A 283,090-nucleotide genomic window follows, 5' to 3' on the forward strand; every position below is an offset into this window, starting at 1 on the left:
GTAAACATTTGTCCTTTTTTTCCCAGACTCATTTATGAATGGCTTGACACATCTGCATCTGGTAAAACAAACACATAAACAAACAAAAACAACAACAACAACAACAAACCAAACGCGGGTGTCTTGGGATGAAAACATCATTATCGGTCCTGTTATACTTAAACCAATGACAAAACCTTCGCACGTAGCCCAAACACGACTTCGAGCCACCTCGGCTGAGTCAAGCAGAGTGACAATGGTGCAAAGTTGCTGTGAGACTTTTTGTTGAAAACGCGACGACTGTTGGTTGTTTGCACTCATTTGGATCTCTTAACTCATTCAGTACTTGCCAAATCTAGACCAAGTCTGAAAAGACGCTTAAAAACGTCTTTGGGAGTGAATGAGTTCATCGTCAATGTCTGTTGAACACTCATGCATGACGCCAGTTGCATAGTTTTCTTTCCAGGTACTCTGCATTCCATCCACATTCCAGAAACATTCTAGGAGAATGCACCACCCTAAATTAGCCAGGGGTTTGAATGATTATTTGTCTATTTGCTCCCTGTAATTGAATGGCGACCAGTCCTTGCTTGTAGAAAGCGGACCGGCTAGTGGACGGATAGTGTGACCTATTCCATCACTTTACTGCTTCAAACTAAAATACCGTCGTTTAAAAAGAAGTCAACGTAATGTATTACGTCACTTTGGCGTCAGGTATGTGCAAGTCAGAGAGATGCAAACTGATTAGGAGATATGATCATCAATCATGATGTAAGCATCACACTGACAGGTTGATGACACACTTGATTAGTTAGTGTGCATTCGTATGAGTGGAAAACAGAAAATGAAGAAAAATCCCCAGCAAATGCGCATGTTCGAGATCAGGTATAACTGCCCATGTTGTGTAAGAAAAAAAAAAAGTTTGGTTCTCATGAGAACATGTTGCTACATCATCTAAAAGCAACCCTGGCATATTTTATTCACTCTTTGAGACCTGAACCCGCGACCTTGACACTGTTACTCAAAAGATCAGTCAGATGGCAGTTTTCGAGTTTTAAAATAGCAAACATCAAATTTGTTCCACAGCCAGTGGGTCTGTAGCGATGGTTGTAAATTCAAGTAAAAAAAAAAATGGTTGGGTAAGAATGAGGAAAAACGGGCCTCTCCTGGTTTGCTGTTTTCCAATGAATGTTGCATTTGAGATGTTTGGTCATTTTTGCAAGGCAACTGTCAGATATTTCCAAGTGTCCATTCAGTGTGAAAAAGAAAAGAGCAGAATGAGCTTTCAATCAAAGCAACAAGGCAAAGCACACCATGTGCTCATCAACAGACGAGCCTGCGATGCTGTTATTCATCGACTCATCAAGTAGGAATGCGTCAACGTGTCCTACTCGCTTCATCCGTAGGAGAATACAGCCGGCAGCCATCCTCCCGCACTTGTATTCACATGAAAGTAAGAATTTGTTTTCACATGCCGGCATTGAGTGACTCAGGCGTAGAGAAACGTACTCTCTGACCCGCCTCAGCACTCCGACGTCGGGTCCCACGCGGCCGCGGCCTTCCCTGGCACCTCCATGTCCGACGTGTCTGGGCAAGGATGACGCCAGGAGGTCGGTGAGATGCAGGTGTCGGGAGGATTGCCACATGCGTGAAGGTTTGGAAAAACAACAATGCGATCCCGTTTCACTCCGGGGAGAATTCCCACACGGTTCGTTCCATGACGTCTTGCCCAGAACATACGACAGAAGCTCCGATGTGACGACGCGGGAAAGCAAAGGTCACGTGCGCATGTTGGGAATTTCCAGTTCGGCACCACTCACTTGTTTATTGTTAATATTTCTCTGTATTTCTAGATTATGTATGAAGTGCACGTATCGTATTTAGTACATTTTTTGTCTGACTTCTATCAGAATCAGAATCAGAATCAGAATCAGAATCATCTTTATTGGCCAAGTATGTAGAACACACAAGGAATTTGTCTCCGGTATAACACGCTGCATTAGTATCATCGTAAACAACAAATCATTGAACCATTTTAGAGTAACCAGTAGCAGTATTTGTAGTACAAGAAGAGTGACTACGTCAGTGACTGTTTAAGGAGTTAATGGCTAGAGGGAAGAAGCTGTTTAAGTGTCTACTGGATTTGGTGCGCAGGGATCTGTAGCGTCTGCCTGAGGGGAGTAGCTGGAAAAGGTGGTGGGCAGGGTGCGGGGGATCCAGGAGGATTTTCCGTGCCCTTGTCTTGATTCTTGCAGTGTGCAAGTCCTCAAGAGTGGGTAGGGCAGTGCCAACGATTTTTTCCGCCGTCCTAACTGTCCGTTGAAGTCGGATTTTGTCCTTTTTTGTGGCGGCCCCAAACCAAACCGTGATGGAAGAACACAGGATTGATTCGATGACTGCCGTGTAGAACTGTCGTAGCACCTCCTGTGGCAGGCCATGCTTCCTCAGCAGCCTCAGGAAGTACATCCTCTGCCGGGCCCTTTTCAGGATGGAGATGGTGTTGACTTCCCACTTCATGTCCTGGGAGACTGTGATTCCCAGGAACTTGAAGGTCTCGACGGTTGACACGGGGCAGTTGGATAGTGTGAGGGGCAACTGTGGAGAAGAATGTTTCCTGAAGTCCACGATCATCTCTACAGTCTTGAGCGTGTTCAGCCCGAGGTTGTGTCGGCTGCACCAGAGCTCCAGCTGCTCCACTTGTTGGCGGTACGCAGACTCGTCGCCGTCTTTGATGAGACCGATGACCGTGGTGTCGTCTGCGAACTTTATGAGTTTGACAGCTGGATCTGTTGAGGTGCAATCGTTTGTGTAGAGAGAGAAGAGCAGTGGAGAGTAAGTGTGAGAGTGGGATTTAAAATAGACAAACCATTAGAGTTTTAGGGGCCCGCAAAAAGAAAAGAAATGCAACCTTACGATGGAAACATTCAAGAGGAAAGTCAACAACAATTTATGAAAATTAAGTTGAGAATGTTTTTTGTAGGGCGGCCCGGGTGTCGACTGGTTAGCGCATCGACCTCACAGTGCAGAGGTTCGATTCCAGGTCCGCCCTTCCTGTGTGGAGTTTGCATGTTCTCCCCGGCCTGCGTGGGTTTTCTCCGGGTTTCCTCCCACATTTCAAAAACATGCATGGAAGGCTAAAAGAACACTCCAAATTGTCCCAAGATGTGAGTGTGGATGGTTGTTCGTCTCAGTGTGTGCTGCGATTGGCTGGCAACCGGTTCAGGGTGTCACCCGCCTACTGGCCGAAGACGGCTGGGATATCCTCCAGCACCCCCACACCCCTATTGAGGATAAAGCGGATCAGAAAATGGATGGATGGTTTTTTTTGTATCTTTTTTTTATGACTATTTTTTTCCCCCAAGAAAATGTTGACTTGTTTCACTCTATCTACTTTTCCATCATTATTCTTGTCAAATTACATTTACTTTTTTTTTTTTTACTTGTCACCTGTTGTTTATGTAGGAAATAGACCGGACTTACATGATGAAGGCAGTGGGCACCTTAAAGGTCGAAGACAATTTGCTCCGGCAAGCTTGCCGTCATGTAATTCCAGATATAGAATGTCGTTTCATTCATTCATTCCAGAATCAACATTTGTCCAATACTATTAAAGTACAAAGGGTGACAAGAGTCACTCCTGCTAGTAGTAAATCATAATACAATAATAATAATAATAATAATAATAATAATAATGCATTTTATTTAAAAGCGTCTTTCATGCCACCCAAGGACACTGTACAGACAATAAGAAAATACAATGTAAAAATTGGGAAGCGAGATATTATATAAAAACAGGACATAAAATCATAAAAACATAGGAAATGGAAGAGCTATGTGTTGTAGGCAATCCTGAACAGGTGTTTTTTTTTAGACGGGACTTGAAAGTGGAGAGAGGTGTGCAGTTTTGGAGGAATAAACAATAAAATGTGTAAGAGGCCTAAACATCCCAATTGCCTCGGAAGTTGAATCAGTCTTCACAAAAAGGCCACTTTGATGCCAACGTCGATGGCATGATAACTTCCATTTAGATGATATTATCATCATCATCCTCCTCCTCCTACTCCTCCTGGGCAATCGGCCTCCATCAGGGACTTGCCCCCCCTCCCGGGTCCCACACCCGGTACGACTCTCGCTGGTGCCTCGCGAGGATCACACCCAGCGCGGGCCCCGGAAGGGCCCTCGCCTGATTATTGTTTAAGGAGGGTTGTGGGGCGGCTACTCCCACTCGCCTCCGTTCCGGCGGGGTGAGCACTGAGCGCCTCACCTTCCGGTGAGACCTCACCTCCTTCCCCGCTGGCTGGTGGGCATTTAGCCGCGTCTGGGGCCCAAGAGCCCCGGCGTTCCCCCCTCGCGCCACTCGGAGGCATCCCACCATGCAACGTATCATCATCATCATCATCACATTTTTTTTTTTCGCCATCACTGGTGCCTGTCTCTTTGGCTGTGGCTCGCAATACCCTCTTGGTGGTTTTTGAGCGTGGGTTGAATTCTGAAATTGTAGAAATAATGAATCAGTTCATGAAGTGCCTTTCAATAGATTTAAGAACACTTGAATGACCTCCATTATTTGTGCTATCCTTTATTTTGAAATGGGGGTGGGGGGAATATATTGCTTTTAGACATAATGACTTGTATAAAGTAAAGGAAAATTGACAGTGTCGATTCACTGTTATATTGCCGACTTTTTTTTTTTTTTTGGGCTGCAAAGTTCCACATTACTAGGCCATTTATTCAAGAAACACTTTGGGATAGACTGCCTCTCATTCAGATCCTGCTGACCTTTTCAGGGTCACCACATTAATGTCCACGAGAGAAAAGCAAGGTGAAGCCGGAGTAAAAATGAGGACTTCTTCAGGTTGAACTTTTATTTTTTTGGCCTTTGGTTAAGCATTAGTGGCGAGCAACTTTTCCCAGGCCTGGCAGGCTTCTGTGGGAGTCCAGGAAGTGAGTGCAGTAGCTCAGTGTGTCTCCGTGTTTGTCTCTAGGATGCCTGGTGGGTTTCCAAGGTAGTGGGGAGTGCGTTGTCTGAGCCAGGGGTGACCCTGACTCTCTCTTTGGTCAGTTCCCTGAGCAGCTGATAGGCTGCGGGATGGGGAGGCAGCACTCTGCTAAAAGTGAAAGGTTATGGGAATGGGAGCTTGAAGAAGCCATGTTGAATAGATCAGGACATCATCGTGAAAGAAAAGGTTCCCTTTGGCATTCATGATGGGATGCCTTCGTTACTCCGTCTGCGCTGCCACATATGCTAACAATACTGTAAAAAGATATAAATGATGAAAAGCAAGACAAAAATATATGAGGACAATGCTAAATACCCCCAGCAAATGTTTTACCTATTATGCGGACATCAGTTTGAGAGTCGCTTAAACTGAGAAGATCACCGGTCAAATTCACACTCAAGGGACCTAAATGAGAGTCAGCATACACCCGCAGAGAGCCTATAATTTACCCCAGAATAAATTTCAGCTGTTCCATTTGATTTTTCCGATATTTTACTTTCTAACTGAACCCTGTCAGTTTTGTACGATCAGTGACCGCGATTTCAAATCGTTCCTCATTTCATTCCACCTTGTCTAAGGCCCCACTTCCAGCGAAAGAAAAACAGCACAAAAGCACGATGCTGCCACCACACCGTGCTTCACTGTTGGTGTTTTGTTCTTTTGGTGATGAGCAGAGTTGCATCAATTACATGTGGGAAAAGATGGTCTCCAATGAATGCTGCTGTTTGGCTCATAAATATTGTCTCTCTCCATGTTAGAACACAGAATGAAACGAAAGGGGGAGAAAAGCATAATTTTTCTCATCTTATGCCATTAAAAAATAAAATAAAAATCAAATCAGCTTGATGGAATGAGTCCGATGCCTTTGTAACACAGTCATGCCTGACAGTTGCTCAACAAGCAGTACCAGATGTCCTTAGTTGACTTGTTTGGAAATTGTCCAAAGATGAAAAGCCAACTGGTATTGGCTCTATATTTGTATCACCATTATTGAATTGAATTGTATGGAAATAATTTGAAGGTAAAATATTTGGTTGGCTAACGACTGCGAGAGGAGGTTACTTTTGCGACGACTAAAAATGGTAAATGTGAAATGACTCAGGCAAGAGTTTTTCTCTTCACCCCAAAAAAATTTAAAAATAAAAGAAGACCATTGTCTTGAAAACACACACACACACACACACACTTAAAACCTGAATGGAAATTGACACATTTTGAGCCAATTTTTTTATTCTTTATTTTGCTGGTGGAAATAATAAAAGCCATTGAATTTGATTTTCAGGCCTCTGGTTATTTTTAATTAAAATATTTCATAGGTTGTTTTTTTTCCCATTGTCTTGTGTTGTGCTGTTTTAAAGATACCGATTCAATTCATCAAAACAAACTCAAAATGATTGTTGCTATCGGTGATGTTCAATATGAACTCTTTGTCCAAGCATGGATGACTTAATGAGACAAACCAAATGTTTTCGCCGACATGTTTCACAGTTTCCATTGATGTTTGGGATCAGCCCTTCCGGCGTGCTTTGTGTTGAATAGAGAAGAACAAGCTAGACGAGCAGGCTTCCAACCAGGTCAACCAGGTTGACCTGTTTCAGGTTACTCGTCCACATGGAAGAATCTGGGTGGGACTATTGAGTTTCACTTCAAATATTTATGCAATAGGTCACTGAGCCCACAACCACATGATACAAGAAATACCCTTCCATGGCTCAAAGTGGAGAACAAACAGTGTTATTTGCTGGGAGGGGGGGGGGGGGGGGGGGGGTTGTCCCCATACCCCCCCCCCCCACACACACACAAACAACAGCCAATATGTAGCAATGACAAAAATAAATATGGCGTCATCATCTAGTGGCAATTAAAGACAGAACTACAGATAATAAAAGTGGTGAGAACTCATGCAGGCCTTCAAGGAGATGCCCGGGGAGCACCACATTCCAGTTGGCTGACTCAAAAGCGCCTGACACATGGTTCTGGCGGCCGTCATGTCCTTTCAGGGAAAAGGTTAGCGTCCCCACCCACACTGTGAGGTTGAAGACTCCAACTTGCAGTTATGGTGAGGGAAGGGTGAACGTCTTTGTTGTGTTATGAAGAACACACACATGCACACGGCCGTGGTGCACACTCGGATAGCAATAAATGTGTGTGTGCGTGTGTCGTTGAACTGTGAGTTATGTATTTGCTGTGCTGTATAATTACGCTTTCCATGAAACCAAAAACATTTTTACCGAGAAATATGCATGCATTTGGGAAAGCAGTTGGCAGACGGTGCTGTTTTTTTTTTTTTTATACCCATCTACCAATTTTCTGTACTGATAGTGGATTGCACACTGGAGCCTATCCCAGATCATTGCCGCAATGGTTGCCAGCCAAATTGCAGGGTTTACACATTCCCTCTTATGGACAATTTGGATTAATCAATGAACCAACCATTCGTGTTAAAGCAAGGCCGGAGACGAGAAAAAAGTTCATCATCGTGTCCTTTTTTTTTTATCAGTTGTGTATTTTGAAGGAAATACACGAGAGAGCTTTTTCTAGACGACAGTGTGCCGTGTCAAATTGTAGGGGGAGCACAAGATGTCTCCTTTTAACAATCCTCGTTGAGGCTGCTCAGACAAGGACGCATGACTGGCATACTGTAATTTTTTTCAAACTGGTGAATGGGGCGGTTATATTTGCGCCATACGAACTCTGCACAAAGGTGACTTGTCCGATAGTTTATTTTTTCTATTACATGTAGATTTTAGATGGCTGCAAGTGTTATTTGGTGCATTGGCAATTGGCATTGCACACAAGTTGAAAGAACGTTTCCTACTTGGAATTTTATTTTCACATGAAATAGAACACTTTGTATCACTTTCCCCAGGAACGAGAATGCCCTTGTTGAATAACCACCCAGTGTGACGAACAAGATGCCGCTATGACATTTCCTTCTTTTGCAATAACCACAAACCTTCGCCCCGAAGCACGCGCGCATTGAATGTGTGATTGCTTATGATGAATACGATTACTACCTCTGCACTTTGCCTCTTTTTCTAATCCCCTCTTCCTGTTTGCGTTCGCAAATATTTGTCATACCCTCGCCACCCACGCGCTTTCCCATTAAGCCCCTCCCCCACGGCCCCTCCTCCCTTCCTCCACACACGCACGCGCACACACACACACACATACACATGCGCGTGCTGGCTTCCCGTAAAGATGCAGCCTCAAACACTTCCCCATTCCTGAAAGACCAATAAAGAACGATGATGTGGTAACACTTCAGCTTCTGCTTGCCTGAGCTGACACAGTGCGTGTGCGTGTGTGTGTGTGTGTGTGTGTGTGTGTGTGCGTGAGCGAGTGTGTGTGTGCGTGAGCGAGTGTGTTGTTTGGGCGTTGGACAGTGGGGACATTATGTGTGTGTTTGGAAATACAATCCTGGGTAGCAATGTTGATAAATCTGAAAAGGTGCATTGCGCCACCATTGTCACTATCGGAAGTGATGAAGGAGGTGACTTTGGTTGAACCTTGCTGTTATGTCCAAGTGACCTCTTTTTTTTAAGTTAAAAAAAACCCACCATCAGAATCAGAATCAGAATCGCCTTTATTGTCATTGTATAGCATACAACGAAATTTGGGTGCCACTCCTTAGTGCATTTCGAAAAAAAAATAGAATCAAATCAAATAAATACAAAACTCAACAACACACAACAGCAGCAGCAGTAGTGGTAGTGTGGACTGAGGCTTATATTGCACACAGGACACATATTGCACATGAAATGAAATGGCTCAGATATTGCTCATTATTGCACAAGTGAGGTAGTGAGTTTAGGTTTAAAATGCAGTAGCTTTGATTATTTTCAGTGGTTATTTATTGCAGTAATGGCCATCCATCCATCCATTTTCTAATCCGCTGATCCTCACGAGGGTCGCGGGCGTGCTGGATCTTATCTCAGCCGTCTACGGGCAAAAGGTGGGTACACCCTGAACTGGTTGCCAACCAATTGCAGGGAACACACCCAAAACCATCAGCGCTCACAGTCAGTTAGCTCGCTGGTTCCATTTTGCGTTCTTAATTGTAGTATTAGACAACTTTTCCTGAGCCAAGGCAAGGAGGCGACATACAGCATTACTTTATCCACTGAAATAATGATAATCTGATATCAATTCACTCACAGATTAGTTTACTCGTTGTGAAATCGGAGCCTCTTTAGTTAAACACGAAGCTATTACAGTGGACCCCCGCTATTCCCATTTAATTGAAGCCCATTCAAATGCTTGGTAATTTCTTTGTGTATGTTTAAAAAAAATGCTAATTAACTTTCAAATTGCGTGTTTTACGAACGGGGTTTCCCACCCCTAAATAAACCCCCCAAAAAAGGTACATCTCTGGCTTCTAGTTGAAGAGCACTAATTGCTCTACATGTCACAATTTGTTGCTGACACATGAAATTTTTTTTTTCGCGTGAATATGTACAAATTTTAGGTTTGCTCATTTTCGTCAGTCACTGATGGTGTAGTGGTACACTCGTCTGACTTGTGAGCGGGCAGCATGGGATTAGTTCCCACGCAGTGATGGTGTGGATGTGGGTGTGAATGGTTGTTGGTCTCTGTATGTGCCTTGCGACTGACTGGCGACATGTTCTCGGTGTAGTCCGCCTTTCGCCCGAAGTCACTTGGGATAGGCTCCATCACTCCCCTCTGCCCTGTTGAGGATAAGCAGTGCTGAAAATGGATGGATGGATGATTTTACTCCGTTTTTTTTAATTAGTCCAGTTTGTTTGACAGTCAGTTACCTAAATAGCAGATTTAACAGTTATTTTGATGAATTATCGTTCGGGCTTTATCGTGTTGATATTGAGATATGAACATTCAAGGTATTATCGAAATGAGGACGATGTCAGTCACGTCCCCTTGCCACGCTAAATATCAGTTCAACCGACCACATCCCTCCTTCCAAGTCCGGTGATGATCGACAGTCCAAGCCGGCAGATAACCATCATCTTGCGGAGCGCGAGGGGGAGGAGGGACATATGCATGCTGCTTTGCTAGCAAAGACACGCAAGAAATCTACTTTTGTGTTCGAACAATAGTATTTTAGAAAGTTGCGTGACCATATTTATAATTTCAAAATGACCAGCGGATGAAAAAGCAGACCTTGTTGTAAAAATGTACGAGCAACCCATTCCTCGCCAGTCCATTCAATTGAAACTCGTCGTGCTTAGTTGTCACCGCATCCATCGTACAATCGTTATCGAGCTATGTGGCAAAAGTATCAAGATATGACATTTTATACCATGTCACACAGCCCTAGTTATTGCGAGTTTTCAGTCAATTTGTTTGTTAACTCATTTACTACCAGCCAATTCTGGACCAAGTCTGAAAAGACGTATAAAAACGTTTTTGGGAGTGAATGAGTTAATAAGTAGACCAGGGAGAACGTGAGTCAGTCAGACAACATGTCATAAGGAAGCAGTGACAGGTCCGATAAAGGCTCAAATGACAGCCAAAACCTTGGTCAGGGTTTTAAGAGTCTCTTCACTTAAAAAAAAAAGACCATTGTCTGGGGAAAAAAGAAACCTTAAACCAATGAATGAGTTCCATTTCGGAACAATAAACTGCTGCACAGGCAATAAACCAGGTGTCTGAAGCGTTATAAAACCTCATGTAAAATTTTAACAATCGAGTCGAAGCAACAAGGATTCATTTTGTTGAGATAATCACATTTGCCTGGCCGCTTGTTACTTGGCAGGGCTCGTGGGGCGGAACCATAATTGCCCCAAAGTGATACGTGTCATATAACGGTCACAAGTGACAAACTCGGGGTTGATAGGTAAGCTGACAGGTAAAGAGACAGAAGAGGAAATTGATCACATAGTAGCTCTCTTTGGGAATTAGATATATTTAGATATAGTTTTTGTGTGTATTGGTTTGTTGGTCATATTGGAGCTCACGCCCATCAGCCAGACTTGGCGATGATGGAAAAAAAAAATCCCAATTATTTTGATGCCGATAGAAATCATGTTTATGAAACACGATTATTCACTATTGATTGATTTTGTGTGAAATTCTCTTTGTTGTGACATTTGTAGGTGATCACTGATTAAGTCAGGTAGAAATAGTCTAACCGAGCCTTTAGTACACAGGTGTCAAACTCAAGGCCCAGGGGCCAGATCTGGCCCACCACGTCGTTTTATGTGATTTATGCAAATCAAGCATGTCAACTCTCTTATTTATCTCTACCAAAATTTTAAATTTTCATACATCATAAATAAGAGACATATTGGAAGATTTTCTTGTTACTTAAATGATTGAAAATTGAATAAACCCTTATTTTTGACTTTTTAAATTTGGTTTCAGTCATAACTGCCCTCCAAGGGAAACGGTAACTAAAATGTAGTCCACGACAAAAATTTGTTTGACACCCCTGCTTTAGTAGGACATGAAGTCAAGCCATGAAATTCCATTTCGACTCTATGAGAGAGATCAGGCTTCTCCGGCTGTGAGCAAGCTGGTGGTAACTAATGAGTAAGTGAGGGTGTGTGTGTCAGCAGTTTGTGACCTTGGATGGCTGCTCTCCCTGATTTTTCCATCCGGCTGTTTGGTAAGAGGTCATTCATAGCGGCGGAATGTCACTGTCTGCAGTTTATAGTAGCAATGAACTCCAAAGGTTCAAAAACAGGATCTGATCTTTACTCTTCCCTCTGTGCACGATGTCGTCGGAATGCACAACCGTTAGTCACAGAAGTCCCAGCATGCTGAAATGACCTGTTACTACGATGGGAGTTGTAATTCTGCTGACATTAGTGCCTTTTAAATCAACAATAACTGTTACATAATGTCATAATTTGCAGGGTCATGCCGTACAAAAACGAAACCCAGCTGGCAGAGCTCTGATTAAAATATCTAAAAAAAAAAATAAAAAAAAAATAAACCTCAGCTATCAGAACGATCCTGTGCAAGACGATATCATGCTATCTGGTCATGTGACCTTGTGAGGCACAATAATTACATTTGGAAGTGAGACACTGTTCAAGATCTTATCTTCAGGAACCTGTGACCAAGGGACTGGTTTGCCTTCATTTACATGTGATAACCTAAGAAATGTTGGTGTGTATCACGATAGCGCCATCCTCTTGGCAAATGTTTAGTGATTTAGGTGAATTAGGAAGAAAATAGGAGCAGGATAAGAATAGATTGGGTTTGCTTCATTGAATGCGGGTTGCCAGGTCTACCTTGCTTAAACATATTCTGGTACCTAAAAAAATATATTAGGGCTGCAAACAGTGATGCATGTTTTCCCCGGGTCCTATTTTTCATTTAAATGATCATCAAACTTTGAGTGACGCTCGGCTTTGCCACATTTAACGGTACACAGATTATACATACATCACCAATCCATGTATTTTGGTGGCATAATTCTGGTGAGTAGCACACTTCTCATTTTCTTTAAAATCAATGAACCAGTGGCGCATCGTCTTTGACACTGCGAAAACAGAAATAAACGCAGCGGAGTCCATGCAGAAAGTCAAATCACACCAAGTTTGTTCATAGGGAACTGCAAGCAGACCTCCAGAGGTGGACGGTGCAAAGTTAGCCACGGCAATGACAAATCATCACTGTGAAATTGCCATTTGCATTGATTTCGATAATGATTCAGAAAGTCTGATGAATGAAATACAACAACATCCACCGCACATATATGATGATCTCAGAATCTGTCTGGCTGCACCTCTATCGAATTTACCAAACTCATCTTACAGCACTTGTGCCACAACGTAGACCTGCTTTCACCTGGTCTAAAGTTGACTCTACTTTCAGACACCAAATTGTCAGGTGTGCAGGAGCCGAGGAAATGAAAATGCCCTGAGTCCGCCAGAACACCCAGTATGGAGCATTGCTGTTTGCCGAATTTTCCAAACACACCAAAAGATGCTTGCACCGACACATTAATCAATATGTGGCAATCTTTATGGGCAAGCGCAGATATGCTGTCTAAATAGAGTCCTCTTTAATTAAAAAAGTAAAAATTGTCTGGGGCGGCACCACGGGTGACTGGTTAGCACGTCGGCCTCACAAGGCAGAGGTGCAGGGTTCCAGGATTCCAGCTCCGGCCTTCCTGTGTGGAGTTTGCATGTTCTCCCCGTGCCTGCGTGGGTTTTCTCCGGGTACGCCGGTTTCCTCCCACATTCCAAAAACATGCATGGCAGGTTCATGGAACACACTAAACTGTCCTTAGATGTGAATGTGAGCGCGGATGGTTATTCGTCTGTGTGTGCCTTGCGATTGGCCGGCAACCAGCTCAGGGTGTCCCCCACCTACGGCCCGCAGACAGCTGGGATAGGCTCCAGCACGCCAGCGACCCTCGTGAGGATAAGGCGATTTCGAAAATGGTCTCATTAAAACAAACTGGAGCAAACGTGGCTATTTTCGTTAACACGATGGAGGAGTGTCCCGCAAAAGCATCTGCCACTCCAACCCAACACACACTCATCCACACACACTGAGGCGCTTAAAACTTGCTGATATCTCTGCTTCCTACCTGAGGAAGGACTCAAGAAAGAGAGCAGGGTGACTCTGACCCACTTCTATCTTTTCACAGCTCACATCCTGCCTCTCTACCACTGTGTCTCTGTGACATACACAAGCAGATGCACGGACACACACACACACACACACACACACACATTTGACTCACGCTGAAAGGAGAGAGGTCACTGGCTAACTGGGCCATAGCGCTTGTGTAACCACCTTATTACAGCACAATTGTTGAATATGAGGCAGTCTTGGAGCTGTGGATTGGGAATTAAACTGAGATCAAAACATAACAGGGAGATGGTAACTGCACCACTAACCCGCCAATAGCCACTTGTGACATTCCTGCACCCCTGTCCTTGTTTTCCTCGTGTACCGTCATCCTTTTGCAGGCAGTTAAAAAGGACATGAGATTTAGGCCGGGAGCTTCAAATTAACCCCAGCGGTTGTGCTTTCCAACGGCCATGTGACAAACTAGTGGATCCAATTCAGGATGCTGGTTGACTTCCAAGTTGTTCTAAATTCAACATTCATTTTTTTTCTGGAAATTCTCTGCATCATTAAACCTTTACTAACCCAACCAAAGCGACGTGAGTCATATTTTGCTTTTCCAACTACAAGTATGAGGAGTGAATGTACAGTATATTGTACAAATAAACTGTAAAACTACTCACACTTGAAAGAAGCCTGTTGCCCGCCGATAGAAGCGCAGCAGCAAGGTTTTCGCAGTGCAATACTGTCACTCGGTGGCGTTTTATTTTTAAAGCGGAAAGTCTTGTCTACAGGTATGCTCAGTACAGTGTGTCAGTCAGAAGGCAGCATAAGAACACATGTTGAGCTTTGTTGGCATGTGATCACGAAAAAATTTGTTGGTCGATTGATATCGTCATGAAATTCGAAAACAGAAAAAGAAAACACTTTCAGACCTTCAGTGAAAACTCACATTGAACGTGTTCATTTTTTGGGCCCCTATCAGGCATGAGCGTCAGAATAGTTATCATTTTTCTCCCTATTCCAGAACCACACCTCCCTACTGCTTGATAAAATGTATTTGTGTACAAACAGTAATTTTTCTTAAATGATGAAAATGCTAATTTTGAATTTTTAGGCTGGTTGATCTCCAAAAAGTTCAGTGTGTAAGAAAAAGGAGTGAGACTAATGTGATCCATATCCCATTGACAACAGCTTCAGGCGAGGAAATCACAAATGTTTTTTTTTTTTGATGTTCTCTTTCTTTTGGTGCTATCCCAGCAAAAACAAAAGGGTGGCAGTTAGCCCGCGTTTCCTGCGAGACATGATCTGGTGCTGACAGACCTCACCGGCAATGACCTTTGTTTCTGTTCGATGACCCCATTACCTCCACTGAGGAATGTGTCACACCCGCAAGTCAACACTATTAAGGATAAAAACAACAGGAAGACTCCTGGAGGGACAGAGGTTTTCCGGTAAGGAAACAGCCATAGTTGGGATGAGCAAAATTGTGTAATAATTGTGTTGATGTGAGCGCTTTCTTAACTGGGGGATTACAAGCTTTCATGTACAGTTCTAGGGCCCTATTTTCCTTCCCTGCGACAGTCTAGTGCAAAGTGCAGTCTAACTGTGCGCCATTGGAGGACATCCATCCATCCATCCATCCATTTTCCGAACCGCTTGATCCTCACTAGGGTCGCGGGGGGTGCTGGAGCCTATCCCAGCTGTCTTCGGGCAGTAGGCGGGGGACACCCTGAATCGGTTGCCAGCCAATCGCAGGGCACACAGAGACGAACAACCATCCGCGCTCACATTCACACCTAGGGACAATTTAGAGCGTTCAATCAGCCTGCCATGCATGTTTTTGGAATGTGGGGGGAAACCGGAGTACCCGGAGAAAACCCACGCAGGCCCGGGGAGAACATGCAAACTCCACACAGGGAGGCCGGAGCTGGAATTGAACCCGGTACCTCTGCACTGTGAAGTCGACGTGCTAACCACTGGACTACCGGGCCGACCCATTGGAGGACAGAACACATGAAATCGTAGCTGCTTCCCTCATTTGCATTAAAGTCAGGGTGGTTGGATTTCACACCGACTTGAGATTGCCAAAGCAGAAATAGGCTCGCTGGGGTGGGGTCCGTGCATGACATCGGCAGGTAAACTGCAAGATCTGTCTTTGCGGATGCTGTCAATTGGAAACTGCCTTAGGCCAACGACAGTGCGTCCATGTGTGACCCATCTTCAGCTACTAGTCATGCCGCAAGGCCTATTGAGGTGATAATGATCAGAATTTGCTCAGTGAATTGATTTCTCCAATGATTCAGAGGGATTGTCCCATGTTGTCGTCAGATTTATGAAGGAAATAGATTTTTAGGTACTCAAAAATGTTGTCTTGTTTTTGTCACCAAATTGCGAGATGCGCCAGGGAGTGCGGCAGCCGTGTCACCCAGAACGCCCGCCGAGGCATAGCGCATCTGCCAATTTCACAGCGCCTTGTGATGCCCCTGGAAAATGGCTGGAGGGAGGGAAGTCTGGCCTGCCTACCTTGCTTAGGCTGCTGCCTTCGCCACCCAAACCGCAGATAAACAACAGCTGTACAGATTAGTTTAGTCATGGTAACTAAGCACCTGGGCCACACACTTGAGGTTCTGGGTTCAATTCTCAGTTGTGCCCCGAGAGTGGCTGGTGAGGATTCCAGGATGCACCATACCTCTTGCCCAAAGTCAGCCACGATCGGCTCCAGCCCAACCACCAGCCAAATGTGGATACATGCTATGGAAAATATGGTAACCCACAGCTGTCCCTCATACGTTAAATGCGTTGGTAATAAAGTGACAATAAATAAATACATACAGAAAAAGTTTATTTGTCAATTTACAAGACCAAAAAGTAGCTGTGTTTGTTGAGCTCATGGACATGGAAAGAAAAATAGCTTTGCTTTTACTGCCATCGAGTGAACTATTTGCAAAACTACAAGCTACAAGGTTTCACCTCAAAGTCCTCAAGTTTACGTCCATCGATTCAAAACATGTTTCACCAATCAACTACCGTCCCAGCATAAAATTTAAAAACTAAGACCAAGTAAATAAAGGTTTAGAGGTCATTTTACAAGTCTTGGGAACAGGGTTATCAGTATGATACATCTTGGCTTGAAAATATGTACTCTACACCACAAAATCCTTCAAACTTGCCAGAAAGTAAGGGTAAAACCTGGAGACAACACTCCTCGAGGAACTCTCCAGAATATAATTGGATTCAGGTCTGAGCTCCTGCGATTGGCTGGCAACCAATTCAGGGTGTTCCCCGCCGACTGCCCGAAGACAGCTGGGATAGGCTCCAGCACCCCCACGCGACCTTAGTGAGGATAAAGCGGTTCGGAAGATGAATGAAAAAGGTCTGAGCTTTGGCATGCCAAAATGTCATTATTTATTCCAGGCATGTCGAGCTGAGGGCCTGGAGTTCCACTGTCCTGCCTGTTTTCCAGCTCTCTCCCGACTGCAACACCTGATCAAGATGATCAGGTCATCAGCCCGCTCTGAAGCAGCATGAGAATGATCCTGATGACTTGAATCAGGTGTGGTGCTCCGAGGAGAGCTGGAAAACAGGCAGGACAGTGTGGACCTTGAGGACTGAGTTTGGACACCCCTGATTTATTCAGTTGTTTAGGTATTTCTCTTCTCCATTAAAAGTCCTGAAATAATTAAGACACACCTTTTACATGAAGTCACATCAATTTGTGTGTGTGTGTATTTGATAATAACAAGAGGGCATATTATTAACAACAGACAATGTCTGTAACGGTCCTAAAATTGACATCAAAGAGGGAAAATACAAAGAAGAGAATAGTTGCAGCAGAAGATGTCAAAGAATCTAGGCTATCATTTGGCTTGTCTGGCAAATATGTTGCATTCCGTGCATGCTGGGAGAGGGTTGGATGGGCTGCACGGAATGCGTTGGCAGAGCACTGTCAGAAGATGGCTCAAACACATTTCTTCGGGTGCCTCAAGCTGCCATGAACAGGTGATGGTGAGTAGAGAGGTGGGACAACTTTTTTGAGGCAAATGTGACAGGAAAAACTCCAAGCAAAGATTGCACCAGTTGTCCGGTTGAGGTTCGAGCTGTGTCGTCAACACCAAAGGTCCACCAGGGATGAAAGGTGAGTGCAGGATGTGAAATTGGACGAACTCATGGTGGTTGCCGAACAGGAGCAAGTGGATCAGAGTTAACCATCCAGGGCGTGATGGAGAGGAAACAGGCTTCCCTACTTATAGGAAAGCCTCCTCATCAAGAATGCTGGCAGACCTTAAAGGGGAAGTCAAGTCAAAAATGTCCTGAACAATAATATGTTCTATACGCCCCCAGTAGTCTAAATATGGCACTCCTATTAATATTGCACTTGTGGAATATGAATTAAGCAGAAAAATCCAAATGTCCATCTCAGGAGGCGGCCATTTTGCCTTGCACTGACACTTGCTGTCGACTGAAAATGACATCACAGAGCCGAAGGGCTCAGGTAAAAATTGTCACAGCTCATTTGTTTTGTGGATTTGGTTATGTGATGTTCACAAGCTGTGAAGTGAACTTCATTGCCAAGAAAAAGTGCAGTGACCTTCAAAGTCCAGATGAGTGCTTCAAGATTGGGAAGAGTTTTGGGACAGAACATTAAACGCTAAAGCCTTGATAATGAGTCAAAAGACCGGGGAACTGGTTTGGAGCCAGGTGATGAAATGCTCAGTAATCCACGGTCAGAGGGGATTCAAGAGAGAATATCGAGGCACGGTGGTCAAGGGTCGGCAACAGAAGATCAATCCATTGAAAGCTGCTGGACCATCTTGCATCAGCGCGTGTGGAACAATCTGGCAATGAGAGAGTCATAGGCAGTCTTAATTAAGTGGGTGTGGCTAATTGGCAGAGCATAGAAACATTGGGAGGGTGCAACATTGAGTAATGGCGGGGAATTTTGTCAAACCCAGGTACATGTGCACCTTCTCAGAAGAGGAGCGGGTTGTCCCAGACTGCAGTTCCTGAAGTGACACTACCCTCCGAGGTTTCTGAACTTTTCGTCCTCATAAGATAGCCCACACAATCATTCATCAGCATGTCTTTACCCTGCCTGGACAAAAATGGTAAGATTCAAAACATTTAACAATCAACAGTGACTGCTTACCTGACATAGGCTCCGAAGAAGCCCAGTTCACTGAGGCAAGAACTTATTTTGAGGGGCTTGCCTCTTCTGAGCAGGCAGTTGCGTGTAGGCACGGGCTGGATCTTATCCATCAATATGTAGGCCATTCGCTCCGCACTGTTCTTCACTTTGCCAAGGACTTCACAGATCTCTTGTCCGTAAATGTTGTTTCCTTGAAGTAAAGAAGTGTGGTTATGGTTTTTTTTTTTTTTAGCAAGTTCAATTTTAGCGATCCATACAAAAATATCAGTACTAGCCCGAACTCATGACATTTTGCCCTGGTAAAGGCACAGGTTGAGCAGGATAGAAAATGGACAGATGTTGTGCTCCATGATGAAAGGAATTATTTTATTTCTTGGACTGTACCTCCTCCCTCTCGCTGAGGCTTCAGAACAAACCGATCCGGTGTCGCCAAAGCCATCGCTACTGTTTCATCACCTTCTGCTCCCTTTAATTCAATAGAACAAAACAAAACAAAAAAAAAAACAACCATTCCAACATTCACATGAAAGCCCTGTAAAAAAACTGCCTCCAAACCATGTGTTTGCATTGCCCATACAAGTGACGTTCAAACAAGACGCGTGCTCAAAGACAAGCAAAAATAATTGTTAAAAAATGGTTGGCTGTCAAAATGGTTGTTAAAAATAATTGTATGCCCCTCAAGTGCAGTTATCGGTATGTAGTCAGAAAACAAGTTTTTTGGCTCGTCTCCTATGGAGGATGTTCCAAAATGCACTATAATTACGTCTCTCCTGTTGTCATATGCGCATAATAATAGCTGCAACACACCAAACCGGTGGTCGACATAAATCAGTACACGAGACAAGAAACAGAAGTGACAAAAGCAAACATCCAAAGGAGGCACACAAATAAGGTTTTGCTCATTGCGCACTTTCGGCATTTCATCACACGCATATCAATGACATGGCCAACTGGATGAAAGGAAATGATCACCAAAATATCTCCAAAAACATCAAAAAGCATTTTCTCAGTTTTTCTTGGCTATTAGTGAATGTTGTGTTTGTCTGCTGCGTTTGCTCACATGCTGTATTTTCTAGAGGCTAGTCTCGCCTTTTCATAAAGCGTAGTGATGCCCCGACTCTGAGGGATGACCGCCAGTGTTGAGAAGCAAGCTAAAGTGGGCAGTATTACTTTGTATAGTGCAGGGGTGCCCAAACTTTTTGGACCGAAGATCGACTTTTCGATCAACCAACCTCCCGCGATCGACCCGTTACCGTGGACGCGCACGCACAGACACACGCACGCCATGATTGAAACAGCCTGACACGGAGACATGCGACATACTTTTGCAGCCTGTTAACTACCGTGGCTCACGCGTACCATTTTAAATCGTTTCCCTCGGCCTTCTAGATTCCTATTCTTTGCCTGTGCCTTCAGTGAATTGTACACGAAACAAACCTCTGAATGAGAATAATCATAACGATAAAAGATGTAGCGCAACAGCTCTGATCACAAGCTGCAATTGCAGACTGCTGAGCGCTAACAACTTCCGGTGACGCAGGTCACGCGCCACCGTAGGGTAGGTTCAAGATTTACCTGCAGTGTACATTAACACAAAAAAAAATATTACTAACATGCACAAAGACACACAAATGGTTGTTTGTTTTTTTTCTCCTCGACACCCCTCACGATCGACTTGGGACCAGTCCGCGATCTACCGGTCGACGTAATGGGCACCCCTGGTATAGTACCCACGATTAACTTTAGTGTCAAGTAATACTACCTTGTTAATAATCTTAATATCTTATGTTGTATATCTGATCTTTTAATCTATGGTGTGATGTGGTGTCAATAAACATTGGTACAAGATACTTGAGTCTTCATCTAATCACACCAAGAGTTTTTTTTTTAAAATAATCATCCTGCAGCTCATTTTTCGACCAGGATGCACGTACCAATGCGCATATGTGGAACACGTGACGACGTAAACCCCAAAATGTAGTCTGAATGGAAATGCATTCGGATCTGCTGTCTGTGTGCAAGTCCAAAGCAGTCTTTCAAGAGTGACTTTCATGTTAAAGGGAGCATTAAAACAGATGCACTCACACAAAAGTGACCAGATGAGATTCTTACTCGCATCCATTGGAAAAAAAAAAAAAAGTCGCATATGCAACTGTTTTGGTCACAGTCTTGAGCCTTGAAATGAATTTTTGAGTGAATGTACAGAATTCACTGTGCCGCTAAGACAGTCTTGTCAAAACATGCCTTATTGTGAAACTGGTCCGTAGCGAAAAACAGATTAGAGATCACTGCCAGAGAGAACTGTGCTAAATTAGCTCATCGCAAGACGCGGTCTTCATTCATTTCATTTCATTTGAGCAACTGAAAAACGGCAAGCAGCAAACGACAAGACTTTAAGTCTCTCCAGTGTGGTCAGTGGGTCAGGAATAAAAATGAGCAGCAATGAACAGCATCTGGTGCTCCTTTGAGAACAAGGCCAAAATAGTTTTGAGCGCTCCTCACTATGCTCATGTATTCCTCGTTTGACATTTGAGGCTTTTCTGTGATTAAGGGCGATATAAATCAATTTGACTTGACAATGCACTGTCTTTGCCATGTTGAACATACACTAAATAAGATCAAGATGATCCCTGTCTTCATGGCACAGTGTGAGATTAATTTGAATGTTTAAACTTGGGCAAATTGAATGCAAAAAGTCATGTTGATGATTTCTTTGAGATGTGCAGTCGTCATTAGATCACGTTTTTCTGTATTACATTCCAACAGGGTTGAGCGAGGAAAAGAGCTTTCGTGGAAGACAACTGCATTAGGTTGTACAGCCCCATACTGTTGCTCACCATGTCGAGAGTGTAGAGGCCAGCAAAGGTGGCCCTCACTTGCTTCACTACTTGCGGCTGATCCGAGAAGAAATGCTCCAGAACACCGGGCTGAGCAAGCACCTGCTGGATCTTCTTTGTTCCAGCCAGGTGGGTGCTGATATCCGGACACACAGCCAAAGAGCACTCCATCATCAGGCGGGCATCCCAGGCCTCGAAACAAAGAAATGCAGCTGGTAAAAGTGAAACCTGTGTGGTTTATCTTTATGATCATGATGAGAAAATTATTTCAGGTTTACTTTACTTTGGGAAGCAAACTCCACACAGGGAGACCAGAGCTGGAATCCAACCCTGCACCTCTGCACTGTGAGGCCGACGTGCTAACCAGTCGACCGCCGTGCCGCCTAACTGCACCTTTAGATTAGTTGAACTGCATATTGGCCTATTTGACTGCCTCTTCCTCTGTTTGTCCTTCCCGCTCCTCCCTGATGTTAAAGAAAATGCCCCTCGGTCCGACAGAACGCCCAGCGAGGTGCAGCGCGGTCTGACGAATTCTCAAACATGATAACGACAATTTTTACGCCGAGCACATGGGTGTGCACTCACTGTGCCCTGCCTGATAAGTCACTGCTGCAGACGTACCGACAGCGCCTGCTTCGTTCATACAGTACATAAGCACATGCCTGCTCTTGAAAGGCAAGAGTGAAAATGACAAAAAGTGTCTTTCACAGTTATTTCAACTCATTTGCAAATGGCCAACTGAACTTATTATCATCAAAATGATGATTATTCATTTCATAAATGACCCGAGTTTCAAAAAATGGTGCATCTCGGGTAAAGATTTTTATTTTTTTCGAAGGCTGATGGATTATGATTTGCGCCCTCCTGTGGCCTGAGGATGCTCTAAATTTGTTTGCAGAATAGGCACACATTCGAGTATAAGATAAGAAAACCTTTATTAGCCTCGCAATGGAGAAATTCCCAATTCACAGCAGCAAAGTTATGAAAGGAAGAAGTAGAACAACAAAATATAGGAGCTGCTGGAAAGGCAGCCACTCTCGCGGCGCCATTTTGAAGTCAAAATAACAAAAATAACACAACACAACACATCGGACACAAACAGTCGTGCAATCTTCACATGAAGATATCGATGACTCACACACACACACACACACACACACACACACACACACACATTCAAATTAGTGCATGTGCACTTTTAGTGAATGAGGCTCATTGTGAGTGGATTTTGGAGGCTTCCAGAAACATGTCCTTTCTAGTGTTAAACCTTCTGTCATGTTCTATCTTGATTGTGCTCCGGCACCAGCTGGAGTGAAGGGCGTTTCCCTCCAGCAGGTGCACCTGTGCCTCGTTACTCTATCAAGCTTGGTTGTCCATTTAAGGACACCATCATACTTCAAGTATTATTTTCTAGACCTCTTGATATAATTCATAGGCAGTTTCATTTGTTCATAGATTTTTGTTTGGACGTTTTTGTTTAATGTTATTTTACGATTGCTCTTGATTCTTTTTCAGTGTTTTTGTATTTTGGATATTTTATTTTGTGGATACTGCTTTTGGTTCCATGCATTGTTTATTCCTGGCTCCTTATGACCTGCGATTTTAGTTCATACTTTGTCCATACGATTTTTCTTGAATAAATATTTTTGTAATCCCACCTTGTCTGAACCTGCATATTTGGAATCGGAAAACATCTTCCGGTTCAGTGTGAAGCTAACAAGCTTGCGTCTGATTAAAAATTATTGTGGTTTACCTTCAAGTAATTACCTTTTCAGACTTGTAGTTCTGAGGCATATACCCGTTCCTGAAGTACACGACTGCAACTTCTTGACAATCACTGAATTTGTGGTCGGACAGAAATGTATCAAAACAAGCCAAAACACAGTCGACGCAGGTCCTCATGTTGGCTATGAATGGATGGAAGAAACTTACACAAACAGTCTCTTATCCTTGTCAAGGTTTCCAGATGCAGAGACATCCTCAAAACGCTTTCGTATGGTGACAATATTCCTGGAAGACATTGACCACTGTGAAATTATCATGAAATGAAAAATGGTCGGTGAGCCAAGAATGCATTTTGCAGAAACGCTGCAAGGGTTTCATTCATTTCATCAAGGTTACTCAAGATATTGTGAACGTCTTAAGTAATCACACTTTACCTTTCCCACAGCTCATTCTCAACTACTCGTTGATCCATGATATTGATCTCGTTCTCCGCCACCAGGAACATGACAACCGCTCTTTAATGACAAGAGGGCTCCTGTTAAACACTATGCCACTACATAAATACATTCTACATGAGGAATGTGGTTCATAATTGTAAAAAATAGCTACCTTTGGAAAGCCCAATAGATATGATGTGAAATTTAGTGTTCTTTATAAACCTTTTATGATGCAATGAAGTGTTGTTTAAGAAGATTTTCAGTGGACTTACCGCCTTGATCCATAGAGCTCCCAGGCCTTGGCCAAAGCCTTGGCCAGACCTGCCGCAGGGTTGTTATCAATGATGCGTTGGCTCTCTTCCAGCTGTCCAGTGACCTTAAGAATGTGTCTGTTTTAGCAACACAAACAAAATTTTTGTCAAGATTAATAGAAATTTAAAAAGGTAGATCAATGTTAGAAACAGAGTGCAAATTCTGAGGTCAAACACAATTTGGAATTTGAAATTAATTTTGAGAGTAAATTAAAAAAAAAAACAGGGTCAAACTGTCACCATCTTCAAATAATCATAATAAGCGCAAGCCATTTTCAAAGCAGCTTTTTAACACGAAAAAAGCACTGCACTGAAGAAAATGAAAATAAACACTTGTATTGGTGTTTATGTACTCTTTCTTCATCCAATGCGCTTGCTTTGTTTCACAACGGGGTGAGGAATGGGCCATCCCGCCCGGTGCTTGGTTTGAGTTTTTTAGTTCAGTTTGGCTCTGGGGCGACTCGCTGAGTTCGGAAACCAAAATATAAGCACGTTGAGCGGCCACTTCGGCCGAGGCGCGCGACTTCAGCCTTGCGCCGGCATTCGGGTGGGTGGTTTCCGGATTGCCGCTGGGCCACCCGCTGTTGCCCGCCAGGACTGCTGCCTGCCCTGCATGCGTTTTGCGTGCATGCAACGGCTCATAATATAAACTTCCAAACCTTCAAGCCTTTGTGTTATCACAAGGATTCACCATTGGACTTCTCCCCATCTGACATCATGATAGTTGGAACAAGCAATCCTGGCACTTAATAGGGATCTGTAATATTAACCTTTGCAGCATGCCCATGTATCACATTTTGTCGCTTTCATCCAAGTAAGATGTGGATTCACATGCGCGGAATGTTGAGTTACAATCACTAAACTTATCGCTGCTCTCCATAGTGTATCCTACGCCTGCTTGTGCGACTATCCTGCCAGCATTGCTGCGCAAACAAATGGAGACAATAGAAAGGTAATAAAATGCTGAATTTAGGATCGAAAGATTCAATTTGGTTAAGGTGGCAAGTGCCACTCCTTGCCACCCTGGAAAACCGCCTATGGGCGACATCAGAGGCCCATTTTTCTATGGTGATATTTGCTCAGATTCTCAAAGGCTTTTGGATATTTTAATCCAAAAGCCTTACTTGCACATATTTCAATATTTTGAGGTTACATTTTGTCAAGTACTTTGTACGTTACCGGTGTACATCAGGCATGCGTGCGGCGGCGCCTCCAGCACCAGCAGAAAAGGTGTTGATTTCAATCTGTTTCAGAGAAGTGTGTCCATCCTTCTGGTCCCACATGTAGTCTGATCGATTTAAACCCAACACAACTGACTGGAAGTACAGCAAGGATACAAAATGAGAGATGGATACTTTAGACTGAAGACATTGACGTCATTGTGACCTCTACAATGAAGCTTGTTTTTCCTATTTCATATACAGTGGTACCTCTACTTACGAACATCTCTTCAAACTAAATTTTCAAGTTACGAAACGCCTCAACAGGAAAATATTGCCTCTTGTTACAAAAGACATTTCAAGATATGAAAGGGAAAAATACAGTATAGGCTGCTCGTCGCAGGTCTCAGTTTCATGAACGCAACATACTCATAGCTGCTCTGCCATTGGCTATTACCGAGCATCTTCCTGGCATCCCATTGGCTAAAAGGGACGTCTTCCGAATGCGTCTATGCATGTAGATAGATAAATAGAGATGTGATTGTGCAGCGTCCTTGTCATTCGCCTCGGGCCATGAGGCGTTTCGATAGTTTACGTAAATGTGAATCACCCACAAAAAGTGTTCACCAGTCGGGCGATCGCTCACTGCCAAATTTGAAGGGTTAAAAAGAAATCACCAAGTATGTAAAATGAGTGTGTTTCTTGAGGTTTATTCTGCAGGCTTGGAGTCCACGGGAGTTTGACATATTAAGTGAAACATGCCGACTGCATTGATCGGGCACCTTCCATTCAAGGCATAGGAATGATGAATCCTTTGTATCGGGAGTGCTCTGAGTCTATCATTGAGGCATTTTGTTTTTATTATTACACTCCCGGCCTTGGATGACCTTAGTTTTTACTATTATGGACAATTAAGTGAAAGCTGTGAAATAATGAGTTTGGGGGGGGGGGGGGGTTCTGCTCTTCTATATGACTAAGCCATAGAGCACATGTTCCCTGTAGGCATACTTAGCTCGCCAAGAAACTGTTTATACAGGTGGGATTACATACTGTACCTGAGACCTTCCCTCTTTGAGGACATGTTGGTGTATCTTGAACAACTTTGCAGTGAAATCATCCACAGTAATGGTGCTAGAATGCAAAAATAAAAGGCGTTTCATTTTGTGACGAAGCTGTCAAAATAATGTCTATTTTAGAGAAGGTTAAATCATAGTGTCAAACACAAGGCCCGTGGCCAGATCTGGCCCACCACACACACATGTCGAATTTTATAATGCTTACTAAAATTTGGACAAAAATTTCAAATTCTCGTATCATTACAGTGACCTAAACTCTAGATCAGTGGTTCTTAATCTTTTTAGAGGTACCGAACTCAACACATTCACCGAACCCCGCTTTAGTGAAAAAAATTATATATATATATATATATATATACCTGTATTTATGTACAGTATATATTACAAATTAAAGATATTAAAAATGCATTTATTAAAAACAGAAAAAAGTTTTTAAAAAATTCATGAGGTAAGTATACTGTTTTTTTGCGACAGTCACACGTTGACTTCTAAGCGAACTAAATTTCCCGCAGCACTGATTGGACAAGACATGTCATGTGATCATCTACAGCCAGTGATGGCCAAGTGGGCGTGTCATAACTAATTGACATGTTGAGTCACGTGTGTCTTTCTCTCCTTGGCAGAATCTCTGTCGAACCCCTGAGACCGATTCACCGAACCCCTAGGGTTCGATTGAACACAGGTTAACTTTTATTTTGGCAAAATAAAAGTTTGAACACAGGTTAAGAACTACTGCTCTAGATGAATAAACCACTATTCTTGCCGTCTTTCTATGGTTTTGCAACCATAACGGCCCTCCAAGGGAAATGGTAACTTTAAAGTCGCCCACGACAAAAATTAGCTCGACACCCATGGTCTAAATCAGGGGTGTCAAACTCAGGTCCTGGAGGGCCGCTATCCTGCATGTTTTCCAAGTCTCCCTGTTGCAACACACCTGATTCAAATGAACAGGTTCAATGTCAGACTTCCACAGAACTTGCTGATGATCTGATCATTTGAATCAGGTGTGTTGCAACAGGGAGACTTGGAAAACATGCAGGACAGCGGCCCTTCGGGACCTGAGTTTGACACCCCTGGTCTAAATCAACATATTTTCTGCCCCCTGCAAAAAAATCATTTACTTCATGACGACTCTCTTCAGCTATGATGTGTGATCAGACCCCAATATGAAGTCGGCATCGCACCTGGCAAGAGCCTCTTGCAGGAAATCAGGATCCTGGCTGATCTTATCCACCAACGTGTTGAAGTGAATTTGCACTTCCATGGCTTGGAGGAAAAGAGCTTTTGGCATTGGCGTGGGGAAGAGTGTGATGGGAGCATACGTCACCTCCTGAAATACAAAGAACAGGAGTGATTTACTGTGAATTGTTTGGATTGAAATGTGAATCCACAACTTGCTCTGCTAGCCCGCCCTCCTTCCAAAAATTTGGAACCATACAAACTATTTTCCAAAAGACGAGAAACTCTCACCTCTGACGAGTTGGGGGATTCTTTTAGTCTTATAAGGAAACCCTGCATAAGTGCTGAATCTTTTGCCACTTCTGCCAGCTCATTTATTAGGGTGGTGTTCATCAGTAAATCATTTCGTCTTCCCTCAGCCATTCTGATTGGATTGACATTTAAGATATGTGAAACAGTCAAAGTGAATGGCAATATACAATAAAATAAAAACACTTTGAACATCCAGTTGTTCTTCCAAGTGTGATCTCGTCCTGTCATTCATCAATCAGAACATTAAATTGTCCACCTTGATTTTGAGATCCATTTTATTATTCACTTAACTCTGTTTTTTAAATAGCTCCATAAAACACACATTACTCGATACAATACGGACAAAAATGGTATATGCGATACAGTACATCTGTATTCATGTTGCGCTTTCACAACAATGATCTATGCATGCAACGCGGTGAAAATACTGCAGACACTTTTTTTCATGCTATCTGGGAATGCAGACCGGTGCAATAATCACAATCAAGAAAACCATTTTGTTAATCACTCATTCATTCTAATCAAAGGTTACATTCGTTCTGAAAAAAAATATTGAGAAAATGAAATAATCAACTGCATCATTGGGTTGAAAGCTGCTTACCTTTGAACAGTTTGCTGGACTTAGATCTTTGATTCCTTTTTGCCTGTGGAAAATGCCACTGTCAGGTTTATAATATGAATTGACAAATATGCACTAACAAAAAGGAAGAGTGGAGACGTCTCTTTGCTGTTTTTGTTTGCGAGGAGCATAGGAAGAAGGCTGCGCACATTTCTCTCAGCTGTCCTGAAGCAACCCCTCCCTAAGCCCTCTTGTTTTATCTGCTCTTGAGGTTCCTAGGTTACATGAAGGTGAGGCCACTCAGGGGAAGTTTGGGGTCTCAACAAACTGGCCACACCCTAGCTTTCACTCCAAAGTACATGATATTGAAATTAACATCCTCAGCAAGTGTATAAGCCTTATAGACACTTTTAATACGCCGAAGCACTTTTGATACGTCAATTCAGCATATCTTGAGAAATGCAGAAGGGTCGCCTGGGTTGGTTTCCTCTTATCTGATCGTCAACTGTCAACTGTACGCTCCTTGGAGCCATGGTGAGTTGAACACGTTTCGCACCTCCCATGTCCGATCAGGTACCTCCCAGGCTCAGGGTATCAGGTCAGGGTGGATGGGAAGATCTTGAGGGGGGTTGGGTGGTGGTGGAGCACGGCTGAGGTCATGCCACTTGATGTGCACAACATTCACAGTAAAGATTTTTCTGGGGCAGCAGTGCTTGGTAGCCCCCCCCCCCCCTCCACCCACCCTCAACCTGATGGAGGAATTTTAGGAAAGGATGATTTATTATTTATTTGATTCTGTTTTTCATTGGTGTGGTTTTATTTACAAAATATTAATAGAAATGAAATGTTTGCAAGTGTTGATGTGTGTTAAGGGTTATGAAACAAGAGAACCGAAACGTGCTCAACTCTACATGGGCCCAAGAGATGACCAGATAAGAGGAAATCAACGGGAGTCAACCCTTCTGCATTTCTCAAGATATGCTGAATTGGCGTATTAAAAGTGCTTTGAGGTGTGATGAAAATTTCAATATCATGTACTTTGGAGTGAAAGTCAGGGTGGGGCCAGTTTGCTGTGACCCCAAACTTACCCTTAGTGGCCTCACCTTCATAAAACTCAGGGACCTCAAAAAGCAGATTAAAAATAGAGGGCATAGGGTGGGGCCTGTTTTAGGACAGCTGAGAGAATTGTGAGCAGCCTCCTTTCTATTTCCTCACAACCAAAAACAAAGAGACGTCTCCTCTCTTACTTTCTGGAAGTGTATATTTGTCAAATCATATTATAAACCTGCCACAACCCCATCCTCACAAGGCTTTCCAGATTTTAATGCCCAACATTGCACAGGGTGAGATGAACCACGCGTATGTCCAACTGCAAGATCTTTCCTTGCGGATGGCGTCATCACCCGTGCATGTCAGTTGGGCAATTGGAGACCGCCTCAGGCCAACGACAGTGCGTCCACGTGTGACCCATCTCCAACCAAGAGTTGTGCCGCACAATCAAGATGGTGCGAGGAAGGTGAAAATGATCAGAATTCGCTCAGTGAATTGATTTCTACAATGATTCAGAGGGATTGTCCCACGTTGTTGTCATATTTATGAATGAAATAGATTTTAGGTACTCTAAAATGTGTGTGGCAGCCATGTCACCCGGAACGCCCGGCGAGGCATCGTGCATCCAGCAATTTCACAACACCGTGTGATGCCCTTGGAAAATGGCTGGATGGAAGGAAATCTGGCCTACCTTGCTTAGGCTGCTGCCTTCGCCACCCGGACCTCGGATAAACAGCAGCTGTACAGATTTGTTTAGTCATGGTAACTAAGCACCTGAGCCACACACTTGAGGTTCTGGGTTCAATTGTCAATTGTGCCCTGAGAGTGGCTGGTGAGGATTCCAGGATGCACCATACCTCTTGCCCAAAGTCCGCCAGGATCGGTTCCAGCCCAACCACCAGCCAAATGTGGAAACGTGCTATGGAAAACATGTTATCCCACAGCTGTCCCTCATACGTTAAATGCGTTGGTAATAAAGTGACAGTAAATAAATACATAAATAGTCCATCTATCGATCCATTTTCCGAACCGCTTGATCCTCACTAGGGTCGCGGGGGGTGCTAGAGCCTATCCCAGCCGTCTTCGGGCAGTAGGTGGGGGACACCCTGAATCAGTTGCCAGCCAATCGCAGCGCACACAGAGACGAACAACCATTCACGTCCACACTCACGCCAAGGGACAATTTAGAGCATCTTATCAGCCTGCCATGCATGTTTTTGTAATGTGGGAGGAAACCGGAGCACCCGGAGAAAACCCACGCAGACCCGGGGAGAACATGCAAACTCCACACAAGGAGGCCGGAGCTGGAATTGAACCCGGTACCTCTGCACTGTGAAGCCGACGTGCTACCCACTGGACTACCGGGCCGCCCACATAAATAGTTTATTTGTTCATTTACAAGACCAAAAAGTAGCTGTGATTTGTTGAACTCATGGACATGGAAAGAAAAATAGCTTTGCTTTTACTGCCACCTAGTGAACTATTTGCAAAACTACAAGCTACAAAGTTTCACCGTAAAGTCCTCAAGTCTACGTCATCGATTCAAAACATGTTTCACCAATGAACTTCCGTCCCTGCATATTTTTTAAAAAACCATGAAGTGAAGAAAAGTTTAGAGTTTCCAAGTCTTCGGAAGGAGTTTATCAATATCGCACATCTAGACTTGGAATTATGTACTCTTGAACTACAAAGTCCTTCAAACCTGTCAGAAAGTAAGGGCATCACTTGGAGACAACACTCCTCGAGGAACGCTCCAGATTTTAATTGGATTCAGGTCTGAGTTCTGGCATGCCAACGTGTCATTATTTGGTCAGCTATTTCTCTTCTCCAAATCCTGAAATAATTAAGACACATCTGTTGCATTTAGTCACATGAATGTGTGTGTGTGTGTGTGTGTGTGTGTGTGTGTGTGCAAAGAAGTGAATAGTTGCAGCAGAAGTAGAAGAAGAATCTCGGATGTCATTTGGCTTGTCTGGCAAATATGTTGCATTCCGCGCATGCTGGAAGATGGTTGGAAGAGCTTCACACAATGCATTGTGTGGAGAGGTGTGACAACTTTTTTGAAGCAAATGTGACAGGAAAAACTCCAAGCGAAGATCGCACCAGTTGTCCGGTTGCGGTTCAAGCTGTGTCGTCAACACCAAAGGTCCACCAGGGATGCAGGATGTGAAATTGGACAAACTCATGGTGGTTGCCGAAAAGGAGCAAGTGGATCAGAGATGACCATCCAGGGCGTTATGGGGAGGAAACAGGCTTCCCTACAAAGAGGAAAGCCCCCTCTTCAAGAATGCTGGCAGACCTGTTCCCAGACTACAGCCTTAAAGGGGAAGTCAAGTCAAATATTTCCTTGACAATAATGTGTTCAATATTATATATATGGCAATATGCCCCCAGTCGTCAAAACATGGTATTCCTATTAATATTGCATTTGTGGAATATGAATTGAGCAGAAAAATCCAAACTTTTTTTATATCCATCTCAGATAATGAGTCCAAAGACCGGAGAGGTGGTTTGGAGTCAGGTGATGAAATGCTCAGTAATCCACGGTCAGCAGGATGGTGAAACTCACACTTGGTTGTCATAGCAAAACAGCAAACCGCCACGGGAACAGGCAAATAAGCTAAGGCAGAACTTATAGTCTGCTCCGGCAGAAGTCAGAGGGGATTCAAGAGAGAATATCGAGGCACGGAGGTCAAGGGTCGGCAACAGAAGATCAATCCATTGAAAGCTGCTGGAGCATCTTGCCACAACGTGTGTTAAACAATCTGGCAATGAGAGAGTCAGAAGCAGAGCCTTCAATTAAGTGGGCGTGGTTAATTGGCAGAGCAGAGAGGATGCAACATTGACTAATGGCGGGGGATTGTGTCAAACACAAGGTACATGTGCACCTTTTCAAAAGAGGAGCGGGTTGTCCAAGACTGCATATCCTGAAGCTACACCCCCATCCAAGTATTCTGAACTTTTCGTCCTCATAAGATAGCCCACACAATCGTTCATCAGCATGTCTTTACCCTGCCTGCACAAAAATGGCATGTGAGGATTCCATGGTAAACCTTTTGTTGTCTTTCTTTTCATCTCCTCGCCCAATGCGAAACAAGCATTCTAATATTCAAAAAATCCAATCCTACGCAGAAGCAACAGTGACTGCTTACCTGACATAGGCTCCGAAGAAGCCCAGTTCACTGAGGCAAGAACTTATTTTGAGGGGCTTGCCTCTTCTGAGCAGGCAGTTGCGTGTAGGCACGGGCTGGATCTTATCCATCAATATGTAGGCCGTTCGCTCCACACTGCCCTTCACTTTGCCAAGGACTTCACAGATCTCTTGTCCGTAAATGTTGTTTCCTTGAAGTAAAGAAGTGTGGTTATGTTTTTGTTTTTTTAGCAAGTTCAATTTAGGCGATCCATACAAAAATATCAGTACGAGCCCGAACTCATGACATTTTGCCCTGCTAAAGGGCAGGTTGAGCAGGGTAGAAAATAGACAGATGTTGTGCTCCATGATGAAAGGAATTATTTTATTTCTTGGACTGTACCTCCTCCCTCTCGCTGAGGCTTCAGAACAAACCAATCCGGTGTCGCCAAAGCCATCGCTACCGTTTCATCACCTTTTGCTCCCTTTAGTAAAAAAAAAAGAAGAGCTTTGCAACATTCACATGAATGCCCTGTAAAAAAAAACTGCTTCCAAAAACGTGTTTGCATTGCACATACAGATGACGTCTAAACATTGTTAAAAAATGGTAGGCTGTCAAAATGGTTGTTAAAAATAATTGTATAAATGGCCCCTGAGGTGCACTATCAGTATGTAGGCAGAAAACATCCTCCTATGGAGGATGTTTCAAAATGCACTATAATTACATCTCTCCTCTTATCACATGCACATAAAAGCTGCAACACACCAAAGCGGTGCCTCCAAAAATGTGTTTGCATTGCAGATACAGATGACGTCCAAATAGATTTGAGCACTCCTTTCTATGGCCATGCATTTCGAGTTTGGCATTTGAGGCGTTCCTGTGATTTTGGACGATATAAATAAATTTGACTTGACAATGCACTGTCTTTACCATGTTGCAAAAACACTAAATAAAATGTTTAAAAAAATGTTGCTCACCATGTCAAGAGTGTAGAGGCCAGCAAAGGTGGCCCTCACTTGCTCCACTACTTGCGGCTGATCCGGGAAGAAATGCTCCAGAACACCGGGCTGAGCAAGCACCTGTTGGATCTTTTTTGTTCCAGCCAGGTGGGTGCTGATATCCGGACACTTCACAGCCAAAGAGCACTCCATCATCAGGCGGGCATCCCAGGCCTCGAAACAAAGAAATGCAGCTGGTAAAAGTGAAACCTGTGTGGTTTATCTTTATGATCATGATGAGAAAATGACTTCAGGTTTACTTCACTTTGGGATGCAAACTCCACACAGGGAGGCCAGAGCTGGAATCCAAACCTGCATCTCTGCACTGTGAGGCCGACGTGCTAACCAGTCGACCGGAGTGCTGACTATCTGTACCTTTATCCAGATCAAAATAGGTTTTTTTCCCTTTACCTATGCGGCGCACCACCCCAGTCCAAGAGTTTCAGATCGGTTTGTATTATCCTGATAATTATGTCCTTTTGACAAAACGACTGCTGTGAAAAGGGGTAAACAAATTTCAAGGTGATTCCACAATATTCATCAGTTTGGCTTTCATGGTGTCAGGTTGAAAGTGATCTGCTCAAATCATCCACACTAGTCAGGTGTACCTGGATGTCATTTGGTATTCTTACAGAGAGTGATAATCCTGCCACGTTAAAACTATGTCAAAAAAGTGATTAAATGCATGCTGCTGTCATATTTACAAAATAAATGAAAGACAATGACATCCACCACACATAACAGAAGAGCGCAGAATCTGCGTGCACCTTGATCAAATTCACCAAAATCTCATTACGCGACATGCACCACAACTTAGACCGTTTCATCAGGAATTCTGCTAAATGCATGCCTGCTAAATCATTTGAGACAAGAGTCAACTCATTGGCAAATGGCCGACTTAACCTATTATCATCAAAATAATGATAAATTTTATAAATGACCCTAGTTTCGAAAAATGTTGCACCTCGGGTCAAGATTATTTTTTCAAAGGCTGATGGATTATGACTTGCGCGCTTCCTTGGCCTGAGGATGTTCTAAATGTGTTTGCAGAATAGGCATACATTGAAGAATGAAGATATTGATGAATCACCAGCACACACAAACAAGTGCACGTGCACTTTTAGTGAATGAGGCTCATTGCGAGTGGAGGCTTCCGGAAACATTTCCTTTCTTGTGTTAAAAGTTCATCATGATACCCACGTCTGATTAAAAGCTGTTGCGGTCTCCCTTCAAGTAATTACCTTTTCAGACTTGTAGTGCCGAGGCATATACCCATTCCTGAAGTACACGACTGCAACTTCTTGACAATCACTGAATTTGTGGTAGAACAGAAATGTATCAAAACAAGCCAAAACACAGTCCACACAGGTCTTCATGTTGGCTATGAATGGACGGAAGACACTTACACAAACAGTCTCTTGTCCTTGTCAAGGTTTCCAGATGCAGAGACATCCTCAAAACGCTTTCGCATGGTGGCAATATTCCTGGAACACATTGAAAACTGTGAGATTATCATGAAATTAAAAATGAACAGTGAGCCAAGGATGCATTTTGCAGCAAAGTTTTCAAGGTTTCATTCATTTCATTTCACCAAGGTTACGCAAGATACTGTGAATGTCTTAAGTAATCACACTTTACCCTTTCCATAGCTCATTCTCGACTATCCGTTGATCAAAGATATTGATCTGAAAGGGTGTCCCGCGCCGACTGTACGAAGACGGCTGGGATCGGCTCCAGCACGCCCCGCGACCCTTGTCAGGATAAAGCGGATCAGAAAATGGATAGATGGATGTTGACAACTACTTTGTACGTTACCGATGTACATCAGGCATACGTGCGGCGACACCTCCAACAGCAGCAGCAAAGGTGTTGATTTCGATCTGTTTCAGAGAGGTGTGCCCATCCTTCTGTTCCCACATGTAGTCTGATCGATTTAAACCCAACACAATTGACTGGAAAGAGGGCAAAGAATACCACTTGAGAAACGGATACTTTAATGAAGACATTGTCGTCATTGTGACCTCTAAAATGAAGCTTGTTTGTCCTGTTATATAAAAAAAAAAATCCTCGTCTCACTCCTCGGGTGGTGTCCGTCCCTCATTCAGCTCGGGTCCTCTACCAGAGGCCAGGAAGCTTGAGGGTTCTGTGCAGTATCCTTGCTATTCCCAGCACTGCGCTTTTCTGGACTGAGATGTCCGATGTTGTTCCCGGGATCTGTTGCAACCACTCATCTAGTTTGGGGGTCACTGCCCCGAGTGCTCCAATCACCACAGGCACGACTGTCACCTTTACCTTCCAGGCTCTCTCCAGCTCCTCTCTGAGCCCTTGGTATTTCTCGAGTTTCTCATGTTCCTTTTTTCTGATGTTTTATATACCGTGTGTGTATATATATATATATATACACACACACACACACACACTCATTTACACTAGGGTTGTCAAACTCATTTTTGTCGTGGGCCGCATTTTTGTTACCGTTTCCCTTGGAGGGCCGTTATGACTGAAACCATATAAAAATTCAATAATTGGTAACAAGAAAATGTTTACAATATGGCTGTTATTTATTACATATGAGAATTTAAAATTTTGGGAGATATTTTAGCAAGCATCATGGAAGTTGACTTGTTTGATTTGCTTTCCCGGGCCACATTAAATGATGTGGGGGGCCAGATCTGGCCCCCGGGCCTTGAGTTTGATACCTGTGATACACACACACACACACACTGACATTCCTTAGTCTTAATGACAATGGACTATAGAGTGAATGTTGTGATTTGATGAGTTTGTGGCTTTTTTTTCTGTTGTTCTCTATGACTAAGCCACAGAGCACAATGTTCCCTGAATGCATGCTTAGCTCATCAAGTTTGACAAGCAGGTTTGACCAGGTTGGAATTACCTACCTGTAGCCTTCCCTCTTTGAGGACATGTTGGTGTATCTTGAACAACTTTGCAGTGAAATCATCCACAGTAATGGTGCTAGAACACAAAAATGTGTCAAAATAAAAGGTGTTATATTTTATGACAAAGATGCCAAAATAATGTCATCATAATGTTTTAGAGAAAGTTTGTCTAAATCAAGAACATAATTTCTGCTGAAAAAAAAAACTCCTTTGCTTCATGATGACTCTGTTCAGCTATGATGTGTAATTAGACCCCAATATGAGGTCAAAGTCGCACCTGGCAAGAGCCTCTTGCAGGAAATCAGGATCCTGGCTGATCTTATCCACCAGCATGTTAAAGTGAATTTGCACTTCCATGGCTTGGAGGAAAATGGCTTTTGGCATTGGCGTGGGGAAGAGCGTGATGGGAGCATGCGTCACCTCCTAAAATGCAAACAACACAAGTGATCAGCTGGCCCATCCTCCTTCCCTCCACCAAATTTTGTCACCATAAAAACTATTTTCAAAAAGACGGGAAACTCTCACGTCTGACGAGTTGGGGGATTCTTTAAGCCTCACAAGGAAACCCTGCAAAAGTGCTGAATCTTTTGCCACTTGAGCAAGTTCATTTATTAAGGTGGTGTTCATCAGTAAATCATTTTGTCTCCCCTCAGCCATTCTGATTGGATTGAGTTTTAAGACACGTGAAACACAGTCAAAGTGGATGGAAATCTGCAATAAAAACATCCAGTTGTTCTTACACGGGTTATCTCATCCTGTCATTAATCAATCAGAACATTAACCCTTTCATGCACCCTGTAACCTTATCATATGGTAAACTGTCCACTGTAGTAACCGCTGTCCCTAAAAGGGTTATTATAAACTTTGATTTTGAGATCGCGTTGATGATTTGCTTAGCTTTGATTTTAAAAACACTCCATCAAACACACATTACTCAATACAATATGGACAAAAATGGTACATGCAATACATCTTGCGTTGCATGCACAAATATCTGCGCATGCAAGGCAGTGAAAATACTGCAGATATCTTATTTCATGGGAATGCAGACCGGTTCAAAGCTTTCAGACTTTTGTTAGGCAGAAATGCTCCGTACTTGAGCTGCAGGATTCCATCCCCTCCAAGATCATGTATACTCTGGGATTTAAAAATTACCAACCTCCCAAATCAATCATCTCAATCAATATTTGTTATACTTTGGTTTTCACAATTCAAACCATGTTGTTAATCACTCGATAATGCCCATCAAATGTCAGTCAGGAAAAAAATATCAACAAAATGAAATAATCAACGATATAATTAGATTGAAAGCTGCTTACCTTTGAACGGTCTGCTGGACTTAGATCGTTGATTCCTTTTTGCCTGTGGAGAATGCCACCTGGGTCTTTCCTCCTCCCATACGTTGTGGGTGGAGCGGATGCCTGGCCTAACCTCCCTCTGCATCCAGTTGGCGGATCTGCTCATCGGTGCTGGGGCTTTCTGTCGTTCCTTGAGCACTGGGCCACAGTTGAGTTCTGTCACAGGGGTGCATGGGGGGTCCCAACTGGCCTTGGGGTCTGCTGCGTCCACTAGCACCTCCTGGGCTGGGTGCATTGATGCCTCCTTTTGAAATGAATTGTCTGCTGTCCTCACCCATCTCTCCTCTCTCTCACCAAATATAATTATACTGGGGGATTTCAGGATACACATGGACAATACTGCCTTTCCTCTTTCCATGGAGCTCGCTTCTTCACTTACCCCATCCAACTGTCCTGCTGATGAACTTCCTATCACAGACCACTTCCTCATTTCATTTTACGATATCCTCTCGCTCTCTCTCTTCAAATCACCCCGTATCATCACTTACCGTAATATTAAAGACATTCACATTGACTCTCTCGCTTCATGCATCGCCGCCCTGACTCCGGACTCAGATTCCTCTCCTGATGAATTGGTTTCCTGATACAAACTCGGGTCTCACCGACATTCTCAACATGCTCACTCCTGGTAAGTCACGCTCAGTCTTTTTTACTCGGTCTGCCCCCTGGTTTACCCCTTATCTCCGTTGCACAATATCCAAGACTCGGCAGCTTGAAAGATTCTACAAGAAAACTGGTCTCACTGTTCACAAGTACATCTACACAGCTCAACTATCCCTTTACAAGGACTCTATCTCTCAAGATAATTCACAATACTACTCTGGACTCATCTGCTCTCATATTGGAAATACAAAGACTCTCTTTTCACGCTGTAACAATATTATTTAACCCCTTGTCTGCCCCCCCCCCTGATTTATATTCCTCTGACACCTGCAACGCTCAGCTCCTATTTTTCAGTGAAAAAGTCAATAAAATCCATGAGCACCTGGGCTCCTCTGTACCTTTCCCCTCCTCAAACCTCCACACCCCTTGTCAACTATTATCCTCTTTTGAAATCCCTCATCCCTCAATAATCTCAGACTTCATTATCAAATCCAAGACTTCTTGCTGTCAGATAGACACCCTCCCCGCTGTCCTGGTCAAATCCCGCTTACCCTCTCTGCTTCCCTTCAGCTCAGTCATTATTAATTCTTCATTGTCCACTGGAATTGTTCCTGTCCCCTTCAAAACTGCAGCTGTCAGTCCAATCCTGAAAAAAACTGGTTCAGATCCCAATGATTTCAATAACCTACGCCCCATTTCTCACCTTCTTTTCATCCCCAAAATTCTTGAAAAGATTGTTGCCTCTCAATTTACTCCCACCTCACTTAAAACAGTTTCTAACCAACAATTCCAGTCTGGTTTCCATCCCCGTCACAGTACAGAAACAGCCCACATAAAAATCACTAATGACCTTCTCACGGCAGCAGACTGGTTTAATCTCCATCCTCATCCTCCTCGACCCGAGTGCAGGTTTTGACGCCATTTCTCACCCCATCCTCCTTAATCGACTCTCCACCATAGGCATAACCCACACACCCCTACGCTGGTTTCACTCTTATATCACTGGCCCCTCTCAGTTCATCCAACTCAATTCCTTCACTTCACGTCCTCCCCTGTCTCTTCTGGTGTGCCCCAGGGTTCTGTCCTGTGACCCCTCCTCTTCATTATCTACCATCTCCCCCTTGGCAATATTTCCGTGAAACAATTTCACTGCTTCGCGGATAACACCCAGCTCTACCTCTCCAGCAAACTTGATGCCTCTCTCCCACCCTCCTCCCTCTCAGAAATCAAATCTTTGTTTACCCATAACTTCCTCAAACTTAACAGCGATAAAACAGAACTCCTTCTCGTCGGTAGCAAATCGAACCTACACAAAGCCGACAGTTTCTCCCTCACAATTGATAGCTCCACTGTGTCCCCTTCCCTTCAGGTTAAGAGCCTGGGTGTCATCCTCAATAGCTCACAATCTTTCCACTCCCACATCAATAACATGACCCGATCCGCTTATTTCCACCTCCATAATATCAATCGTCTCCGTTCCTCTCTCACCCCTCACACCACTGCCATCCTTGTCCACAGTCTCGTCATCTCCCATATTGATTATTGCAATTCACTTCTTTTCGGTGCCCATCACAAATTCCTCCATAAACTTTAACTTGTCATGTAGCGAGGTGGTGGTGGACCCCAAAAAGCAGGCAGGAGGGAGGAGCAGGGTGTATTTGACGAATCATATTTAATAAAACAGAGAAAACTGAATGCAAAACAAACAAAGTGCTAACAACCAAAACTAATCCAAAGTAGCAAAACAAAACCATGACTGTGGCAAAAAACTAACAGGAACAGAACCATGACAGTTGCAAGCAAACAGCAACACACATGACAGTAGCAAGAAGCAAACAATGACCCGACACAGAGTGTTCGGGCAGGAGTGCTTTTATACAACTAATTACCAAATGACCAACAGGTGTGCAGCTGCTGGGGGAGCCCTACAGTGCCACCTGTTGGTCCCTAAACCGAATCATGACAGTTCCCCTCCCTCAAGGGACGGATCCCAGACGTCCCAAAGTTGTCCAAAAGCTTGCCTCGCCGGGGAACAGGAACTAAAAGCGACGGCAATCCTTGCCTCGCCGCAAAACAGGAACAAACGCGACGGCGACCTTCGCCTCGCCGAAATACAGGAACGATAAGCGACGGTGACCTTCACCTCGCCAGGGAACAGGAACAAAAGCGACGGCAATCCTTTTGGCTGGGCGTGGCCTGACGTGGACGGAGCTCGACGTAACGGGGGACAAGGAACAGCCGGACGTGAACAGGGGCTCGGCCTGACGTGGGCGTGGACGTGGCACGGCTCGTCGTCGACATGAATGTGACTCAACTCCAACAGACACGTGACGAGCCTCGGCTCAACGTAGACGCGGACGGGGCTCGGCCCACCGTAGATGCGGCTTGACAAGACAAAACAGGACAGCCGCATCACCAGCGCTGCCTGAAAGGGGAAAGGGGTGTCGGCCGCAGACGCGCTCCGCCAGGCACATGGTGGAACAGGGACCAATCCGTAGTACCTGCGGGGTCCAGGTGGTCGGGTCATTCTGTCATGTAGCGAGGTGGTGGTGGACCCCAAAAAGCAGGCAGGAGGGAGGGAGGAGCAGGGTGTATTTGACGAATTATATTTAATAAAACAGAGAAAACTGAATCCAAAACAAACAAAGTGCTAACAACCAAAACTAATCCAAAGTAGCAAAACAAAACCATGACAAAAAACTAACAGGAACAGAACCATGACAGTTGCAAGCAAACAGCAACACACATGACAGTAGCAAGAAGCAAACAATGACCCGACACCGAGTGTTCGGGCAGGAGTCCTTTTATACAACTAATTACAAATGACCAACAGGTGTGCAGCTGCCGGGGGAGCCCTACAGTGCCACCTGTTGGTCCCTAAACCGAATCATGACATAACTGGTCCAGAATTCTTCAGCCCGGATCATCACTAGAACCCCTTTCTTTCATCACATAACCCCCATCCTCCGATAGCTCCACTGGCTCCCTGTCAAACTTAAAATCAACTTCAAAATCCTTCTCTATACTTTTAACGCCATCCATAACCTTGCCCCCCCCCATCTGTCTGATCTTCTTCAAATTTACATTCCCCCAGGTCCTCATCCTCCCTCCATCTCTGTGTACCCTCACTTCCTGTGCCGATGTAAGAGGAGGGTTAAATGGAAGCGCCACCCACGTTCACTGCCACCTGAAACAGAACTTTATGACCCCTCAACTGAGACCCGCTGTTAAGCCGACAGAAAAGGACTCCGCCCAGGACAAAAACCAGAAAAGGCCAGAGGCTACCTTGCAGCCAACTCAACCGAATTAAGTTGGGCTAACCCGAAGCAGTCCCGTAACAAAACCCTCCAAAAAGAACCAATCTAACAAATACTAATCAAGATGACAAGACTGCAATTGACAAATGCCACTGTTCAAGTAATGTAATGTAATGTAAAATAAGCACAAAACAAACACTTTTTTTAATCATTTTTATTTCCATTGGATGAAACACACAGACCCTGCACAATCTTCACTCGGTCTAAAACATGAAACAGATAAAAAGGTCCAACATAAAGTGTCTGAAAAGGCACGGCCTTTCTTTAGGCCTCGAAAATAACTGTGCATGGAGTCATCCTCATAGAACCAACCTTGATTATCAGGTTTTGCGGGTTACACATGTACTGATTTTTTTTTTATCTAGTTTTTGTCGTGAACGATTTCTAAAAGGTGAGAGATCCCACAGATGACGAAGAATCAAAATGAAATGTGTGTGCTTACTCCTGGCCTGTGTGGAGTTCTCGAGATTAACAACACGGCACACCACACATACTGCATGCATAACGTCTGTCATTGTACCAAGACTCACTGACTATTAGAGCTTCTTAGGAGGACAAAAAATAATAATAATAATAAAGTCACGCAACACAGCCCGGGATAATCTCTCAGGATAGTCTTAGAGAGATCTGAGAGTGGAGCCTTTGCTGTGTATGACCGCAAGAGAGGGGAAATACTCAAATGTGTCCTGATTGTCGGTATGTGTGTAGCCCGCTTAAAAAAAGTTTGTAGTGTTCATAAACAGTGCAGTAACACAACAGCCCCACTAGATGGACATACAGTACAGTACTTGTCAATGTTTGACACGCTGATCACACTCAAAAAGAAGCCAGTTGTACCCTGAGCCAGTAAAGACAATGATTGATTTCGTAAACACTAAAAATGCTTTTCGTTGTTTGAGTATGTCCTAGAGTAAAAAAAAAAAAAAAGTGCACATTTGCTATCGTTTCACAAATATAAGACAACAGTCCTGTCAGTTGAAGACTGGCAAAGAGAGACTTAAAAGAGTGTTGAATGGTCCAACTTTCAAAAACACGTTTGGATGAGGTAAGAAGACAACTGTCCAATTCAGTGTCATGTGGTCTTATGAAATTAGGGTTTGTTTTACCAAAGTGGATGGATACAGTAAGTTAACAATTCTTTTATACTTTTAGGTGGTATGGTGGACACCCACATACTCACGGATCAGCACCTGCAGATTCATGTACTTGACGAGTTGTTGTTTTTTTTTTTACTCAATGTATATATTTTTTATTTTTCATGGAAAACATACAGCAGTTTTTTGGGGGGTTTTTTTACACCAATGCATTTCAATGGCTGTCAATTATACGCTGATTAGCCGACTGGTCCCGAGCCCTCAAGAATAGTGGGATCCACCACATGTTCCCTTACAACACATCTATGCTAATATAAACAACCCAAAGCGAGAAGTACCATTGTGGGTATTTTTGGGCCTGTTTAGGAAGCTTGGTGGTACTTGACCGAGTTAGTGACGATGAGACCGATGGTCGAAAACCCGCTTCTGGCCGTGTTAAGTCCATCATTTTTTGGTGGTTTACTGTCTTTCGTGAGCAAGACCGTAGATTATACTAGGATCCTATAATAATAATAATATTTTCAGATTTACATTAGCAGGGATGTGAATAACATTTTAAAAATAATTTCATCAAGCGTCAACAACTTTTCCCAGCCTTTGGCTGCTTACTTGTTATTTGAAGACACCAAAAAACATACCAAATTAACAAAACAAAAAACCCCCAAAATAAATCACGTCACATTTTTACCTTAAAAGAATCCCAAACTGAAATCATAAGTGGTTGTCATTCACCACTTCTTGAATTTCTGCAATCACGAATGTTGATTAACTTTTTAAATTATCAACGTAGATGATTGCTACAACTGCCATTTGACTTTTCCTTTCTCAACATGGACTTGCATGAGGTAGCAGTGGGTATTCCTCTGAAATACATAAAAAGATGGTGCATTTGAGTACCTTCCGTTGTCATCCAAATACCAGTCCACGTTCTCAGAAGAGGAGCGGGTTATCCAAAACTGCCACTCCTGCTGCGACCCCACCATCCAACTGTTCTGAACTTTTGGTCCTCAGAAGATGGCCCACACAGTCGTTCATCACCATGTCTTTACCATGCCTGCAAAGGGATGACGTGAGGAATAAGAAAGACATTTGTGTTCCTGATCGGAGCAATTCCTAGCTGAAACAAGTATCCGACGGTGTCATGTTTTGGTTTGTGACCAACAGGTGTGCAGCTGCAGGGAAAAGACCCACAGTGCCACCTGTTAGTCGTTAGGTAATTAGTGGCTTTCAAAGGACTCCCAACCCGAGCACTCATTGTCGGGTCATTGTTGCTGTTGGCTACTGTCATGTTTGTTTGTTGCTCCTTGCTGCTGTCATGTGTTTGTTCCTGTTAGTTTTTTGCCACAGCCATGGTTTTGGTGTGTTACTTTGGAATCCTTTTGTTTTCATGACTCTGTTTGTTCTGGATTTATTTTCTGTGTTTTAATCCAACTTGTCAAGTTCACCCTGCTCCTCCCTCTTGCCTGCTTTTTGGGGTCCACCACCACCACCACCTCGCTACGTGACAGACAGTGGCTGAAATGAAATTATCCCCACAGGGCTCAACGCTGCGCCCAATATGCTCACAAATGCCATCATGACAGTGCGTGCTGGTAAAACTTTTCATTCGGCTGCCCTAGCGCGAGTGCATGTTTTAATGTTCCGACCAGTACTTGGCTGAAAAAAATTGGGTGGAGGCACTCCAACTCTTTCGGTCTGTCAGAGTGCATGCACCAGGCAGAATTAAAAATATATATTTTTTAAAAACGAATATCCAAGATTGGATGTGTATTTTGCCGCGTTAACGGACACAATCAAAAATCAATGTTGACTGATTACCTGACATAGGTTCCAAAGAAGCCCAGCTCACTGAGACAATTACTAATTTGGAGGGGCGTGCCTCTTCTCAGCAAGTAGTTCTGTGTGGGCACGGGCTGGATCTTATCCATCAGAATAAAAGCCGTCCTCTCAGCACTGTCCTTCACTTTGCCAAGAACCTCGCAGATCTCTTGCCCATAAATGTTGTTTCCTTGAAGTAAAGAGTAGATTTTATTTATTCATTCCATCTATCTATCTTAATTGTTCTGGATCCTGCAATGCTTGGGAGGGGGAAAAAAGCAGAGTAACTCCAACCCGGGGCATCACAATTCTTGAATACTCAAAGAGATATTTGTACCCTTTTACCTACAGGAGAAAAAAAAAGTGGGAGACACAAAACCATTTTGACATCTAAAATGAAGATTGATCACTTTTTCCTTTGTGACAATATATAACCATTAATAAATAACCATATCACAAAATCTCCAAATCTCAAATCTAATGGTTCGGTTTTAATCCAATGAGTTCTTGGTTTGAGTGTGAAACCGTTGACCTTAACATTTATAATTAAAAAAATAATAATCATAAACTAAACATGAACATGATTCACTCAATTTATTTTCGTAAGCCACTGGCAGCCACAACAGAGGGATGAACCTTCCCAAACCCATAAAATGTCACCCTGGAATTCTAAACAGCATAGGAAACGGATGGGATAGCGGTTTTGCATGACATTTCGTTTTTTGTCAACGTACCTCCTCCTTCTCGCTGAGGCTTCAGGACAAACCGATTTGGCGTCGCCAAAGCCATTGCAACTGTTTTGTCGCCTTCTGCTCCCTTGAGTACAAAGAAGTGAAACCATGGCAAGGATTGTCATCATTATGTAACAATGACATTGCATACTGGCTGAAAGGTAACTTCCTCAAAAGACAGGATCTATATCTATACACACACACACACACACACACCATCCAGATCATTTTAGTTACCAATTGAACAGGCATGCTGGTCAAAGTATTAAAACCATTTACATAAGAGGGTTTTTTTTTTTGTTAAAGGACAGTGATGTATAAAAGGATCCCTCAGTTTGCATGGACAGGAATAAAAGTGTTGTTTTTTTGCCTCCATTCTTATATGCCACGTGAGGAATGCTGACAATGGCTGTTTGTATGTCTCTGAAGGTTCTTCCGACCTCAACATGGTCATAAAAAGCATCATCAATAATTGCAAGATGACTGTTGAGATACATCGTGGACCTCTATGACAATGCACTTCTAATTTGGCATACTACCCATGAGAAATGATCAGTTCACAGTTATGACTGCCTTTTGTTGGATCACGAGTGTTTTTTCACCGTTTCCGCTGAGCAGATCTTTGACTATAGTGTAGCCTGTTGCTTTGGCATATGCTTGACATCTTGTGAGCCACCAGCATCATCTGTGGATGGGGATTTGGGATGCACCGTCTTTGCAATGTTGCACATACATTTGCAGTGTCACAGCATGGAGTGGCAAAAGAGCTGGCGTGGAACGGTACAAATGAAACAGTTGCTTACCACGTCCAGAGTGTAGAGGCCAGCAAATGTGGCCCTGACCTGCGCCACTATCTGTGGCTGGTCAGGGAAAAAGTGTTCCAGAACACCAGGCTGAGCAAGCACCTGCTGCACCTTCTTCGTTCCAGCCAGGTGGGTGCTGATATCCGGACACTTTACAGCCAAAGAGCACTCCATCATCAGGCGAGCCTCCCAAGCCTATAAATCAGAACAGTGATTCTTGTGTGGTGCCAGTTCTACTCCAGTGAGAAGTCAGAATCGTTGAATTAGAACATCCAAACCGTGCAACTTATATTTAATGTTATTCGGCTCAAGCTTGACCCCGCACTGCAGTACATTTGTCGACTAGTTAAATTTTATCGAACACTAAAGTACAATTCAAGCGCTAGGTTTTAAGGGGGTATGATAGCTGGATACTGATGTGCAAGAGGCTTCCACACTATGATGGATGAACATAACATCTTGGAGGTCTTCCAGTCAGGTTTCAAGACGATGCATAGCACGGAGTCAGCCCTGTTACGCGTTTCTAATGACATCCTCCTGGCAAATGACTCTGGAGACCACGTGTGTCTAGTTTTATTGGACTTAACTGCAGCATTTGATACAGTGGATCACAGTATTCTGCTGACTCGTTTGCAGCACTTGGTGGGCATTGGTGGCAGTGCTCTTGAGTGGTTTAGGTCCTATTTAGCTGACAGAACCTTCTGTGTCAGCCTTGGCTGCTCTGAGTCACGCACTGCTCCCCTGTCATGTGGTGTTCCACAGGGCTCAATTCTGGGGCCTCTGCTGTTCTCGCTGTATCTGCTCCCATTGGGTTCCATCTTAAGGAAACATGGTATTCCCTTCCACTGCTATGCAGATGACTGCCAGATCTATGTCCCACTGAGCAAGAAAGACGCCTTCTCATTAAGGCCACTCCTATCCTGTCTGGAAGAAATCAAAACCTGGATGGCACAAAATTTCTTGAGATTCAATGAAAAGAAGACAGAGGTGATATTGTTTGGTCCCAGTGGCCCTTGTACATTCCATCCTGTAGACTTGGGCCCCCTGTCTCCTTATCTTAAGTCAACAGTCTCAAACTTGGGCCTTAAACTGGACAGTGATTTCAAACTCGATCGGCAAATTGGTGCCGTTGTTAAATCCAGCTTCTTTCACCTTAGACAGCTGGCCAAAATAAAACCTCTCCTCTCACATGAACACTTTGAGACAGTAATTCATGCCTTTGTCACATCCCGGCTCGATTACTGCAATGCCCTTTACTTTGGAGTCAGCCAGTCCTCCATTAAGCGCCTTCAGCTGGTCCAGAATGCCGCTGCTCGCCTCTTGACTGGTACTCGTAAGAGGGAGCACATAACTCCTACTCTGGCATCCCTTCACTGGCTCCCCATTCATTTTAGAGTTATTTTCAAGATCCTCTTATTTGTTTTCAAATCTCTGAATAATCTCGCGCCACCTTACCTCTCTGAGCTCATCCGCCCCTACACACCTGCCCGGCGCCTCAGGTCTGTGGACCAGACCTTATTAGAAGTACCAAGAACTAAACTGAGGCTCAGAGGGGATCGAGCCTTTTCTGTTGCTGGTCCCTCTCTCTGGAATGACCTCCCACTGAACATTCGGCAAGCCTCCTCGCTGCCCATCTTCAAAACCCTCCTCAAAACTCACTTGTATTCTTTGGCAATCGACTCAACATGACTTAGATTTGTTCTTGGTTTTACTGTTTGGTGCTTTCTACCGCCTTTATTACCGATTTGTCTTACTGTTTATTGTGCATGTTAAATTGCTCCATGTACAGCACTTTGTATGCACCGATGGCTGTTTGAAAGTGCTCTATAAATACTGTTGACTTGACTTGACTTGACACTAGTGAGGGAGACAGTCTTCACAACACCATCGGCAGTACAGTTGAGCCGTTGGTCAGAGACAATGACCAGTGCCATTTGATATCAGAGTCTCCCTGGCGCTAAATAAACTTAGCGGGCCACCAGGCTTTTCTGCCACTACATATATTGTGTGTATGTGTATATATATATATATAGATATAGATATATATACTTTTTTTTTAATAAAAGCGTTTTTTTAATATCTTGAATGTGTAAAAAAATTATATATATTTATTTTTCACTTATGAAGGGTTTGGTGAATGTGCATGTTAACTGGTTGGGTTCGGTACCTCTAAAAAGGTTAAGAACCACTGCCTAATATAATCACTTGTATTTTTTTTTAATAAATAAAACAATAAATAAAACTAACAAGCGATACTATTATTTATCGCGATATTTTCTGGGTCAATATATTGTCGTGAAAAAATTTGTTATCGTGACAGGCTGACCAATAAATAATGTAAATACATTACACTGACTAACGTGAAATATCTATTCCGAGGCTGGTTGAGCTCAGCTGCAAGTTTTCTAGGGAAAACTATGAGAATTGGAACAGAAAGTTGCTCGTCCTCCTTCTAGGCATAATTAAACATTTTTATTTGCCTTTGCGTGTTTGGCTAACCACACCTTGCACATGAACATGTTTGAATGACAGTACTATCTATCTAATATAGATTTGTCAACTTCAACTTGACAGTCTCAAAACTTCATTAAGCAGAACGATCGACTGATTGAGGACGAGATGCAGTTTTCTCATTTCTGAAGTGCACATAAACAGATTTTTAAAAAGTGTTTCAAGTGTGCATTTGCTCTCTATCCTTGACAAAACAGAGATCCTATTGGGCAGCAGAGCATAAACAAGTTAGTTTGAATTTGACACAGGGACAGGAAGCATGTGAGTACGAGCTGACAACACGAAAAGAAGAATTCCATCCCAGTCACATTGTCAGTGGATTTTGGAGGCTCCCCAGAAACAGCGCGGTCGAGAGTCAGCACATTTTCTGATTGATCCAAGAATGGAAAATGTTTCATATACGTGTCTTTTCTTGAGTTAAATGTTGATCGTGTAATTTAATGAAAATTTTGAACTGTACATACTACAACACATACGCGAAATGAATGCTTGTTTAAAAAATGAGTGTGCTTCACCGCAACCTTGAAGAAATAAGTCAGCGTATACATATTTCTGGTATACCTGTTCAGAGTCGTAGTTCTGAGGCATGTAGCCATTCCTGAAGTAGACCACTGCAACTTCCTGACAATCACTGAATAAGTGACAGGATGGAGTTGGATGAAAAAAAGCAAAAAAATAGATTGTAGTTGTATATTGATGGACACTTACACAAACAGTCTCTTGTCCTGATCAAGGTTTCCCGATTCAGCGACATCCTCAAAACGCTTTCGTATGGTGGCAATATTCCTGAAAACAAAGGTGTTCAGTTGAAGCATCAAGTTTACTCAAGATACTGCCAAGGTCTTCAGTAATCACACTTTACCTTTTCCACAGCTCATTCTCAATAAATCGTTGATCCAGGGCGTTCCTCTGGTTCTCCTCCACCAAAAACATGACGACCGCTCTTTAATGAGAACATGAGTTCCGTGAAACACTCTGCCACCACACACTGGAGATGCATTTTGCATCCGAAATACGGTGCGTAATTGTATCAAATGGTCATCTTGGGACAGCCCAATGGATAAAATGTGAAATTAAGTCCCAATATTCTTGAGACTGAAAAGGGCTTTTAGACAATGAAGTGTTGTTTATTTAGGTTTTGAGTGGACTTACTGCTTTGTTCCATAGAGCTCCCAGGCCTTGGCCACGGCCTTGGCCAGACCAACTGCAGGATTGTTGTCAATGATGGACTGGCTCTCTTCCAGCCGGCCAGCGACCCTAAGAATGTGTCTGTTGTAATAAGGCAGAGAACATTTTTGTCAATATTAAACAGAAAATATGAAGGGAATACATTCTTTGCAACCCCTGAGGTTGAACCTCATTTGGATTCACGTCCATTTTTACATGGAGATTTTCCTCAGATTCCTAATTGAACAACCTCAGGATCTTTCTGGTATATTAATCCCAAACCACTATCGGTGGATGTCAAATGATTTTTGATTTACACGGTGATGGATACTTTACCGGTGTACATCAGGCATTCGTGATGAGAGGCCTCCAAAGCTAGCGGCAAAAGTGTTGATCTCGATCTGTTTTAGAGATGTGTGTCCATCTTCCTTCTGGTCCAGCATGTAATCGGATCGATTCAGACCCAACACAATTGACTGGAAAGACGGCAAGAATACCGTATGACTGACTGACACTGATCAAGACATTGTGACCATTATGTACAATATGCAAGCACACACACACATATACATATAAATATGCGTGTGTGTGTGTGTATCTCTCTCTCTCTCCCCTCCCCCCCTCGTGTTCTCCCTGTGCCTGCGTGGGTTTTCTCCGAGTCCTCGGGTTCCCTCCCACATTCCAAAAACATGCATGGCAGATGAATGGAATGTTCTAAATTGTCCCGAGATCTGACTGCGAGCGCCAATGGTTGTTCATCTATGTGTGCCCCGCGATTGGCTGGCAACTACTTGAGGGTGTACCCCACCTACCGCCTGAAGACAGCTGAGATAGGCTCCCGCGACCCGGATCACAAAATGTATATATAAAGAGAGAGAGAGAGAGAGAGAGAGAGAGACAGACAGACAGACAGACAGACAGACAGACGGAGAGAGAGAGAGTGAATCTCTATAGATAGATAGATAGATATCTATATACACTGTGTATGTTCACACACACACACACACACACACACAAAGGTAATAGCAATTGAATATAAACATGCAGTAAATAGGTTGTGGAAACCCATCTTAGTGATGTTTTTATGAGGGCTTGGACAACATTGCTTAGTTCAGCACAGACGTAATTCTTCTCTTAACTGAACTTATATCATGAGTTTGAACATTTTCAGACTTCTTTTAGTTTTTAAGGTCTCTGAATGCATTCCTGGCTAAAAAAAAAAAGTTTGTTTTTTTTTAATTAATGGCTACGTTTGGAAAAGCACGTTGTAGAGGTGGGCTTTCATACCTGCAACCTTCCTTCTTTAAGGACCTGCTGGTGGATCTTGAACAATCTTGCAGTGAAATCATCCACAGCAATGGTGCTACAGTAAAATATATAAAAATGTGTCAAAATAAGGCAATTGTTGTCCTTCATAATATGTTTTAATGTTTATCGATCAGCTTCACAAAGATTGTGAAAAGAACTGGCTATTTTAGAGGTTTGTCCGACCAACATTTTCTGCTTCAAATTTGAAGCATCTTTCTTATTTTACGAGACATCTCGCAATCTATTCAGTTTGATGTATATTTTACACCCCAGTATGAAGGTGGCATTCTACCTGGCAAGAGCCGCTTGCAGGAAGTCAGGATCTTGGCTGATCTTATCAACCAGTGTGTTGTAATGAGTTTGCACAGCCATGGCTTGGAGGAAAGGAGCTTTCGGCACAGGTGTGGGGAAGAGCGTGAAGGGGGCATATGTCACCACCTAAAAACAAAAGTGCAATCGTGATATACAAGTGATTGCTGGGAATGAAATGGGGATCCGCACCTGGATCTACACTTCCTTGGTCCACAGTCCACCCTTCTACATAGGCTCTTGGAAATCATTTTGAGTAGTTTTGTCCATAAACAAATAATCGGAATGTAGTAAGACATACACTGGTGTCAATGCTGATCCGCTATGTCTGCACTTCCACGAAAAAAAAACGCGCGAATACTACGACACCAATATCTCTTTACCAGCCAGGCAGATGGCGGCGATGTCATTGAAGTGTTGATATAGTACTTTAAAGTAAACACGGATGACAATGCTTTGTTAGATGATTGAAAATTATGGCCTGCTTGGGCCTCATGTCATGAGCCTGTTCAGCAAGCACCAAGTGCCTGAGCCAGCTGCACTTCCGTCACAATGCCACTGCAGCATGACGCATTGGGTAAAGGGAAGTCAGCGATGATGTTGAAATTACTGTATAATTATCATTGTTTTTCACTACCAATGCTTTAAAATGAGCAAATTAAAAGCAATGAAAAAATAGGTGTTTAGAAACATCAACACCACTCAACCCCCTAACCCCGCCCCACCCCTTGGCGGCGAATGGTTGCCGGTCCAGGAAAAGTCAAGTTACATTAACTTTAATATGATGGTACTTAGAACACATGACTAAATACTTTAACAGGTAACTCATAACTGTATCTGAATACAATTTTAAAAGTAACCCCCCCACCCTGCTCCTACGACCGCTGCCAAAAAGATGGAAAATTCTCACCTCTGAGGAGTTGGGGGATTCTTTAACCCTCATAAGGACACCTTGTAAAAGTGCAGCATCTTTTGCCACAACCGCTAAATCATTTATGAGGGTTGCATTCATCAGAAGATCACTTGGTATCCCTTGGGCCATTCTGAAAGACATTTAAGACATAAAACACACACAAATACAACACAGAGCAAATAGAAATTTGTTAAATAGTAGCGCAGGTGTAGTTATGCAATTATCAATACAAGGAACATTCAGATGTTAGTACTTGTGAACTAGTTTGGTGTCATTCATCGAACGAAACTGCAAAACTTAATATTGAGCTACAAGAAATATTTTGCACATGCATTTTAATTGTGAGTGGGCAGCGTGGGATCGGTTCCCACTCAGTGACGGTGTGAATAGTTGTTTGTCTTCAATATATGCCCTGCGTCTGACATAGTCCAAAACTACAATAAACGTCCCTTTTAGGTGTATTTCGTCTTGTGTAGTATAAGCATTCTTGGAGTTAAATTGAACGAATGTCAAAAGATACCTGTGTTAGTTGTCCTGATTACGTCTGGAGCAATCGCTGTACGAGGAAACGATGAATCCCGCCGCAGACACAAATAGCTTTCCTTGTACTACTCAGACTCGGAAGTGCAAACGTGTCCAACCACGTCGTCTTTCTGTGCTTCCTTCGCTATTGGCTACACGTAGACACGTGATTAAAGTACCCAATCTCCGAGTTGAACAATAAAATCCAGGAAGTTGCTGAGCACAGCGTTGATGGAAAGTGAGGCTGTACTAACCTCTCTTCTTTTGCAATTTGCAATTTCACACTTTGTACCAAGAATGCGTTTTCCAACGTAACTAGCCATTTTCTGTTTGGCGCAATTGTTATTTCCAGTGTCTGGGTTTGAAACGCCGTCTGAAAACCGTCACATCATTATAAATTGTTGTGTGGTGTCTGTTAAATTGAATCTCACTTTACATGTTTCTAAATATATCGTTGTTCAATGTTTGTACAGATACAGATATGTGTGATGTCATACATGCTGTGATCATGACATCTCCCTTCAATCTCGCCAGTTGTTTAAAAAAACGCAAAATGATTTGGATTGGCAAATTCAATGTTTTGCTATGCATGATCGGGTAATCCTACTAATTCGTTTATTTGTTAGTCCAATTTTTCAAAGGCTACACTGTTTTCAAGATTACCAAATCCGGATTACCACTGCTCTAAATGAGACAATATATCGCAATGTAAAGAACCAGAAAGAACAACAAGTAGAAGTGTCAACATCGGGTCACTTTAAAGTATTTTTTTACGTCCACTTCTATTCATGATTTATTTTACGAACACTCATGTGAGCCACAAGTAATATATATCAAGAAATACATTTTAAATATTCAACCAGCAAAGCATATGTGGGAATGGAGAAAAATATTTTGTCCTCTGTAGTACTGTATTGCTAGTGCTTCATTACAGCAGCTGTTGTGAAAGTGGTATAATATAACAAATGTTGAATTAGAATGTATATGTGTGATTTGTAAAAATGTTTTGTTTTCACTGTTTACTTATCATAGAATCACAATATGTACTTGTTTGATTTCTAATTGATATTGTTCCAAAAATGGTTCAACTTTTGGGTCACTTGACTTTGGAGTTGTTACTCCAGCAAAAATATACCGTTATCTTTTCTTTTTTTTTTTTAATATTATGTCTTAGAAAGAGTGTTTTGCACGTCGGGCTCAGGCACTCCATCTTGAAAAAAAAACATGCACGTTTGGTTCACTTGAGATTAATTTTTTCATCCAAAATCAGATTGAAAAACTCTATCTGAACCACAACTTTAGTGAAGACAAGAAAAATGATGAACTGGTAAATCGGTTTTCGCAACATTTACTAAGCCAAGGCACATATTTTACATTAAAAGCAAATCTCCCCGTACACCACCAAACTAAAATGTGAAATTTGATCAATTCCCATAACAACACCTGAAAGATGTGGAACCCTTCAGTACCACCAGAGGGTGCTAAAGCATTCTGCATATACCCAGCCTTTCCCGCGTGTTTCCAGGATTGACACATTCACGCAACTTCGTTTCCGCAGGTCTTGGTAAAAGCTTGAATATGAAGGATGGGGAGCAATAAGAGAACTTGAATGATGTCTTGCTTTCGTTGCACAGCAGAAGGGCAACGTTCAAGGATATGAGAATGCTCTGAGCTGTGACAAGTGGGTCATGTATCACAGTGCATTGTTTGTTTCTGTACTCGTAGATGGCAAATGGACAGCTGTCAAGGGCCGAAGCGTTGGGCATCTCAGGCTACAGACACGCATGTCATGTGATGCTCTACTCTGACACGAAAAGTCTGCTTTTTGGTAGAACTCCCATCAAATATATCATACTGGTGAGGGGGGGAAAAAACAGGCATAAACGCAAACATTTTAAATGCCTTAGAAGAATCCTATGCATTTAAATTTGAGCTAAATTCTCACTAGTTCATGTCGGAAATGTGTTAACATGTTTGGAAGCATCGATGTGTGAGTTTATAACAGCCTTTGTCCTGTCACATCCCACAGATGCAGATGCGCTTTGACGGTCTGCTGGGTTTCCCTGGCGGGTGAGTCTCTCCTACTGCTTTTATTTTATTCCTTCACATTCATTTACCAATTCTGTGTATGATCTCGAAATGCATTTCAAAGATCCAATCATTTTTTGTTCAGTTTCTTCCATCTTTTTACGCGACTATTTGACTGATTATATTCCATCAGGGTGGAATTCAACTTCAGAAGGGTGAATCCATCTACCTAATTGCATCAATGGAAAAGTTGACTATTAGTTGAGCAATTCGGGAATTATTTGACATGTATACGGTTCCAAACTTGCACAAAAATTATGAACCCAGAGGCATCTCATCGTGCGAGACCTGAATGTATCATCAGACTTCGGTTCAGGGGAAATGTCAAGAATGCTTCTTTCGTGCCTGGTTTCATTCGGCTCACAGGTGAGCTGGAGCCGATCTCTGATGCCTTCTGGGCAGGATGTGGCGTACTTCCAGCACTAGTCACAAGTAAATCACAAGCCCATATTAAGTTGAACTGTTCAAATGTATCACATTTTGTCATGTCTTTGTAATTTTGTTCCAAAACCGACACGGAAGAGGACCAATGAATGATGGCCGATAGAACTTCAGAAGAAACATACAGTATGGCAAAATGAAAACACACAAGCCACTTTCAAGGCTGCTCAGTACCATACAGCAAAACGGTAAAGCTTTCATTCTCAAGTAAAACTCTGAACTCACCTGCCTCCAACTTACCTGGGGGCGTGTGAGTTGAAAACTTCATCCGGATGGCCTTTTGTTATCAATCCGCTCTCCATATTGATTCAACCCACATGTTCAACCACAACCCACATTCAACCCACATTGCTCCAAAGTGAGGTCACTTTGGAGCAATTTCCCCCAAATTGTTGATATGCATTTCTATTTTATTTCCTCCAGGTTTGTTGATCAATCACAAGAGAGTCTGGAGGCGGGGCTTTATAGGGAATTACAGGAGGAGCTAGGTGTGGCTCTTTCGATATCCGAAGACGATCATGTGGATGCTCGCCATGCCCCTGGAACCGCTCCCTGCTCCCCCCGTCTCATCACTCACTTCTATGTGAAGAAGCTAACGGAGGAGCAGATTAAGGAGGTAGAGCAAGCGTCTGCATCCACAGCAAGAGATCACGGCCAGGAGGTAGTGTTGCCTCGAGAATGCCAGATTGCAGCCATTTTTCCCAATCCCATGCTCTGTTCCCCACTGCCTCTATCTCGCTTATGGCAAGGTCCTTGGGATGGTCCGAGTCCCTCTCTACACTACAAAAAATGGAGGAGGCCTCTCCTCGTTCCTGTCGCATGCGTTCATCGGGAATGCTCGCACCCAGCTGCTCGACTCTCTACTCCGCCTCCACCTGCTTGCCCCAGAGGACCTGCACAAAGCCCTCAAGCACTCAATGAAGATACATGCACACAGTGCAGGGGACCTGCAAGCAGCACTTGCGTTGACGGCAGCCAAGAGGGATCAGTCTTGAATCCCGGTCACTTAAGCACACACAGATGTACAGTCACGATATAAATAAATAGTATTATAAATTCACCCACATTCAACTTTTGTGTTGCTATTCTAAAAAGAAAAGAAAATTGTGCCACTTACTCGTGAGCTTTATCCAATGTCTTTCTTGTTGCCATTCTTTTGAATCTCACTTGCATTGGTATACATTTGCAAATTACATTATTAAAAATCTATCTATCCATCCATCCATGCATCCGTCTCCTCAATATTAATATACATTTAATCTTAGCCACTACTCCCGGCTGACGCACAGGACTTCCCGTTTAGCTGTGTGTCACACCATTTTACATTCATTTTCTATGGCTTTCTATGACGTTATTACACGCAGTTTGTTGCGGATGACAAATGACACAATAGTAGAAAAGTGACACCGGAGAATCTTTCCAATCGTCTTCACCATATAAAATAATATATATTAAAAAAATAATTATTATTTAAATATATATATATATATATATATATATACACACACGTATCGCGCAGTTGTACTTTGAACGGTTAGTTAATGCCTATCTGTGTTTTCACTGCAGCTCTGCTTACCTTTTCACCCAGTTTTGCAGTCACAGCCAGACAAAGTAGAGTGAGGCATCATTTTGTAAAGTAGAGCATTCTGAATGGTCCTCTCAGAGACACTTTTTTGGAAATAAGCAGCTAACTCCAGAGAAACAACTCTGTATATAACAGTGCCCCCCCACCCATAAAATAACATGGTGCTTTCAAACAATAAAAGCAGCATATGACAATAAAAAAGACAAACGGGCCATAAAGAGTCTGCACTAATATGGCCATATTCAAAGTAAAATAGCCAATTCGTCAGAGTACCCGCCCTTTCCTGGATTTGAACATCATAGATTTGTTTTTTTCAGTGTTGCTTATGGAGTTAGAGCATGTTGCCGGGCAATCCGCGGATTAATTACGTGCGTGACATGCTATATAGCCTGCGGCGGAAGATTTGATTCTGTTTAAATGTACCCTCGGTGCACATGAGGCGGCTGCGCCAGATGTTGATAACCTCCTTCCCACACAATGTTGCTGTCATAATGTGGACAATGCTCACGGTCCAAGTTCGGGCGTTCTACCCGCCTGCACGTAAAATGCAGCATTTCTCGAATCAAGTTTATCACACCCACGACATTCAGTGAGGGGAACACCCTGGAATCATAAATCCATCACACGAGGTGATGAATGATTCCATTATGGTGTAAAAGCCATCACTCACGATGACCTCTAGTTTTCGCAGCATTAAGAATCCAAACGAAGAATGCATTTGTCCACCGAACTGTGTTTACGATCTTGTAATGAGTGTAAGCCGCTTGTGACGCTCTGCATCCGGGATCACAGACAGCAAACATGTCTGTCTTGTCTCTCGATGTCTGTGTATGTTGGCGGCTTATCGCATCCATCACCCTGCGCGTGTGTTTGTATGCGTATGTGCAAGTCATACGACAAGGTCATAAGAATAACATTTGCGAGAGGGAGAGAGATGTCGGGTGGGGGGTGTTTGTGGTGCAAGCGGTGGGATGGATGGATGGATGCATGCGGGGAGGGAGGTAGAGCAAGAACAAGGGATGCTGAGGGAAAAAGATGGTATATTCATAGCAGCAGCTGTATTTATAGCCGCCCGGAGGAGAGGAGAGTGTGGGGGCGTGGCTTAGTTGGCTTCGTGAGGTGGAGAGGGAGGGAATGGGAGGAATCAAGCATCTTTGGTGTGAGAGGGAGGCTATTTAGCGTATTTGGCAGGAGAGGGGAAGAAAGAGTAGGGAGGGAGGGCTGTTTTTGAGTCTGAGATGCAAGGGGGGGGGAGAGAGAGATGGGGGAGTGTAGGAGAGTACTGAGCTGAGAGGAATCTGTCAGATTCAAACACACACGACTCTCGCTGTCTGTGCGATGAAGAGAACGAGGGATGGGAGGAGAGATCTGAGGAAAAGATAGAAAGAGACAGCAGAGGAGCACAAAGTGAGGTATGCGGCGCTGACAGTCGGTGTGTGTGCGTGTACGTTTAATGTGTTTACACTCCACGCGTGTGAGTGGCGCGCGATTGTGTCCATGTAGAGTGAATGACTTTGTGTTTTTTTTTTTTGTCGTTTTTAGTTTGGGGCTTTAAAAAGCGTTTTGGAGATGACACATGTTGACTCTATTATGTAACGCGTGCATTATGTTCAGTGCGTGCGTGCGGGTGGTTGCTCGTGTAATTACGCTGAGGTGTTTATGTGGCTATTGTGTGGAGCCGTGCCACAGTGTCTCATTGGTCGCAGGAGGTGATTTATGGCAATTGTAAATAGAAGTCGACACACCACAGCTCATTCTTAAATGGAATGCCCTTGTCAAGCGTATCTGCTGTTTTCCATCTATTAAAATCAACAGATGTCACATGAGTGGTATTTATTTTGGCTTAGCAAAAACACTAATATTGATCCATAAAATAAAAACTGCATCTATTGCTGATCGGTGAATCTACTGTATATACTTGCAAAAGAAATGATAAGGAAATAAACTGCTAAATAAATAAATGAAGCGCTCATGATTGACCTCTGCCACCAATAGTTTGGTGTTGGGGGGGGGGGGGGGGGGGGGCAAGGGGGTTTCGACAATGCCCGGGAAGTGCAACCCCAACGATTGCCAATTTCCATTTGTTTGTGCACTGTGGGTCTCCAACCCATTAGCATCCAGTCCAAAGCCAAGTTCTGACAAAATGAACCATTGCCACCCATATTCATGGGGAAGCAGATGTGTCGCACTTGGGTGCCCAAAGGGCACCTTGACTGTGTTTGGGAAGTACACTGTTCCCAACAGTAGGGCAAGAAATGTTCATTGATATTGAAATCACGATTAATAAAAAAAATTATTCATTGATTTTGAAACTTGGTATTTATTCAACTACGAGAGCTCAACAACTCAAAACCGAGACGATACTCTCATGCATGTTCACCCTGTTCAGCATGTCGAAGACTTTATCCTTTAAACACTCTTTCAAAATAATCTCGTAAATATCATGTCCAAGTCAAGCCTCTTGCATTTTCATTCTACTGCAACCACGCCTTAACATCCTTGCCCAGTTTCAAATCGTATTTATTTGATCATATCGCATTGTTCTGTTTTATTTTGTGACGGTTATGCATGGAGTACACACACTGTGATAAGAAGAGTGGAAAAAGAAAGTTGTGCTTTCAGCTCTTTTGTTATTATTTATTTTTCAACAGATTGGGAACAATTTGTATTGTTAATTATGTATGTTTCTCCTTCTGCGTGTATGTTTCTCCAGCGTTTGTGTGTGAATATTCGTTATTCAAGGGAATATCACTGCCGGAAATAAATGCAAATTTCCTTTTAGCATATCAATGGGATTTCACATTGTTTCTAGCAATACTAGCGGTGATGTTGCTAAAATGAAGCAGAAGAAAGACATACATTTTTTTCCTGTCATACTGTTTACTCGGTCAATGGGTCCCAGCACGCCGGCGATCCTAATGGGGATAAGCGATTCAGAAAATCCAAAAAATGTTTGCCAACATTTATTGAGCCAGGGTGTCCATTTTACATGAGAAAAAAATCTCATGGCACACAAATGAAAATGTCCCAAATGAATATCAAACTAAATTTATGATGAACTTGTCTCAAATGACTGTTTACTCAAAAATAAAGTTGATATACTCGCAGGAAACCATGACTTATTCTCTTGTATGAAAGGCAAAACAAGTGGTTGTAAAATTTTATTGTACCTTCTGCCATTGAAAGGACGTGAATTACATTGATCTGCCTGTCGCTGTACATTGCTGATATACGTAGATGGCTAAAAATATATTTTTAACTACTGGTACAAGATTTTGGGGCAAATTAAGTGAAGTTGCAAAATTTTCCACAGCAACCATTTTGCACTCTCACGGCACACTGGGTGCCACGGAACCCTGATTGGAATTCAATGTACGTTAAATCCTGAGATAAACTGACCTGGACTGTACCATTTGGTGAAAAAGATAAGTTTTGCATTGATTCGACACGCCTCTTCCAACAAACCTGATTATAACCTGAGCCCTCGTGGACCAGAGTTGGTAACTCCTGCAGGAGGTAATGCATTGTCCTAAAGCTGGAAAGAGTTCTTTAGTAACTGCCATGTCAAAATTGCAACACCTGTAAGAGAAGCAATTTGAGCCATATTTGTAATAATGTGTTCACTGTCTAAATCATTCTTTGGAAATGGTCCTGTAATTATTGTGGGTATGTCCTTTCAGCAGAGACATACCTGTAAGCCTCTCTACCCTGTACACAGCCAAACTGTTTGTTTTTAATTGTGCCTCGACCAGAGCCTTTAGCTGTGCCTTCCGCAAACAAAACCCGTAAATGATCCTCCACATAAACTCAACCACAGCGGGAAGCTGAGAAATGTTGATAGCTGCGCATCAAAAAAAAGGCTTAGATTTTTGTTATCTTCAGTTGCATTTAGTTGCTTTTCAAAATGCTAAAAGGCAGCTTGTAAGCAAAAATCTATTGATACCCAGTGCTGTTGATCGCTACCATTGGATTAAAAACGGTCAACCCGCTGCTTTCTGCAAGCCGTCCTTTGTTTACTGCTGGATGTTTCGTTCTGCGCTGCAACCCTAAAAGAGTCGTCCCCACCGTGTGTTTTTATGTGTCTGCTTGTTATTTTGTATTTATTTATTTATTTCACTGGGATCGTGCGCATTAATCAACACAAGAATAAACAGTGTACATAAATGCACCTGACTTAGCATAAAGTTTTCAACCAGAGTCCCAAAACGGGTTTCTAAAATAGCACAGTGAGACACATGAAACGTTAAGATCACAATGACAGAAATAAGAACTAAATAAGAAGAATGAATGTGGCTGGAAACCTTTTGAAGGAGCAGACTCTGAATAAATAATATTTGAGTGTGCGGGCTCAGTTTGACCACAACTCATTTTGTCAGTGATATATTGAATTTGGTTGAAGCTTCTGCGCATAACATATTTTTCAGAGGCCCGATTACTCTACAACAAAGGCCAGTATGAGGCTGCTCTACCTACTTGTAGCAGCTCTTTTGGGGTTTTCTGTAATTAGCAGTAAATCAACTTGATATGTAGAAGTTTGAAATCTAAAGTTAATGGGGAGTAATTGAAATAATCCAGGGTCGGGCGTTTTAAATCAACAGGCAATCTTTGAAGTAACATTGAAACATTTGTAGCTGTCAAACAAAAGAAACTAACCACTGGTAAATATAATACAACATATCTTTAGAACGAGAGAATGGCCAATCTAAAAAACAATTTAAATGAAAAGAAGAGTAAAGGATTAAGGTGGTTAGCACAGTAGATGTTCCCCACACAGCTAATGTCTTAATGGTATCACTTTGAAGTTAATCGTTATGAAATATAACAAACACAAAAACACCCCAACTTCTCTCAAGGCGGTACTTAAAAAAAAAGATAATATCACCTATAATAAATATCTAATAAGGTCAAAAAATAACTAATGATTGGGATGTAAAACTTTGTCTTATTTGATCAAAATCAGCCTACTCACATACTCATGGAACCCTTGCAGATTTCTGGCTAAAAGGTAGTGTCAATGAATGCATGCTAGCCTTTAGAAGATATTCCCAGCGGTGCTTTAAAGACTTCCTAGAAAGCAGGTGATAGAAGTTTATTGCTATGAACCATTTCTCCCCTGAGAATCTCCTCCCAGTGAGCCAAAAGGATTTGGGGGTCACACATCAGTGAATGTACAACGGCATGCAACTTGGTCAAGTTTGTGCCTGCCTGGAAAAAAAACAAACAACAAAATCAACTTAATGAAATAATAAAAGGACTTGCCAAATGAGTCACTGATGGTGAAATGGTAAACTCGCCTCATTCTCATACGAGAAGCGTGGGTTCGATTACGATTTGACGATTGACTGGTCCAGGTCTAGAGTTTAGTCCAGCTTTGATCTGCGGAGATGAGGCTCCTGTTCCTCACGAGCCCAAACCGGAACAATAGTATCGATAATGGACGGATGGCTGATTTATTTATGACTTATTTTCAACTTGTGGGAGCTTGCAGCTGTTCGAGGCAACGCAGCTGTAGGAAAGATTCGAAGTCAAGTGACTTGTTACGTACTGAATTTAGTACTACATTACAGTACATTCAAATTGGAAGACGAGCACGTCCAAACATCTGCAGTGACACCACTAATATGCCGAGTATGCTTTTTGGGGGTTTTTTCAAGGGAAAGTAAGATCACCAGCTAAAATCAAGACAGCTTGGTAATATTGTAGTGATATTTTTTTCAGCGTGCGCGCTTTGATTTGGACTTTTTAAAAATATATATATTTTCTTGCTTTGGTTTGTCAGCAAAATTTTGAGATACGCAAGCTAGATGGTGGCAGCAAACTCAACTCACTTCAAAAGTCTTAAAAAACAACAACAACAACAATACAATACAATACAATACAATACATGCAGATTTATATAGCGCTTTCACAACAGCGACAGCTGTAACAAAGCGCTTCACAAAACAGTTAACATAAAGTAAAATAATAAACAACACATAACATAAAACACGGACAGTCGTGCAGTCCTAACCACTTTTCCGTCACACGCTTTGTTGTTTGAAGCAGTTTCAGATGAAAGAGGAGAGAATCAAAGTGTCCTTTAACCAGTGGATCAGAGACGTCATGCTCAAAATGTGCACACGTCGGCTACAAGCTAAGTTTCAAAGTCAACAAGAAGCTGTAGCATCCATTGACGAAAAAAGAGATTGGTTCACTTCTCCTGTCCCATGGAAATCCATTTCAATTCCAAGCGGCGACTCACGGTTCCAAATACGCATCCTCTCTCCTCATCCTCAACTTCAGCAGCCATCCATCCAGCCGCACCAACGCCGACTGTCCAACAGCGCCGACATAGCCACTGAACAAAACGGGGTTGTGAAAAATGCTGCCCATTACAGGCGCAAAAAACACAAGCACCCCAGGTCTGTCCAGCACCGACAGTCAATGGCGGCGACATTCCTCCAAATCAACATCTGTGCTGGTACAGGCGTGCTGCCGAGAAGGCGCAACCACCAAGCACAGATACTTCTCCTTTGACGTATGCCGTGGCCAAAAAGCGCTGAAAACAGTCCATATCAGGTCCACACGATGAAACAACAAACAACATGTGACAAAACAAAAGACAAAAATACCAAAAAAGAACAAAAAAGCAAGGCTCTTGAAGAGCACTTGCTGAAGGCTGCCTACTCGGGCGCCATCTTGGAAAAAAACAACAACAACAACAACAACTTCAAGCTATTTATTGCCACAACCAGTTGGGGTTTACGTTGCGTACTGAATACATCCAAGAAACCTTTCCTTAGCAATTTCAGATAGGTCAATGTTAACACATAATGCAAAACGCCATCGACAGTCTAATGAATAGCATCAATAGTTGCAGTGTTGTAACCCTTTAAGCAGTGGCTGCTTGAACACAAATGACAAAGCAACACTTGTAGACAGACGACATAATGTTTATCACAAGCATACATGACATCATCCTCTAACCGAAAACAACTTATGCACCGAAAAAGAGCACAAAGTGGGGCTGAAACAAAATAATGGGCACCTCTATCCATTTCAATGGAGTGGGGTGTGATTTACGATACGAGTGTTTTGAGTTACAAGAATGAATTACACATTACGCACCGCTGTATTTTGCTACAATTTCAAAGAGGTTGTGTTTTTGGCATATATTGTAACATAGAACTCATACCAGTTAAATGTGAAAAATGTTGGCACTGTTGGGTGAATTCCAGTTTGTATTGCATTTAATAGTTTTCTTTAATGATACATCTCTGTTCCAGTGTTCCTTTGAGCTTCTACTTGCCATCAAAATGGCAAAATAACAGACTACCATCTCACATAGCCCAAGTTTAATGTGGTTTCACATTTCGGTGTATGTCTGTCTGTCTCTCAGGAAATGCGCACTCACAATCTGCCATACTATCAAACAAAATGTCCCCCTTGCTCATTTCATTTTACAACATATCCTGTTTTATATCTGATGAAGCATCACTTTTTTTCCCCTTCGCAGTCATAGCTGGAAATCCCTTTTGTATTAGTATGAGACACATTTGCTTCCTTTTTTTTGTCTTTAATCTGCTGTAAAGTCACTTTGGGGATCATCTTGACTCTTACGATGTCAAAAAAAAAGGACATGTGATGATAACCTTGGTATGAACTTTTTAAACTCCCATTCAATTAGACCAGTTTCATAGATGATAGCCTGATCAATCCATAAAATACGATTCTGTCTATTTTTAATAACAATTCACATATCAATGTTGTACCACAGATTTGCATTAACATCTGCCCAAAATCCTACAAATATTTTCAACAGTCATTTTCTTGTTTCGTGACCTTTTGTGTTTCACCTCAGGATTGTTACACCCCTCCCAGGCGGATCTTGAACATGCGCTTTGTTCCGTGCCGATTAAGGTCGCACACTGATGAAGGCCAGTGAGCCTCCTCCAAGGTCTCCATGTCCTCACAATTCCCAGCCGTGGGAAATCACTCCATTTGTTCACTGTAATTCTCCATTAACTTTCAATTTCTTTCTGTAGCCCTTTGGCTGGGAGACAGAAATTGAGCTTTTTAATCATAATGCTATTGCTACCGCTTTGCGAGGTGTCAACGTTTTACTCAAGACACGGTGTTTGCATGCGGCAAGCACAGTGTAGCTGTGCTAGTTCAATCATTGATGTTCCCCAGCTGATGAGAAACAATCAAACTTGTCGTCAAACTGGCAGACTTTGCCACTCATTGCAGTGTGCTGAAACCTGTCAAGACAGGATGTGATGAGTCGTTGCTTTTGGGGAGGAGGGGTGGTTGTCTGTCCTCGCCTCTTGTGAAAAACCTTGAGTGCCAAAACACTCAAACAAGCACATTCCGGTGAAAGTGTGTGTGAGCACTGTACTTTGCAGGGCAGTTACCACTTGTGAGCCCTTCTTTTGTTTTCACAGCTCATTGACTGCATTGCTAGGCGATGTGTGCTTTAACTTCCCATGGTTACGAGTCACTTCACAAGTGTCAACAAGGACGGCAAAAACATCTACAAGACTTAAAAAAGTGAAATTGTGTCTGTTTGTCCATCTGCTTGTAACAAGGCCACTTGCTTCATCACAGAAGATGTCATATGATTGTGCGTCAGTGCTGAAAGATAGGTGAGCTGATGTTTATTTTAAGACAAAGAGTACCGGTAGTAGGATTATAAAATAATTTTCAGTTTGAAGCACTGACATGGTGTCCCCCAAAGTGACATGACCATTTTTGATCCATCATGTCATGTAGTTCAGAATCATTTGTCTCCGGTAGTGTGAGCTACTCTGGTATTGCAGTAACAAGCAACTACGACAATCAAAGGCACGACACATCGGTATAGAAAGTCTTGGTGTAACGTAAGGGTAGCGTTTGTGCAGTAGTACCACCAAATGACAGTTGTGCAACAATCCGGAGAGTCATCAAGCAAAGATAAAGTGGCCAGTGGTGCGGTAATTACAATACTATGGCGTTTGCGCAGATGATGCAGATAATCGTTGCACGCTTTAAAGTGAGCAGTAGGAGTAGCAAAACTAAAACGAAGCTAATAAGTTTCACATTCACATTGGGTACTACTTCCAGCATTTTATATGGGTTTTAGATTCCTTTTTTTTTTTTTTTAAATCCAATTAGATTTCAACCTCTATGTGCTGTCATGCCAAGCTAATCTGCCTGAGGCCAATAGTGGAGAATGATTCATTTTAAAACTATGGGAATGTCTCTTCTGTCAATCACATTTCAAATTCACATAACAGGGCCAGCTAGCTGGCCCACAATAACATCAGCTTTTTTTCCGCCGATTGTTTCGTGAGAACAAGCCAAGCGCCTCTAGTGTACACATTTGTAACAATCTGCACACATTAATACATTTGATAATCAACATCGCTGATAAGTGGGGTGGATTTTATTTAAATGGTTTATGTTTTTGTCATGTTATTAAGTACTTTGTAAATGTTGATTCTACTACAACTTCAAAAGGTGTACTGTACGTATGTGGCACTGTATATTGCATTTTTGTACAGTATTGATGGTGCCTGCAAGTTGACAGTGGATTAAGTCATACAGGTGCCTTGCTGTTAAATAAGAAAGAACTGCTTTTTATTTCATTGTCTTAATTTTAACCATGAAAGACAACAGAGCAATAAGAATCAGGCCACATTACCCCCCCCCCCCACCCCACCCCAAAAAAACCCACACAACTATGTGAGACAAAAATGCTAAACACTCGTCTCCTATTCATGATATATTTATTTAGTTATAAATGATCAATTAGCATGCTAATTTCTATTATTCATTTATTCTTACAGTCTATCCATTCAATACATTTCCAAAGACATTTGGAATTCAAAACAGATATGGGTGTTTTATTTCATCCCTGTTGACATGCGACACCTTTAGAGTTACGTAGGAATAAGACGGTATGAAATATGTCTCCCATCTTGACTACGTATTGACTTGTTTCCGGTTTGTAAACAAATATGACGTAATCAGGAGGCTCGCGCTTTTTGGGCGCTGAAAGAACGCTGCGATTCGTTATGTACACGGGCCGACTAACTGTAAAGTATTGCGAAACTCGCAGTTGAAAATTTAACATTGTCAGTTGAAAAGCAACATTCCGAGCCTTTTGGGATTACCGAGTGAGAGGAAGATGTGGCGAAACCAAGTGTTCACACTACAGAGAAAACCGCGAGCCCCGTTAGTATAGTCAACAGAAAGCAGAACTACCTCCTCAAATCTTATTCTACTCGCATAGCAGGGTGAGTAACGGAGCCAGCTAGTCGTCTTATTTGTTTTGTTGATTGTTATACGATATAAAATGGAACTGAGATTCACTGCAGTTTTTTGTGACGGCGATGACAGTGGAACCGCATTTTAGGCCTACTTTTAATTAAAATGTTGAGGTGTTGTTCTCAGACGCCCATGGAAAAATGGCACAGGTAAACGTCACAAACAATCATGCTTACGAATTCGGATCTTTTTTAAGTTACATTGAGCTAGTTAAGTTACATGGAGCTGGTGTGCACCGAAGCTCATCGCTCAAGGTAAACGTCACAAACAAAAATGCGTTTACGAATTAAGATTTTAAATTACATGGAGCTGGTGTCCACCTAAGCTCATCGTTGAATGAGTTAGGTACCACTTACTAGCTCGCACTCGCTATTCCACAATTCCTGACTATTTACCATTTCAAGACATAGAGGTTAAGTTAAACTAAAAGGCCACAATAACTTACCAGATATGAAATGACTACCGCTGTGCGTGAAATAGCTTGCAGCCAGTGGGGCTCCTCCGGTGTTTGTGATTTGGCCTGTTTCCTCTTGGAATTGAGAAATTTTTAACGCCTTTCCTCTCTGATTCATACACACACTAGCAAAACATGATGATATTGTTTGAAACTATTCAAAACTTATTACAACTCCACTGGGGGGAAAAAAAGGAAAATACAAATCTTCACAGCCGCACGTTGTTTTAAGCCAATAATGCGCGCACAGCTTTTGATGACGTAGAACGCTACTGGGTCCATAATCCTCCTAAAGTGAACACACAAGAAACAGATGACATCATACCACATTCATCTTCAAGTGTACAAACGAGTCAGCATCCATATCAAATTTTCTGTTTTCTGTGATTTTTACCTTCATGGACATCCTTGAGGCACTGAATGTCCTTCGTTACTGCTGTTACTCATCACCTCTCATCCTTCCATCCCCCTCTCCCCTTCCATTCCTCCTCCGTCATCAACCTCCTCATCACAGTGTTCCAGCACTGTCCATTCTTTGACGTGACCCCCATCAGACTGTCCCTCCTACTAAATCTCCCTTCTCCGGTGTCACTATCCCTTTTGCTCTCACCCTGGCCTCATTTGTCCGCTCTCTCATTTTCCCATTGCGCTCACCATAAATCTGCCTCTCTTTCTCCCAGCTGTCTTCTTCCATCCATGCATATCCTCTAAACATGATCCTCTCCTCTCACTATCCCACGTTCAGAACAATCCGCAAATGGATCGGCATTCCACAGACACAACGAATTGGCCTGACGTCCGTGGCGAGTGCGGCCGATTGACGCCAATGCCGCTGTCCTGCATGAGGCACTAGGTCAATCAAGGTGTGAGAAGTGGAAGATCACAGACTACAGGAGATAAAGTTGGAAGGATAACAGAGAGTCAACTGGGACGTGAAAGGAACACACCAGGTTTGGGAGGAAGAGGAGAAAACCGTCAAGCATCAAGTTGGTGGCAAAGATGATGACATCACATGGAAAACTGAGGAGGGAGAAGGGTAGTCTGGCCGAATATGAATCTCAGATGAAAGGTGAGTCGCCTGGCATGTGTACAAACTTGTGTTGTGTCATATGCACAGATCAGACACTTCTCGTCTTACTTGCATTTGTATATACATGTGTTTACAATATTACCGTCTGTGTTGCATAATTTCTTGATTTTAAGTGACATTTTAATTCCCAGTTAATGGTAATTACTCGTATCGTGGGAGAGCACAAAATCAAAATCTAATGACATCTATATTGCATTTCTAATAGACAGCCACTGCCTGTCATCTTCCTCTATGAAATCAATAATACTCATATTTGGATTGACACTTCCTGAGACACAGAGTTGACAACAGTACTCTCATTTAAGTACAGACTATGAAAATTAACCCTTTCAGGGACAGCGGTTAATACAGTGGACAGCTTATCATGTTATCAGGTTACAGGGTGCATGAAAAAAAAATCTACAATACCCATTTTGATGCGTAAAGGTCTGGTAGTATGACGGTCAGGTTGTTTGAAAAATACTTTCACTTTCCTAATAAAGACGTAAGATGTTCGGAAAAGCATGTCTGACTCTGTACACAACCATTTGCATGATTGGACTGGGGGGGGGGGGCGTTTTCCATGTGGCTGTCTCATGATTCAAGTGTTGTTGCTCTACCTACTGTTGTGAATTACAAGTCGTTTCTAGACTGCCACTTCAAGACAGGATGTGGCTGCCTCTCTGCGGGTTTATATAGACAACACTGACACAGAATTTGAAGGACAGCCATTCATCCATTTTTTATGACGCTTTCTCGATTGAGGTCACTAGAGAGCTTTTGGGCTTTTCGGTTGACAGTCAATCACCGGGCACATATAGACGACCATTTGCACCCACATTTACGTCACACCTACAAACAATTGAGAGTCTTTGATTAACCTAACTCGGTGGGAACAGTGAATAGTGTCCCAAAAAAAGTGAATACCATTTAATATTTGGTGGTAAAATGGTTACTTGAAAAACTTGCATCAGGTCTGCGACCGAATGACTTCACCAGACTGTTGCTTTCTTCATTCAAAATGCATTTCCAGGCCTTTAGGGCTGGCCTATTTCCGCTTTTGTTTGTTTTGGGGAATTTCATGTTCTATTCAGGAGGTGAAATGCATGCATTATTGGGTTAAGGTCTTGTAATGGACTTGGCCAGACCGTTGTGGGTTCCATTCCGGCTTCCGCCTTCCTGTGTGGAGTTTGCATGTTCTCCAAGTCCCTGAGTGGGTTTTCTCCGGGTACCGGGTACCGGTTGCCAGCCAATCGCAGGGCACACAGAGACGAACAACCAAGCGCGCTCACACTCACACCTGGAATGTGGGAGGAAACCGTAGTACCCGGAGAAAACCCACGCAGGCCCGGGAAGAACATGCAAACTCCACACAGGGAGGCCGGAGCTGGGATTGAACCCGGTACCTCTGTACTGTGAAGTCGGCGTGCTAACCACTGGACTACCGGGCGCCTATAAATATATATATATATATATATATATATATATATATATCTCTCCATCCATTTTCCGAACCGCTTAATCCTCACTAGGGTCGCGGGGGGTGCTGGAGCCTATCCCAGCCGTCTCCGGGCAGTAGGCGGGGGACACCCTGAATCAGTTGCCAGCCAATCGCAGGGCACACAGAGACGAACAACCATCCACGCCCACACTCACACCTAGGGACAATTTAGAGCGTCCAATCAGCCTGCCATGCATGTTTTTGGAATGTGGGAGGAAACCGGTAATACGCATATATATATATATTATATATTTATAGATCGATAGATAGAGATTTTTTTTACCACATTACACGTGGACTTGTGGTTGGGGAACACTGGTGTTGAAGCCCCCGATGAGCCATGTCAAAAGATCTCCATTGGAATAACCCCTCAGCCTTGCGAGGAATCTTTCAGTGGAAGCCAAACCATGATTCAATTCTGACAGCACACACATTGCAGCTAATCGTGTGTATCCATATACTGTATGTGCGTGCATGCATGCGTAAGGTTACATGCGAGGTTTTGGAAGAGTGCATACCGAGGTTCGTCGGCTCTGTACTGTACTACACGAATGTATTTATAGTCGTTATTAGCCACGCTGTCTCCTCACATCTAGTCAGCCCCTGGGCTGTGTGCGCCCAAAATGAAGGGAAGAAGGGAAAAGAAGGGGTGGGGGATGAGAAGGCTGGGAAAGCGAGAGATGAAGAGTGATGCACAGACACTTTTGATATGAGACAATGATGACTTTATTGGCCTCAAAGCTCATGCGCAGCACTGGGCCATGCTGAGTTCAGTCACCAGCGTGTGTGTATTTCAATGTTATTTGGGGTTATAATGAGTTACCTGAGTGGAAGTAATTGCTGCATGAAACGGAGTCAGACACAAATTGTAACCATGTATTACCTTCTCATCAGGGAATGATTAAAATACCAAATTGGATGAGTTCACTTTCATGCAAGCCATTTTTATTGATAAAAGGGAGAAACTACACAGTGTTTATGTTTTTATCAAATCAGCCTCATTGCGAAAAATTTGTTGACCAGTGTCATTCAGTCATTTTTTTTCTATTATGAAAGTTGTAAAATAAAAAATGATATCCTACTGCTTCAAATGCAGCTTAATAGCTAACAGTTGTAGTTTATCGCTGAAAATGGGCAAACATACTACATAACTATTACATCGTGACTTTAGCTTACATTACTTTTGATTGCTTATGCCACAAATGAGGACAAATGTTGACTGAAATCATTAATAGAGGCTACGGTACATTTTTAGGAAGCTCCCTATTTTAAGAGCGTTATGCTGCTACCTTTCAAACACATAGGAGGGACTGTTTGTTTTTTGTTTTTTTCTCTCGTCAGAAGTGATGTGAGCCACCAACCAGCATTTTTAGACTCCAATGCAATGTGTGCTAATTAAAAATATAACAGCAGGTGTCTTCTCCCTCTGTGTCTCAGACTTGCGAGCACAACTGACTGACCAGATCAAGATTTTGGACTCCCAGGTAGAGGTGAAACAGCAGCAGCTCTCAGATCTTTCTGAGTTTCTCCGCCGACGCGGCGACATTGAGGCCGAATACGCACGAGCCCTTGATAAACTCACAGAGAGGTTCACACACAAGACCAAGAAGTGAGGAACTGACATCTCATTTCACATGAATGCATAATCAGTAATAAGCCGTTCGCTGTGAGTCAGGATGATCTCCTCCTCTGCAGGAAGGAGCAGTGGGGTCAGTCAGTGTGTCAAGTCTGGTCTGTTTTGCTGACTCAGACTCGTTTGGAAAGTCGTGAGCACTCAACGTTGGGTGACACCTGCTGCAACGCACTTACGCAGCGGTTAGCGCACAGTACCGAGGACACACACCGGCTCCACAAACGGGTGAGTGGGACACAGAAATGCTTGCAGATTTTTTATTTTTTTTAGTTTTAGATTAAAATCTTCCAAGTAGAAATGAAACAGTTTACAGTGTACGGATAAATCATGATAACATTTCACATCTTGATTTGCCCTGCAAATTTCAATGACCGTGAATAGCATGTTGAGTGCAATGCGTTGTGGTTGTGGCCAATTGTAGCGACTCGTTTTCAAAAATGCGACAGGCTGCCATTTTATCACTTTTTCTGGTGATATGGGCGACTTTTGAAGATTCAGACTTCTTCGTAGAAGCACTCATACCGAGGAAATGTTCAACTTAGCTCCTTTAACAATGTGTCTACTATATATCGATTACAATTGATGATCTTTCTGCCAACAGAGCAAAGAGGTTGGAATCCAGATGCAGGATGAGTTGCTTAAAGTCACTACTGAGCTGCAGACGGTGAGCAAACTATATTGATGTTCTGCATATTAACAATGCAAAATAATGTCATATGCAGAGGAAACTGACACTGATCATGTGCACTGCGTGTTACACGGCTCATGCCGATGAAGGCTTTGAAGACATACAATCAGTACCACACTGACTGCCTGATAGCTGAGGGCAAACTGAAGGAGGCTGAGCGATTGGAAGAGCGACACACTGGCAAGTCTGCTGAGCTCGGCATCGGCCAATCAGGAGGGCAGAGGCGCAGCTCCGTCAAGAAGATGGAGAGATTAATGGAGAAGGTAAATCACATGCGTTCCCCTCAGAATGACATAATAATGTTGACATTTTCTGTTGAAGTGAAGGGAATGTTTATGTGATGTGTTTACATGAATGGACTGATATTGACCTGATGTGTGTTGTGTTTGTATCTAAATGGACGGAAAAGAAGTTGAGATGGTGGACAATATTTTCGTGCCCAGTGCAATTACAGTGCAAGGCACGGTCATAGAGCTTGACTGGCTTTCGGTATTTTTGCAGACGCATGCGGCTTGATGCAATTAAAAATAGGCATTTGCGCCGTTGTGGGTGTGAACATAGTCATCTGGATTCACCACCAGTCGAAGCGGCTTCTCTCAATTCCTTTCCAGCTTGTGCGCGGGAGGCGCAGTCCTTGAGGTGGTTGAAGAAGGAATTGGTTTTCTGGAGTCCATGCTGTGGGTCGAAGTGCATCAAGTACAGTATGTTCATAAAGACCTGAAAGCAGACCTACACGGACGGATGATCTGGGAAGTGGGCACTTGGCAACTGCCCTCCCTGCCACAGCGATTGTTTGAGCCCTCCACCAAACACCCCTATAGTTGTGCTGTGATCAAATTCACCAAATCGGGTGTTTGACTACATGCGTCAAAAGGTAGATGTGATTCCTTTGAGTGTAAAGTTTAGTCTAATTCCAACCACCAGATTGTAAGACTTGCACGTCACAGAAAACACCCTTGGTATGCCAAAACACCCACCAAAGCGCGGAGTGGTCTGCCAAATCCTCAAACAGGCAAAACAAGGTTTTCACCGGGATGAAAATAAAAATATCCCAGCTTTGTTGCTTGTACTCAGGTTCAACGTCTTCAAATATCGAGCCCCGTGTGTGTGTTTGTGAATGGACTTACATGTTTACTAAATCTTATGTGTGCGACTGAACGGACAGTCATGTGTTCATCGTACGTGTCGATATGAATGGAAAGCCATCTTTGGATTTGTGCAGTGTACGTGAGTGGACAGATACATGTCAGCATTCTACAGGCCTATAAGTGTGATTGGACAGAGCTGTTGTGTGTGTATGCAGAGGCATGGCCGAGTGCAGGAGACCCAGCTCAAGTGCACTAAAGCTCGAAACGACTACCTGCTCAATCTCGCTGCTGCCAATGCGGCCATGAACAAGTACTACCTGCAGGATGTCAGCACTCTCATTGACGTAAGAAAGAAACATTTCAGCAGCTCTTTCATCCCCTTCAACCCAGGATATGGACGTTATTTGTTTCTTTCCATTTTAAATTTCCCAGAGAAAAAAAATGACACTATTATTTTGTGTCACCCCCCCCCCCCCCCCCCCCCCCCCCCCCGGGCAGTGTTGCGACCTGGGTTTCCATCCGTCTGTGGAGAGGGTAATGAAGTGCTACCTGGCTAGTCGGTGGCACATCCAAAAGACGGAGGAGGCAGGGCTCAAGCAGCTGGAGGCCGCAGTAACGTCGCTGGACCAGGGCGGAGACAGAGATGCCCTGCTGCAGCAGCATGATTCCGCCTTCTGCCTTCCGTTTAGGTTTAACTACCATCCACATGAGGGTGACCAGGTATAACGGGGTTTCTGTAGAATCGTGATGAAACCCGAATGTGGCTCTATTTGGTTGATGATTTGTATTCCAGGTATGTGAGGTGAGCGCGGAGAGTCAGGTTAGATACGAGATGGAGACTAGATTTCAACAACTTCAGTCTCGGCTAGCTGCTGTCACTCTGGAGACAGAGGAGGTAAGATGACCTTCAGCATAGCATTAAAAACCAAACCCAAACACGATCAGCAAAAATTCACCAAGAATGGACCCCGCCCCCCCGAATAAAATGTAAATCAGGCATGGGCAACTTAAATGATGGGGAGGAGAGGGCCACCATTTAGCACTACCACGGACTTGCTAACCAGATGCATGACAAAAACAGGATTTTTAATAATGACAAAATGCATGCAAAATACATCATAATTATTGTATTTAATTTATGATAATACATTTTTCAAAACATGTATAAAAGATCCAAGGCAAACAAAACAACTCCAAATCACAAAGATTTTTTTTTTTCATTGAATGTATTATACATCATTTTCTGAGGTATTGCATGCAGCCTGTGGACAACCCGTTGCCCATCCCTGATACAGATAAACTGCCCGTGATAATAGTTTAAACTCTACATATACCCCAAAAGGTTGATTCTGCCTTTTTCCATAGTTTTATAATCAACAGCAGAGCAACGGTAGGTTTAACAAATTGCAGCCGTCTCGTCCAGCAGACTCACAAAATGGCATGCTCATCGCATATCTAAAATGATGCATCACTGTTTTATGCTTGTTTTCAACAATCGCGAAGGGAAATAATTGCCAAGACCAAAGATAGTAGAATATACTGTATTCTGTATTTGGAGTTAGTTAAGGAACGCTAAAGTTAGCTTACTGAAGCTAAAGTCAACTGATGACAGCTAATACTTATATTTGTCTCCACTGTATGGTAAGAAAGTGAAAAACTGTTTCCTGATGATCTGTATCTGGCCTTATCTCAGGTCAGTAAAACCCTCAAAGCGACACTCACAGCCCTGCTGGACTCCATGTGTGACAGCGACTGCAACGCCGCCCCCGACGTGCCCAGCAGCCTATTACACGACGCCGCTGGAGCAGGCTCCGCCCCCAAACTTACCCTCGCCAAGCGTCGAGCAAATCAGCAGGAGACGGAGACCTACTATTTTACAGTGAGTTCTATGTATACTATGTACAAACTCCTATAATGTCAGAAGTGATGTGAAAGAACAACAGTTCTATGCAGGATATCACTGTTCACATTTTACCGGACAAAATGATTACATTTTGCATCATCAACCTGCACAACTTGTTTAAAAAAAAATATATATATATAAAATGCTATTGTCTCTTTTCCTATAGAAAGTGAAAGAGTTTCTCACCAGTAGTTCTCTGACTTTCAAACTTCAAGCCAAACACGATCTACTCCACGATGCCATACAGAAAGGTATGCTCGTAACCCTTTCGCGCATCCCTGTAACCTGATAACACATGCCCACTGTCGTGACCGCTGTCAGTGGAGCCGCCAAATTTGGTCTCAAAGAGGGACTTGTGGAGCGATCCTGTCATCTACTGGCATGTTATCGGTATTAATTGAATCAATACATTTGCGGTGTAGTGTATCCCCTGACTTTGAAATTTGCATCGATCGAGCTCTTTTCTTCAAGTGCTTGTCCTCAATTGTCACATTTTTATTAGCATAAGCTAGGTAAAATTATTTTTGAATTGTGTTCTTCATATTGAACTGACACGTCCCAATGTTCTCTTGGGTTGCGATCTATGGTGATCAAAATTTCTAGTTAGTTGTTATCGGTAACGTTCAGTGGTGGCATCACAACAAAAAAAGGCAAAACACATCAACTAGCAAAATAACATTTTGTTGGGGATGAGCAACTTTGAAGGTTCCACTGTACGGCAGTAGTTTCTCAAAGACTGGTCACTCCTGAAATATGTGAAAAAATTTTCAAAGTGTTTTGTTTTTTTGGCTCTTTCCTCCAGCTGAGGCCGTCAACACAGACCCCTCCAGGTATCTATGAAATGTAAACATAGTATGACTGAATGAGATATGGCGAAATCGAGAGAGGAGACCAGTGAGGACAGAGAGCTGGTTTCAACATTTCCATTTTGAGCCATTCTCAATTACATAACAGGTCAATTTTTTTGGGGGGGGGGAATGGGACCGCTGAAGTCAAGTGTGACTAATAGCTGCATTTAGCAAGCCTCATTACAGCCTCTTTGAATACCCACAAACAAAATGCCATAATGCGTTTTATGTACTTCCCAGAGCTCACTGCGCTCGCTCGGTGCGAGTTCGCAAGTCCAGACCCATATCCCAATTTTGCCACACACTCTTCAGCACCGATATACTCTCCTACATACAGGTAACGATCACGCAATCTCCAAATCCAAAAGTGCATATTCCATCTTTTGATTTGCTTTTGTGAAACTTGGCTTTGCTTTTCTGACGAACTGATGCGGAATATTCTATGCCTGTGTGTGTGTGTGTGTGTGTGTGTGTGTGTGTGTGTGTGTGTGTGTGTGTGTGTGTGTGTGTGTGTGTGTGTGTGTGTGTGTGTGTGTGTGTGCTGTGTGGTCATGCTTCTAGCTTATTTATGGCACTCTGTCCTTTCAATCCATTTCCCACTTTTATCCGTGCCCCTCTTCCAAAAGGGATTAAAATACACTCCAGTCTTTCTTGCCTCCTCTCTCGACTCTGCAACTTAACGTGTGCACTTTGCGCAACTCCTTCTAAATCTTTCCTACTCTTATTTTTTTAATGCACACCTTTTTCTTACCTTGCCTTTTCTCTTTCTGTTTACTGCTGTGCTTTGCTTGGTGTAGAAGAAGAAGAAGAATGTCTCGTACACAGGTACCAAACTCTATTGCTTCTCATAAGAAGCAGGAAATACGAGGTCATTTTGTCTCCCTTAAAACACACAGTTTTATCCTAAACATGCAATAAGGGATGATCGTTCATCCCATAGCCATTTTCTTTCCTTTTGTCTTAACAACCTCCAAAAAATATTTCTCAAGAGAATAAATTAGGATTTCCCAATTCCTGTTGGAGAAATACACAGAATAGAAATATAAAGTTGGATTATAAATTACCTTTCGATGAGAAACGGAAGTTACTGTCGATATGACGGAAACATAAATGGGTGCGTGGGGGTGGGGAGGGGGGTGCTGCTTCACCACAGCGTTTCTCATCTTTGCTTTTGCCCTGGCAATGCCATTGATGCATGTTTTCCACCTTAGCAACAAAAAGACAAAGCTGCCATCATTTCATGATTGACTTTCTGTGGCTTTTCAACCTTCACATTCTTTTTATTCATTTTCCAATCACGTCGCAAATGAATTTGCACCCCCCCCCCCCGCCCCCCTCCTACAAAAGCCGTTATTTTATTCGGTCTTCTTTTCTCCGTGTCCTATTTCTTCTGACTCTGAAATCCTCTTTCCTCTGCAGAGCTCCGGCCAGCAGATCCCTGTGGTGGTTGAAAGCTGCATCCGCTTCATAAACCTTCACGGTGAGACAATTTGCATGACTGGCCATAAACCATGCTGGGAGAGCTTCTGCGGACTTTAAAACGAGCGCATGTCGTCATCATGATGTCAGCCCATTGTGTTCTCTATTTCTACCAGCAGTAGAAGTTAGTCCCAGTGGGATCATACTTCACTGTAGAACCAATTTCTTATTGAGAACCTTAATGCACAAGTTAAAACAATAAAAGAGTGTGTGTGTGTTTTTCAGGTCTCCACCATGAAGGAATATTCCGAGTTCCTGGGTCACAAAGAGAAGTTAATTTGATCAAAGATGCTTTTGAGAGAGGTAAGTCTAGGAGGAAAAAAGACAGAGTCAATCAATGTACAATATGCTCCTAAATGATTGATTTGAACTGATATTATACTCGGCATCTTTTTATATGCATTTTTTCTTTGTTAATCACAAAAGATTAAGAGATTAAGTACTGCAAACCATTAATGTAATAAAACACACTGTGTGGACCCTCGTCTTGATGAGAAAATGAAGACTTGGAACGAACACAAATGTAATGTTTAGTCTACTTATATTGTGTATGTATTATGTTTGGGAAGGTGCATTTTCCTATACAAACTAGTCAAAAAATTTAAAATGCCCGAGTTGATTTTAGAGCTCGTAATGCATCATTTTGAATCTAGTTCACGCTCAGAAAATGAACTAGTTCATTGGATTTTTTGTTTGTTTGTTTGTTTGTTTTGTGTGTTCCAATATGTTGCGGTGAGCAACCCTCATAATACTGGCATTTCCCCATTGTTGCCACCCCTTCAGTCCACTTGAGTAAACAGCTGCATCTTTCACCCTGTAGTATCAACAGGGGAAAAATGTTTTTTTTTTTTTTTTTAATATATGAAGAATTGAAACAAACATGACTAACTTGATTATAACAAGTGCAAATACAATCTCAGGCTTACCGTACGCTTCGGTAAGAAATTAGCTGTCACTACAGCTCGATCCCTGAACACATTGCAACTAACCGCCCCAGTTTTCAGGTGACCTGAAAACCGCGACCGACCTGCGACCTTTTTGTCGGCAACCAAGACAGATTTCCATTGAGAGCCAACCACCACATGCTCTTTTTTTCCCCCTGCAAGCTGCAATTATGCTTTTTACATTGCGATGGTGGTGGCTTGGCACCGTATTTTCCGCACTATTAGACGCTTTGGAATATAAGGCACACCTTTTATGAATGGCCTATTTTAAAACTGTTCTCATATATAGGGTGCACCGCATTGTAAGATGCATCGAATATAAGCTGAAATAGTGGCTTCAGTTGCGCTATGCATCCACTGGATGGAGCTATGCTAAAGGGAATTCAATACAATACAGCTTTATTTATACAGAATGTCCAGAAGCCATTCACAAACGTCTGATTAAGCGCGGTCATAAAAATGCTCATGATGCCGAAACACATGACGTTCAGTTCAATGCCCCTTTCTGGCCACAAAACAAGGTGCTTTGGGTGGCTCTCCAATTCTGAATTATTCACTGAACTTGTGTTGATACACATTTTGTATATCATGCCGAAATCTCTATCTCCCCGTGTAGGAGAAGACCCTCTGTCAGACAGTGAGTGTGACTTGGATTCAGTGGCTGGGGTTTTGAAGCTTTATTTCAGGGGCCTCGAGCCTCCACTCTTCCCCTATGAGAGCTACTTGGAGCTGCTGGAGTGTGTCCGTAAGAGCCCACTCGATTCTGTACTCTTCGTTTGCAGATTCCGATCATCCTGCGCTTCAACATTGTTGTTACTTTTTAGCTCCTGAAATTTCTCACACACAATTCCACCTCCTTACCCGACATGTACTGGTACTGAAGTCGCAGTCAATTGTGTCGACAAATCTCCAATCTGGCACTGTGGGAACAGCTCCTGGCGGCTCATTATCACGAGCGGCGCTGGTCCCAATCCTATAAATACTAATGAAGTGACTATGACACCTCATTACACTAATTTAGTCACTATGTTTTAATAGTAATGGGAGTTTTACTTTTGAAGGAAAAAAAAGTTAAAGCACCACAAGAGTCTTCCAAGAAAGGTTTCAGATTGATACAGCTATATTCCCATAATTGTATGGCATTAGTCTTGTACTATTTAAAATACAGTGGTACATGTTCAAAGGATTGTTAAAAGCTGACAAAAGCAAATGTCCTTGGATCAGTTCTTTACAAAACGCCAGGCAAAAACCATTTCTGAGAGAGGACATGAACGAAAGAGGGCGAAAAATGATGAGGGCGCCGTTAAAAGTTAAATGACCGTCATTTTTATTCTTTACTCTATTCGTTGTTTTTTACATGATGCACAACTCTCATTTAACATGTATTTATTAGATATTTTGATGCATTTTTATGCTTTCGAAAACATTTATGTCTGAATTTTGGGAGTGCTTGGAACGGATTAGGGCATTTACATGGAAAACGCGTCTCTACTTACAACATTTTCTAGATAAGACATTTCTACCGACACTGATTAATTTCGTAAGTAGAGGTCCCACTGTACAATTGTCTGTTCTCTATTTAACCCTTTCAGGCATAGTGGTTACTACAGTGGACAGCTTATGATGTTACCAGGTTACAGGGTGCATGAAAGGGTTAATACAAGGGAGTGATTTCACAATGTACCGGTAATTAATGCGTTTAAACCAAGTGGCCCATACAGTAGGTACGCATTCGTTTGTCATTTAAACATTCAGGGCGTGGCTGGCACATGCCATTTTTTTCCCACTGGTCCACTATAAGACATTCAATAATTGGCCATGCAGAATTTGTGATGTGACAAGGAAAAAGAATAAACTGAATCTGATTTTTTTTCCCCCAAAAACCTTGTTGGCTTTTCCTGGTATTTAGACAAATGGGTCGGCGTCCCAACATTTTATTCTCATCAAAAGATTGCGACTGCAGCAAATTGAAATTTATTTTATTTGTCTGATATTATTCTTTCCTCTTCCTTCCTCCCATTTTCATTCAGAAATCGAAGGTATGGTGGACAAAGCGGCACAAATCAAATCAATTGTCTCTGCCTTCCCACGACCTCTCCTCATCATAATGCGATACCTGTTCGCATTCCTCAATCAGTGAGTTAACACATGAGAGGGTTAAAAAAAAAGTTGTAAGATATTGGACAGAAAACATAATTACTGTAGAATTATTACATCCAATATATTTTTTTTATGCATTACTAGTAACTAAAACAGTACCTCAACATAGCCATCTGTTGTGTAAAACCAAACTTGAATTAGCTATGTAGCTTTTTTTTTTTCTGACAAAATATCTTTGTGGATGTTTGATTATTTTTGCCGCCTGTTTTGGGAGTACTGTTTCATTTGTGCGTGTCTTCACAGCGTGACTCAGTACAGCGACGAGAACATGATGCAGTCCTACAACCTGGCCGTCTGCTTCGGCCCGAGCCTGCTGAGGGGAGTTGATTCGGATGATGCCGTTGCTCAGCAGCCACAGGTCAATGACCTTGTCAAAACCATGATCCTTCAGCATGATGTCATATTTCCCGGCCAGTCTGAATTGCCAGGCCCGATTTATGAGAAGCACATGACCCTTGAGCAGGAGTATTGGTAAGGGATATCATAGAAATGTCATTTAAAGTGTGTTTTTTCATTCCTTGAGTTTCCCATTTTTTTCCCTTACTGTATGCGATGTGTGTGATGTGAGTGACAGAATTTAATATCCGGTTTGAGATGGGGTTTCAAGTATGTAAAGCAGCTCCATTCTTTGGCTTCTCCGCTGGCTTATTAAGTGAAGTTGATGCCACATCAAAGACATTTCTTGGCAGCCGTTTGCAAGCAATGTTCAATTTTTGTGAGGGGGGGAAAATCAGTCATTCATAATATTGTCATTCTATTTTGACACTGCTCCGTGTCATTGTCGTCTACCAAGAGATTCGCAGTCAATCAACGAACAAAACATGCCGCTTGTTTGGGATGGCTGAGTTTTTCAATGTTTGACATCCCCCCAAAATATGACTTTTGAATTAAACCAATGGGGGAAAAAAACACACAGCATCTAGTGCACTGTGCAGTTAGTTCCAGGAAACAAGATCCATGGCTTTGAATATTTGTACCATATTTTCAACACTATAAGGCGCACCTGAAAGCATTCTATTTCCTCAAAAGCCGACAGTGCGTCTTATAGTCGGATGCGCCTTATATATGGTTCAATAGTCAGATTTCTGCGACTTATTTTAAATATTCTGTAAAGTGCTTTCTAACAGCTTCAACTTCGTGAAAGCGCTCTATCAACAAAGCTGTATTGTATTGTATTCCTTGCGCATAGCTCCATCTAGTGGATGCATAACACAACCACAGCCACTACTGTAGCTTCTATTCTATGCACCTTATAATGCGGTGCGCTCTATATATGAAAACAGTTTTAAAATTAATTGAAGGTGCGCCTTATACTCCGAAGCGCTTTATAGTGCGGAAAATACGGTAATGTTTTCATACACTGTGTATTTTTTAAAGCCACTTGTAAGTTGTGAAATGAAAAAGTGTGGACTATTCTCTTTTGACCAATCAGCAACAGAGTGTTCAACAGCGGTCATACATTCATAGCATTAAAAAAAAAATTTGATGACTCCAAATAGCTGGCTTTATGAACCCTTTCAGGGACAGCGGTTACGACAGTGGACAGGTGGTCATTTTATCAGGTTACAGGGTGCATGAAAGGGTAATTTATAAGTTTGAAATGATTACTGGTATAATTTGGGCTATTTTCAAATAGAGCTGTCATCTGTATAATGCAGCAAGCATTTTCAAAATTACATGAAAAGAAACGTGAGGTATCATGCAAAAGGAGGCCTGTGAGTGTGGTTGTATAGCCAGAAGAGGAAAATTCCCCAAACTCACCTTTTGGTTTGTCTGTAGTGAACCAATCACAGAGGAGGGAGATGGAGAGGCTGAACATCTACCAAGTGAGGATGGTGAGAACACACACACGCCTGCATGCACACAGTTACAGTTACAGATGTGACAATAAATAGAGCTTCCCTGCGATCCTTTTTGGAATTAGGTTTTAAAATATGATAATAAATGAAAAGCATTCTGTGTGGGGGTATTTTTTCCATGTCCTGCGCGTACAGAGTGGGAGGCCGTGGCAATGTTCGACTATGTGGCGAGGTCACCAGCAGAGCTGTCGTTCAAGCAGGGAGATCTCCTTACTCTTCATAGCAAGGCCTCTTCTGATTGGTGGAGGGGTGAAGCAGCAGGGGTCAAAGGTCTTATCCCACACAAGTACATCAGTGTCTTGGAAGGGTGAGCAAGCACCCTTTACAACTAAGACCACATGATGTTTGTTTCTTTTTCTACTTTTTTTCATCTCGCAAAAACCACAAGACAGGATCAGAAATGAAAAAAAAGGAATGTTTGGTCTTCTCACCTGACAGGAAATCTCATCTCATACTAAAACTTTATATTGTGATGGTAACGTTTCTTTTCTCCTCCTGCAGGTCAGAGAGAGGGAAAAGAGAAGAAGGAGGAGGTGGCAGTGGAGGCAGTACTGGAAATTTGTCAACAGAAGATCCTCATACAGAAAACACTGTTCGGTAAAACACACACGCACACGCACCACTCACACACACACACACACACTGACATGCACACATTCACATTCCGCAATGTTTTTTCAATGTTTATTATTTCCAAAACCTACTCTTAATATCAATAATGTGCAAAAAAACCCCAAAACAATTCTATCACATCAATGTAATTTGAGCAAATGTATTATTTCAGAAGTTTCTATCAAACTGGTAGCCCTTCGCATGAACCATGACCCAAGAAGTCGCGCTCAATTTCAAAAACGCCGCGCTAGCTGATCACAGATAAAGTATACCAGTAATGCCATATTTAGGATATTCTTAAATGGAATATTTAAGAATATTTCCATTCTGCTTAGAATATATTTTAGAAGACCTTCCCTTCACAATGGATCAGTTGACTGTTGAATTATACATTCAGTAAGTCCTATATGTCTGAATTTCATTTTCAACTGTTGTACATTAACACCACCATCAGGAAATATTTGATGTACTCCATTTGGCAAACATTGTGGAAATTGTTCTGGAAATAAATGTCAAATATAAGATGGGAAATGAGTACTCTGAACTACAAATAATATATACTTGCATGTATTAGTAGCACCATACAATAAAGTAACAGAGGCTCTGTCAGAACTCATAATTTTTGTTCTGACAGCATTCCTGTTACTTTTGAGCCCATCACAAATTTTGTACATAATTAACAGTACATGCAAATATTCAGTTTCGCCCCAAATCATATCAGTTGAAAATTTCTAACATTCCTTTGTGTGCTTTTCGACAGGATGCGGGTGAACAGCGATGGTGCTTCGTTGCCCGGGCGACAGCGAGGAAGTGATGGAAGCCCTGGTCAAAAGCCACCCGCCTCCCCGGCTGCACGTCACCTTCCAGTGTAAGTCGGACTTACACCTCAAGCTTATAAAATAAAATAAAAATAAATAAAAAATCATGTTTCAATTGAGTCATCAAGTAGTTATGCTGCTACAAAATATGACGTGAAGCAGCAATGTTCTGAAAATAAAATTGGGGAGCACCAAGCACTTCTAAAGGTCCCATGCCACACCGATTTTTTTTTTTTTTTTTTAATCTTTGATGTCCTTTTATCATGTTTGCAAGATCATTTGAGTTGAAAATGCCCAGGATGCCCTTTTTCAAATATTCTAGTTGGTCCAAAAGACTTGACAGATGAGACGATTGGATTTCTCATGAATATGTGATCTGCAAATGAAATTTGCTTGGTTTTGTTTGCTATTCTCTTTAATTTGAAGATGGAAAACAACTTTGCTCTGATTGGCAGCATGCTATATCTTAGCGGCTTGGGGAAGGATGATGCATTTTTCGTCCTTTGTTGTTGGCTCTTAGTATCATTGTGAAGCAGAATCCAGCAAGCGTTTCAGTGTTCGGCCACTAGTAAGAAACATGAGCTGGGTTTAGACCCCAGGTGTCAAAGTCTGGTCCTCGAGGGCCGCTCTCCTGCATGTTTTAGATGTTTCCCTCTTCCTCCTGGTGTTAGTCTTGCACTACTGCTATGCTGGCACACAAACATAAAAGCCAACAAGATGCTTGTCCACCCTCAGGACTCTATTTTTGTGACCAGTGTCTGGCATGAGGCGCAGTCTAAATCTGCGCAGGGGCGGGTGAGACCTTGTTTTGGTATTTTTACAGACGCCAACTAGATTCATCGCCAAAAGGAACTGGCTACTCTCCTTCTCTTTAAAATGGGCGCTCGAGGGGCGCACAGTCCTTGACGTGGCAGAAGGAGAAACTGATTTTCAGAGACCGTGCAGGAGGTCATTTATAAGGAACTACCAGCAGACCTCCATGGGTCAATCGTGTGAAGTTGGCGAGGGAGATAATAGATTTTTGTGGTAATTTGAAAATGATCCTCGGTTAGGGAACAATGACATAGACGACACAAATAATTATTTCAAGCATAATTCATGCTTGAAATAATTCATAATTTCAGTTATGAACTATAAATTCATAACTGAAATTATAGTTCAGCTAACAGGAACAGCAATGCACATCAGATTATTTTCTGAGTTAACACAATTACTGCCCCAAAGGCCAATGACAAAATAAGCACAAACTGTTAGAATGACAAACTATTAAAAAAAAACTTTTATTCCTAAACATTGTTTGACATCTAAGTTACATAGTCAGTGATTAGACCACCAATAAGACACAATGTTTGTGTTTTGGGTTCTTGAGGAAAAATTAAAGAAGAAAAACTGCGTTTGTGTCTCAGGTCTCAGGAGCGAAGACACACGCTGGACACTGTGAGACAGGCAGGTTTCAAACCTGTGGACAGACCTGCGTTTGTTCAGGCAGACAGGACATCAGCTGACAAGGTTGGTCGCTCAATTGAACCGATTGCTTGTTTTCTCAGAGTCAAATCATATTTTATTTCTCTTTTCGTCATTATCTACTTTTTACACTAAATATTTAGGCATATGTTAGATGTACAGTACCGTATTTTCCACACTAAAAGGCGCACTGGATTATGAGGTGCACCTTCAATGAATGGCCTATTTTGTAATTTCTTTCATATATTGGACCAGGGGCACCGCCTTATAAGACGCAATCTACAATGCATCCGCTAGATGGAGCTCCGCTCAAGGAAATGCCAACAGAACACTCCACTACACCCTGATTTATATCGCGACGATCAGATGTCAGTAAAACTTATTTCATAAAGCAGCGACACAGTTCACTTAACGACCAGCAAGTTATAACATTGACTCGTTAACGTTGAACTCTCTTGCCGCTGCTCTATTTCCGTGTTCAACTGCAAAACCAATCGCCTTAAGTTTAAACTCTGCGTTGACAGCATGTCTCTAGCAAGGAGCCATTTTGGGGTTGACATATTACCGTAATGACCATACACAAGGCGCATTGGATTTTAAGGGGCGCTGTGAGCTTTTCAGAAAATGGAAGGCTTTTAGGTGCGCCTTCTAGTGCGGAAAATACGGTATATGTATGGCAACTCATTATATTTAGAGCAAGGTTGACCGAACGTTTTTAAAACGAGAGCTATTTCTTTGGTCCTGATTCATGCAAAGGGCGACAAGTTTGAAACACACCTCTGAAAAAATGTATTTGCTCAAATAGCCTTTAATCACTTGTTATCATGTGTTTTTTATTCATATTGAATTACATTTATTCATGTGAAGACACTGATCATATTCATGATTTCTCTGAAACTGATTCAAACGAACCCGCAACACTTTTATTTCTTGAAATCTCTTCCGGCATTCACATTTTCAAATGATCACTTCGACCACATTTCTAGAATATCACAATGTCGATGAGCTATGTTTGGAGCAGGTCCACAGGCTACTTATGTGGTTCTGGGCTGGACCACCTTTACTTACTCGGCAGCGTCCCCTCTTCGCCCAGCCGCGGCAACAGAGGTGGGATGTCCCGCGAGCGCCACATTTCTCATGCCCTCACAGCGAGGCCGACTCCCACCCCCTCGCAACTCCCCGCCCGCCAAGCCAGCCAGTCTCGCCCTGACTTGTTGATTCTGCCAGTATACTTGTCTCAATGATTAAGCCCGGCAAGTGTGAGTACATACGCCCAGTAGCCTGAACTAACTGGTCAACCTTCCAAGCCTTTTGTATCATCGCAAGCACTCACCCCTTGTGGCTCTCCCCATCTGCCGTCGTGACAGCCGCCGCTACGATCCTGTCAGCATCGCTGCGTAAACAAACAAGCACCCGGGATCAGTCATGTGATGTTGCGTACAAGTCCGCGATTGGTCCGCGCATCCGGCAATGATATGATTGACTGATAAAAATAATGGCAGAAAAATGTGGAATTGAATACCTTGCAATATAGGCTCTTGGGCTTTAAGCTACGCATCTTTGAGCGGGCTTCATGACTAAGTGACTGACACAAAGTTCAACAAGTGGCAGACTAATTTGAAAGTACTGAATTCAGATTTCTTTCTAATAGTCCCTCTCTTGGCACACACTAGAATTACGGCCACAGCGCTGCTCAGAATCGCCTGTGGGGTGGTCAACTCATGCCAAGAATGTGAAATGATTGATTGAAAATCACCAATCACCACCATTTAAAAAAAAGATTCTGATAGGCCTCTGACTTGTGTACTACCACGGCCTCCAGCCCAGGTAGGTCCGTTGGTAAAGGCGGTCCTGGTGCCCCTGATGTAAAATACTTATTTGCTCAAATTAGGCAGTAAAACATCGTAAAAAGTTTTTCTTCTGGGGGAGTGGCCTTAAAAACGTTCCCTAAATACACGCATAATCTCACACGAAGCCCTCCTAGACAAGTAGAAGCAGGATTTTCTCTTCCAACAGGTGTCATGACCAGGCATCTCAATCCTTTTTTTCCATACATGTCTGAATACTCTCATTCATTCAGGTCGTTTTATTGTAAGCGCATTGAAACGATCGCAACTGGACTGTTCCGATTGTCTTAGCAGCCATTTTTGTCTCTCTTCCAAACAAGCAAGTAAACAGTCTTCACAAGCCTCCGCACCCACTGTTACAACTAAATGCAGTACGTATTAATGAGGATGACCGCTGATTTTACCATTTGCTGTTTCCAAAACAGTGATACCATTCGTATGTGCCTCTAACTTAGAGCATAAATACTTTCCAGGCTGACATTCAGGCAAGGGCTGTCCTGTCTTGCTTCTGCACATGATCTGATAAAGCCTGCTCAGATGAGAGGCAGAATGTCTGCCAAGACAATTCGAACGGTCTGTTTCGCAATCGAGACAGTGCCCTGAGGATTCTGTCCAGATCGTTTATCAATCAGTGCAGATGTTCTCCTTCAGGCTGTACTTAGTGCAGAACGTAAAGCAAGCAGAAGAGAAGAGTTTGTCATCTTAGATGTAATGCTCCATTTCCTGTTTTGATCCCATTCTGGCCCCGCCCCTCTGCCACTCTCAGGAGATGATCAGTCGCCAGATGAACTCTGTGTTTAAGGAGCTCTTGTCTCGACAACCTTCCATGCAGCCGCAAACTCTCGCAGCCGTGGCTCCCCCCGGTCCTCCTCCTTCTTCCTCCTCCTCCTCCTCTTCCTCTCCACTCCCTCAAGTTGCCCCCACTGCCAGAAAAGTGGGCTTTGGTATCCGAGGACGGGCCCTTTTCCGTCCGGTAGAGTGACGTACCCTAAAACTGGATGGATGATTGAAAGTATAGATTTAAAGCTTGAGAAAAGAATACGGTGTCATGCATTCTGGGAAAATCTTGATTTATTTTTAGGATAAATGTACATACTTACATTTGTGCCATCTCATAGTGCCACACGGTGCTGTTTTGCAGTATGTCTTGTGTGATTTTTCAGCTGCTTTTGGTCTTCTTTTTTTCCAAATATGTAAAGCCAGTTTTGGTCTCCCTTTTTCGAAAATAAGGCATGTGTTCTGTCTGTTATGAAGGAATACTAGGGCCATGCTGAAGAGAAAAAAATGGTAACATGACAAAAAGCAAGCTTGAAATTTTATCAGAACAAAGTGAGACTACAGGAGTAAAATGTGTGTTTACAGGCCCCACTCGTCAATAAATTTTTACAAATCAGAAATGTAAGTAAACTATACTAAATGAATTTTTTAAGAGTGACTCTGAATCTTCCCAGCTTTTATTCTCAAGCAGATCAGGTTTTCATAACCGTGGAAATAATAATAATAATAATAAGTCATAATAATGATACTCATAACGATAATAATAATAATAATACCTGTAATATATTTATTTAATAATACTTATGACTAAAGAGTTAAGATTCAGCAACAGGTGCATTTTTTCCCTGAAATGTCATATTTGAATTACAATGCATGGCACAAGCTTTTACAGGTCAATTTTGAAAACAAACCTGATGTGCTAGAACATTTTTGAAATCAGCTTTAAAAATATGTTTGGAGACACATAAAGCCATCTGATTAAAATTTGTTGTTAGCAAGCAGTATTTATAATGGAATATGATAACTTCATTCATATACAATTATGAGCCTTTGTCATACATTGGAAAGAAACCAACTTTAGATGGTAAAATAACTGTTTTCAATATAACAACTTTTGGTTTTTGTAATATGATCTATTTCTCATAAATCACAATTTTATTCTCAAAATATTGCCTGTTTACCTGTAAGTCTTTGACTGTATTGTCGTAGCAGTATTTTGTTTTCCTTTCAAGTATGGCCCTGATACTCCCTCCTTATTTTCAGTGATGTGAATAGGCCTGTCACGATAACAAATTTTTCGAGACAATATATTTTCCCCAAAACGATCACGATAAACAATAGTGTTGTTGTGTTTTTTAATGTCACTGCTATGGTGATGACGTTAGGACAAAAAAAATTGGATTACATCATTCTGAAGTGCGTTTAAGTGCATTTGTGACTAAATTGAGAGTAGGCAAGATCGTTATTTCATTACAGTATTCATAGTTTTTAAAATATATTTTTGCTTACTGCTGACCCGTTTGAAATTTGTCATCAAAAGTAGGTACCTTGGCTTGACAAAGGTTGTGTTCCCTCCAATTTTATCAATATTGAGCAAAATAAAAGCCCGAATTAATAAATATCAAATGCACCTGGTCTGCCATGTTTGTATGTATCGTGACCAGCGAGCTGAAAGCTATCTCGACGCACCAACATTGGACAGATACAGACTCGTTACGCACTTGAAACGGATACAGTATCTGGTGCCGGTTGCCAAATTTCTTTAATTCCCAGTGGGTGTAACAAATGTTCACAGAACCAGTAGTGCATAAAGAAGCCATTAAATACTACAAAGAGCAATGCGCATGGTTGCACCCGCTAGCAATTAATGCTACTTAACTATTATCAGCAATACCATACACTGTCACGGCTCATTAATAAATGAGAAATAGACTCGCATATTCCGATTAAGAAATAATTTTTACAGATATGAACCAAACAAATTAAATGGGTTTCAGAAGCTATTCAATCATAGCGTTTATATATATATGTATATTTCTGTGTGTGGGTGCTAAATTAACACGGTGACGAGCAGGTTGACTGACAGAGGCAACGAAGAAGCGCATGTGAATGTTCATAACAATATGTAAACAAACACGCATGCAAATTGCCATTTGTCGACTCCCAAAAAAAATCCTATCCTGTCCATTTTTCCTCATCGTGCGATAAATCGATATAGCCATTATCGTGACAGGCCTCGATGTGAAACAAATTGATTGACATGCTTCGTGTCAGCAAAAGACTGTCCTCTGGTGGCAAGTTTTGAAAATGCAACTTCTGTTCATTATTGAAAAAGGAAAAAAAAAAGCCAATCTGCGATTTGTGTCAAGAGTGCCTGTTATTTTTACAATTTCATTGTTCTCTTAATTTCAAGTCTTTTTACAATATATGACATGTAAAGGTGTTTCCATTGACATTGCTGTTTGTAGTTACGGTATGTCACAATATGAAATAGCATGCAGTGATTTGACAAACTTGTGATGGAAAAAAAAAAAACATTCCCTTTCATATGTGATACATGGCCGACAAGGCAAAAACTCAGGGCTTTGCAGAGTGAAGATGGGCTGACTCAGGTTTGCCTTTGAAAGAATTTAGTGGCTTTTCTTGGCTTCCTTCAAGCTGTGCAAAGAGCCAACACTGCCCTCATGTCAGCGGAGAACTCATGTGACTTCTTCTGGCTTTAACTGTGACTATGGCATCAAAGTTTAGCAAACTCACTCCGAACTACACTCACGCACACAAAACAAAGTCCACATATATATATACAGTATATATATATATATAGAGAGGGGGGGGGGGGGGGGGGCATCCGGAGAACACGACCAAGAGGTCGATAATGTTATCTACCGGTACTTTGATTCCACACATTTGAGATGGTTTTACATATATTGCAATCGTCTTCTGTTGTGTTTTCATCGAAACATAAATTTAATGCCGTTTCTTTGTTTTACAAAATGAAGGTACCCTTTTATTCAAAATTTCTGTTTGATAATGTCACTAGATTTAAAGTGTAAAAGTACAGTGTATATGTGGCAAAAGAAACTATGATGACATTAAAAGATGAAACGATGATGACTTTTAAGGTGTTGTCAGTGTATTTAATGAAGATGTTTATGCAGTACGGCGGGCCGATTCCAGGGCCGGACCGACACCTGATGAATAGTTTTTCATTCTATGGACGTCCTGATGACCTGGATTCAAAACCAGCAGGGCTAAATTGGTGTTGGGGGAAGAGCGGCCTCCTCTCCCCCACGTGTTCGTTGAATTTCGGACGAGGAGAATGTTGGTAATCCAAATAAAGGCTGGAATCGATGAACATTTCCTTTGAAACTTTTAATAACGGAATATTCGGGGCACCCACGGATTACAGACAATGGCTGCGGGTCATGAGTGCGAAGCAGGAAGAGAATCACATTATTTTTATGCCATCAGAAGGGCGGTACCGAGACACAAAGTGTGATATAACTTTTCGTTTCTCCTAAACCGATTCTCAGCTTGGCGCATTCCAAAGTTTTGGGGGTTCAACAGATTTCTGATGGGGCTACACTCAACCGCCCTTTACCCACCCCAGCCCCGGTGTAGCGCCATCCCTGCTCACCCTTCATCCCCCAACCCTCATATCTCCTGTTGATGCTGCCGGATACGCTCCACTAACTTCTTAACAATAACAGACCTGTGGATTACAATTGATGTTGAATAGGTGTAGGCCTTACACGTGCACGTAGCCATCTCGTCATCTTTAATGAGCTTCCAAAATCAACTGCGAATCAATGTGAGACTTGCTTGAATACACCAAGGCAGGATGAAGCTCATCACACTAGTGTAGCACAAGTAAAATGCTCATTTCTAATCGCGAGTGTGATCAGTTCCCTTCAGAAAGACCAAAGTAGATGGGTCATTTCAAAATGAGCCGCGGCTATTAACAGATTTTGGTGGGACACCGTTTTTTAGGGCCTCGAGAACAGGTGGTAATGCCACTTGCACCTCACATGTCTGCTAGAAGGATGTGTGTGTGGGCATGTATGTGTGCGCGTGCAGGAAACTCGACGGGATCAGATGATATCTCAACTGTGCCATGCTTGAGCATTCTTCCTGTGAGGGTGATGATGGCAAGCGACGACTGTATGGCGGAGTGCCCCATCAATGACACATACGAAGACGATGCGGCAGTGGAAGAGATCAACACTCTTCCTCCTCCCCCGGAATTTGCATCCAAGGCCGCAACTCCCGTGCTCAGTGCACATCCAGATGCACCGTGCGCAACGCAGACCACTCCCTCACTCGCCCAACCTGTCAACCGGGACCCTCGTGGTATCAACCAGCACCTAAAGGTCTCATATGTATTCATGTCATTCACTATGTGTCTGCATGTATTGAGGCATTCTGCTGCTCTATGTTTTTGCAGTGGCCTTGCTGCATGTAAAATTAAAATTCAAACAAGGTGATGTTTGAGTTATTAAAAAAAAAAATTTAAATTCTGTGGCACATCAATACCTGTATATGTATTTCGAATACACATAGGAGCAGACATGCGTTTCTACTGCTTCATGGTGACGAGTGATGAGTCCAGATAAATTTTTGTTGGTTCACCTTTTTACTTTTGAAATTTTGGATTCTGTAACTTTTTATAAATGTTTTAAAACTCTAATACATACTGTATACTATAAAGTTTAATATGCCTGTGACTGCCTGGTGGCCGGTCCAGAGAGAGCTCCGCCTCTGGACCAATGTCAGATGGGATGCAGCCAGGTTCTAAGCAAGCAAAATATTGGACACCCATTACTGAAAGTCATAACAACACAACATAGTTGTTTTTGTTTGCAGAATCAGCACATTAAATAAGCTAACTTGAATTATTAAATCGAATAAATAATTAAATTGTACATAAGTACATGTATATAATATCCTTATCCTGGTCTTCATCTGTGCCACGTTCCTTGACTTGCATGTTGTTTCTTGTGTTCAGATGGTGGTCAGTGATGTTCTCGTGGAGACAGCAGCACCTCATACCATTGAGCAAGTGTGGGTTTACAGTGCTGTTGGCTTTGAGAAGACTCGTGTGTGGACATATCGCTTCCTCTCCTTGTTGTTGGCTGTGCCCTTTGCTTTCCTCAGTGGCACATTCTTGGCTATTCTTGCCTGTCTGCAAGTTTGGTACAACTGTAGAACAGCACATTATTTACTATTTGTGACACTGTACTCTCAAACTAGATAGAGTAGAAAAGGGGTGTCCAAACCCGGTACTGCATGTTTTATATCTCTCCTGACCAGGGGCGGTTCTGGATCAATTTCACTGAGGGGGCCGGGCTGGGGCCAGGGGTTTTGATGGGTGGGCACATTCAACCCAGGGCCAAAAAGACAGATTCGAAATCTTATTTGACTTTTTATTTCTTCAGACTTTGAAATTGTAGTCATAACATTACAGTGATGAGAAAAAAACAGTATTAGGAGGGCTAAAATGTCTGCAAGCGTAACAATACGTCTGTTGAGAATATTCAAGCCAGGGGATGATATGGTACCAGCCTGCCGGGGACAAAAATTGCAAATACACTGAAGCTAGATGTTTTACATGCATATAATTATCCAAATTTTAAAAGGCAATGTCTTATATATTGATCCTGTTAAATAAAAATTAAAATAAAAAGGGAGACTAAAAAAGTTACACACACACACACACGCACACACAAACACGCGCGCACACACACGCAAATAGCACTCGTGTAGTGGTAATTTCCTTCTCTGCGGACTGCTTCTCATTTTCCCGCTCATTTTTAAATGGCGCAGCGCACTAAAGGGTCCGACTAGAATGTTAAATCACGCACTTTGGTTCCACCTTTCGCGTCGGCGACTCGGCACGACTGCGTAATCTGCGCTCGGAGGGGGGGGGGCACAGGGGGGGGCCAGAATCGGTGCTACAGGGGCACTGGCCCCCGTTGCCCCCCCCCCCAGAACCGCCACTGCTCCTGACTCCAACACACCTGACTCAAATGAGTGCGTGTGTGCGCGTGTGTGTGTTTGAGCAGAAACTCCTGAAATGACCATGTACAATTTGAAGAAACAAACTTGAAGGCTGCCCCTGCTATTTGTAGTTCGTAATTATTTAATAAATAAGATAAGAAAACCTTTATTTGTCTGACAATGGAGAAATTCGCAATTTACATCAGCAAAATTTGGAGGGAAGAGAGTAGAAAACCATGAAGTATTTGCATGCACAGAATAACTGTACACAATAAATAATGATAATAACAATAATAATAATCAGTAATTTTATTCATAGTATACACTATATGTTTAGGATAAGTCGGTTGAAAAATGGATGGATGGACGGGATGTTCCTGGAAAATATTTATATTCGGTGCGTTGGATCGTCTTAATTACGAGCTTTGATCAGTCCGTGAACGCAACCTGTCGCCTACCCAGCATGCATCTTGCCGTCGCCATTTTTATTGTTGTGTTCTGCGAGCAAGAATAGTTTACGATTGCGGGGGGGGATCCTTGTTGTTGTTGTTGTTGATATTGTTTTTACACATTCGTGTGTATATCATTCTGTGACATTTGCATTCTTTACTTTTTTGGGAGTAACATTTAAAAAAAGAACAAAGCAACATGGCACAATACAAAGGAGCCGCCAGCGAGGCTGGGAGAGCTATGCAGCTAATGAAAAAACGAGAAAAGGAGAGGGAACAACTTGAACAACTTAAACAGAGGATTGCAGAGGTTTGCAACCCGTACACTTAGATAGTAGCCATTGTCTGAAATGTTTCTGTTTGCTGTATAAGGGTGCTTTAACTCTTGCTACCGATCCACAGCCATGTGTGTTTCTCTTCTCCATTGTATGCTTCTGGCAGGACAATATGGTCAAATCCAACATTGACAAGAAGTTCTCAGCTCACTATGATGCTGTGGAAGCAGAGTTGAAGTCCAGTACCGTTGGTATGTTAATCAGTATTCACCTAACAAGTCAAGACATTGTTCCGCACGCGCCTTCATCTAAAAAAAAAAATAAGTGGCGGATTAAGTCTTAAAACAATGTACTGTAAAGACTAAAACGGATCTGGTTTTTGTCATGTCTAATGTCTTGATTAGGTCTGGTGACATTGAATGATATGAAAGCCAAGCAGGAGGCTCTTGTGAAGGAGCGCGAGAAGCAGCTGGCAAAGAAGGAGCAATCCAAAGAGCTCCAGCTGTGAGTTAAAACTCTTGTGCTGTGTATTCATGATGCAGCAATGATCCCACTTCCATTCGTTCTTTGCGTGGTGTTTGTCAAATTGTTTATCACGTTCTTATCACTTTGCAGCAAGCTCGAGAAGCAGAAGGAAAAAAAGAGGAAAGAAGAACAGAAAAGGAAGATTGCCAGTTTATCGTTTAATCCTGAAGATGACGGTGAGGATGAAGAGGAGGAGGATGAAAAGGAAGAGGAAGAAGACGACGACGACGAAGAAGAAGAGCAGGAATGTGAGTTCTAACTTAAGAATTGTTACAGTGCTTTGGATCAGGTCCTAGGTCTGTCCGCCATTTAATGTATACCGTATATTACATTAAAATCATTGGTTAGAATTCTGTGAATCTGGTCCAGGATTTTCGCAGTCATGAGAGCTAGCCAAATCATCACCGGCCAAAACATTAGGTACACTACCGTTTGAACGTTTGTGGTCACCCAGACAATTTCATGAAATTGAAAGCACACAAGAGTTCATATACATAGCCATTCAAAAGTTATGGATTCGCATAGAAAGGCGCTGTTTTTACCAGGTCATTGATTTCAGAACTTTATTTCTCAATAATTTAATCATTTTTCCACCCAGACTAATGTGACTATGGGCATAGGCACCCTTCCCTATCCCCCCCACAAGTAGCTGCTCGAGATGAAATGTGTCCTCGAGTAACTCGGGTACCTTAAATTAAAAAAAAAAAAAAGGACATTTTTTGTTTTTGTTTCAGGTAACAGGTGATTTGGTGTGTGCACCGTCATGTAGACATGTCAAGGAAGCTGTTAACATAATGTAACATGCCGTCAAATGACAAGGCTAACTTCAAAATAAAAATTTACCAAATGATACATTGATGCCAATACATTAACTTTGGTGTGACGTTTATTTTGAAATTGACCCACGGGGTGGTGTGACTGCAAGCTTGACTCGTCTTTTCAACAATTTGGCTTGCCTTGTCACAATTTTTATTGCCATTACATACTTGCTCCCAACATCAACACAAGACCAAAATAATGTTCAGTTGTTAACCAAGGACATAAAGACTAATTAATGATGCCATCATTGTATGAAAAGGGAGAATTCTCTAGCGTTTGCGGCCACAGGCTTGCAACAGGAAGTAGTCCGGCGGCTGTTGCTTTGCTTTCTTTCATTTCTTATTTTGCTTTCATTTCTTAAATTGCCCCGTTTAGATCTTGTTTTCCATTCATGTCAATGTAAAAAATAAAGTATCCTGCCTTATATTGCAAATGACACTTAAAGTTGTGTTTGTAAAATCTAAACAGGCATTTTTGACACTGAGTTAATTATATATATATATATATATATATATATATATATATATATATATATATACACACACACATATATATGCGCGCAAAGGTGTTTTACAAAATGAATAAAGACAAAATCAATCTGAACTGTTGAGTTTTTTTGGTCCGTTGCACCACTACTAGATACTAGAAATAGCAGAAAAACTTAGTGTTAAATGTCTTGTCTCTTTTCCCGAACGCACACGTTTGTGTTGGAATAAATACTCTACCTGTAGCTTTTGCAGAAATACAAGCCCAATTGCTTGGTCTATTTAACGGGCCTGTCATTTCCGTTATGAATTATTTGGGATTGTTTAATAATGAAAAAGCATTTTTCCGCTTGAGTAATTGGTGGCATTTTCATTTCTAATACTCAATTCTAATCTAATTTGATAGCTGCAGCCCGAATAGAAACGTCATTTTTTTGATTTCATAGAAGAAGTGTGTCTTCATTCTTTTCCTGTCATACACAACTCTTCTTGTATATAAAGACGGACATATCTTCTCTTCTAGATGTCCCCGTAAAGAAGAAGAAGCTTGGGAAAAATCCTGATGTGGACACAAGTTTCCTTCCTGATCGCGACCGAGAAGTATGCTTCAAGAATTATCCCGCATGCCCTTTTCTCACCAGTGATGTGCCATTGTAATTTACGAGACATTTTCCAGACGTGATCATTTGAAAACGTGAACACCTGCAGAGATGGGTGGAAACAGTGTTTGCATATTTGTATTTATCTGTGTTCAACTTTGTTTATTGAAATGATAATATTATGATTAAGTGTTGTGCAAATAAAGGTCCTTAACTCCACGATGATCTCTTTCAACGAATTCTGATTCCTTTTTGGTGTTCAGGAGGAAGAGAATCGTCTCAGAGAAGAGCTCAGACAGGAGTGGGAGCTCAAGCAAGAGAAGATCAAGAGTGTGTTTTTCAAATGCACCAAACACTCTCATCGACTTTTTGGCTCATTTACGGTCAGTTTTGTCCCAATAAAATATTTGCACATATGCATGTTTTTATCGCTCAGGCGAGGAGATCGAGATTACCTTCAGTTACTGGGATGGATCTGGCCATCGCAAGACCGTCAAGGTGTGGCACACTGGCCGCGCTGAAAAGCTCTGCCAAAGCTTTCCTCTATTCGTCGCTCTCATGCTCTCGTCGTGTTTTATTTCCGATTCAGATGAAGAAGGGAAACACGATCCAGAACTTTCTGCAGAGGGCCCTGGAAGTCCTAAGGAAGGACTTCAGTGAGCTCAGGTCAGAGGAGGAGATGACCTTGTTTGGTTTGTCGGGGTTCGTGTAAGGGGTCATGACTTGCTTTTTGACAACTGAACCGAATTTGTCAAGGGCGATGGCGGCTGGCAGCTCTTCAACTGTTTGACTTGGCACGGATGAATATTTCTTCCGTGCAACTTCAGTCATGATGACGAGTTGATGAAGCAATGCTGCGTGATTATGATTAGCTTCAGGAAATCAGAGGCATGATTGACTCCGTTTCCAGTAGGGCTGAACAATAACCGGTCATGGAATTCAAATGAACATTGCAGTTGGATAGAATTCAATTTTCATAATCGCAAAGGCTGCAATTGCATTTTGGTCAGTCAGAATGCTTGTCATTTTATTTAAACATATAATTTATGTATTTATTTAGTGTCTAGGTAAGGTTAGTCCTTAAGAATTGCAGTCCGCGCTAACATTTTTCCGTGAAACATGGAAAGCTGAAATAAAGCCACACATTTGTTTCCGTTTTTGTTGTAACCTGATTTATGATTTACCAGACCGATTTAGATTCACGCCACACTTGTTTGGTCAAATGTTGTGAAGTTGCGGTCGCAAACACCTCAAAGACTGCAAGCTAACATGTTTCGTCAGTTAGCAAAAGTAGCTAAATAAGTGTATGGCGTTCATTTGCCTTGGTTTGAAGGTCAGCCTAACCTGTAAAACCAAAACATTATAGCTATCATAAATCTGACACGAATTATTGCAATGCGGCTGCAGTTTTTCAAAAAGACACCAGAACAAAATAACCACATTAAATCGTAATGGCATTATCGAGGGGGGGGGGGGGGGGGTTGAAATAAACAATCGCAATTAGATTATTTTCCAAAAATTGTTGAGATGCCGGGTGATTCCAGGGCAATTGGACATTTGCTAAACAGAAGGAGGCCTTGTTCTCTGTGCAGGTCTGCTGGAGTTGAGCAGCTGATGTATATTAAAGAAGATTTGATCATCCCACATGTAAGTGGCCTAAATTGCTCCCTTCATTAGTTTACGACACATGAAATGGTTTCATTAAAAAAAGATAATGCCTTTAATACTTTGGAATTCTCACGCCCACCCCCCTTTCTGTCACATTTAGCATCACAGCTTTTATGATTTCATTGTGACCAAAGCCAGGGGCAAATCAGGTAAGCAGTCTTTGCGAAGGGCAACCAAAGATTTCGCTCTCGTATTGGATCTCGTTCTCCTGCCCAAGTGCTCATCACGTTGCGTGTGGTGGGTTTATTGTGAATTGAAGTGTGAGCATTTGGTGTTGTGGCTTTCCTATTTCATCGCACATTTTCTTCTGAGGAACCTTCCTACTCTTCTTTTCATCGCTTGCCTGCATCTCACACACACATACACTCCTGCACCGAAGAAAAGACACAATTTACGCTTGCGTTTTCCGTGCGCCTACATTTACGACTCCAATGACTGCGCACCCAACAAAGAAAAGCACATAGATCTACTGTCTGCCCTTATTTAGTAGACTTATTTGTTCCTACCCCAACAGGTCCTCTCTTCAGCTTTGACGTCCACGATGACATCCGCCTGGTCAATGATGCCACTGTCGAGAAAGATGAGGTAAAGACCATCGTGAGCAGGTTATAATGTGCCGGAATGTGTTTCTATTTGAGCTCGGTGCACAAAACGGGTCATTGAAAAACTTGAATGAAGTTCCTGAGTTGTTTTGAGAGTTTGTGGTCTGCAGTAGACACGGCAAAATGAAGATATTAGCCATCAAATATAATCGTTGCTATGTAAGATTCTTTCCAGTAAGAAATCTATTGGGTGGTTAATAGCGTTTTTTTTGTTGCTGTTGTTTTTGGCTATGAGTCCATCTAAATGGAACCTCGGAGCATCCAGGCTTTAAAAAGAGATCTTTCCAAGTCAACCTCCGTGCAATTGTGCTCTCTCTGTCCTTAAGTCTCACGCAGGTAAAGTCGTGCTGAGGAGCTGGTACGAGAAGAACAAGCACATCTTCCCCGCCAGCCGTTGGGAGCCGTACGACCCTGAGAAGAAATGGGACAAGTACACGGTGAGCTTTGGTTTTCTTCCGCAGGTCCTTGAGCGTCATTTCGAATTTGCATCCGCTATACAGTATGTCTGGCTCAGAGCTTGCATGTTGGTCAACCTCACTCGTTGTGCCCACTCACCAACAAGCAAATCATCTGCCCACGTGTACATTTGGAATATCCGTATAGTTCTGCAGCATTTGGAAAAAAAAAAGAAGTCTGCCACTGCACAAGTAAGCTCGAGTTAGTACACCTTTCCAAATTGCACCGGCAATGTTTTCAGTAATGGGTTAACATTCGTAACTTTCATGCAAGTGTAAAAATAAATGTAGCCACGTATGAGATCATTCAGACATATTGCAGGGTGATGGACACGACGCATCTGAATTGTCAACAAATTGAATTGTCACAAGTGTGGAAAAAAAATGAATACATACACAGTTCTCACTCAAAGTTATTGAGATTCAGCTTACGAGTGAAGGAGCCTAAGAGACGCTAAAAACTTTACAGGTGAACTAAGTCTAGGTTCACACTGCAGGCAAATCCAACTGATTGAAAATTGTTTAACATATGTGACCTGGATCAGATGTTTTTATTTTATAATTTTGTATAATTTATTATTATTATTATTGTTTTGTAATTAATGAACGTCTCAATTCAGATTTTTCTTTTTTTTTTTTTCTTTTTCAAATCCGACCTGGACCTCTGATGCGTTGCGGATATTTTTACAATACGACCGCAGTCAAAAGGACCTTGTCGCATATATCTGACCCAGACATCAGATGAGCTCCGCGCAAGTCGATGAAAGAGGACTTGGGAGGGAAATTGACTTTTTGATTGTCCGTAAATTTGCAAAGTTGTGACGTGTAACAGCATTGACCTGGTATCTGGCATTGATAAAAGCGGCCGTTTGTGATGGTAGTCGCAATTCATCCGCACAGACGCTTCATTCATCAATGCCGCGAATGACATGATGTAGTCTTTAGTGACCTCTCTAGGAAATGGGATCGAAAAGCCTCACCTAATTTCCGAAAATATTTATACCTCCGCTCACATCACTCCTCTGTAGATGTGAGACGACGCCCCAAAAAAAAAGAGCCCCTTCCACGTCCGTGGCAACTACGCGCTGGACCACACATTTCCTTCCGTAAACACAAAGTTGTGAATTATGTCGTCTCTTCTTCAGCGCATGCAGGTCACTTTGCGACCCATATGTTCACACACCGAGCGCACGCAAAAAGTTGGACTTCACTCCAAAATCTGAATTGAGCGTTAAGACCTGCAGTGTGAATCGAGCATTCGTGTTTCGGTACTTATTGTTCATTAAATCGGAGCTGAACATCCAACTCACAATTAGCCTTCTTGTAATGATGAACACTGTACAGTTCCTGGTTCAATCACGTTGTTGCTATTTTGACCTCATGAGGCCAAGACGACATCTGGCAGTTGGTCAACAGTACAGCCATTGTTGAGGCCTCAAACGGGATGTTCTCAGGGATAAAGTGGCCACTCAGCCGAGAGTGTATCACAAATAGTGTCATCTCCTTTACTTAAATGTGAATCACCCAGATAAAGTGTTCACCAGTCGGGCGATCGCTCACTATTCTGATGTTTGCCTTGGACATTTTCGAAGGATTGTTAAAAGCCGACAAAATGCCAGGCAAAAACCACTTCTGAGAGAGAATATGAAATAAAGAGGGCAAAAAACAATGAAGACGCAGTTCAAAGTTAAATGATCATCACAACTCTCATTTATTGTGAAATAATCTAATTATAACATACATTTGTTACATATTTTGATGCATTTTTATGCTTTAGGAAACATTTATGTCAGAATTTTGGGGGGGCTTGGAACGGATAAGGGCATTTACATGGAAAAACGCGTCTTTACTTACAACATTTTCTGGTTCAGAAATTTCTTCCAGAACCATTGATTTTCGTAAGTCGAGGTACCACCGTACAAGTCTGACTGCTTCAAATTAGCACTTTGGTTGGCATTCCAACATAACACCTCTTTCCCTCTGTTGTCTTTTTCCAGATCCGGTGAAGCTCAGTGAACTTTTCCTGTCTTCAAGCGTAACTCTACCGCGCCCTTCTACAGTTGGACTCTCTCCCTGTGATGCTTAAAAAACCCTCATTCATTACCTCCCATGTAAACCTGCTTTTCTAAGTGTAAATATTGCTTATTAAATTGTACCTGTCATGACACTTGGAGATGACCTCTTCTTATTGGCTGTAAATAGAGGATGATAATGCGTCTTGAGTCAGCCGTGGATTTGTTTTGACACACTCATGCGATCACGCCACACACGCCCACTTCCCCACCCACCCGCCTGGGCCTGGCTGCACTGATTTTTAATTCCTGGATCCTTTCTCACTCACAACGCTGAAAGAACACTTCGCTTCGCTCTCTCAACTCCTCTCAGTGCTTCGTTGCGGTCGTACGTGATGTTTGAAAGTTTGTATGGTGGTGACTTCAGAATGTGGAGGGCAGTGCTGATTTTATTTGAGATCTTTGTACCCGTCCGACTTCTCCAGTTTCCTATTAATTCGACAGGGACCATCAGACCTCAAGACTGCACCATCGACTGTATCCGTCAGGTGAGAAAAGCTGCGTGCTGCACGTCCTGTGACGCATTCGTCACAACAGACGCTGCCGGGTTAGTTATGAACATGCTCTGGGTTTTATTTTTGTACAACAAAAATAGAACAATTACAATGGAGGGAATGCTGAGTGGCAGACGTTCTCGTACTCTTTTGTGTGTGTGATAAGTATGAAATGAAGTTCAAGACGCATGTTTTTTGTTAAGGTGCTGAATTTAACTATACCGTTTATCTGTTTGTCAAATGACCCTTGACAACAAATAGAGTCCAAAAAAGCACGACGTAAAAATTATTATAGTTATTATTACATATATACAGGTTTTTAAAATTCCAGGTTAAAAACTATGCCCCACCCACCCCATATAAAATCGACCTCTAAATATGCAAGAGTGTGTATGTGTATAGTCCCTATACAAACCAAAAGTTGTAAAATTTGATAAGTATAGCACACATAAAGGTAAAGCATTTGTTAATGTGTGTGTGTGTGTGTGTGTCAAGGAAAGCCGATGTCAAAGTCTCCCAAAACCACTTGCTCTGAGTCTTTTGTGCCTCCCTTCTTGTAGAAACTGGCCCCATACGGCACAAATATCACAGGCCCTATTTGGGTAAACTTGTGCCCGCGTGCTTTCGTGACAGCACAAATGTAGTCTAGCGTGTTTGGGGCCTTCTTGCGCTTGTCAGGGAGTGCCGGCGCATTAGCAACCTCGCCCCTGATGCACCTGATAAGTTGGTAACAGAAATAGAAAGTCGTCTGCGCTGAGCGTGAAAAGGGGCACATCGTCGGGGCAATGGTTGAGTTCTGTATGCTGGTGAATTTAGATGCCCGACGCCTCACTGAGCATTACTTCCTTACCTAGTGGCGCATCTCGGAATTTGGTGGCAAATAGTCGACAGAATTGCAGACAGGTTAAAAGAGCCAGTTTTGCAGTGCTGGTGGTTCCAACACATTTTTGATTTATTCAATCGAGGCTCAAGCAGACCGATTTGGCGCTCCGCGGACGTGCGTGCTCATGGTAGTTTATTTCATAAATATGACACTAGCGTGAGGCAATCCATCCGAATTGTAGAAATCGATTCATTATTATCATCCTAAAAATATTTTAATAGCATCCCCACCACTATTGGGGATGGGAGGCGGGGGTCACTCCGATCCGGTCCTCCATGCATGACACTGGCAAGTAAACTGCAAGATCTCCCCTTGTGGATGATGTCGTTGGCCGTGAATGTATCATGGGGAATTGGAGATTGCCTTGTGCCAGCAATCATGCATCTTTGTGAGACGCCCCTCCACCCCCAGTGATAGGGGTGCTCTTAAAATATTTTTGAGATGAGAATCATTAGCCTATAGTCTGTTCGATAAATCAATTTTTGCAATGATTCATAGGGCTTTTCCAAAGTCAGTGTCATATTTATGAGTGAAATACAATGATGGATACCAATGGTGGCGACTACGCACACCTGAGGAGCGCAAAATTTGACTGCCTGCATCTCGATCAAATACACCAAAATCGCGTTACACACCACCAGTGCTGCGAATTTGACTCGCTTTTTTGTGAGTCTAAAATCCAGTGCACTTTTTGTAACCGAATTTGCAGATGCGCCAGGAGGTGCGGGAGGAACACTAAGTCCTCATCCTGACAAAAAATGAAATTACGCACATTTTTACACCAAGCGCACGGGCGCCAGTCTACCAAAATCGAGCCCTTGGTGTTTCACAGTGCTTATTACAGGAATGTGCAGAACTTTATCACGAGAACGGATGAGAGTCCACTGATACTGATTGCATTTCTGTGAGCCGCAGGGGAGACCTGGGTGTGACTTTTGCAGAATAACCAGTGATGACATCAATCAAGTTCTTGGCTTGACCTCCCAAAATCTGTTGGGAAGTAAGTGGGACTCTTTTTGTTTGCATTTCTTTAGACAGCAATACATTTGAGGCTGATATGCTGTTTATATGTCACATTTGTTCGATTTGGTTTACACCAGATTAAATAGATACAATAGCTTGAAAGTGTCCGTTATCATTCTAAAACAGGGGTGTCAAACATACGGCCCGCGGGCCGGAACCGGCCCGCAAGGAGGTTCGATCAGGCCCGCAGAATAATTTAAAAGTGAAAAAATGCATAAAAGACACCGAATGAATATTTTTAATAAGGTGCAATTCATGGAGTATCCGCTAGATCTGTTGATTACATTTCAACATTGTCCTAATGTTCTTGTGCTTCTTTAGACCAAAACAAAGACATACATTATTTTGGTTATTTATAGCAGAGTATGGTATATATAATTTTAATGGTCCGGCCCACTTTACATTTACCGAGGCCATATGTGGCCCACAATGTGAAATGAGTTTGACACCCCTGTTCTAAAACATTCGACAGTCATCGATTACTGTGGGCATCAAGAAAAAAGTATTACAGAGGAAACCTACTGCCATATTTTACAAGAATTAACTCTGATGAATCATTTTAGTGGTGGCACAGTGGACTGCTAGTTAGCACACCTCGCAGTGCAGGGTTCGAGTCCAGCTCCGGCCCGGGGAGAACATGCAAACTCCACACAGGAAGGCCGGAGCCGGGATCGAATCCACGACCTCTGCATTGTGAGGTCAACACGCGAACCACTGGACCACCGGGCCACCCACAAAATGTAATGTTAAGCTAAATGTAATGAAACGCTGCCTCTTCAAGTGCTATCGCTGTCCTGTTAAAAAACACATTTGTCCAAATTTTGTCTTTTTTTTCCCTCCAAATGTTCACAACAAAAAGATGCCCCAAACGCGGACACTTAACGCAAAAAAAAAATGTTGAAAATGACAAAAAAAGTATGTTTACCTTCCCTCCTTAGATTGCATCCCCTGGCCGTGTCTTCAGCTATTGGGTGACGAGGACCCCAGCATTTGTCAGCACTATGTTCAAGCACCCTCTGATGTGGAAGTCGAGTTTGTACCCAATCTGGATCCTAATTCCGACACCGTTGTCGTCTCATGGAGGCCAAGCCAATATGGTAAGTTGTGTTGACCTGCGCCCGAACACACACATACTGTACCGTATGCCCAATCTCGTTTTACGCAGTATGTTAAAAGCAGTACCCGTTACTCTTAGCGTGCACTTTTCAATGGGAAACTGACTCGTAAGTCATATCAGACAGGACTGAACCTCCCAACAGCTGTTGCTGCTTGACATGGACATGAATTTATTTCAATTGAGCTCATAAAAATATTGTGGTCTTATGTGTCAGAGTTTACACGTTGGAACATTTATTGATGCCAATTACGCTAAACGTTGGTTGTAAAAGCGAAATGGGATCTGACATGCACTGCTTTACCACCGTTACCACCAGCATGCATGATATTACACCCGATTGAAATCATAGCTCACAGTTTTATTTTGAATCGTTTTTTTTTTTTTTTTTTAAATTTGGAACAGCATGAGCGCTCCCAACGTGGGCCAAAACTTTTAAAGTAGATGCCATTTTCTATCAAATGGTATCTTAGGCTGTAAATCACTGACTTGCCCGTCAGGAAGAGCACTGATCGGCAAAGTATGGCCTGCGGGCTACCTGCGGCCCATTGCTTCCTTTCATCTAGCCCACTTAGCTTTTACATTCTCATGAGTCCTGTAATATTTGTTCTATTTTAAGCCTTATTTATTTGCGTCATTAGATAATTCATTGATTGAGTCATTGTACATGATAACACAAAACGTATAAGTTATACACTTATTTTGATTTTTTTTAAAAGTTCATCCATAATTGGATTTAACAGAAGCATTTTTTAAAAAATTAATAGCGCGTCATTATGTTTGTTCGTTTTGACCTCACCTATATTTTAGTCACCTACATCTGTCAGTTGGAAAAACCGAATGTAGTGCCTGAGAGCCAAAGAAAGAACAAATGAACTCAAACATCACCTTTCTGACATGTCTGAGAAAATTCCAAAAGAATGTCTTGCGGAACGCATTTTGGTCTTCTATGAAGATGCCATTTTACTTTATTTCTTTTTTCCTTTTGTTGCAGGTATTGCCTTCCTGCGAGGCTTTCAGGTGACAATGCAGCCCTTGACAGGTTCCGCTGCTGCCTGTCAGCTTTTTCTTTTTCGGAGAAACCTCACACTGTCAATTTCAGACGCCGAAAAGGTATTTCTCACCGGGGATCTTCCCCGCCACCAAAAGCGTCTACATCGACCTCAAAAATTGAAGTCTCGAAATGTAACTTGTAAAAATTATGAAGTCACACAAAATTAAGGCTTTTAGCCATGAATTTGAACATTTAAATACAAACAAACTTTGAGTAAAAGTGCTGAAAAAAAATTGTGTGATTACGTATTAAAAACAATAAAATGAAAGCGCCAGTATTTCCAAGTAAGAAATCCCTTCCAAATATATTATATTATACCATCGCAGGTACATCATTTGTTGATGTACAGCATTTGTCCTCTTGCAGGTCTACAAGTCAGACCCGTTTCCCGGCCTCCCCCTTGGGTCCCATTATGCCATTACTGTTATGGCTGTGCCGGTGCCTGAGAGGTGGGAGCGCTTCTATCACAGCAAGATCTTCACCACACGCTGTAAGACGCACTTGTGCACTTGCACGCAAATCATGTCCTTAACAGTACGAATGTCTTTGTTTCGACAAACCAATCATTGTTTTTTTAACTTCCTCATGAGTTTCATCGCACCACAACACATTTGCCTGCATGCGATCGCGAGATATTAAAGTGTGTTTTTACAAAACTTAGAAACCCAGGTTGAACTTTTTGACCTTAGGTCGTATGGTTCATGCAAAGAATGCCATACCTGCCTCGAAGCATCTAAGTACCAGCATCATGCTTTGGAGATGTTTTTTTTTTTTCAGGTCATATTGGGGCCTTAGTTAAGGGGGACGGAATTATGAAGAGTTCCAAATACCAGTCAGTGTCAACACAAAACCTTGAGTCTAATAAATTTGTTTATTAACAAAGCCACATCCCCAACTATGAGGGTGTGCACACTTTTGCAATCACAGTCTCAATTGTTTATCTTGAATTTTCTTCTTTAAAAAAATATATTTTTTCCCCTTCAATTTAGTTGTTGAAGTTATATGTCACATTATTAGTGGGGGTGGGGGTGTTCTGAAATGAGTAGTCTTTTTTTTTTACATCCCAAAAACGTGGCATTTGAACAAGAGTGTGCACGAGTTTTGATATCCTCTGTGTATACATACACACACGCATGCACACATATCGTTATTGCCTCACTCCCCAGGCCATGTGAGACATGTTTACTGTATCCATTTATGAATTTAGCAGTTGAATATGCATGTATGATTGTATTAAATATAAAATGAAATCAGAATCTTTTGGATGACTGTTTCGAAAGCCACTGTCTACCCCCTAAGTTGCCACTCTTAACAAACTAATTTCTTAAAAAAACAAAAACAAAAAAAACCTCATGCAAACAACAAAGCTAGTGATTGCCTTTTGGAAAGTCCTGTATTTCCAGTTCAAGTAAAATACAGCACACGCAATTGTAGTAACTAGTGTATGTTGTGATCTTACAGCATGTGAAAAGAAAAATGGATTTCAAAACTGCAAAGCAGGTGAGGAAACAAAGATCCGTCTTGACTTTCGCACATTTTAAAACAAAATTACCAATTAAATATTGTGCCAGAAAAACTCATTTTGATCATTGCTTTGAAATTAGAAAACAATTGGAGATTTCACTGTAAAATCGTAACATCTTATACTTCACTTCCAAATTTGCATTCATGAAAAATTGTTGCTTGTTTTTGTAGACTGGTATCCGAAGCATGTTGAGGTTCAGCAGAGAGGAAATGTGATCACCGTCACTTTCAACTTGGCGCCTCTTAGCTTGGGCATCAAAACGTACTTCACTATTTGTTCAGCAAACGGCAAGACCACGTACACAGAGATTGCACCTGTAAGTGACTTGGTTACAAATACACTAACTGGCTACTTCATTTGGTCCGCACTGCACCATTGATTCAGCATGTTTTCGATTCAGCTGATTCAAATGATCGTGTGTGTGTGTGTGTGTGTGTGTATATAGCTCATTCAGTACCAGCCAATTCTGGACCAAGTCTGAAAAGACGTTTAAAAACGTCTTTGGGAGTGAATGAGTTAAAGAGAGAGAGAGATTTTTGTAATATGGTTATTGATTCAATGTATTCTTCTTCAGAATTATTCATTAAACCGAACCCACCACAGCTTCGAGCTCAGAGACCTCAAAGAAGGAAGCAATTACACATGCGAGGTAAAATGACTACCAGTACAGTATATGGAATTTAACAGATGCTCATGTTAATGTTTTCTGTGATTTCCCACTAAATACTCCTGAGAACACAATGGCAGTTCCCATGTGAATAATTATCTTGATGACATTTATGTTCCAGATAGCCGCAAATGAAATTGATGCCGTGAGGAAATTGTTCAGATTTCAGGTCAAGCACTCAGGTACGTGTTTGAAGTGAAATTGCTTTCAAATGCAACTGAACATGGTCGGAGCTCTTTTTATTTTGCATCATGAACGTGAGCCACAACATATTATCTCAACAAATATTGGAAACAAAGACAGAATTAAATGAAGTGACAGCGATATCTTCAATGCTGAGGTCAACGTTTCTTGAAACAACAACAACAAAAAAAAACAACAACAATTTTCCTGCCCTCAGAAGTTGTCTCCGTATCTCCGAGCTGGACTCTGCTGCTTCCCGTGTGCTGTGCTGCAGTGGCCGTTTTTGTTATGCTGTGGGTCGTTCTCAGGCGGTGTCACTGCGCACAAATGAACAAGTCAAAGATCAAATCAGGTGCAAAAAGCAGTTTAAACATTTGAAATGACATTACAAGAGTACACTTTTATTTTATGAACAAATCGAATATTTATTTCAGTATTTTGATATGCTGTGTTGAACATTTTGTAAACACACTATGTACCCTCCTTCTCAGAGTCAATAAAGCAGCTGGAAGAAGTCAAGGCCCAGGAGGAAGTGATGATACTGTCTGAGAAATGCAAGAACCCTCCTCGTCTTCTGATCTGCTACAGCAGTAATGATGGGCCCGCCCACGTCAATGCGGTCATGAAGCTCGGAGCCTTCATACAGCAACACATGGCGACTCAGGTAGTCCACTTGGCGTTTTGTGACGAGCGTGCGACAGGAATGTGCTAACTAATTTTCGATGGCATACGTAATATGGATTGGGGTTAATTTTGTCACACTGACTGTATGTGAAAGAAAATGGTGGGGCAGCCACCGGTTAGGTAGACCTGCATACCGTAGCTACATTTCGGGATAATGACAGAACTCTTACCCACAACAAATGCTCAGTGTGATTTTTAGTTGTCATCTGCCCCCCCCCCCCCTCTCCAGGTGTGTCTGGACCTTTGGGATTCCCTGGGGATGGCCGAGGAAGGAAGCTTAGAGTGGTTCTGCCGTCGGATGCAGGAAAGCGACTTTGTCTTGGTTATTTGCTCCAAGGGTCTGTGTCGCAAAGGTCGGTCTTCAGAACAAGACCTCTTGGGTTCTGAGTTGATGGTCAGCCTCATCGGAGCGGAAGTGGGCCGAGCCAAATGTGACGGCAGGGACCTCTCCAAGTACATGGCAGCGATATTTAATTACTCAGAGGAGGCAGATATCCCCACCGAATTGGGTCTGGTCGTCCGCTACAGGCTGACCGCTGACTTGCTGCTGCTTTTCTCACAACTGCACCAAGTGCGCCTTCACACGCCAGGCCGCTATCTAAAGATAAACAATATCTCAGAGCAAGATTTTGCCATGTCACCTTCTGGACGGGCTTTGCAGCAGGCGATCAGTGACTCGGAGAAGGCGATGAAGGAAAACAGTTAGCAGGAAGGCAGAGAAGGAAATGCAAAAGAGAAATAAATGAGAATTCTTTTTTTATATTCTTGCTGATATTTTACAGGCTACCCTATATTGTCTTGACAGATAGCCTATTTTGAAAAAAAAATGCAGAACCACCCCAAAAAAAACATCCGGTCCATTCCATACCGGCCAAAGTTAATAACCTGCGGTGGACCATCTGACGTTAATGACAGCCGCTAACCTCTCCTAAGTGGCCTGAAATGAAGATGTAGGAAGCTAAACTGTTACCGCTGATGTCCCCCATGAACATTTTCCTTCTACCTCAGCAATGCACTTTGACCAAGGAAATGTGTCGATATGGTATTAATTGTAGTTATTTGCACCACAGGATGTATGAGAGTTTGAGATGAACATACTCTGAAACAAGTGTTCTCATAAAGTTTGCTGTTCTATGTAAAGAAATATTGGGAAACAAATGTCACAATGCTGTGATTACTGATTTTTATGAATAAGCTATTTGTGGTGTACTTGGATGGATATTTATTACATCAATGTATGGAGTTTCAAAAATGTGTATTACACTAAATCATATACGTACAGTATACTGTGCCAGAACAATATTCAAATGAGTATGAATGTGTGAATTGTGGTTTTCTAAGTTGTGAGTAGGAGTCAGGTTTGTGTACAATGGACAATGAGTACTCACATTGAATGTGACTTGTTGGATTGTATTCTGTGTATTTCAACGAACAATTCAAATAGTAGTCAGCTTTCATAAACACAATTTACACAGATTCATTTTTACAATGTATGGCAGTCCTTGTGTAGAACCTCATCCCACTAAAATGGGTTCTCCTTCTCTTTGCACTGGTTGTGCACTATGCATTTTGTGATATTTATGATATGATGCATGGTTAATGATGTAACTTAATATAAAAGCTCTTCTGTGAAACATATCTACAAGAGTAGAGGAGACAATTTTTGTAATGTATAAACGACTTAATTACTGTTTGTTGTACAGTATATGTTAAATTGCTTCATGTACAGCACTTTGTATGCAGCGATGGCTGTTTGAAAGTGCTCTATAAATTCAGTTGAGTTGAGTTATTTTGTATAGTATGTTATTTATTGCTTTTCTATACCCAAAATCTAATAAAGAAGTACCCTCGGGTGTATTCAATGTGTCATGTGACATCACTCTACGATATATGATTATCTCGAGTTGTCAACAAAGGACAGTAAGTTTTTTTTTAAATGTGTGTGACAGAAAGTAATGAGATGCCAAGATCAAGATGGCAATGTCGAGCAACTTTGCCCTCTAGTGGTTGTAAACGGCATACGACATGACAGCATGATCTTCCAGTACTGTAATAGATAAAATAGTATTAGTCCCTAAAAAGCGGGAAAATGTTTTCTTGATGTGTCAAGACAATAAATTCCTGTATTTATAAATAATACTTCTTGTAACCTTCCATCTGAAATTTGCTCAGATATCTTGGCATTTTCTCAGCCAGCTTTGTGATGCTGTATGCCTAGGAATGTCTTTCATTTCACAACAGTGCATTATCAAACGTTAAGAGCTTGAATTTATTGACCTGTGGGGTCATTTGAATTTGAAGTTTGGTCCAAATTTTTGACTGGCACTTAAATAAAATCCGTCGGGGAGTTCTACTACGTGTATTTCATGCGATGTTGTGGGTTGCCAGAAACGTGTTAACCCTTCCCATAGGTTGATGCAATAACCGCCGTAACTGTATCTAAACCTTTATTTCGTTCTTTTTTTGATCTTTAACCATGATTTTTTAAAGTGAATATGTTAAAAGTAAAAGCAAATAAAGCGTAGTTGAGGTTGAAATGGTGCATTTTCGTGGCTGGAGTAGCAGAATCTGGCAACACAGTAGAAGCGGAACACACGCTGGAGCTCAATTCCGGCTTTCGCTTCGTGTCGGACAGCGTACGTGACAGCGTGGAGAGATGGTACTCGACTTGGACCTCTTTCGGACAGACAAAGGCGGTGATCCTGAACTTATCCGTGAGGGTCAAAGGAAACGCTTTAAGGATGTTACGCTCGTCGACAAGCTGGTCGCCGCGGATACAGAATGGAGAAAGTGTAAGATGCTCCCTCCTCGTTCAGTCACAGGAGAGAATGCTAACATCGCAGCCAAGGATGCTAACGTCAGTGTAACGCCGTTAACGATTTCACAGATTTTAATATTGTCTCTACCGCCTGCCCTTTAGTTGCGTGTTGTTTAACACGTGAAACGAACCGATAATTTAAGGACATTGCCACTGTTCGGCATCAAAATGCACATGGATACGCTTAAAAAAAGTAGTGTTTAATCCATATGTAGTTTGTTTCCACCCAGACCAACGCCGCAGTGGCTTTCGCGTTCACCTGCATTGCAGTTGATAGGCAGTGCATTCAACATTTTTCAATTAAACTTTTTACAATGGGCGTGGTTAACTTTCCCCGAATTTACCGTGTTGTTCTCATTTCAAACCTCAAACGAGTCTCTTTAACTTAGCCGTGACAGATCGCGTTTTTCACGAGGGTTTGATGCGATGTGTCAAGTCTGGATATGCGACCTCGCTATGGTGCTAATGTTAGCATCACTCAGCCAGGAAAGTAAGCCAAAAAAGGCAACAGTTTTTGGTTAACTGTGTGAATGTCGAAAATGGGCACCTGCACACACAAACACCACTGTCGTTTTAATTAAATACCTAGTTATGTGGGATGCATGACGTCGAGTTGGTTTAGCTTGGCCGGCTAAGAACGTGCAATCTGACGCAATACCGACTGTTCGTTTGACAACCTCGCCCAGCTGGTTGACTCCACCACGCGTGTCATTGTGACCCACACTGCAGATACAGTACACAATGTTATTTGTTGCTTTGATTTCTTGTGCACACTGCACTATATTATGATTGTCCGAGATCACCTGCAAAGAAATTGCCATGAGTGCTGTCCATGACAAATATTCTCATAATGCATCGCTCACTGTCTCACACAGGCCGCTTCACTGCAGACAACCTCAACAAAGCAAAAAACCTTTGCAGCAAAAGTATTGGCGAGAAAATGAAGGTATCGGCTTGACCTTTATAAAAAGGAGTGTCAAGTTATTTATTTTTGTTTGTTAACCTTTGACCCATCATGTCATTGAAGAGGAAAGAACCCGTTGGGGAAGATGAGTCAATCCCTGAAGCGGCACAGAATCTGGAGGCGCTCACGGCAGATATACTCTCGGTATTTGGTACTTTAGTGATTACATGTTTGCACTTGCACGAAATAGAGAAATGCCCCCCCCCCCCCCAATTTAAAACAGTCCCCAGGAGTTTTCATAAAAGGTCTCTGACAGTCTTCCATAAAAAGAAAGAACGTACGAAGCTTTTACCTCCTTGATGGAAATTTTTGAGTTTTAAGGAGAAGAGGTTCCACTGCTTATCTTGCCATCTTTGCGGCTGGGCAAATGGCAATTATGGCTTTTCTCTGACCGGAGTTGGAACTATGATTTTTGGGGGCTAGTGGCAACATAGTCTTTCAACAACAAGCTACAAATTATTTGTTGATTTGTGTTGTGGATGCATGCATGTGGTGCATGAAGCGGACACATTCGCTAACGCTCATCCGGACACTGCAGATGGGTTTACTTTTTGGCATTGTCTTGATAATCCAGAGACCAATAATCCAGAGAGCCAACAATTTGCATACAAGTCATGAAAAATCAAGTTTCCATAACTTGTCCCCTTTAAGAGTTTTTATAAGTAATTAATCTGTACATTTTAATTCTGGCTTCCTTCCTTCCCACCCTCCTTCCTTCCTTTCATTCCCTCCCTCTCTGTGTAGGCCCTAACAGTGACCCAAATCAAGAAAGTGCGTGTTCTGGTGGATGAGGCCTTGCTAAAAACTGATAGTGAACGGTTGAAGCTGGAGGGGGAACGTTTCTCATACCTGAGGGAGATTGGAAATCTTCTGCACCCATCTGTGCCCATCAGCAACGATGAGGTGGGCGTCTGAATTCAAGAATTCCCCCCGGAAGTTCGAGTACCAGAGTATTGTCAAACACACATGCATTTACTGCAAACACTTTCAGACTTGTACAGTTGATCCTCATGGAGAGAATTCAAGTACACTTTTGGTGCCCATATTTTACAAATCTGTTACACAGAAACACACACGCAAATGTTCGTTAGTAATCCCATCTTGTTGTCCGTTGCTATTTTTGCAGGATGCAGACAACAAGGTGGAGCGTACATGGGGTGACTGCAGTGTCCAGAAGAAGTACTCGCATGTTGACCTGGTGGTCATGATTGACGGCTTTGAGGGGGAGAAGGGGGCCATCGTGGCTGGGAGTCGAGGCTACTTCCTGAAGGTGAACTCGTGGAGCATGTCGACAAACGCTCGCCGACCTTTCCTGTCTTTTACCTTTCTTACTCTTCGACTCTCTTGTTGTTCAGGGCCCGCTGGTGTTCCTTGAACAGGCTCTAATCAACTACGCCATGAGGATCTTGCACAACAAGAACTACACCATGCTTTACACGCCCTTCTTTATGAGGAAAGAAGTCATGCAGGAAGTGGCCCAGCTCAGCCAATTTGATGATGAGCTTTACAAGGTAAATCATCCCAAAAGAGAGAGTAATACGTAAAAGGTGTTTCTGAACAATGTTAACCGAGACACATTTATCCCTTTCATCTTTTTCACAAAGCAAAAACATAGACCCAATCCGAAAGTCTGAAATTGTGCGTTTTTGTAGTTTATTGTTGAACGGGAATTGTCCAGTATTGTTTTTTTGTTTTTTTTTGGCACTAATTTTCCATAAAGTCCACAACATCTTGGCCACACTGATAATTACAGAATGCTGACTTTTGCTTTTTTTTTTCCCCCAAAGCTTCATTGTCATTTTAGTCCACATATACAGAAAACAAGTCAAGCATAAGTGGGCCTGTTTGCGACTCTATAATTCTCCACCTTCAATTCATAAAGCCATTCGCATTATCCACCGTTAATGTACAAACATGTTATTTTGAGTGGCACTAATTTGTTGAAAATAACACAATGACAAAGAAGAAAACTGGGTTGTGGCGTTTCCCCAAAAGCGGATTATTGCTACTTTTGAAGTATGGTTTTTAAATATATAGCTGGAATGAATAAGATGTACTATTGCCCTGCAAGGGAAGTTAGCATTTTGTTACTGATCAATCACCACTGTAATTATGTTTCTGCGTCCTTAATGCTGGCCCTGGGCAATTTTTGTCTTGAGTTTGAGTCGTTTACCTCCTGTGGGTTTCTGTGTAGGTCATCGGTAAAGGCAGCGAGCGAGCAGACGACAACTCCATCGACGAGAAGTACCTCATCGCCACTTCTGAGCAGCCCATCGCGGCATTCTTGAGGGAAGAGTGGCTCAAGCCCGAGGACCTGCCCATACGCTACGGCGGCTTCTCCACCTGCTTCAGACAGGAAGTGGGCTCTCACGGCCGAGACACACGTGGCATCTTCAGGGTGCATCAGTTTGAGAAGGTTGGCCTTGTCAGACCAAGATGGTTCTGATCCGTTTAAAGTGGCACTGAAATGTCTTCTCTCTCTCCCACCCCTGCTTAGATTGAGCAATTTGTCTATGCGTCACCGCACGACGGAAAATCGTGGGAGATGTTTGATGAAATGATCGGGACCGCAGAGGAATTTTACCAGTCTCTCGGGATTCCATATCGCATCGTCAACATCGTCTCTGGTATGTCTGACCTCCTACCTACCACATCTGTTGCCATTTCAGAACGCACAATAGATTGTTTTCCCCATGAAATGCCATCTATTAACATGTAGTTTGTCAACAGATCCTTAAAAAAAAAAAGCTTCAATTTGATTTTCCACAATTAATTCTTAAAAGTCACTAAAGAATGATATTCTTAAAATACCTTCACGCTGACAAAGGTCTTAAAATGCCTCTCGTTGTCCAATCGTGTTGACCTAGCTGACAAGAAAAAAAATTTGAAATAACGCAACTTCATTTTGTTGAGGTGGATTGCATGAAATCATGCAAATAGAAATCTTAAAATAATGGAGTGTAACTCCGAGTCCATTCAACGACTAAGACGTTTTACATTTCATCAAAGTACAGTGGTTAGTTTGTCAACTCAGGAGTTTTATTTCAAGTATCAAGTACAGCTTTACTGTCAAATGTACATACAGCACAGATGAAATTTCCTCCCTCTTAAACAGACAACAAGAGGAGCCACTGCGGGTGCCCGTGCCGCCATCAAAAGAACACTTAACATTTGTTCCGTGACCGATCTTGGAACACAATATTCTTGTATCTCGAATCAATATTCTCCATTGAAATGAATTCAAAATGTCATTAATTCTCTCCACCCTACAGAAAAGCCGCCACAATTTTAATTGCTAAGTAGGGGCAGTCAGAAGTCTCAGGATACCAATGGAGTAACATTTTATTATCGCCTATTAGAAGAAACAAGACCATTCCTGACACCAGAAAAATGTAGCCACAGTGTCGCTACGTCGGCAGCACTGAAAAGGGAACTCGTTGCTCTTGATTGGTTGTACAGCCCACACACAAACCGGCTGTAGAAATAAGGTCTGCTCTTGGACCAACCAAAAGAAAGAAGGTGAAACGAAACAAATCACTTGTTGCCATTAATGACAAACCAGATCCACAGCAACGTGGTTTTATGTACACATACATTGGCAGGAACACATCCCATTACCCTTTTGCAGCGAAATAGCAATTTTCCATCGACCAATCAGTGAAAAGATGACAACCAGGAGAACGAGGCCGCTTTGTTGAGAAAACCTGGCAATGCAGACAACTCGCAAGCGCTAGTTGCTTATTTTTAACAGAGAGAAACTGAAATGGCCTTGAAGGATGTGCTCCTCAGTCGTTTGAATTCAAGTGAACTCTCATCTCATTCATCTTCAGGTGCCCTCAATCACGCCGCCAGTAAAAAGTTGGATCTGGAGGCCTGGTTCCCGGGGTCCGGGGCTTTCCGCGAGCTGGTCTCCTGCTCCAATTGCACCGACTACCAGGCCAGACGCTTGCGTATCCGCTACGGACAGACCAAAAAAATGATGGACAAGGTGGGGAGTGCAGCAATCGATACGTTTTGGTCATTGTAAGTGTATAATGGGCCCGAGTATCAGTGAGGTCACGATGAAGGAAGTGAGACATCATGCGTTTCACGACTTGACAGCACCCCTTAGAGCAGGGGTGGGCAAACTTTTTGGCTCGGGGGCCGTATTGACTTTTAAAATTTGACAGAAGGGCCAGGTCAGCACGAGCTACATTAAAAAAAAAACTGCATTTGTTGACAGTCCATATCAAACATCAACAGAACAAAGCATGAAATTACTGTATTAATATACTTTTTTAAATGACAACAGTGTTGTTGATGACCTATTTTAGCCTGTGCATTGCTGCAGATGGGTTGTGATCAGCGGGCCGGATTAAAAAGACCAACGGGCCGGAATCGGCCCGCGCGCCGTAGTTCGCCCACCACTCCCTTAGAGGGTGCAATTCCAGGCCCCACTTTGTTTCTGTGACCATTTTGAAAAAGAAAATAACAAATGTAATCTTATGCATCGATGGGTTCCTAACCATCGATGCTTGGGACGCTTTGGGTTTGACTTTTAAAAAGCTTTACAACATCATACTTCTCGGTTTTCTCCAAAAAAGATTCTTTTGTTCCAGTTGACCGACATATTTGTAGGAGTCTGAATTTACAACTATGATTCTCTTCATCTGCTTTTTTTTCCCCAACACAGCACTTAATTTTCATTGCAGAAAGACATCGGATTTGATTACCGGTAGTTGCGCAAGGAAACTTATTTTTGGAAACACCCTCATCTATGGCTGTACTTTGAAGACGCTCCCTGTTTTTCCTGTTTCCAGGCAGAGTTTGTTCACATGCTTAACGCCACCATGTGCGCCACCACACGCGTGATGTGCGCCATCCTGGAGAATTACCAAACAGAAGAGGGCATCCTTGTTCCTGAGAAGCTCAGGGCATTCATGCCACCTGGTAAATTGAGTGACCGTGCTGAAAGCTGTTAAGATCAAAAACACGACCATGACATTTTGTTGAACCCGTGTGCAGATGTGGCGGCGGGAGGAGTCTTTTAGTTACATCACTTAAAGTCAAGTCAGACTTAAATTTCCATTTTTTTGTAGGGCTGGGAACTTGATAAAATGTTTTGACAGACTTGACCCGAGCTTTGTTTACCTCCTGTGAAAAATACATGATGTCCGTTTGTGGCATTTAAGGTATAAGATATCCTTTATTTGTCCCACACTGGGGAAATTTACAGCCTCCAGCAGCAAGAATGTAGGCAGAAAGAAGAAGAAGAAAAAACAAACAAACACCGTTCAATTAAGTGCAATATAAATACAAAATGGATAAATCGCAGTGCTATTTACAGTTGTTTTTCACATCATTTAATTATTATTATTATTATTATTGTTGCTATTTTTATTCAGCAGCCTGACAGCAGTCGGTAGGAACGAGCGCCGGTATCTCTCCTTCTTGCAGCGCGGGTGTAACAGTCTCTGGCTGAAGGAGCTACCTAGTGCTGTCAGGGCGGGCTGGAGAGGGTGGGAGGGACTGTCCATCATAGCTTTTAGCTTAGTTAGCATCCTTCTGTTGCCCACCTCCTCCAGAGTGTCAAGGCAGCAGCCCAGGACAGAACTGGCCTTCCTGACCAGTCGCTCCAGTCTCTTTCTGTCCCGGGCTGAGATGCTGCCTGACCAGCAGACAATGCCATAATGGATGGCCGAGGCCACCACCGAGTTATAGAAAGTCTTAAGGAGCGACCCCTGAACCCCAAAAGACCTTAGTTACCATTTTTACATTCATGGAAACATTTAAAAGGTGACAAAATTGGACCTACGTATTTTTCACACAACAGTGATGATTTGTAAAACCTGCGATTTTCCAGGTACTATAAAAACCTTGCAGATTTCAGGCTGTTGAGGCTTTTTTTTCCCTCCCCAAGAAAAGCACATTTTTGTGTAGTGCATGCAAACTTGGCTCACCACCAGTAGGCTTGTATGCCAAGTGACACCTCATGAGGCAAGTATCTTGGAGGGAATGCCAATGATGATTGCATTTGGGTTGAAGAATATGTTTTGGATTAAAATCGTGAAAAGAGGTGGATAAGATAAGAAAACCGATCCTGAATCTTCACTGTTTGGCATTGGCATTCGTCGTTTCGTACGCTTTTTTTTTTTTAGGTACCAGTTCAGGGTGTACTCAAGTATTTTTGCCGTTTGTAGCAGGCTTCAATCTCTGTCTCATGCGAATAGTGTCGATACACCGCACAGGAGGAGGGTGACCAAATATCCTGTTTGTGCTTGCTTTGTAATACCAGATTTGTCCACTTGTCTCTGCTGTTTATCAAGGTATGACCGAAATCATCAAGTTTGTCAAACCGGCGCCCATCGACCAGGAGATGTCCAAAAAGGCAAAGAAACAGAAGAACAAGCAGGCGGGAGATCAAAGCCTCCCCGACGCCATGGAGCAGATGTCGGTCAACAACTCCTAGATGGCAAATGATTAAATGCGATGAAATTGGAACACCGAATTCTTTTGGAGAGGGAAGAAAACAAATGCTGGCACTTTTAAATGATAAATGTTGGTTCTCCACAATGCTTTTGTTGGCTCCATTCTAACAGTCTGCCCCAGAATTGATACAGGGAGAATTCATGTGCAATTTTCGGCTCTCATAGAACCCATCTCATAAAATGGCTCACTCACATTCCGAGCCTAACATAAACAAGATCACTGTAATTTCTGACTTTTCTGTTTGTTTGTTTGCTCGTGCTTTGAAACGCAGGGGACCACTGTAGTGTAGTACTACTGTAAATCTGTCCTCAAAATTTCATTTAAGGCCAAACACAATTGGGGAGAGAAAAAAAAAGAATCCTCCAAAGGTTGGCGCATGTTCGAATGCTGTCGCAACTAAATCTGTGGTAAATTTGTATCTTGATGATTTCTGATGTGTCAACTTAAATTGAGGCTCTGAATTCCCCTCATATTGCCTTTTCCCTCTTGTTTCATCATGTCACTGTTGGAACTTATACAGCCTGTATCAAGAGACTCACCGAGTGGCTCTGACTGTAAGCATATTAAATCCGGGTCATATGGAAGTTTTTTTTTTTGTTTTGTTCTTTTGTCTGTCCTAAAATAGTTAGATAGTTTAAATTCTTGCGCAGTTTTCATTTGCAACTGGTCACCAAGGATATCTGATAACAGATAATAAGGGAGACGCAAGTTATTCATTAACTCCAGCAGACTTTAGTCCCGTCCACTAAAGGAAGTCCTTATTGTCAACTGTCAAAACGGAAAGCTGAAGTTACATTTCTATTTCCATTACTGATATTTACGTTGCGTGTGTATAAGAGCTGTTGCCCACTTGGCTGAATCTTCTCGCAGGAAGGATGAGTGACACAGAGGATGACAATGAGATCTCTTTTACAGTGAAGGTAAGTATTCTCGACCGATTCTTGAGCGTGACAATTCAGCAAATCGGAGATTACATGTACATACGATCTCAATCAAAAGATCTCGGTGCGGTGAAATTCTGCGATATAACAAGCCTGGTTTGTGCATCACCCGATGTGGTTGTGTACACTAGTTTCTCGGCCGAGTGGAGGTGGTCCGCCATAACGGACTAAATATCCTGGAGGAAGCTGCTCAGAGTCTCAAGGTAACAAAATATAGCTGCACCCTTTCCATGGTGTGTCACAAAGTACACCTGGACAAGAAAATGAGATCCAATACACGCGAATCCAGACATCTGTTTTTTCTGAGTTTGTTTTGATTGACGTCAAATGAGATTGCTGATGAGCTGTTCATTTGAATCATGTTTGTTGGAAGGAGTGAGACTGCATACATGCTGGATAGGGTCCCTGGAGGACCATAGTTGGACACCCCTGATGCAGAGTATTCAGTTAATTTAGTATGCATGTATTTGGAATGGGCAGCCCAGTGGGCCAGTGGTTAGCGCATTGACCTCCTGGTGCAGAGGTAATTCCAGCTCCGGCCTCTCTGTGTGGAGTTTTCATGTTCTCCCTGGGCCTGCGTTGGTTTTCGCTGGGTACTCCGGTTTCCTCCATATTCCAAAAACATGCACTGCTGGCTGATTGAACACTCCAAATTGTGCCTAGGTGTGAGTGTCGATGGTTGTTCGTCTCTGTGTGCCCTGCGATTGGCTGGCAACTGGTTCAGGGTGTCCCCGAAGACAGCTGGGATAGGCCCCAACACCTCCCGTGACCCTTGTGAGGATAAGTGGATCGAAAAATGGATGGATGGATGTATTTGGAATGTAGGAGTAAATCAGAGGATACACATGCAAACTCTCCATAGGGAGATTGGAGCTGACCTCGTGCAAAATAGTTGAATGATTCATTTTCATGATGTGAAATTGTGTATTTTACCAATATATATATATTTTTAATTTCCAATTAATCAGTTTACCAATTAATGAAGATTTTAACTAGCCTTTGGGGGATGTGGGTTTCCTGTTACAAGTTGTTGAAACTTTAAAATACGTGTCAACCTCAAGGCTGGTCACCAGACCACCTTTTAAAATAGATTGAAAAGTACAACAAAAGTTTTTACGAGCTTAGGATTTCAAAACTAGTTATCCATCAATTTGTTTTATAAGCCTATATGTGATCATATGAGGTAAAATCATACATTTATTAGGGTTCACCGTCATTGGCCTTCCGAGGGAAACCATAACTACGATGTAGCCTGTGACAAAAATTTGTTTCACACGTCAAATGAAAGAATGCATGGGGTTGTACTCTACGTGGCTTCCGGGCCATATTTCCCCAAGGTGGAAAAGCGACATTTTATAAAAATGTTTCTCACATTGGATCTCATTCGAAGATGTACATAATGTTGCGATAAACGCCGTTTAAAGCTGTCCCCTGTCATCCACAAGACGTCCGACCCATACGCTTCAGAAAAGGCTGCAAAGAAGAGCAAAGTCCATCTCTTTGTGTCTCTGAGCGGGATTGACATCTTGGAAAACAAAACCAAGGTGCGCAACACCCCCCAAAAACAAAACCAAGACCTTCAAACATCCTCGTCTGACACAGACTTTGTCCTCCCGTCAGTTTCTGCTGTACACCTGCCCCCTCCCCACTATTTCCTTCTGCGCCGTCTTGCCCTCGTCGCCCAAAGTGTTCGGCTTTGTGGCCAAGCACCCAGCGGTCGACATGTACCATTGCTACTTGTTCAAGAGCGAGACTTTGGTGAGCATGCGTACATTTCACACCAACTATACATCGGCCTATCGGTACGACTCCCAATTTCCAAAACTTGTTCCCAGTCGTACGTGCTGGTCTCGGCCATCGGCGACGTCTTCCGAGCCGCAAAAAAAGAAGAGAGCGTCAGGGGCAGTCGAGACCTGATCGTGGAGGCACTCAGGCACAAGGTCGGCAGCCGCGCGGCTATAATGATGATACAATCTACCGTATGTCCAATAGTCTAAAACATGATCACTGTTTTGTCACTTTCAGAACAAAATGCTACAAAAGGAGAATTCCGAGCTCAAGAGGAGGCTTGCGGACCAGAACAACCAACAATAAGAAGATGAGATTGGAGTGTTTCTGCGCCTGCATGTAACTAACTATATATAAATAGCGAGCGATCACTGTGATCCCTCGCTATTTCGCGGTTCGTTTATCGCGGCTTCGGTGCATCGCAGATGTTTTCAAACATATTCATAAATTTAATTATTTTTTTTTTTGAAGTCCGCAAAAAGCAGGTCTCTTCCATCCTTAATTGTCTAACCATCCTTAATTGACTAATCATAAACACGTCTGCTGCACGCAGCGGGATCGCTGGCCTGTGTGTGTATGTGTGTGTGTGTGTGTGTGTGCTAGTGGCTCTGCTCAAGCGCAAAGGCCCACGTGGGGCATTTTTTTAAATGTACAGTATATGTTAATTGGTCGCTACTTCGCGGATTTTCGTTTATCGCGGGTGGTTTTGGTCCCCCATTAACCGCGATAAACGAGGGATTACTGTATAGCCTACCAACAAACCGAACCGGCCTCCTTGTTATTTGCAAAGTTAACAATGTCGAGTCATTGTAAAATGAACCAACGAAACAAGAACAGGAAAACACAAATTCATAAACTTCTGGCAACTGTCAGAATGTTGTTATTGGGATCAGCGTTTTTCATAGTTGAATCCATATGAAAACGGTGTCGCTAGGGCAGTTAAAAAAAAGCATCACAGAAACAACTGTACACAAATAACTTGGAGACATCTGGGAAAATAACGTCGCTGACACTCTTGTCCGTGCTTGGCTGCTGAGATATTGAAGTCTGTTTTCTACCAATTTTAGTACATTAATCGCTAGCTTTTTGTTCGTTGTGTTTAAGCTTTTTGGCAGTCTGATTTACGCTGCACAAAGAGTTTGAAAGTGGAGGGGTTTTTTTTTCTCTCTCTCTCTGCAGCATCATCACATCATTCTGGACACGACGAGTCTTGACCTAACTTTTAAGATCAACTTCCTCCCGTCCTTTCCATGATGACTGAGCAGGCTGACCTCGGCACTCTATTTCTGTCTTTTGTACTCACCATCTTTCTTTTGCCCTTTAACAAACATTTACAGTTTTGGATGTTTGATGACTGACGATCTGGTTCAGCGTGTCCCCCGCCCACAGCCCAAAGACAGCTGGGACGGGCTCCAGTATGCCTCGCGACTCTTGTGAGTGTAAAGCGGATCAGAAAATGGATGGATGGATAAATAAACCCTATAGCTTGTATGTAATGAAAATGTTAAAAAATAATTTTTCAATACATACAGCCAAAAATCTCACGATGGTAAAATGTGAGAAATGAACAGACAGCCCCTGTTTGTGCCCAAATAGTCTGTGAGTGAACGCCAAGATCATTTGAGTGCAATTGTTCTACCCTAGTGGAGAGCTGGTAAATTGCAATTTTGTGAACTTTATGACTAAAAAAATCCTCAACTTCCCCAAAATTAAAATTTCCAAATGATAAGGTTCCCACCGGAAGTAACTACATTCGTGGATTGTCTATCTGAATTTAGTGGAATACTATACATACAAACATATGACATATGAAATAGGCATCATTTTATTCATTTCCCTGACTGCATACAGTAAAAATGCTGTTTTTTATGTTCATATGTTAATGTTGCATCGTGCCCATAAATTGGACAGAGACAAAAAATGAAAAAAAGACCAGTGAGATATAAGACTGTTAGTCTTGTTATACTTCATGAGGCCTCATTATAGACAACACACCCTGTATTTTTGTTTTGTTTTTAGCCCAACAAATAGGCTGTCAAGCCACACACAATGAGAGCCACATCAATGCCTAACCAACCAAAACACATTCGCAACTCTGGCACCGAAATTTCCATCATCGGGTGAATAAAATGGATTTGTTTCTGTTTACACTGCCACCCCCTTTTGCGCTCTTTTTCCATATTTGGATGTTTCCCTCTGACCTATTCCTCACTCTGTTGTTCCACCTTTTCCTCATTTCGCCATCTTCCAGAAATAAGCCATTAAATCTTTGTTCATCCAAACGACATACTGAGTGTAGACCGTTCCTGCCAAGTATGCTGAAAGATACTTTGGACAATAAAATATTGTGGAAAATACCCCCCCCCCCCCCCACACACACACACATACACACAATATATATCTTGTAAGTGCAAAATCGCAGTGTACAAGTGAGGAATCTTCACAGTTGATTAGAAAGAGTTAATTTCACAGCATGTAAAATCAGGAGGGGGGGGGGGATGGAATTGTAAACACTGAATTCTGAGCTCACATCTGCGAGCAGAACCTTTGAAAGAAAACTGAGGAGCTTGTAAAATTTAATGCTTTAGGGGGTCTACTAGTCTACTCAGGGATGGATTCGTTATCGGGGAAGGTCTCCTGGAAGGCTCTCTTGAGGCAAAAGGGCCTGTAATAACAAAGATGTGGAGGGTAGGGCGGGGGGGGGGGGGCTTGTGGAGGTGCATGGAGAATTTTGCCTTTTAAGGGGGTCCGCTCTCTCTTGTTCAGGCCTTGTGAACTCATGCGCAGCCATCACAACACTGAACAGATTAGTTTCAAAATAAGCAAGACGAGAGAAGACGAGCGCGGCATTTTCAGTGCTCCGTGCCGCACTCGTCGGGTCCCTTTTTCAGGTTGTCTTGGCTTGAACGGATCATATGTTGTTGACATACTTGGGCACAGAGAGTCTGAGGTTGAGTCAGAGGCGTGACGAGCATCCTATCAGCCGCCGTCACCGCTGTGGTTTTCTCGCTTGTTTTCCAGACAATACCAACAATGTGCTTTGGGACTGAGACGGCCGAGGGGAGGCCGCCTGCATCTGGGGCCAGGAAGCCCAAAGGAGATGAGATGAGGGAAGGTGGGGAGGGGGGATTGGGGAGGTGGTGGAGGGGGGTGGGGGTAAGAACAGAGAGGTAATTGTGTGCGCATATATAAGAGTGAGGTAAGCGAGCTAAGCGGCAGAGGCAGGGCAGGCAGGAGAGGGAAAGGGAGGTGTGTTCTTGGGATGGGAAGGGTGGAAAAGAGTGAAGAAAGTCTCGATGGATACTGGGGAGTCGAAGGAATAAGGCAAGTAGGAACGCCTGCGTGGGAAAAGTAGAATAATGGGTCCCCACGTGCCAGCATGGAGTTGAGTAAGAGTTGTTTTTAAAGTGTACTTTGAAAGGAAAAGGGGGGGGGGTGAGCATATCCTCCCCTCTGTCCCTTCGAGCAAGTTGAGCCAGGCTGTACCAGAGCCAGGAAAAGGGGAAGGGCCTCCATCTCCTCTTTTTCCGACTGACAAAAACAGCTGAGCGGGAGCCCGATCTCGAGGCTTTGCGGTGGACCGGGAAGACGGGGACGAGTGGTGGATAGCAGGTGGAGACATCCCTGGCGTCAGGACCCCCCCCCCCCCCCCCCCATCCACCTACATGGGTTGCTTCCTGAGCTCGGACTGGTGCGGGGAGGACGTGGTGCAAGCGGTGCCGGTGGTCAGGAGCCCGTCTGTGAGGAGTCGCAGCCTGGAGAGGAGCGACAGTGGCACGATGAGGCTGATGAAGGTCAGTGTGGGAATGTGATCGGAGGGGTGGGAGTGGGGGGGCTTACAATATAACCACGCCTGTTGTGAAATTTGAAAACTAAATTATTCTTGACAAAAACAATGATGACATTGAATTGTCTGTGTGAGACTAAAACGTGTTCCACGATGACAAGAGCATGTGGGGCCTATGTGATGAAGTTGAAGACTAAATTATTTTGTGTTAATTTTTTTTTTTATTATTAAGTGTTACAAAAATTTCTTCAAAGTTTACAAAAAGTTAAAACATTTTTCATTTTTCATTTTTGAGTTTACAGAAAAATGTGCGGGTTATATGCATCGAAGACAAAATGACATGCGACAAAATTGTCTTTGCCAAAGATATATGGAGTGTATGTCATGTAATGTACAGTAGTTATGCAATTGAAGACAACGTTGACTTTACAAAAAAAAAAAAAAGCTACTCTTGGTCTCGGCTGTCCTCAACCTTTACAAAAACACATGTGATGGAATCATCTTTGAAAAGAAAAACACACGCTGGCGTCATTCACTCTTCATTGTATTTTAAATCACGACCACCTGTGATGGCATTGGACCAAAAAAATGTTTTGGCGTAGCAAACTTTCAGACAGAGAGCTTCAAACGACAGATCGGATTTTACAATCTATTCTATGCGACTTGACTTGATGACGATGACGACGTCGTCATCCCAGTGCACATTTGTGGCGACACAAAAAGCAGCCTTGCGGGGCGTGATGCTGTCAGTACTGTAATGCGATGGCGCACTGACAATGCACAATGAGGGCAGTCTGGCCGGCAGATGGAGAATGTCAAGTAGCTGCTTACTGCTCTTTTCGGTGGCAAAATGAGAAGATAGCACGTTAAAAGACGGTTTGTTGTGTACATACCTGTTTTCTGTGACTTTTAGGACAGTCTCAAGTATTTGCGGCCCGTCTCTGTCTCCCCATGTGTTTGCCTTTTTTGCCATCTGTGTTCCATATTTGAATACACATGCTTGGTTGCACCGCATGTCCCCGCGGGGCCAAAATCACATGGTGAGCTCTGTGGGAATGCGGCGCCCTCTGGACCACGTCAACCGGCGGCGAATGACCTTTGCTAGAGTCAATGTCTGTGGGAAGCAGCTCGATCACACTCAGAGTTGATGTTTCTTCTATTTATGGAGTCTTTTTTTTTTTTTAAATGCACTTGTTTGTCTCAAGGTTTTTTTTTATAGCGTGTGAACAGCAGATCACATACCGTGGTTTGTTCCTGTAAATATTTGGTCAAGAAATGGTAGGTGTAGGATCCACAAATCAGATACTTTTGGATGGATTCTTCTGAGGAGAGATGTTTTCTGTTGAGCTTCTGGAGTTGACCATGATCGGAAATGTCAAGTGAATGAATACAGTGATGATGCACACTTAACATCATTCAGCGTAGCTTTTTTTCTTTCTTTAAACATATCTTGAGACACAGCAACAAAAAAAGAGGGAGAATTTCAACATCGTCATCAATTTTTTTTTTTTTTTTTAGCGCCAGACTCCGATTCATGAGGAGGGAAAAATAAGAGTAGTACCAAGACTGACCTGTGACAGGTGGTACACAGCTTTTCCTTTCTAGGCTACAGCTACATTGTAGCTTGTGCTATGTCATTCCTAGTTCTCATATTTACCATCATATTTTTTGTTATTACCAAAAATGTGCATTTAATCCTTTCTGCATTTGTTTGAAGTCATGTACGATCTTGTGGGATTTGAGACCCACCCACAATAACGTCACGAACAGTGGCCCTCAGTCATTGCTTGTCATTGCTTCTTGTTTGAATCCATATGATTCCGTTTAACACTCAGAGCTCCGCTAAACGATACAACCCTTGTGGGAAACCATTAAGTGAGTATAACAAGCACAGCAAAAGTCATGAAGCTGAGCTCTTTTTACATGTGGTGACATCCATCTTTGTTCCTTCCAAAACTTGTTTTGATCATCACATACAGTATTGGTATGGAATGGGAAGTATGTAGTGCAGAAGCTATGGCAAGATTTGACATATAAGATACAAAATGTGCATGTACAGTATGCATCAGGGAGTGTATTTTTTTTCCTCCACGAAATGTGATGGAATTTATTGCCGTTTTAAGTCCTAAGGCTCCATTTACATTCTCAGTGAAAGTCCAGCTCAAAGCACGGCGTAACTCGATGCATGGGTGGAGTTTTCTCTCTTTTGTATGTTTGTTTGTTGTTGTTGTTTTTTTTAAAATTGCAGATAATTAGAAACGGGCGTCTGTTCCATTGTGGGCGTGAACACCGCCTACTTGCTTCAGTGCGGGAGAGGCACACAGTCTACAAGGCTGCAGTCCTTACATGAGATTGACGCTCGCAAAGTGTCTTTAAAAGGAATTGCAAAGAAATCTCCACTTGCGGATGATGTAAAGTTGGCCATGGTAATTACAGATCACTTTGAAGTGGGCACTTAGAGACCACATTCCACCTTGATCGTGGGCTGTGGCCCCTGGTGGGTGATTTTAAAAATATCATCAAGACAAGACTTATACATTCAATGCGCACTGTTTATGTTTACAAAAGAACTTCTATGACCTCCACCACACATATTTGCGTAGCTCAGAATCTGTCTCCCTGCACCTCGATCAAATTCTGCTCCACAATTTCGACCTGGTTTCATCTGCTCTTATGTTTCGACTCCTTTCAGCCACCGAATTGTCAGATGCGCCAGGGGCGTTTAAAAAGAAAACGCCATCGGTTCGCAACGCGGTCTGCCAAATTCCCAGACACACTAAACGAGGCTTTTACCGCCACAAAAATGAAGATGCGACAGTTTTTAAGCCTGAGCGCATGTACGCTGTCTACGAAAATAGAGGCCATAATATTTGTATGACTTTCGAAGCATTTATTTCACAGCAACACCAAAAGCCGTATGGTAAATCTCTGGCAAATTACTAGCAAGCTAGCATGCTCAACACATCTTCCAAAAGAGTTAACCACCACTGAAAAGTAGAAACCACTCTTGCGTTCCCTTATTAGAATAACTAATTCGACTTGACATTGTGATGTTTTGTATCACATTTGTCCATCGCCCTCTGTAATTTTCATGTGAACAACAACATTTAGAGTGACCGAGACTGCGGCCTGCAGCCGCAGGCATTCACTATAAACACACTCGAGACGCTAAGCGGACATCTGTTGGTAAATATAGCGCCACTTCAGACTAGAACACAACTGAAGACATTCTCTCTCAAGCCGTGTTAGCGAAAACAAAAAAACTAAAAAAAACCAACATTATCAAAAAAAGGTGGTTTCAACTCCGAATGTGGTTGCTGTATACTGTAGGCTAGATTCCTGTGGTTTCGAAACGATTATCTGGACCAAAGTCTGGGCCAAAATTAGATGACTTGTTCTTTGTTACAGATAATGGAGGGCAAAGGAAGAGAAATAAACCATTTCCCTTGGCAGTCTCCAAACTCCCCTAAAACAGTGTTTCACAACCTTTATTTAGCCGCTGGCTTTGTATTCATGCTCAGACGAGTAACATCTTGATGATAGGCCCCGGTGCACTTTTATTTTGGGGGGGGGGGTGCCCAGACCCCTACCAAAAATACAACCACATGTATGCCTGCATGTCTACTCACACGCGCTTGGATGCACCGCCACTCGAGAAAAATTATAATTTCTTCCTCCCATACCAGCCACTGAGTGTGACTGAGCCGCAATAACACTATTGCGGTGGCACCATCTTGGCATCGAGGAAGGATGTTGAAATAAATTGAGTAGTTTTATTTAGACGTTAGCTGCGTCCCAATTTGAGGGCTGCGTCATCTAGTAAGTCTTCACAGGCTGAATCCTTTGAAGGGTCGTCCTCATGTAGTCTTCATGGACTGCATAGGTCTACATAAACGGTGGCGAATTTCCACTGGACCAGCGTAGAAGAAGAGCGGCGTAGAGTGGTGTCGAAGAGCGGGAGAATGTTGGTTGGCCGAAGGCCAGATATTACGGCGAGATTTGAAGTTTTTGCCATGAAGCTAGATTTGACTCAGCATGACTCCGACTTGATCTTAGTTTTACTGTTTGGTGCTTTCTACCGTCTTTGCTTTTGATTTACTGTTTTATTGTTGTATATATGATAGTTGCTCCATGTACAGCACTTTGTATACAGCGATGGCTGTTATAAAGTGCTCTATAAATACAGTTGAGTTGAGTTGAGTTGAAGGCCACGTGAATTTGGACACCAGGGCAAATGTACTTCCTGCCATTTTGTGGAAGATCATAGAATGGTTCTCCCTGTCATTAAACATCTCTGGCATAGATTCATAAACAACGATACATCATTTGTAGTCCAGAATGATTTTCTGACCAATTAAGCGAAATTCATTTTCTGCACCACACCTCATGATCTCTTATGACACCGCTCATGTGCTGTAACGCGCCGATTGGGAACCACACGTTGACAGTGATGACCAATCCGTGACGTTGTCGACCGGCAGAGGCAAGGGCTGAGGACTCAGGACAGATTACAATGGATTCATTATTTGTATTGCACATACGGTATTATCTTGAGCAACCGCATCCTTTGCGATCAGTCATTTCCATTTAAGGATGTATGGATATCACACTTTCCTTCTTTGCAATCACCGATACCATTCTGTGGTCAGCACCTACATACTACCAAAAACCAATGGCGTATTGTGTTCAGCCATCAGATGCTCACTCGCTGAAGTTTCAAAACGATTTGCATGATCACTTTATAATGCTTTGCATTATATCGGCATGTTTTCCAGAAAATGTGGGTTGTCAGTCCCCCCCTCCTATACATGCTGAATATGTTTTGTATCATTGCAGTGTCTGAGAAAAAGAAAAACACGTGAGCGAGTCGTCCCTCATGCTTTCTTGCTCTTAAACAGCTGCACTTTATCAACACTCTGGCTGAGTGCTGTTTTACACAATCCAGCACCGCTTTTTATGCCTCCTCCCCTTCCTCCTCCTCTCATTTCCTGTTGCCCGCACCCCCTCGTCCCCCCGCTCCGTCCTTTTTGTCATTTAGCCTTGTCCACCCTTGGTCCATGTTGCCTCATTTGGACAGAGCATACAAACACAACCTAAATGACGATGACTTGATGAACTTCACAACATCTAAAGTCATTCTACCTCACCCACTTTCCCACCCTCAACTCCCCAAATCCCTTTCCACGCGCGACCCTCCCCCACCTCGGCGACCGACCCATGGCCTCGTTCCAACTCCAAACATGGGTTTCCTGTCTCTCTGTCCTCATGACTTTAATGAGTGGCACTCGCTCATGACACTTATTTCAGTATTACCTTTCATTGTGAATCCAACTCTCTGACAAATCGCCCCCCTTCCACGTTCCATCAAATATACAGTAAATTATGAACCCCCAAGAAGAAATAGAAAATGAAAAAAGAAAAATCTAAATCCAGATACTCCATGCGTATCACAAGAGGGGATGGACTCAGTGGCGGTTCTGGGGGGGGGGGGCAACGGGGGCCAGTGCCCCTGTAGCACCGATTCTGGCCCCCCCTGTGGCCCCCCCTCCGAGCGCAGATTACGCAGTCGTGCCGAGTCGCCGACGCGAAAGGTGGAACCAAAGCGCGTGATTTAACATTCTAGTCGGACCCTTTAGTGCGCTGCGCCATTTAAAAATGAGCGGGAAAATGAGAAGCAGTCCGCAGAGAAGGAAATTACCACGACACGAGTGCTATTTGCGTGTGTGTGTGCGTGTGCGTGTATGTGCGCGCGTGTGTGTGTGTGTGTAACTTTTTTAGTCTCCCTTTTTATTTTAATTTTTATTTAACAGGATCAATATATAAGACATTGCCTTTTAAAATTTGGATAATTAAATGCATGTAAAACATCAGCTTCAGTGTATTTGCAATTTTTGTCCCCGGCAGGCTGGTACCATATCATCACCTGGCTTGAATATTCTCAACAGACGTATTGTTACACTTGCAGACATTTTAGCCCTCCTAATAATAATAATAATAATAATAATAATACATTTTATTTCTAAGCGCCTTTCAAGACACCCAAGTCTGAAGAAATAAAAAGTCAAATAAGATTTCGAATCTGTCTTTTTAGCCCTGGGTTGAATGTGCCCCCCCATCAAAACCCCTGGCCCCAGCCCGGCCCCCTCAGTGAAATTGATCCAGAACCGCCCCTGGATGGACTGCATTGGCACGTACAAAGTGCCTTTATGTTCAGAACGACAGTCACCTTCTCCTGTGATTGGAAGAGAGACAATTACCCAACATCCCTACCTGTGCGTGCATATAAATTATATCACAACATAACACAGACAGATGGAATTTCAAGCTCCCGAGAAATCATGCCGTCATCCTGGCGCGCAGTTATCTAATTTCTACCGCTAGATGGCAGTGCTAGCACACTGTATACTTTGTATTTAGCAACACTGCCGTGTGTTGCAGCTTTCCAGCACCACGTCCTGATCACTTGTTGACTGGTACAGGTATTAGATTTTTTTTTTAATGGAAGAAAATGGTTGGGGGGGGGGGTTGCTCTCTATCTTATTTAATTTAAATCCGATTTATATTTCGATGGTAATGTTCTAGAGTCAAGACTAACAGTACAAAACTGATTCATTGATAAACTATAAGTGAACCACGTTTTGAGCTATTGTGCTCTTTTTCCTGGTCATGGCGATTGTTGCTCGGCAGGAGGATTAGGGCTCAGGAAATAGCGTCATAAACAGCCGTGTCAGTGTTGGGACAGTACCCCCCCCCCCCCCCCCCCCAAAAAAATGAATCACTGCTGCACGGAGGTCGAATGGTTAGCACGTCCGCCTCAGAGTGCGGAGGTGCAGGGTTCCATTCCCTGCCCCGACCTTCCTGTGTGGAGTTTGCATGTTCTGCCCGTGCCTGCGTGGGTCTTCTCTGGGTTTCCTCCCACATCCCCAAAACATGCACGATGGGTTGATTGAAAGCTTTAAATGTCCCAAGGTGTGATTGTGAGCATGAATAGTTTTCACCTATGTATGCCCGACGATTGGCTGACAACAAGTTCAGGGTGTACCCCGGCTCCTGCCTGAAGACGGCTGGGGTTAGGCTCCAGTACGCCCGCGACCCTTGTGTGGATTAGAAAATTTAATTCAAATGTATTTAGTCTATATAATATATACAGTGTATTAAGAAATAAAACTCACCACTTGCAGCTTCTGGACGAGAAGTAAATGTCCTGATGCCCATAATACAAAGTCACCACTGCTTCTTTGTCACCCATACAGAAAAGAATGTAAAACTTCAAGATTAATAACCATTTAAAATACAGTATATTAATTTTTTTAAATTAAAACAGGATTTGGCAAAAGCCAATTTAGGTATCCTTTCAAGACTCCAGTCTTTTTTTTTTGTCATAGGAGCACAGTGGCCGCGAACCTTAAATTTTAGGGATGCTAGTAGAAAAATTACTGGTCATACAGGTCAATGAAACAATGACCTGGATTATTCCACATTTTTGCATCAAAATGCCACCATATGGGGGCAGGCTGAACCCCATTCTGTGAATTTTTGGTGCAAAAGTGGACATAATTATAGATGTGTGTGTGTGTGTGTGTGTGTGTGTGTGTGTGCGTGCGTGGGTATACAATACGTATAATGTACTGTATGTGTGTATTGTATTCAATACTGTACCTGCGCCTTGTGACAAGAGGCGTCATTTGAGCCAATCCGGAAGGACCATCCTCGCGCTCCCCTTCCCAAAGTGACCAATGGAAGGGCGCGAAGAGGTAATGTCACGCCCCCAGAAGCACAGAGCTGCGTGTGGCCCCACCCTGTGCTGCAGCCCACCACCACCGCCCCCTACCACCACACACTCGGAGGGTGGACCGGGGCAGAGCAAACAAGTGATCTCATAGCAGCAACAGTCAAAGAGTGTGGCCGTGTTCGTGGAAGCTCGCCTCGGCATGAGGGGCCCCCGTTGAAAGTTCAACCACTGGAAGCATGTTTAGCGGGAAAGTGAGCAAGGTAAGAGCAACTAGTGTGACAGGCGGGTGATGAAGTCCGAGTGTGCTTGCTAATTCGACACTCGTGTGTGTCGGATGAGTGATGCGCACTTTGGATTGAGTGGCATGTTTTCCGCGTGAATTTGACGACGTCGGTTCAAACTGCAGAATTCACGTCGCTGGACTTACTTCGTGCCCCGAGAAAATCGCGCAAATAAGTTCTCTCACACAGCCTGACTCCTTGTAACGTTTAACTTCATTGCAATGACATGCGCCTCTTCGGGAGGGGGGGGGGGGCGGGGGTCATATGATGCATTAAGCAGTCCGCCCCCACCCTACCCCTTCTCCCCCTCGGGGTTACTGCGTCAGAGCAAGTCATTTGGCGTTAATGTCACACAGTTAAAGGATTACTATGAAACTCACCAGTGCGCGGAGACGTGTGCGTGCGTGCACAGTCTGCATGTGCAGTGTTTTCCCAAACTCTCCTGAGCCAAGGCACATATTTTACATTAGATAAATGGTGAATTATGTTCCAAACATGGAACACGTGAATGTTCATTGGCGAATAGTACCCCGGTGGCGCACGCATTGCACAAGCGCGACCAGGCACTGCTGCACGGCACCCAGCCGGTGGCGCTTTTTAGGTCTGTGTTTTCAATTTGTATTTTATATTTAATACAGATCAATATAACGGTATGTTACTGTTGCATATAACAGTGACGACACGTCTCCTCTGAGTTCATGCCGTCATTTCCCAAATATAATTTGTATCTAATATTTGAATAGAATATCTTAAATTCTGAATATTATATGGCAAATCGAATGGGTCATAACCCGTTGATGTTATGGGGAGTAATTTCCATTTCTGCCTGACTTTCTGTTCCTGTGTCCAGATGTTTTTAATACAATTTCATATTTTAATTAGGAAATAGAAATGAATGAACAAGCAAGTCTCATAATCGCTTTTAACTTTTTTTTTTCCGAGTAATTTCCTGAGCCCATGCCACAATGTCAGTTGTAAATTGTGTTGCTGTCCGCTCGATGTCCAGTGGATAGCACTGTCAATCCTATTGAAGTAACAGACAGACCTGGAGCAATTTTTTAACTGGTTATAGGGGCGGTTGTGACTGGTCCCTGTTAATTTAAAAATGTCTATCCACCCATTTTCTGTATCGCTTATGCTCATTAGGGTCGTGCGTCAGGCCCAGCTGGCTTTGGACGAGAGATAGGGTATACCCGCTGATCACAGGGCATTCACCTATGGACTATTTGGAGTCTTTGATGACATATTATTATATATTATTAAGTATATTTTGTCTAGAATATCTGGAGGAACACCACACGAGCATTTGAACCCCGTACCCCGTCCAACATCTCACCGTAATCATTTATACAACTCTCCTCTTTCATTCGCTGGAGCCCATGTCATTCACCAGGCCATGCCCCGCCTTTTAAAGCCAAATACACTCAAAGTCACAGATACTACAGTAGAATGTCAGACTGGCGACCCCAAGTGGACAAAACTAATGCCTACGCGTTATTGTGTTTAGTGATGCAAAATCATTTTTTAAAACCTGACTACTCGATTAATCGATGGGATTGTCGGTGGAATAATCGATTGTAAAAATATTCCATAGCTGCAGCTATGATGAAAGTATGTTCAGTAAATTTTAGATTTTCTTCTGCATCATGCCTCCGTCGTTTTTTTCTGTTTAAAATGTTACAAATACCTGCGCAAAGGGTAAATTACCCATCATAAATTCGGCATCTTGAGCATCGTAAAGCGTGGGACTCCACTTGACATCATGTCCGCAGCATGTCAACATGATTAATAATTGTTGTTTGTGTTGGCTCTGCATCATGACGCCTTGTCGGCGTCGCCATCCTGCTTTGCGACGTAAAGAACAACCAGCGAGCAGATAACATTGTCTGCAGTGCCACCAGGCTTTCTTCCGTCAATAGCGCTTGTTGTCATTAGTAAGTTCTAAAACCATATTTGATGTGTGACACTGGAAAGAGTTTTTTTTTAATCAAGAATGTCTGGTTAAAAGTTGGAAATAAATGAAAAGATTAATGATGTGTGTCTGGGATAGTTTTCGTTCGGTGTAACTCTGGTGCGGGATGAATCTTCACTGCCAGGAGGCTGTTCTTTCCAGGTATTCACTTTCAGCCAAACTTATCCAACAGTATTAAAGCAGGCCTATTATGTGTTATTCTATTTTGGGGTTTGGGTGGGGGTGGGAGGAGGGATTTCACCACTGCAATAGCTAAAATGCATCTTCATCTCATGCAACTGAGTCATCGTTCACACGCCCTGTTATTGGGCCAATGGGCTTTTGTTACTGTGGTGACTGGGGGGGGGGGGGGCTTAGCAGGAGAGGCTTTTTGTTTTCAAACAGCCTGCAGTCTGAAAAGAAAGGCGATTTGGATTTGAACAGCGAAAGCCAGAAATTTTCACTTGTGGAGGCAGCATGTACTATTCCCAAGTCGCTGTATTACATTTGCCAATTAGCGCGCTGATCCATGCAGGTGGCGCATTCAGCGGACCAACTCAAATACCGCCGCCCCCTGTAGCCAACTTCACCGAACGTTGATGTACAGTATGTGTCTCCTGTCATAGACTAACACTGCACCTCTGCTTAACTTTTGGCTTTGACATGACAGTACTTCTGTTTAGTTTACTTCAAAGTGGCAGCTCTTTGCCCATCTTCATTTTCACTTGACAATTCGGCAACATTTTGAACGGCTTGCTTCAACACACACTTTTGGAAATAGGCAGATAAAAGATTTACTTGTTTGTTGAATTCCACACGTGATAGGCGAGCAGACACTGCAACCAATTTCCGTACACGCAGTTGAAAAGTCACTTTTCCATGATGTGTTCCCTTTAAGATAGCTTGGGATGCAGATGATGTCCAACTTCATCTCCAAGTAGCAACAGCTGTGTTCCTGCAAGCTGACTGATGCCTGGATGATGCCACGCTCTCTCTGGGCCCACTTCAGTTCACATGCTTTGCATTTTTAAAGCAAAGCAGATGTTGTATTTTGCTGGTAAACATGAATGAAGGCAGCTGGGCTGTCAGTGCTGGATTTTATGCATGTGCGTGTGCGTGTGTGTGTGTGTGTGTGTGTATACTTGTTTATGTGCTAACAGCAGGAGTCCCGAGGAGCGGAAGTGCACACTGTGGTGGTGCACTGACCTCACCTCAGGAACAGGCACTCTCTGTTCCCTTCCCTGCCTGTCCCACCCAGTGGACACACACACACACACACACACACACACACACACACACACACACACACACACACACACACACACACACACAGAGAAATTAACACACGTGTAATAACTGGAGTGGATGCTGGCATCCTGATAGCGACCCATGTCACGGCATTTCAATGGAGGGTGGGACTTACATAAGCATGATATCACAAACAAACCAATGAATGAGTACAGTCACATTTTTTTTTCAAAAGGAAAACAGTCGTTTTAGGTAGGCTACGTTCCTTGAAATTGCAGCACGCGCTCTAACTTTCTGATCTGCTGTCGAATTCCACTTCTTTGGCAATTTCACTACAGCAAAACAGTTGCGAAAATGACTAACAGATCATTTCTGAATCTTACTATTCTGTTTCTCTCAAGGTACCTTGTCGGTCCTCCACCAATGTCAAAATTGCGGACCACTCTTCAATACAATTCTTTAAAGAGAACGCTGTTGATTCTGGAGGCTGTTTGATGCAAAGTGCATCCTGTCATTGACGAGTGGCCAGTCCAGGGCGTAGTCCGATTTTCTTCCGAAATTGGGTGGGGTAGCTTCCTGCTCATTGCAAAATTTAACTCTCTCAGGGACAGTGGTTACTCCAGTGGACAGCTTACCATGTTATCAGGTTACAGGGTGCATGGAAGGGTTAACAGGGACATGGATGGATGTGATATAAAATATATGGAGTAGTGCTGGGGAGATCAAATCATCACATTTCTGTCCAGCACTTGACTCCTCTTCCATCACTCCGGGACTTTGCGTTAACACAGGAACTCTTTTGATTTTACAACCTACGGTCTCAAGATGGTTACAGTTAAAAGTGAAGGTAAACGTGACAGTTGTGTGACCAGAAATCATCTTTGAATTGTGTTATTTGGAAATAACATCGGTCAACAATTCAATTACAATAATTATTCATAATAAGTTATCAGCCGGCATGGTGCTCGACTGGTTAGCACGTTAGCTTCACAGTGCAGAGATGCAGGGTTCGATTCCGGCTCCGGCCTATCTGTGCGGAGTTTGCATGTTCTCCCCCGTGCCTGGGTGGGTTTTCTCTGGGTACTCCAGTTTCCTCCAACATTCCAAAAACATGCATGGCAGGTTTATGGAACATTCTAAATTGTCCCTAAACATGATTGTGAGCACAAATGGTTGTTCGTCTGAGTGTGCCCTGCGATTGGCTGGCAACCAGTTCAGGTTGTACCCTGCCTGTTGCCCGAAGACAGCTGGGATAGGCTCCAGCAACCCTCGCGACCCTTGTGAGGATAAAGTGGATCAGAAAATGTGGATGGATGGATCAATAATTTATCACAGATAAGCCATTTGTGATTCAAATTTTCTCTGAGTCATGATGATTTCCTGATCACGCTCCACTGTAAGTGACAAAAAGCACACACCTCATCTTGAATGGCAAACCATTGAAAAGACACACATGTGTGTCCTGTGTCGTTGTCACTGACCATCTGTGACCTAATCTGAGGTCATGGTATCCAGTCAGCCCTCCCACACAACGGCTACCCTTGTCCTACTATGAGGTTATTTTTAGAAAGTAAAAAAAAACTAAAAAAAACAAGGGAAGAAGTGAGGAAGCTTCCAGTGATGGAGCACACCAATGGCCCTCTCAGTGTCGATGTGTTTGTTTAGTCATGTGCATGCGTGCACCTTGCCTTCTGTGTACCTCGCTTGTACATATGCGCAGCCCCTCCTTTGCCGAGTGCTGCATCGGGTGGAATTTCGGGATAGACAGCATCTCTTTGACTTTAAAATCTCTGCTTCGTCTCGCTGCTTGAGGAACTGAAAAAGAGCCTCTTGTGTGTGTGTGTGTGTGTGTGTGTGTGTGTGTGTGTGTGTGTGTGTGTGTGTGTGTGTGTGTGTGCACGAAGCATATGTTGTTGAGGGGTCGTGTTGTATCCTGGCATATGGGGTGATGCAGAGGCGGCAATAGGAATAATTTCCACTAACTTTTTACAAAAAGGCTGCTTGGCACAAACGTGCTTCTTTTTTAGGATAGCAATGCCAAAGAAAATTAGATAGACAGAGCTTCATTATAAAAATTATCAGAAAAATAGCACTATAAGACCGAGGAGGTATGCATGACAGGCATCGATGAACTGTCAGTTTTCAAAGATGCGATGGCCTGAAAAAAAAAAAAAAGCGTCGGCAAAATGTTAAGACAGAGGGTAAAACATTTTTCTATTTATGAATGGTATTAAAGGAGATGTTATATGCATTTGTTGAATCATTGAAAGCAGTTCTCAGGTTTCACTAAAATATGATTTCTTTGGTAGAGGCTGCAGCGCAATCTTCTGGATCGGATGGGTCACTGCAATCCGAATGCACATACCGTATATCTCTCGTTGTCAGTTAGATGTTTTTTTTTTTTTCACATTCCAACCAGTGCTTGAAACATCTGAAAATGTAAACACTGAGTTTTTAATGTTGCAATCATGCTCGGACTTCAAATGTAAATATTTTTGATAGTGGTGGAAAACAATAATTTTCCTGTCATAAATGAATCGATTAATTAGTAGATAAAAGGCAAAATTGTTCCAAGCAAATAAACATGCAGTTTGGTTCTGCTGTTTAAGTTGTGGGAAACCTTGAAAAGATGTGAAGAGATCATTAGATTAGAAACAAATCTGAAATGTTTACATCAAGTGGCACTGAGTGCAAATGCAGACGAGTCTCAGCTGTGGGATGCTTTGTAGCTTGCTGAAAAGGATGTTCGTGTCCATTACTACAAAGAGTCCCAAATGGCAGACAGACATCGTCTGCTTTATTGTGGTGGTGCATTCACATTGTGGGTCAATCATTTCATTTGTCTCATTTTGGATGTGTTCTATCCATCAGCAGTAAAAAAATCTAACGAGAAACAGTCTTGAGTATTATCTCCAATGGTGGCAGTAATTATGATCCTGGCGCCTGGATTGTTTTCGTTCTGTACCAGCTGTTTTTCCTTTCCTCCACTGTAATCCTTTTGCAAAGTTGTTGAAATGCTTAAACGTTTGGATCATTTATAGATCACCTTCAAAGTAGTGATGGCGTCGTCTTTAGTAAGAAGAATAACCCGACATCAACAATCTTAATGGTCTATATCAGGGGCAGCTTGCTTCATATTTTAATCTAGCATAACGAGCAGTTACATTATCAAGAGGCCATTTTGTTATGTTCATTTGACATCCACCACCCCATCCCACAAAAACGGTGAAATAAAGTAAAATATTCAATTTCTTCTTTCCTATAATGTTATGTTAGCAATAGCCTTGGTGCTAATATAACTGAACTTTCTCGCTCCCTAAATGATCCAACACACTTGCCTTTCAAAATACTAATACTATTACTCACAAATACTACAACACGGCCAGCATCTGCACGCTAGCTAGCTAGCTTGCTGTCTTTTCTATATTAGAAAACTTTTGTAAGTTATTTGGACTTGGCAGAAGTTTGTGATCTACTGCGTGTCATCCTAGCTCCCTATTGTTACTTGAACATCTTTATTTTGTAGGCTTCTCCAAACCCAAATCTCAACTCTCTTTTAACAGCATATATGAGGCTAACTATAATTTAAGAATCGCACATTGTTGGTGTTAGTGAAACCACAGTAGTGACATAACTATTAAGAATAAGGGTTTGGCAGCAATCGTCTGTTTTAGCGGCATAAAGAGCACAATATAAAACCGACCGCAGGCAGCCGTAGTCAGACCGTTCTCCATAACTCGGCATTATCTTGTAGCTAGTTTCCCACCGATTGGCTAGCTGGAGGCAGTTTTACCTCACGTAGCAAGTTCTATTTGATTGACATTTCCCATGTTCAAACTAAGGCGGTAAAAAATTCTAGCCATTTGCCCTGTTGCTCTGCCTTGGTCAAATGACATCTCAGGATTTATTTACTTGTGGTGCAAGTGGAAAAAGCTAATGCTTTTGCCACCCTAAAAGCACCTGTGATGTCATGGAGACATGTGGGAACAGATCGTGTTTCGATTCTACTGCAGAGTACGCAAATCATCATGCGCTATTGATTTGAATGAAGTGAATATCCCATTAGAAATCCTTCCCAAAGTATGACAGGCATATATTTAAAAAGCGGTATCACTTTTCCCTCCCCAACATGTTACATAACCAATCAGACCCAACCAGTGTGCCTAGCGCTCACTCTTCGTGTACTTCTACGAAGAGCCTCTGAACGCAGCTGGCAGTGGGCAATGCCAACAAGCAGGCAGCTGTCCAAACAATGACCAGCCTCGAAAGTCGAGTGGAGCATCGGGATCATGGAAAAAGTGCGCAAACAACTTAGTGTCTTTTGTTACCAAGGACTTACCTCAGAGGAAACAAAAATTCTCTTGTGTAGATGAGTCAAACAAGGTTTTAAAAGGTGTTTCTTGTACAGAGAGACGACGCTCCTTCACTTCTGTCGTTCCTCGTCCTCCTTCGCTCACTCTACATCTAAGCACTTTATAACTTTGTAGATTGTATTTATTCTCGTCATTTTTAACTCCGCATCTTTTATTAAACATGTTCGAAATTAACAACTGAATTCAGGGCTCGACACTGCGAGCAAAATGCTCACAAATGCCACGTGTGGGAATTTCATCCAGTCCTCTTGGTGCGAGTGCATATTTTTCAATGCTCTCACCAACACAGCCACTGTTTTAGACATTGCGATTAAAAAACGCCTCATTTTTCAGTCTTCCGTAATGTCCGCATATGCGCCAAGCGCGTTGGACGCTCTTCCATCCATAAAACATTTCAGCACGTCGGTATGCGTTCCACGCATGCACATTGGTCCACGAGTCCCCGTTTGTCTACGCACTGCATGCGTGTGCATTTATATTACAAGTTGCGACCCCATGAAAGGAAAAAAAAAAGGTGCGAATGAATCAAGTGCTCGTGCGACCAACTAAGATAGGATAGCATAAGATTGGTAGCGCTGTGAATTGGATTGAATCTGGTCACGGGCTGCGAGGCAACCGTGTTGTTCGGTATGACCTCCAGGTTCTTTGATGCACTCCCTCCAACGGCCGGATGCGTTAGCGGTGTTTACAAAACGGCTTTTCTGATCATCCTTTTGTTTGTGTCCGACTAGTCAGCGAAGGGGGAGCCTCACGCCTTCAAGGAGAAGACTTTCAAGAAGAGGCGTCAGTGCACTGTGTGTCACCAGAATGTGGACAACCTCGGCTCCTTCTGCAGAGGTAATGTCGGCCTTTAGGAAACTGACGTGCCGGAATGAATTTGAAGGAATGAGGGGATTGGGGGGGTGGGGGGAGTGTTTTGTCCTAACTTCACCACATCATGAGACCACGTGGACTCATTGTAAAAGGTCACCATGAGCCAAAGTCACAGTGCATAAGAAGACGCTTATTAAACACTTACGTCATTCCGGATAGCCTGACGGTACATGGACTAGAGAGAAAACAACTTGTGCTTGTTTTCATCTGGATTCAGAAGGAATTCCAATTCTCAGGGCTACATTCACAAGCTTTGTGGCATGACTCAACATCTTTTGGCTATCGGACGCTATGATGTCCGTTTTGATTATGTCATAGTGCTTAACTTCTGTTTTCTTTTTTTGACCAGTGGAGAAATAGTATGACTGTGGTCTTATGGTTTTTTTCCCCCTTTGTGTCTGTCCCCCTTTCCTTCTCAGTCTGTAAGACAGCCACTCACAGGAAGTGCGAGAGCAAGGTAAGATTCAAATTGGCAAAGTTAATGTGAGAACTTGCGGGTGTGTGTTGTACAGTAACATCTTGCACATTATAATACAGTGGCACCTTGACTGACGAAATTAATTGGTTCTGGAAGAAATTTCTTTATGAGAAAATTTAAGTGGAGACACGTTTTTCATGTAAATGCCCTAATTCGTTCCAACCCCCCCAAAATTCAGACATAAATGTTTCCTAAAGCATAAAAATGCATCAAAATATGTAACAAATACATGCTACAAAGTTGTGCATCGTGTAAAGAAAACCAAAGAATAGCGTAAAGAATAAAAATGATGGTCATTTAACTTTTAACTGCGTCCTCGTCGTTTTTTGCCCTCTTTAGTCCATGTTCTCTCTCAGAAGTGATCTTTGTCTGGCGTTTTGTAAAGCTCTGATCCAAGGACGTTCGCTTTTGTCGGCTTTTCACAATCCTTCAAAAATGTCCAAGGCAAACATCAGCATTGTGAGCGATCGTCCGACTGGTGAACACGTTTTCTGGGTGATTCACATTTACATAAAACGATTGGAACATGACGGGTAGATGACGAGGACGCTGCATCGGCACATATCTATCTATCTACACATATAGACGCATACAGTAAAAGTCTCTCTAAGCCAATGGGATGCCAGGATCATGTTCGGTAATAGCCAATAGCAGAGCAGCTATAAGTATGTTACGTTCAGGAAACTCCGAGCCTCAAGTTGCGACACATACTGTATTTTTACCTTTCGTGTCTTGAAATTTCTTTCGTAACAAGGCAATATTTTCCTGTTGAGACATTTTGTAACTAAAAAACTAAAGAGACATTTGTAAGTAGAGGTACCACTGTATTAAAAAAAGTGTGTGTGTGTGGTGGGGGGGGGGGGATTAATATTGGCTATTGTCAGCAAAAAACCCCCAAAAAACAGCGAAAACAAGAACATATAAATGATGTTTAACATGAACGACCAACAGCTTAAAATCTCTTAAGGAAAGTGCAACCGCACCGTTAAAATTGTTTTGGAGATCAACGATTCACACACAGTAACAATTTGAACTAAAAGTGAATGGTAATGCTATAGAAACACCAGTGGCATTTGATACGGCTTTAGCTTCACCTGAAGACTAGAGGCTGATTAAAATTCTGCCAGTAGTCATACCAAAAGCGAATTCATTGCCATGACGTCCACTTGCCAGAAGTTGAGCAGCCCCGTGTTTGTTTACACCCCAAACCTGTGGCTAGAGCGTGATTAAGCTTCTTATCCTTCACCTGTATGACAGGGAATCTTGAAAATTGCCCCATCATATGACCTGCATTTGATTATTTTCATGTTTTATAATGAATAGCTAGTTTTGAACAGAATTCAAGGAAAATTTGTAGCAACTTTCCACAAGCTAAATTAAATGATGTCAAGTACCTCATATGACCCGCAGGGCTTGAGTTGGACACGATGTATACTTTTAATAGTGAATGTGTCACATCAATAAGCATAGTAGATGCATTATTTGCAGTTAAGTGTTCGAATAGAGCACAGTGGGTGCAGAAGTCTGGAGACGTGCGCTAATGCAGTGGCCGCCCTGTCACATTCCTCAGAAAGAGCTGCAAGCTCGTTCCATAGCCGCCCTGCTGCCTCTGTGAAAGGCTCATTGATGTAGGGATGCTCTAATGAATAGACAGAGTTGAGTTAAGGATGGGGGGCTGAGGGTGGGGGGTATGGCAGCCATGCTTGGAGTGGGTAAGAGTGGGTAGGTCGAGGTCTATCAAATCCTCTTTTCACTGTATTCTTCGGAATGGACAGAAAATTGCTTCGCATTATTCATTTCAGGTGTTAAAAAGTTATCGTGTTTTCGTCTTTCTTCAGCTCAAATGTGGACATTGCGTTTTTTTCATGAGTTGTGCTAATAATCTTGTTTGTCTTAGAACCACACAAGATGGCGTCCTAGATCTACAGAATCAGAATCATTTTTATTGGCCAAGGAATTTGTCTCCATATATAGCATAGGCTACACTTGTATTGCAAAAACAAGCAGCTACGAGAAACTAAAGACATGACATATAAGTGAAGAAAGACTTTGCTTCATGTTAAGGGTACCATTGTGCAGTCGTACCACCCAATGGCAGCCGTGTGATGTGCAGAGTAATCAAGCGGAGATAAAGTGAGCAGTGATGCCATACTTACAATACGATGACAGTTGTGCAGTTGGTGCAGATAATCGTTGCCTTGTTGTTGCTATTATTATTATTATTGTTGTTGTTGTTATAACTGTCATATGCTTGTGCAGAAGTTTTTTTGCCTAACTCAAATTATCCTCAAAATGAGGATAGTTCGAGCGTGTTTTTTATTTTCTCCCCCTCTCCCTCCCTTGTGGTTTCTTTCTGACGTCCGGGTTGAGTGAACGCTGGCGCGTTTGGCTGCCGCTGTTCAACCCGTATTGTTTTGTGTTTTTTGTTATTGTAAAGTGTGCTTGGGTGTCTTGAAAGGCGCATATAAATAAAATGTATTATGATTATTATTATTCGGAATTAAATTAAATTTTTACTTTTTTTTCTGGATACAGATATTGATACATTAAAGAGGAGAGGCTAGCAGGCTAGCTTCACTTAAAAACATGCTGTCACTTCTGTTCTATCTGTAGGTGAAACTATGCAGAAACAATTATTCTTCTTCTTTTTTAAATCATGATGACATTTGAGTTTCTGAAAATTCTTTGTGACGTTTCAGGTCTGTGTGCTATCTTTTGAACTGCCAGCCGAAACGTCAAAAAGCGCTGTTAGGACTGAAGAGTTTACGCCATACCACACGGCTTGCAGTCATCAAACCTCTCGATCACTCTGTCAGTCAATCAATCAATCGATCAATGTAATTTTGTCCGTCTTGTACAGTATCAACGTGAGAGATGTTTACAACCCAAGTGGGATAGTCAGAAACCCATTCAACAAAATCTTCATAACATGCATGCAGTGGTGTGAAATCCACGTCCGGAAAGGAAAAACTCGGCCACAGTTTGGCTTTGGCCACAGGTGCTTCGCCTCAACTGGCAGGCAAATGAGCTCCAAACGAGCCGGTTGAGAAGAAGCGCCTGTGGCCAAAGCCAAACTGTGGCCGAGTTTTTACTTTCCAGATGTGGATTTCACACCAAAGCCAAACTGTGGCAGGGTTTTTACTTTCTGAACCTGGAGTTCACACTTCTGCATGCATCTATAATATGGCATTCAGGACAAACGTAATTGAGATTCAGTACAGCAGCAATTTCTGGAATAAGCTGCCCTGTAGTCGTTCTCCACATGCATTTTGCTGGCCGATATCAATCGCCTCTGGATGCCCAGGAAAGGAGTGGTCGGATATGGCAGGGGTGAAGGGGCCTCTGGGCACCATGTTTAACCTCGAAGGAGGGTGGGAGGTAATGTATTCAGATTCGTTTTAGCGTAGGTGGAGTTTGGTGGTCCAAGGCCTTTTCTTCAGCAGGGTTTTGGATGTCGGTAAACAGCTGTTACAAGTGTGATAAGTTCAAGGTGTTTCCTTTCTTGCGCTTCATTCCCATTTGGCGCCACCTCGCCACATGCAGTGTACTACATGCGTGTTTTGACACGGGATGTCCGCCACCTTTACATCCTGCTTCTAGTTGTCACCTTGGTGACTCATCTTTCTTTCTAACTTTTTTTTTAACTGAACGGTGGAGTATCGTGTGTGTCCATTCTCACGAAAAAAAACAAAAAACTTTCTTCTGCAAAAGTATTTCATTCCTTTTTTGTCATTCTTTCGCCAAATCTTTGCCCACTGTGTCGAGGGCGTGCAGGTGGCTCATCTCTATCATCTTAAAACGCACAGCTTCCAAAAAAGCCATTTTATTTTGGGCATGCTTCTTTCTTCCGAGAACAGACCTTTCTTATCTTGATCCTCAGTGGAAAATTGGCGTGCATTGGGCCTGCTGCATGAGGCCCAGGGGCAAAGATGTGGAGAGAAATTTGGAACAAGACAATGTGAGAAACAGGGAGGAGGGAAAAGTGGGAACAGTGGGAGAAGGAAGGATTAAGTTTTATGAAATGCAACCTTTGACAAGTTGACTGGCCCGTCTGTATAATTGGCAAAGAGTGGGAATTTCCGCTGGCCTAACAGAAAACTTCATCAAAAGCTCTTTTGCACTGCCTGTAAAGAGAAAGAAGCAATTTCTGCCTTTTCTCCCCCCCCTCCCTGTGTCATTTTTCATAGAAAATCACAGACACAAATCGGGGTGCAAAGGCAACCTGGCAATTTTCAGTTTTTGGAGGTGCATCTGTCACAGCGGCACAAACTTTGTGTAAGGGTGCTGGGATGGAAATGTTGATATAAACACCTGGCACTCAAATCTCGCGCTCCAACAAGTATGTTATGCATTACACAAGATTTGGAAACTAACATTGTCACTGTTAGTAATCATCTGATTCTTGTAAGAACGCACACACATCAGCGTGAAAAGTACTGGTAGCAAACTGCTGCCTTCAGTTGCGGCTCTCATGGGATAATGCAAAAAAACAAAACAAAACTGTAAAACTAACGGGATGTCTCGATGAAAGAGGCCATTGGTTGCCATCCGACATCACAAGTTCAGACTGCAGAAGTCAGTCACATCGAGAGTCACATGCTCGAGGGACTGACCGTATAATTTATGAAGTACAGAGAAAAAAAAATCCTCAATAATGTCATGCAATTCAGTACCACACAATAGCGCTTTTTGATGATATCATGTTAAACGTTATAAATGGAATTTGTCGAGCGTATTATGGGTTGACTCACTACGTGCATTGTGCTCATTCTTCAAAATCAGGGGTGTGAGACTCATTTTTGTCACGGGCCACTTTGGGGTTAACGTCTTCGCTCGAAGGGCCATTATGACAGTGAAACCAAATAAATGTTAATTCATCACATTGCATTATGACTTGGAATTGATGGATTACTCGTTTTGAAATCAGTCAACTATTGATTTGTTGTTTGTTCAATTATTTTTCAAGTGCGTGTAAACAGGGTAGCAAAATTATTGCAAAATCTTAATGTTATTTATTACACATGGCAATTTGACATTTTGGTACAATTTTAGCAAGGATCCTGGAAGTTCACACACATGATTTGCTTTCGCGGGCCGCATAAAATGACATGGCGAGCCGAATCTGGCCCCCGGACCTCGATTTAGACACCATGCTGTAAATGGTCCCCTTTAGCGTTTTCTTTTTTTGTGTGTGTGCTTCCTATGTTTTAATTTCAACATTCTAACAATAAACTCCTTGTTTATGTCTTTATATATTTTTTAAAAAGTACATGTCAAGTTCAAAGAGCTGCCCGGAAGATTTGTCGCACCGCCACAGAATGTGAAGTGTGGACATGTAATTAGAATTCCCGCTGCCTTGTTTTTGTGTCCTACGGGTGCATTTATCTTGTCGGTCTTGTAAACTACTGGACATGAGCTACATTTGACAAGTGTTGTGCTCAGACATTCAAAAATGAAAAAAAGGAGGTGGCAACCAACTAGGTTTTACTGTCAAGTGCGCACTTGCGACTGCTTGTTGCCATGCAGAGTTGAGTACCCGCCCCCGTAAAACAATGGAAATGAAAGGTCACGTACATTACTCGCTTGTTTCAGAGACACACTCAGAACTCCCATTCAACAGACTTCCAAAATCAACAAAACTGAGCATCTGTGAGACAGATTCATGCCTACACATCCATTGAGTCATTACATTTGTATATAATACCAAAATAAACTTTGGAAGGAAAGGAAAACATGTGCCAGCTACTTGATCTTGTGTAATAGGGGCTTCATTTGTGTGCCAACGTCATACTTCTGATGTAGTACCCGATGATTAGGGTGCTCGTCGTCTTACCTAACCCAAAAGTCAAAGACACTCCAGCTGGGAGAGAGTGCAGGAAACGTAGCCCTGACCCCTTGCCTAGAGAGCGAGAACAGCTGAGGAAGCGATGATGATGCCACGGGATGATAGAATAGAAAACATGTTTCAGGTACAGTCTTGTGTTTTCCCGTCATACAGCTGAGCCAACGCCCCCCCGCCTCCATGTCCCACCAGACTTCCTTTGCTGGTCAAATAATACCTCTGCTGTGATGTAATCGGTGACTCTTTGCCCCTTCTTACCGTTTAAACATGAGGGACATTTTGCCGACGTGGTGGTTTTGTCGGCCATTTAATGGTTAACAAATCCCTCTCTGAATCTTTCCAATATCCTTGTCGTGTTTCACTTTTCAGCAAGCAAAGTTGCGAGTCCAGTTTGTGGTATCGCTCCTGATGAATCTCTAGTTTACTTTATGTGGCCTTGAGTGCAGCCCCCCCCCCCCCCCTGCAGCTGGCCCCGTACCCCCCCCCCCCCCCCCCACCATTTAGTCATGTGAGTGAGTCATTTAGGATAACACAAACCAAATGTCATGTGGCAGGGACCTAATGTCTGTCTCTGCTGATGATCAACTGGCACAGACAACTGTGCTATCGCAGACACTTCTGGTAATTGCAGAGATAGGAAGACATGTTTTGTGTATGTGTGTGTGTGTGTGTGTGTGTGTGTGTGTGTGTGTGTGTGTGTGTGTGTGTGTGTGTGTGTGTGTGTGTGTGTGTGTGATGGGGGGGCTGATTTTGACATGAGAGACACTGCATGACTACTGACTTTGCCAAGGTCTCACTTGGTCCACCGTGTGTGTGTGTGTGTGTGTGTGTGTGCCTGTTTTCACGTGTACCGGTATCCATTGTCAGCGTGTCTGACATACGTCCCGGAAACTCATGAAAACACTTATAAGTGTGTGCGCGTGTGTTTGTGTGAGCCTGTTTTCACAAGAATTTAGGGGCATTTTGCCCATAAACGCCTTTTTGATAGTTACCAGGTGAAAGGTTTTATTGTAATCAAAGAAGTGCTTTCAATAAAATGCAACACAAGCAAAGAAAACAAGAGACAGTACTTCGATATAGCCGGTTGTGTACGCGAATCAACAATGACACCCACCCAAAGGGAAAAAAACCCATCCATTTTCTATAACCGTCAGTCTCGTTTGGGGTTACTGTGAACTTGAATTGTCGCCAGTCAATCAGATGAACATCCTTTCGCACTCATTTTCACACCGTCAGAGAGTGCCGCTGAGCCACGTTTCTTCTTCTTTGATACAAAGAAGCTAAACAAAATGAAACAATACCTAAAAAAAATATCACAGAAATAAATAAAGTTAAGATTGTGCGATGCGATAAATGTGACAGCTTTATCGTGCTTCCTTTAAACTGGCTTCAGGCTGATGGGAGCTGCAGCTGTGGAAAATGGGGAGGGAGGATTTTTATTTTATTTATTTTTTGGAGGAAATGTGGGTATCTGAATGTTCTTATTAAGATCAGGACCGGTAACAGAAATGCCATGGACGGCGGCTGAAGCACAAAGGTTTAGAGAGGGAGGAAAGGAGTGAAAAGTTTGTTTACACGGTTGATCCTGACTCTTGTCTTCCTGTTTTGTTTTATTTGCCCATGCTTATTTACGTACTAGCTTTCCAGCTTTGAGTCCTTGTTTAAGGGAAAGCTGATGTTTTCGTCAGCGTGCGCTTTAAGTGCGTGGGCTTCCGCACGCACAGGCAGCAATGAACGCGCATGTGCAAGCATGAACATGTGTGCATTCTTGTTTTTTTTTTTTTTTTGGATTGCATGTTCGCTGTGGGCATTTTTCTTGATGTATGCACTGACCCACCTCCATAACATGGAAATGCATTCCACGTGGAGGTTAAAGCTCCACCTCAGGGACCCGCGTGACCTAACATATGCTCGGCCATCCTCTCAGCTGCTCCGAGTCAGAATGAAGCACACAGAGGTTGATTTCTTTTCCTTTCAGATCCAAAGGAAAGGGTGGGAACAAGTGCTAAACCCAGACAGAGACGTGCAGAACAGTGTGAACAACTCTATGTTAGCTGGCCTCACATGTCAGAAGTCACCAATATGGGCTCCTCCCAACCAGGGTTCTTTGGCACCCGAGTGTGCCGTGAAAGACCATCAGGGGCGCCGAGGGAAATGATCCAATTTCACTTCATTTGTCTGAAAATTATACTTTAGCAATTACACATGCGTCTTTATCCAACTATCTATGCCAGCCACGTATAGTGACAGGCAGAACAATTAAATATTGGTCCATTAAATGGAAGAAGTTGTAATCAAGCCATGTATCCACCTGTTGCGATTCATACAACAAAATAAGTCATGACCCCTCTACGCATACCTCAGCTTGGTGTTCAAGGAAATAGGTCCAGATTTTACATTGAAACAATCAATTTGAATGAGTGAATTGAGACAAGGTTATTATTCACTTCATGCATTTTCGTTTGGTAATGTGCCGTCATGGGCGGCACGGTGGCCAACTGGTGAGCACGTCGGCCTCACAGTGCAGAAGTGCAGGGTTCGATTCCTGTGTGGAATTTGAATGTTCTCCCCGTGCCTGCGTGGGTTTTCTCCGGGCGTTCTGGTTTCCTCCCACATTCCAAAAACATGCATGGCAGGCTGATTAAACACTCAAAAACTGTCCCTATGTGTTAGTGTGAGTGCGGATGGTTGTTCGTCTCTGTGTGTCCTGCGATTGGCTGGCAACCCGTTCAGGGTGTACCCTGCCTAAATGCCCGGCACACCCGCGACCCTCGTGTTGATAAGCGGATCAGAAAATGGATGGATGGATGGATGTGCCGTCATACTTACCTAATTGTAAGATGGGCTTCTCGGCTCAATAAAAGTTATGAAACACTGCTGTAAGTCCCAGGTATAAGTTTTTCACCCATAGGTGTTGATTTTGCTTAGCCATGGCCTTGAAGTCCTCCGGTGTTGCTCAGGGTGCTCTTTTCTCAGGCACGCCACCGTGGCGTGCTTCTTCGACTTATGAGGTATGCTTTGAGGGCTTGGCGAGATCACGGTTAGTGTTGGCAAAAAAGAGAAGTTATTATTTTTCACTAAGGCACTATTTGTTTTGCCTACTTTAGGAAACAAAAAATAAATACATTTAAAAAATGGGGCCATTTCCTCATGTTGGGATTTCACACATTGTTGATGATGAAAAAGGATGATTTTATGAGAATATTATATTTGGAAAATATGATTGTATTTTTTTTATAATCGTAACATATATACCGGTATATAACAATTCAGCAAAACTTTATTTTGAATTTGATTTAAACTTCTTTAAAATATGCATCGATGTAAAAAAATAAAACAATCATTGACAATTAGATCACAAGAGGATTTGTAGTGATACCCGCCAAAATTATTGTACATTTATTAATTTATTTTAGTTCTGGCTCTAACGAAACACTGATCAGACAAAAATGTAGTTAAGCAGTCACAATTATCCATTCATTTTCAAGTTTCTGTAGTTTTTGTAAAGTTACAAAAGTTATTCTTTGTAACAAGGACAAAATGCGGATGTTAAAATTAAAACATCTTTTGGTGATAAAATGAGCCATTCATTTTGTTTAAAAAAAAAGATTTTACAAAATCGAAATGAATCAAAGTCAGGAACTGAAAATTGAAAATCGAATTGAATCGGGAATGAAGTGAATGAAGTGTTACATTTTTATTGCTAAATCAGTGTCGCCTCTCAGGCTGAGCCTAATCCATTCCTGAGTGCTCTAATTAGCTTGTATTTCAAAAATACGACGGGACATCATTATAGGCAAGTTCTCATGAGACAAATTAAGAGTTGATATTGTTGTTGCCTAAGTCTGGTATTTGCAGTACATGACATCTGCCACGTCTGTCGCCTTTTTATCGTTCGTGTCACATCTGTTCCCCCAGAGTTGGTCTCTCAATCATAGCCACAATTCCCGGATCTTATTGCAAGTCAAACCTCACTGTGGTTTGTGCACATCACAGCTCGCCGTCTGATGTTTGCCAGGATGAAAGCCCGCAAAGGGTCACAGCCGGCTCCCACTCTCGTTGCTGATTTGGCGCAGCTTTCATCAGTATGCTGCGATTGGCCTTCCCAAAGGAGTTGGAGGAATGGCGAGGCAATTAGGCCAAAGGCCAGCCATCAAAGCAAATCCTGTGTTCTTATGGGGATGGTGGCAAGGACCAGGAAAATGTCAAAAAGTCGTAACTTATATTTTACCAGCATCAAGCTCAGCAGGATTTTCATTTTTATTTTTTTGCTCAGACATCCGTTTCTATTTACCCAGAAGAAATTGCTCTCTCTGATAAGCTGAAAGACAGGATGAAAGCAAGCACGTGAAATCCGAAAATGTCGTTAACATCACTGTTACATCATTGACTCACTTTTTTTTTAATATGAAGGAACAGATAAATGCGACATGACTCTGTTGTACTGCCAAATACGAGTTTGATGGGATTAGCTTATCGTAACTGCGAGTTTGATGTGATTATCTTATCGTAACTGGCAGAAGTAGCAAGAAAAGCTTGGCTAGCTTGGTTCATTTGAAAACTAAAAGAACCTTTTCAGGTCTAACTAAGATCATAATTCACATTTGAAATGTATTGACTGTAAGAATATGAACATAAAGAAAAAATAAAAAGACATTTTATGCAACACTTTATCTCCTTGAAGCAGCGGTGTCATTCTGGTTGTGGGCCATATCGCGCTAATGATTTCCTTGGGAAGGCCTTTATGACTGTGAACACAAATAAATGTCTGATTTCCTCATATTACATATACACAACAAACTGATGAATAACTACTTTTGAAATTTGAACCCAGTTGAAAACTGTTTATTCAATTATTATTACATTTACTTTAAAAGGGGATTGTCACGAAAATGCTTGCAGTTTCTCCACATTTGATATTTTAGCAAGAAACATGAAATCGAGGCGTATAATTTGCATTCGTTGGCCACATAAAATAATGTGTCAGGCCAGAAATGGCCCCCGGGCCTTGAGTTTGACACCTACCATTGCTAATCAAACCAACGGATGACTTTGTGTCAAAACCTATGATGCTCATATTACATTTATTTGACCCTATTTCTTAAATGAAAATGCTGTTTTCCCATCTTGAAGGAAATGTCAATATTTGTAAAATATGCTTGACGCATCAACAACATAGCAGGGCCACTCGCTCACCACCTGAACATCCTTTTTGAAGCATACATCGAGACGACAAACCAGTGCAGAATCACTTAGCTACGCTCCACATGGATTTTTCGCATCAAAGACAAAGGAGAGAAAAACAATGGACGGAGAGGAATAGGACAGGAGTCTTAAGAGAGGCTAATGGGGGTCAGAATTCCAAGTGTCATTTGATAGGCCCACCTGCGTTGAGGGCAAAGTGAATATACCAGAGTACCCAGAAGAAAAAATATGAATTATTGGTAATTCTAAACCTGTTGTGCACTGTAGTGTTGTGTATGGCTCTGAAGCGACCTTAATAATATTCATCTGATGTGATTAACATGAGTTTATGTTGTACCGGTTTAGTACATCACAACATTGTTGTTAGTGATGGACATAGATCAAACCATTGACCTTTCAGTCATTTTAAGAACCCAAACTCAAAAGATGTTCAAAGCATTTGAACCGGAGAGAGAAGCTGACTGACGTGTGCCTCTCAACTTACATTTTCTTTCAGTTACAAGCCTTTGATTGTCCCCCCCCCTTGTATTTACTAGTCAAAAATGTAGTCACAAGTGAGCTTCAAACACTCCGCAGGTGGAGTGAAGTGGAAGAAAAAAAATCACAGAAGCACTTTCAGCTGTTTATTGAACCCGATTAACAGTCAAACTGAAAAATACCAAATGAAAGCACTCACAAGGAGCATGGAGCAAATGCTAACTGGGTGACTGCAGCTCCTGACATCACTCACTAGGCCACACCCCCTTCAAACCTCCCATCAGCATAATAACACTTTATAAAATCAGTTCTTTTCTTTACAATGTCATGTATTACATTTTCATAATTATATTTTACAAGTTATTTTTCTTCATGGAATACATTCAATTCTTAAGCCTAGACACCACCGTACTTAGTAAAGTTTGATCAAAACCTTGAAGGCTCGAGGACGTTAAAGGAAGAGGAAGCCTTTTTTTTTTGGTATGGTTTTGTTTTGTTTGGAATTGATTTGAAGAAAGCAGACGGAAGTACTTGACGGAGAGTGGGCGCTGGGGAGGTGCTGTGAAAGGAGGAAAAGTGGAGGGAGGGGAAGATGTCGGGAAAAGGTGGGGCGTGTAAAGGGGAAGGGTAGAATGATAAGACCTTCGAAATTTGAAGAAACTACGACCTCAAATGAAGAGACACTTAGAGGAGGGATGGGTGGAGGTCTATTGGCAGTAAGTTTCTGCGTAAGCATTGGCTTGAGGAGATGGAAATCTGGTGTGGTGTTTTTTTAAAGTTTTTTTTGGTTTTGTTTTTGTTGTTGTGGTTTCGCAGCCACCCTTCAGCTGGCCTTTCCACAATATGAAGTTTCTGGCGCTTTATAAAAGGCAGAACAAAAGGTGAATCAAGGGTGACACGGGTAAATCCCGACCCGAGTATAGCCCGATTCACGCTGCAGGGTACATACTGGATAGCTGTAGTCATAACAACGAGAAATTTGAAACACCTTGAATTGTATCCATGTGGCTTCCTTCCAGGCTCGGCTGAGGGAGGAGAAAGGCTTTCCTCTTGGAAGGAGCAGCTTGGATTGCCGCGGTTCCCAACTATTCCACCAATTTATATTGACTGGATTGACTATGACCAAACATGAATGTATGATTTTTGTTTTGTTTTGTTTTTTGTTGTTTTTTTTTTTAAGAGGGGTGGGGGGGTGTCAGGAATGTCAATTGGCCGGCGTGTGCCAAAGGTGGCTAATTAAAGGGAAGGCAAAGGCGACGGCAGAAAGAAATGTCAGCAGGAGAGATATTTAATGGCAGATCGTGTAATGATTAAAAACGTAAACTAAATGGACGTCCCCCATCATCTTGGCCAGATATGTTTTTAGAAACAAGGAGCATGGGTTGGCATTTAATTTTCCCAAAAGTGCCATGGGAAAAACTGTAACCGTGTTTGAAGGACCACACACTGTGGGGTAGGGGGGATGTGTCCTATGATTTTGGGGCTAATAAAATAATTTAAGTTGGAAAAACTTTCAAACATAAATTAGTACAATATATGGCAATAATAATGTTTGTATCGCATTGGATAGCAAGTGAGTTGTTTGCTCTGAAACAAATTGCTGAGTTGTTTTTATTGACCGTATTTTCCGCAGTATAAGGCACTTGCGAGTATGAGGCGCACCCTCAATGAATGGCCTATTTTAAAACTGTTTTCCTGTTCAATCGCACCACATTATAAGGCGCATAGAATAGAAGCTACGATAGCTGCTGCATTTGCGTTTCACATCCACTAGATGGAGCTATGTCAAAGGGGATACAATACAATACAATGCAGCTTTATTCGGCATTGACAAATTTTGTACAAACACCGAAAACAACAAATATTTGCTCTTCAGGAGTGCATATAACAATTTTGGTCTTGCTCTCAAAGGCACACCATAGGTTGTTGCCTGTTATACATTTTTTTTTTCACAACCTACCAACTTCACTGGATGAACTTAGATTTACAGTCAGTAACGGTTCCTGATATGCGGTCACTGCCAAGCACTCGTCCATGATGCTGCCTTGGAAGAAAACATTTTTGGCAAAATGCTTGCAAAAAGTCTAGCAGCTATGTTGGCTTTTTACAAAAAAAGAAAAATAATCAATTGCCTGTGAATGCGTTCAGCGGGGGGGGGGGGGGGGGCTCTGTTGGATTATAGATGCAAGACGCTGGAGCATGCCACATTTTACCCCAGAAAATTGCTTTCATATGTTCCTACAGAGTCATAAATAGATTTCAAGATTTTTTTGGACTGTTCACATGCTCGTAAATAAATAAAATAAAGTAAAATAAAATAAATAGACCTGATCCAGTGAGAGAGACGAAAAAGAGATGCAGGCTCCAATGCCTAAAGTTATATGGTCAGAATTTGGATTCCGGCACGGAAAGAGAAAAGCGCCAAGGATCCACAACATGGAACAAGAACAGAGGTGAATTTCTCTGTGGAGATAGAAGGCCATCAATTCTCAGACTGAGTCATGAACGGACAGTTATTTGACAGTCACACCCGGATCTGGTTCTGGATTTAGCTCGTTATCTGCCCCTCTGCCTTCCTGTTGATTCCTGCTGTTACTGTACAAGCAACAAGTGACATGGCTTCATGCTTATGTGCACCCACCCCCCTCCCCCCCGCACCAGATTCAGGGCCTGTGAGACTTCCTTTGTGTGCATAAGTCGATACACACAAGCCCTTGCCCTTTTCCTGTGTCCAAATAAACAGTCCAAAACAACCGCATGATGAAGGAGCTGCCTCGTGTTTTTTTTTTTTCCCCCCCTCGTGTGTTGCATCCGTTACGTAAGCATGACTGTGCCGCTACCTTCTTCATTAAGACAGCTATCCAAAGCTCCTGCTTCCTTTGGTCACAGTTCGTTGACGTGAAGATGAACAACAGACCAGTGGATCACATGCCATACAGCATCAATGTTCCTCTCGCTACATGATAGGCTTTACATGAAAACTTATAAATGGGATGAAAAAGCTATTTTTGTATTTTGTTGTCAAGAAAACCTTGACATTTGTCTGTTGTTGCAGAGTACGTCTAGTCTCTAAAAACCCCCCCAAAAAAACAAAACAAAAAGAAAACCTCTTTGCTATTTTTATGTGCTAAGATGCCACAAGATGGTGCCAAGGAGCTGGCTAATAATTCTAACGTACTAATAGATGTCAAGGGCGCATGATACATCTCAACCGACAGACTAACGTTTAGCCTGGGTTGTTAGCAGAACTTACGGAGAGCCTTTGTCGCAAATGTATGTTTTCGCAATAGCTATTAAAATAGCTGAATCATCCTTCAGATTTGAAATAAATGGCTGACGCATTTATTTTGAGGGTTAAAGGTGTAAGAAGAGTTTCAAATGAGTGATTTGGGATAATAGTTTGTGGTGTATTTACGGTGTAAAATATAAATAGAGGCAGTTATAAACATTTGAAGGACCATCAGTTGATGGTGTTTTAGCTACTGCGTATGGTTTACAGTATTGAGTTGAACACTTTGAATCTATTTAATAATCCAGATGTTCTTAAGCAAAATAAATATGTGTCTGTGATTCACATGTGGCTTCCCTTGTGGGTTTTAGGTAACCACAGCATGTATCCCAGCTCCTGCCAACGACCTGGTAAGTCTCTATGATGTGCTTGCATTTGCTCTCAAAAGCATTCTGTACTCTCCTTTTTAGCTCGCAGCTACAGTATGTTACGGCCGCTCCTCATGATGGCAACTGAGGAAGGGTCAAGCAAGTACAGTACAATCAAAATTCCCAAACACACGAATAGATAGTCGACACAAATGAACTGAACAGATGACGGTTATGACAAGGAACTAATTTGGCCAGCCTCAGGTACTGACTTCCAACACAACAAAACACAACAGCTTTTCCTGAAAACAATAATGGCCTTTTGAACATCCATCCATCCATTTTCCGATCCGCTTTATCCTCACAAGGGTCGCGGGGGGTGCTGGAGCCTAACCCAGCTGTCTTCGAGCAGTATGCAGGGTACACCCTGAACTGTATGCCAGACGATCGTAGGGCACACAGAGACGAACAATCATTCGTGCTCACAAAATTTAGAGCATTCCATTAACCTGCCATGCATGTTTTTGGAATGTGGGAGGAAACCAGAGTACCCGGAGATAACCCACACAGGCACGGGGAGAATATGCAAACTCCGCACAGGAAGGCCGGAGCCGGAATCGAACCCTGAATCTCTGTACTGTGAGGCTCACACGCGAACCAGTCTACGCCGCGCCTCCCCCTTTTAAACAGTGGCGCTTAGTTTTTGCAGGCGGCACACCAAAAGCTAGTTGCAAATTGGGGTCACTCTCCCCAATCAGCCACCAACCAGCAAAGAGCAGGGAAGATCTACCACACACATGCAAAGATTAACCACAACACAACCCCCCCACCCCAAAATAAACATCCGCAAAATATCGTGAAATCCATTATATATATATTTTTTCAAAACCATTGAATGGTTTTCTTCCCCAATTTGCTTCTGGGGAGGCGATTCCTCGGTCAACACAGCTCTCTTCATTTCTCATGCACTGCAGGATTCCTGTCTTGAAGAACAATGTTGATGTTGGTGTAGGAAGTAGTCATGTTTATCCATTAGAGAATCTGTTTGTTTTATTAACTCTCCTTCCCTTCCTCTGCGCCCCCCCTCGCTTCTCTGCCCTCCCTCCTCTTTCTCACCCCTTTCTTTTTCTTCACGTTTTGTTTTCTTGCTCTCCTTCCTTCCATATTCTGCCATTTTGCTTGTCATCTTTCCTCATTTGCTTCCAGCAGCGTAGAGGGACAGCTCCGCCTCGAAATGCCCAACACCTGGTAAGCATCTTCTTGTCCTCTCACTGCTCTTTCGACCTTCTGCAGAGAGGGGCCACGTGGCAGGGATAGCTCAAGTGCGATCGAAACCCCCCAGGTGACCCGTCATTGTGTCAGGGGATAAATGAGGGAACGCTGTAAAATACATTGCATTGAATGGCAAAACATTTACTTTGCAGTTTCCTCTGTTTCCCCCATTATCTTTAGTGTTGTGCCTATCTTCAAAATGTCATCTACACACACACACAGACACACACAGGTAGTAAATGTAACATGTTCTCTCTTGCATCATGGACCACACTTTGGAAAGGACACTTTTCTAAGTCAACAAAACAGTCAAAAATACATTGTGAATGAAATAAAATAAAATATCGATGTGGTATATTTTTCTTTTAATTGTGTTCATGCCGAGGAAATTGAGCATTTAAGACACGGGTGCCAAAGTCAAGGCCCGGGGGCCAGATCTGGCCCGCCACATCATTTTTTGTGGCCCGCGAAAGCAAATCAAACATGGCAACTTCCATGATGCTTGCTAAAATATGTACCAAAATTTCAAATTTCCATATGTAATAAATAAGAGAGACATTGGAAGCATTTTCTTGTTACCAAACCCCTCATTACAGTAACTTAAACAATAGTTAACTGTTATTCTTGACTTCTTCATATGATTTCAGTCATAATGGCCCTCCAAATCAAAATGCTAACTAAAATGTGCCCCGTGACGAAAATGGGTTTGACACCCCTGATTTAAGAACTCATTTTAACAGCATAAGACAGGATCACACTTTCACAACAGATGTCAAAGAACAAAATAGGACTTGCATAGGAGATTAAAAAAACAAACAAACTGTATTCTTATTGTGTGTTTTGATGGCATTCTCACTGCAGGGCTCCACCAAGTCGTTGACCTACACCAAGCAGAGAAACACGCTGCCGAGGTAAAAGGTCATCTCATTCTTTCATTTACGACGCAGCTCATGAGTTCTTTCCGACAAAGAGAGGAATCTCTGTCTGGGCTTTCTTTTGCTTGTGTCTTGCACTTCACTTTAATGACTGCCCTCTTTTTCCTCCTAAAAGATCACCTCTCCTTCGTTATAGAAGTTCGATTTTAGCCCATGTTGCTGCAAGCTGCCACAAACAACTTTCAGTGACACCCCCCCCCCCCCCCCCCCTCTCACGTTCCACAGGAGCTTCAGTGTGGATCGCGTGATGGAGCGAGTGATGGAGCGCCACTATGACTTTGACCTCACCTACATCACCGAGAGGATCATCTCTGTCTTCTTCCCACCCAAGCTGGAAGAGCAGAGGTACCGCCTCAACCTGAAGGAGGTGGCCGCCATGCTCAAGTCCAAGCATCAAGACAAGTTTCTGGTGAGGCAAATGATGACTATCTTATGTATTTATTTTATTTTTTTTAATGCAGAGCACATCCAGACTGGGCAAGAGTTTAGGTACTCGCACAATGCCGAATGAGCTCCAATACAAGTGTTTCTCCTTTCCGGAATGCTACTGCTTTTTTATTATTTTTATTTTTTTGCTGACTGTATTGTAGCTAGATTTGAGCAAAATATTGATTGAAACAGCATCTTACAGTATTAGATGTACTAGTGATAAAGGAATCCTTTCATGCACCCTGTAACCTGATAACATAATCAGCTGTCCACTGTAGTAACCGCTGTCCCCGAAAGGGTTAAAATGACACAATCAATCAAGAGATTTATTTATTTTGTTTCTGTTTCAGCTCCTCAATCTCTCCGAAAGGCGCCATGATATGAGCCGATTGAATCCAAAGGTCGCGATACGTTCTGCATTTGTCATTTCATTTTCACCTTTCTTGAACTCACTTCCTATCACGTGATCATTTTCCTCCGCCAACAACAGGTTCACGACTTTGGCTGGCCCGACCTTCATGCTCCGCCGCTGGACAAAATCTGCGCCATATGCAAGGTCATGGAGATGTGGCTGACCTCTGACCCCCAGCACGTGGTGGTCCTGCACTGCAAGGTCAGAGTTCATGGGCTCACTGGCTTTTTTTTTCCCCCCAGACAGATGTTTTAGGTCTTTCCCAGAGTTTCGAAACGCTTTGAAAGTTCAATTAAAAAACAAAAAAGGCGCATAGTATCTTCCGATAATGAAGAGGATCATCCTATATCCTGTCTTACACATAATTATGGTTGATGTATGAAAAGCTGTAGGTAGGAAGTTGAACACGAACTAACACGTTGATGTTAAAACCATACGTACCATCATGTAAAGATTGTCACATTTGAGTGGAGGAATGGTAACTTTTTCCACTGCTGCTCAGAGCCGAGCAGACAACAAAGTTAACCAAGCACTAAGCGGCTTGACTGGATGTGAACGTTTTGGGGTTTTTTTTTTTTTGTTTTTTTTTTGGTCGAAGACAATTTAAATCGTGAACCCAGACCATGTCTGTGGTGTGCTGACGTTCCCGAGCCACATGTAAGTCTGCCCCGGCTGTAATTCATCCGAAAGACCGACGTAAACAAGATTTCTTCGGGGCGGGGAATGCAGAGCCCTTCACCGAGAAGCGCGCTGTGCCTAACAAGCTTTAATTTGTGAGTGTAGCGGTGCAGCCTCCTTTGGTGTTATCTGGAGGGGTCACATTAGGAATTTGATGCTGGAATGTTCTTGGAATGCTTCGGGATATTTGGAGGCAAAAGGCACGGGGAAAGCTTGATCATTTCAGCGCGGTCATTGTGGAATGCGTGTGATTGCGTGTTCAAAGTTCTCCAATCTATTTCACCCCAAATTGAACAAAACTGAACAAATAGGTGATTGGATGTGGAATAAATGTTTTTACTTTTTTTGTTTTGTTTTATATTTTTCCTGCAGGGTAACAAAGGCAAAACAGGAGTGATCATTGCAGCCTACATGCACTACAGCAAGATCTCAGCAGGGTGAGTGTTTCAGACACCAAACATCAGCTTTGCTTTGTTATTTGATCAAGCCTAATTAAAGAAAAAAAACTTGTTCGGAGCGTCTCAGCCTTATAGTTCAAGTGAAAAAAAAAGTTTGTTGCATTTTCATTTTTTAAAAAATATGGATATTGGCTGCACCCATTAACCCTTTCAGGGACAGCGGTGACTACAGTGGACATCTTATCATGTTATCAGGTTACAAGGTGCATGAAAGGGTTAAAATCATGTTTGTCCAACATAAATCCATCCATCCAACTATTTTCCGATCCTCTTTATCCTCACAAGGGTCGCGGGGGGGGGGGGGGTGCTGGAGCCTATCCCAGCAGTCTTTGGGCAGTAGGGGGGGGGACACCCTGAACTGTTTGCCAGCCAATCGCAGGGCACACAGAGACGAACAACCATCCACGCTCACATTCACACCTAGGGACAATTTAGAGCGTTCAATCAGCCTGCCATGCATGTTTTTGGAATGTGGGAGGAAACCGGAGTACCCGGAGAACACCCACGCAGGCCCGGGAAAAACATGCAAACTCCACGCAGGGAGGCTGGAGCTGGAATTGAACCCCGTATCTCTGCACTGTGAGGTCGACGTGCTAACCACCGGACTACCCGTCCAACATAAATATTGCACAAAATAAAATAGTATTAATGTTGGTGAAACATCCATCCATACATACATACATGTCATACAAGTGTAAAAATAAGTTAAGAGACATAAGAGCGATAAAACTCCCAAGCCTTAACTTGAATGAGGAATTACAAAGTTGCAATTCGTAGGTCATTTGCCTCATGCATGTAATTCTTTCCTCAAAGGCCGGAAAAATCTCATTTCCATTCTGACCTTCCTGGGAAATTTGATGAATTAAGCCCTGTGGATTTAGTACAGGAACACTGGAATCCTGTGGCCCGTGCCAGCTGTATCCTCTCCATTTCATTTCTGGCATGAAGAGTGTCTGGTGTGAGACCCATCATGGAAATTTTCTACTGAAAGCGCGTGTGCGTGCGCCTGTGCGCTTGCATTTTTTTGTTCAGGGCGGATCAGGCTCTCAGTACTCTTGCCATGAGGAAGTTCTGCGAAGACAAGGTGTCCACTTCCCTCCAGCCATCCCAAAACAGGTAGGCTGCGAGAGGGGATGAAGGTTGTTGAGGTTTGATTCAGCCTCTCTCTGTCTCGATTCTGTTCTATTCCGTTCTTTTGTTTCTATTTGGTCCAGGGCTTGCTTTGTACGGTGACAAATAATTATTGATAAATTGTCGCAATTCTCCATCTGCCAATGTACGAGCTCTTGCATTCATGTAAACATGTTTTCAATCTTTCTCAGGTATATCTATTACTTTGGGGGTCTTCTGTCTGGAGCCATCAAAATGAACAGCAGCCCACTTTTCCTCCACCAAGTTCTCATCCCGTCACTCCCCAACTTCCAAGGGGAAGGAGGTTTGTGTTCACTCGCCTCGGTTTATTTCATTGATATCACCATGACAACTATGACAAAAGAGAACGTGAGCCAGGGGGCTGTTTCAGGCTGAACGGCGAGGACCTTTCATTTCACAAAGAGGGCTCGATGTATCCGGCGGGCATGTCACAGAAACGTCTTGTAGAAAGTCTCGCTTTCGGTATCCATCACGGTCATGTGATGATGTGATTTTGAGCCACCAAATGCACAATGGTAACACGCGGTGTGTGCGAGACCCGATGCCTCAACAGGTCGTCCCTGCTGAATCCCGGCAATGTTAACCGCTTCCACTGTTATAGTTGGTCCCATTCAGCACATCACCCGCAGGAACACAAGCGCGTTTATCTTTAATCGGATGATGGGCTCCGTCGGGATGGGAGGATCGCAGTCAGCGCATTCTTCTGACTTCGGGATGATCATAAGGGCTCCATCTGTCTGATTGTCTCTGCAGGTTACTACCCCTTCCTGAAGATCTACCAGTCGATGCAGTTGGTCTACACTTCAGGCATATAGTGAGTCTCTTGGCCAAAAAAAAAAAAAATCTGGATGAATATAGTTCTGTCATATCATAATAGGTAGCGATAGTCTTTATTCTCCCTTCAGTGTATCGCTGCTGACTCGTTGTCCTTTCGTTGCTGTTTGGGGCCCCGTGAATTCAATCAACACACAAGTGGCCCAGCATTGATTTTCAATGTCACTGCTTTCATGTTCCAGCAGCATCAAAATGAGTCCAAAACCATTCCAACTCATGATTTTGTTTTCTTCATTTTTGTGGCAGTGCCCCAGATTCAGTCGATGGTGTTCTTTGATATCGTTTCTCCTTCTTCTAATATTGGCCAGCAGCATTTATTTACTTCACTGCACTACGGATGTCCTGATCACACTTTGTTGTCACGCAAGTCTGAGTCTTTGTATTTAAGAATCTGCCCATACTGAGTCCCGATCCGATACCTCGACAATACTTTAACCCTTTCAGGGACAGCGGTTACTACAATGGACATCTGACCATGTTATCGGGTTACAGGGTGCGTGAAAGGGTTAAAATGAAAAGTCTACCTTGTATCTTTCGTCATGTGTTGTGCTCTCTATTTGACCCACAGTGACCTTCACGGAAGCGGGGGAAGGCGACTGTGCGTGACCATCGAACCAGCGCTACTGCTTAAAGGTGACATCATGGTGAGTTCACTCTGAAAGGAAATGACAGAGAAGCCCAGATCAGGTTGATATCGTGACATTATCTGAAACAAACATTTACCAAATAGGGCAATCTGTGGATTCCTGCCATTGCGAGTGGATAAAAAGTAGTCGTAATCTAAACAGACAAACACCAGACCTAATTACTGTCGGTCTTCTTGAGTCATACAATACTGTACGGCCACCTAAAAAGTGTTTTTTTTGGCAATCATGAGGAAACATTAAACTACCCAAATGCTATTTCCACATTATATAGAAAAGATATACCGGTAGTGTCTAAAAATTCAATCAAATTAGCCTTTCTAATTCTAGCCCAAATAAATTCTGTTAAAAAAAAATCCTAATGGAATTAAATTGATGTCGCTGATCTTGCAGTGGTACACTGCAGGCAGTGTGGGAACGGTGTCCACTCGGTGGGATGTCTGAATGTGGGTGTGAATGGTTGTTTGTCTCTACATGTGCACTACCACTGAGTGGCGACCAGTTCAGGGTATAGTCTGCCATCCGCCTGAGGTGAGCCGGGATTAGGCTCCAGCAACTCCCCGCGACCCTCTTCAGGATAAGCGGTCTTGAAAATGGATGGAATAAAATAGAGGGACGCACTACTATAATGCTCTATAACTGCAGTCCCCATTTAGCAAGAAAGTAATGCCTCCTCATCACTTGTCATCTTGTCGTTACAAAAATATGTTTGGGGTTTTAAAATTAAATGTATATAATATATACACATATTTTTTTTCATCCATTTTCTTATCTGGTCGCGAGCGTGGTGGAGCATTTCGCAGGTGTCATCGAGCAGTAGGCGGGGTACAACCTGAACTGGATGCCAGCCAATCGCAAGGCACACACAGACAAACAACCACCCACACTCACACTCATACCTCGGGACAATTTAGAGTGTTCAATCAGCCGGCCATGCATGTTTTTGGAATGTGGGAGAAAAACTGGAGTACCCGGAGAAAACCCACGCAGGCAGGGAGAGAACATGCAAACCCTACACAGGTAGGCCGGAGCCGGAATCGAACCCTGCACCTCTGCACTGTGAGGCCTGCAATATAATTCATAATTCTCTGTATAAATTCCCGAACCACCTCACTGTCTGTTCTTGACAACCCAGCCACTAATCCGAATGAAGTATGCTGCAACAACAAAATAAATAAAATTGAAAAGTAACAAAAGTAAAAAGCACACCTGAGTTATATTGTGATTTAATCGGTTATCAAGAAGATTTATCTTGCAGGCTTGTTTTGACAACCATGTATGTATGGTACTGTACTTTTATGGTACTGTACTTTTTATGCGTCGGCCTCATTCTCTGCTGCCCCCTACAGGTCAAATGTTACCACAGGCGAGCCCAAAGTGCTGACAGGGACAACGTGTTCAGGCTCCAGTTCCACACTTGCACTATCCATGGATCCCAACTGTGGTTTGGTAAAGGGGAACTGGACGAAGCTTGCACAGGTACCTTTACAGTGTATTAGAGGTGAAAACTATTCGGTAATGACAGCCGTGTTCATTTGCTTTTTCTTAATAGTTTTTCCTGACTTCTCAATTGCTTTTCCAAAACGTTTAGCTTGATTTTGAAAATTATTGCAATGCACAATACATCTTTATATCGTGCGTTCACAACAGCCGCAGCTGGGCCAAAGCGCTTCACAGAGCATTTCACATGTAACAATAATACACCGGAACATATAACATAAAACAATAACGCAATGTTACAATAATACATATGTAACAACACTTTTTTTGTTTGAAGTGGTTAGAGATAAAGGAGGGGAGAATCAAAATCAAATTAAATCAAACGTGGGCATTACGATTGCGTCATTTCCTGCATGGAATACAGATTGTGTGAAACTGAGAAATTGCTTGTGTGTGGTAGACCCCAAGTTATAGTTTATGAAGCGTCAAAGATGTACTTGAGTACACCGTTGTGGTTTTACGTAACCGAGAGCACATCTGGGGAAGATATTAGTCCGTACTAGAGGAAAGAATTGAATTACAGCCGACGGGTCAACATTGCGTGTGTCGTGAAGTGATTCAATCTACTGTGACTTGCTGATGTCATGTCGATGATCTGAGTTGTTAATCTTCATGGTCGTTGTGGGTCTATCCTAAAAGTTTGATATGTATTCCCCCCCCCCCCCCCCCCCCCCCCCCTCAGATGAACGTTTTCCATTGGATGCCACGGTGGAGTTTGTCTTTTCAACTGGACCAGAGAAAATCAAAGGTCGGGGCACTCATTCATCTTCAAGTCATTGCTGACTCAAAATCACTTCTACGTTCTCTCGTCGTCTGCCACTTTTCCATAACTACTCATTGCAGATGGCAAAACTGTACTTCAGGGTTCTCATTCTTCCACGTGCTTTTTATTTATGGACCTTTTAAGGACTTTTGAAGGCTAATTTAGCCATTTTTGAAGGACTTTTTCTCTAATCAGCAGGGGATTCACGGTGGATTGAATGAACAGAAAGCCACATATCACTGAGCTGGTGTTCAAATCATTGCTGCCAAAGGAAGGGCACATCTTTTCCTTTTTTTTTTTAGGGGCAATCAGCTAAACCCTTTATTTGACACACTGTATGTCAAATTGGCCCGAAATGACCCGAAGTGATCACGTAATCATCATCGGAACTGATCGGAGACGGCGGGAAAAGCAGAGTGGGAACCAGGAAGGCGTGTAGCCTGACAGCGGGGTTTGAGGGAAAGGGCACCAGGCGCCCTTTCCGACAAAACTATTAATTGGGAGGGTGGGGAAAATGACATACACAAATGAAATGAACACCATAGGTTAATTTTTAAGGATTTTTATTTTATTTTAGAAGCTTTCCCTGAAGATTAAGGACAATTACGTACATAATTTTACAACTTCTTTTTTTTTAATGGATTTTTCTGACTTAAGGACCCGTGGGAACCCTGTAACTTAAAATGAACGTTGAAACACAAGTCTCGCATCTCTCCACAGGTCGTGAGTACCACAAAAATGACCCGGCCGTCACGGTTGATTACAACACTGCTGACCCTGTAGTTCGCTGGGATTCCTACGAAAACTTCAACCAACGATACCAGGACAGTCTTGAGGGTAAAAGTTCAGCGTATTTTAACGCCCTTTTTTAAAGGGCTAGTTTTGCCGAATGCTGAGTTCCTATAATGGTGCAAGACATTCAAAATCAGAAGTACTGTATTTTCATCAGATGTTAACATGGGCATATTAACGGGTTATTTTTGTCACAGACATTGCCCACACAAGAGGTCCTGTTGATGGCAGCCTCTATGCGCAAATAAAGAAACGCCGGGACCCAAGTTCTGGTTCTGTTTCTTCAACCAATGGCAGCAGCCACGGGGCAGAGGAGAGACCCGATCAATTCCTCTCTCATCACTCTGACTCGGCCCTTTCAGCACATTCGAGCCCCTTTAACCAATCATCCATCCATCCCGACCACCGCGAAGAGACATTACGTCCACCGCCTCCTTCCAGGCAAGAACGAGAGGAGCTTGAGCGTCTGCTCGGAGGCATAGAGGGAAGCCGGGATGTCGAGCGAGAGACAGCCATCTTGGATGACGGCGATTCGTCACCTTCGGAACGGACCGAGACACTGAGGCTCAGCAGGTCCTGTTCGTGCCGAGATGGATACCGGTCTCAGCGCTGTGCAGAACCTGGATGCGACCGCACCCTCCTAATGCCAAATGGTTACTGCCTTGATCGAGCACCTGGTACCAATGGGCACCACGGGGCCACTCCTTCTCCCATCCCCAACTCAGCTGCTCCTCCCTCACACATGGACCTGTGCCAGCACTATAGTCCACACCCCCACCAGTCTCTCCCACCACCGGACCTGGTGTGGGATCGCCAGAGCAACCAGCAGCACTGCCGCTCCTGCTCGGAAGCTACCTCCTCACGTCATCTCTGCCCCTACCCTTCGCTTGACCACAACCATTCTCACTATCCTCTCTCTGCACCGGCTCGCGTCTGCTGTCGAGAGGACGATTACAGTCCCTACCACCTTCCTCCTCTGTCTCACAGCCACCACCATCCCCACCCTCACAACCCCAAGTCCTCCACCAGCCCACCCTATCATGAAGTAATGCTAATGGAGAGTCTACCGCCCCCTGGCTGCTCTTGCAGGGATTGCAGTATCAGGAGAGAAGAAGCATCAGTAGCCTATCACAGCCTCAGGCTTGATCGGGGCAACGGCTATCACTGGGACAGAGAGGCAGAACTTCAACAGCCGGGGCTACGAAGAACAAGGGAGGCAGAATTAGCCCGAGGGGGATCGGAGAGCCATTGGGAGAGGCGCGGCCGAGAGTTCTCTCTCCCTTGGGAGCGAGACAGAGAGGCGGAGCTCCAGTGGGAAAGGGGGAGAGAGGCGGATTACTGGCACAAGAGGGACACCGTGGCTTCCTATGGGCCGCAGGGCCACAATCACCACGCCTTCACCTTTGACCCCTTGCCATCATGTCACCCCGGCTATCCGGAGCCTTCACGGTCCCAGGCTCATTCGCACCTCGACCTCAAGTACAGCAGCAGTAGCAGCGGCTACCAAACGCCCCGGCAGGTGTGCCCGTGCTCGCCTTACCAGCCGTCACCGTCTGAAAGCAGGGGCTACGCCTCAGGCTACCAGTCCGAGTCCACTTCGCCGTTGCCACCCGCGTCCTCCATGATGGGACCCTGTAGCCATAGCAGTGGGTCAGCCGAGCATAATCCCAGTCACCACCGTCACCATCCGGACGCACAGCAACCATACAGCTCCGACTCACATGCGGGTGAGCCACGCTTTTCATTGACATTCATGACTTTCGTTGCTGTTTTATTTCTTGCCACTGATGAATTCCGTGATGTCATTTGGCAGACGGCATTCGTAACTCAGGTGAAAGTGTGGGCTGGAGGGACCACATCACCAATGGTTCTTTTAAAAGAGGCCACAGAGAAGGACACGGCGCGTGCTCTACCCCATCAGACATGTCCGGACCGTCCACTCCCGTCCATACAAGCAGTCCTCTGCGTACGCAGGAAAGGTATTAGACTTGTTTTCAAAGTTTCTGTGATGACCAACGCCAAGCCAGTGTAAGGTTGCAAATATTGTGTTGTTCGTAGTAATACAGCAAGCTCTATGATCAACTGAATGCTAAAACACCGTTATTGTAACTATCATTCAGCGTTCATCACACTACTTTAACTTTTCTGCTTCCAACTTTGTGCGAACAGTTTGGGGAAGGCCCTTCTCATCAACCATGATGAGTGTGGGATTTTCCATGTGAAATTTAAATACCTTCCAATTGTATTGCCTGCATTGAATCCAGATGAAACTAACGGCTTCTGAAACTGCCGGCAGATTCTTTTTTTTCCGATTTTGGTCTGGGCTCCACATGGATATAATTTAATTCTAATATCCTTTAAAAAAAAAATCACTCTCTACAATTTGGGAGCTCTGAACCATCAAGTACCGTGAATTCTGTTCTTTTGGATGAAGGGACGAAAACCCCCCAAAAACAATAAAATGGTGCAGAAAAGTTTTGAGCGGAAGATGTTAAAATTGTAACTGCAACTCCGTGGTTTTGTCTATGTTGACTTTATAGTTATAATGGCAAGCGCCCCAATGATTGTCCATATAGCGCTATAATCTTTATTATCTTTAGTAGTTTATACATGATTGAGTAAACAATCTCAAATGTTTCATGACATTTGCTCTTGGCTTTCGAATGGAGGGTAAAAGTTTGCGTTGTTGTCATATCCTGGTACTTTGTCCCTAATAATGTAGTATTACAACATTAATATCTACCCATATATATTTTAGTCCCAGTCCAGGAAGAGAGTACGGGATCCGGAAAACAGTCATCAGCAGTGACCACGAGGCATCACAGCCCCAGGATGGGCAATACTCTTCTGCTAACGTCATCCAGGTGGCCATGGAGACCCCAAGAAGCACCTCGCCAATGAAAAGCCAACCGTCAAACACAACCTCACTCACCCAAACAGACTCGCACAACCACTGCACTGCACCAACTGCTCCGCCCCCGACAACAACCGCCCCACAGCAGCACTGTAACCATGATGGACAATCATCAACACAGAATAGTCGTTCGGACTCTGTGATGACATCCGCGTCTGTCCAAACCTCAGCCGCACCGGCTCACCATTCCCAACATCCCACTTTGGAGACCCCTCATCCGTCCGAGGCTGCCGCGGTGCCTTCCTTGTCGACTCAGGCAGTGTGTCACCCTCCAAGCCAAACCCAGGCCACCAACTCGGTAGCCAGTCACTTGCCGCAGGTGAATGGATGTTCTTCTCCAACCAGGGCTTCCCTCCCTGAAGTCCCCAAATCTCCCAGCAGCCCCAATTCTACAAGTTCCCACGCAGCCCCCACCCCTGCGTTGTCTTCAACCCAGGCCGCGTCCAGCAGCATGGAAGGATCTCCCGTTTCAGAGAGCCCCGTTCCTGGCTTTGCCACTCTGGGTAGGAAGTTGATGATGAGCGGCTCTGACCTCCACCATCACAACCAGATTCCCGTCCACCACGGACCCCCTCAACACCCCTACCCAAGAATGGAACACAACCCGCCAATAGACATCAATAAGAGACACTACTACTCTGCTCACCCCCCACAGCTTCATCAAATATCTGTCTCCAACTACTCCACCATCTCCATACCACTTCCTCACCCACAGCCTCCTCTTCCGGAGAAACGGCATCATCAACCCGGCTCACCCGCCGAAGAAGCGGAGGCTCAGAAACCAACCGTGAGCCACTCCAGCAATACTCAGCATCAGCATCATGTCACCTTCTCGCCAACCGTGGGGGAAATTGCACCCTGTGAGAACCAAAGTGATGTTGGCTCTGAGGAGCCTGAGAATGGAAACAGAGTCAGTGTCAAGTTTGTCCAGGACAGTTCGAGGTTCTGGTATAAGCCAGGCATCTCCAGAGAGCAAGGTAGGTTTGAAAAGAGGATGTGGATGTGACATGTAACATTCTTAATTGTTGTACAAGTGTTTAAAAAAATAATCCTCAACAAAACACTGTAGCTTAACTCTGACAGTGGTTAAGGTGGTTGGATACTTAACTTCTGATGTATATTCTTTGACTGATCTGGTCGCGTTCTCTTTACACATATTGTTGAAGGTTCTCCTTATAATGTATGTGTTGCAAAAAAATACAAACCCATGTTTGGGGGGGGCGGCAATAGGGCCATTATGACAGCGAAACCACCAAAATTTTAATCGTCTCATGGTGTTATTACTTGTGCACAGCGCACTAATGGATGACTAGCTTTGAAATCAGTCCTCTCAATGATGATGTTTTACTCAATTATTGTTCAAGTGAGTGTAAACGGGGTCACAAAATGACAACAGTATTTATTACTTGTGACAATTTGAGATTTCAGTACAGATTTTAGCGAGCTGACACAGGTCATTTTCTTTCGTGGGCCACATAAAATAATGCGGAGGGCCGGATCTGGGCCCTGGGCCTTGAGTTTGACACCTGTGCTTTAAAGGCATTTTTTAAAAACTTATATATTCCACTGTAATTCTATGTCTTTTAACTTTAGGATGTCTAAAATGAGCAGTCTCTGTGACATAACATGCTGAGTCACAATCATCCTAACATTTTGATTTTGCTTCATCGTAGCAATCGTTGCTTTGAAGGAGAGAGAGCCTGGGACCTTCCTGATCAGAGATAGTAATTCCTTCCAAGGTGCTTATGGCCTGGCACTGAAGGTGGCCACACCTCCTCCTAATGTCAACCAGCACAGCAGTAAAGGTAAAGTGAAAAGAAAAATGCATGTACTGTATACAGTGTGCTACTGTCGACCACAGCTCACACCTAAACTCTCGGGTCACTGTATATTTATTATGGTGCTTGTAGTTTGCAGTGGTGTCAAACTGATATGAATGTAAATTAGAATCACAACTAAGCTTGGCACTATCTCCTCTTCGTATTGTGTTTAGTGTAGAGTGGTACCTCTACTTATGAAATGAATTGGTTCTGGAAGAAATTTCTTAACAAGAACATTTGTAAGTAAAGACACGTTTTCTATGTAAATGCCCTAATCCATTCCAAGCCCCCCAAAATTCAGACATAAATGTTTTCTAAAACATTAAAATGCATCAAAATATGTAACAAATACATGTTACAATTAGATTATTGCACAATAAATGAGAGTTGTGCATAATGTAAAAAACAAAGAATGGAGTAAAGAATAAAAATGATGGTCATTTAACTTCCAACTGCGTCCTCATTTTTGCCCTCTTTAGTTCATGTTCTCTCTCAGAAGTCATTTTTGCCTGGCGTTTTGTAAAGAACTGATCCAAGAACGGTTGCTTTTGTCGGCTTTTAACAATCCTTCAAAAGTGTCCAAGGCAAACATCAGTATGTTGAGCGATCGCCCGACTGGTGAACACTTTTTCTGGGTGATTCACATTTACGGAAAACTATCCGAACACCTCATGACCCGAGGGGCAAATGACCAGGATGCTGCATACACATATCTATCTATCGACACACATAGACACATTCGGTAGAGGTCACTTTTAGCCAATGGGATGCCAGGATGATGCTCTGTAATAGCCAATGGCAGAGCAGCTATAAGTATGTTGCGCTCAGGTTAACTCGGAGCTGCGAGTAGCAGACCATACTGTATTTTTACCTTTCGTATCGTGAGATTTCTTTCGTAACAAGAGACAATATTTTCCTGTTGAGGCGTTCGTAACTTGAAAATTTCACGTGAAGAGACGTTCGTAAGTAGAAGTACCACTGTATCTAATATTGTGGCCAGTGGCGTTATGCGTTACCGTTAATCATCACTACATGCTGACAGCGTTTCTCCGTTGTGACAACAGGCGACCCTCTCGAACATTTGGTGAGACACTTCCTCGTCGAAACAGGACCCCGAGGAGTCAAGATTAAAGGCTGTCAGAATGAGCCCTACTTTGGTCAGCTTTTCATCATGTCTCTCAGGGGGGAAAAAAACAACAAAAAAACTTTCCAGTGATGAGTTATTGACTTGTTTTAATGTGCACCTGTAGGGAGTCTGACTGCACTAGTCTATCAACACTCCATCACACCCATCTCTTTGCCCTGTGCACTGAAGATCCTCGAAAAAGGTTGGCATTCCTTCATCTTCTAATCTAAACATCTATTGCCCGGGCAGTAAACATGACATGAAATGAATTCAAATGAAAAATGCTTTAAGAGTGTATGTTACATCACATCTGTCTGGTAATTATGTTCTGCATGTTGTCAGATCTGATAGGAGAGGTGCCAGAGGTTCAGCCTGTTAGCAACATCAGCACTGCTGCTGACCTGCTCAAACAAGGAGCTGGTAAGTTCATGGACCTGCTTATAGATGAGAAGTACACGACGCCATGACGCCTACAGGAAGGGGAACTATGGGCAGCTAGTACTATTTTGTGCTAATATTATTCATTACAAAAAGAAATTACTGTACATTCAATGGTGGTCAAAGGATGTTGAAGGGATCCATCTTGACTGAGAAACAACCTTTTTATGTCGGGAAGAAGTTTAGCCTGGGTTGTTACAATGTTGGCCGCAAGTTTATGTTCACATTTGTTTGAAGTTATTTGTAAGCCATTATTGTGAAGGGCAAAAATGAAAATGTTTATGGTGATTTGGGATGAGAGTTTGTGGTATATTTACAGTGTAAAAGAATAATATAGCCAATAATATATTTTTTTCTGGGGGCAGGGCATTCATTTCTTGCAGGTTTTCACTCTTTGTGGCAGGCAAATCGGATCACTGTTTCTCTCGAAATTCTCTCGAAAGTCCGTCTGCTGTGTTTTCGTTCATGCTGCTTCTCGTCCCGCAGCCTGTAACGTCCTCTACCTGAATTCTGTGGAAACGGAGTCTCTGACCGGCCCACAGGCCATTGCCAAAGCAACAGATGCCACACTGGGGAGCAGCCCGCGCCCCGCTGCCACCATAGTCCAGTTCAAAGTGACGTCGCAGGGCATCACGTTGACCGACAGCCAGCGCAGGTACAGAACGTCCCAAAATCTGTTAAATCATTTTAAGTCCTTACTTTTAATATTAATCGCCAAGTACAGTGGAACCTCTACTTACGAACGTCTCTTCATGTGAAATTTTCAAGTTACGAAACGCCTCAACAGGAAAATATTGCGTCTTGTTACGAAAGACATTTCAAGATACGAAAGGTCAAAATACAGTATTGGCTGCTACTCGCAGTTCCGAGTTTCCTGAATGCATCATACCTATAGCTGCTCTGTCATTGGCTATTACCGAACATCTTCATCGCTCACGATGCTGATGTTTGCCTTGGACATTTTCGAAGGATTGTTAAAAGTCGACAAAAGCAGACGTTCTCGGATCAGTTCTTTACAAAACGCCAGGTAAAAACCACGTCTGAGAGAGAACATGAACTAAAGTAGGCAAAAAACGATGAGGACACAGTTAAAAGTTAATGACCATCATTTTTATTCTTTATTCTTTTTTATTTTTTTTACATTATGCAAAAGTCTCATTTATTGTGCAATAATCTAATTGTAACATGTATTTGTTACATATTTTGATGCATTTTTATGCTTTAGAAAACATTTATGTCTGAATTTTGGGGGTGCTTGGAACGGATTAGGGCATTTACATGAAAAACGCGTCTCTACTTCCAAAATGTTTTAGTTAAGAAATTTCTTCCAGAACATATTAATTTCATAAGTGGAGGTACCACTGTAGTTGCTAAAAGATAAATGTCTGTCACCTTTCCACAATGAAGGAAAAAAACCATCCAAATGCAATAGTTGTTTGGATCTCGATTCACGCAGATGTGTTCTTTCTTGAATTTGGATGAGCAACAGACAGACAGATAAATTAAGGCAGTTTGGTGCATCATTGGTTTGGACATCCAGATTTGAATTTCTATAGAAACGTCTCTGTGTGGTGTTTGCATGATCTCTATGTGCCTGGGTGGGTTTTTCTCTGGTTACGCCATCAGCGTGAAATGAACTAAAGTACTTGAACTGTCCGTCCGTGTGAATGTGAGTGTGAATTGTTGTTTGTCTTTTAATGTGTCCTGCAATGTGACAGTCAACGATCCCCTTGTGTCTCTACTGTGATAGCCTACGGTCACCCTCAACCACAATGAGAAGTGCTCTGGAAAATGAATGGACGAATGAATTCAATAAATTAGCACTAAGCCACAGCCTCTTTTTATCTTCTGTGGTGTTTTGTCTCTTTTCTTCCAGGGTCTTCTTCCGCAGACATTACGCAGTGAACAGCGTAACCTTCAGTAGCCTTGACCCCAAGGACAGGAGGTGGGCCAGCCCGATTGTTATTGTTTCGCTGCATTTGGACCTGAAACTAACCGAAAAGCTGCAGATTGCACCCTGGATCACTTGGCTGCATCTGTTGCTGTGATCCTCACATGATTGTTTGTGTAATGTGGGATTTGGGAGTGCCTATATGCATGAGTGTGTGCGAATGTGTGCGTGTGCGCATGCGCGCGTGTGTGTGTCAGTGTGAGCATGCCGGCTGCAGCTGCCTGAGCCTGCTCTCTTTCTCTCTCTTTGAATAGGTGGACTAACTCAGACAACACCACTGTTAAGTAAGTGCTCTGTTTGCTTGGTTACTGGTGTGACAAAGCATGTTTGCTTAATTATAAATAAAGTCGTGAAAGGAGTAAAGTTGACCCCCCGCTATTCGAGGGGTATAAGGACCAGGCTAGCCTGCTAATAGCGAAAATCCGTGTATAATTGATGGCGATTGAAATGCAGTGATTTTTTTTTAAATTATTTTTTCAAAAACACTAATAAACACTCACTGTATGTTTGCACGAAAAACTGGTGGGGGAGCGATGGTTTCAAGATTTTGAAAAAAAATGTTCAAAAAATAATGTGAAGAAGCAAATGTGTGGGTCGACTGTATTTGGACAAAGCTATTGGGGCACCTGGCGAAACAAAATATTTGTGCGTATTTGTGGTTCGCTATTCATGACTTTTTGGTGCTCTTTCTGCAATGCCATCAAATGCCACAAGATGTCACCAAAGCCCTGGCTAATAGGAAAGTAGTAATTAGAGTCAAGGAACTGTGTCCATACATCCACCCACAAGTTAAGTAGCTATATTTTTGATAATTAACATCCACATGAAGGTGGTTTATGTGATAATGCTAATCAGAAGGTGGGTGTCTATTTTGGTCCATTTGGCGTTTCACACTAGCAGGTGCATGGCATGGACCGCATGCCTGACAAACACAGAGTAATTCTATTGTTCAAACATACGTATTGTCGTGGTCAGTCTTTTAATTCATGTTTTGTTGTGTTCTTTATAATCTGCAATACGTGGACACTCCCCGAATCAACAACATTAGAGGTGCTTACTGTTATTTGGTCCAGTAGGGAACACATAGAGGCGTGGTTAGCATCTCCGCTTCACAATGCTAAGGTTCTGGCTTCGAATTTCGGCTCAGTCGGTCTTTGGAGTTTGCATGATTTCCTTCTGTAAGTTTTCCATGGCTGCTCCAGCTTCCTCCCACATGCCAGAAACATCGACTCTCGTCCAACGGGTCCGTCAGTGTGAATGGTTTTATGTCTTCATTTGGTTGATTGGCTGGCGTGTAAGTTGCGTCTTTGCTAAGTCATCTGGCACAGGCTCCAGCTCACCACGACGCTAATGCTAAGCGGAATAGAAAAAGGTTATTTCCTTTATTGTAAAGACACAATATGAGACTGCACTTACAGTCGACATCATATTCGTGAAGTGACATTTTGTTGCTGGTGGTTTTACTATCCAAAAGTAATTTGGGACACTGGGTGAGGAACCACATTTCTAATTTGGGTCCTGAGCTGAAAGCTTTAGCAATGTCATCGATGAGACAAGTTGACCTAATCCGCTTTTCGTTAATCTGCTTTTCGTTATTCTCTTCCCTCAGAGTTTTCGGTTTCGTAGCCAAGAAGCCGGGCAGCTTGGCGGAGAACGTCTGCCACTTGTTTGCCGAGCTGGACCCGGAACAACCTGCCTGCGCCATCGTCAACTTCATCAACAAGGTCATGTTGTCGCAGCGCCGGTGAACAAGCTGCTTTGGTTGTGAGCTTAATTCCTAATGCCGTTGTTAGGATTCGCCTATTTGGGAGCTCATCGGACTGGAGGCCACGTGACACGACACTTTCGACAAAAAATGAAGTTCACAGAATGTTATAACTCGATTCCAAAGTGGAGGGACTGTGGACTGTGAGAACATTTGATCTGGTCTGCCTTGCAACGCTTAAAAAAAACAGCCTCAGAGGAACTGTTACAAAGAGACCAAAATATTTCAGCCGCAAATGCTCCAAAAATCAAAAAATTGGATTTGATCGGTCAGTAGCTCGCATCACCAAGCTAAAAGTCTGTTTGGGTACCTTGCTGCAGGTTGGGTTCAAAGGAACACATCAAAAATGTCATGACTGAATTTTCAAGACTCCTTGTTTCTGCAAAATAAGCAGACTGCCGAAGTATGTCCGGAGATGTGATCAGAGGTGGAAAAAGGAGAATATGTTTGCCAAAAACGTTTTGGTATTTCACCATACTTATTTTTTTTTCTTTGGAGTACCGTACATGCTAGGACAGCAACATCACATGTAAACAACTACAACTAGAGTGTAATTTGAATAATGGGATTATGCTGCATACTTATATGTTTTTACTCAAAAAGCACATTCTTAAGTACAGACTTTGTTGGATTTGTTGGCCCCCTGATCTAAATTGAAAACCGAGTGAACCCGCTGTGTGACAGCAGACGACATGCAGGGGCCAACGAGAAAGATTTTGAACGTCACAAAATTTGAATACTTCAAATCAAAAGAAGACCAAAGACCTGATCATATTTCGTGTCAGGTGTGTACAATAACTCACATAATCATTAACGACAATCTTGTAATTACTCCTCCAACTCACACACTAATTCATGACATGTTGGGAGACAGCTGAGCGTAAATAGGAATGTTCGCGTTTTAGCCGTCCGTGTCGGGGACAGTTTGAAAGTATTTTCGGCGACCGAGTGTCGTTACGTCCGCTCTTAACTGAAGTATAACGCAAGTGAAATGGGGCTGGGGAAGAAAGGAGACGTGAGGATGTACGTGCAGTGTTATTGTGCTTTGATTGTATTGAGTGTCATTTTCACACAGAGGCCAAAAAATGTACTTAGCCAAAGATGAAGCACTCTTGTATGAATTAATAAGCTTTTCATCAAGCTATATTTTTGTACTTAACGGCTCCTTGTAGCTCCGCTATGCATTTATTTTAGTGTTGCCTTCGTAAAAAAAAAAACACTACTTTTATTACAGCAATAATATATTGTGGTCTTTGTATTATATCTCCCATGTCGATCTCTATACGATGTAGTAATATATTTTCACATGCAGCTATAGGACCATGTATGAGACATCACAAAAGGAAACGTTGTTTTGTTTGAAAAGGAATATTCTGCTATTTTGTATTCAGAAAATAGAATAAAGTGAGAATGTGGTACCTTACATGTTTGTGAGTCACTGGTTATGTTCCGTTGTGGTGGGTGGGGTTCCGGAAAAAGGGAATTGAAAGAGTTGATGTTGTTGCTATATTTATTGACATTTCCTTTTTTTTGCTTCTTTATTCTTACAACAAAGTCATTATTTTTAAAACATCTGCTCAAATGTTTTAGTCAGAGAAAGCTTCATTGTACAACTAGCACCCCATTAAAAAAAACAAAAAATAACCAACCAACCCCCCCCCAAAAAAAATTAGACACCTTGATTCTTTGCCTTATCACCGTTCAAATGCACAAGTGTTTAGACTCACGTCTTCCTAATCAAAAACATAGACGTGCGCTGTCAGTTACAAATTCTTTGCAGCCGGATTAACATTTGTAACCACGAAGAGCATTTCCAAAAAGGTTCATTGGGTTTACGCATGCATTTCTAAGTCACTTTGGCTTTACGATAGGCTTTGCCCTTCGGAACTGTAGGCCTACTTCTCCTTTTCAACAAAAGTCTATCACGGACTGCAACAGTTTGCACAACTACACATTCTGTCAATCGTACAGTGTTAAACGTAGCAAAGAAGAAAAAAAAAGAATAATCGTGAAAATAAATATTAAATACACACTTCCTTCAAGAGTTCATCTTTGGCAAAGATTATTCAACTACTAATCTACAAGTGCAATGTCGGAGTTTTGAGAATTGTTTTTTGGTACTTGAACCCCCCGGCCCCCACCAAAAAAAAATATATATATATATATATATCAACACGTAACCTTGTTTAGGAAGCTGCTCAATTTAAGAGGCAGTTTCGTCATGGAACCCGATCATGTGCAAACTTCAACCAAACACTCCAGTGAAGGAATACACCATCCCTCCCCACATCTGTGGTAATGAGAGTTGGCTAGGGGGCCGCAAAGGGGTGCCAGTGCTGGTATGTGGTGTTGGAGCCACAGTCGATGTAGTGATACGCTTCCAGGCTGTTCTGGGACGTTCGCACCATGTGTGAGGTTTTCACCGAGGTTCTGAAAACACAGGCAGGGCCGTGCATAAAGACAGCTGCTTGCAAGCACGGCGTGCACACTGTTGACGCTGGCGTTGCCCCCGACCATTATTTTTATTCGACAACTGCGCCTTCCAAGTTGTGTGATTATCACTTCAAACCGGATTTTCTGAAATGTTTTCTTTTCTGTGAAGATACACTTCGGGTAATGGCAAAGAGGAAAAATATGATGACCACTGAACCAAAAATTTATATCAATGCAACATGGCAAAAAAGGCCGTACATGTCTAAGTAGACCGCTCATTCCCATACGGCTAAGTTGTCAATACCAAAAGACAATTAACCCAAAAGTACATCACCAATACTTTTGTTGTACCCTGCTTAGGAATGTTACTGAAAATTGCTCGTCATGATGTCGGTGACAGATTAATTCAATTTCCATCCTGTATTAAAAAAAATAAAAACAAAAACAAACGGGAGGCTGAACTGCTTTCCGGAATGAACTGCGCGTCCACTTTTAATAACATTTCTAATTATTATATTTCTAATATTTCAAAGTACATCAGAACTGAACAGATGGAATTTAATTCCCGGGGTGAATATAAGACATACGTACTGCATGAAAACAAGGATGTTGTGGACCTTGATGCTGCGCATGGTGCAGAAAGCACTGAAAACACACAAAAGGAGACTACAGTGGTACCTCTACTTACGAAATTAATTGATTCTGGAAGACATTTCTGAACTCGAAAATGTTGTAAGTAGAGACGTGTTTTCCATGTAATTGCCCTAATCCGTTCCAAGCACCCCCAAAATTCAGACAAATGTTTTCTAAAGCATAAAATGCAAAAAAATATGTAACAAATACATGTTGCCATTAGATTATTGCATGATAAATGAGAATTGTGCATAATGTAAAAAAAAAAAGAATCAAGAATAAAAATGATGGTCATTTAACCTCTAACTGCGTCCTCATTTTTGCCCCCTTTAGTTCACGTTCTCTCTCAGACGTGGTTTTTGCCTGGAGTTTTGTGAAGAACTGATCCAAGGACATTTGTTTTTGTCGGCTTTTAACAATCCTTCGAAAATATCCAAGGCAAACATCAGTATAGTGAGCGATGATGATGCCCGGTAATAGCCAATGGCAGAGCAGCTATAAGTATGTTGCATTCAGGAAACTCGGAGCTGCGAGTAGCAGCCCATACTGTATTTTTACCTTTTGTATCTTGAAATTTCTTTCATAACAAGAAAATTTTGTATGAAGAGACGTTCGTAAGTAGAGGTACCACTGTATTCAAATTAAGTCAGTCAAACTAAATCAAGGCATCGTTTGTATTTTCACTCTTGCGAGCAGCACTTCATCACCAAGCCATAGAATTACACTTGTCAGTTTTCATTTTTTGTCAGTCAATTTTTCATCCTTTTAAATTTTAACATGGTGACCCGCAGATCTTTCAGACATCTTCAAAAACATTTTATACACTAGGTACTCCTAGAGTGAAGTATGGTAGATCTTTTGCTTCTTCATATCAGAACATTTGCACATTTGTAAAAACAACACACACTAATACGAAATGCTTACACCCCCCCCAACTTGACACTTACTAGACATATGGTGCACTGCTGCCAATCTCCACGCTGACCGTGTAGTTCACCTTTGCAACAATGAAGACGAGAAAATTGTGCAGACAAGAAAGAGTCCACGTTTGTTGGCGCCGTGACGACGACGTCTCTAATGACAACGTACCTGACGCTTGCTAAGTGGTAAGATGGTGGTGGCAATGCTAAGCTGACGCGTCCCGATCACCTTCTTCATGTAGAGCACCTGAGAGCTGACACTCTCCACCAACACTGAGAAAAAATTCGGGTTGCTGAAGTTCAGCGTGCTCTGAAAGGAAGATAGAGGTGAGTACAAAAGACATCAATAACTGCAGAACTCCATATGCATCACGCGGAACTCCTCCCCCAAAAATAGTAGTAATAACTGTCGTAATTTCAGCCGGTGTTTCAAGTGGACGTTAAGTGTGCTGTACTTTGTCATTTGTCTATGTGACATCAGGAAACAGTTTTAGAGAGATTCAGTGAGACGTGAGGTCGTGGACTGGGCTGCCGGTCGAGGGGAACACGCACCGTTAAGTTCATCTGGACCTTGTCGGTTGCGGGGTCAAAGTGCACCGTCACCGCGCATATCCCATCATCCACCACAATCGTTGTTCGCGGGAAGAGGAAGAAGGCCACCAGCATGGACGCAAGGAAACACAGCACGACGGACAGAACCACGTAGAGCTTGCTGGGATGATGACAGTTCGTACGTTAGGTTGTAACACAAACCTTGACATGCTCTGTTGTTGTGCGTGCGCTGATGGCTTACGTTCTTTGAGGCTGCAGCCTTTGGTCGGTATATGGGATCAATGCAACCAATTCATTGACTTGATCTATTGGGGAGAGACAGTGAGACATGCAACATGGTAACTATGCATTTGCCTGCAAAAGCACAAATCTGGCATCACTTGAGTAGAGCCTTTCAAACCACATAATTTAGGCTCAGCGAGTACACTTGTATGATAATTATGAATTGGGCTGCAGCTATTGAATATTTGAGCATTTCGGTATCCTACTGAACATTCTATTTAATAATCGATGACACTGGTATCTCTGATCTTCTCTGAAGATACAATATTAACACTTTCCAGAGGGCCACAGCGAAAGTGGCAACAACAACAAGGTATTTCCTATTGAGGATGCCAACAACGTGTATGCTTGCATGCTAATCTGAAATCCGACGGTTTTACTGACCCGTTGGTATGCGTCCACTTCCTTGACACGCCGGGCACGTTATGCTGTCTCTGCCGGTGAACTCCACGTAAGGAAACTGGGCAATGTCTTCGCTCCTGACGAGTCCATCCAGGGAGTCATCGTGGAAGTCTGTCGGCCTCCCCTCACCTGGCCGCCGGTTGCCCTTCAACCTCTCCCGCAGGCTTGAGAGTCTGTTGCCGTCGAGGCGAGAAAACGCGCTCCCCATGTCGGAAAACTTGCCTGCACTGTCAATGCCTGTTTTTTGTCTCTTCGCCTGCAGGGTAGTGACAACAAGACATTTGTGCACAAAAAACTAATTTTAAAGTTATATTGCGTACAAGCAAACAGATAGCTACCTCTCAACCACCACCAAAGAATAATGCACGGACAGACATAAATCAAAAGTAGCCACCTGTAATTAACTACACCGCAAAGGACTTTTAACAACGAAAGCTTCGAACTCCTCAGATCGTTTTTATCACTGTCACACGAGCAGCATTCGGTCCGCTTCCGGCAACTTCATTTTATCGCGTTGTCTTCACGTGAGCTACGTACGTTATAGACGCCAATTGTCACTCATTCATTGCGTTCAGTTTGTGACGTTTTCTTTAAAAATATTTCTTCAGAAATGTTTGGAAAATAGTTATTGTTCGGTTTGGGATAATCTTCGTTCAGCTGTTGTAGTGCGAATCACATGAATGTAAACACTGTGTTCGTTCCCGTTTCAGAGGTACTTTGAAATCATCTTCGATCGTAAAACCAGCGGCGAACATAAACATGTGGGCGTGGCTCTTAAAAGTAGCACTAAAGGTTGACGTTTAGTGCTCATTTTTTTCACCGAACTCATTGATGCATTTGAAGACTTATTTATGGCACACGTGGGCAAGGTTTATCGTTCATACTTGTAGATATTTCATATGAATATAATGACTAAACCTTTTCTTTTTTTTTCAGGTTGTGACAACGATACAACATAATTATACCAGGGCCACATTTTATTAAAACAATGCAATTAGCTTTTTTCTCCCCCCCCCCATGTGACTTATTTTTAGGAACTACACGTTTATTTTCATACAATCATGAACAGCGTGCTCCCCCTACAGCTGGTTGAACACAGTCGCGATTGTTACTTTTACTCAATTACCACAAAGGGGCAGTGTCTTCAAAGATATTCACCAGGACTGACTCATACAGCAGTGTTTTATTCTGTTTTAATCTTTAAATAAGCATTCACAGCAGACAGTTTACCTTCACCTTTCATCATTTAATAATTAAAATCATATAATTAATTGCACTTTTTAATTACAATATTTTAATGAATACAATCTCGTCTCTAGAATGTGTATAATTAGTTGATTTTTGATATACTGCTACTATGACGACGACTACTACTAATAAATTCACGTGGATGTCAGCCAAGGCTGTAGGGACTCAATTTCAGCACTGCGGTTTCAGGGCTCAGACTGGCACACTTTAGTTCACGTTTTAATGAAGATATACAATTTTACTCTTATTAATTTATCAACCAGTACCATTCCCATATTGATTTTTTTTTTTTTTTTGCATTTGCTCAGATATCAGATTTTCAATTAAATGTGCTGACAAAATCACAATCGGTTTATTTGAGCGAGTATAAGAACATAAAGAGTTAAAATGGGCAAAAGGACAAAAGGGTCCAATGACAAGGAGACATAACATGGGATAAGATAGGACATTTTACACTTTTGCACATTTGCCAAACAGTGCAGTTAAGAAGTTAAACAGTTCAGTCAGTCCACTCAGGTACTCCAACAAAGTGTGCTCCTTTTTAAAGATGCACAAAAACTTAAGATACAGATGTTAGTTTTTTTTTTTTTTTAAGGCTGTCTGACGATGTTTTTTCACTGACCGGTATTTTGGAAATTCTCAGAAATCATGGAAAGCTGTTTATAATATTATTGCCTTTCTTTTGCTTTAAACATATATTTCTAAGACTCATTGACTATATACACTTTTGTTAAAAAGTTTTATTTAAATTTTTTTCAAATGAGTGTTTTTTTGGGGGGGGATCATTATTTTTAAAATTCTCAAATGTGAAACTAGTGCATCTTCACTAATCTCTCAACTACGTTGGTGGACTGTTGCTTTTAATATTGCTGCCGTTGAGAATTGCGGATCATATCCTTTCATATTGGTTGGTTAGGAGTAAGCTTTGCTGAAGGTGGCTTCAAGGTCACATCCGGGCACCTTTACGAAGCATTTGTCAAATTCAGGCGATCCTACCCTCCAAACACTTCATCTTGCTCGGATAGGATAGGAAAGGAAAATTCCTTGGCAAAAATGAGTACTTGAAGAGGCCCCGGATTCCCCATTGTGGGCCTGATCTCAGCTTCAGCTATTTATCATCAAGTTATGACCAACTGGTTCCAAAACAGGTTTTATGTACATGCACATTACTGTCAGGTACTGTACTGTACTTTAACCAAGCTTCCCCCCCACCCTCTGTTTGCAACTACGATTTCTTAAAAGAAATGTTGCCAAAGATTTTCATGGACGCCAAATGATTTCTGCTGCAGATGTGGTCGATCCCTGAGCTTCCATCTACTACGCGTTGTTGTTGGAAAGTAGTTCAGTTTGAGCTTGAAAAAGATTTGTATTTTTCTTCTTTTTTTTTTTACTTTTACGACAGTACCCTGTTGAATTCTTAGAAGAGCTGGTTGGTGCGTAAGGAAGCAGTAGGCCTGTAACACACATGGAACTCAGAAGAAAAAAAAGATATATGGACATAAATCACTGTGTTGGCAACAGGATTTCGCTGTGCGTGTACAGTATATGTGGAAATTTTCCACTGTGGGTTTCACCCTTTCATTTTTTTTTTCCTTGTGCGGTGTTGAAGTTTTGTGTGGGGACTAAATGTTCTCAAATGTTCTCTCGCAAAAAGAGGGGCAGTTTAAAATCTTTGGTGACAAAGCTGCCGTCGTCACTTCCTAATTACATTCTTCTCAAGTTAACAACACCTGGTTCATTTTATGGCGACACAGTGCTTTTTTATTATTTTTTTATTTTTATAATGACAATGTAATGAAAGCCTGATGACTTGTTGAGACGTGTTACCGGTCGGGCCATTGAGCGGCCGGAGGGACGGCATGTCACCTTTCAGTAAATACACTGAAGCGTGTGCTTCCTGTGTATGGTTCCCTGGAACCTTTTCAGATATTTGAATTCATCAAACCGCAGTTGGTCCCTGCCAGCCAACTGGGCCCTCGCAGTGAAAGAACCTTTTTGTCCGCCGCCTGTCTGCCAGCAGTCAGAACAAGTGACTCAGTGAATGCGTTTTTTCTAGAAATTTGGACGAATTATCTGGTCGATTTGCACGGACATTCCATCCTTGGTGGAATTGCATGTAAGCACACACTCAGATCTTAGCATGACAACTTTTTCGTTGTTACGGCGGCAGTGATACGGTATTTCGAAACAATTTGCGCACTGTGTCAAATTATGTTTACGAATCCGTAACACACGGACCATTTCTTACTAAACCGTCGGGTAAATAGGCGTCAGCGTGCTAAGTATCGAATGTTCTGCAATGAGGGATGGTGTTGTGTAACGCTCGCTTATTAATGTTTAATTTTCATTCCACAGTTGGCAGGTCTGCAGCTTCATTCACATCCTTCCAGTCCGCCAAACTTTGCAAAGAAGTTGAAAGAATCACCTGTGTTCATTTTGGGCCTCTTGAAAAGGCCAGCCTTAGGCAGCAGGCTTGATCGACAGTCATTTCGTAACATCAACAAAATTGCATGGGGGCTCTTTCATATCCTTCAGCCACTTTTCATCTGTTGCGTGGCAGAATGTGAAGACTCATCGGGCTGACAGACCAATGAACAAAATGTCATCATCGACCAGTCATACAAATGAAAGTGATGAATGAAACAAATTGTGGCTGCGGCCAGAAAGCCGGCAGCAACTGGGAGTTACACGCTCTCACAGCACGAGACAGTAGTCAACAGAATTGTTTAGGTACTGTATATTTCTTAGTCGGGAGGCCCGGTGGGTGGTCCAGTGGTTAGCGCATTGACCTCACAGTGCAGAGGTGCAGGGTTCGATTCCGGCTCCGGCCTCCCTGTGTGGAGTTTGCATGTTCTCCCTGGGGCAGGCGTGGGTTTTCTCCGGGTATTCCAGTTTCCTCCCGCATTCCCAAAACATGCATGGCAGGTCAATGGGACACTCTCAATCTGAGGTGTGAGTGTGATGGTTGGTTGTTCGTCTATGTGTGCACTGTGATTGGCTTACAACCGGTTCAGGGGGTCCCCCGCCTACTGCCCAAAGTCAGCTGGGATAGACTCCAGCACACCCTGCGACCCTCGTGAGGATAAAGTGATTCAGATAATGAATGGGTGGATGTGATGTAGCACAAATTTGAAACAGCCTGCGCAAAGTAATTCTGACCAATCAGAAGCAGTCTTTCTGCCTCGCGGGATGCATCATAAAATGTATGCACATATTTTCAGATAAATGTGAAACCACGTGTTCCCTATACCGCACGCCGATGGGACGGTTATTTGCAGTGGCACAGAACACGGCATTACGTAACGAGCACCCCCACTTCTCTTACATACACAAAACTCATTTGATTTACGGTCGCATTCAAAACAAAAATGAAAAAGTCTCGCACAGATGACCGCTGGAGTCATAAATATAAGTTTTTGAGTTATTATGAACTGTCATTGGATGACATGTGCAGCGATACTGCATTGTAGGTACTTGTTAGCATTAAGAAGTAATAAATGAGTTTAATAAACAAAAGAATAGAGCTGTGTGTTTTCTCACAAATGCATTTTGCTTCTTTTGGTCAATATTAACTCATTCACTCCTAAAGACGTTTTTAAACGTCTTTTCAGACTTGGTCCAGAATTGGCTGGTACTGAATGAGTCAATTCCAGTACTGTTATATTTACACGATTGCACAGTGCACAATGTAGTTGCCTTCCCTCTGACAATTCCATGATGCTGAAGTAGCTCCGCAAAGATTTCCTTCATGGCTATTACTCGTTTGCCTTTTCATTAGGCTCCGAGTGAAGCAGTTCAAGCGAGAGCACATGAAATCAGTCGAATGAACAGCTGCCACCGTTGAATCAGCTTTCACCACAGCGTGCTCATGCTCCTTTCTGCTGGGATTTTTACCTCCTACTTTTTGGGACCCTCCTTTTTTTCCCCCTCATATTTTTTTTTCATGGCAGGCAAACAGCTCGCATGAGATCTTTCAGCAGTCTGGCTCACGGAAATGTCAGTTTGGTTTATACTCTGCATAAAATGAAAAAAAATAAATAAAAAAGCAGCGGGAGGTGGAATTTCACAAACCATTATGTTAGCATTATCCAAAGATTCTTGCCTGCAAGAACCGCAATTGTTGACTACCTTAAAAGTAATCCCTGATCATAAAAAATAAAGATCAAGTCAGGAAGAAGTCTGTAATAAAACCATCCGCTTATTGGATTACATCAATTGAGCACACGCACACACACACACACACACACACACACACACACACACACTGGAGATTAAGGTCTCACGCTGTGATGTCACAGGATGAAGCTGCAAGGATGAACATTATTTTGGAAACGGCTTCCCAAACATTCCTGCTTCACTTAGTCACCGATGACGCTTCTTCGGTGGACAGGTGTGTGTAATGCGATCTGCTTTTCGAACACTAGACCTGGATTTGCTTTTTCTGCTCTGTTGAGAGCCGATGGTGACCTCAGATGAAGGCTACTTCGACGTGTGATGTGTTGTTTTTTTTTTTTGGGGTGGATTGTCCCCTGGAGTTTGGGTGAGGCTTCTTGTGTGTTAACGCTTGCCAAACATCCTCGTTTTCATCATTTATGCGATAAAAGAAATCTGCCAAGGGCCAATTTGAGGATTTTTAGGAGTGGTCGTTTAAAAGATGTGAACGGCAACATTTCTATATATTTTTGGTGGAAAATGTAGATTGAATGTTGATCTATTCCACACGGTGATTTATTTTGTGTTGATTAATTCTGTATCAGGCGGCCCGTTGGTCCAGTGTTTAGCGCCTCGACCTCACAGTGCAGAGGTACCGGGTTCAATTCCAGCTCCGGCCTCCCTTTGTGGAGTTTGCATGTTCTCCCCTGCGTGGGTTTTCTCCGGGTATTCCGGTTTCCTCCCACATTCCAAAAAACATGCATGGCAGGCTAATTGAACACTCTAAATTGTCACTAGGTGTGCGTATGAGCACGGATGGTTGTTTGTCTATGTGTGCCCTGCGATTGGCTGGCAACCGGTTCAGGGTGTCCCCCGCTTACTGCCCGAAGACGGCTGGGATAAGGTCCAGCACCCCCCGCCACCCTTGTGAGGATAAAGCGGATTGGAAAATGAATGAATGAATAATTCTGTATCCCGTCATTAATAGCAAGGGTCCACAATCTTACTCTTGCGACATATTGCGCAGACTCAAAGGAGAGCACTGACTGAAACACAGCCAACATGCCATCATTTCCTTGCTTTATTTTGCAGTCCCATCTGTTATCATGTCGACTTTGAGTCGATTTGACCCCGTGCAGCTGTTTGACAAACGAGACAGTTGAACATTTCGTGTGCATGACATTTTGCACCAGAAGCAAACTAAATACGATTTTATGACTTGGATGACGCCCCATCGCGTGGGGCTCTCCTCTCTGCTCATATAAGGAAGGCTTGTCAGGAACTGAAGTGAGATCAGTTCAGGATATAGGAGGGGAAGCGGAGGGGGCGGAGGTTGGGGGCCGATCCCATGAGACAAACCAGATTAGGTGAAGGAGCCAGGAGAAAACATTGCATGGGTGAAAAAAAATATAAACAAAACAAAAGATGCCTTCAGACTGAGCTCACCGGGAGTCTCCCTTACATAGACTCATTTCTGTCTTGAGGAATTGACCCTAAAGACCAAAGAAGGACCAGCGCGCCTATTAGCATGCTTTACGTAAGAGCCCGGCTTCTTGGCAAAGACCAAAAGTATTTTTCAGGAACAGCCTCTTCCTTTGACTCTGTTTTGACTTCATCACCCTCTTCCTAAAGCCGCTCCTCATCACGTGAACCGCTTATTTGCTCAGTCGGCCCAGGGAGGACGTTGAAATAATCCTGCGTCTCTTCTCCAGTCACATACCGTGACTCCTCCGCTGCTCTATCTGCTGTCGATCTCATGTCAAGGTTTGTAAATGTTTGCGAGCACTGATAAAGCAACACATTTGACAGGGCTTCCCCGCAGAGCAGCGTGAGAAGGCGAAATGGTTAAACATCACGCAACCACGGGGGGGGTGTCATCATTCTGCTCACTTTCCAAGGTCCCGTGTGTTGAGCCTCGCCTTATCCTACTCTCGATGACGTCACAGTGTTTTCCACGGAACCAGCAGTGACCCCTTTTGTGGCATTTTGCAACAATTTACCGATAAGAAATAAAAGCAGGCTTCCCAGTAGCAGTATTTGGCCGAAAGGCCTTTTTTGGTCATGTCACTGTGATCACCGGCCAAATAAGTCAGCCAGACTTAGAAGCTACGTTGCTGCTGCCTGACTGACCCCTGGCAACAATCGACTGACACGTAGAGCATGGAAGTACATTCTCAGCCTGGTGATTAAAATGAAATTCTTTAAACAATGGATTATTCTTCACTCCCTCAATGTGATATGATTTATGTGTATATATATATTTATTTTTTCCCCCCCTTGAGTATAATGTGTCTTGTACAGCCTCGTTGGATCTCAAACACTAGAGGGAGTGAAGTGCTAATAACCGGCCCTTGAATGCAACGTTTCCTTGTTGGGTCAGTAATTGCCACCCACTTCACACAGAGAAAATCCTATGATGAACAAGATGTTTTGTTCATTTTTCTTCTTGGGTCTCTCTCAGATCCAGAAGCTCGACCCGGATAACACTTTTTTTTCTGTAGAAAAGAACTTCAGAGTACGATAGCTCTGGCAACTCCTGCACACAGTATCGGTGGGAGCAGTGACTCCTATATCACATGATGTGTCACTAATTAGTGCTTTGAATTAGTTTGTTAAATTACTCTTTGGCCATTTTTTAAAATATGTCTGTATGTTTGCATTAGAATTTATGCAATAGAAAATATTTAGGAAATAGAAAATGTCTATGTACATTTAATAGATTTTATATGATTCGATCATTTGTTCATTTATATCAGGGGTGTCAAACTCATTTTAGTCAGGGGCCAATTTGGAGTTACGTCTTCCCTCGGAGAACCGTCATGACAGTGAAACCATAAAATTATTGCTTGTACAACAAATTAATAGATTACTAGTTTTGAAATCAGTCAAGTCAATTATAATAGTTTGTTCAATTATTGTTCAAGGGAGTGTCAACTGGGTAACAAAATTCTTACAAAATCTCAATGTTATTTATTACACATGACAATTTGACATTTCGGGACAGATTTTAGCAAGTTGACACACATGAATTTGCTTTTGCGGGCCACATGAGATGACCTGGCGGGTCGGATTTGGCCCTCGGGCCTTGAGTTTGACACCTGTGATTTATACGCTAAAATACTTAATGCATTGGTTTTATTAAAATTAGGGATTTTTGCATACACATTTGAACTTAATATACCTGATCTACGAATGACCTGGCTAATCTGTCCGTTTTGAAAATCAAAGTTTGCCAACCGTTGCTCAAGACTTTCGCCTCCCCATATGAATCCAAAAGTCATTATTTGCTCCAGTGTTTTTATCATCCAGTCTGACACGTTCTGTCACTGCATAACCATGGCAACTACGTAAACACACCGCAAAAAGATCCCCGGAGGGACCTTTCAACCCTAAACGGACTAAGCGATTTACCGCAGGTAAGTCTTCTCTTTCCTCGCTGAGCAAACAGCCCATAGTAGCCAAAACATTAGCTGGTGACACTTCTTCCAAGAGGATAAAGGATCAAAGATTTCAGAGTGTACAATGAGCTGTTCCTCTGAAAGAGGAAGATCTGCGCTGGGAGTGCTCGGAATTCATCGTGTCAGGCCTGCTGAGTGATGACATGTTGCGTGGCAGTGTGAACACCAAGCCAGGTGCAGTACATTAGGACCACGGAAAAAGTCAAATCCTAGCAGACCATAACAGTGGGATTTGGATACATGGGCGACATTGAAAAGTAGAACTCAGGTGTGTGACTGCAGTACTGAAAGCCAAGCCCCTAAACAATAACTGCCTCCATTCCCAACATAATCTGCAATTTCCGATGTTTTAGTTCCCTGCAACTGGAATGAATTCCATGTTGACTTGAGGGCTTGTGGTTGGCAGACATCTCACTATTAAAATGATTTCAGAATTGCGCAAATTTAGATTGATTTCAAAGATCCCTGGACTTCCCACCCAACCTAATTGTGTTATTGTTGATTTACTAGTCTGGTGACCAAAGCATAATTGATGACATTGTTCTCAGCAATTTTGAATAGTGAAACGCCGCCTATTCGTTGTTTGCATTCTATTGTTTCATAATAACATTCATTCATTCTTTTTCCGATCCGCTTCTCCTCACAAGGGTCGCGGGGGCTGCTGGAGCCGATCCCAGTCGTCTTTGGGCAGTAGACGGGGGGCACCCTGAACCGGCTGTCAGCCAATCACAGAACACGCAGACACGAACAACCATCCGCGGTCAATATAATATACCATTAGGCGTGGCATGGTGGTCGACTGGTTAGCATGTACGCCTTACAGAGCATGAAGGTTTGATTCCAGCTCTGGCCTTCCTTGGTGGAGTTTGAATGTTCCATGTAAAACACAAGTTGCGAGCGCTTTAGGCTTCGTTTGATGCAATTCCACTCCAGTCCTGTAGATGGACATATTGCCCGTCACAAAGTGGGTGACAACTGATCCACTTGGTGATCTTTTCTCAGCTAACACCCATCTGCTATATTGGTTGGGTCACTCCTCCATTTGGTCAAAACACGAGCAGACTGTAAAGTTTGTGAGTCAAAATGAAATCAGCAATTTGTATTTTACTCAGCAAAACGAACAACCTAACAAATCTCAACTAGTCTGTGCTTGGATGCTTTCGTGAGGCTTTGAAAAAGGGTTTCAAGTTTCAAGCTGCACACAAATGAACACGAAATGAATTGGGGATTGGACACATTGCTCAAGGGCACCTTGTCATCACCTAGGAACCAAGTTGGCATTCTCTCAGCAGTCTCCCTCCGTCTTTTTTTGTACCCCTGTTTGTACGCCCAAGGGCTTTAGTTCACATGGTCCCACCCCATTTCTCATTCTTTTTGTAGTTCTTTTGGGCCCCCCAAAAATGTCAAAGATTATGTTACAGAACCTTTTTGTTGTCATGCACTAAAGGAAGATGAGATACAGCGATGTACAGTATCTGCATGTTTTTTTTTCTCCCCTTTGAACCGCCCGTCTGTGTTTATGAGTCACCTTCCTTTAGCGCTTGTTGTTTTGACAGGAGGGGGTGGAGGGCGGCTCACGCGAAAATTTGGCTTGATTTAACTGCACACTCTCCCTTCCTGTGATGGAATTCCTCTCGTCAAAAAAGTCAATTTCCCAAACACTGTCTCTATTTAGAGAGCCGCGGAAAACAGCTCTGCACATTCACGGAAACTCTGGGAAACAATGTTGGGAGGCAGTTAACTCTGTTTTATCAAAGTTAATCGACACTGAATTCATCCTTTCCAGGGTTAAAGTGACACAATTTTTTCACCTTGAGCTAACCACCGGAAAAGCTCGATAAAATCATTCCAATTAAAAACAACAGCATTCCATTGATGACTTGGGCGTGAGGGGATTGTTGCTGTTAGTGGGCTGACTTAACGTTACAGTTTTTTGCTTTCGTGAATGCTATGCAAGTGTAAGATAGTACATTATCTTTAATATCTTGTGACACGGTAATGAAAGCGCACGTTTAGGGAGGTGTGTTGTCTTCACTTTAACACCTTGCAGTGTTCTTTTATTCTCATTATCCACTTGGTATTGCTCCCTTGTTGTTGTAATGAGGGACCAGAAAAAGTGTTTATGGCTTTCCTGTATGGATATAGGATTTTATTTTATTTTTTGTTCTGTGATCGTCATCACACTTTGTGTCTTTGTCATTGCTGGAAAAAAAATCATAAAAACACTCAAAAAGTCCAATGAGACACTTGTAGGGCCCTTTTTTCACGCCCAACGTCTCCCAAATACAGAAAACTAGCCTCATACCAGTCCGAAAATCAAGATGTCGCGGCTTTTATGCCCGAAAGCAGCCAGTGTTAAGCGTAGTACTTGTAGTGTTTTAATCCTTTAGATGTGCACTGAGTTAAAAAGTCACGCGAGATAAATTGTGAAATATGCCGAGCTCTCACATGACATTGCTTTACTTTTTTTTTTCCTGCAAATTTTGGCTCCATTCCAAATTGTTTCAGGGCAAAAGTGGATTTCTTGAGCTGTTGTAAAATCAATGCCCATTTGTGGCTGTTGGCAGAATATGAAATTGGACTTTTTTTTTCAAGCGACTTCAAGTTCCTAGCCATTGTAAAAATACATTTTATTGGCCTTACTTAATTCCATTGTAGAAAAAAAACAGACCTTTAATGGAGCCAGTACTTATTTTTTCAAAAAGACATGTAGTGGGCACCGGTGCTGAACAACATTTCAAAATGGAAGCAAATATCCTGTCCTGTTCTTTTGCCATTACACAACAGACAGAGGACCAAAAGAAAAGATTTTTTTTAATTAGATGCCATGAAAAGAGAGACACGTTCGTTAGGTTTGCAGTATCGTGAATAGCTTGAAGATGTAATCATTGCCTCTGTTCCTTTGCTTTGCTATGTGCTAGTCACTCATTTAAAGAGTGCCGCGGTTAATGAATGGACATTTAAACGACCCTTGAACACCCCTTCATGAACGCTATTTGCTTCATCTTGGAGTTGTTGTCACTGTATTTTTAGCAGACGAGAGGTTGTAATCTTCTTGATTCCTTACGGCTTGCCACTTTCTAACTTTTTTTTTTTTTTTTGGACGGGTTTAGTTTCCACAGAAACCAGACATGAGTCACCCGTGTCAAGTTTAGCCGATTCAGCGCTTCAAGTGAGGTCTTGGATTCCCAGCTCTCTCTCTCTCTCTCCACTATGCAACATGTCCGGAAAATGAAAATGAAGGGTTTGGGTGGTGGAACAGTGCCTAGTACTGTTCTTACTTAAGATGGCCTTTGCCTCATCTACGTCACTGCCCTCAGCCGCCCCCTCGCTCTGCCTCGCCTCATAATATTACTTTCAGAAGTCATCTGCTTTTCTCTCCATCGTTTGCCCTCTCTACAACTTGTTTGGTGTTTGCACGCACTCTTTCATTTATCCCGATATTGTTGGAAGTGTTGCATTTCTTCCCGTTGGAAGAAAAAAAAAAGTACATGGCTCAAATATGTGAAACATTTAAGAAAAACTATTTAGCCCTTGCATGCACTCTGTCACCCAGGGGCCGGCAACCCAAAATGTTGAAAGAGCCATATTGGACCAAAGAAAAACAAAAAACAATGTCTGGAGCCACAAAAAATTATAAGCCTTATATCAGCCTTACAATGAAGGCAACACATGCCATCTGTATCTATATTAGCTATATCAACCTACTATCAAAATGACTACGTTCCCACGATCGACCCGTTACCGCACACGTACACACAACGGCCCCGAAGGTGAACGAAACAGAAAAATAAAGTAGACGCAAGAGTTTGTGAAAATCACTGCCTACGTCGAGACCTGATGCAGAGGCATGGGACGCACTTTTGCGGCTACTATTGATGCTCACGTATACCGTTTTCAAAATGCTTCTCTCACCCTTTCAGATTACCATTCTTTGCCGGTACCCCAGTGAATTGTACATGTTTTGTTTTGTTTTGTTTTGTTTTTTACAACAGCCAGCTGCCTGGCATCCCGCCTTGCTGATCGAAAGGTGTGTCGCAGGCTATGATGCAAATCTTTGTTGACAGAAATGTTGACATTTAATATTTATTCTACACACTATTACAGCATTGGAAAACATCAAGAATGTTTGTCTCATGTTTGTCCTCTGACAGAAACTCTATTAAAACAAAAAAATATATATTTCCCTCCCCCATATTTTTCCAATTTAAAACATTTTGGAAAAAGCTCCATGGAGCCACTAGGGCGGCGCTAAAGAGCCCCCACTGCAACCTGATAACATAAGCTGTCCACTGTAGTAACCGCTGTCCCTGAAAGGGTTAAACTTGTGGCTGGCGACATCTGCGGCCCCTTCAAGGCACCAATTACACTGGTCGAAAAAGTTTGTGGTTGCAACATGAACAGAAACAGAACTGAAGTCTGATGTGACTTTGGTCTACTCTATCGACAGTATGATGAACAATTTGTTGCGCATGCGTGTGTGTGGTCCAACCTCAGTTCAGTTAGCATCAAAGCGTGATCCTTTTGGCTTTTTGTATTTTATTTACAACCGAACAATAAGTTTTTCAAAAAAAAGAAAGAGTTTGGTTTGAGGTCATTTTGTTTGACGATTCACATTGGGGAACCTCTCGTGAGGCTTGCATGACGAGTAAGAACGTGAGCCCGCGTGAAGTGCATGCGCAACAAAAATAGCCTTTGCACCATGCCTTTGTCGTCACTCGGGGTGTCATGGATTTCCCTTGCGTTGCAAACCGGTAAAATAATCACGAATTCAGTCAGTAAGGCGATGACTCACATTGAGCATTTTTACGCACCAATGTAAAGCCTTACATTTATCCCCATTCTCATTTTAATCTACGGCTGTGAAAAGAAAAAGCAGTTTATGTTTGATTTTTAGATTTGTGAAGTGTCATTGTTCAACAGAGGGTCGAACTATTATCACAAGGACTTTTACTTTCTGTTGTCTCTGTGAAGTTAACGACCTCATGCCGGTCAACGATGAGCTCATTGTTTGGTTCCTGATTGCAAAACACTTCCCGTAAGTCGTCCGTTAGGGCTATTCAAACACAACTCTTTAATTGTGCGAGAAAAAAAAAATCAGCTTCAGCAAATTCACTCAAAGTGAGTTTCAAGCCACTTTCTCATTGCTCCACTTTATTTACTTTAACCTCGTTCTGTCTTGCTACCGTCGTATCTCTGCGACCTTTCGCATAGCCTCCGCCCCCTCCCTCCCCCTGCCTCCTCATTCTACTGGAAGGCAGCCCAGCAAGCCGGATGGCTTACGCTATGACCCGCACCCAGCAGATGCGCGAGGCCACAGGGAAAGACAATGTGTGTTTAATTGTGTGTCGGCTCGAGTAGGGCGCGATGATTCACGGTGTGTGTCTCGGCTAAACCCGTTACTGTTTTACGACAGAAAACAAAGAGGCCAGATGAAACGGCGGCATTTTATGCAGTTGGACTCTGGCCTGAAGAGAGTTCTGAACGGAGGGAACTCCTCAAGTCTACTTTAAACTGTTTATCTAAAGTACTCACAGCCACTGATAACCTATTATTAAGCTGCTCTTCATGACATCATTGAAGTCTGTCGGGTGAAAATAAACACACTCAAAATGATGCAGCATGCATGCACCGACTGACATGAAATGATCTTTAATCGTCGATTGACGCTTATTCAACACTTTGATATGTTTCCCCTTCTCATTCAAGGTCAATCCATGAAGGTTATTAGGCGCCGGTAGCGGTATGTCCTGAGGTGACACAGTTTTCTGTGAACGGGGGGCGTTTTTCTTGACTTGTACAAAAGAAGCGGGCATAACCTTAATGTGGAATCAACCGCATCATCGGCCCTAATTCAATTCAATTCAATTTAGCCCATTTCACTTCATTCAAACTTCGGACCAAGCTGACTGCTTGTAACGGTGTCGAAACTTTCTCTCACCGTGATGGCAGGCATTTTAGCCTTCTGAGGATGTTACACAACTCAGCCAACGTAGGCGTTGACCCTTCCTGAGGAGAGCCTGTCTCCCCTCCCGGTTTGAGAAGCAATAAATCCTCTGGGTTCCTTTGCTCTCTATTGGGAGACCAAGATATTGTTCAAACCGTTTTCTAAAACTGCTGAGGAATTACTGGCATGCAGACGTTATTCCCCTGCATCCTTTGAGGTCACTCCTTATCTGCCCATTTTTCTCCTAAATGTGTTTCGTCCCCCCCATCGCTGTTCTCTGGAATTCCCTGTCTCCGTCTACTCTGAGTCTGTCCAGCTTCTTGCCATCAGTAACTGACTGCGGCTTTACCAAATTTCCATTCGTGTAAATCAGCACCACAATACTCACAATTATTGTCATCTCCAAGAAAAATTGTTAACATTGCCACCTACTAGTGCAACTTTTAATTAAAAAGTTATTGATTTTAGTTCTGTTGTCATACAGGCGGATGACAATGTGGTCAACTGTTTCGCACGTTCGCCTGACAGTGCAGAGGTCATGGGTTCATGTCTGGCTCTGGCTTCCCTGTGTGCAGTTTGCATGTTGTCCCAGTCCGTGCCTGTGTGGGTTATCTCCGGGTACTCTGGTTTCCTCCCACATTCCAAATGCATGCATGGCAGGATCACTGAACACTCTATCATTGTCCTGAGATGTGATTGTGAGGGCGAGTGATTGTTTGTCTCTGTGTGTGCCCTGCGACTGGCTGGCAACCAGTTCAGGGTGTACCCCGCCCACTGCCCGACGACAGCACGTATGGGCTGCAGCACACCCACATTCCTTGTGAGGCTAAAATATTCGAGATAATGAATGGATGGATGTCATCTTTGCCACTTTGGCTTATTATTCTTATTATTTATTTTATCTTATTAAATATATATTAAATAAATAAAATAAATAAATATATTATTATTTCATCTGTGCTGTATGTTACATATCCAGTACATTTGACAATAAAGTGTATCCAATCCAATCCAAGAAATTAGTGACACCCAACAGAAAAATTGTGCCCCATTTTGATTTCTGTTCTTGTTTTGTTCTTCTTTTGGAACATATTTTTACGTCCAATTATGAACAGTTTCAATTCAAAGGGTCCATGATACAATGTCCTGTATCAACAATATTGGGCAGATCTTCCCTCAAACCTCGTGAAGATGATTTTGGTTCCATTTAGTTTGGGGAATAATGGTATCAATGCTAAGAGAAATGAGTGCTTGAATTGAATTTGGTCTGGTTTACTCTCAAGATGGTTTGCAGGCTGCAACAAACGAGCAAAGTCTCTTGCTCTGTAACACAATCTTACATCCAGTTCCTAATATTTTTGTCAAATAGCAGGCAGGACTAACATGAAGACAGATAAACATGGGTTGCTTGCACAAGGCATGGGAATATGGCATTCTGCCCAGTATGGGACACTTCTGAAATGCTATGGGTCAGAGTGTACATTTTTCAGGAGCAGAAGGAATTTCCTACACTCAATGCAGAGCTGGGAGAATGCTGGCAGGAAACCGGACAGGAAGCCTCTGTGGCTGTTTTCCGTCGCTTCATGGGGATGAGTCCATATTAGTCAGAGGATGTAAAGGCGGTTGAGAGATTTGACAATGTGAGGACCCTTGTATCACTGTCCTAAAGTTTGGGGGTTTTTTTGCCAGTTGTTTCATTCCTTTTATTCCCCCCCCCCCAAAAAAGAACATACACGGGCATGATAGTGCATCCCAGCATGGGTTTATTTCTGTTTATTCTTTCAGTTTCTACATCACACCGGTCTTGACGTCCTTACTCTCTGACACCACTTTGCCATCCACTAGAGTCTGAGTCACGGTCACCACTTTGGTCTCGACCGTCTTCTTTCTAACGGTATCTTCAAGTCTGGAAAAATGAAGAACAACAAAGATTCTTTTAGCTGTCAACGAAGCATGCAAAACAGGGCTTGGTTTGACCTTCATTCTTCACTATGATGACGCTTTGGAAGTTCTTGTCATAGTCGCTCCAACTCACTTTATTTCTTTCTCTCCGTCCAGCAGCCTCCTGTACTCGGCAATCTCAGCCTCTAGTTTGACCTTGATGTTGAGGAGGAGCTCGTATTCGCTTCGATTTTGCTGGATTTCGGTGTGGAGCTGAGTGAGCTCTTCCTGCAGCCTCAGAATGATCTCATTGTATTTTTTCACTTCCAGATTGTAGCACATTTCAACGTCCCGGAGTGTTGCCTCCAGGGTCTCTATCTGGTTGGAAAGAGGTTGGGTTTTATTTGATTGATCATTGGATTATGTATGATGTCACATTCTTTATTATAAGCCGAGACAAAAGTTACCAGGCTCAGTGCCGACTGCCCCTCGATCTCCAACGTCTGATATTTCCTCCTGGTTTCACTTAGCGACTTTGCGGCTTCTTTCAGGGCCGTTGTCTGCTCAGTCACTTGGACCTGCACCTCTGTGATCTGTGCACAAAATCAAAGATCGGGACTTCCGAGCGATCGCACTCAACAAAAAGTGTCTCAAACGAATTACTCGGAGTACCTGGGATTCGTGCCATGCTTTGACCTCCTCTGCATTCTTCTTGATGATCTTCTCGTACTGAGATCTCATCTCCTCCATGACCCTGGATAGGTCCTGGCCTTTGGGGGCATCGACATCCACATGGACTCCGACCTGAATGATCTTGGCACGCAATTCAGCAACGTCCTGTCAGAGGGGAAATAAACAGGGAGTGATTTCCCGAGCACAGGCTATCCTGTGCAGTAAGTCAAACAAACACATCTCATGGAACACTTTTAGATGATGTTTATGTTTGTTTGGTTGAATGTTTGGGTGAACTGAGATGCTCCGCTGGTGGCGCTCCCTCACAGTGTCTCGGGTCTTCTTGAGGGTGATTAACTCTTCCTTCCGCGATTCAATGTCGCTCTCCAAGTGCAGGCGGATCACATTGGTGTCATCCAGAATCTTTCGAAGTCTTGCAATATCAGCCTCCACTGTCTGACGCATAGATAGTTCGTACTCCATCCTTGACAAAGAGAGAGAGAGAGAGATTTAAGATTGCATTTTAGCTTCTTGATTGGATCCCAAAGCTTATAAAACTGAAACACTCACTTGATCCTAAAGTCATCCGAGGCCAAGTGGACGTTGTCAATGGCGATCGCAATCTGCATGTTGCCCTTAATCTTGTCAAAAATCTCAAAACAAAGAGAGGATTGATTCATTCGTTTCAATGTGATGAAACTCAGGATTGCATACAGTGACAGATATAAAGATGATGATTTTTACCACGATCAATTAAGCAGGCGAAAATACAAATTTGGTTAGTATATCGGCTCCACACAAAGCTAAAGAACTGGATTTCGAGGTAGAGATTCGTGAAATTATAGACACTGGGGAGTGGTACACATATGATTATGCGGCATTTGTGACATATAGTCCACGGAAAGCTGTGTTTTTACAGCGCAAAGTTTACTATAGTTCGAGCTACAGCTAAACATGTCAAAATGTTAACACACGTCTTAATGAACTTGTCTGCATCGTGATGAATCTTGTTTTTTTTTTTTATGTTTGCTTATTCTGCTATCTGTGCATCACGTGACACTGAACGATCTACTTCCTTGACCAAGTCTCACATTATGATCAAGTATCTGGGTCAGGGCAGGGGCTGGAACCTGCCCCCAGTTTATGAAGACTCGAGACCGGTCACAAGTCAATCATGAACGATTGCAAATGGCGCATTGGGAAATGAACCAATGCAAGTTGAGTGTTAACTATGTTCATTGTCTCACCTTTGCTCGCAGATCCGCAATGATCGCATGATATTTGCTGTACTCCTTCCCCTCCAGTGGGCCTCGTTTCTCGGTGGCCTCTCTGATTTTGATCTCCAGCTTGCTGTTGGCCTTCTCCAGGCTCTTCACAGTCTCCATGTAGCTGGCCAGGCGGTCGTTGAGGTTCTGCAGGGCAAACTTTTCGTTCCCGATCGCCATGGTTCCAGAAATGAACCCCTGGGGCTGGTAGTCTGCAAGGTACCCGCTGAAGTCCAAGCTGCCAACTCTGGAAATGCTGGAGGTGGTGCTACGGCTTGAGATTCTACGGCTATTTGGCACCACACACGAAAAAGCGTTGCGTTTGACAATTTTGGGCTCCATCGTCAATTGGTGACTGAGCAGAAATGTCCGGGGCAGAAATGTTTGGCCGTTGAGAGTCAAGCCGCAGGAGAGTGCTGGAGTCTTATATATAATCGTGGAAGGCAGAATTCCCTCCTGCCACTCCTCTCCTATCTATATTGCATTCTCACCTTTAACCATTTTGTGCAGACTTTGTCCGAGCAAGACCCGCGGTGATGCCAAGACATGAAGGTGTGCCGACATTTTCACACTGGTTGTGTTTACTCCCGAAACTGTATATATGAAATCCAAGATTACAATAGCAGTTAAATGGATGATCTAAGTTTGATAATGACATGGTCAAACCCTTATCGACACCTGCACAATCTAATCTAATGATGTCCAAGACAAACTCTGCAGGGTAGTAATTAAAAATAGGATGATAAAGCTCAGTTTCGTTATGAATCCCATTTTTATCAAGCGGGGACTTTCAAACTCCTTGGAATTTATTTTCTTCTTTGAAGTCCATTCTGCAATTGACTTTTGACCAGTCCAGAGTGTACCCCACCTGTCGCCCAAAGGTCAGCAGGACTCATCTGTGTGACCACATTGCATTAAAAAAAATATATATATATTTTCAGACAAAAAACATTGTTTTAGATTTCATGTTTCAAACCGTCATGGAGTACAGTATTATTGCTGTTGTTGCTGTTTTAAGCCCCTTTGTGAAAAGCCCAAATATGATATCCATATTCATCAGATTTACAAAATTTTTACAAAAATCATTTTTGGAAATTATATGATTGACTGGAAATTTAATTTTTAACGACAGCTATTGAAGATCCGGAGTCTGATGCAAAATGCACAGAGCGTTATATTGCCAGAGAGAGTAACCCAAGAGTTCATGACGTGTGCCACACAAAGATAAGGAGTAAAATTATCGTCTCTCAAGTTAATTTGTAATGCTGTGAGGATCAACTTTATAATGTTTCACTTGTCTTTTGTGTTAATTTACAGACCCTGTAAAGTGAATTCAGAGATTTGTTTCAAATACAAGATATGTTTGAAGATAATTGCTGGCAACGTGCGGGAAATGTGCGACTAAATTGTCCGGAGGTCGGACCCTGTTCCTGTAATGACTCCAGCATTGCCCCTCGTGTTATTCGGTGAGGAGGCAGGTTAGACCCCATATTGATAATTTTGTGGGCCAGTTTAAGGAGGCAAATTTTAAAATAGGATGCGCTGTTTATTGACTGTCCATCTTTGGGCGTCGTGTTGGTCACTCGACTCACTTTTTGACAACCAGCGTGGGATGGATTCCAGATCAGTGTCATTAGATGTGTAGATGAGTTTGAAATTTGTGTTTCTGTTAAAGTGCCCGGTGACATGGATAATAACCCGCGGTGTAGTGTGACTCAACTCAACTCAACTGTATTTATAGAGCACTTTCAAACAGCCATCGCTGCATACAAAGTGCTGTACATGAAGCAATTAACATATTAATGACGTTCACCCAAAGTTCGCTGGGATATGCTAAAGAGGGTAACTGAAAACTGATGGTATATTTATTGAATACCCAGTTCGATTCATTGTTTCACAAAGACACACAAATCCCTGGAATGAACTTTATTGATATGTCTGAAACCTCACAGCACGACAAACAGACAGACAGACTCGACCGGACAGAAATAGAAACCGAGGCTGTCAGAAAAGTGATGATTTGTTCTAAAAACGGTCCTTTGATATTACTTCGTTTCCAAACATCCCTAAGCTGACCTCGTAGCGTGAGTCGACATCTGCAGGCCAGCATACAAACACATAAATTGCAGAACGTCTATGATGAAATAAATAACGGATGGTTTTGTTTCTCTTGGTCCAGTTTTCGATTCAGTCAGCCTGTGCGTGGGCGGGAGTTATACTAAAAAAGAATCAAGCTAGTCACTGCAGTCGTTTTAGTCTAAAGGTTAGTTACTGTTTAACTAAGGTGCCACGAGCCAATTGGAACAAAAGATCAGCGTTGGCCAAATTGAGTTTATTGTTATTATTGATGCTGTGAATGTTTGATGGCTGCATCTGGCGTTCAGAGGTTCTTGGTCTCCGTGCTGGAGGACACCACCTTGCCATCCACCAAGGTCTGTGTCACTGTCATGACCTTGGTCTTCACCGATTTCTGCTCTTCCAGAGCGTCCTGGAGCCTGAAGTGGAAAAAAGAGGAAAATATTAAATATCCCAAGCCCAACCACTCAGTTCCCCAAAAACAGCTTTTTTCTTGTCTGAGTAGTCTACACACTTGAAATCGCCACCATCCAGCAGCCGTCTGTAAGTGGCAATCTCAGCCTCGAGCTTCATCTTCATGTTGAGCAGGGTTTCGTAGTCTTGGGTCTGCAACTGGATGCTGTTACGAAGCTGTGTGAGTTCGGCCTCCAGGCCCATGATGACACTGTTGAGCGACTCGATCTCCATGTTGTAGCGCATCTCTGTGTCTCTCAGCGTGCCTTCCAGGGATGCTTTCTGCAAAAGTGTAACGGATACGAAGCGAAGGGGTTAACGCACGAAAAACAGGAGAGCCAGCTGGCAGATGACAACACCATAGCGACGGGTCAGCCGTGTGTAAAGCTTATGCTAACAAAGTCCATGTGCAGGTGCTGAGTTGGGCATTTCATGCAGCTGAGATAAGCGTTGTGCTCAGGTCAGTGAAGTATGTCGGTTAAGTGCTTCTCACCAAACTCCTCTGGGACTCCAGCTCAATCTCCAGGGTTTGAAGGTGTCTGCGTAGGTCATTCAACTCTGTCTGGGAAGTCTTCAGGGCCTCTGTGTTCACAGTGACCTGGGTCTGCACTTCTGTCATCTGAGACATCAACATTCGTATATAAGGTACCTCAACCAAAGAGGGCGGGCTCGGCCGAAAATTTTCCGCTAATTTACCTGAGATTCATGCCATGCTTTGAGTTCATCTTGATTCTTCTGTGCCATCTTCTCATACTTAGCCCTTATCTCTGCCATGATCTGAGCGAGGTCCTGTCCTTTAGGAGCGTCAATGTCTACGTGGACTCCCGACTGGGCGATCTGGTTACGGAGCAATAGAACTTCCTGGAGAAAGAAGCAGCAGGACAGAAGATGGTGTCTTTCAAATATTACCTTGTTGAGGTCCGTAAATAGGAAACGGGTACGTGTAAAGCAACACTTTCTCAAGATATTGAATGTAATGTCTTGGACATTTTCACAGATGCCAAATATGGATTGCATTGCTGTATTAGCTTTGACAGAAAACAACCTAGCGGTGTTCCAGATTTCCTTTACAAAACATTGTCACTGAAAAATTCTAAGCATTATTTTCCAGAGCCTCCTGCAATCTCTGAAATTGTGTGCAAGGCTATGTCTACACAAGTAATATTTCTTCCCATTTTGGCTTGCACGATTTCTGACTATGCCAAAAAATAGCTTTGGCCTTATCAAAACACATCGTGAGGTTCTCAAGTTAACAGTTGGTGTGAAAAGGCCTTTGACTCTTTGGTCATTTTAGCTAATCAGAAATCAGAAGGAAGTTATTCCGTGAAGAGCATAATTAGCAAAATGGGTAGCTAAAAATATCGATTTGTACAGACGGGTCTGTTGCATACATCCAAGAAAAATTGTTTGCACTTTTACTCACGTTGTCGTGGTTCTTCTTCAGGTGGATCAGCTCCTCCTTCAGGGTTTCGATCTCGCTCTCAAGGTTCATGCGGCTCATGTTGGTGTCATCAATCACCTTCCTCAGACCAACAATATCGGCCTCCACGGATTGGCGGATAGCCAGCTCAGACTCGAATCTAATCATAACATATTGATTACGTGTGAAAGACTGATAAAACTGATCAGATTCAGAGATGTATTTACTTTGCTGACCTGAACACCCTTTTGCCTGATATTAATTGCCGAACATTTAGCATTAAGCGTATTTGGTAACATCCGCTAGCTAGCTGTTTCCAATACTGTTTAATTTAGGATGCAAATGCAATGATGATTTGTCCTCATGTGACAATTATTATCATGACAGGGATGCATTCATCCTTGGAGCCAGTCAGCAGTCTAACAGGTTGTGCCTGCAGCTGTTGGGCTTCAGGTTGACAGCAAACAATCGCGCCTTACTTCACTCTGAAGTCGTCGGCCGCCAGGCGAGCGTTGTCAATGCTGAGGATCAGGCGGGCATTGTCCATGGTGGCGTCGAACACCTGCGGCAGGTTGACAAAAGAAGAATGCCATTTAAATTGAAACTTGATGACAAGGCGTGGAACAAACAAAGCTTTCTGTTGACATTCACGCTAAAGGGCTTTCAAAGACAAAAGGGATGGGGACTGCCTTGAAGCAGTATATGTTTTGGCTCATACATATTAGCTGATGGGCTAACAAAAAGAACAAGCAAACGCGGTTAGCAATGTAGCTTTTCTTAAATACAAAACATTAATCAAATGGCCAACCGCTTTTGAACGTTTCGCCCACACATTAACATTTTGGGTGTTGAATTTAATGAATGCAGTTGTCGTTTTGCTTTACTGCGGTCACACCAAGAAAGGTTCATCTAATAAGTTAAGTGGGGCTGGATGCTAGCTATGGTGTCCTACAAAAATTCTTGCTAACGTATTCCAAGATACATAATGGGATTTCCCAAAATAAGCAGATAAAAAATGTAGCACATGAATAGTTTTTTAATGAAAAAACCCCCCTGATGAACTCCATTTTTTTAAATAATGCCCCATTAAATTAAAGTATATTGTTTCAAGAAGTTTTTCACATTAGCATGTGCTTGTGTCTAAAGACCCTCATCGGAGGGTTTTCATCAAAATAAACACGTTCCTGCTAAATAACCATTATTTTATTTTATTTTTTTAATTTCCCAATGGAAAAGTGACACGTTAGAGTGACTGACTTTATATGTACAGTCTGACAGACACGTGGTTGGCACTGTTTACTTTTGGAAAGATTACAGTCGATAAATGAGGGGGACATCTGGGTGAAAAAGTCCAAGAGCCAATGAGAAATTGCCACAGAGTCAACTGCCGTCAGGCCTGCCGACAAACAGGATATTTAAACCAACAGGATGGGGGCACGTGATTTGCATTAGGAAGGTGGCAATAGAGGTCAGGGCGGTGTGTGTTTGTGTGTTGAAGTTCGTGCGTGTTTTTGCAATGGGCTGTCGACTTCAGTGCAGTGTGGTTGTTGCTGACATGAGAGTTTGTGCTTTCTTCGATGGGGGTGGAAGAAACCATTGAAATAATTGTTGCATTCAACCAACCCAAAAAATCGAGGCTGTTTGGAATATATTCTGAAGAATTGAATTGTCTGAATAGTAAATTAAATCCAACCATTTAATTATAATTGTCATGCCTCCCCTCGGGCAATAGTTTGGGATAATGTCAAGACCTTAGGGAAAAAAATACCCGTTGAATGGATTAAATGTAATATTTTACAACCCTGACCGCATTATATTTGTTTGTTTACTGCCGGTACTGTATATATAATAATTAAGTTGCTATTGTTTTCCATCACAATTGAATTTTCCACAGTGGGGCGTTTAATAAAAAACAACTGGAATGCGGGAAAACTAAAGTACCTGAATGTATCTAGATTTTCATGACTCATGTCCTGAGAACCTTTTTAAAGTTGGATGCTGAATAAATTATTGATGAATGTCACAAAGAACTTTCTGACCACAATGCAATGAATGAAATAAGCAACTTAAAAAAAAGATCTGGCTGGTCATTTTAGTGCCTGGGACTTTTTATTTTGTTTGTCTTTGTTTTCCGGCCTCTGTGACCTATCATGATCCTTCTCCATACTATTTCCGGTCCAGCCCCCGGTTCCTGGTCCACAGAAGCACAGTAGCGGGGGGAGGGGGGCCTGTGAGTCTTTGCCATGGACCCACAGGAGGCCAGTCTACTCTGTCTGATGGGTATTCAATGCTGATGATTAACACCGACCGCTTAAAGGTTTCACGCTAAAACACACTCACGATTCTTCTCACTCTGGCTTTCATTCATTCATTTCACCTTTGACCTGGCAGCCCCCCATCCTACTTGCCACATGGTATTAGCTTAAATGACATAAAGTACATTGGCCAAATTCATCCTCACCTTCCTCCTCAGGTCATCCAGGATGGCCTGGTACTTGCTGTAGTCTCTGAAGTCCGGTCCGCTCTTGGACAAGGCCTCCTTGATCTTAATCTCCAGCTTCTGGTTGGCCTGCTCCAGGTTTCTGACCGTTTCCAGGTAGTTGGCCAAGCGGTCGTTGAGGTTCTGCATGGCAAACTTCTCATTGCCGGTGATGTTGCTCCCGCTGCCGCTCACCTGGACGCTGCTGGAGAAGCCTCCTCCTGAAACTTGTCCCATTCCTGCTCCCAGCCCACTGCGCACACTGGATGAGATGCTGACACGGTTCCCCCCAGCGCCACCATGGATGGTGGGGGCCCTGTAGACAGAGCCTTTGCCAGAGGACGAGGTGCGCAGAGAGTATGTGGTTTTCTGGGAGGTTTGCATCGTTGCTGGAGAAACTCAAGAGAGTGAGGCACAGGCTGGGCTGGCTGGAATGGGAACTCACAAACACAAGGCAGTAAGAGAGGGGAAGCCGCTAAACTATATAAACCTTTTGGGCCCTCGGGGTCCGCCCCTCAGACCACTCCCCCTCACCCTCCGTTACCTCCTCCTTTTCCACAGACCAAAACCGCAGACGTGCTTTTAGCTTGACTTTGTTCCTTACAGTTTGTCCTAAGTTGGTAAATCCGTTACACTCCCGTCATTTTGAATAGTTTATATCTTTTTATTCCTGTGATGACATGTATCAACTGAGCAGAGAGATATTCACCACAGATCCATTCATTAATTGCCAGTATTGACATATAAATAAGCAATAAAGCAGCATCGGCTCTTGTCTTTTGAAACGTTTTTTTTTTTTTAACAGATGTGAGATGAATAACATTTTGAATTACAATTATATCATCGAAACCAAGTCAATTACAAACATCAGAATGTCTCAAGAATAAATTTCAATAGCGCAAAGTATATATTCCATGACAACCTTATTCTCGTATGAGCACTTTTTTATAAAAACAATTTTTTACAGTTTATATTTCTTGTTTGTTTTTTTTCAATGCAGCGCAAACACACAGTTGTGTTGTTGTCAGTCTTGATGACACATGACATTCTTCGCTGTTATGCGATGGAGAAACACCCATTACTCAAGTTGTTTCTCGATTCCATTTAGTCAGCCGGGTGACATCGTGTAAGTTCACGCCACACCCGGTAAAAAGGAGGATTGTCAGTTCCGATCATGACAGAAAGTCAAGGCGTGTGTTCCATCGAACTCCTGATCATCAATGACGTTCGTAAAAATGATCAAGATTCTCATGAAACAGTTTGGTGGATTTTAATGGGTCAGACGTAATGCTAGACATTTTAGTATATACATATATCCTTAAAAGTCCATCCATCCATCCATTTCTGAATCCGCTTATCCTCACAAAGGTCGTGGGCATGCCGGCGCCTATCCCAGCTAACATCGGGCAGGTTTCACGATTGGCCAAGTCGTGAAACGTTACCTGACCGTCCTAGCAGGTAGCACACCCAGCGAGAGAATTTTTTTCCCTCTGCTTGGAAATGCCGTTTTGCGACGGCCTACGTTGATACTCTTTTATTCCAAGGAGTATTAGCGTCATAAATTTGGTGTATGTCCATTTGGTGTTGGTGAATGTAGATCATTGCAAAGCTGTCATGATTTGGTTTGGGACCAACAGGTGGCACTGTAGGGCTCCCCCTGCAGCTGCACACCTGTTGGCCATTAGGTAATTAGTGGCTTTAAAAGGACTCCCAGCCCGAGCACTCATGGTCGGGTCATTGTTTGCTCTTGGCTACTGTCATGTTTGTTTGTTGCCGTTTGTCTGCTGCTGTCAGGTTTGTTTCGATCATGTTTCGGTCATGGTTCTGTTTTAGCTTCAGTTGTGATTTTTGTTTGATACTTTGGGTTCGCTTCGGTTGTTAGCAGTTTGTTTAGGATTTAGTTTTCTGTGTTTCATCAATACACTTCTTCAGATACACCCCGCTCCTCCCTCCTGCCTGCTTTTTGGGGTCCTCCACCACCTCGCAAACGTGACAAAAGCATTGGCAGTGACCAGGTAATGGTGATTTGGCTTTCATCCCATTGGTGTCGACTAAATAAATCTGAAGTCATATAACATCTATAATGTGTGAAACAAGTGGAGGGGGCGCTCCCCTTGTCCACCAGCCGACTTAACCGCAAACAGCAACCAGACAGACAATTCTTTTAGACTTCTGACAGGCAGGCGAAGCTGCTGTGGGTTTGACACCAGAAAATTAATTTTAAATTAATCTCCCACCATGACTCTAAATACATTTGACCAAAATGAGAGAGCTGCTCAAGAAAACATCTCGTCATCTGAGAATTTTTAGGCGTGTCCACTCTTGATGGGTTTGGTTTGATAAGAATTCTGACACATTGGTGTGTTTTGTCTGGTTGAAGATGTGATCTCATAAGTCTGCAAATAGGTTTGAACACAACCGCCAACCAAAAAACTGGGCTAATGTTAAAATGACAGCAAAAAAACATCCCTTTTCGAAACTGCTTGAGCCCATCCCAGCTGACACTGGGTGAGAGGTGGAGTACGCCCTCGATTGGTTGCCAGCCACAGCAGTAATGTATCAGAAAATAATCACCAGTTCAAATCAGGACAGCGGAACTGCTACCATCAAAAGGACCAATGTGTAAAAAACAAGCGCAGCTTTGAAAGGCATCATTTTGTCAAGTACTACATCACACACGCTGTGCGTTATTGCAACTGTAACTGTGTACTTTTTATTGAGCAAATACTTTTGTGAATCAGAAACATGATTCAAAACTGGATCTGTCCAAACAGGAGGGCGAAATCGCAATCGTCAACACAGAGCGTCACGGAGCTTTTCCGAGCAATTCCAGGTATTATTATGCTACTGCTGCTCTCTTTGATTGCACTAGTCGGGGTTTGCCAGTCAGTGGAGCTCTCTAATGCTGTGTAGATTTGAAGACTGCATTAAACAGGGTTTCTGGTGTGAAAATATAAACGACAGTTAGCATAGGCACCGGCTCAACCGTATGCCTAATGACAGGGGAGTCGAACTCATTTTAGTCGCGGCCAATTTGGAGTTACGTCTTCCCTCAGAGGGCCGTTATGACAGCGAAACCACAAAATTATTACTTGTACACAACAAATTAATAGATTGCTAGTTTTGAAATCAGTCAAGTCGATTAAAATAGTTTGTGAGGGTAAACAGGGTAATAAAATTATTGCAAAATCCCAACGTCATTTATTACATATATGACAATTTGACATTTTGGTACAGATCTTAGCAAATTGACACGTGATTTGCTTTCGCGGGCCACATAAATTAACCTGGCGGTCCGGATCTGGCCCCCGGGCCTTGAGTTTGACACATGTGCCTAATGAGGATAAACGCTATAAGAAAGAGATGAACATGTTGTGGATGTAAAAGGAGTCTTATTAGTCATAATGTCTCTTTCATGTCATTTAGCATGATGAGATATCCTGACCTCTTTTGCGCATTGTTCCCTCCAAGCAGGATGCAGGTCGTGATTGTCCCCCTCCCATAGAGGATATGGACAAACAAAGAAACAATTGCACAGTCTCCTTAGTAGGCACATCAGAACAATAACTTCTGAGCTGGCGTAAAAACATTCCAGACGTCCCTCCTGCAGGTTTTTTAACACATGGACATTCCGTTCACAAGACCGCTAAAAATATGCTCGGAACTATGCCCCCCCCCCCCCCCACTTGCAATCATATAAAAAAGGTAAGAATTCAATCGATTGCTGACAAACTCTCTTCCGTCCGTCCTGCCAGCATGTTGATGAGCCTCACTTTGAGGTTTTGTTGTGTTTTCGTCAAGGTACACCTGGCAGGATATTTGAGGGTTAGAAAATACTCACATTGCAGTAAAAAGTCAAACAAAAGGGATTCACATTAAGCACAGGTTTAGAATGAGGCCGACGCACCAGCAAAACCTTGATCAGTTTGCATGCATGCTTGAACAAAGATAATAATCAAAGTGGAGTCACTGGAAAAAGATAAATAGGTGTTCTTTACATAAATCCTTCCCGGAACTTTTCCCCCCGAAAGGTTTTAGCTGTAGACAGAACCGTCACTGAGCTAACAAGACACTTATCAGCTGAGTCACGGTTTTGGTATGTCTGATAGTAGTGATCATCATCTACTGTTTGGTCTTCATCTGAAGGTGGCCACACCCAAAAGAGAAAACGGACGCTCAGGTGCAGCGATAAGACAAAGCAGGAGAAGGGTATCCCGTTTGAAACTCACAGGAGCCTCGGTTTAAGATAAAATCGGGACACTATTTGGGTTTGCGGTGCCTTGACTTTCTGAAATTAAATTTAGGTGCTTTCAGAGTGCAAAAGTAACATCAGGTCAAGATTTTACACTGAATATATGGTGAATGGTTAGCATTGTGCGATTGCTATAATTTCTGTGTTGCCAGCATGAAATTGTCTCGCATTTCTGCCAACAGCATGCTCTGATTCGCGGCAGCGGTCCTTTTCATGTGTTTTTATGAGCTCAGGTTGGATTGTGCTTATTCAAATTCAGAAATTTGACTCTTGCAATAAAAAGGATACACACCAACATCAGAAAGTTTCATGTAATTCATATCATTTTTTCACCTCATTAACCTTTGTTCATTTTTCACAGAGATATGAAGAAAAGATGGATTAAATACATCCGTTATATTGTCTTGGCATCTACTGAATCTAACAAACTGGTAAAAATGTTTCGTCTTGGACAGTTGTGCTTCATATCGAACTAGCTAGATGCTGCCAATCTTGTAAACAACTTCTAATTTCTCTCAAGATATCCAGCAAAAGAAAACTTTTGAAAATGCAAACACAAATGATGAATGGAGGACTCGATTCTGTTACTCAAGTAGAGCCACACAAGTAAGTTCTGTCAGACTTCCGATGACAGCAAGCACTTCCAGTGCCTCTAAGGTTCTGGCCTGGTGTCAAGAATTTAGTCCGTTATTAGCCGGCCATTTCCCCACTATGGATGGTTTCCAGTTACTCACTAATCCCTTCACACGAAGGAGTCGAAAGAATTGCGTTCCTGTCTACAAGTCACGGAGAGATTTGGACAAAGGTTAATAATAATAATAATAATAGATTTTATTTATAAGCGCCTTTCAAGACACCCAAGGACACTTTACAATAACAAATAACACAAAACAATACGGGTTGAGCAGCGGCAGCCAAAACGCGCCAGCGTTCACTCAACCCGAAAGTCAGAAAGAAACAAGGGAGGGAGAGGGGGAGAAAGTTTACTATATATTCGTTAAACCAGAATTAAAAGCTTAAAAGCGCTAAATGCCATTGTTTGGTGTGTGTAAACATTTATTGAAGCATTTTAGATTAGGGGCTTTTGATTGGGGTTTAACTGGAATCATGTAATGGATTACATTCGTCATGTATCGGATTCATTTGAAGTGTACTTGATGACATCAATGCACGAAAAGAGGCGACTACCTGAACACAATTTCACGATGCCAGAGCAACAGGTTGCGCTGTATACCAAAAAGTATGGCAAAAATGATGCATACATTCGCAGGGAAAGGCCAAAATAAAAAAAACAACAAAGGCACCGGGTAAGGGGAAGCATTTGGGTAGATTATGTGTACATTGATCATGAAGGAGGGCGTTAACCTGTTGGTCTGCAAATGTGAAACCATTTGCATAGTGTGTGTGTGTGTGTGTGTGTGTGTGTGTGTGTGTGTGTGTGTGTGTGTGTGTGTGTTTTCAAGAGGGAGAACCTGGTGCACTGACCCATGACTATCTTTACTAACAATTTAAATCACATGTGCTCTCTTAAACACACACACATACACACACACACGTGTACACACACGTTACAACAACAGACAAACACAGTATTCTTGAACTCATATCGCACAAACAATGATATGGCTTCATATTTTTGGAGGCCGCACAAGGTAAACATACATGCTGCGGCGTGAAAAAGGTATGTGAATCCATGCACTAATGACATCTGCAAGAGCTAATCTGAGTCAGGAGTCGTCCAACCTACAGACGTATTGATTTGACAAGATTAGAGGTGTTGGTCAATGCTGGCCAGCCCTATAGAGAATGTGTCAGAAAATGGTCTGTTCTTGTCAGTGAGATCTGGAACAGACCATTATTTACGCAGGAATCCAGTGAATTGTAAAGGCTACTTTTCGAAACAACTTTACGCGTGTGTGCGTTCGTGCATGTGTGTCTCTTAAAACAATAATCACCATGAAAAAAGAGAGAGAAATCAAAAAAAAATCTGAGAAAATTGTGCAGAATTTTTTTTTAAAAGTGGTACCTCTCAAGTCATATTCTATTGAGGTCATCGAACTGCAGTCATGCATGTCGTCATGGGAGACAGATTAACTGGGACTTTTGTAGTGTCTTTTATTCAAACCAGAGGAGCAGTCTCATTTAGGAGTCTTTAGAAAATAATTTAAGAAGAATAAAAATAACACCAGAAATTGCATTCAGAGAAGTATAATGCTAGCTTTACCATACATGTCAACCCAAAAGTTAACATGCAGCTTTGGGGTTTTTTTTGTTTTGTTTTTACCATTAATAGCGAAGACCCTCTTGTTACACTTTAGGAATGACGTACATCTGGAATGTGACTGGAATTCATATCTAAAAAAACACTTGGTTGATGAGCATCCTGGACTGGATGTTCAATCTTTGAAATTGCAGTATACATTAAAAAAAAAAATAAAATAAAATTGTGTCTTGTGGTTTAAAAAAAAGCCATAACCACACCTTGGTGTGAGAGGCACCCGTGTCGACTGTGCGGCACTTGGAACGGTCATGGAGATGCTCATTACATGACGGCCACTGAGTCACGAAGTCACAAGGCAATTGCACCTCAAGTCTGAATGTAGCACGCTCCTTTTAAGTATGTGTGTTGGTATAAAAGGCCTCAGCATGCACACACACTTTATGTATGGTATTTAGACTCTGTGTGTGAAAGTTGTCATCACTCAGATAATCCACTGGTGAGACATCATCTCCAGTACTGTGCTAGCCGGTTCTTTGGGGAAAAAAAAAAGTAAATAATAAAATGAGTGAGTGAGAGAGAGGGAGAAATGGAGAGAGAGAGAGAAATCAGCCATTTGGCTGACTTGAATGACTCAGACTGTGGAGTTCTTGTTCAAGGGGGCCATCCTTTCTCTGCTGTGACCTCCGAGGCCAGAACACCCATGGAAAGCGTTAAATCAGAGCAAGCCCTGACAGCTCGATAGCTGTGAAGTCTCATTCGCAAGCCCAGTGAAAGGATTGTCCAGTATTTGACAGGGGGTCAGCTGCGAATCAAGCCCTTGGCTTCTCATAACTGGACACCTAAATCAGTAGGAAGACAAAAACCACAATACAGAATTTCAGTGAAACATCCATTGAAACTCCTACAGCAGGCCTTCAGTCACAGCTTCAATACTGTTGCATTTTTTTTTTGATGTGTCAGGAACAACGCCACAAAGCTGACTTTGTCACTATGTGACATTGCTGGCTGAGTGTGAGAATGGAGCTGAGGAAAGACAGACTTAATCTTGTCTTGTAAATGTTGATGAAGTGATACTGACTAATTCCACTGATGTGCAACGCTGCACTGCGCCATCCTGAGCTGCGTTTGCATCATGTGTCGCCCCCTCCCTGTATTCTTTCCAAATCATGATATCTGAGCTTTTATCTTATTTTCCCAGAAACTCTTATAGTTTCTTTCCATGTATTCACACTCCATTTAGTTTTTGTTTGTTTGCACAATCTGCTGTCCGTCGCTACGACACCAGGATTTCCGCTCTGAGGATCATCAAAAGATTGTTGCACCTTATCTTGAGTAAGCTAACGCAGGTGATGTGGTAATTTGCAGCACCACTGCAAATCTACAACCACGCCATTGTTGAATTAGAATAATAGAGCACAGACCTGCCCCAAAGTTGAACTATCAACAAAAGTGAAACAAAACCCCAAAACATTGATCTCCACATTTGCGCAGGTTCTCCTGACAAAAATGACAATGTGTGGATGACAATGAATGGTATTTATTAATTTATCTAGAATGAATTACATTTGTAACATTGTGTCATGCATACAAACCAAAAACCTGGCCCCAGGACCAAAGTACGAATTACACAGTCTAAAGGTGTATTGGCTCTCATTAGCAAATAAAGTTGTTCCTAATAAAGTAGCCAGTCAACTGCAACTGAATATCAGACTACAAGCAAAGCGTGACGCCTGGAAAAATGCAAATAAGAAAAAAAAAAAACGAACAACAGTCCGATTCAGACACACTTCCTGGTGGTCAGAGGTCGCATGCATGGGTGGAGTGAGTCCATGTAGTCTGGTCTTTTCAGGGTGGGGCACTGGGGGTGGGACACATAAGGAAGCGATTATTTTGCTATATGATATTTGTAACAACACTTTTAGACACAGGGTTTTATCATCAAATGAGAGGGAACGCCCATCTGGGAATGTGAGCTGTTGAACCCCCTCGCGCATTCTATAGAGAGACTTCTTTGGCTCAAACACACACACAGACACAAAAGATGTGTGCAGTCTCTTTAATGTCACGTTACATAACGTTATGGGCACAGTGACGTCGAAAAGTGACCTTTTTAACAATATGCCATTTGTTGAATCCATTTTACTATCTATCTATCTATCTATCTATCTATCTATCTATCTATCTATCTATCTATCTATCTATCTATCTATCTATCTATCTATCTATCTATCTATCTAGCTAGTTGGCTAGCTAGCTGTCTATCTATCTATCTATCTATCTATCTATCTATCTATCTATCTATCTATCTATCTATCTATCTATCTATCTATCTATCTATCTATCTAGCTAGCTAGCTAGCTAGCTAGCTAGCTGTCTGTCTATCTGGCTCACAACCAGGCTGGACCTGAAATGTGTACACACTGTCTGTACAGTGGTTCGAGCTGTTCAGTGCAGAAGCTGGCTGGGCGGAGTGCGATGATTTACACTTCTAGGTGGCAGTTGTTTCGATAGGATGCAAGAGTACTCCTGCACATGAAATGGAGACATGAATTCTGAATGGGAACATCGTGTTTCTCTCTTGCGGTTGTGTTGACATTAGATGAGCATTCAGGCAAGTTTGGAACTGAGCTTCCAAAAAGGCCAGCATCTGACCAAGAGGATCGTGCGTTACTTAACGTAACACATTTTACAGTGCAATGGGGTGGAACATTTTTTTTCTTTCTTCCCCTCCTTATAGTGCTTACACAAGAGTGAATAAATTGTCTAAATCACTTTCTTTTTCACCCTGTCAGCTTCTTTCTTCCATGCAGACATTAAGGCCACCGCGTCTCCTCTCTCCCATCGCAACCCGCGTCTTCACTCTGTAATTGCTCCCAGAACCTCCTCCCTCTGACTGATGCCGAGCTGTGCTAGGAACAGAAAAAAAAAATTCCAAACTGAGTCCTCGCTGCGTTTCCACGGCAACAGGAAACACATCAGTTAATTTTGGGAAAAAAAAGGCCTCCGTTTCGGCAGGCTATTATTTTTACCCTTCCTTTGAGCACACACCATGGGCCCCGTTCAGAAGCCTCCTGGCAAAGCCCTGCTGGATTTGACACACCACATTTCACAAGTGTGTGCAAGACCACACCGCAGTCGCCGCAGTTGAGTTTTTTTTATTTGTGCTCGACTCCCATGGCGTCGAGCTGCTGCGAGAGATGTTTTTGGACACAATGGGCTCGTTTGAGTGTACAATGAAGAAAGTCCTTCAAGGCACTTCATAGTTAAGGACAAAAAGCCTGAAAAGGAGTGAGTGGAAAAATGACCACTGTCCGGTCACAAGGAATGTACGAACTGGCCAAGATGGTCTGGGGAAGAATCATCCATTGAGAGCAAAGTGTGTGAGAGGGAGCTGTTTCTCTACATGGCACATGATTGAAAGGGTCGGCCAATAACAAGACGGTTGCTTTTGACAAATTCATGGGACTTCCTCCTTTTTTTTTTTAAATTTGGCAACTCATCATTTCTTGCATCTGACATAAATGTGAACCATGTACATCCATTGTCAAATACACTGAAGCTGCTATGTTGAAACGAAATTTTAGTTGGCGATATTCTTTTAGCAAGCACTGAATTACGTTCGGCGGCCTAGTGGTCCAGTAGTTAGCGCGTCAACCTCACAGTGCAGAGAGGTTCAATCCCAGCTCTGGCCTCCCTGTGTGGAGTTTGCATGTTCTCCCCGGCCCTGTGTGGGTTTTCTCCGGGTATTCCGGTTTCCTCCCACATTCCAAAAACATGCATGGCATGCTGATTGAACACTCCAAATTGTCCCTAAGTTTGAGTGTGAGCGTGGATGGTATTTTGTCTCTGTGTGCCCTGCAGGCAACCAGTTCAGGGTGTCCCCCGCCTTCTGCCCAAAGACAGCTGGGATAGGCTCCAGCAAACAAACAAAGATCTCCAGCAAGGCTGAACAAATGCTAGATTGTTGTCTACAACCGATGCACTTGTTCATCATGTGAATGACTTGCTGTCGCGACCTCAGATCAAACATGATGCAACATATTTCAAGCATCGATTGGGCTGATTTGCTCAAGTAATGTCCTCCATGCTTCACGGGGTGTGTTGTTCCCTTGAGCTAACCGAATCCATCCAATCATGTGGGTTGTGTGGTGCTCGTCCTCGTTAGAGTTGCAGGTGAGCTGGAGCCGATCCCATCTGACTTTGGGAGAAAGTTGGCGTCCATTCTGGATTGCTCCACTGTCAATTGCAAGGCACATGTGCAGTAGACAAAGAACCATTTTATATCGAAGCAGCTGTTTGCAGTCAAAGGTAAGCTAAACAATTTCCGTTTGCCTAGCGGAACAAAAAAATAGTCTCGTTTACACAGATTACAGCCCGGTAATTCTAAAAAAAGAAGAATCTAATCGAGTACAGCTTCTTAAATGGACGGCAGCCCAGTAACTGTTCATCGACAGCAAATATATCAGGAGTAAGTAGTGCTGCAGAGTGCGCAGTAGAGAGTTATATAACTTGAAAAGCGAGATTGAAATGAAAAGTCATCCCTATTTTTTGGTCTGCATTGGTTTTCCCAGCCCATCTTTTGAGTGCCTTTTGAATTTGGAGTCTATTTCAGATGACCGACTCTTTCCTACCATATAATCACATTGCGGCTACCCAACGGCTGCCTCACATGAAATGAGACGTTTTCAATGGAGCGGAGGAAGCTTGAGGGAAATCCCTCTCAAATAAGGCTATCCTTTCTTTCAGGAAGTCCTCTTGTATACCTTTCGCCTGTTCGTCGCCGCCCTCAGACATCCTTAACGACCATATGCACGTCTGGAAAGCATTAAGTTCTCCAAAGTCTTTCCACCCCCTTTTTTTTTTTTTTACATTTCTGTCTTCCCATTCTTCTTTTTTTTTCCATGCCACGTCACTGCGGCCGCGTATGAATTTAATGGATCACAAATGGTGCAAAGAGCAGTGGGCTCTCAAGCTACAGCATGTGAGACTTTGCGCGACGGCCTTTGTCACCTCTACAATTCGCAGGCAAACACGCTCCTGCGTGGCTGCATCCCCCCCCCCCCCCCAGCCCCCCGTACCACATTTTGAAAGTGAGTGATACGACATGCACCGAGTTGAAAAATATCACATATGTATACGAGCTGCGGCATATGTATATGAAAATGCAAAATGACAATTTGGACGCCTCCCACCGTGCTGCTAAGATCTGCTCCAGGAATTTGTCTGTCTGGCAGTCAAACGTTGACATGTCAGGAGGTTACACCCTGACCCTTTTGGAGCTTGGTGCTCGCTGTCTTCTCATTTGGGCCACGAGGACTCAAAGAGGTGCTTTGTGGCTCGCTGATGTTCAAACATACAAAAATGTCAATGTGAAGAAAAAAAACGTTTTTATTGACATTTGGACTTCTCTTTCAGCAACGTTGTTATCCCAAATACAGACAACAGTTATGTCATTTGTCATAAAACTGACAACAATCTGTTCACATCACAGTTGTGTGACAAGAGATGACCTGAAGGAAAGAAGTTCAAATCCCAAAAATAAATAAAAACAAAATGCCAAGTTAACATTTAAGAAAGAGGACTCGGTGCAGTGAATTTCCACATCCACATTAGTTTTGAAAGTAATTTCTCACTGTTGATAAACAACCTGATTGAAATGAATGGGAAAAGTACCCATAGATGGAAGGAATGCTTTTTGTTGTCCTTTTTTCAGTAAATAGTACTTTCACGCTGCATCAGCAATACTCGCCCATAGGCTGGTTTGGAAAATTGGAATTAAATTGATTTGAACCAGTGCTTTCTCTTCCTTTTTTTGAAATAGAGAACCTTTTCGTCTCTCCTTGACTCGATGCCATTTTCCACAAAGCTGAAGCGAAGGTGCTCTTGGGAGATTTGTCTTTCCAAAGAGGCCCAGTCTCGAGGGGCTGCTGCTGTTTGGCAACAACGGCGATCTGCTGCGGGACCGTTTCTTCTGTGCCTCATCAAAAGAACCAGTTCGTATTATTTAAGCATGTTGCAGAGGAGCGCAAGAAAATCACTCCTAAAGTTAGCTGTATTCAAAAAAAAAGCAGGACGATGGGACCGATTTATTTGTCTGCTCTGTATTAAATAGAAAATGTAAATGGTCACAAACGGAAAACTGTGCCACCAGGTGGGGTACTGTCATTCCGTGTCAAATGCGTTCTCAATTAATTTTTCTTTCTGGACGTCTTGTCACTTGTCTTTTTGACTTTGGGAGTGGCAGCCGATGACCAATCACAGTGCAGGGAAAGGAAGAAGTTGACTTTCGCGGCCTCCCACGTCCTCTCCGCCACGGCTTCTCATTAAGACTGTTTACGCCGCGACTGCGGCTGTGTGCCAAGCGGTAATTATGCAGTCTTCTTCTCGCTTGGCTCTTATCGACCTTCCTGCTTTTTCTCCACGACTCCCCTCCAGTTGCGACTGCAGTTTACATTTTACAGTGACATTCTGCCACTGCTCTTTCTTCCCAGGGTCGTCTATCTTTCAGACGCCCCATGATTTAGTACTCCCCACTTCGCCCATTCTTCCCACCCAGAGCTTGTGTGCGGCGCCTTTTTTTTTTCTCGCTCATTTCGCCCTCCCTCCGTCCCTCACCCATTCCCTCCCACACTCTTTTTACCTTCAATCCTCCCTTCCATCGCTGTCTGACCTTCCAACTTGAGGGCTGTGTTCTGATCCAACGGCGCACGCCTCTCTCCCCCGCAGGAATGTGCTGTTTGTACCTAAACACAACAAGAGCACAGATAAGGACGTGTGTCCACAAGGGCAGCTGAAAGTGGGCCTTATCAGGGGAGCCTTAGAGGAAGGAAGGCAGGATTAGTCATGAAATTGGAGGGGAATTCCTGATTGTTTCCTGATTTATTCATTAATATAAAGCATCACCAAGTGGACTCTGGTTCCAACTCGATTGCTAAAATCGGTTGTGAAATTTAAAATCAGTGGGATGATAAAACAAAGGCATGCTTCATATTTTTCTTTGTTGAGTGATTTTCAAATTGTGGACATTTATTCACATTTAGGTCATTAGGTCAAAGTCAGGAGTTTTTGTTTGTTCCAAAGCTCCATTTTATTTCTCCAGTTTTTACTGCCATTTGATTTCCTGAGTCTGCACTTTCCATAACTGACTTTCTTTTGTCTTGCATTAATAACACAGATTCATTTTATCCATCCATCCATTTGCTAATCCGCTTACCCTCACGAGGGTCACGGGCGTGCTGTCGCCTACCCCAGCTGTCTTCGGGCAGTAGGCGCGGTACACCCTGAACTGGTTGCCAGCCTAGGGACAATTTAAAGCTTTCAATCAACCGGCTATGCATGTTTTGGGAATGCGGGAGGAAAATGGAGTACCTGGAGAAATCCCACGCAGGCACGGGGAGAACATGCACACACCACACAGGAAGGCCGGAGCCGGAATCGAACCCTGCACTTCTGCAATATAAGGCCAACATGCTAACCATTCGACTACCGTGCCACCATTTATTTGATCTCATATTATATTCATCCATTCATTCATTTTCCGATCCGCTTTATCCTCACAAGGGTCGCGGGTGGTGCTGGAGCCTATCCCAGCTGTCTTCGGGCAGTCGGCGGGGGACACCCTGAACCGGTTGCCAGCCAATCGCAGGGCACACAGAGACGAACAACCAAGCGCGCTCACACTCACACCTAGGGACAATTTGGAGTGTTCCATTAACCTGCCATTCATGTTTTTGGAATGTGGAAGGAAACCGGAGTACCCGGAGAAAACCCACGCAGGCCCGGGGAGAACAAGCAAACTCCACACAGGAGTTGAACCTCCACACCGGTACCTCTACACTGTGAGGCCGACGCGCGAACCACTGGTCCACCGGGCCGCCTTCATTTATTTTATCTCATATTATATTATTATTTTCAAAAATATTTTCTCAACTCCATCAGGGTGGACAAAGATTTTTATCTCTCAGTATGTGGGACATGCCCCATGTACAACGAAACACATTCAACGACTATGTATGATGTCATCTCACCCATTTTATTTAGTCAGCACTCTGTCGAGACGACCCTTACCCCCTGACTTATTTATCAACGGTTTACTGGATAACTAGAGTGGCTGAGCTCCAACGAAGAGCAAGCCGCATGGAGCTATTTCGTCACGGAGGTCTGCGCCAGTCATGAAAACGAGTCGTGTGGGCACATAGAAACTCTGTGGAAACACTTTGTCGAGGTTGACTCATTGACCAAAATGGAGAAAACAGCATACTTCCCTCAAAAATAGGAAATCACTACAAACATCCTGCATATTTTCTCCTTGATTGGCTTAACATCCCTGGGCTTCATTCTTCAGATGTGCAAATCGCCCGAGCCAAGCATTACATAACAGCATCAGGTTACACGCCCGTGCAGATGAGCTGCACAATGGGGGCTTGTTCTTCTGCCACTGTGCTCCGGAGACATCTGGATATTGTGCCATGGCCAACGAAAATGAACGGAATGCAGTCGAGCATTAATTCCTAATTTGGATTTACACCAAACTGTACACCTTTGTGTACCATGTTTAGATTTTCTCAAATAACTCTATTTATTTCCAGCACATGCGCTGGGCTCAACAGTCTTAACTGGCCTTCACTCAAGCGGCCTATAAAATGTATTTTATTTGACTTTTACAGTGATTTGAATCGTTGTTGTGCCACCTCCAGCTTTGATTTCACCTTTGCCAAATAAAACTTGAACTCAAAATTGGGCCACGGTATGAATAATTATGTGCTTGACTGTTACTTCCTGCAAGTCTTCCTCACCCAAGTGATCCAAACGTGATTGACGCAAGTCTCTAACTTTTTTGCTTTGCGTGTCATGGTTGCAGTAGGGGGCAGTGTGGTGCAGGTGTGCCAGGTAAAGGCTGTCAAAAGAAATACCGTGCAATATTCCTTCCCATACAGATGGAGTCTTCCTTCACAGAGCTCCAACTCCCCTACATTGCGAAATAGTCGGCCCCAGCCCCGCTGTGTGTAAGTGTCTTCATGTGTCTGCTGTGACTGATTGCATAGCGTTCGGTGTGTGTGTAGTTTGTGAGCGAGCGAGTGGGGAAAATATAGAGACATCCAGTGAAGATAACCAAGTAGCCAAGATTGTGTTTCAAAGCAGTGGGCCGGGGTGTCGGCATGTTGTTACTGCACTCATGGGGTCTTATTGGTCAGCAGGGGGAGCGAGCAACATGAGAGGTGTAGCCGCCGCGATCTAAAACAATGCCTCTCTGAGAAAAAACACATTCCAAATTCCCACATGCTGTGCAAAAAAAGTGTTGAATTGTTATCTCTCCGCGGCATACTCGGTGGGTAGGAAATAACAACTCTGCTCACTGCGCCGCACCTTGCTAAGCTCTCATACCTCCCAAAGCATTCATTCCTTGCAATTTTCTTCCCCAAATTTGTGTCTCACTATATCCTGACTCCTTTTAAACCGCTGACTGATCTTCAGGTATTCTCCTCCAGGCCACAACACGTGTCGTCAAACCCGTCTACCCGGTTTTGTTATCCCAAACAATTTGCTCTGTGGAATGAACTCTGGATCCTGCGAATCGAAAGCTGCTCTGGGACCAGATGCCTTTTTGGGACGACCCAATGGTTGTTCTTTGGAATGTTGACACTTATTTTGATCATTCAATATCATGTGAAAACCTGAAGGAGACTAAAAACATGAAGCACAGTCAAATAAGCCTGCTTGACAACCTGACATCATCAAAAGAAGATCATGAAAAATGCTCATGTACCTCCATCAAACTTTGCTCCCTCAGTCGCAGCAGGCTTCCGAAACGTATGAGATTCAAACACTTTAAGTACATTGAATGTTCTGTTTGAATAATTTGTCACTGCTCTGAGAAGCCCGGCTCATTTGAAATGTGGGCTTTTAAAAGTGAATTCAATCTAAAAAAAAATCCTCATTATTGTTCAAACTGACATTCAAAGAGTCTCCATTAAAGCGCTTTATATTGCCAGATGGTCTTTGGAACGAATTAGTGATGGTGTGTCCGATACATTTGATGTGTCTGATAGAATGATTATACATACAATAATTTTCGTGTTGAATTCTTTTTTTTTTCTTTCTCAACAGCACAGTGGCAAAATCCAGGCTTTGGCCTTCTTGTTTGAAGTTTACTTTGCCCTCAAACTTGCATGTTTTTTTTTTTTCCGGGCTATTCCGACTATTGGACATTACAAAATGCATGCAGATTAAGTTAATCGAAGAGTCTCAATCATCCCATAGATGTTAATGATTGGTTGTGTGCGCCCTACTGTAGGCCCGCAACCAGGCCATGGTGCACCCCGCCTCTCACCCAAAGTCATCTGGGATAGGCTTTTGTGCACCTGTGACAAAAAAAATGAGGTTAAGTGCTCCGTTTAATGAAGTAAAGCGGCCGCAAGCCTGATTATGATCCAAAAGTGTGACAGATGATGCAACTACACGCACACACAAAGTAGGCTTGGCGGATGTAAATTGTTTGTAGAGTCTGCCTACACCCATGCAAACCTTCAGTTTCTTTGGCTGCTGGAACTGACTGTAATGATTACGCAATTCTCGTTTGTGGAAAGTACTGTACACAACGGCCGCACTCCAGTCGTGGCAATGGGCTCTGTTGAAATTCACACACTGCACACACTCACAGTGTACACAGTGTGAGCACGGATGGAAATATGCGAAGGGAATTTACGTTGCCTTTTCCGAATAACACAGTTGCGCTGTGGCTACTGAGATGGAAGTTTTGGCTTGGGTCCCAAAGTCATTAATTACATGTACCGCTCATCGCTGTAATATTTGGCTATGAGTTGTACATATTTATTCATGACATGCAGTTGTTGAGTTGTAAGGCGGTGTGTGAATGTGCACTGTGGCGTGGATTAAAAGGAAGTCGTTCTAGGATATATTTTGTTGATGATAGCCAGCAATAGCTAGCACGTACTTGAAGAGAGCATACTGCAACTTGGGTTTTCGTCTTTTCGCAGCTTGTGAATTGCTAAATAGCTCATCAACCTTGCTTTTCGAGATAAGGCAAAAATGCAAAGTTGTGCAACGTCTTTCGAATGCTTTAATGACTGGGCGTCAACACATAGTCCAGGCGTAGATGCGCCGCCCGGGCATCCACAACAAGTATCAGCAGCAGTCACGTGATGGTCCGCACAAAGCGCCTTGTAGCATCACAAATGCATGCAGTGACGTCAGAAGAATTCATTGGATGGACATGTTAGCATGAAAATCTAATCAAATGAAACTGAGAAAATACATTCGAACCTCGTGACAACGTACCTCGAGGAACATAACAAGTCTGTACATTATAACGGTAGTTCGTTGTAGCCATTCCCAAGAAAAATGTCCGCCAGCTACGAAGTAAAATACAATATGAACATTTATAGAAAACAACATGAACACGTAATCCAGCATAAACACGTCAATTACAAAAACGTGCGTGTAAAGAAAATAATGATTTTGTAAGACATGAAACAAGCAACCGTAGCGTTCCTACTTCATGAAAACATTGAGTGAGCAATTGTTACCCGCCATAGGCAACTACCAGTGCCACCGGCGAAGCCAGCTGTCGTCAATTTATACGTTTTCTCGGCTGAGCTTTCTTTCGAAAGTGAAAGACAGCCTTTACAGACAGACAGATTTGCTTCCATTTACCAGACATGTTTTCAGAGCATGTGCTCAGGACTTTCCTCCGGAAGTACAACAGTGTATGAGTCGATCAGTAGCGTTGCTAAGCAACGGAGGGGAAAGTCGCTCTGTCCATTTTGTACATAAGCCGAGTCGCGGCGGCAGTTACCGGTACTTTTAGCCACGCTTTGTTGTAACGAAGGCGTTTTTGCTATTTTGTGGGAAAAATCTGGTCAGTCTCATGAAGTTTGAGTTATAAAGGTGTTGGTTTTAAGCAAAATCGGCAAATGGAAAACGAATGATGCGAAATCAGCACTGTAAAATATGAACGTTTATAGCGGTGAAAACGTAAACGCGGTTCGACCGTGTCACATTTGGAATTGTCTCAGTCGCACCAAGAAACAACCCGACCTCAGCGAACTCAAATTGACGTGAGTGAGAACGGTCAACCCAATCAGTTCACTGGCAGTGATTCTCAACTGGGGTGGGGTCAAAAACTGGCCCCCCTTATAGTTGGACACCGAGTAAACAATTGCCGGGGGTCTCTCGTTTACAAAGCCACCATCGTGCAAGGTTTTCATGTTACAAATAAGTTTGAACTAATTCAAGCCGTCAACAACCTCATTCGTCGGTCACTCCTCCAATTAAAAAAGATGTTCCATTTGAGAGCAGCAACATGGTGACGACTATAAGCGCCTCCGGTAGGAGAGCGTCTGGCGCAATGATTTTGAGTGCTATTTTGGCAGAATTTTACAGTAAATGGCATGTCACGCTCACTTCTTACAGTCATTAGTAGATGATACACCTATTTCCTTTTTTTTCTGCTGCTTGTCTACTCCTCCTCCGCCTCTTCCTCAAATAGAGAAAATCCAGGGCGTTCTTTTGTGATAATAACAGAAACATCTTGCAAAGATGTGGTCTACTTCTCGTCTAAACCAGCGGGAAAAGACTCCCTGTTTAGTTCCCGGTAGGCTGCTATGTCAGCTCTTCAAAATCTGAGCGAGGTTGCACCAGTTCTCTGTAATCCTTATGCCATTACCCACGTACCTTTCACACTGGGCAAGTGTAGCGTGCAAAGGGTTTAAGAATATACCACTATATAGCGGTATATTTGTCGATTTGACTGTTGATTTTTGAACATGGAGTTGTCATCTTCAACGTCCGCTTCTCAATAAGATGCTCAAAAATGAATATGTAAATGTGCAGTTATGTTAAATAGCATGAGATCGTGTGTTTTCAAAAGGGAAAGGTGGCCAATACCTTATCTTAATTGGCCTTGACTTTTATAAAAGGGCCTCGCCAATTAGAGGCAACAGAAAACTGTGTCAACCATCAAGCTCTGTTTACGTGACGGATTCTACTGAAAATTGATAACTTGCTCAGGGAAATAGTCAAAGTACATACTTAAATGTTGTTACTGGTTGCTGTTGCATAAACAAATCCTTAAAATTGTGCGTGACATGACTGCAAGCTTGTAAACACGAGATTAGCGTGGATGCTAACACGACAGCAGTTTTATCAGAACTGGAAACCAGACAAGAATTTTGTTGATAAAAACGAACGTTTTCACTTTTAGTAAGACACATTAAATTTGTTTATATGGTGTTCGAGAAACTTTAATGACAGAATTTGATTATTCCGCTGGACTTTTGAGATACCGTATACGTAAACATGCTCGTCGGATTTACGTTGGGCAACATTTGGGCTTTGTTGCAGCATCCACGGTCAAATTTTACATGTCACAGTTTTTTCTTTGAAATATTGTCGTTGTTTCTCAAGTAGCACTGCTGACATGTATAAAAAAGTTAAATATGCAAAGAACACGTGTGTGTGTGTGTGTGTGTGTGTGTGTGTGTGCATGTGTGTGAGCATGTGCATTTTGAAGGGCTGTCAAGAGGGCGAACCGACTGCACTGGTCCATGAGTATCTCTTTGTTATAACAGGTGAACTTACTTTGAAGTTTGCAGTGGACCGCTAAAACATATGTGTTCACATTCTCGTACACACACACACACACACACACACACACACACATACACACACACACACACGCACCACTCCCTTATTGGTCCTCTCCCAATGGGTCAGGCCCACTAATTCACTCCAAATGTCCGACAGAATTGTTGACCTGGGTGTGGTGTACTGGGAATAAATCGCACTTATGTAACACATGATAAGAACAAGTAAAGCAAGTCGGAAAGGAGTAATGTCAAAGACATGAATGTATCATTGATAATTGAAAATAAATTGAACAATACTACACTAACAATACTAGTTTCATGCCTTGTGATGACATTGGAATTGGAGATCCCGTGATTATACTCAGAGGCGTCACAACAAGAGCCCACCTGTGGTTTTGTGTTAGTTGTGTTGACCTTGAAAATAAAAGGTTGCACCGCAATTCAGCTCAGGTTTATACGTGCCTTCTTTATGTGGACTGAAGACAAGTGAGGAATTAGGCACAAATTCTTCCCTCAAAGCCATAAATCAGACTCAGGGTGCACACTAAAGCTCTTGTTTAATGAAGCGCTCCCTTCCATCATTTCTTCAAATGCACTTTCACTTCATTCCCAGCCCTTTGCATGTCCGACTGTTTGTACGACCTGCCTCAATGTTTGCGTGAATAATCACACCGGATCACATTTTATGTACTGATTCTTAATGTATATATGTATACACACACACACAGAAAACATATGTATATATATACAGTATATATATATATATATAATATACAGAGAGAGAGAGAGAGAGAGAGAGAGAGAGGGAGAAAGAGAGAGAGAGCGAGGATGGTCATAAAAGTAATCCAATTGTTGGCTTCATAAAACCTGTTTTACAACAGGAATGTTGAAGTAACCCTTTTAATTGTCTTAAAAGTGTACAAATAAATTAACATCTGATAAGAATGCTAACTTAAAACCCATTCTTCACTTGCAAAGGTGAGTGGTGTAGCAGATAAACATCAAACGACCAGCACGCAACAATGCTTCATTTCATCTAGCACTAAAAGGCTGTAAAGCTTGATGATTACGGTACGCTGTTATCTTTGATTTTGTTTTAATGCTGTCGCTGTTACTCTAGTTGGTTTTGTATCATTGGGTAAGCTTGTTTCCTCTTTTTTAAATTTGTTTATGAGTTTATATTGGCGGTGGCCAAAGTCTAGTCCAGATTTTTGTCCCCCAGCATATTTTGTTAAAAAAAAAAGGAACATTTCCAGGAGGATTAGGGCCATATCGCAAAGAAAACAAAGGATATGACACACGGTTGACATGATCAATGTTACAAGATATCACATAGAAATTCATACCTTTGTTATTTTTTTACCCTATTTTGGCAGACAAGTACACATGCGCACGGCAAAAAAATGGGTGCATCTTCACTTTTGTACCGCAGTGTGCCAAGTATTTTTGGCATGTTTGTGAATTTGACAGATCGAGTTGCACCTCGCTAGCCATTCAGGCTACTTTTTTCTTTGACATGCCCCTGGTGCATCTGACAATTAGGTGAAAATAGACCAGGTGGAAGCAGTTCTCATTTGTGGCCATCTACTAAAATACCAAAAAAAGAATATCCTTCAACTTTGTGTTGTTAATCTTGTGCTTGTTGAAGTCGAAATCTTTGGTCACGTCTATGCCACCCAACTGTGATGTTTCCCCCAAATGTTTGGTGAAATTTTTTTGATGAAAAAATGCCTCATCTTTAGCAGTTCAACTCTGCTCTATCTCGCACAAATGCAAAGAGCGCCTGCATAGTGTCCAGATGAGGCAAGTCTGCAGGGAGACAGTTTAATGTCGCATCGGGAACATGTTTGAACTCCCAAAACACTTCCATAAGATTCGTCTGAGAGCTGTTTACTTGTTGGCAGGATGATAAAATGTCACGTGGAATTCTAACTTCACCGGCCGTGGTCCAAGTTTGGTGCGTTCCAATTTGCATTACACCATCGATGTTTAGCAGTTCTGCTTAGATTAGCAGCTCCATGGATGCGTGTAACGGACGTCATCGGATGTCATTCACTACCGGCATGCGATAATACCTCTGATCGTTGAAGAAATCAATTCAGTGAGCGAATTGTAATCATTATCATCTTTGCAAACACAATTGGAAGGTGCAACATCACACACACACACACACACACACACACACACGGCTCAATACATCATGGGAAAATGGAGGTATTGCAGTTGATTGAACATGTCAATGCCATGTGCAAACTCCAGTGAGTCTGTTTCTGTTTTCACATGTCCAAGCACGGCATACTCGGGCATGTACTCCATACAGCCCTGATTTTGGTGCAAATTGGTGATGCAGTGCGGATTGGCCGCGAAAACACCACGGTCCAACCCACAAAGGTGCACAAAGGCGCAAACGTCCCATTACTACCAGTGCAAAGTCCAACAAAATACCAAATGAGAGAAAACTCCACTCATGTGCAGTGTAAGACTGCCCTTTGTGCTAGATTTGCACCTGGAATGAAAATAGGGCCCCAAGTATTTACTATAGCAAATCTCTATTCTTTATTGCCAAATACAATTATCTCAGTTTTGTTTTGGTTTAGCCCCAAAAAACATTGGTACTTCTAAGTTACTAATTTGCTTTAGACAGTGACACAATGTGACAACTGAATTCCTATTATTTTGGGAACATTAATAAATATAGCTGTGACAGGCCACTGAAGCATTTGACCCAAGGGTAACAGACAGATTGAACAAAAAGGGTGCAAGAATTGACCCTTGAGGGACCCCACGTGTCAAGGAAATTTCAACAGACTCTAAATTTTCACTGGCCACAAAATAACTCTTTGCCTCAAAGACCTGAACCATTTTAGAACTGTTCCATTTAAACCTACACAAGTTTCCAGACTGCTCCGCAGCATATTCTGATCAACTGTATCGAAGCCTGCACTGAGATCCAATGAGACTATCAGTGACACCTTCTCTGCATGGGTGTTCTATCTTATATCATTTCATACTTAAATAAGAGCTGTTTCTGTACTGTGATGAGATCAGAAACTTGAAATTTATCAAAGACTCTATTTATATACAGGATTTCTCAAAGATGATACCTACACAGGTGGTGTAACATTCCCTGCTGCTGCCTTTCATGCAGATGGTGCAGATTTGATTGACAATTAGTGGCCCGATGTCCAACCATGGCTAGTCCTAAATCCTTGATTTAAAAAAATGAGTAGGTTGTGTTAGGAAAGGTGGTCTGAAAACTGTGCCAAACAATTCATGCGAGTAACTTGCTGTTCGAACAAGCTGAAAGTGGCAACAACAACACAAAATTGCATCACTGTTTTATGTTCATATGCAGGACTCCATCTTTGGACTTTGGCGGAGGTCCGCACTCAACTGAATGCCATCGTTGTTGCCAGTTGCAAAATAGTTTGTTGCCCTTGCTGAAACAGAACCCATTCCATTTCACTTTTCAAATGCATGAAGTGTATGTAAAGTGTGTGGGAAGGTAAAGCCCTGGTGTCACGGAAGACAACATGTTGTTTTAGCCCGACCTACAGCTGCGCTGCCCTGTCGTCTTCCCCGAAGCCATCCATCCTGCAAGTCCTTTCTCCTTACACTATCAGTGCACCTCCGCCCTTCTGCAAGCACTCCTCTCCATGCCTAATGACTTTCGCTCCCGTTTTCTTTCCTCCTTTGCCCCTTTTGCACATTCCAATGCTCTGTAGTCATCATCCAGGCCCTGACTGCAGCACAGGGGTTTACTTTGCTCCAGTAAACCATGTTCTGGACAAAGACTCTCCGGTGTTACTGTGTTCACTGTTCCCCATTTAATATCACAGAATGAACGACCAGAGATTCAATAAAACTACAGCAATTCAAGGTTGTTTTATTCGATTCACATATTGTAAAAGTGTTTATTTGTGAGCTCCTTTCCCTGTAGTTGACAAACAGGGGAAGCCTCATCTCCTGCTGCACATATAACTCCTCTTTTATGAGTCATTCTTGGTCGGGAGACGAAAACCAAGATCATGATTGAGACTTTACTTTTTGTCTTTTAATTATTATTTTTTCCAAGCAGAAGCCATGAGTAGATGGGTCATAGCAACTTTATTTCCGTATTGAGCATGCCGCTTTAATCACCAGCCAGTTTACACAGTGCTTAGTTGTTTGAAGGCTTTAGAAAATTGAAGTTAAGGTAGTGAAGATAAATAATCTGTTTGAGTGAAGACAGTTTCTTAGCATGGGAAAGCTTTGAAAATCCAGGCTGAAGTGGGAAGTCAGAACAATCGAGCAGGAAAGGAGAACATGGGCTATCGGTGTCATGCATCTTATTGTGCCGGTGCCAAGGTGACACACCTTGACGTAGCACAATAGCCTTCCAAGTTGCCCTCACACGACTGTATTTTTTTGTTCCTCCAGTCCCAAATTTCCATATCACTCCAGAACCACCATGAAAAATTCTGTACCATGAAGCAAACAAGCACACCCGCCCACAATGTCCTCGCTTACCTCCATCTGCTCTGGAATAACTTGCACCCCCCCCCCCCCCCAAAAAAAAATCCTGTTTGTGCTTCTGTTTTATTTTCAAGGCACAGCTTTGTTCTTTGACAGCGAACCATGTGGGGAGGCCATTTGGAATGATTCACATTTTTCTCATAGCACTGCTATCATCTCTTTCTCAGTGAAGGCTGGCTTCAGAGTCAGTGTCTCAACAACCAAACAAAATGTTTGTTTGATCATCAATGCCGTCAACATTAAAGCTCATCAGTTATCCCGAACTGTGGTCTCGACGGGGCCAAATGATGCCAAAGGTCTCGTTATGGCCATTTGATTTGTGTAACCACCTTTTTTCCGCATGTAACTTGCAAAAACTGGAGACTATCCCTCCATTCAATCCGTCACCGAACGATAGACAGAAAAAACAGTCGAAGTAGAGTGTGTATTTGGAGTGTCTCATTTGAAGTCTGCTCACCACTTCATGGTATCCATGCAACCAACATGGTGCTCCTGATTATCTATTCCTGGCCAAACGTGGCCCAGCACTTGTCTCTATGAGACAAGAAAAACAGAAGAAACAGTATTTACGTTTACGTTTCTGTCCAGATTAAACATATAGTAAATTTACTGCCTGCTGGTTGTAGCTGGTGTATCCCTAGGCTACAATTAGTCCCTGAATAAGCACGCACACAATACTAGAATCTGTGGCTCCCCAAAATTAAAGAAATGTGTTTTTTGTGATGTTTTAAGTTTACAGTATGTAGAGGTAGTAGTTTATGCTTGTTTTTAGTTTGCTATATGTAGCCCATTACATCCGGTGTACATTAACAAAAAAATAAAAAAGACACCGATCTTTTTTCCATTTTCCACACATAATATGCATGAGACGGGGTGTCCATATTAACATAAGCTGATCCAAATAAAGTTTGTTGGGCTTTGGCGGGGCTTCGCAGTGCTCCTTAGTTTTGCATTTATGTTACTAAGTAATGCAGCGCGCAAAATGACCGGTCGCACTTGCTTTTTGAGAACTAAAAGTTTCTGTGTTTCAATCTTTGTCGGCTTGACTATTGATTCATTTATATTTTATGCTCGACCTACGGGGGTATTTTTTTTCCAGCCAACCTCAGTGATAATATTTCGGTTTCACATTGCTTATGTGGGACTTCAATGAGATCATGGCTAACTTTGTTTTTCCGTACCCTAATATTGTACTGTACACGAAAGCGCTACAAAGTGTGGTGTTCAGACATGGTCTTTATGTCCCAATATTTGCGCTTAGAGTATGCCACTAGTAATCAGTGGCTAACATTTTTGTATTTCCATTTGGATTACTATTGTGACACCAATACCCACAATGCAAACACTGCACTCACACTTTTGCAAGCGTGCTGAAGCACAGTCACGCCCAGCAAGTATGCAAAGCAAACATGACGCGTCACACATAATTTTCACGAAACGACAAGAAATGTGACACCAAATGGGTCCTAATCAATCGCAGATGGCCTCCTGAACCCTTGCTGAATGCAAATCAATCACACAGCATTTGGTAGTCACATGAAGCTTGTTCGGATGCTAATCTTCCCGTTTCTGTGACATGAGTGATGTTTGTGAGCAAGGAACATTCTTTTTGAATGACATGCTGAATTACAGCTCGTCAAAACGGCTTCGGGCTGTTCATCGTTGGGAGGGTGGAGGAGAGACAGGAGGGCGATGAGGAGGCACGTCTCTCATTCTACCGTTGTCGCGGGATGTCCGTAGCGACACACTGTAGCAGCTGCTGTTATTTCCTATCCAAGCAGGCGTTGCACCAAATAAGGGCAAAACAATAATATGAATATTGGATATTAACAACAGGGTGGCGCGGTAGACATGTGGTCAGCACATGACGGTGTGGTTAATCTGTATATCTGCGTTTGAATTTCTGCAAGGGCTCTTCCTGTGGAAAATGTGCATGCATCTTGTGCGTTTGTGAGCTTTCCCATGTTAAATTATGGCCGATTGAATTCGAGATGATGAATTCTATTAATACACACAAATTTGGGATTGAGACATGAGGAAGCAATTCACATAGTGACTCATGGCCAGACTCAGAGAGTTTACACTATGCGGCATTAGGACAGTTTTCCACAAATGAAAACAGTTCCCAGGTGCCTTGTTACAAGGTCTGAGATCAGGATCAATAATGACAGCACATTTATCAACCTTTTGAAAGTCTTCTTAAAATGGGGCAGCTCACAAACAAATGAATGGTGATGTAATTTCACACGTGATGATTGGGAAGCCATTCCAGAGACCCAATAACGTCTACACAAGCAATGAGCATTTTTGCAAAATACGTCCTCTTTAAGGGTTACTGATTTGAAATAATCTTGACTTGTTTATCATCCCTCTGACTCATTTACGGAACCGGTAATGCCAACTAGGTTCAGAAAACTCTCCTTTGAACATTCCAGCTGGAACGTCACACAATTTGGTTTTCCAGGCTTGACTCCAGCGTGGCTTTCCTTTTTCCCGGGCCCTTTTCAGAAGCACCATGAAGTCTTTTCGGATGTTCTGCAGTGACATTTAAACTGCATACACTGGTACCATTGTTCTGTCCCGTGACTCCATTGATCAAGAGACTTTTGTCACCCAGGCCAACAGTGAACATCGCGTCGTAATCTGTTCAAGGGCTTTACTTGAGATAATGTGATCTTGTCAATTTCTTTTGAGATATCATCTGTGTTGTTTATACTTGTTCTCACATGATATCTGCAAGTATAGATGAAGTCATTATCCCCAATTTTCCTGCCCGGAATAAATTCTTTCACACTTAGCTGTCAGAACAACTTCAATTATACTGCTTGAGATAACTCAATATGTCTTTTTGGTTTGTAAACGCAGATGGTCTAATTTGGCTGCTTAGCACGCAATTAACTTTGTCTGCAGTGCGGCAGCATATTTTGGATGTAATTCTTTCTGTTAAAGAGATCCAACAGCAAGCACTATGCTTATGATCAGCATAGAAAGTCCCGTTCAATCTGAACGTACAATTTGGATCCGATCTGGATGAAACCTTGGCTGACCCTAATCTCAATGATAACAATATTAAAGTTCTGGTTTAATAGATAATTTTAGAAACTCAAAGATGCATGTTTGACAAGATAGGAGGAATTATGAACAGTTCAAAATAGCAGTCACTGTTCGAACAAAACCTTCAGACTTGTGATGGAAAGCAAAGTATCAGGAAAAGTCTCTTCTCAATGTATTCAGTGTTAATCACACACACACACTTTAAATGGTTGCAGGTGAGTGCTGACTCCCATCTGAAATGATTTTAAAATGTGATTGTTTCATTCAAAGCAGAGCCACAGCCCAATTATAAGAGGGTGTGCACACTTATGCAACCACATTGTTTCTGTTGTTTCTATTTTTAATCCACTCTAAAATTCTTTTGATTGAGTTGCCTATTTAGAGGTCACATTAATAGTCAAAACCATTTTGGAAGCAATTTATCTTGGTCTCCTTTTTTTCCTTCCGCAAAGCCTGGCATTTCAACCGGGGTGTGTAGACTTTTTATACTCACCGTACAAATCAAAATAGCATTTTCACTCCGCTGCCACATGCAGTTATGCATCGAACAGTTAAGTGTGGCACACATCAGCCCGTAGTGGCTCTCCATGAACCTCTCTGAACAATGAGTACATAGTCTACAGTATAAAGCATGACTCAGCATTTTCTCCCAGTTACATAACACTGCACTTATGGATTGTTGGCATTATTCTTGTTTGTTTTCCCAGGCAGATACCTCCCCAGGAAAATGTGACAATGATGTTTTGTTTTAAAAAAAGATGTTATGACCTTAGGGATAGATGTCTACCGTCACCACCAGCCGCCTTAGTTGGTTAACGACTTTATGGGTCTGCGCAAAAGAGACTTTTGTGCGAAGGAATTTGATCAGCAACACATTTACGCACTTCTTTGACCCTCAGGTACACATCTGAAGGCGACACATTCATAGACTTCCCTTTTCTGTTAAAACATTTGGTGTTTATTTGTCTTTGTATTGTTCTACAGCCCCGAGGTACTGTTTGGGTTACAACACAGACATTCCTCACACCATTAAAAAAAAAAAAAAAAAAAGTTACAAAGGGAACACTTTAGCCTCCGCCCTTCCCAAGTATAGAGATCACAATATTAACGTGAATTACGGACAGCACTGCCGACTGGACATCAAATCTCCATCACTCTATAGCTATGCTTCATACGCCGTGGTTCTTTGTGTATCCGTATCCATAACGACTGCACTCAAAACTATTTCCACGGCAGTCATATATGCCTCTGCTTTGGTCATCAGAGCTCTGTGGTAAACCCCGTTGCCATAGCGACCCTGGTGTGGTAACGGGTAAAGTCAGAATGGTGGTGGGCGGGGAGAGAGAAAAAATCTACGCAAGGAGAGCATGGGAGGACAAAAGTGGAACATGTGCTGTGTGTTAACTATAAATAATCAGTCTTTGCGGACTCATTATGTTTTTTCTTTTTTCTTTTTTTATAAACAGGAAATGCAGTTTAAGAGCGAGTGAGCAGTCAGAATCAAATGAGGAAAGCAATGTTTTTTTCTTATGTGGGCACCACTCATACCATCAGGTTTTTTCCACGGAACATGTTGGTTTTCCCTCTTCCTGCATTTCCTTCTTTGTGTCCAAATCCAAATTGTGCTTTGATTGGCTCAAGACGCAGCAAGGAATTGGCCTGGTATGAATCACAGCTCCGTGGCATCCGTATAAAATTTTTTATTAATATTGTATTCCATGTGGACTTGAAAACTATTTGTTGACTTTTAAAACATGTCTTTTACATTGCACATCAAGTGTTGTTGTATATTCTGGCGACAGACAACGTACGCTTATTCTAATGAGTGACCTGGGAAAGGGTTAAATGTGACTTCCTCTTCGATGGCTTTTGTTGTCCTGGTGACAGCAACAACACAGGGCTACAAGTCTCGTGCTTTCAATCAGTACGTTTGTGGTGGAAGTGAGTCGAGCATTTGAAAACAACTGGGGGTGGGGGAAGCATAAGCTAGCTCAAGTCTGCTCATAAGAGAACGCACAACAGCAGTTGAACAAAAATTTATGGGCAGGATATGTTACACTTCAAAAGCGCCACGAAAAGACATATGTGAGCAATTTTCGCAAGAGGATGAAATGTTGTCTCAGTCAATATCGAAAGCAAGGATAGGCAAGCTGTTGCGCTCAATGGCCACATTTCATTTAAAGACAAACAGATGGGACAGCTCATTTGGAGATGAGTTTAAAAACACTCCTATCTACAAAATATAATTTTAAAAATAAAAATAGTCATCGAAGAAAAAAAAAGAATTCCCATTGAGTTAAATTGTAACTAGCTATCATAAATCAAGTAATTTACAAAAATACATTAAAACACATAGAACAATTTATATATATTTTACCAATATTTTGATTTCATTTTTGACAATAACTTAACCAAATTTTATTGCGATAACTAAATAACATAATAGGGCGGCCCGGTAGTCCAGTGGTTAGCACGTCGGCTTCACAGTGCAGAGGTACCGGGTTCGATTCCAGCTCCGGCCTCCCTGTGTGGAGTTTGCATGTTCTCCCCGGGCCTGCGTGGGTTTTCTCCGGGTGCTCCGGTTTCCTCCCACGTTCCAAAAACATGCATGTCAGGCTGATTGGACACTCTAAATTGTCCCTAGGTGTGAGTGTGGGCGTGGATGGTTGTTCGTCTCTGTGTGCCCTGCGATTGGCTGGCAACTGATTCAGGGTGTCCCCCGCCTACTGCCCGGAGATGGCTGGGATAGGCTCCAGCGCCCCCCGCGACCCTAGTGAGGATCAAGCGGTTCGGAAAATGGATGAATGGATGGATAAATAACATAATTAACCAATTCTTAAGGAGGAAAAAAAAACACGCTACGTGAATAAAAATATAACAGGACTCTTTATATTATGCTCCATGGGCGGGATTTAATGAATTTGGCAAATGTAGCCCTGATCTGAAGGACTATCTTGAACTTTATCTTAAATATTAGCAAGGCCCTCTCACCTTGCCCCCCGCCACCCAAAAATCCTCCAAAAATGACCAAACCCTCAATCAACCAATTTGACTCTGTTACCACCCACCTCGTCAGAGCCTCATCATCCGTCATCGCCAAGCAAATCATCGGTTCGCTTCTCTCACCACCCGTCTTTGTTCCATTGACTGTCAAAACAGCTGCAAAAAAAATCCAACACTTGAGAAACCTGGCGTCGAGCCGAACACTCTTGACAATTTGCGCCTGAAGCTAACATACCATTTATATTCACAATCCTTGAAAAAAAGTCAGCAATTCACCTGTTTGAACAACTTTGATATGGTTTCTATCCACCGCTGGGTCCAGAGATTGAAATTACTTGTTTTGCTTTTGAGGTTCCACTCGATTAAAGTGTGCACATTACGACTAGATCCTGAAGTGAACACGGGTGTTGGATACAATCCGAAAACAAAAGCTTCCTGGGCCTACGGAATGTGTCTGTGTCATGCCATTCTAACCTACTGCATTATTAGAGACGTACCTGCCATTCCTTTGCAGGATGTCGAGCTGTGCGTGTAGATAATGACTGTTGTCTTGTGTACTCTGAAAGAAAAATGGTGTGTTGAATTGGCTCAATTATATTTTGATCAAGTGCCTGCACACAATAGAACCCCCGGCTTTTGATAAGTCTTTTTAAGTCAAGTCAAGTCAAGTCAACAGTATTTAGAGAGCACTTTCAAACAGCCATCGCTGCATACAAAGTGCTGTATATGGAGTAATTTAACATGCACAATAAACAGTAAGACAAATCGGTAATAAAGGCGGTAGAAAGCACCAAACAGTAAAACCAAGAACAAATCTAAGTCACGCTGAGTCGAATGCCAAAGAATACAAGTGAGTTTTGAGGAGGGTTTTGAAGATGGGCAGCGAGGAGGCTTGCCGAATGTTCAGTGGGAGGTCATTCCAGAGAGAGGGACCAGCAACAGAAAAGGCTCGATCCCCTCTGAGCCTCAGTTTAGTTCTTGGTACTTCTAATAAAGTCTGGTCCACAGACCTGAGGCGCCGGGCAGGTGTGTAGGGGCGGATGAGCTCAGAGAGGTAAGGTGGCGCGAGATTATTCAGAGATTTGAAAACAAATAAGAGGATCTTGAAAATAACTCTAAAATGAATGGGGAGCCAGTGAAGGGATGCCAGAGTAGGAGTTATGTGCTCCCTCTTACGAGTACCAGTCAAGAGGCGAGCAGCGGCATTCTGGACCAGCTGAAGGCGCTTAATGGAGGACTGGCTGACTCCAAAGTAAAGGGCATTGCAGTAATCGAGTCAGTTTTTTAGTATATATCTACTAAGAAACATTTTTTTTTAAAAACGAAATAAATAAATCATCTGGCTCCGCGGCCTGGTGGCCCAGTGGTTAGCACGTCAACCTCACAGTGCAGAGATACCGGGTTCAATTCCAGCTCCAGCCTCCCTGTATGGAGTTTGCATGTTCACCCAGGTACTCCAGTTTCCTCCCACATTCCAAAACACTTACCAACATGCACCTATTGTTTAACAGCATCATTTGACCATTACATTAATTCCTTATTGATTATATTTGGCGGGGGGGAGGGGTTATTATCGAATATTGCATTTAAAATCTGAAACGCTGAATGTTAAAACAATGAGCAATGAAGGAAGTCGAAGTTAAAGTCTGGGTCAAAAGCATGTCAACATTTGTTTCTCCCACCCAGTGTTACTCCCGACTGAAATATCAAGTTTGGGATTACGCTGCATGCTGTCATTACATCACTCTGAAGGGAAGTTCTGTTGAATTCCTCCAAAGACATGTCATGCCTGAAATGATTCACTTGCCAGAAAGTGTCACAGACGCAGTTTCTACACACCAATGTTGGGAAAATGTGCAAAACTCGCAGGAACCCCAAATCTCCACTGAATGATGGAGTTGTGTCTCATATGAACAAAATGTTGAGTCCAACATTGTCACATGATTAAAACTCACGGTTGAATATGGAGAATTGGGCTGCGCCCGTCTGAAAAACATGACACATCTTGCCGAAAAACTAAATTCCTCAAAAGTAGCTCCTACGTGTCAATCACATAAGAGGTCAAACATTTTTGGCCTTTGTAAGCTATCGCGTTTGATGTAAGGTGAGAGAGAGGACACTTGACATGACATTTGTTGTTGTTGTTGTTGTGTTTATTTATTTTTTGTGTGATTTATTATCACTTCGATGATCAATTTTTTTGCTACAGGAGGGCTTAATGTTTTGGAAAAAAATACGAAGTGGATAAATAAAAAAATAAAGATTATGATTATTATTAAAAGAGCTGATTGATTTGTGGAAGCATGGCGCACTTTTGAAATGCACTTAATTCATTTTCTTACAAATACATTTTTGGCATCTAGGGCTGTTTTTGTAGACAGTGCCTGCACGCTCGGTATAAACCAACTCAAAGCGAGTCTAAGTTGTGGCACAGGTGGTATAGCGTGATTATGAACGATCAGGGTGGAAGGTGGTCTCCAAGTGCCCACTTCACAGCGGTGATCTGTGATCGCCGTTGCAAATTATCTTCAACTCTGCTTGTATTTTGCACGCTTTGATGTTCCACATGGGCTCCCGTGAGTCTATTTTTGTTTCTGCAAAATCAAAGAATGTGTGCGATTCTCCCGGACTTAATTTTAAGGGAATGAGTGGAACCACTTTCCAAGGCAAGGAAATCAGTTCCAAGGCAAATTGCGTTCACTCCCACAACGACACACACGCCCCTTTCTACCTGCGCTTATCTACCAAAGTACCATAAGAAAGAAAAACTCCATCCAAGTGCACAGTTAGACCCCACAAAAACAGGGTCCGTTATGGCTCATTCAAGGCCAAAAACTACTTTCCAGTCCAGGTCCCCGCCTAACGTTTTCACCTCCAATATGTACCCAAAACTTTCCAAAGAGCCTGCTGTTCTAGAGGAAAGTGTAGTAAACGCGTTCCATGCCATCCAAGAGGGAGGGCCCGTTTATGCAACAACTTTAATGGTGTACAATGTTCAAACACGCAACGCAACACAATGGGGCCTTAAAACACAAAGGCTGATTATGTGCATGGTGATTACAGTGTATCCTGACAGGAAGGGCTGCTGGACAACCTGATGTTATTGTTAACTTGAAAAAATCCAATCAGGTTGTGAAAAAGAAATCCACCTAATGTGTTCATTGGCACTTGAAGCAAAAAAACACAACACTTATAACGGTTCCTCTGAGCCTGTTCTCCTGAAGAAGAAAGAGTAATACAATCCATAAAAGACATACATATTTTGATCGAAGTGTTTTAAATTGCCTTACCAAACCTTTTGGGGGGGTGTAGATCTGGATAAAAGTGCACATATTTTGCTGTTCTAGACAAAGAGCATTAGGGCCAAGAGGAGAAATGACCCATCAGACATGCAGACAAAATTGTTTTTGCATGTCTGACTGTTTTGACTGACTTTGTAAAAAAGTCCCACGTGACTGTAACTTTACCAGACAGGCATGTTGTGGTGGTTTGGCCCAAGCCGAAACACTCCACCATTCAAATAGTAATAATTTAACCCCCTAAACATTTTTTAAATTAAATATACTGTGGCTGAAGGACTTCTTTTCCAAATTTGCCTGAGTTTTTCCAGAAGGATATTTCCATTTGTCATTTTGCAAAACTGCTCATCCACATGTGGTGGGCAGGATCCAGGCTGATTGGACGAGTCGCTAGTCAAGTGCACATCAAGTACAGACACCGTTTACGGATTTGAATTGCCGTTGCACAGCATCGCAATGTCACAGATAGCCAAACAAAAATGCATTTGAGTTGTCACATGAAAGTTTCCATGGCCATCCGCTTCTTTGTTGACAACCCTGTCATGTTTTGGTGGTTCAATCAGAAATAATACAGGACAGTATAGTGTCTCGGAGCCTTAAAACCTGATATGGGGTGACAGCTTTTGTGCGGTACCGCCTCGTGTGTGGCAAACAGTCGCCAACTGTAATTTTTTTGTAATGGTCCACTTCAGTGGCTTGTCATGCCTCAAAAGTTGAACAAAACGTCTGCGAACTGCCAACCAACATCAATCAAGACCAGCTTGACGGTAAGCATTGTTGTCAACGTTATATATTAATATATACAGCAGCGTTAAGCAGCTCATCACAATTGAACATCAATAGAATATCAAAAGCCATTCTTCAACATCAAATTGGTGTCCCGTGCCCAGAGGGAATTTTTTTTTACACTTGTGATTAGCATGTTTTGTGAATGTTAGAGCTGTTTTTCCATTTCTCTTGTCGTTTCCAAAAATGCTATGGAAAGCCCATTGTGACATATCACAAGGAGTCCGACCACTCATCACATTTACGTGGGTCCGTACTCCTCCACCGTGTGTGTGCGTTGAGGTTAGAGCCGATAGACAGTCACACCCATCAACACACGCCGTCTGTGCCTTGGGCGCACACTCACACACAACGGCAGCTTGCGACATACTTGACAGAGATTTGGGATGTATATGGATTGCGAGGGTCAAGGTCCATCTTGTGTCTGTGTATCCGGTCATGTTTCGTGCGGTACACTCTCCCGATTGCTACTTGACCTCAGTCACAAGAAATATCAGCCCCGTGCTTGTGATTAGACAGATGACACACAACCATGCAGACCAACGTAGCCGTTGCAATTAGAGACGGTGGCAACTTTAAACGTGTGCCCTTGCTTTTCATCATCATATTTACCAATAGCCATTCATTTGGGTTTGTATCAGTGCACTTGTGAGAATTTCAGTGCAACCTCTGAGGTTAAGCAATTTGTTCATATCATCAGGCTACGACTATTTGTTTGCTTTAGAAAACAATTGTTGCCAAAGGGCAGTCTGGCGACTTTGTGGTTAGCATGTCCGCCTCACACCCGAGAGGTCATGGGTTCGCCATCTGCTCTCTGTCCCATGCTTGCGTGCGTTTTTCTCCAGCTACTTCAGCTTCCTCCCACATTCGATCAACATTCATGTCAGGTTAATGGTATTGAATAATTTGTTGTTTGCTGTGCCGAGCTCCCTTTCAAAATCTCGATGGCACCTGTAACGTCATGCAGGAGGTTAGTTTTGTGCAAATTGAGATCCAAGGCCCTCACCTCCCCACGGGAAATGTTTGTTGAATGACCAATTGTGCGACCTCAATCTCAGAGTTTCTTCCGTTAAAGGCAATTGAGGCTTAACCTTTATAAACTTAAATGATATTGCCACATAATCGTAATTACAGTACATACAGGACACATTTTTAATATGCTTGTATATGTATTTTATATTTATGATATAGTTTTAAACTTTCTCCCTTTCATAGTTTTGCTGCGGTAAATTGGGAATTTCTCCACTGTGAGACCAAAAAAGGTTTTCTTATCTTATAAGCTTTGCTAGTGTCACACCAATGGCCTTTGTCGGAGCCACTTGTGAGTCGCTATTTGTACAATATTAAGAAACCTAGTGGAATTAAGTGTAGAGTAAGTATATTACATCATAAAGTGAACGTCACAAAAAATACTTTGACACAGATTCCCACATTACACAAAGATGGCCGCCAAGTGGTTTGAAAAAGCTTCGTTTTGCCAAGTAAATAATATTTTTGAACGTGAGAGGTAAAACGCAATCCAGTGTTTGGCTGGTTGCTCTCCAATTAGTCTTGATTTCAAAACAATGTTTCCTACAGGAAAAACAAGAAGTGCATATAATCAGTTCTTGGTTTGTATTGTTGCCATCTGAACCCTTTTCAGCACATTTTTAATCACCATAATCTTGCAACATTGTAAACATAAAGTGTTTTTGAAATGCTTACTTCATGTAACTCCAGGTCTATATTTTCCTTCTTACAGTAGTATCACTTTTTTCTACAAAAGCCTTGTAAATTCCCTTGCCAATATTTAAAAAAAATCTCTTCTATATATTCTAATTCTCCAGATTCCCTACTCAGCTAAGTGAGTCCTGATAAGGCTCACCTCCTGGTTGTGTAATGTAGTTTAGTGATTCATTCAAGAGCGGAATCCAAACCTGATAAAATGCGACTCGGGTGATTAAAACACACACACCACACACTAAAACATGAAACAGCATTTCACTCGAAATATGGGAGTCCACGTTGGACCAAGTTATGATTCATGATTGTCTGTTGAATTAGCGATATTCTTCCGAGCACTGTGAAACAAAAGTTCCTGTTTTTGTAGATATGAACAAACCACCCACATGATTCAAAACCGAGTGATTACAATGGTCGCAGTGCAGTCATGTGAGTTTCGCACAGCAACTCTTGATTTTTGATTTCTCACTCCCAGTCGCATTCACAACAAGGTATCAGCATTGCCACATGTTCATTTTGGCCATTGGCTCCGACCCTTCTTTGCTTTCGCAGCCCTGTGTCGAATGCCTCTGCTCTCATTGGCATCCGCTGCTGTTCAAGGAGGATGGGAGTTTTATTTTTGTACATTTCCATGACGATGATGCCGGCCGAGGGCCAATGGCGGGAAAACAGACTGATAGAAAAAGGGAAAAAAATGGAGGAGTGGGGAAATGGCGGCGGGGCTTGGACTGGTTCATATAAGACATGACTCATCGTGGCGAGGGACTGGGGGAGGGAGGAGAAAGAAGAACGCAGGGCGGGTCGGGGTGGATCATAGCCCAGTGAGAAAAAAAAAAGTGAAGTTACTTTGCTGGAAGTTATGAGTGATATACTGCAAGCATGCAAGACTTCGAAATCAGCCAGCATAATAGAATATGCTGTGCGAATTAATTCAACAAGATGTCGTGGTGTAAATGTGCCCGTCATCATAATTAGAACTGTTTTAATAACAACTAGCTAAATAAGGAAATTGAAGAGTTTGATGCAGTGCATTTTTAATCTACAACATATACAGTAACTACAAGGGTAGTTAGGTCTTTAGATTAATATTGCTGAGCAGAAAAAAAACTGTTATGATTGATTAGTTTCTCACTTCGCAGCAAAGGTCAAATTTCTGTATTGAAAGCTGAATTCAATTTCTCAATATTCTTGTTCAAAATGGTTAAATGATTAGTAGTCACCGAAAGAGTTTGCATAAAAGCGTTTCATGACGCTGAATGGACTCGTTTTTTTTGCAGATTTTTTTTTTAATGCGCTGTAGGTCTGAATTAAATCTATTGTTTTTATCTTTAGGGCGGCCCGGTAGTCCAGTGGTTAGCACATCGGCTTCACAGTGCAGAGGTACCGGGTTCAATTCCAGCTCCGGCCTCCCTGTGTGGAGTTTGCATGTTCTCCCCGGGCCTGCGTGGGTTTTCTCCGGGTGCTCCGGTTTCCTCCCACATTCCAAAAACATGCATGGCAGGCTGATTGGACGCTCTAAATTGTCCCTAGCTGTGAGTGTGGGCGTGAATGGTTGTTCGTCTCTGTGTGCCCTGCGATTGGCTGGCAACTGATTCAGGGTGTCCCCGCCTACTGCCCGAGGACGGCTGGGATAGGCTCCAGCACCCCCGCGACCCTAGTGAGGATCAAGCGGTTCGGAAAATGGATGGATGGTTTTTATCTTTAAGAGACCTCTTTTAAAACGAGCTAATTTTGTGGCCAATAAGCAAAGGATGAGAACTTATTATCTTACTATTTGAATTACGTCGCAAAGGGAATGCAGATGTATGACAGGAGTGGACTGTAACGTGACATTGACATAACCACTGGGCTGTTGTTTTTAAAAGCTTTTTAACTATACAGAGCGCTCCATGCTAAATTATATTATGTTGTCTACTATGCTCCATGTCCAACGGGTAATCAAAACCGGCTGGTTCAGAGCTCACCTGGTGTGCATTTGCTCAGCGTGCTATTGAGAACTTGACCGTAATAACCAAAGAATCTTGAGCTCTAAAGCCTCCAAAAACTGCTATCAACACTGTGAAATATCAACTCAAAGGATACCACAGAGGTGATGGATGTTATTTGACGGCAAGTAGAAGGTGCGGACCTCGCCAAAGCTAACAGGTCCACTCTTAGGTCAACTTTTAGTAGAATCCCCTCTAAATCTTCATCATCAGTAGACAGCATCACTGCAAATATGCTTCCATTCTTATAAGAAAGGTCATTGCTATGGGAATGTGAAAAAATGCTTCATCATCATGAAAGTCTTGGAAAAGTAACATAAGATCAAAGCACATTTGGAAAGTGGGTGTAATTTTCAGGTTAACTGTCAGCATAGTGATTCCTGCTAGTATCAACTGATTAAATTTATTTTCATTATTTTTTTTTCCACGAGCTTTGTTGTAACATTTATCCCAAAACATCGATCAGACTCAACAAGACAAGATAATGAAAATCTTGACACCAAATGCTGGGAAGTGGTTGTGGCAGTGCGGTGAGTGTTAGCGTTAGCATTAACCGCTAGCGAGCCATGGCTTTTAAGTTTTGCTTCATCACTCTTTTTATATAATAGTAGGGCATTTTCTTGATTTTATATTAAACATGTTTTTTAGAGAGAGATGACAACTAATGAAAAAAAAACATGTTTCAGCTGAGTTGTGTTCTTTTAACATGTGACTATTAACCAAATTACTGTGGATTGATGAGAAAAAATACATAATGGGAGGAAATAAGACAGGAAAGTTGGCTCGAATGTCAAAAAAAAAACTTACCCTTGCTTTAACTTACAGCTAATTGCTGTATGTTTATAGTTGTATAGTTTAATTGCTGAGGCATTATATTAATCTGTAATAAATTAGAGCTATTATTCTTTTGAGGAAGTCAATGAAAAAGAATTGCTGGGAGCTACTACCGAAAAACCTGTCTTGCGGTTTACTTCGACATGTAAAACAAGTGCTGTCATATTGAAATGCATGATCACTTGTGAAGAGTACCGAGAGTAAAAAGTATGCTAATAATAAGTGTAAGCAACTGGCTGGAAAAAAAATGCTTGATACCTAAAAATCGGCTCACACCTTGTTCCATGCTCCATGCGCTCTCTGCATTAACCTTTGTGTGATTCATCCAAACACAGCATCCACCTTACATCTACAGTTTGTTTGGGATGCTTCAATCATACTGAAAGAGCTTAGAGTGCACAAAACAAGCAGAAACAAAGCAAAACATCAAAACGCCTGATAATATCTCCAAAATAAAGGTCTTCTCAAACAACACGGAGGCCTGTGAGGAGGTCAGGTAATGGTTTTCAGTGGCTGACAATGTGTCATAGGAGTGTAATATTACAGCCCTGCCTCCAGGCCCTTGCCCAGACCTGCAGCCAATGGCATTTCACCTCAGTCTCCTCCCACAGCAACAAGCGCTTTAAAACTCCTCACTAGTCCCATCTCTTCCTATCCACTCTGGTCTCTCTTCGCTCTGCTGGCCTGCCTGCCTCGTCAACCTTCACCCAAAAAGCAACAAAAAAAAAAAACAACCCTTAAGCTCACAATGGCAGCCAGTTACAAGACCACCTCATACAAGGTGAAGAGCTCCAGTGCCCCGAGGAGCTTCAGCAGCAACTCCTACACCGGACCGGGGCTCACCTCCCGCAAGAGCTACACCGCCAGGAGTTCCTATGGGGTTGGCAAGAGCTTCGGAGGGGGCGGCATCATCAGCTCCAGCGGCTACAGCCTCGGCTCCAGCATGGGTGGCAGCATGGCCTTTGGGGGTGGCATGGGACTCGGCCAAGCACCTCTGACCGCCGTGACTGTGAACAAGAGTCTGCTGACCCCGCTCAACTTGTCCATTGACCCCACCATCCAGGCTGTCCGTACCCAGGAGAAAGAACAGATCAAGACCCTCAACAATCGCTTTGCTTCTTTCATTGACAAGGTAAGCGCAACCGTTCAAAAGAGTTGTAGCAGAGTAGCGGACACTCGCTTGAACCTTCTGTCTGCACATGCAGTGGTTTTAAAACAGTGAGATCCACTCATGCAGAAACTGGCTCCCAAACACACACGACAGCAAGCCGGATAGCAAAGGGCGTGTCAGGCCACGGCACACGTTACCTTGGGATTGGTTTCCTCCCTATAGCTGGGGTGGGGCCCTTTCTTACTTCTCACTGGCCCTCGCCACTGGACTTTAGAACATAGAGTGCAATTGCCTCCCCCCCCTTCCTCCACATAAACTCGCCCCACCCCCATTTTATCTACTGAATCCATGCAACTCTAAGGAACTCGTACCCTCCTAAGGCCAGAGCCGTGGGTTAATATTTAAAAAGGCCTGCTGGTTTCATGTTCTGCTCAACAGCAGCTGCGAAACTGTGTAGTGCAGCAAGCTCAAACGAACTTCCTTGTGTAGCGAAACCCAAAGTTATCGTGAAGGCCCAAAATTCTCTGACATGTGTGCAAATTAGATTCTCCCGTGGACCCTAATGCCAACCAGTTCTGTCACACCTTTATCTTGGTTAAATATTTACCCCTCACTCTCTCTCTCTCTCTCATCTGCCTGCAGATGAAACTTTGCGCCAACCCACTTCCCCTGCCTCCCCCTTCATTTGCCTGCAAAAGGCTTCATTTACAAAAACAGGAAGGCACGGGGATGATGGGTTAACTCACTCTGTTCCTTCATCACCAGTTTTTTCCAGCTAGACTACCGTCACCCCTGATCCCACACTCTGATCCCCTCCCGCCCCCTTCCCCCTCATCCCGTCGGGATACATGTTCTACGTCAGGCCTTCCTCTCTAAAAAGGCAACCTGCAAAGCTCCAAAGAAAGATAAGATCAACAAAGACTATAGAAGGCGAACAGGAGGCATGGCGCGGTTGATGGATGTTCAAAGGTGGCAGGAGTATTTATAACATTAGTGATACTCCTCAACATATTTAGTTCAAGCCAGTATCTCATTTTTTATTCATAGAAAAAATGAATGGAAAGCACTCGTCTTTATTCAGCACTCTAAACCATATTTTTTTTAAGACCATTAAATCACAAGACTATATGTTCTGTATGTTAGGCTTGTCTCACCCATAAAAATAAATACACAAAATTGAACCATACGCTATGTGCGTTGATCCAAACATACCGTAAATAGTCATCATTAATTACGTATAAGCTCTTCCTGCTCCACTATTGCATTCATCACGTCTTGGTGTCTTTCCCTTCCTCAGGTGCGCTTCCTGGAGCAGCAGAACAAAATGCTGGAGACCAAGTGGAACCTGCTGCAGGGCCAGACCACCACGCGTTCCAACATCGACGCCATGTTTGAGGCCTACATCACCAACCTGCGCAGACAGCTCGACAGCCTGGGCAATGACAAGATGAAGCTGGAGGCCGACCTGCACAACATGCAGGGCCTGGTGGAGGACTTCAAGAACAAGTGAGTGCCACCATGAAGGGAAAAATATAGATTGCACACAGCAGCGTGAAGATCGTCACAGATCTCCAATGCAAGCACTTGACGGACTGTTGGTATTCATATTTTCCACAAAGCAGCAGAGTTCCGTCCTTCCAATGGAGCTATTAAGAGGATAACTTGCACCACCTAGTGTTACTTTTGTGTATAACTCGCCTGTCAGCCTCTCGTGGATGACATAGTCGTGCCCTTTTGTTGCTGCCAGGTATGAAGATGAGATCAACAAGCGTACAGAGTGTGAGAATGACTTCGTCCTCATCAAGAAGGTCAGTTGGATTCCATTCACTTGAATTTAAAACATCAAACCACAAGGAAATTTGACTTGAGGCCCTTTTTATACGTAGCAGATTAAGGAGAAGACACAATAGGCAGAATATAAGAACAAGTGCGACATTGTATTGTGTTGCTGTCGACTGAAAATAATATAGTTTTTCTTGGCACTAAATTCTGTGATTTTGTTTTTCATCGAAGAGGGGGAAAAAGGGCAGTGTTTTAACCTGGTGGTTAGCATGGCAGTTGGCCTTGGTTTGAATATTCTTTCGGGTGGTGCGTCCATGTTCTCCCTGTGCTTAGGGTACTCTGAGTTTTGTCCACATTTAAAAAAAGAATTTTTTTTTTTTTGAAAACTGAATTTTTCATGGATGTGAATGTGATTGGTTATTTTTCTATAAGTGCCCTGTAGTTGGATGGCTAATGACAGGGTGGAACCCACTTGGAGCCCAAATTAAGGTCGGATGGGCTCCAGCACTGCTGTTACCCTAATTAGCATAAGTGTTTTGGCATGCTGGAGACTATCCTAGCTGTCTTCGGGCAGTAGACAGGGGGACACCCTGAACTGGTCGCCAGCCAATCGCAGGGCACACAGAGACGAACAACCATTTGCGCTCATAATCACACCCAGGGACAATTTCAAATGCGCCATTAACCTGCCAGGCATGTTTTTTGGAATGTGGGAGGAAACCAAAGTACCCGGAGAAAACCCACACAAGCACGGGGAGAACATGCTAACTCCAAACAGGAAGGCCGGAGCCAGAATGAAACTCTGGACCTCTTCACTGTGAGACCGACGCACTAACCAGTCGACGGACCCTTTTGAATAATGTTGCATTCAATTAAATATGAAAGATGAATCATTACCTTCCAAAGATGCAAAACTAATGTATTTCCATTTAATTCAAACCTTCATCTTGAAAAACACATCAATTCCCTTCCCACAATTCTCCAATAACAATGGATTGTTCAAAATGTTGCTTGTCCAAACTAAATACAATCTCGTATTTTTTTCCTAGGATGTTGATGAGGCCTACATGAATAAGGTTGAGCTGGAGGCCAAGCTGGAAAGTTTGACAGACGAAATCAACTTCCTCCGGTCCATCTATGAGGAGGTATGGAAACAAAAATCTTCACAAGTTGTATTTCTTTAAGCCTTGCCGATGCTTTTCTCAGCACCTGCGGCATTGGATGGCATTCCTTAGCAGGGTGGAGTGTAAAACTTTTTTAAAATTTTTGTTCTTATCTAGGAGCTCCATGAGCTTCAGAGCCAGATCAAGGACACATCAGTCATTGTGGAGATGGACAACAGCCGTAACCTGGACATGGATTCCATCGTAGCAGAAGTGAAGGCTCAGTACGAGGACATTGCCAACCGCACCCGCGCTGAGGCGGAGACTTGGTACAAGACCAAGGTAAAGAGGAACATTTTGGGCTAGTTTCATCGCATTTCATCAATGTCTGGATTAGAGTACCGGTGTAACGATAGATTTATATATTTTTTGTCAGCCATGCTCATCCAAAGCTTTTCTCATTTGTTTTGGCGATGTTCCTTTAGTATGAGGAGATGCAGACATCTGCCAACAGATACGGAGATGACCTGAGGGCAACCAGGACAGAGATTGCCGACCTTAACCGCATGATCCAGAGGCTGACATCTGAGATTGACGGTGTTAAGGGACAGGTACCGATGAATCTTGCACATCGCACTCGAAACCCGAGTGATCAGAAGAGTCGCATTGACCTTCATTGTTTTGACCTTCTCCCAGCGTGCCAACCTGGAGGCTCAGATCGCTGAGGCCGAGGAGCGTGGCGAGCTGGCGGTTAAGGACGCCAAGTCCCGCATCAAAGATTTGGAAGACGCCTTGCAGAGAGCCAAGCAGGACATGGCCCGCCAGATCCGCGAGTACCAGGACCTTATGAACGTCAAGCTGGCTCTGGACATCGAGATCGCCACTTACAGGAAGCTGCTGGAGGGCGAGGAGGACAGGCTGGCAAACGGCATCCAGGCCATCAACATCTCCAAACAGAGCAGTAAGTGTCGTTTTGATAGGAAAACAATTTGGTGAGTGGTGATTCACCAGACATTGGGTCGAACAAATCATAGGAAAACTTTTGAAATCACTCTTGCTTTCGACTGCTTTTTAATTTGTTATAAAACGTGAGTTGTGTCACTTATATGGTTAATTGGGTTTAGTATATTTTTAGTCATATATGTGAAATACAGTATGCAGTTGCGTGGCCACTTATTGCCAGACAGAATACACGAGGTGGAGTCAAACAGACATGCACGAAGGGGAAATTTTCCTCAAACCAGGTTAATAAGTTAATTTGCACCGATTCATCACAAAACTGAATTCATGCTCTGTATTAAATATAAAATGCACACGGGAACAAGAATAAAAAGTCAACTGGACGGACAACATCTGAAGCACTTGGAAAACAAATGAAAAAAAAAATATTCTTAAGGCCACCACGGTCACATTAAATATACCACACACACGGCAGATGGTGATTATTAAATGTATTCATGGGTGCAGATTCCTAGAGATGTGTTTTGCTTGTTGAATTTGGCTGTAAAATGATTTTTTTGGGGGGGTTCTGGCCACTCAGAGGACTGAAAAATGCTGGCGTTCTTGTGGGCCAGCTAGCTGACCCTGTGAGGCAAATTTGATATCAGACTGAAATAATAATAATAATAATAATAATAATAACATCTAAGATCCACATATATAGATTGGCCTGCTGGAAGCACAGCACAGCTTAGAGAAATAAATAATAGGGTAGACTGTGGCCAATAAAGTGAAAGCATTTTGTGGACAAATTTAGGTTCTAAATGTAGATCAGTGCTTCTGATCGTGTTTTGGCGAGAAAAGAGACTTTGCTGGGCCTGACCGATCACCACTGAATTTTAACCTTGACTCTGTTTCGACAGCAAGCTACGGCGGCATGGACACTCTGAAGAGCGGCTACTCCACCTCCTACTCCAGCGGTTACAGCAGCGGCGGCGGCTACGGCAGCGGCAGCTACGGCAGCGGAAGCTACGGCAGCGGAAGCTACAGCAGCGGCAACTACGGCGGCGGCGCCTACGGCAGCGGCGGCAGCGGCAGCGGCTACACTACCCAGACCAAGAAGAACGTGGTCATCAAGATGATCGAGACCAAGGACGGCCGAGTGGTGTCTGAGTCCTCCGAGGTCATCGAGGATTGAGCTAGAGTAGTTTCAAGGCAACTCGCCATGCTCTGATACCCCATTTGCCCACTTCTGGTAGTTTTTACACTTACATTTCAACTCCCCACCTAACTTTTTGTGATTAACATGTCTGAAGCTTCACTCTCCCGTAGAGCCTTAAACAACAAGCAATAAAGTATCCTTACTCTACCAATTACCTGAAAGGGACCAAAGAATCTGTGTTGTATGTCTGATACTTGAGTGCTGTCTCTGAAAGTGACGTTAAAGTGAAGGCAAATCCGAAATTTGAAGATACCCAACTCCTCCACTCACAAAGGATTGCATCCCCCTCCGGTGAACAGTGGTGTTGTCGAAGGAAACGTGAACGTGCCGAAGTGTCGATGGTCTAACCGATGTCAATAAAATACACGCTACCGTATGTAGTGCCTGTCTTCCCCCGTGCATGTCCTGTAACCGTTTGACCTCCCAGGAGAGCGCCCACACGATAGCGTAGTACCGCGGTGCTGTTTTTGCTACCACACCAAATAAAAACATGTGTCTCAACATGCTTGTGTTGGATTCCGTTTCGACAACGCACAGGTGACATGATACAGAATCATACATAAATGGAACTCCTTTCCAAAATGCCAAGTGATCGAAGTAGCTGTCTGTTGTGCGCCAAATTGAGGGAGGTGCAAAATCAATAAATAATAAGAAGAAAAAAGTAGTGTATTGCAGAAGCAATCATTTGAAACAATAGTCACAGATGTAAAAACTAATAAATAAATAAAACAATTTGACAGCTGCAACTGGCACCTTGGCACACATCAACACCCTTTCCGTTCCTATTCAATCATCGGATAAAAAAATATTTTGCAACAAAGTGTACTCCAAAACCATTTCTCACGATTACTGCTTATTAACTAATAATTGTTTTTTTTTTCTTATCACACGAGAAGAATTGATGTTGTACGCAACAATAATTTTGAAACGGATTCAGTTACTGGGCCTCTTTTCCAAAGTAAAAGCAGATGTTTGCAAAGGTCTTATTTTGATGACACACAAAAAAAAGATAACCAGTCTAATTTGAAGTTATACACTGGCTCTAAACATTTTCTTATTAAAATTGCTGTTGATGCATTTCATCATCAATTAGATGTTGATTAATCAATTAATTTAAGTACCTCTACTTTCATGGCCATAGTAGTTTTCAGTGTGTGTGGTTGCATGATTTTGACCAAACCTGTGGTTATATTGTGATTATACAGTCCACAGATTTTGAAGTACAAAATGTACAGTACAGTGCACGATACTGCTTCTAAAGTTAGATGCAGCACAACCTTAACGACTTACGTAATTCTAGAATGGTTTTGGTTTCCATCCTCTGTTTGCCAAGTTGTAAACTTCAAAAGTCGATTTGTGGCTTCAATTCCTGGTGAGAAGCAAGCCACTTGCTTTTTATCAGTTGGTTTGTGGGTGGATGGATGTACTTAAAGAAACTTAAGCCCTGTATCGTGTACTATTATAAGTGAATGTGTGTGCCTATGTCTGTGTGTGTGTGTGTGTGTGTGTCTGTGTGTGTCTGTGTGTGTGTCTGGGTGGACAAAACACTGTGCCACTGTGGCTATACAGTAGAAGGCTTACATCTATTGCAAGTGTATACTGCGTAGCCAAGGGATTTTGTTGACAAAGAAAATAAATAAATGCCATGCTAAACATGTTTATGTCAAAATGGGAAAAGTTCAGCCTTTAGGGTCCACATAGAAAATCCAAACCACTGTTTCAGTTTACAACTTACAGAGACAGTCTTGGCATTTACAAGGGGGATTCTTCAGAAGAGACCGGAGTGGCTGCTGAGGAACCACCATATGGCTGCACATTCATCTTTCTATAGCTTTGTTGCTTTCTTCTTTTGTTTGGCCTCCGTAAAGGAAACTCCAAGCGGTCTCTGAAATACAGAAAAAGGGTCCACTTTGTGTTTGCCAAACTGTAGTCAAAGCCATCAGTCCATAATGGCTGTTTCTACCACAAACGAAGCCCTTACAAAACACATTTAATGATGGAGCAGTGAATCCGATTAGTTTGCTTTTTTTTTTCTTCCGGGGGTAAACAAACCAGTAAAGTCTTTCACCATCTAAAATGCAAATGTACGTACCGGTAACCAAATTTGGATTAGCAACAACTTGCTCGATGTGCACCTGCAAGGATCTGTAGGGCTCAAAAGTGAGACCATTTTGAAAGCAAACGCTCTCATTTTTTTTCAATGTGCGCTTATAATCATTAAATATGGCCGAACAGCTCGAGTGCATGTTTTCAGGTACTTACAGCAAAAGTGCTCCAATTCTGCGTCCGCGCGCCAGGTTAAAACAATTATTATTACTAATAACAGTAATGGTTGCAGGCTGGATCTCGAACTATTATTTGCATGAAGCGATCGCTAGCTTTAAGCGACGGTATAAAAATTTGTTGATTTTTCATTCTTCATTATTACAAGAATCGACTATTAAACTCAATAATAAGGAAAACAAATGTTCTTTCACATAAACATATGCTAATTACATTACGTCAGGCTCACCTCCCTTACAAGAGGCGGCGCTATTAACTGCTACGGATAGCGGGAGGAGACAAACTTAGCGACGTTGTTCCGCAACACAATGACTACAGAATCATGCCCCAAAGAGCATGCTTGACTCAGTCTCTTGAGAAATATATTAAATCTTTTGGGGTGACAGTTTGCTGAAGAACTTATTCGTAGTTGTGCAAAGTATGGTGTCTTTGATGCACCGTGCTACGCGCGTACAGGTACTTCAAAATGCACGAATTTAAATTTACGGATTCTTTAATTTCACCACTAGATGTCACTAAAGTATATGTGATGACTGTATTTTAGTAGGGCGGCCCGGTAGTCCAGTGGTTAGCACGTCGACTTCACAGTGCAGAGGTACCGGGTTCAATTCCAGCTCCGGCCTCCCTGTGTGGAGTTTGCATGTTCTCCCCGGGCCTGCGTGGGTTTTCTCCGGGTACTCCGGTTTCCTCCCACATTCCAAAAACATGCATGGCAGGCTGATTGAACGCTCTAAAATTGTCCCTAGGTGTGAATGTGAGCGTGGATGTTTGTTCGTCTCTGTGTGCCCTGCGATTGGCTGGCAACCGATTCAGGGTGTCCCCCGCCTACTGCCCGAAGACAGCTGGGATAGGCTCCAGCACCCCCCGCGACCCTAGTGAGGATCAAGCGGTTCGGAAAATGGATGGATGGATGTATTTTAGTAACTGAACTGTTTTGTCGGCCGCTGCTCGTTGCAAACATGGTTGCTGTTACAGTAAAATATTTTGCTAATGTCTTCAACCACTGCCAGTCTCCATCACACGAAACTAGGGTACAAATATTGAAACGGATATACAACATCAAATAATTTATTCTTTCTTTAGACTCACATTTAAAAAATGAGAAAATATCGACATAAACTATCATTTCAAGGATGCCAAATTTTATTTTCAGCGCCAAAGCGGCAGGGTCATGGCTCCATAATGTACATTAAAATCCACAAATTATTAACCAATACATGATTTCAATAAACGAACAAAAACACACATGTTTACTGACTAACAAATGGAAATATTAAGAAAACAAAATACAGTATAACGTCCTGAGGGTCGCTTGAACTTTCCAATTAACACGTTCAATATACAAATGACCACTAGAGGGCGGAAGCGTACCGTGAAGATGGACTTCTGTTGTCACGTCATCACGACAAATGCGTAACACCGCCAAGCCTCCAAATCAGGTACGCCTCCAGAACAAGATGATATCTGGTATTCAGTTTCTTTTTCGCGCCCCCCCCCTTTTTTTTTTACTTCTTCGGAGAGTTTTAATTCATCTCATAACATTATCGTCGTTGTGGTTGAAGTGTGCAGTGGGGATGAATTTCGCCACTCCAGAATATGAGGAAGACTTTTTATATATACAGCGACGTGACACCACAGCAAATGAACCTTTTTTTGTAAAGAATTGCGGCTATGACAACGCCAATCAACACTGAATTGTTTTTGTAAAGAAGCCTTGGCAATCACAAAACAATGTTTGTTAATAACGTTGGCAAAAAAAAAAAAAGTTTGATACAGTCATGACATGATCAAAGAGCTTACGCCTGAGAAAATGTTAACCCCCCCCAAAAATATAATGGCGTAACTAATTATAAAAAGAAATCCTTTCACGAAGAATGCCATCAAGGGTGGAGCAGAGCATGTACAGGCATGAATGTACTTAAATGTAATTCTGCTTTTCAGAAGAGGATAAAGTGAATCACACCATCATATCCACCTAAACTCAAAAGAAAAGGAATTTTGTGTGTGAAATGATGCAGAGAAAGATAAACCAAAACACTTGCAGTCGTTGAAAATGGGACGTAAAGATCAGTGCATTGTTTGAAGTGTGCAAATGTTCATGCACTTTAGTTGAGTTGCTACGTTTGCATTGTTTTTTGTTCGTTCACCAAACTTTGTAGAGGAGTGGAAAGAACATATTGAGCTATAGTTAGAGATTAAGATAAAATTATCTTTTTTTATCAGTATTTGTTGGAATTGGTAAGTAATTTTTATGTTCTCCCCTGTGATGGTAAATGGGTTGTTTCTGGGTGCTTTGGCCTCCTGCAACATTCCAAACCCTACAAACCCCCGTTTCTCATTGAACATGTTGGAGGTTTATCTGCGTTTTTGGAATCATTTGTGTGGTTTCCAAAATTAATTTTCCCAATTCCATCTCAATGGGTGTCAATTGCTGTTTGCGGGCAGGTGCGTACTCTGTACATTTTTAAAATGGCATTTCTGTCACACATCTGGTTAGGAAGTGTGTATTAGACTTAGAAACTTAGACTGTAGCTTCCCCTTGATCCCAAACATGATCAGCAGTAGAAAATGGCCTGATGCATCATCAGTGGCAAGAACAATTCCTTATAAGGTGTGCAAGATCTTACCAAGGTAATTTCCTCCCATGTCTCAATGCAAATGTAGATAGGGCCCGCCCCACTTTGACTTCATCATTTGGGATTGTAAAAAAAAAAAAAAACAGCAGCCCAAAAAACACACTAATAGTGATGCCTGGCTTAATTTAAGACATCTATCCAATATTTGACTTGTCAGTGACAGGGATAAATGTATTCTCTACTCACTGCTTTCTTTGATTTAAAAGTCACCCATGATCAGACTAAGTCAGCAACCTTCTTAAAGTTCGCAGACTTTACTGGCTGATACCTGTAGGCAAGGCTTGTGTTTTTTTATGCCGCTGCTAGCAAAAAGCAGGTCGAGACAAGACGGCATAATTACTCAGCTCATATGGAAAAGAAGGAGACGAGAAGTTACACTTGATGATAGTCAGGACTTGCCGAGTGCTTTTGGAGTGGTACAAAAAATCGACAGAAAAGGAATGAAATGATCAGTGACACATCTGAACACTGAGATTTAGATGCTAGCATCGATGCAATTTATCCGGCGTGTGCCAAACTTGGGCGCTGTTGTCTGTGGATTGTCTTGCCTGATCTTTTGACCCTCCGTCACTCTACTGCATTTATGAGCACTAATATTATCATTAACACATATTGTATTTCATTGTACTGTATTACGTTTTAATTTTTTTTTAAATTCAATCAGTGTTTCTGTAGTTTTAACTACAGCTCGCAGGCTGAACAGAACATGTCAAATGACGTAAGGTGAAGAAAATGCGAATGGAAGACATTTTCAGTGTGTTCATTTCTGGTCTGCTTGGAGGTGTGGTTTTTACCTCGAGGTGGTTTGCATTCTTCATTGACAGGTCTGGCCTATTCGTGCCCAACAAAACCAAGCCCTACCTCAAGACTTGAGGAAATCAAAAATGTCTCAAAATCACTAATTCAAAGACCATGCTGAAGTGTGAATAAGTAAAAAGTAAAGTGTTAAGGCTTTGTGCTAAAGGAAATTATTATTTAGGTATTCGGTGGTAATGAATCTCCGTTTTGGGTTCACACAAGTGTTTGGAATATTGGCTCATAAGAGATTATTGAATGGCGGCTCAGTGGTCCAGTGGTTAGTGCGTCGACCTCACAGTGCAGTCGTGGGCTCGATCCTGGCTCCAGCCTTCCTGTGTGGAGTTTTCACGTTCTCCTCAATCAGCCTCTCATGCGTGTTTTTGGAATGTGGGAGGAAACGGAAGTACCCGGAGAAAACCCACGCAGGTAAGGGGAGAACATGCAAATTCCACACAGAAAGGCCGGAGCTGCAATCAAACCTTTGCACTGTGAGGTCGACGCACTAACCACTAGACCCCTGGGCCGCCCCCAGGCTGACTTTAGTTGTCAATTATCCTCCCATAAATGTGTTTGGGATAAGAAATTAAAGCAGAGTCCACAGAAAAAGCCCACAAACAAGGAAGAACAAGGAAAGACCACGCAGGAATGTTTATATGGAAATTCGAACCCAGATCTCCTAACTATGAGGTACATTCTCACCTCGAATTCACTGTGCGCTCCCCTCTGCTCAAATTCATCCCAAACTGTGAGAGCAAATCAAAATTTCCTGCCGCAGGCAGATGCAGCAGCAGCAGCGGCATCGAGTGTTAAATAACAACGGAGCTTGAAGCAAGTTGTGTCATGCTACGGCATCGAGCAGGTAGAGGCACAGCGAAATTGAACCCGATAGATGAAGAAATAATATCCTTGTTCCCTTTAAATCTACAAAGTTAGCGTGATTTATGGGAGGACGCAGCCTACTCGTCAGATTGCCTGAAGGGGCTGCTATTCTATGTGCTACTCACTTTTACCGATTGTGCAACATTACTTGCAGTGCGCCGAGCCACAATTACATTTGGCTGCATGCAATGAAAAGTAATCTCTTACTGTCTGATGTCCTTTTGTCATTTCAAACATCTTTTAAATGTCACACCGATTTTTTGGGCAATTTCCAAACCAAAATAACAGGCGCAAGTAACGAAGAGGATATGAATTTAGTACATGTATTATTTTATTGCATTCTTCCGCTTGTTGGTAGGCGAAATTCGTGAGGCGCAATGATTTATGTTGCAAAGCTTGATCATTTTTTTTAAAAATAGCTGACTCTGTTTTGTTCATTCTGCTGCACTGCAGAGCAGAGAAAGGACAGGTCGAGTTTGCAACCCCCATAAAATGTGGAATATTCATTTCGCAAGGTTCTCATTGAGTGCTTAGTTTATTCATCGTGAAACTGTTACCCACTTTGACAACCAAAATTGCTGTGGAGGGGACAAAAGTGATGACCGATGATTGACAGGAGCGCTAAAAAAAATAACACTTTCAGTTTGTGACATCTGTTGGCACAAAGTGATACTTTATCACAAACCCAGAGTGTCCAACAGTGATAAAAAATGAATTTTGAATGCCTTTCTCCACCCATACACATGAGCATATTCTTTCCAGAAGATTTGACAAAAAATAACAATGATACCGTGGAACACATTGTCCAACATAAAACATCGACAATGATATAATTGAGCTTGCCTCATATTCTGCTCTGCATGTTCAGCTTTGCCATTTGGCTCATGGGTAACTGTGCTCAAGGGTGTGGTTTGCAATGTTTGAGATGGTGTGAGTCAAGACAAGCTTTTGAATTGTCAATAGACTCATATTTGAGGAAGGCGAAAAATGTAGCCCCGGCCTAACCTAAGGTGACGTGGAAGAAAAAAAAAAACAACAACAACTTTGCGTTCCATCGTAAACTTTACTCTCCCTCACCAGCTCCTGGAGTTACCCACGATGAGGTGTGGATAAGTGGATTAGAAAATGGATGGATGGATCGATAATGAAAAATTAAGGTCTGTCAACTTTGTCAAGAGAACCTGATGGTCACTGGTGTCAAATGCCTTTCCGAGGTCCAGGAACACGACACTTACAAACTTTTATCCAACATGTGCCGTACCAACGTTTGCTGTCTCAGTCAAGTGATAAGGACAGAAACCAACCTGCATGAATTGGAGTTGGGATAGGGTTCCTTTTTTTTTTCGGCATGTAAATGATTGTCACTGACTGTCAAAATGACATACACGCTCCTGGTGAAATCCTTCTAATTCAAGGTGCGGCTGCTATTGAAATGTTCTTTTTTTTTAAATTTTACTCTTGACTTAGCAAACTGTAAGTCCTCTCTGTGGATGGATGCCTGTTTTGGTCTTGTGCCACAAACGCACCCAAAAGTCTTTGTTGAACATGATGATTTATGTCATGTGTATGTGAAAGAGGGACTAATCCTTTTTTTTTTTGGGAACTAGTGCAGCTCCCATGACCACACCTTGATCGTAGAGCCTGAGTGGATTTGCCGCAGCACCAAATAAGAAGAGATACTACAGTCAGAGCCGTCACCCCGGAGGGCCATAGAGAGACGCACGCACCCACAAAGATGCTTGCAAGCGCCTCCATTTGAGGCACAAATTTTGAAAAATAAACGTTGTTGTTCTTCTTATTATTATTCTGTTTTACAGGTGGGCGGTATGGTGGGCGACTGGTTTGCACATCCGCCTCACAGTGCAGGGGTGCATGGCTTAATTCCGGCTCCAGCCTTCCTGTGTTTGCATATTCCCTCCATGCATGCGTGGGTTTTCTCCGGGTACTCTGGGTTTCCTCCCACATTCCAAAAACATGCACGGCAGGTTAAGGGAACACTCAAATCGTCCTTAGGTGTGAATGTGAGCGCGAATGGTTGTTCGTCAAAGTAGTAAGCCCTGAGCTTCAAAAAAGAACTCTTTCATTCATGAGCAATTTTTCGTCTGTTCAAGCCTTTTAAATTTAATTAAGAAAAAAAGAACAACGCGGTGCCCCTAGTCGGGGCTGAGTGTTTTCTGACTGCACACGTTTCACACTTCCATCTGACGAAAAAAGAAGAGGGAAAAATTTCAATGCTGAGTGTTACCACAGTTTTTGTTTTGTTCGGTTCACTGAAGACATGACAAATAAGCATTTTAAATATTGAGTCAGTTGTCAGTGCAACTTGAAGTAAAGCAGGATAAAACACACTTGCATGATTATTGTTTCGGTCTGCCAGGATTCATCAGCGCGAGCTCCCATCCCCATGACAGTTCTCACAAAGAACATTAGCCTGCAAGCATTCCACCGCATGTGCAAACAGGACCGCTTCAGATGTCACTCATGTCATTGCAGCTACGCTAGAATCCTTGTTGGGAAAAAAAAGTCAATATTGTCAGTAGGCATTGTGCCATTAAAAAAGAAAAATATGTCATATTCTTCCGAGATGGTTTTTAAATGTAGTCGAGAATAACATGAGCATATTTGCTCTGTCATTCTGTGCATTGCTGGAAATGACAACTTTAAGATAAGATAAGATAAGATATCCTTTATTTGTCCCACACTGGGGAAATTTACAGCCTCCAGCAGCAAGAATGTAGGCAGAAAGAAGAAGAAAAAACAAACAAACACCGTTCGATTAAGTGCAATATAAATACAAAATGGATAAATCGCAGTGCTATTTACAGTTGTTTTCCACATCATATAATTAATATTAATATTATTGTTGCTATTTTTTATTCAGCAGCCTGACAGCAGTCGGTAGGAACGAGCGCCGGTATCTCTCCTTCTTGCAGCGCGGGTGTAACAGTCTCTGGCTGAAGGAGCTACCTAGTGCTGTCAGGGCGGGCTGGAGAGGGTGGGAGGGACTGTCCATCATAGCTTTTAGCTTAGTTAGCATCCTTCTGTTGCCCACCTCCTCCAGAGTGTCAAGGCAGCAGCCCAGGACAGAACTGGCCTTCCTGACCAGTCGCTCCAGTCTCTTTCTGTCCCGGGCTGAGATGCTGCCTGACCAGCAGACAATGCCATAATGGATGGCCGAGGCCACCACCGAGTTATAGAAAGTCTTAAGGAGCGACCCCTGAACCCCAAAAGACCTCAGTTTCCTGAGTAGGAAGAGTCGGCTCTGTCCTTTCCTAATCAGGGTGTCCGTGTTTGTAGACCAGTCCAGTTTGTTGTTCAGAAGAACACCTAGGTACTTGTAGGCTTTACACAGGCTTCATGTGAGTATGAGCATGGCTTTCATCAAAAGAGTGCATATGAGAAACAAATTCGTAAGCTCATGTTGCAGATGATTCAGATTTCGACAACTTTATTGATGCTGGTGCGGGCAGTTGATGGGCAGCTCCAACTGCGCATTCTGCCCCAACAAAAACTTCACTAGATAAGGTCATATAACACATGGTAAAATAATGGGCTCTGAAACAGGTTGCAATAAGTCAATACTGCACATTAGTTCGATAAAACGATGCCACACAACAACAACAAAAAAAGATTGTAAGAACAGCGAATATCTGAAAGTGTATTATTTATGATTGGTTTTGTTAAACTCCGTTGCTAGGTTCCTATTTTGATCAGAATGTCATTTGAGGGTAAAAATTTAAAATCTTCCTCTCGGGTCCTACATTTAAATTTTTATTTAATTTCAGGACCATGCAATTCAATTGACCTCAGCAAGGATCAATGTAGTCTTGGCTAACCGTGCTTTTTTTTCAGACTTTTTATTTCTTTATTTTAGCAACGGTGCAAAGGAGGCGGCAAAATTTCGAGTGACCAATGCATATAAACAAATTGCTCACTATATCCAATGACAAAATTGCATCAATGTGCAAAATACTTTCAATGAGAGCATTTTGGAAATAAAAAGAGAAGCCGTGGAAAATCTTGTGGGGTGTGACTTGCCCTCTGGCACCTTCAAGGAGGCTCATTTGCAGAAGAGAGACGATGAAGACAACACCTCAGCCAGAGTGCATGTGATGTGTTTCAACAAGTCTAAACAGAACAGGAAATCGTGCCTTCGTTTCCACCTCATGTTAGGTCATGCGTAATTTAAAATAATTTACAAACTACTACAAAGTATTTGTGGTGACCCGCTATCGAAAGATATCCACTGCACCGCTAATGTGGACAAATGGCAGGCTAGTATATCCTTTTTAGCGTTATTGATTTACTTACCGGTATTTAATCATTCGTTCATTCAATCGCAAAGCCATCAAATTGTTGGAGAGAGGCAGGTCACCTTTCTGACTGGACTGCTGAGGTGCCCTTGAGCAAGGCACGGTGTGCCGTACTGTTGTACTGTTTACACACCCCTATTCATCTATTCGTGAAAGCCCGCATGTGTGGATTTTCCCCATCTCTCTCTCTCTCTCTCTTTATATATATATTTATACTTACATATCGTAAATACCATGAATTTTTAATACATTTTTTAGTAATATTATATTTGCATTGGGAGTGTGGTGGCATATGCTGCTGGCTTTGGCGATTTTGCACAGACAGGTTCAACTCTCAGCCAGTGCGCAAGTACCTCGGCTCTGCCTCTCCTCAGTCGAGATGCAAAACTGGTGGGTTGCAAATAAAACAAAACAAAATAAAGAAAAAGGACCCAAAAAAATGGCGTCAAGCAAATTATGCAAGGCAGTTGTTGTCCGCAACCTCTGATGAGATAAGCCGAAGGTCACCACAGCAACAATGTTGACAAATTTGCAGGATTTTTTTGATTGTACTGTACATTTGCAAGTTCTTCGTCCAGCCGGGTGTGGCAAGGCAGCTCATTTTACGGGGGTGGCAAATTTGCTTGATTGACAGACCAAATGATTGCACGGAAGCCCGCCTTCCGGCAGGTGAACCCTTGGCGTTCTATGTGATTGGAGCACGGTTGGGAGGTACAGAAAAGGTGGAGCTCAGCCGGCACCTCCCTCACTGCCAGAGGCCCATAAAAACGCATCAGGAACAGACAGCAAGTACTTGGAGGGACTTGACTCACCTCTTAGTGGTCTCCTCTGCTCTGCCACACCTCTCTCTCTCTCTCTCTCTGCTCCCTCTTTTCTCTGTGACTCCTTTTCTTCAAGATGAGCATGTCCACGCGTAGCACTAAAGTTGTGAGGACCAGCTATGGGACTGGTGGAGGAGGCAGTAGCAGCTATGGAGGGGACTTCGGCGTTTACGGTGGTCTTGCTACCAAAGGTGGTGCCAAAGGTGGATATAGCTCAAAATCTGCATATAGTTTTCGGTCAGTCCCAATAGCATCATCAAGTTCCACCATTCTTAGGTCAAGTATGCGTGGCAGTGGTGGTGGTGGTGGTGGAGGTTATGCCATTGGTGTAGGAAGCGGTGGAGGTTATGGAATGGCTGGTGCAGGTTATGGAATGGGCGGTGGTGGCGGTAATATGTTGGGGTCTGGTTTAGGTTTCGGTTATGGTGGTGGATCTATGGTGGTCCACCCTATTACAAACGTCCAAGTCAACCAAAGCCTGCTGACCCCAGTGGACATTAAGATTGACCCCACCATCCAGGTGGTCCGCACACAAGAGAAAGACCAGATCAAGGGTTTGAACAACCGCTTTGCCAACTTCATTGAGAAGGTATGTGACCCTTTGACTGAGCTTCAATTGGAGACAAATATAACTTAAGATTTGTGTGTTTGAGCAAAACTGACGAATCATTTTGTGTTCCTCTGAAGTGCTGCCTATTTAAATAATGGCCAAAATGTGGGTACCGCATACAGTACGTATGACGTTTAAACCTGTAATTTATTGCATACTCTTTATTTCAAACTGCTTTCATGTCATGTAAATTCTACAAAGAAGGCCATTTCCCATTTCATGTATCTATGACCATAGCTGGCCCTCGCCATCTGCCTCTGCAATGAGAAGCAGAAACACTATAGTGGTCGTATCCTGTGTCCGCTGCTTTCTAAACTCAAGGGAGATCAGGTTATCAGTGAGTGGACTGTAGTCTCTCAGAGTGAAGCAGCACGCCTGGTCTATAACTACTAGAATTTATCTAAAAGTCAAGGCTCAAGCTCATGCATGCTGGACTGGTTGGATTTGCATAATGTAAATAAGAATGCACTCATCTGCAGCAAATGGCGACAGTATCATTTCAGGATTCACTATCTGATTCAACATCAATGGTAGAAAATACCCCGGACCGATCGCTTTTCAGAGAAAATGTAACGTGCACACTGCGGTGCTTGAGATTTATCAGGAATTCTCAGGGATGAGCATTTGCTCAAGGTTCAGCATTGCAGACGGTCTTGGGGGAGGGACTAAATGAGGTGTGGGAGCCAAAAGGGAGAGATGGGTTTCCACCTCCTCCAGGCACTTTGGCTTTCATTTCTCCGGGGCAGAAAGTTCCAACATGTTTGTTCAGATCATCGCATGCTTTCAAATGAGCTCAGTACATTTCTACGACATTTTACTTCAAACTGGGTGGCGTGTGTGAAGAAGCCACGAGCAGAATTTAAAATTCCAGTGACGAAAATATGATGACATAAAAGGCCCTATTTGGAGTGGTGGTGAGGAGCCCTTCAAGGAATCACCACAGACATCAGTCATCTCCATATTGCGTGCCATCAAGAAATGCCATCCCCTTACCCGACTAAGAGTAGATTTGAACTTGCTTTTAGGTGCGCTTCCTGGAGCAGCAGAACAAAATGCTGGAGACCAAATGGAATCTTCTCCAAGAGCAGACCACCACCCGCTCCAACATCGACGCCATGTTTGAGGCCTACATCGCCAACCTGCGCAGACAGCTGGATGGGCTTGGCAATGAGAAGATCAAACTGGAGGCAGAACTGAGGAACATGCAGAACCTGGTGGAGGACTTCAAGAACAAGTGTGTCTCAGTTATCCGTGTCTTTACATGATTTGATCGCCGCATCTCGTATTCAACAGCTTGTCGATCGATGCTTCTACTGTTTCAGATACGAGGATGAAATCAACAAGCGTGCCGCAGTAGAGAACGAATTTGTCCTCCTTAAGAAGGTGGATGAAACCTTAAAATAAATCCGCCATTGAAAAAAAGTTATGTTAAAAACTAGTCACTTAAGGATCTCTTTGTCTCCATCACTGGTTCTTCTTGATACAGGATGTCGATGGTGCCTACATGAATAAGCTTGATCTTGAGGCAAAGGTTGACGCTCTTCGGGATGAGATTGACTTCCTCAGAGCTGTCTACGACACAGTACGTAAAACCAACTCGCTTCAGTGGTCATAATGAGACCAGGAAACAAGGAGACCATTTCCATTTTGGAGAGATTCTGTCCTGGTTTCAGCTTTGACTGAATAACAACTGAACTTCACCAACATAACCGTCCAATCTATTTTGTGTGTATCAGGAGCTGCGTGAACTCCAGAGCCAGATCAAGGACACTTCAGTTATCGTGGAGATGGACAACAGCCGTAACCTGGACATGGATTCCATCGTAGCAGAAGTGAAGGCTCAGTACGAGGACATTGCCAACCAAAGCCGCCTCAGCACAGAGGAGTGGTATCAGCAGAAGGTGAACACAATGTCAAATGAAGACAATGAGCAATGATGGGAGAATCCTCCCTCCCAGCTGACGGCTATTCTACATTATTAAACGTGGCTTGAAATTGGAAAAGTCGGTAGTGTATGCCAACATGTTCCATTCACAAATACGAAAACAGAAAATTAAAAGTTGTGGTTGACAATGTTCCACCCCCGTCCTGTCGGTGGCTATAAGGAACATTTTACCAAGTGGTTGACTGCCAAACAAATACAGGAAATCCTCCCTCCGTATTTCATCTTTTAGTCCATGCCCCAGCCGCCCGTTTGAGACAAGTTCTGCTAAAACATTCAGATCATAACCTTCTGTCAAAAAAAACAACATGTCAACGGTTGTGGGATTTCCACTCTTGTCCTTCCAGTGGAGGGACATGGAAGCCTCTGCTGGCCAGCACGGAGATGACATTCGTAGCACCAAGAACGAGATCGCAGAACTCAACCGCATGATTGCTCGCCTGCAGAATGAGATCGACGCAGTCAAGGGACAGGTAAATCATTCAATTTGACTTGACTTCTGCATACGGTCCGTTTTGTATGTTTCCAACCCTTCCTGAACGCACGGTGACAAACTTTCCACTCGCAGCGTGCCAACCTAGAGACTCAGATCGCTGAGGCCGAGGAGCGCGGTGAGCTGGCTGTCAAGGATGCCAGGGTCCAAATGAAGGACTTGGAGGATGCCCTGCAAAGAGCCAAGCAGGACATGGCCCGCCAGATCCGCGAGTACCAGGAACTCATGAATCTCAAACTGACTCTTGACATTGAGATCGCCACCTACAGGAAGCTGCTGGAGGGCGAGGAGGAAAGGTACTTGGCCCGGCAGCTTTTCCCCCTGTACTGTAATCCGTTCTTGGTGTGCAGCATCGGATTTCATTCCTGAACTTCTTTGCAGGCTGTGCAATTCAGATGCAACCATTCACATACAGTCATCTAGCGGTGGAGCTGGTACGTATGGACATTCGGCTCTTTCCTTTTCGAAAATCACGGTGAAGCCAGATTTTTACAACATGAGCCTTCATAAATAAAAGCAACATGCTGGCGGTCATATTTTTTGAACACGGTAAATGCCCCGCCGTATCCAGTAGTTTCAGGTATTTCCTGGGGCAGATTTATGTTTCATTTATTCATACGCAGTATTGATCACAATACTACATGAAAGGGTGTTAGGAAAATGAGTTGTATTTCCATCATAAGATTCTTTTGTGATTCATAACCTGATGTTGGAAGATCAGTTGCGATTTTAAAAGAAATGATTAATATAGTTTTCCTTGTGTGCAGTGCCACATTATTTCTGACTCATGTGTCCCTTTGCTATCACCAGGTGCTGGTTCAGGAGGCGGAATGGGAATGGGAATGGGAATGGGAATGGGAATGGGTGGAGTCATCGGTATGGGTATGGGTATGGGCGGCGGTGGAGGCGTTGGCTACGGCAGCATGACCCGCATGAGCAGCGGCGGCGGCGGAATCGGCGGCGGAATTGGCGGCAGCAGTGGCAGCAGCACCATGTCGGTCACAAGAACCAGCCTCAGCTCTCGCCGTTGATTGCGGTCCAACTGAGTCCATTTTGTCTCTTACTGTCCTCATAAAAAAAGGGGGGCGGGGGGGGGGGGCGTCCATATCTTCCGCATATCAACACATTTATTGTCATCCATACTCCCGTACTTCTTTGGTTTGAGCAGCGTACACACTCAGAGAGTCAGAGGTTCCATCAAAATACAAGCAGAGGCAGAGTCCATAATCAAAGCACCAATAAAAAGCAGAGCATACATATGAGTCAGTCCTTTCTTGCGCTCGTGGCTGTCGTTTACTTGCTAGACATGCTGTCCTGTAGACAAGCACACACTTGTAGTTGCATGACGGAGAATCCCTGCGATGTAACAAATCAGTGCACGCTAACATGTCAGGCACAGGAGGAGGTCCAGTCATCTCATATTTCCAACAAAGAAATCGATGACATGCTCATCTTTTCTGCAATCCTTCATCTATGAGCATGCATGCATGAAGCGACCACACACCATACAACGCTGTCACGTGATTTCTGGCATCTAATCTGCCGGCGAGAGTAAACTGGCAGACACATGAGCATCACTTCCTCTTGAGTCTGAAGGGAAAAATTTTGAGTCTGATTGGGACAACCAAGTTGTTCTCCACTAAGCCTGGAATAAAGCTGAGTTCGTCTAATTTACAATGTTCCTTGTGTAATTTTAGATAACATTCGCTGAATTCAGTGTTCCATGTTACAGGAGGATGTTTTCATAGAATTGCAGTATTTTGAAATTTAAAAACATAGACTAGCTGCAAATTGAAAACGTGCCAATTTAAAGTGTGGCATTCAATAAAATATAATCCCCAAATACCCTGTAAATATGACCAGACCCAAAGCATAGCAGTGTATGGACGCTTGAATTTCCAGATAGATAACTAAAACGGGGCGGCCCAGTGGTCCAGTGGTTAGCGCATCGACCTTACTGGTTAGGACTGCACGACTGTCCGTGTTTTATGTTATGTGTTGTGTTTATTATTTTACTTTATGTTAAGCGCTTTGTTACAGCTGCCGCTGTTGTGAAAGCGCTATATAAATCAGCATGTATTGTACAGTGCAGGGGCCATGGGTCCGATCCCCGTTCTGGATACAGTACTCTGGTTTCCTCCCACATTCCAAAAACATACATGACAGCCTGATTGGACACTCTAAAACACACGCTCTCATTCCACCTGGACGGGCAAGTGTTTATGTTTCCCCCTCAACACAATCCCCCCTCCCTTATGTTTTTGTTTTTCCTCTCATCAATGATTGATCTAATGCTGCGCTCTAGTGGTTCAAAATAAAACTCCATCTGACGACCTCGACTTCCCATGTGCCCCATCTGGGTTTGCGCTACGAAAAATATCCTTCATCAAATGGCCTTAGAATCAAATTTCTCACAGTACAAATCGTAACCTCGGTGACCATGTCAAGGATAAGCAGGACAGAAAATACAGTGAAAAAGCCGATAACTAAATGACCAATAATTAATGCATAGATACTCACATGACAACTGCATAAATCATGGCCTTTTCAGATATACGGATAAACTCTGCATTATAATGTCTTGACATGACAGTTTATATGCTGGTGGTATACTCAAGGCATTGTCTTTGATCAAAACAGGAAAAAAAGACTAATTACATCATTTGGTCCCAGTTCAGTAAGGATTAGAACACTGGATAGCTGAGTTTCATTCAACGTTAAAAGATACATTTCTAAATACTGACAAGTCTCTTTTTTTTAACAGCAAAAGCAATATCATGCTCTTCTTTGACAAATGCCACAGCGCTAGACCAACACATAAAAAAAATACATTCCAAAGTTACATTGCAAAGTATCGCATGAACTGACAAGAGAATCATTGCCTTATAATATATAATGCATATTAAGGTATGGCAGAATACATCATTTGCAAATGAGATGCACTACAACTTCCAAGTGAAAGGAGAATTTTTTTTTAGAGGGTGTCAATTCCTCCAACCTTCTCGTGGCTTATTGTGTCTAGAATGTGCTTACATCTCGAGAATAACATTCACATGTGCATAGTTAGTTCCAAATCATTTACGTTTAGCTTTTATCTGATGACAAGAATGTTTAAGGGGCGATTCAATATTAAATGCAAATCTGCTACCGCTGCATCTCCCTAAATGGCTGTGTGACTGGGGTCATCTGGGTCAAAAGTCATGATCTCCATATGGATGAGACCTGGGAGGATGAAGAGAAAACCATAAACAAATCAGATATGTCTCAGTACTGAACAAGTCTCAGGTAGCGTTAAAAAAAAAAAAAAGTCAGACCTACTCTTCCACTCCCCAATGGCGAGCTCTAGACTCTCAAAGGAGTCGTCATAAGGCTGCGAGTCGGGCTCGCTCTCCGGGTCATGGTATTCTGCCAAGAAGGGGTGCGAAAGTCCCTGTGTGGCTGTCAGCCTTGTGTCCGGATCCAGCATCAACATGGCCTCCAATAGCAACACAGCTGCAGGCACCAAGATGCAAGAAGAGCTATTTAAGATGTCAAAATTGGTGATGTATACATGACACAGTAAACTGAGTGTCCCAATACATAGCAAGACATGTAATACCACCGAATAGCTGAAACAGTTAAGCTAAATGTTGAATTTTCCAAAACACTGGCTGCATTTTCCCCTCATAAAACACTCAGTCAAAAAGTATGTCCGCATGAAAACACAGGTTACCAAACTATAAGGCACTTTGAGCCTTTGAAAATACCGGTAATTTCCAGGGACTACTAGCACTGAAATGCAGGAAATAAAAAAATAATAATAATCATTAGATCAGACTAAGGGCGGCTTGGTGTTCAGTGGTTAGCGCGTCGACCTCACAGTGCAGAGGTAACGGGTTCAATTCCAGCTCCGGCCTTCCTGTGTCGAGTTTGCATGTTCTCCCTTTGCTTGCGTGGGTTTTCTCTGGGTACTCCGGTTTCCTCCCACATTCCAAAACCATGCATGGCAGGTTAATGGAACACTCTAAATTGTCTCTCGTGTGAGTGTGAGCACGGATGGTTGTTCGTCTCTGTGTGCCCTGCGATTGGATGGCAACCGGTTCAGGGTGTCCCCCGCCTACTGCCCAAAGACGGCTGGGATAGACTCTACCATTCTTCCCGACCCTTGTGTGGATAAAGCGGATCAGAAAATGGATGGCTAGATCGGACTGATAGGTCACACTTGTATATAAAGTTAACAGAATAAAACCCCATCCATCCATCCATCCGTCACTTGTCCTCATTAGGGTCACTGATAAACTAGAGCCTATCCTAGTGGATTTGGTGGAAAAGTCAGAGTACACACACGTCATGCCAATTAATACGGATGAATAACCTGAGCTTTTCCTATCCACGCACATTTTGGGGGGAAAAAACGTCACTTGGCTTATGTTTTTCAAAAAGCTGCTTTCCACTGCCCTTTGGTGCAAAAAGTCAAAATGTACAGGTATAAAAATAATTTTTATGTCTCCCCATCTGCCCATAGTCTGGAGTCAGAGAAGATCAACCCACCTTTTTCCTCCATGGATGGAAACACGTCTTTGAAGTTTTTCTTCTTTTGCGCCGGGAGACCTTGAACATATGACTGTGCCTGGAAAACAAGTGCTCGCATTCCATTTTTTCAAGTTGTCCACTAACATGTGCCAAATATGAACTCTGGAAAGCACATCATAGATAAAACTCACATCTTTACTCTGCATCTTCTGCACCAAGGCATGGTCAGGAGTTCCAGTCAGGCGGAGGATCTTTTTCAGTTGATCAATACCTGAGCAAGCTGGTTAAAGAACTTTCAACGTGCTGCAAGTATAATTAACGTATACAGATAGGGACACAGCAGCAGACTACAATTCAAATGTATTTTTAAGCAACTGCCCCCATTTTCATGACATGACTGTATTGGATATTAACCGTTTCATGCACCAATAATGATAACCTGTAACCTGATAACATGATTGCATGTCCACTGTAGCGGCCGCCGTTTCTGAAAGGGTTCAATCGAAGGCAAGTGTTGGTAATAGCTGCGCCACCATGATTAGTCTTTTGTAACGGAGCCAGCAGGTTTGAGGATACTGTCATGTCCAGGAAAGAGAACCTGGCCGGTGATCATCTCGGCCAGGATACAGGCAGCTGACCACACATCCACTGTGACGAGTGGAGGCAAATATTATTCTGGGCTGAAATTGAAAGTGACCCATTTGAGAAATATTTGTCTCCAAAGCCGACCTGTCTGACTGTAGTGCATCCAGTTGAATATGACCTCTGGAGCTCGGTACCAGCGGGTCACCACATAACCAGTCATTTCGGTCTCTGTGTGCCTCGCAAGGCCAAAGTCCAATATCTGGTAAGATAAAACTAAAAATTTATCATGAAAGGCGAACCCCCCCCCCCAACAAACCACACGCACACAAAAAAAATTGTGAATCCGTTTTTTTTCCCCCCGTTTATGCAAGTTTACCTTTAGTTCACAGTTCTCATTCACAGCCAGGTTACCAGGTTTTAGGTCCTAAAAACAGAACCACTATTTAAAAAAAAATAGCAAAGCACACAACCAATGTTTTTTTCCGCCCATACTAACCCGGTGGATGATGCCAGCAGAATGAATGTACTGAAAAGAGGAAAACACAAGTGGGAGAAAAATGTCTTAAAAAATGATTATGTAATTTCTTGACATCCATTTTAAGCCAAGTACGCGCTGTGTGTCAAATGTCCATCTTTGACAAACGTATACTTTCATACCTACGTGAAAACCATTCGCAATTTAAGATGAGACAAAAAAATCATTCCCATTTTAACGTTTGGAAAAGAAGTAGCCTTTTTTGGGTTAAATTTGGTTAAATTCAAGAAATACTGTGGCTAAAGAAATATTATTGCTAAAAATGTTCATTTTCAGCCACTTTTGAACACAAATCTACAGAGCCCCTAAGGTGACATGTAAGAAAAAAAACTGCATTTTTTCCCCCCCTTCCATGTCACTTTATGACACCCCTGCTTTAGGGGCTCTGTACAAAACAAAGGGTTTTTTTGGGGGTCACTAGTGATAAGATAAGATAAGATAAGATAACCTTTATTAGTCTCGCAATGGAGAAATTCCCGATTCACAGCAGCAAAGTTATGAAAGGAAGAAGTCGAACAACAAAATATAGGAGCTGCTGGAAAGGCAGCCACTCTCGCGGCGCCATTTTGAAGTCAAAATAACAAAAATAACACAACACAACACATAGGACACAAACATAAGGCAGCTTTTCACTTTCACAGCTGCCGCATGCCCTTACACAAACAACATTGTTGTTTTTCTTTATATTGCCAATCTAAATGTTTTATCACACATGCATTCCATGCTGATATATTTTTCAGTCTTTCTGATCAGACAGAAAGATGATCGAAAGAGCTCGGTGAACCCCCCCCAAAATATTGTGCCAATGCCAGAGGTTAACAGAATAAAACCCCATCCATCCATCCAGAGTGCCAATGCCTACACAAAATCACACACTTACCTTAAGTCCTCTGAGAAGCTGGTAGAACAGGTACGTGATAATGCGAACAGTTAATCTCCGCTTCTTCATGATGTGTCCCAGATCCTGCGCTACAAATGGCATCACCATATAACTAGATGTCGGTCAAAGGAAAAGAAAAAAAAACTGTGGTGAAAATAACTATCATTGACAAGCAACAGAACCATAGGCAGCCAAAACAAACATGCATGCACTTGCTCCAAACACTCATGCTTGAACCTTCCATGCATACATCCGCGCACACACTCGCCAAGCATCTTGACAAGCTGCAACAACAAACAGAAAAATGTGGTTGCTCGCTCACGCACAAGGTTTGGAATTTCTCCACCGAGGAATCAGGTGTGAATACGTCGAGGAGGCATATGACCTTTGGCGCCAACATGGGGAAAGAGGGACATTCTGCTTAGATATAGCATCTTCTTACACACATCCTTAAAACAATACCTCCACAACAAAACCATCTTAATGTGCTTTTTACCTTTCAATTCTTATTCAAATAATCTCTTCATTCATTTTCTCCGCCTGCTTACCTGTTCCCAGATATGGGAATCTGATGTCCGGTAAATGGCACACTCCAGTAATCCCTCGTTTATCGCGGTTAATGGGGACCAAAACCACCGGCGATAAACGAAAATCCGCGAAGTAGCGACCAATAAACATATACAGGTAAAAAATATAAAAAAAACATTTTAAAAAATTAAGTCCTCAAAAAGTCTGCAAACGGTCCGCGAGAAGCTGCAAAACAACAGCGAGTCTCATAGAGCAACATATATAGTTCTGTAATCCTTGTATATGAATTTTTTAAAACATTTATTTATTTTAATTTTTTTAATTTTTATTTTTTTATGTTTGAAAAAATCCGTGATGCACTGAAGCCGCAATAAACGAACCGCGAAATAGCGAGGGATCACTGTACGTTCACACCCACGTTGGCACTGTTCCAAAGAGGAAACAGAACTTAGACTGTTTGTGGCCAAATCTGGCGAGCGTACCATTACATCATCGCTATCTGAACAGTGCATATTGAATGAGATATAAGAAACCACAAAAGATGATGAAGGTTGCTCATGGTGTAGTGGTACACTCGTCTGACTTGTGTGCTGGCACCGTAGCATCGGTTCCCACTCACTGAGAGTGGAGAATGTGGGTGTGAATGCCCATTCATCTCGAGTAGCAGTAGTAGCAGCATAGCGTGAAAGGTGTGTTTGAAATCAGCAATGCGGTGACCATGACCACATTAGTTTCCTTTTTATCAGTGGGGCAGTGGGGTCAGCTGCCCCACAAAGTAGACAAAGAAGATGGATGTGTACAATGAGCTCAAAATCTAGAAAAAAAACCCCTGAAAGGGCATTTTTAATGTGAAAATGGCAGAAAAATGTCAAAATCTTCTTCTGTCTGTGGGGCTGGCCAAGGCGATGGCCAGAGAGTCAAAAGGAGTGGCCAGGGCCACCAAGTAGCCCGTCCCTGTCGACTCACGCAGATGAATGAAATATAATGACATTCACCACACATATCTACGGAGCACAAAATTCCACTGCCTGCGTCTGGCTCAAATCCACCAAAATGGACTCACACTTCCTGTGCCACAACTTAGACCTGGTTTCATGTGGTCTTAAGTGCAGTCTACTTTCTGCAACCAAACCATCAGGTGCGCTGGGGGCATATAATAGAAAACATCCTCAGTCTGCACGAGCGCCTGGCAAGAGGGGAGCGCCGTCTGCCAAATTCCCAAAGACGGTAAACTAGATTTGCCCCAGCGGGAAAATGAAGATGCGCCAGCTTTTAGGCACAGCGCACATGCGCCTGTCTACAAAAATAGGACTCCATGTATTGTTTTTCTATGTTTGGGTACTCAGAGAACACGCAGAGTTCTTTTAGTACATCCCTTCAGATATTTGCTCAATGAAAAATGAGGTTATGCTCAAAGCAAGTTTTTGTTTTTTTGTTTGAAAACAATGACATTCAGGGAGAATTATGGATCAATCGCTTCTCGTTTTTAGCCTCCTTCCCGGATTAGACGCAAAACTGTACACAGGAACGCCTGTCGTCTTGGACCATGCGGGTTCTAACAACAAACAGCCCTCCCAGCTTTGCCCACAGCGCAGATGAGATTAAAGGCTTTTGTTGAATGGTCAACAAAGTTTGCTTGTCCTCAAAATTGACTTGGCTTGGATGAGACAGATGAGGAAAACTGCAGTTTTTGTTATGGATGCATGAAAACCTCAATCTCATTATCCAGCCTTGAGGGCTCTACTTGCAATCAAGAATACACGGTTAACGAAATGTCTGAACTAAAACCCCCCCCAAAAACAACATACATTTTCATGCTCAATGTGGCGAAGCAGTCTGAGTTCCCGGTAAGCTCTTTTGGTGTGGATGAGAGACTGGAAAGGACGATACAGCTTCTTAATGGCCACCTTCTCCTTGGTCCTCTGGTCTATAGCAGAGCTAGCACAAACACATTACAGACAGGACATTGAAGACTCTCACAACCACTTCATTGATGAGAACTGTCATTGGCAAGCGATTTAGACAGGATGTCGTTGAGTGCTGATTCAGACATCCACCCATTCAAAACGCTGATTGGGGTCACAGGTCAGCTGGATCCTGTTCCAGATGACTTTGGCCGAGAGGCTGGGCACATGCAGGACTAGTCACCAGCTAATCGCAGGGCACATATTGACAAACAAGCATACTGACTCGCATTCATAATGATGGATAATTTTTCACTGATATTTTCACTAAAAGGTCATCTTCAGAACCGTGAGGCTCATGTGTTAACCACTTGACTGCTGAGCATGCATAAACATATTTAGAGAAAAATACTGTGTGAAGTTTGCAGGTTCTCCCTGGCTGGCGTGGGGTTTCTCTGAGTACTCCCGTTTCCTCCTACATTCCAAAACGTGCATGGCAGGTTAATGGAACAGTCTAAAATTTTGAGTGTTTCATTAACAACGATTCACAACCACACTAGGGACAATTTAGAGTCAAAATTGTGGTTGGTGTGAGTGGTTGTTTGTCTATGTGTGCCCTGTGATTGGCTGGCAACCGGTTCAGGGTGTCGCCCGCTGACTGCCCGAAGACGGCTGGGATAGGCTCCGGCATGTCCCGCGACCCTTGTGAGGATAAACGGAGCAGAAAATGGATGGACGGATGGATGGATGTGCTATCTCTGTCTGCTAAGTGCCTCTCTACCGGTGGAAGAGATTCTTACATATCAGTGGACCTGCACTGACTTGCTGACTTGCCCGAGGTGCACAATAGTGCTTCTGCTTGCAGAAGACAGATAGCTGCGGGTGTCACAGTCCAATGACTGGAACGCATACGCAGACCCTGCAGGGACAATACTCTTAAAGAGGCTGACTTAAAGAGGCTTTTATGATGACTGTTGTCCATTTATCAACAGGATGAGCAATTGATGGGCATGCTTGATGACGGATATCACGTTGAATATACTTGAATGATAACGAGAACATCCCTGTCATATACTGTATCATTTAAGGTTAATTCTACATTCTTTAAACTAGCAACATTGGATTTTTTTATCAAGTGCTACCTAACATTCATCAGCAGGATATGTATCAACATTGAGCACAGAATACGATGTCAAAGTACATGTAGGTACTACTGAAATATGGATAATGTGCTCTCAAGTTTCACGGTTTCACTCACCAAACTGTGCCGTAGGCACCAGATCCAACTGCCCGCAGAGCGGTGTATCTTTGCGGGACCTCCCACGTCGTCTTCTGGATCTCCACTCTCTGGAAGCCCGGTCGAACCGGAGAGTCGCTCGGTGGAGAGTCCATGACTCAAACGTCCACTTCAACGAGTCAGATGTGTACACAGTGTGTGAGTGTAAACAGACAGGTGAGAGAGTAGTAAAGGTTGGAGGGGGCGAAGCCACGCCTCTGCGTGTGTGTAGGCGTGTGTGTAGGCAGGTGTGTGTGTGTGTGTGTGTGTGTGTGTGTGTGTGTGTGTGTGTGTGTGTGTGTGTGTGTGTGTGTGTGTGTGTGTGCGCGCAAAGGTGGGCATCGTCAGTCCGGTGAATCCGTCAGTGAGCTGCCGTCAGTATTTCAGGTCTGCCCAGTCCGCCTTCTGAGTTCTCAGTAACAACCAATCATTGTCCAGAACGGACTTAACGATACTTTGTCACACGCAGCCACATACATTAAAAATGAAAAAAAAATGTTGTCTTCCTTTGAGTCCCACATACCCCATTGACGTGTTTGTCAGAGATGTTCGCTCGGACAGTTGAACAAACAGACTCAGGAAGAGATTGTCTTTGCTGCCAGCAGGAGGCGCCATTTTCTATGAAGCCACTCCGGGTGCGCTTCTCAACTGACACCTGACCTCTGCAGCCTCTGCCGGCTTTTTATTGATCGTGTATGCAAATTACAAGTGATATATCAGGAAAACACTCCCTTCTTCATTTACATGTCATGCCTCTCAGCCCAGCCCACCGATACGCCCCTCAGTGGGCACCTGGAGGCCAAAACATCTCTTGGTACAAACAATGGATACCTTGTTACTTCAATGGGTAGATTTCGCATGAATTGAGATACTGTAGCAAACTCAAGGACATCTTATCGTGCTGCCCACCCGAAGTTGAACCTTCGTCTGCACTATCAAGTTGGCCCTTTTTTCGGGGTTCTCTAAAGCTGTATGATCACACGCGTTCGAGGTCAAATAAGCATACAACAAAATGAAACTTTTCAATATGATAACTTTGAATTTGTCAATACTCTATCACATGTCTCATACTGTTTTTATGTATATTGTTTTAATTTAAAATTTTCTTTATTTGGCTGTGCGTCGGCCGGCTTGTGCGACGCCAGTGTGCAACCTGGAAATTATGTTGTCGACGCTGATTGGCTGTCAGGAACAGTGATAGACTGACGGTCCACCCGTCAGACTAACAAAATGCCCATGTCTGTGCATAAATAAATCCACCCACACTGATTATTATTGCGAAAGAAATTCAACTTGACTTCCTGAGTGAAATTCGATAATTTCCTACAGTGGTTTGGAAATCACTGACATTGATCCCACAAAGGCACAGGTCCAAAACCTCATTGCTCACACAAAACCAACTGAACCGTGCATATGAGCAAGCACCAGTCAATGAAGGCAATAGAAAAATCAGAAGACACCTTGAACAAATTCAAGACTCAGTGTTGGGGGCGTGGCTATGCGCCTTGATCATTTGAGAAAGAGGAAAAATGGAGGGATTATAATTTTTTTGTTTGTTTTAACAAGAAGAATGTGATTGTGATAAGCATAAGTAATGGCTTTACTTTAACTAAATGAATTATAGCAAATGTAAATGCATTGCGGTTGTTTACTGAACCTCTGGAAACCAAGACACCTCTCAGGGGGAAAGGGAACAATGAATGTCAAGTAATAGCTGTATTGTTGTCTGTGAGGAAACACGAAAAGAACACTAACACTCTTACAATGAAATCCATTCCCTAAACCACTGATCTTGTTTCTGGTCGCGGGGTAATGGAGCCTCTATCCCTTCTGTCCTCTGGATGCCATTCAGTCACAGGTGATATATAGAGATAGACTCACATTTACCTGTATATCATCACAGAATGGGAATTGAACTCATGTTACCTGCACCGCTACACCACCAGTGACCACTCTAGGGTGCACGTGAAGAGGGGCCTACATCTAAAAAGTGTATCTTGTTTTCTAAAGATCTATCTAAGTGTCAGATTCACTCATTCACAGTCCACAGATAGAACACTATCATTTCATGACTGAAGCGCCTCTTTTAGTGTGCTCTTTTTCAGTTGCCTCTGGGTTAATGTGTCTGCCCAAGGGTCCATAAAGCTAGTAAAAAATCTTATTTACAACGGTGCACAGTATAGTGAACATGTATTATATTGCTTGCATAAAAATTTATCATAAACTTGCTGTTATGCACGAGTGAAGATGTGCAGGATCATAAAATAAAAATTCAAGTCATAGATGGACATCCTGAGGTGGAGCATGTCTCAGCTGACTTTGGGAGAGAGGTGAGGTACACTCTAGACGGTTCGTAGGTCATACTGTATATAGAAAACCACCCAAACTCTCATTCACGTCTCGTTCAGTTTAGATGCTTCATTGAACCTAAAATTCATGTCTTTGGAATGTTGGAAGAAGTCAAACGACCTGGATAAAACAAAACAAAACAAAACAAAACAATGAAAGAGTATTTCATTTTCACTCAACGAAAATTAAAATTTCTGGCCGGCACAGAGAGACCACAAGCAATCTTAGTGACAATACTGTGACGGACAACTATGGATTTTCAGTGTCAAGGAAAAAAACAAAAAAAAAAAACAATCAACTAGTAGTTCATTTTCACGAAACAAAATATAACATTTTTGGCCAGCAGAGAGAGCCCATAAGCAATCTTGAAAATGACAGTACTGTATACAAGAAGCTCTTCTTTTTTCAAAACTGTTTAGAATCCTTAGAAAGTGGGAATTTCCTGGCCGGGGGATAATGGCTTCCATTTTATACTAATTCCTTGAATAAGCAAAAGCTTTTTACTTTAACGATTTATTAGTCACCAAACAATACTATGTGTACTAATGTCATACCTGCAACTCATACGGTTTAGCCATAATTCATACGGATTTTGTGGTGAATCTTACGTATATGGCCGTATCGCACAAATCATACGGATTCTGAAAATTTCTGTCCCCAAAAAACAGGTAGTTCCGTTTGCTTTTGCCCAGAATGGTGCTAGTCTACTCAAATGCTTTTATTTCCAAAGTAAATATGAATGGATGCTGTAACTTCGAGCCGATGGGTCAGCATTTGGAGTTGGTGAAAAAAGTAACGCAGGAATACAACTCTGAACACAGTAATGCCACTAAGTAGAATGATGCTTAGACATTAACCAGACATATGTATTATGGAGATCGACAATAAATATTGAAAATTTCGTGGGGTTTTTTCTGCCGTTATTTTGACATCTAAAATGCTTTGGTATGTTATAAGGATTTTTTGCTCTTTATAATGATTTTTTTGGTAGTTTATACAGGTTGGCGCTCCGAAAAGTTGACAGGTATGTAATGTTGACCATGTTATGATGGGGGAAAACAATCAGTTTCCGGTACTTTTTTAAAAAATTGATTTTGTGTTTTGTATTTTTCATTTTTAAATGACCTAAGAAGCCGATGATGAGGATAACGTTGTCATACAGACAAAAGTCAAAACATAAACAGATCCGGTTGACCGTTTTAAAATATAAGACTTTGGTGGTGGGCACTGCCTGTTGACCAGTTGATTGGTTTTTTTTTTTTAAACTAAACACCAAACAGCACAACATATTATCCATGATTCCAACCTGTAATGTGTAATAGTGTGTAATGGAAAATTCAAAGGTAGTATACATTTAGGATAAATGGAAATACTGTATCTTAAAAATATAGCTAGGTTACGTTTTAAATCCCAGGGAAAAATACAAATATTCACGGTAAATATAAGGCG

General features: G+C 42.7%; 17 protein-coding genes across 37 annotated transcripts; 9 read left to right on the plus strand and 8 right to left on the minus strand.

Moving 5' to 3' along the window:
* Nucleotides 1–16,315: 16,315 nt before the first annotated feature.
* LOC147210327 (glutathione synthetase-like) lies at nucleotides 16,316–32,540 on the minus strand. Of its 6 annotated transcripts, none has more exons than XR_015100643.1 (15): nucleotides 28,275–28,494; nucleotides 27,653–27,785; nucleotides 27,367–27,512; nucleotides 26,162–26,237; nucleotides 25,126–25,262; nucleotides 23,908–24,024; nucleotides 23,633–23,713; nucleotides 23,406–23,483; nucleotides 23,241–23,310; nucleotides 21,474–21,665; nucleotides 19,021–19,102; nucleotides 18,637–18,826; nucleotides 18,455–18,582; nucleotides 17,091–18,325; nucleotides 16,316–16,938 (listed from the first exon to the last, which is right to left on the minus strand). XR_015100643.1 is itself a non-coding variant. In XM_086108565.1 (15 exons), the coding sequence occupies exons 3-14, from the start codon at nucleotides 27,782–27,784 to the stop codon at nucleotides 18,459–18,461; spliced, it is 1,425 nt and encodes a 474-aa protein (XP_085964691.1). In that variant the 5' UTR covers nucleotide 27,785; nucleotides 28,275–28,317; nucleotides 32,435–32,540; the 3' UTR covers nucleotides 16,316–18,325; nucleotides 18,455–18,458. The 6 variants fall into 6 exon arrangements, 3 of the variants coding, with proteins under 3 accessions (XP_085964691.1, XP_085964679.1, XP_085964703.1); XM_086108565.1 differs by adding an exon at nucleotides 32,435–32,540 and having other exon boundaries at nucleotides 16,316–18,325; nucleotides 28,275–28,317; XM_086108553.1 differs by adding an exon at nucleotides 29,974–30,494 and having other exon boundaries at nucleotides 16,316–18,325; nucleotides 28,275–28,317.
* Nucleotides 30,649–38,158, minus strand: LOC147210328 (glutathione synthetase-like). The gene is made up of 13 exons (XM_086108599.1): nucleotides 37,631–38,158; nucleotides 36,837–37,022; nucleotides 36,589–36,734; nucleotides 36,312–36,387; nucleotides 35,235–35,363; nucleotides 35,050–35,162; nucleotides 34,818–34,895; nucleotides 34,653–34,722; nucleotides 33,391–33,585; nucleotides 32,816–32,897; nucleotides 32,435–32,624; nucleotides 32,171–32,298; nucleotides 30,649–32,047 (listed from the first exon to the last, which is right to left on the minus strand). The coding sequence occupies exons 2-12, from the start codon at nucleotides 36,966–36,968 to the stop codon at nucleotides 32,175–32,177; spliced, it is 1,335 nt and encodes a 444-aa protein (XP_085964725.1). The 5' UTR covers nucleotides 36,969–37,022; nucleotides 37,631–38,158; the 3' UTR covers nucleotides 30,649–32,047; nucleotides 32,171–32,174.
* A 13-nt stretch (nucleotides 38,159–38,171) lies between these two features.
* On the plus strand, nucleotides 38,172–56,515 carry LOC147210329 (U8 snoRNA-decapping enzyme). 5 transcript variants are annotated; one of them, XM_086108638.1, is made up of 5 exons: nucleotides 38,172–38,297; nucleotides 54,491–54,622; nucleotides 54,795–54,835; nucleotides 55,718–55,955; nucleotides 56,044–56,515. In XM_086108638.1, exons 2-5 carry the CDS (start codon nucleotides 54,491–54,493, stop codon nucleotides 56,287–56,289), a joined length of 657 nt encoding a protein of 218 aa, XP_085964764.1. In that variant the 5' UTR covers nucleotides 38,172–38,297; the 3' UTR covers nucleotides 56,290–56,515. The 5 variants fall into 5 exon arrangements, with proteins under 5 accessions (XP_085964764.1, XP_085964746.1, XP_085964755.1 ...); XM_086108620.1 differs by lacking the exon at nucleotides 38,172–38,297 and adding an exon at nucleotides 52,958–53,076; XM_086108629.1 differs by lacking the exon at nucleotides 38,172–38,297 and adding an exon at nucleotides 52,958–53,003.
* Nucleotides 41,726–52,920, minus strand: gss (glutathione synthetase). Its single transcript, XM_086108540.1, has 13 exons — nucleotides 52,764–52,920; nucleotides 52,241–52,373; nucleotides 51,314–51,459; nucleotides 51,001–51,076; nucleotides 50,050–50,189; nucleotides 49,699–49,815; nucleotides 49,409–49,489; nucleotides 49,255–49,332; nucleotides 49,108–49,177; nucleotides 46,036–46,230; nucleotides 45,236–45,317; nucleotides 44,502–44,691; nucleotides 41,726–43,737 (listed from the first exon to the last, which is right to left on the minus strand). The coding sequence occupies exons 2-13, from the start codon at nucleotides 52,370–52,372 to the stop codon at nucleotides 43,614–43,616; spliced, it is 1,431 nt and encodes a 476-aa protein (XP_085964666.1). The 5' UTR covers nucleotide 52,373; nucleotides 52,764–52,920; the 3' UTR covers nucleotides 41,726–43,613.
* A 1,607-nt stretch (nucleotides 56,516–58,122) lies between the features above and the next one.
* On the plus strand, nucleotides 58,123–92,600 carry arhgap4b (Rho GTPase activating protein 4b). 5 transcript variants are annotated; one of them, XM_086108697.1, is made up of 24 exons: nucleotides 58,123–58,291; nucleotides 68,366–68,689; nucleotides 71,628–71,799; nucleotides 71,886–72,048; nucleotides 72,425–72,487; nucleotides 72,601–72,774; nucleotides 73,815–73,943; nucleotides 74,098–74,319; nucleotides 74,393–74,494; nucleotides 75,293–75,478; nucleotides 75,669–75,753; nucleotides 76,305–76,332; nucleotides 76,591–76,687; nucleotides 77,770–77,830; nucleotides 78,055–78,132; nucleotides 79,390–79,518; nucleotides 80,804–80,909; nucleotides 81,177–81,404; nucleotides 82,713–82,768; nucleotides 82,928–83,099; nucleotides 83,294–83,389; nucleotides 84,165–84,272; nucleotides 85,629–85,731; nucleotides 92,388–92,600. In XM_086108697.1, the coding sequence occupies exons 2-24, from the start codon at nucleotides 68,620–68,622 to the stop codon at nucleotides 92,430–92,432; spliced, it is 2,673 nt and encodes an 890-aa protein (XP_085964823.1). In that variant the 5' UTR covers nucleotides 58,123–58,291; nucleotides 68,366–68,619; the 3' UTR covers nucleotides 92,433–92,600. The 5 variants fall into 5 exon arrangements, with proteins under 5 accessions (XP_085964823.1, XP_085964804.1, XP_085964785.1 ...); XM_086108678.1 differs by lacking the exon at nucleotides 92,388–92,600 and adding an exon at nucleotides 88,300–91,431 and having other exon boundaries at nucleotides 82,713–82,759; XM_086108659.1 differs by lacking the exon at nucleotides 92,388–92,600 and adding an exon at nucleotides 88,300–91,431 and having other exon boundaries at nucleotides 58,124–58,291.
* Nucleotides 92,601–94,773: 2,173 nt separating this feature from the next.
* Nucleotides 94,774–102,357, plus strand: fam50a (family with sequence similarity 50 member A). The gene is made up of 13 exons (XM_086108710.1): nucleotides 94,774–95,066; nucleotides 95,198–95,282; nucleotides 95,436–95,535; nucleotides 95,647–95,804; nucleotides 97,384–97,460; nucleotides 97,723–97,789; nucleotides 97,896–97,957; nucleotides 98,049–98,125; nucleotides 99,052–99,106; nucleotides 99,228–99,276; nucleotides 99,642–99,712; nucleotides 100,056–100,166; nucleotides 102,182–102,357. The coding sequence occupies exons 1-13, from the start codon at nucleotides 94,956–94,958 to the stop codon at nucleotides 102,188–102,190; spliced, it is 1,032 nt and encodes a 343-aa protein (XP_085964836.1). The 5' UTR covers nucleotides 94,774–94,955; the 3' UTR covers nucleotides 102,191–102,357.
* A 143-nt stretch (nucleotides 102,358–102,500) lies between these two features.
* On the plus strand, nucleotides 102,501–111,740 carry LOC147210333 (interleukin-17 receptor D). 2 transcript variants are annotated; one of them, XM_086108723.1, is made up of 12 exons: nucleotides 102,501–102,744; nucleotides 104,549–104,633; nucleotides 105,595–105,753; nucleotides 106,765–106,883; nucleotides 107,191–107,314; nucleotides 108,286–108,324; nucleotides 108,520–108,665; nucleotides 108,924–108,998; nucleotides 109,138–109,198; nucleotides 109,417–109,551; nucleotides 109,691–109,863; nucleotides 110,113–111,740. In XM_086108723.1, exons 1-12 carry the CDS (start codon nucleotides 102,592–102,594, stop codon nucleotides 110,587–110,589), a joined length of 1,746 nt encoding a protein of 581 aa, XP_085964849.1. In that variant the 5' UTR covers nucleotides 102,501–102,591; the 3' UTR covers nucleotides 110,590–111,740. The 2 variants fall into 2 exon arrangements, with proteins under 2 accessions (XP_085964849.1, XP_085964859.1); XM_086108733.1 differs by having other exon boundaries at nucleotides 109,420–109,551.
* Nucleotides 111,741–112,493: 753 nt separating this feature from the next.
* Nucleotides 112,494–120,717, plus strand: sars1 (seryl-tRNA synthetase 1). Its single transcript, XM_086108743.1, has 11 exons — nucleotides 112,494–112,675; nucleotides 113,577–113,647; nucleotides 113,729–113,809; nucleotides 114,410–114,568; nucleotides 114,792–114,935; nucleotides 115,021–115,176; nucleotides 115,860–116,081; nucleotides 116,163–116,292; nucleotides 117,496–117,653; nucleotides 118,465–118,594; nucleotides 119,971–120,717. Exons 1-11 carry the CDS (start codon nucleotides 112,540–112,542, stop codon nucleotides 120,111–120,113), a joined length of 1,530 nt encoding a protein of 509 aa, XP_085964869.1. The 5' UTR covers nucleotides 112,494–112,539; the 3' UTR covers nucleotides 120,114–120,717.
* An 81-nt stretch (nucleotides 120,718–120,798) lies between these two features.
* Nucleotides 120,799–125,147, plus strand: LOC147210335 (PTB domain-containing engulfment adapter protein 1). Its single transcript, XM_086108757.1, has 7 exons — nucleotides 120,799–121,053; nucleotides 121,206–121,277; nucleotides 122,520–122,618; nucleotides 122,695–122,832; nucleotides 122,910–123,014; nucleotides 123,100–123,201; nucleotides 124,042–125,147. Exons 1-6 carry the CDS (start codon nucleotides 121,009–121,011, stop codon nucleotides 123,166–123,168), a joined length of 528 nt encoding a protein of 175 aa, XP_085964883.1. The 5' UTR covers nucleotides 120,799–121,008; the 3' UTR covers nucleotides 123,169–123,201; nucleotides 124,042–125,147.
* Nucleotides 125,148–126,105: 958 nt separating this feature from the next.
* Nucleotides 126,106–180,012, plus strand: tns2a (tensin 2a). 4 transcript variants are annotated; one of them, XM_086108777.1, is made up of 28 exons: nucleotides 126,106–126,656; nucleotides 142,966–143,071; nucleotides 143,527–143,564; nucleotides 158,710–158,748; nucleotides 159,916–159,954; nucleotides 160,840–160,889; nucleotides 161,139–161,322; nucleotides 161,693–161,743; nucleotides 161,833–161,955; nucleotides 162,805–162,869; nucleotides 163,923–164,006; nucleotides 164,213–164,325; nucleotides 164,796–164,856; nucleotides 165,445–165,520; nucleotides 166,870–166,999; nucleotides 167,703–167,768; nucleotides 168,504–168,620; nucleotides 168,773–170,302; nucleotides 170,389–170,554; nucleotides 171,334–172,466; nucleotides 173,163–173,294; nucleotides 174,374–174,466; nucleotides 174,560–174,637; nucleotides 174,778–174,855; nucleotides 175,360–175,528; nucleotides 176,750–176,818; nucleotides 177,079–177,108; nucleotides 178,434–180,012. In XM_086108777.1, the coding sequence occupies exons 1-28, from the start codon at nucleotides 126,528–126,530 to the stop codon at nucleotides 178,570–178,572; spliced, it is 5,088 nt and encodes a 1,695-aa protein (XP_085964903.1). In that variant the 5' UTR covers nucleotides 126,106–126,527; the 3' UTR covers nucleotides 178,573–180,012. The 4 variants fall into 4 exon arrangements, with proteins under 4 accessions (XP_085964903.1, XP_085964913.1, XP_085964894.1 ...); XM_086108768.1 differs by having other exon boundaries at nucleotides 126,107–126,656; nucleotides 159,913–159,954; XM_086108796.1 differs by lacking the exon at nucleotides 126,106–126,656 and adding an exon at nucleotides 134,477–134,641 and having other exon boundaries at nucleotides 159,913–159,954.
* A 69-nt stretch (nucleotides 180,013–180,081) lies between these two features.
* tmem106c (transmembrane protein 106C) lies at nucleotides 180,082–184,338 on the minus strand. Of its 2 annotated transcripts, none has more exons than XM_086108807.1 (8): nucleotides 184,150–184,338; nucleotides 183,794–184,067; nucleotides 183,369–183,432; nucleotides 183,128–183,287; nucleotides 182,745–182,885; nucleotides 182,603–182,652; nucleotides 181,614–181,667; nucleotides 180,082–181,019 (listed from the first exon to the last, which is right to left on the minus strand). In XM_086108807.1, the coding sequence occupies exons 2-8, from the start codon at nucleotides 184,017–184,019 to the stop codon at nucleotides 180,899–180,901; spliced, it is 816 nt and encodes a 271-aa protein (XP_085964933.1). In that variant the 5' UTR covers nucleotides 184,020–184,067; nucleotides 184,150–184,338; the 3' UTR covers nucleotides 180,082–180,898. The 2 variants fall into 2 exon arrangements, with proteins under 2 accessions (XP_085964933.1, XP_085964940.1); XM_086108814.1 differs by having other exon boundaries at nucleotides 184,206–184,334.
* A 16,038-nt stretch (nucleotides 184,339–200,376) lies between these two features.
* Nucleotides 200,377–202,790, minus strand: LOC147210338 (keratin, type I cytoskeletal 18-like). The gene is made up of 7 exons (XM_086130214.1): nucleotides 202,417–202,790; nucleotides 201,740–201,822; nucleotides 201,497–201,653; nucleotides 201,170–201,334; nucleotides 200,965–201,090; nucleotides 200,652–200,875; nucleotides 200,377–200,522 (listed from the first exon to the last, which is right to left on the minus strand). Exons 1-7 carry the CDS (start codon nucleotides 202,774–202,776, stop codon nucleotides 200,405–200,407), a joined length of 1,233 nt encoding a protein of 410 aa, XP_085986340.1. The 5' UTR covers nucleotides 202,777–202,790; the 3' UTR covers nucleotides 200,377–200,404.
* Nucleotides 202,791–204,345: 1,555 nt separating this feature from the next.
* Nucleotides 204,346–209,328, minus strand: LOC147210339 (keratin, type I cytoskeletal 18-like). Its single transcript, XM_086108829.1, has 7 exons — nucleotides 208,845–209,328; nucleotides 206,863–206,945; nucleotides 206,387–206,543; nucleotides 205,660–205,824; nucleotides 205,457–205,582; nucleotides 205,025–205,245; nucleotides 204,346–204,929 (listed from the first exon to the last, which is right to left on the minus strand). Exons 1-7 carry the CDS (start codon nucleotides 209,244–209,246, stop codon nucleotides 204,815–204,817), a joined length of 1,269 nt encoding a protein of 422 aa, XP_085964955.1. The 5' UTR covers nucleotides 209,247–209,328; the 3' UTR covers nucleotides 204,346–204,814.
* Nucleotides 209,329–217,652: 8,324 nt separating this feature from the next.
* On the minus strand, nucleotides 217,653–256,808 carry LOC147210340 (uncharacterized). 3 transcript variants are annotated; one of them, XM_086108859.1, is made up of 6 exons: nucleotides 256,560–256,808; nucleotides 256,033–256,182; nucleotides 240,012–240,073; nucleotides 239,580–239,670; nucleotides 221,976–222,078; nucleotides 217,653–218,239 (listed from the first exon to the last, which is right to left on the minus strand). In XM_086108859.1, exons 2-6 carry the CDS (start codon nucleotides 256,047–256,049, stop codon nucleotides 218,192–218,194), a joined length of 321 nt encoding a protein of 106 aa, XP_085964985.1. In that variant the 5' UTR covers nucleotides 256,050–256,182; nucleotides 256,560–256,808; the 3' UTR covers nucleotides 217,653–218,191. The 3 variants fall into 3 exon arrangements, 2 of the variants coding, with proteins under 2 accessions (XP_085964985.1, XP_085964977.1); XM_086108851.1 differs by having other exon boundaries at nucleotides 217,653–218,244; XR_015100674.1 differs by lacking the exons at nucleotides 217,653–218,239; nucleotides 221,976–222,078 and adding an exon at nucleotides 237,537–239,281.
* LOC147210341 (keratin, type II cytoskeletal 8-like) lies at nucleotides 248,780–254,798 on the plus strand. The gene is made up of 8 exons (XM_086108839.1): nucleotides 248,780–249,272; nucleotides 250,549–250,757; nucleotides 250,999–251,059; nucleotides 252,083–252,178; nucleotides 252,314–252,478; nucleotides 252,622–252,747; nucleotides 252,833–253,097; nucleotides 253,999–254,798. The coding sequence occupies exons 1-8, from the start codon at nucleotides 248,889–248,891 to the stop codon at nucleotides 254,271–254,273; spliced, it is 1,581 nt and encodes a 526-aa protein (XP_085964965.1). The 5' UTR covers nucleotides 248,780–248,888; the 3' UTR covers nucleotides 254,274–254,798.
* Nucleotides 256,809–265,979: 9,171 nt separating the features above from the next.
* On the plus strand, nucleotides 265,980–270,742 carry LOC147210342 (keratin, type II cytoskeletal cochleal-like). Its single transcript, XM_086108879.1, has 9 exons — nucleotides 265,980–266,616; nucleotides 267,663–267,871; nucleotides 267,960–268,020; nucleotides 268,124–268,219; nucleotides 268,374–268,538; nucleotides 268,927–269,052; nucleotides 269,148–269,368; nucleotides 269,454–269,506; nucleotides 269,883–270,742. Exons 1-9 carry the CDS (start codon nucleotides 266,104–266,106, stop codon nucleotides 270,101–270,103), a joined length of 1,665 nt encoding a protein of 554 aa, XP_085965005.1. The 5' UTR covers nucleotides 265,980–266,103; the 3' UTR covers nucleotides 270,104–270,742.
* An 884-nt stretch (nucleotides 270,743–271,626) lies between these two features.
* On the minus strand, nucleotides 271,627–279,498 carry LOC147210343 (mitogen-activated protein kinase 14A). Its single transcript, XM_086108891.1, has 12 exons — nucleotides 279,275–279,498; nucleotides 277,921–278,050; nucleotides 275,911–275,969; nucleotides 275,585–275,696; nucleotides 274,666–274,695; nucleotides 274,546–274,593; nucleotides 274,314–274,428; nucleotides 274,161–274,232; nucleotides 273,776–273,855; nucleotides 273,603–273,681; nucleotides 272,391–272,564; nucleotides 271,627–272,294 (listed from the first exon to the last, which is right to left on the minus strand). Exons 1-12 carry the CDS (start codon nucleotides 279,406–279,408, stop codon nucleotides 272,233–272,235), a joined length of 1,095 nt encoding a protein of 364 aa, XP_085965017.1. The 5' UTR covers nucleotides 279,409–279,498; the 3' UTR covers nucleotides 271,627–272,232.
* Nucleotides 279,499–283,090: the final 3,592 nt, after the last annotated feature.

The sequence above is a fragment of the Hippocampus guttulatus genome, chromosome 1 (assembly GCF_054856545.1).
Source record: "Hippocampus guttulatus isolate MCC_2025c chromosome 1, RoL_Hgut_1.0, whole genome shotgun sequence".
NCBI classification, from domain to species: domain Eukaryota; kingdom Metazoa; phylum Chordata; class Actinopteri; order Syngnathiformes; family Syngnathidae; genus Hippocampus; species Hippocampus guttulatus.

What these genes read in the sequence shown, in the direction of transcription:
- LOC147210327 (XM_086108565.1), bottom strand. Translation starts at nt 27,784, where the DNA reads ATGGCTGAGGGAAGACGAAATGATTTACTGATGAACACCACCCTAATA. An exon ending in TCAAAGAGGGAAGGTCTCAG is followed by an intron (nt 25,263 to 26,161) that starts GTACAGTATGTA and finishes CTGTACTTCCAG; the next exon opens with TCAGTTGTGTTGGGTTTAAA. An exon ending in CGCATGCCTGATGTACACCG is followed by an intron (nt 24,025 to 25,125) that starts GTAACGTACAAA and finishes TTGCTAAAACAG; the next exon opens with ACACATTCTTAAGGTCACTG.
- LOC147210328 (XM_086108599.1), bottom strand. Translation starts at nt 36,968, where the DNA reads ATGGCTGAGGGGAGACAAAATGATTTACTGATGAACACCACCTTAATA. An exon ending in CTGCAAGAGGCTCTTGCCAG is followed by an intron (nt 36,388 to 36,588) that starts GTGCGACTTTGA and finishes TTTGTGTTCTAG; the next exon opens with CACCATTACTGTGGATGATT. An exon ending in GGCACTACAAGTCTGAAAAG is followed by an intron (nt 33,586 to 34,652) that starts GTAATTACTTGA and finishes CTTTGTTTCGAG; the next exon opens with GCCTGGGATGCCCGCCTGAT.
- gss (XM_086108540.1), bottom strand. Translation starts at nt 52,372, where the DNA reads ATGGCCCAAGGGATACCAAGTGATCTTCTGATGAATGCAACCCTCATA. An exon ending in GAGAATGAGCTGTGGAAAAG is followed by an intron (nt 49,333 to 49,408) that starts GTAAAGTGTGAT and finishes CTTTGTTTTCAG; the next exon opens with GAATATTGCCACCATACGAA. An exon ending in GCCTCTACACTCTGGACGTG is followed by an intron (nt 45,318 to 46,035) that starts GTAAGCAACTGT and finishes TTTGTACTCAAG; the next exon opens with GGAGCAGAAGGCGACAAAAC.
- LOC147210329 (XM_086108610.1), top strand. An exon ending in CCATCAAATATATCATACTG is followed by an intron (nt 54,623 to 54,794) that starts GTGAGGGGGGGA and finishes CACATCCCACAG; the next exon opens with ATGCAGATGCGCTTTGACGG. An exon ending in CTGCTGGGTTTCCCTGGCGG is followed by an intron (nt 54,836 to 55,717) that starts GTGAGTCTCTCC and finishes TATTTCCTCCAG; the next exon opens with GTTTGTTGATCAATCACAAG.
- arhgap4b (XM_086108659.1), top strand. Translation starts at nt 68,620, where the DNA reads ATGATGACATCACATGGAAAACTGAGGAGGGAGAAGGGTAGTCTGGCC. An exon ending in CCGCTTCATAAACCTTCACG is followed by an intron (nt 77,831 to 78,054) that starts GTGAGACAATTT and finishes TGTGTTTTTCAG; the next exon opens with GTCTCCACCATGAAGGAATA. An exon ending in ACATCTACCAAGTGAGGATG is followed by an intron (nt 82,769 to 82,927) that starts GTGAGAACACAC and finishes CTGCGCGTACAG; the next exon opens with AGTGGGAGGCCGTGGCAATG.
- fam50a (XM_086108710.1), top strand. Translation starts at nt 94,956, where the DNA reads ATGGCACAATACAAAGGAGCCGCCAGCGAGGCTGGGAGAGCTATGCAG. An exon ending in GTTGAAGTCCAGTACCGTTG is followed by an intron (nt 95,283 to 95,435) that starts GTATGTTAATCA and finishes TGTCTTGATTAG; the next exon opens with GTCTGGTGACATTGAATGAT. An exon ending in CGAAGAAGAAGAGCAGGAAT is followed by an intron (nt 95,805 to 97,383) that starts GTGAGTTCTAAC and finishes CTTCTCTTCTAG; the next exon opens with ATGTCCCCGTAAAGAAGAAG.
- LOC147210333 (XM_086108723.1), top strand. Translation starts at nt 102,592, where the DNA reads ATGTTTGAAAGTTTGTATGGTGGTGACTTCAGAATGTGGAGGGCAGTG. An exon ending in ATTTCAAAACTGCAAAGCAG is followed by an intron (nt 108,325 to 108,519) that starts GTGAGGAAACAA and finishes TTGTTTTTGTAG; the next exon opens with ACTGGTATCCGAAGCATGTT. An exon ending in AGCAACACATGGCGACTCAG is followed by an intron (nt 109,864 to 110,112) that starts GTAGTCCACTTG and finishes CCCCCTCTCCAG; the next exon opens with GTGTGTCTGGACCTTTGGGA.
- sars1 (XM_086108743.1), top strand. Translation starts at nt 112,540, where the DNA reads ATGGTACTCGACTTGGACCTCTTTCGGACAGACAAAGGCGGTGATCCT. An exon ending in TCACGGCAGATATACTCTCG is followed by an intron (nt 113,810 to 114,409) that starts GTATTTGGTACT and finishes CTCTCTGTGTAG; the next exon opens with GCCCTAACAGTGACCCAAAT. An exon ending in GTCGAGGCTACTTCCTGAAG is followed by an intron (nt 114,936 to 115,020) that starts GTGAACTCGTGG and finishes CTTGTTGTTCAG; the next exon opens with GGCCCGCTGGTGTTCCTTGA.
- LOC147210335 (XM_086108757.1), top strand. Translation starts at nt 121,009, where the DNA reads ATGAGTGACACAGAGGATGACAATGAGATCTCTTTTACAGTGAAG. An exon ending in AAGCTGCTCAGAGTCTCAAG is followed by an intron (nt 121,278 to 122,519) that starts GTAACAAAATAT and finishes GTCATCCACAAG; the next exon opens with ACGTCCGACCCATACGCTTC. An exon ending in TCTTGGAAAACAAAACCAAG is followed by an intron (nt 122,619 to 122,694) that starts GTGCGCAACACC and finishes TCCTCCCGTCAG; the next exon opens with TTTCTGCTGTACACCTGCCC.
- tns2a (XM_086108768.1), top strand. Translation starts at nt 126,528, where the DNA reads ATGGGTTGCTTCCTGAGCTCGGACTGGTGCGGGGAGGACGTGGTGCAA. An exon ending in TGGTGGTCCTGCACTGCAAG is followed by an intron (nt 161,956 to 162,804) that starts GTCAGAGTTCAT and finishes TTTTTCCTGCAG; the next exon opens with GGTAACAAAGGCAAAACAGG. An exon ending in GTCTACACTTCAGGCATATA is followed by an intron (nt 164,857 to 165,444) that starts GTGAGTCTCTTG and finishes TTTGACCCACAG; the next exon opens with TGACCTTCACGGAAGCGGGG.
- tmem106c (XM_086108807.1), bottom strand. Translation starts at nt 184,019, where the DNA reads ATGGGGAGCGCGTTTTCTCGCCTCGACGGCAACAGACTCTCAAGCCTG. An exon ending in AAGTGGACGCATACCAACGG is followed by an intron (nt 183,433 to 183,793) that starts GTCAGTAAAACC and finishes TCTCCCCAATAG; the next exon opens with ATCAAGTCAATGAATTGGTT. An exon ending in AGGCTGCAGCCTCAAAGAAC is followed by an intron (nt 183,288 to 183,368) that starts GTAAGCCATCAG and finishes TCATCATCCCAG; the next exon opens with CAAGCTCTACGTGGTTCTGT.
- LOC147210338 (XM_086130214.1), bottom strand. Translation starts at nt 202,776, where the DNA reads ATGGAGCCCAAAATTGTCAAACGCAACGCTTTTTCGTGTGTGGTGCCA. An exon ending in TCGGATGACTTTAGGATCAA is followed by an intron (nt 201,654 to 201,739) that starts GTGAGTGTTTCA and finishes CTCTTTGTCAAG; the next exon opens with GATGGAGTACGAACTATCTA. An exon ending in GGCAGTCGGCACTGAGCCTG is followed by an intron (nt 200,876 to 200,964) that starts GTAACTTTTGTC and finishes CTTTCCAACCAG; the next exon opens with ATAGAGACCCTGGAGGCAAC.
- LOC147210339 (XM_086108829.1), bottom strand. Translation starts at nt 209,246, where the DNA reads ATGCAAACCTCCCAGAAAACCACATACTCTCTGCGCACCTCGTCCTCT. An exon ending in AAGCATGGCATGAATCTCAG is followed by an intron (nt 205,583 to 205,659) that starts GTAAATTAGCGG and finishes TTGATGTCTCAG; the next exon opens with ATGACAGAAGTGCAGACCCA. An exon ending in CTGGATGGTGGCGATTTCAA is followed by an intron (nt 204,930 to 205,024) that starts GTGTGTAGACTA and finishes TTTCCACTTCAG; the next exon opens with GCTCCAGGACGCTCTGGAAG.
- LOC147210341 (XM_086108839.1), top strand. Translation starts at nt 248,889, where the DNA reads ATGGCAGCCAGTTACAAGACCACCTCATACAAGGTGAAGAGCTCCAGT. An exon ending in TTGCTTCTTTCATTGACAAG is followed by an intron (nt 249,273 to 250,548) that starts GTAAGCGCAACC and finishes TCCCTTCCTCAG; the next exon opens with GTGCGCTTCCTGGAGCAGCA. An exon ending in TCCGGTCCATCTATGAGGAG is followed by an intron (nt 252,179 to 252,313) that starts GTATGGAAACAA and finishes GTTCTTATCTAG; the next exon opens with GAGCTCCATGAGCTTCAGAG.
- LOC147210340 (XM_086108851.1), bottom strand. An exon ending in ATCCTGCAAAGGAATGGCAG is followed by an intron (nt 239,671 to 240,011) that starts GTACGTCTCTAA and finishes TTTTTTTTGCAG; the next exon opens with CTGTTTTGACAGTCAATGGA. An exon ending in GATGGAAGGGAGGATTGAAG is followed by an intron (nt 218,245 to 221,975) that starts GTAAAAAGAGTG and finishes TTCTGTTCCTAG; the next exon opens with CACAGCTCGGCATCAGTCAG.
- LOC147210342 (XM_086108879.1), top strand. Translation starts at nt 266,104, where the DNA reads ATGAGCATGTCCACGCGTAGCACTAAAGTTGTGAGGACCAGCTATGGG. An exon ending in TCAGAGCTGTCTACGACACA is followed by an intron (nt 268,220 to 268,373) that starts GTACGTAAAACC and finishes TGTGTGTATCAG; the next exon opens with GAGCTGCGTGAACTCCAGAG. An exon ending in GTCATCTAGCGGTGGAGCTG is followed by an intron (nt 269,507 to 269,882) that starts GTACGTATGGAC and finishes TGCTATCACCAG; the next exon opens with GTGCTGGTTCAGGAGGCGGA.
- LOC147210343 (XM_086108891.1), bottom strand. Translation starts at nt 279,408, where the DNA reads ATGGACTCTCCACCGAGCGACTCTCCGGTTCGACCGGGCTTCCAGAGA. An exon ending in ATGAGAACTGTGAACTAAAG is followed by an intron (nt 274,429 to 274,545) that starts GTAAACTTGCAT and finishes TTATCTTACCAG; the next exon opens with ATATTGGACTTTGGCCTTGC. An exon ending in CGCCATTGGGGAGTGGAAGA is followed by an intron (nt 272,295 to 272,390) that starts GTAGGTCTGACT and finishes TCATCCTCCCAG; the next exon opens with GTCTCATCCATATGGAGATC.